General features: G+C 40.0%; 1 protein-coding gene across 1 annotated transcript; it reads left to right on the top strand.

Annotated features, from left to right (window-relative positions):
* Nucleotides 1-106,967: 106,967 nt before the first annotated feature.
* RPS6KA2 (ribosomal protein S6 kinase A2) lies at nt 106,968-276,687 on the top strand. Its single transcript, XM_065630433.1, has 21 exons — nt 106,968-107,520; nt 177,228-177,344; nt 182,266-182,347; nt 206,249-206,329; nt 207,148-207,227; nt 210,772-210,878; nt 218,175-218,212; nt 218,965-219,107; nt 225,838-225,908; nt 226,797-226,885; nt 234,151-234,215; nt 242,996-243,098; nt 246,337-246,467; nt 248,217-248,342; nt 263,643-263,732; nt 265,193-265,351; nt 266,458-266,619; nt 271,163-271,239; nt 273,730-273,847; nt 275,001-275,138; nt 275,554-276,687. The coding sequence occupies exons 1-21, from the start codon at nt 107,422-107,424 to the stop codon at nt 275,677-275,679; spliced, it is 2,202 nt and encodes a 733-aa protein (XP_065486505.1). The 5' UTR covers nt 106,968-107,421; the 3' UTR covers nt 275,680-276,687.
* Nucleotides 276,688-288,358: the final 11,671 nt, after the last annotated feature.

Genomic DNA, 288,358 nt, shown 5'->3' with positions numbered 1-288,358 from the left:
TTCATGGAAGACACTAAAGGGAGAGCAGTAGGTAAATATTGCAGTGTCAGTTGACAACATATTGAAGATTAGAAGAGGGCTTAATGGCAATACCTCTACTAGCACTGGTTGGTCTAGCATCTGTGCTTTAAGTTATGGCAATTTTTTTTTTTTTGCTTCCTATCCACAGTATACTTGCCTATGAAGCAGGTTGTTGTCTTCTGAATTCCTGCTATAGTAATTGTTCAGCTCTAGGAGTAAGCAGTTAAGTTTTTGCATTACTCTGAGTTTGCTCCTGTGATCTAGCTTCCATGATTCATACTCCTGCTTGCCAACTGGAGTTAGTGTAAGGCTTAATTAAATGTGTAAAACATTTTGAACTTACTGAGTCATTTTCCTGAAATATGGTTTGTCATGCTGTGTGTAGCTGGCAGACTTGTGCACCTTTTTGGTTCTCAGAGCCAGCTTTAAATAAATAATTGGCTTTGAGTGTGGAGGTGGGTGGGATATTTGGTGTACATACTGTCAGCCTTGAAGTAACTGTGTAAAAATAATAATTTAAAAGTGCCTAAGACTAATGGATGTTTACTTAGTGTGCAAATAAAACTCGTTCTTTTGTTTACTTTATGTTCATCATAGGATTTGAGAACCCTGGAGGCTTTGGTGTCTAGGTGAAGCTTATACAATCCTGTTGATGAAGAAGCTAGGCAGAATCCAGCTTCTGTCCCTGGAACCATGCAAATTCCCTGGATTTGAAGCAGGAATTTGAAATCTTCTGTTCAGACAGGCGAGCAGTTGTTCTAATGCAAATCAGGAGATCACCCAGGAGTCTCTCTAGCATTGTGACTCCTGGGTCCTCACTTCAACTTCTCTAACTCTCTGGTTCTACAGTAAACTTTTTTTGGTAAATGTTGCTTTAAGAACTTGAATATTTTAAGCTCTTTACTGTGGCAAAGAACAGAAAACTAGCTAGGATGTCTGAGTTACAATAAAAGAAATTTTAAGTTCAGCCTCTGTATAGAATAACTGTTTCTCTTAAGTTGCTGATGATATTCTGTTGTAACTGATTAGATCAGTAGGAAACTATTCTTCATTCTTTTTCTTACAGGTTTTACCAGGTTCTACTACTCTTGCTTTTAACAGTTCTCTAACAGACTACCTTGTCCCATCAACTTTGGGAGAAAATTTGACCCAGTTTCTTTGAAAAGCCTGAAATATACACTTATTTCCAAATCTTGCAGACTGGCAATATACTATAGGGAGCTGAGTTTTTCATCTTTTTTGGTAGTATAGGTGCTAATTAATAATTGTACACTGAGCTCTGATTACAGGTACAGAGTGGGTTGGTATGGCAACCCATTGCTGATCTTGCCTGTGGAATGTTTTATCTTCGCACCACAGTCCACCTTTAGAATATCCAGAGCTATGGAAAGTGCTTGCCACATGTTTGAAATGGTGTCTTGCTTCATCGGTTTGCCGGGTTTGGTGCTGGGACTTTGGTGGTTCTTGCAAGATGGTGTAAGGGAACAGGAAACCAGAAATGCCATCTGTATTTCTTCTATGTTATTGTTTTTTGTGGGGTGTTTGGTGGTACCTGTTCTCTAAATATTCCTACATAATTGTATTTGTGTTGCCTTCAAGGCATTATAACCATTTAATTGTGTTGATGTTAATGTCTTGGTGACCTTGAAAAGTGGATTGCAAGCATACTTAAGGGCAACAAGTGGACAAAATGGATGTTACCATCTGGTGACTTAGACAACTGTGAATATCAGTGAACACTTGTGAGCCTTCTTTCCAGCTGCCTTTGCTTGTGACTCAGTTATGAGTGTGAGGTAGAGGCGCTTCTGGATGAGATCACTCCCAGGCCCTGGGAGAGAAATGGACCATGAAAATATTGCTTTGCCTAGCTCGCTCTTTGTGCATTCTTTTGTTCTCTAACTAATGTAGATGCACCCTGTGTGAACAAATGGAAGATCTTTCTGTGGGATGCAGCTCTGTATCTCTGGCTGACAGCTGGGGGAAGCATTTAAGGACACCGTAAGCGTTGTACAGGGCAGATGCTGACTACAGAAGACAGAGTGTAGGACTATTTTCCTTAGCTGTCCAGTTATAATGGCTTCTTCCATTTTGAAGAGGAAATCTAACTTGGATTAGTGCATTCCTTTCACTGTGGTGAAAGACCTTATAGAGCATGGAGGGCACCTGCAAATCCTGTTCACTTAGTTGCAGCAGAGAATACAGATGCTGGATGCCTCCCCTGTGGCAGATATAGGGTGATTAATATCTGAATTTCTATCTGCAGCTGACAAAGGGAGCTTGGGCTTTGTCTTCGTCACATTGGACAGAGAAACCCTCTGAAAGTCTGTGCTGCCGTTGACTTGCTACCAGATCGTCTGGAGAGATGTCTTGGACAAAGCAGGGTAGCTCTTCCTGCACCGTTTCTCTTTGTTCTTGTTTCCTCTGCAGTTGCGCATCATGCAATGGCCAAACATACCACTCTTGGCCACTAACTTGCATTGTTAAAACTGGCTTTCATTTCTCTGTAGAAATAAAGGAAAAGAAAGATCATGTACTGGAATACTGATAACTTTTTTCTCTTGGGCTTTTCACAACCAAACAACTAAAATGTTTTTAGAAAATATAATTAAAACTGGAGTTTCACCTGATCTCATGAATCTAGAACTTCAAAAAATAGGAAAAAGATATGAAATGGTGGAAGACTTGCTTATGTGTTGGAAGTGTATGGATTTTTGTACAGAAATGTCTCCTTGCTTATGGTAAAACCCTTTAACCTTTCATTATCTGGCCTACGGACTCTCCCAAGTCTGAATAGCTGATTTTTCTGATGAAGATCGTGGCTGAAGACTGTATGTGTGCTGCAGCTTATTAGGGGACACATTGCTGTCCTCTGTATGAAGAGGCTTGCCTTGGAGCCGAGGGACTTTACATGTAGATTTGAAGAACAAGAAGTTTTTAATCTGATGAGAGAAGTATTGTCCTTATGAGGCTAGAAAAAGTCAAGAATTTGGCATGCTGTTTACAGAAAGTCAGATAACTGCTCGTCTGGGCACCCAAATCTGTTTCCATGTTGCAGATGGCAACATATTATAACAAAAAATATCATCAAGACGGAAATGAATAACTTCATTGTTTTTTCCTTGTTTCTGAAACATTTTGGCTTTGTCTATGGCAACATAAATAGTAGACTAAATCTGTTAAAGGAGAAGCAAAAGAGCTCCCTGTGTGACTTCTCCAATTTTCACAAGAAAGCAGATATGGGAGACCAGGAGCAGCTTTCCTTGCTGCTTGAAGACATGAAACTGGCATAACTCACTCCCCAGGGGACTGAGTGTTCTTTGCTGCTGGGATGCAGTTCAGCCTGTGTGAATTAGTGGAAGTATTCAGTGACTGAAGATGGTACTACCTGTAGACAAAGGTGTTTTGATGCATCCACCTGTGTGTGTGTTATTTTGGTTGTGGTGTGGTTTGTGTGTGGTTTCCCACCCCCCACTCTGGTCTTTTGATTAATTTGAAGAATGAGGCGGAGACAGTTTAAACCCCAGAGGTTTAGGTACTCATGGGAAAAATTAGATTTAAATCATTTTCCTCTTATGTTACTGTGGCACAACATGGAATTTCACAGGGCTACCATACTTGGCATTTTGATGGGTATTTTTTAATGTTAGTCTGATTCTGGCATGTTCTTACTCAGGCTAATGTGCATTTTAGCATAACACGATACCTGGAAACATCCATAGGCAAAAGGGCCAACTGAAGTATAAAAGTCTGTTGGATATCTCCATCTGTGGGTACAGTAAGTGTTACCTGTGTCTTTGTTAGTTACAATGACTGTTGTTCTGGGTATTTTTGTGGGGGGATGTGGGTGGGGCAGACACACAACATATGCCTTATGTCTTTTAAAGTTATTTGAATATATTATGTTTTTGTAAAATGTACACTGAAATAATTTCGTATAATGTGATGTAAGCTTCTTACCAGGTGCTGCTCCGTAGCTGCCTGTCGTCTTTCTGCACCTGTGGGAGGGAAAGGTTCAGTACTGGGGGCAGCTAAGGGATGGCAGCATGAGCTTTAGCTAATGCGTGTATACTCAGTGACAGAAGATCTTAACCCATGCTACTTTGGATGTATTGTTATGTTTTCTTGAACTTACTGAGGAGAAGCTAGCAAATAAACTGCAGTCACATTTTCTACCTGCAGTGTGGACATGCCTGCAGTCTGTTGCCATGGGGACAAAGATAAGTCTCATTTTAAAGAATTGTACTGAAAACTCTCCTACTCTTCAACTGCATGACCTGTAAGCAAGAAATCGTGCAGCAGTTTGTTGTTGAAAGATGCTAAGGTTGATAGTCTTGAGTAGATCTTTAGCCTGTTCCTAGGGAAGCAACTGGTAGTACATCCCTGATAGGAAACTTTTGAATACTATGGCCAGCTTCAGTCAGACTTGAAAGAAGGGTAGGTACTTACACCTCTGTTCTCAAAGGTTTTGTGAAAGTTGACAGGTGAGCAGAGATGAGAGACCCAAAGCAGTGCCCTTCCAAGGGAAGAAGCAGCAGAACTGTACTTGTCCATAAGCCAGTATGTACTATTCAATGAGGTCAGCAGGCTAGGAAACCTGTATGCTATGTCCCTGTCCAAAAAGGCAAGAGGAAGAAAGGAGTCTAAGGGACAACAGCCATAAATCTGTTGAGAAACAGGTTCTGTTAGTTCTGCTTCTTGCAAAACAACTTTGACTTACCTGTTTTTCTGGGAAATTTTATATTCCCAAAAATAAGTACAGAAGTCTGCCAGTGCTGCTTTGACTACAGAAACAAGATTGTACTTAGTGCAGTTACATGTTGAGCTGTTCTTTAACCTTTCTTTGATCTAGTTACAAGACTAGCTCAGCTTTGAGAGACTACATTTTAAAGACAAAACATGTCGTTTCTTAATATTTATCTGTCAGAACAAAAAGCGATTTTTGTTCTTGTTAACCGTTATGCGAACATGAACCCTATTAGTCTAGAAGGAAAGCCCTGTGCAGCTCTTCAGAAATGGGTTTTTTTAGCACATCCCTGGGCCAGCTGAGCCCAGCTCTACTGCAGCCAATGCTGACATCTAGTGCAGGTTCAGTAAAACTGAGCATTCAGCTTCTGAAGCTTCTACAAAATTCAGTAAAATGTTATTCTAAACTTAGAATGTCACAAAGCTTTTGATATTTAGCAAGTTTTCAGTTCAGACACTGGGCAGCTTGCTTGTATGCTTCCTTGCTTGGCTGAGTTTAGGCCATCAAAGACATATTTCCACATTATATAAGGCAGACATTCATCCTGTTTTCTACAGATGGAAGTGCCTCAGTCATGTTACTGTCACGCTTTGGGCAGTGATATTGATGCCTGTATTACTGAGACTATTACGTTATTATGCCTTTTAATTTGTGGTAACTGAGTGTCTTTTCTTGAAGAGAAAACAGGTCTTGGAGAGTTGAAACAAACCCCCAAAGCAGGGCGAAACTAACCCAGGGCAACTAAGCATTTTTAGTCTTGAAGCTAAGTTATTGTAGAGCTCACAGATACATTTTGTATATCTGTGTTTTAAACTACTTTGTCATGTCTTGTATCTTTATACTCTGAAGAAGTGGATGTAGTGTAAGTCTGTTGCAGATGAAAACACTGAGGTGCATCTTGCAGAATAAGTACCATAGATATAATTATTTACTCTATTGTAGCAAGATCTTAATTCTCTGCACAGCCATAGCCCAGCCTACTACTAAAAGAAAAAGCTCCCCCTCACCCCAAATCCTGCCCTCAAAACAAACTGCAACGCATAACTGTCCCACTTCTGCCACAGAGTCCAAGTCTAATGTAGCCTGGGAGTAGCTTCTGCATTGAGCATGAAGTTGGTCTAAATGAGCTCTAGAGATTGCTTCCAGTCTAAGAATCAGGATTTTAGCTTCTGTTTGCCTCCTCTTCTGGTTTTAAATAGTGAGGTAGGATTCATTCTGTGTTTCTTTTTAAATCGTAGTTTGCCATTGGAATGGAAGGTGCAAGGGAAGTGCTTGTTGTTTCTTAACCAAATAAATAACCACATCGTCAATTCCTGCATGGTGCTGGGATATAGCAGTGTTGAAGACCACAGTAACTGTGGTGCAGTGTAGGGGATCTGACAGGGAGATGAGCATTAGGTAACCTGGGTACAGTTGTCAGTTTAACTTTGACAGTGTTGGAATGCTGTTTGGGGTGCTGCACCCAACTGAGTGACATATACTAGTCCCAGTGTCATAGAGCTCAGTTCATTGTCTATCTAAAGCAGGGCTGCAATGGCCTCAAGTTGCACCAGAGGAGGTTTAGACTGTATATTAGAAAAAAATTATTCACAGAAAGGGTTGTCAGGTATTGGAACAGGCTGCCCAGGGAAGTGGTGGAGTCACCATCCCTAGAGGTGTTTAAAAGGCATTTAGACGAGGTTCTTAGGGACATGGTTTAATGCTAGAGATAGGTTAGGTTATGGTTGGACTTGATGATCCTGAGGGTTTTCTCCAAATGAAATTATTCTATGATTCTGTGATATTTGCAGTATGTGCATTTGTCTTATTCAGATTTCTTAGTTTTAGCTATTCCATCTTTTAACTCTGTTGCTTAGATCTACACCACCTTATTGTAAGCAGCAATAGCAGTGCCATGAAGGGTAGCTCGTTGTGAGGTTCTGAGCATGTTTATTTCCACCAGATAGCCCCATAAGAAGGAATGGGGGAGGCACTCCTCACCTCATCTCCCTGTGCGTGGCTACCTCTGCTATCAACCCATCTCGGCTGTATCCTGCCACTATGCTGTGATGAGAGCCTTAACTTGCAGTGCATAGTTATAACCTAAAACTAGAGCAATGGAATTATTCTGGGGTAATGAGTACACTTGTTAAGGCTGCAGTAACTTTATCCAACAGTAGGGGTCTGTCTTGTTCGGAAAAAGGATTTTTATCAGTTAGGAATGAATTGCTATGGGAGAATTGAAGTAGCTTTTCAGTCATTTTAGGGTGGGGTTTTCATTTCTTTGGATGCTAATTTAAACACTTTTGTAGCAGGAACCGGTCTGAAAGGTTGCATGTAGCTTGGTGAATCAAATATGCCAGTAGTTGGGAAATACTTGCAGTCACAGAGCTGGTGTGAGAAGCCGTAACTGGAAGCTTAAGCCTATATTCCTTCCCCAGACCTGGTGGTTGAGAACAAAGCTAGAAAGCACTACTAGTTTTTAGTGTGGATGGCTAATCACTGGGACAAACCACAGCTGGGAAGTGAGCTTGTCCTTCTGGTGAAGCTTTCAAGTCAGAACTGAATTCCTTTCCAGAAAATAACCTTTAGCCTAACTCCAGTTATTGGCCTCAGATAAGCACAAGTGGATGAAAGTACATAGCTAACACTAGACAGGAGTTGTTATAATAGATAATCATTGTTGTTTCTCCTAATGTTAACTCAAAAAATTACAAAGCTTCTGCCAGAACTTATCTTTCAACCCAAATCAACTTGAAATATTCTACATATCCAGTTATATGTTAGGTCTATGAATGGAGGGACATTGTACAGGATAGAAATAGTTTCGCAATCTTCTAAAAAGCACAGGTCTCTAGTGTGGGTTTTCTGTGTTACTTTAGACTCAAACCTCCTCTAGTTCTGGCATCACTATATATCAAAGTATGTGAACTTACCTTCTTTAAGCCCTTGGTTGCACTGTCCTGGAATGGTATTTCCCTTTTAAGGTGTGATGCTGTATTGCATTGAGCTATTGGAAGCTTATTTTTTGTTTTATTGAAGTCGAGTGACCTCGACCTGAACACAGAATCTGCCATTTATGGGTCACAACTATGATAGTTCCTGCTAATCATCTTGCCAGTAAAGCATCCTACGACTTGGCTAACTACACAATGCACAGATGGTTCTCTTGCTCCTTCCATCCAAACAATGCATGTTTGCTATTAATCAATATAGATTTCGAAATCTTGTTCCATATTTCTTCTTAATCTTGCAGATAAGCATTTGTGAGATGCGAAATTTATTCTGTAACTTTGTCGCCATAGATGAACTGGTCTCTCACACTAAGAGTTAGCAGATTTGCTCTGTAACAGTAGTTCTTCAGCTACTTGTCCATATATAAATTTTGAAGGGTAAGCACACTGTAAAATTCCAGTATAAATTAATTTAATATCTTAAAATATATCAAATGTAGCTAAGGTCACTCTTTTTTTTTGCGGTTCACTGTGAATACAGTTCAGCGTTAGCTAACACTTAAACAGATCTTGCAGTTGCTTAAATAAAACTGAAATTTATTTTATTGCTGTTTTCCTGATTTTGGTTTTACTGTGTGTTGTAAATATAACTTCAGAATAATCCAGTATTGATGGTGCTTTTGCTGCTTTCTTGCTTTTGAAATTCTGGAACCCTCACCACTCCTGAAAGATGAAACACCTAGGAGAAGCTGTGAATTTTCCAAGCATTACTCTCCCTGCACATTTTCAGATGACTTTGTTTATTTCGTAGGGTTTGTTTTACTATAGGCTATGATCCTCTGCCAAAATTACTGGAATAACAAAGACCATAATTGCACTACCTTATGTGAGATAATGAGATGATAGCAAAGGTGATGGGAAGGGGTGTGTTTTATCTGTGAGCAAAGAACTCATATGTTGTCATTGTGACATTGTGTTCACACTTGTGGTACATCCACATAACGTCACAATAGAAGAATAATGGTACCTTTAATCAAGAGATGAAAAAGCACTGAAGGTGAATAGAAAAAGCTTTAAAAAGTCAGTAGCGCAGCTGTTTCTAGAAATTTCTTTCAAAATGCCAAACAGGATGCAAGTACAGCCTTGGTGCGCCACTACTTGTGCCACTGTGTGTACCTGTGGGAGGTGCAAAATACAGGCTTTGGAGCATTGACCCTCTTTCTGCTTGTGAAGTGTACAGGAGGTGCTGCAGGCAGGAGGAGGTGAATAGGCTGTAATAGCAGAGCTGTGCCGCTGATTTTCTTATTTGGAGCCCTGTGTTCAGTTTCAGTCATTTCACCTTTGAAAATGCATAATGAAACGTGGTTATCGAGACCAAATAGTTGGTGGAAAATTATTAGAGGAATGGAGGGAAACTTATATGAGGAGATAGGAAGAGTATTAAACCTCTTTAAAGGTGAAACAAATAAGAGACAATTCTCTTGCTTTGTGTGTAGATTTTTTTTCTTGTGTGTGTTTTTGATGTGTGGTTGTTTTTTTTTTTTTTTGGTGGAGTGAAAATGAACCAATTTAATAGGCAATTTCAAACTTTTTTCTTTCCTATATGTATGTATATAATGTGCAAGAATCACAAGTAAAATTAAAATATAAAGGGATTGAAATGAATCCTAATAAATGAAGAGAACAAAACTAAGTATGTATTTTATCTTACAGGAAAAATGTGACACATTTCCAGTTGTGGGCTCTCTTTTCTCTGAAGTCTCTGGCTGAAGCCATGTATTACTTCTGTTGCTATATTCTATATAGCTATGAGTAAGGTATAAGGGTCACTGATATATAATAAAATGTTATTTGTAACTGAAAAGATATGCTTTTAGAACATCTGTAATCTTAGAATGATTAGACTGTCCAAAAAAAGTCTGAGAGAGACAGAGCAGATGAGATGTTAGATGAGATTAGATGTAAGTCTGAATCTGAGGCATTCACTTGAGGAAACAGGCTTTTCTGTTTCGCTGTGATAAGAAATTACCCGCAATATGAATTCATCTTTACAGTGATTATTGTAATAAGAACAATACATGGTATAAAAGCTTATCCATTCTTATGCCAGTTTAGCCACCTGGATTATTCACATAGATCTACTCTGCCTGTTGTAAAGGTCAGGAGAAGTTAAGAATCTGTGTTCAAAATCTGTCCTTCTGGAGCTGTTGGAAGTGTTAGTTTGTAGGCCAATAATTCACTGATGTGGCATATTTTCAGTATATCTGTAAGTTATGTATCTACCATAAAGGTATGAAAAAAGAGGCCCAAAGCGTAAAACCCTGTGCAATTCCAGGTTGCGCCAGAGCTGAATGATCAGTTACATGTCCTGCAACAGTTTTGTGTAATTTTTTTGTAGTGACTATTCAGAAAGACACTTCTGAATGTGTGGGTGTTTGGGTTTTTTTCTCGCCTTCCTCTGTCCATCCCTTCAGGACACTGTAAAATTTATGCCTAAAACTTGAATCTGAAAGGGGAAGCATTTGTGCCAGGTGCTGTGTCTCCTTAGAGCTCTGCTTTCACTGGGTTCTGCAATATGTGACATCTGCATCTGTGAGGTCAGAACCAGTGTACTGGTAGGAAGGTGGTGGTTTGACCTTTTACTTCAGAGATTTTTTTTTTCCAGGTGTTTCTAACACAGCTCTTACTTTGAGTTTTGGAATTACTGTCCTGTTTTTAAATATGACTAAATAAAATTAAATAAAATTTTTAAAAAAAAGCCGAATCCTATCCTTAAGTGAAAGAAAAGGAAATGTCAGAATTCCAACATACTTTGGAAATTAGATTCTTGTTTTCCAGCCAGTCTTAGCACTCAGCAGCAATTGCAGTGAAAACAATAGCTCATAAGAAGAGAGTGTGATGCTTAAAACTGAAGTCCAAAAAGCAATTACTTAAGTAGTCTTTGCTCACGAATGTTGTTGTAGAAAGGTTTTTCCATGATCAGAGCTAGAGCATACAATGTTATGTCTCTTTCGACACCAGTATTACCTGTTGGCATGTTTTCATGTCTGTAATAATGATAGTGGTTCATGTCTGCCCTGCAAAAATATTTGATTTAACCTTATTTTTATTGATGGGAAATTTATCTGTAAGGTTATGATAGAAATTAATAATCGGGGTTCCTCAAATTGTAACTTTATTATATCTGTAGATAAAAATGCTTGAAATAGATGTTGAAGTTGCTGAATTGCAACTTTTATTGTCTTTCAAAAAATCTTTAGAGAGAAGAGGTTATATCATACTCAGTACTGACTTTAAAAGTAAAAAAAACCAAAAAACAAAAAAAACCCCAACAATAACAAAAAACCCCACCAAAACCAACCAAACAAAACCCACACAAACAACCCCCCCCCCCCACATACCACAAAGCAAAAAAGCCACACACAAACAAGCAAACAGAAACCAACAAAACCTGCTTGTTAAGGGACCATTGTGTCCTTTGCATTTTCCCAATGCAGAGAGTCTGCTAACTAGGGTTTGGCACTTGCCTAGTAAACACAGTGCATCACTATGTTGATAAAGCAGTTAATTTCAGAAGAATGCTTTTGTGGCACCTCAGAGCTGGGTCATCAGGAAAGCAAAACCCATCAAAGACTGTTCCGAGCTTCAGATCTGGCAGCTTCCCCTGGGGGTGCTGCTGGCTGGATTCTTTAGAGTTCAGCAATCTGCATGCAGCCTCATCTGGAAAGCACAGCCACCCATTTTGGTGTCTCTGTGGCATTGGAACCCTTGTTACAGTCCTCTCACTGGGGGTGAAGACTGAAAGTCCATTAAATTTTGACTGCTTCCATAATCTCCTTTATGTATGTGGAAAGTTTAAGTGTCTTTGAGTCTCGTTTCTGCTCTGAGACTGTTATTTAAATGTTGGGGTCCTAGATGCAAGTATTTTTAAGGTATTCACTTCTCAAAAATTAAATTTCTTTGAAAGTTTGGGCACGTGATCCTGTCCATGAGTGGCTTCCCTGAAGGGCCTTCACTGGAGCATCAGCCCATGACTTGCACTGGACCTCTACAAGGAAGCCCTGATTCCACTTTCAGGGTTGAAAAGTCAGGATGCAGTCCAGACTGAGCTACCACAGCATGGCTGACTGTGTCCTGCTGCCTAAATTACACTGGAGATTGAGTCATGTTGTGGTCATACTTTTTAACAAAACTTCATTGGTTTTGGCATATTTAAAAGCACAGAGCTTCATTTATAGGGACAAATTTCTGACTTTCTGGCTATTCTGTAAGAGGACTCCTGAGTTAGAGCAACGCTTGTTTGGGGCACTGAATTAGGTTTCCAAATAAGTAACTTCTACTCTGGACAGTGTTACAAACCTATCTAATCTGTGGTAATATCCGATTGCTACAGAGTATGTAGTGACACTTCTGAAACAACCACCTGATTATAAATTCTGTCAGTATTCTCAGTGTATTCTAATATAGTAATTTCCTTTGTTTTCACCAGTGAATGCAGTAGAAAGTACAGAATAAAACATTATATGGAATTGACTTGTGATGAACTTCAAACACAGGTGTGTGGCTTTTGGTGATCAGAGAAACTGCACAGGCATATGGAGAAGGATGGTGTTAAGGTTATATTTGTAACCTGTGGCCTCTTGTTAACCTGTTTTTTTTAGTTCATAATTTCCATTCCCTTGCCCTGCCTCCTGCAAGGGATGTTTCTAGTAGTATATATGTTAAGCTGTAGGGAGACTGTGAATCATAATGTATCTCTAGAGGATAACCCCATTTTTGTGTTCTGAGGAAAGTAGTATGAGTCTGAATTATTGTGAGTTAATGTGAGTATAAAGCTGTTGGAAGGACTTGCAAATGGCTAAACTGAGGATCATCTTTCAATACGTGTTGTGTATTGATGTTGTATAAAAAGGCTTGTAAATAGAAACTAACTTGAAGGTTGTTTGCATTTATAATACAGATTTAGAGAAACTATTTGGAGCTGTTTTAACCCTCACAAATCTCTGTAATGGAGAGAAGAAACAAAAGCATGCATCAAACCTCAAACACAGTGCCAGACTTCACAGCAGAAGCTGGAGTGAATCCTTTAAAACCTTGGCCATAAGTATCCTTAAGCTTTGGGGTAGAACAAGTTTCATTAAAAAAAAAAAAAGTTGTTCTCTTCCTTTACAGTACTTCTACATCTAGAAGGTCTCCAATTGTGATGGAAAACTGCCGTATTTTCCTCTTTTTAATTGCAGAGGTCTGTTTGGTGTGTGTGTTTTTGGGGGGAGGGAGGGGGTTTGTGGGTTTTCTTGTGTTTATATTTCTGGTATAAAGGTGGTGCAATTGTTTGAGAGTGTCTCAAAGGATAACTTGGGGATACTTAAGGCAGCAAGGAGACAAAGCAGTTCTGTGGAGAAGCTCATTCATTTCCTTGCTTCTTCTATTGCAGTAATCCTTGGTATCAGTCCCCCAGGAGACTGCCTTTTTAGTTTGGTGTTTGGGAAGGTGTGAGGGGCGGGGGGGTTACATTAGAGTTGTTTTAAGAGCTTGAGCAGAGTCTGCCAGGCAGGGATGCTCACTAATTAAAAAACAGGAGGGAAAAATCACCTGCAAACACTGGACTTGGCAGTGCCCATTACAGGTAACAAACTGGTGTGGATTTTGGAAGGGGAGTGGGGTTCTGTTTCTCAAGGTTAATGCTTTTGATTCGCTATCATATATTTCATGCTATTTGGAAAGTGGGCAGCATCCCTTGCATTTTGCTTCCTTGTTTCTCCCTTAAGGTGGCTCTTGAGGAGATGGAATTGGTGTATCAGGGCAGAAGAGGAAAATAAAATGTCTCACACTTCCAGACTTCTTGAGGTGGGAGAAGAAAAAAAAGTTTCTGCAATCCAAGCTTCCTGATCAAATATGCTCCAGTTTGCACCTTTTTTTTTACATACCTGTTTCAAAAATAGTCATAAAACAGACAACAAGAAAGATTATAGAATCATTTAGGTTGGAAGAGACCCTCAAGATCAAGTCCAGGTGTAACCTAACTTCTAACTAAAACATGTCCCTAAGAACCTCATCAATATGTCTTCTAAACACATCCAAGGATGGTGATTCCACCACTTCCCTGGGCAGCTTCTTCCAGTCCTTCACAACCCTTTCTGTGAAGAAACGTTTCCTAATATCCAATCTGAACCTCCCCTGGAGCAACTTGAGGCCATTTCCTCTTGTCCTATCACTTGCTGCTTGGGAGAAGAGACCAATGCCCTCCATGCTACAGCCTCCTTTCAGGTAGTTGTAAAGAGTGAGATACCAGCATGACTAAGTCATTCATGATCTGTAAGAGAGTACTATCAGTCCTCTTCTGTATAGCCCTCATTATCTTGAATACATTTGCGCTAGCCAGTTGTCTGGATGGTAAGATAAATCCTTTTTGTACCATGAAGGAAAAAATTGACCCTCTGTGTATTGACCTCAAATAATCAAGGAGAAAAACTTGATAAAAGCTCAAGGTGGTTTGTTTGTGGTGGAGGTTTTGGTAGTTTTGTTTGTTTGTGGGTTCTTGTTTGTTGTTGTTGGTTTTATTTGTTTGTTTTTAAATGGAGATTAAAAGCACCATGAGCAAAGACCTTTATACACACTGTCATTCAGGTTCATTCATAGCTGCCATGCTGCCCTTGCTACGAGTTTGCTGGTAGTGCTCTAAGAAATGGATCTTGAGTCCTAAAGCAGCAATTGTTGTTACTACTGTCATGGCTCAGTCCAGTGGCCAGACATTGAGGAAAATTCCTTTCCTTGCTCATAAGGGCCTTGTATCAGGAACTAGATGTCCATCCATCTGACGGGAAGCTTGTGACTGACAATGGAGCTCGTGAACCTTCCCTCTGCAAACCAGGGCCTGAGCATATGTTCCCAGTATAGATGTGCAGTGTTAGAATAACCAGGAGTTGCATGTCAGAAGCTGCTGCTCTTAAAGGTAACACTTATCATTTTGGATGTCCAGCTTAATCTTGAGAAATATTTCAGAGTCCCATTTCTAAGCACAAACAAATATTGCTGGACTTTATCCAACATTTATCAATTTATTGAAATGCATTGAGTGATTTTTGCAATGGGTCAGCTAACAGGGAAGAAACTGGCTTGTGTTAAGCAAGTCTGACATTTTTTAAGTTTGCGAATTTGTAAATCAAAACAAGATGGTAAAATGGAGAACTGTCAGCTACAGGGACTGACATTTGGTTAGAATTACTGATAAAATAGTTTAGCATTATTTTTTCAATTTGTGCTTACTCTTACGCTTGATTTTTACCAGTGCAAGTAAAAGCAGGAAGGTGCTTTATCTTTTCAAATTTGAGTTACCAAGGAAAGTGGAAAGGCAACTTAAATAGATGTGGTAAAGGGTATCTGCAATATCATCTGTCTTTGTGTGAAACTCTTTCGTATTGGTTCTAGTGAAGAGTAACACTATGAATAAAGAAAAAAAAGCTGTATTTGTCTTTTATATTGATTACTGTAATAGATGCTATATATGCAAAACTAAACACAGCCACAAAATAGTTTATTTCTCCTTACTCTTGCAAACTTTACTTATGGCTAGCTAGCATCTTCTGGGATGCTAATGCCATCTGTCCCATGAGAGTTAGTATTAGATAGGAGGAGACCTGTTAAGAATGGTGTAGTTCATAAACAAAAATTTAAAAAAATACTTCACTAAAAAAACGCAATGTTTCTTCTATCAGCAAGATGATATAGGCATTCATCAATGAACGAAGTATCTTCCATTTAAATTGCTTAAGCAAAGGTATGTTAAGGTATGTATTCAGTCCTCAATACTTTTCTTGATTTAAAACAGACAACACCACCACACTGCACCCCAAAAAGCTCCCAGAAATTCACAATTATAGCTGAGAGTCTACCTGTACCTTTTCTGTAATGCAGCTATTTCCCAAAAACTAGTTATATATTAAAAGACATAAAAGAATGTCTTTACTTCCAGCTTTAATCTAGTTATTTAGCTTGAGCTACACTTTGAAGAACTGGATGAATGTAAAGCCTGAGATGATGTGTTATCTCAAAGGAAGGAAGTCTTTTCAATATATTTAAGAGTCTCTTCAAATTATTTTAATTTGCGGATATCAGGGAAAACCTTGTGTCCTTCATGGATGCAAGCGCAGAAATAAAAATGCTGCCAAATAATTGCAGTATGAAGAACTGAAATTCTAAGTCAATGCTGTTTGATTCTGGTAAGCTCCTAGGTAGAAGCTGAGATCCTAAGAAATTGTGCAAATCCTGGAGAAATGGAGTAAAAATTGTAAGTTTTAAATTAAAAGTAATATGCTTCTTGGTAATGCATACCCCCAAATTACAAGAGTTTTAACTGTATAGGTTGAAGACCTCTAAGTTTCAAAACCAACCTCACCCTTTTATAGCTGAAACTAAGGAGAAAGCTACTAGGATTGCAACTTATATTCCTTCTGTATGTGTGCAGGTGGCTTTTATAGTGTTTTTACAGGTATCTTGGATACTTCTCCACCTTACACAGTGCGTAGTGAGACTCTTCTAAGAAACATTTGTTATGTCCTTTATCAAAATTGCACCCAAATTCTTGAAGCATATAACACTCCAAAGAAATAGTCTGTCTCGCTGCTTAGGTTCCCCAGTTGCCAGTTTTGGAACTGTTTCTGTAGTGGGACTTGGAATCATCTTCTTGGCATTCTCCTGCTGTCCTCCTGCTGCAAGATGCGTCTCAGAAAACTTGTCGGTAATTCTCCCCCATCAGGCTGAAAATCTGATGGTCAGAATATCTTTTAAATGCAGGTCTTCTGCTTACTTTCAGCTGTTGGTTTTTCTTGATGGCTGTCCTGGGTCTGTATTTTTCCCATGACCAGTACATTGACACAGCTTGCGCTTATGTTCTGTGGTGTCTGTGCGCCTTTTTGGTAGGACTAGGACTTTCTCACTGGTGCATAGTGGTGTCAGTTCTCAGAGTTTGGTTCTGTGTTTTGCTGCAGCTGTGATTTGACTGTTGTGTTTGGCCCTCCGTTAAATCTAACCTTTACAGCTAAGTGTGGGCTTAACTTCAAACTTCTGGTTTCTTTGGCTCACCCTAGACCTTGCCACTTGCTGGAGGTTGAGTATGCCCGTCTCCAGAGGAAAACAACTTTGCAGTGACATTGGGAGTGTTTGTGGTACTTTAGCTCCTAAAGAACAGAACAGCAAGAAAACAGAGGACCAAATGTAGCTGTTGTGGTAAGGGAATGATATAAATGGCAGAAATGTGATACAGGTAGAGATGAACTACTACAGATTTGAGCTGGGCTTTTTCAACTACAGCTTGTGTGAAATAATATGTATAGTATAAAGACAAGAGATGGATATTTGAGAAAGACTGACGTAGTGTTTTGAATACATTTGCATCATAATACATTTATGTTTATCCTCACACGCACTGACTCTTCAAGAACCCTGGTACTGGTCGGGGAGGTAGCTTGATCATAAAGTGATTTTTTTTAAACTGATTTAATTAGTTGCTTCAGTGTATGCCAAATTCTTAAATACGGGGATTTATCCCATGGGATTAATTGGGAGCACACCATTTCAGATCATGTTGTCCTACAGCACCCTGCTGATTTAGGACACCAGCAACCTGGGTGATGCAGCATCACTGCTGTGCTGCTAAGCCCTGTCCTTCCAAGACTGGAGTGGAACTTTGGCTGCAGATTCCCAAAGGGAAGGCAGCAATGCCCATGATCTCTGGTTCCCATGGCATTGAATCAAACTCAGCATTGGTACACTCTATAAATACCTCTCTGTGCATCTGTATATAACATCTTTGTGTGTAGCCTCTTTCTTTGTACAGATTTTTCTGAAAACTATTCAAAAGAAATAAGTCTCCAAGTGATTTAAAGAAAACATAAATGACAGGTTCTTTCCTGGTTTTGGCTGAGTCACATACAATGTGCAGAATTAACAGGTGCACGGTGGCAAACTGCACTCAGCAGGAAATGCTGGGTAGGATTCAGAGTCCTGAATGCTGAACAAGTCTCTTCTGTAGTGCAGGGTTTGAAAGGATCAGCAAGATATGCTGAGCATCTCAGTACCGCTTTATTTTCCTGTAAATTTTTGCCTATGGATAAGCACTTTTTTTAACTTTGCAGGTTGTCTAGGGAGAGATGCAGACCTCGTACCTGTTCTTTCTCCTCTTGCTGACAACACAGCTGTAGGCTTTAGCTGGAGCGTCTGTATATAGCTTCCTTGTTTGAGTCAAAGATGAGATCCAGCCTAGCTATTGCCTTTTAATCTGTTGCTGGGCTGGGCTGGCATCTGGTGACGCGTTGAGCTAAGCTGGCTGCAGCGAGTTAATAGAGAAGACGAAAGGTGTCAAACCCCTGCAGAATGGCTCAAGTACTTGCGGTGTCTGCCCCGTATCTTGAATGCTGAAAAAAAGATGATAAAGCTGCCTCACAAGAAATTACAGAAATTTTTCCTTAAAAAGGTAAAATACTTTTTTTTGCTTGCTGCTTTGCTTGCTTTAATTACATTGATGACAAAGTTTGACAATTGCATTGTTTTCGTGCAGTCAGCTTTGTGATTTCTTTGCATTGAGATGCCTCAAACTGTTCTCTTGATGTAATATTATTCTTGGCTTGTGGTTTGGGACACAATGGAAATAGTCAAAACTGTACTGGAGCAGCATGCTACATGGGTTAGTTTGATTACAGCTGCAGTTTACAGGTTTTGTCACCCTGCTGTGTTATGCTGCCTCATAATTTTGATCCTTGACTCAGTGGCACTGTATGTTCTGAATCTGTCAAGTTGAATTTTAGTGCTCTGGGAGGTTTTTTTCAGTGTATGAGAGAGAGAATGCTACCCAGTGACTGGTGCTCATTTTAAAGAGTTGATATAAAAATAACATTTGTATATCGTGTAGGCTGTACATTCATACTCCGTTTTCAAATATAACCATGTAACGCAGTCGAGATACGGAGACATCTAATAAAGACCCTATACTTTCAGGTAGAACTGAAAACTACCTGCATTTTAGTTTAAAACTGCCCCTAGATAATATTTTTCTGTTGAGCGCTATATCTACTTATAGATTGAGTGCTGTGGTAATTAGCTATCTGAAATCACATTCTTTAATGTCTGCATTATCTACGGATTGTGTTTTGGCAACACATAAACACTTCTCCTGTAGGTTTTGAAAAAAAATATATATGCTGAGTTTTTTTTCCCTTCCTCTCCTTCTCATCTTGGCTACTCATACACACAGTTTATTAGCGGATGATCAGAAGTGCAGTCTGTTTATTCTGTAGAGCATCTCAATTTTAGTGCAGGGTTCTCTCAATTATAGTCAATTGGAGATTTGCATTTTTACCATGCAGTATAACTTCACATGTATGGGGTTTTTACACTGATATCTGTAATATGCTGCATCCAAATAAAATATTCAACTTGGTTGTGTTCTAACTAAAAGAACTTTAAAGGTGTAGCAGGGAAGACAGCAGTTGCATTTTGGTGCAAGTTAGAATGTGGTATATAATTCACTGATTATTTTTTTGGCACCTTCACAGATGCAGATGATTGGCTGTCTGGGGTAAATTTCCAGCATTTTGAATGTTGACAACATGTTTATTCTGTTGAACTGTACTCCTGGGGTTTCTTATGTTGGCTGGAAAAAAAAATGCCTTTTACTAGAGTGTGTACTACTTCCTGCTGGCAATATCTGATCAAATGATCGTAATTCCACTGGGGTATAATAACTGTGGGTCTCCTGTTATACTCTTGCAGATTAGGACTGAAAGCCCCAATTGATTAATATGGGTTAAAGTCCAAGAGAAAGATGAATTATGCTAAATTTGAATTTAATGTAGTTGCTCAATGTATTTCATTGAGCTACTGGTTTGAAGTGATAAAGTGAAGGTGGGTGCAACCAAGAAAGTGATGAGCATAATTTCACATGCAAATAGCAGTGGGGCACTGATAGTCTTAGGAGTCTTACAGAAACTTGCTCTCTCATAAAAAGATGTCTGTCTGGTACCACACAACAGAGAGATCGAATAGGATTAATATGTTTGCCTATGTTAGTTCATGTTATTACTCCAGAGGTGGATGGAGTATTTTCAACAAACTATGCTTTTATTTGTGGTAACGTGTGAAACAAAATTGGTGAAAGCATCTGCAGTTCTCATAGACTTATATGCCTGTTCAGTTTGTAGAGGCCTTTTTCTAAAAGCTTGGGAAGGAAGACATCACAAAATAAGTATCTAGATCCTGACCTGTGTTACACTTGGATTCAAGTGAGGGCATGAACATATTAGGACAGAAACTTGACTCAGACTGGTCTTGTGCTTTGAGTTAAAACACAGAAATCAACAGCCGATGTGACCCCAGATAACCTGATTATACTATAGCTAGTTAGTGTTGAGAATTTAGTTTTCCTTCCTTCTTCATGACTGTTGCGTGTGAGCAGACACTGTTGTAGTTTAAAAAAAAAAAAAAAATTCAAATAATTGGAGGATAAATTAGGTGAACTGTGTCTTTGGTGGCTGGGGAGAATTTATGAATGCTTTCTGGGGTTCTTTTTGGCTGTGATAGTCAGATATGGAGTTCAGCTAACGACTGCTTTATTTACCTATGATGCTGCTGTCACAGCAATATCTTTTTGAAGCAAATTTCGAAAAGTATCCATAGCTCCCTTCTTTTGTGAACATAATTTTACAATGGTCTACCTGAATGGCTAGCCTACCTGAATATTGTTCAGATGTTGGTGCAGTTAAGTAGCTAAAAGAACATGCTTGTAATTTTGCATACAAAAGAATGCTCCAAATCGACAATTTCCTTAATATAAGTAGATCAGACCTTAGGATGGTCCTGTATTTTCTGGGAAAAAGTGTCTACTGAAGAATGCTTCCAAATTTGATTATTGCAGTAAACGTCTCCTTCAGAGCTTGCCCTTCAATTTTATGTACAGAAGGCACCAATTGAACATCTTATGTTACACAACTTGCTATTTGTGTAGGTATCAGATCTTAAACAAGTGAATGATTCTTTTTATGTACATGAGGAATGGTGTCAGTGTTAAAACTTCAATGGCCACATTGAAAACATGACTTTGCCCTGGAGAGTGACTGAGAACTGGCATGTTGTGTTTCAAGCTCAAAGTATTACTTAGTGATAATTCCTAAAAGACTCTTTTTTCAGGACCAGCAAAATATTAATTGGCTAACAGTACATTTAACAACCTTGTTGCCTACTGAACTTGGAAAGAACTGTTGTCTTTCCACAGAAAGGACAGACGCTTAACATGTGTGAGTGTTCTTCCATATAAATTTATCTGTGCAGCTCATTTTCTTCTGAAATAAACATGCAAAGGCAGAGAGAGATGTTCCTCCTGTAGTGTAATAATACTGCATTAGGGTGCTTTATGAAATCAGTATGCATGTATAATTCAGCATCTCATAAAGTGTCTGATATAAGGAATGGATATTAAAATCATTGGTTGTAGTAAACTGTAATTCAGTAATTGATTCAGCAGGAAAATGAAAAGCTAGTGAAAAACATTTTGATTTGAATGACATTCTGGCAGAAAAAAAGAGTTTTATTAAAAATAGGTATTTTAGAGTTTCACTGTTTAAGACCAAGATGTAATCTCTGTTAATAGGAGAAAAGCACTTAAGCGAAACAAATTAAGACTTCAGATGATGCGTGCTTTTATAGGGGTCTGGTGCTGTAAATGCTGATTACATGATTTATGGAAATGTGTGTGTTCTCTGTAGCATTAAAAGGGAGGATCTTTAATTTTTTTCAGTGTTGTGAAAAATGATTTGGTACTGACTACTGTATTGGCAGAATATTGCTCTGTTATAGCTTGTGATAAATGTCTCTGCCTCTTCCCCATCACCACCAATAGACGCTTCTGTCCTTAAAGAACGTATGACTGACTCACTGATACAAAGGAGAGCAGGATGAAAAGATACATCGCATTAAAGAATTTGACAGTGCAGACCTCTTAGATGTCTTTCTGTACATTCGCACATATGCGAGTCATACATATGGGCAAGGTATCTTGTGATCTTTGTGATGTTTCTGGTGTTTTTTCATGTTTTATATAAAGCAATGTATTTCATCCACATGTCTATATGATTAGCTTTGTCATATGCATGCTTGTTGTCTATTGTGTTTTGAGGGACCTAGGCAGCTTGTTGAGTTAAGGGACTGCTGTATCTTGGAGATGCTGCGTATCTGGTTTGGATGAGGGGCTGGAACCCTTCCGAATTGAAGGGTCTTCAAGTCGTCTTCACTCATGTGCGCACCCTCCTTGTCATTTTCAGTGTTGCAGTTGCTGTCCTTAGTGATGATATTGGGCAGTACAGGGTCAGCTCTCAGGACCATGGGGAATTTTAGTGATGTTTAACTGACTTGTATATTACTATGCGACTATTGCAGGGCCTGTGTGTCAAGGTATTGAAATGTGCCTGATCTGGTACATAGTCTGTTTCTATCACGATTAGGACATTGTTAGAGAAAGACAGGGACAGTTGTCTACAAATATGTTGGACAGTGTGGAAGGCATGAGAGTTCATTTGTGGACCTGTTCTGAATGAGAGTGTGGAGTTTGTTACGCTTTTTCTAAATATCCCACTAATTGTGTGTGTGTATATATATAGAGAGGGTTTTTCCTACATCTGGAGTACAAAAGGTCCATGCTTGGCTCAGTTGTCAGCTGGAGCCAGCCTCCTTGGCTCAGTCTGTGAAGACCTGCATGTTTGGTTCATGGGACCTCTGATTTTTGCGTGTGATGTTGGGCCATCATTGCCACTGTGACATTGCTTCATCTCATAAGCAAATGCTTCACTATTGTGAAGACTAAGATAAAAAAGCAAAAGTACTTCAGCCTGACAGCTGTAGGGATGCTGTTGAGGCTAGGTATGAGAAAGGAGTCTTTCTGGTATTCTTAGCCTACAACGCCTTGGACTGTTAAGCTGCCCAGAGTTGTTGTGGCCTAGAGCCAGCAAAGCTCCTGACCAGGTATGAGGATCATGGAACCATAGAATGTCCTGTGTCGGAAGGGACCCGCAAGGATCATTGAGTCCAACTCCTGTCCCTGCATATAACAACCTCAAAATTCACACAGTGTGTCTGATTCTAAGCATGAAGACCTGGGGCTAGTCAAGCCAGCCATCTTCCCCACCTGGCAAGGGAAAGATAATTTATTGGAGCTGGGACACCAAATCAGGGGCAGAGCTCTGAAATGCCAGCTTTTTGTTACTGCTGTAGCTTCTGGGAGACTCAGGGGACTGGGCAGGCTGGAGAATGCTCTATCACTTCTGCACATGTGGGGCTGGCTGCTGCCCTGCAGTACCTATCCTGCATATATTGCAGCACCATCCATCTTGCCTCTCTCTGAGGCTGTGGCATAGGCAAGGTTTGAAAGGAGAGGGAGGGAAAGATTGTTTTGCCACATACATTAGTCTGTTTCTCTAGGCAACTACCTGATTTGCTTATACCTGGAGCTGGTTCCAATACTGCATTGTCTTCCAGCTGTAAACTGGTGTTAAGGACTAACTGTAATCAGTTGAACATGCATTGCGAACTGCAAGTCCATGGATGTCTTTACAAGGAACCTTGCTGCAAATCGTACTCTAGAAAGTATATAATTACTTATCATGATCTAGATCCCCTGAAGTCCAGACAGGTGATGGCTGGGCATGCCCCTTTGAGCAAGTGGTTGCACATGAGAAACCACTGTTGTACAAACTCTTGAAGCAGCTGTTTTCTGAGAGGAATGCAGAAACAAGCGGATGTTGTTTCTGACTGGGCTGAAAAGGTGCAAGCAGGAGCAGTCTGGGGCTCTGGCTCTTGGTCACTTGTGGTCACTTAAACAGACTTACCTACTGCAGTTTTGCAAGGCAGGTCCTGGACTTGCCTATGTGACAGTGGCAGGAATTAAGGCTCTTTGAGCTTTTGGCTCCCATGCTGTTACTGCACTGTAAGTGGCAGAGGATGCAACTATGTGTGGTGTGTTTGGTTTTTTTTTCTTTTGGTAGTCCATTTTAAAAGGTTGCAGGAGAAGCTTTCTAAAGCATAAAAATCTCCTAAGTTTAAGACATTAACAAAACAAACATGCTTTTGAACATGTGCTTCCTGTAGGTTAAGTACTGTGTTTGGTTCTTGGTAAGTGTCAACATGGAACACAGTGAACTCACACAAAGAGGGAACTTCCCTTCAGGTCAAGGCAAAGGCTTTTGAATGAAAAGCAATAAAATTATGAGTTTAAGTAGTGGTGATATTTGGCCAATGTATATTAATAGTGACATTCAATCATGTATAAAACACTATGAATATTTTTGCAAGTTACAACCAAAAAATTGTATTCCCATATAAAAGGAGTATTAAGGCTGAATTTAAAGCACTTATTAACTTAAATTGCTTGGTGATAATCTTCAAAACTACACTGGCAGCTAATCTTTACATTTACAGGATTATACTCTGTTCTTCCCCCATGCTACAAGACTTGTATGTATTTCTGTGCTCTATATTGGCATCAGGGTTGCAAAGGAGTTTTTTGTTTGGGGGAAGGGTTTATTTGGGCTGAGCAACATATGTGTTTTTCTTCTCACTTTACTCTCAGAAATAGCTAAACCAGACATGCTTGAAAGTTTGCAAAAGAACAGAGCCCTAGGCAGTCTTCTGGCATGGAAAACTTCAGCTTAAATAGACTTGATTTGACAGAAATAGGAGCAACTGAAGCGTAATTCTGTGATGGGGATGTGTCAGCAAATTCAACAGAAGGTGGTGCAGGAGCCACGATACTGAAGGAGAACATAATTTAGCTGTTGGGGGACTGTGTCTTCACACACACACATTCTCCTCTTGCCAAACTTGAATGTCTTGAGCAATGCCATGCACAACCCTGTGAGCCCAATGCAAAAATGTCTTTTTACAAACTATTTACTGTGTCAGTGGGACAGCTACTGCTATTCATGGGTTGTGTAACTGGATTGCAGGTGTCGTGCAAGTGAAGATTAAGACCAATCTGAGAACTTGTTGTATGTGGTGGATGTGCGTCAATGCAGCCTGGGTGGAGTTGTGTTGGCGTGTTGCTTGCTACGCGTGATATGGCAATCATTTCAAGGTCTAGTAACAATAGGGATGCGTATGGACAAGAAACATTTTATTCCTGTTCTTGAAGTGGAGGAAAAAATGGATTGCTTTTAAACAGACACGATGCCCTTAATGAAAGGTTTGGATGGAATAGCAGTAGTTATGTGCAAGAGATTTATATGTAATGTGAAATCTCCCTGAATTTCTGATATGCATTAGGGAAATAAAATAGCAGCTGTATTTTCCTGAGCCCAAATACTGGATTGGGCAGATCTATCGCTCTTTACTGACAGGCTTCCTCCTTCTTCCTCCTGTTTAAAACAAAACAAAACAACAAAAACAAAAAACAGAGAAACAAGTGAGGGAGGATGGGACACCACACCAAAAAATAACCCGCCAAAACAAAAACAACAAAAAACCACACAAAAACCCAGCCAAAACCTGACAGCAATTCAGAAGGACCTGCAGAAGTGATAGCAAATTCCCATCTCCTGGATGTACCTGTTGACCTCCTATAAAATTGCTTATGTGGAGCCTGATACTGTCTTAACACTTCAATAAGCTGTTGATCAAGTGTGAGACAGACCTTGGTAACGCTTTGGGAAAAGTTGTATTGTTTTGGCTGAGAAAACACCCTGGGGACTGTAGCAGCAACCAGGAGATCTCTGCTTTCAGCCTGCTGCAACCACTTGATGTTCCTTGTTCATAACGCAGCTCAGGCTGTGCCGCTGGCTTGTTGTCTCCCTTGCCCTGCTCCACAAGGCATATCTCCTGGTCATGGCCCACCATAAGCTTCCCAGGAGTGCTGGGGGAGATATTGGGGAGAGCAGGACCTGGCTGTGTGTGGACCTGGGCATGTTGTTGGTAGACAGTGCTTTTGCTTCTCTGGCTGAGGATGAAGGACTGCTTGATCTGTCTCCTGAAGCTTATGTGTCTGCAGTGGTAGGTGACTTTTCACTGACAGTCTCTCATTCTGATAGGACTGGGAAGACTGTGGAATTGGGTATAACTGAGGAATGGGCTGGGACTCCAAGACAGGAAGAAGTACTGACAGAGGGTGAAGAAAGGAATGGGGATTTTGACACTAACCTTTGTAAAATTGCTGTGAATCTACTTGCTGCTGTTAGTCTAGTATGTATGCTAAGTATGTCTTCTAATTTATTATCTTGTTTAAAGAACTGGTAGGTAAAGAGGAAGACCTGAAACACTATAGTAAGGTTCCAAAAAAGAAAATCAACAGCAAACAATCATATATGGTGTCACACTTTTATATATGCTACCATTTGCCTTACATAGGTGTGCGTTAGAATAATATGAATGTTCTCCCTGAATCCTTATTGCACAGGATGATATCTCCCCTGGAGTGCAGGGCAGTAGTAAGATCTTTGAAGATGAGTTGCTATAACAACTACTGCCTGAGGGCTTGATGCTGACTGTGTAGAAAATGCAGGATTTTGTTCTTACATGAGGCTTTCTAGTATTGTGCAGAGCTCCGTACCGTATAGCTAGTTTTTGAAATGTGCAGTCAAACAAAAATTAAAATGAAGGGGGAGGGGAATGGCGTATCACAGATTCCTCTTCCCCTTCTACTTTTCTGGCACACTTTTCTCCTTTATTAACACATTGCTTGACATTGTGTAGTGTCTTTTAAAGAGATTGTATGACTAATTGACTGTCAGTTCATAAAAGTTTTCACCCTAAATAAGTCTTTCTTTTGCCTGGAGACAGATGTTGGTACTGTTCTCCAGGATCTTGCCACTGACATCTGGAAAATGCCTCAGGGCTTCAAATATGTCCTGCTATGCAGTGTGTTGGGGCAAATGCTAGAGTGTTGTAAGACCTTTAAATAATCAATATCTTCTGAGTTTTGGAAAGGAGTGCCCTGTGGCTGACTTCTGGCCATACTCTGACAGCTGCATGGCCCCAAGGGCACTGACTAGTTAACTTTGACTAGTGAAGCTGCAGGAAGATGGATGTGCATTTGCTTTTTAAAGCAAAAATGATGCTGTTTGAGGCTTATTGCTATGAATGTGCTTTGAATCTCAAGAGAAACACACAAGAGCTGAGGAATTAGCAGTCTGGAAAGGGCTGATGTGCTCTGTCTGCTCAGCTGCACGACTGGAGGAAATTATCCCAGAGTCCTACAGTACTTCTGTGGTGGGCATGTAATTGTTTTTTGAGAGGATCTTCCAAATACCTGTGTGTGATGCCAGATCAAAGTACAGGGCTCAGGCAACTATTGTATAAGAACTGTTTTTCTCCCCAGCTCGCTCAGTTTTTTGTATGTTAGAACAATGGGAAAATGTGATTCTTAGTGCCTGTGACACTGCACTTGTCCAGTGTAACTGTACTGTAGTGACTGGATATATCTCTGGAAAACAGATGATCCTGCTTTCTTATCAAGTCTACTTTCTCCATACCTTTCTCTAGTTGTTGGTGGGGTTTTTTTCTTGTGGGGGAGGGTACGCAGCTTTCTGTAGAGAGGTTTGTTGTTTGTGTAGTGTGTTTTTGTTTTGGTTTGGGGGTTTTTTTTTGTTTTGTTGTTGTTGGTTTCTTGTTTGGTTGGTTTTGGGTTTTTGTTTTGTGGGGTGTTTTTGTTTGGTTGGGGTTTTTTTGTGGTGGTTGGTGTTTTTTTGAGTTTGTTAATGACTCAACTGTGGTGATCTTCAGGTCAAGTTATTACAGCTTTGCACCACACGCTAGCTGATGTGGTCCATAATGCTGGAGACCTGATTTGTTGCAGAGGATGCTACACAGAATTCAGCATTGCTGATATCTCTTTGCCTGTAATGCATTTGGCCTAATTCTCCACCTGTAATAGCCATTTCAGAACAGCCCTACAACATGAAGAGCTTCTGCCCTCTATAGCTCCTATGGATACAAAGGCCAGAGGTAATAGAAATCTGTATGATGTTAAGGATTGCCACTCCTGGCTGTGTACTTGTATGTGCCTTAGCTTTTTATGCACCCCCGAATTCTCCCTTTGAGCAGTCCCATGCTGTCCACTCTGGTCACACTTCACCAAGAGCTAGTGGGGACTTGTGATGAGGAGGCAGTTGAAAGGAGCACGGTGAAGGAGCAGAACTTTGCATGAGGAAATGTTCAGGCTTGATATTCAGGGAACTGAGTCAGGCTGGAGTTGTCCCTGTATTCTGTGGTGCTTCTGTGCTTGCTGTGGAAACGTGACACAGGGGAATGGAGTTTGTTTGCAGAGTTAATAGCTCAGCAGCCTTTGTGGGGACAAAGCCAGTGGAATAGTTGATGTGCATTCCTCCCACTTACCATGCACTTAATTTTTTTTTTCTGTAGCCTGTTATCTGAGCTTAATATGTGTACTACATTTGTATTACCTCTCAAAAAATCAAAACACATTACTGCCTGGGAACTGTTAGTAGAAAAGCCATCTTCAAATGATTGGGAAAGTGATGGCAGAAAGTGTTTATGTGAAAGATTGTTGAATCATATTATATCTTCTCTAAAGCTTTAATTTTTAAGGAAATACAGATTTTTGATTTAAAGATGTGTGGTGACGGGGGTTTTTTGTGGGGGTGTATGTGGGGCGTTTTGTGTTTTTTGTTGTTGTGGGTTTGGTGTTTTTTTGTGTGTGTTTTTTTTTTTTAGGGTTTTTAGCTTTCTGATCCCTTGAGTTGACTTATCTTGAGACAGTTTTTTGCCTGGTTGTGCTCATACCTTCAAGGGAGTGCATGCTGCTTCATGAGTTTTGGCAGCACCTTGTGTTCATGGAGTTGACTTTAGTCAGTTCTTATTTTCTGCATAGGCGGTATGCTAGAGCCTTTGTTTTAACTAGACCTTGTGATGATAAATATCAGTTTCTTGTTCTGAAAACCAGAGCTTTCTCTCAAATGGCTTGATGCTCAGTGGTTCCAAACAGGTACTTTTCCCTGCACGAAAATCTGTCAGATAACATACCAGTAAGTGCTTCATTTGCTGTTGTCATTCAGATTATTTATCCTTTACTGAACTGCAAAGCTCGTGATGTATTTTAGAGGGGAGAATGAGTTACCAGTTTCAGAAGCAATTCATGAGTATCTTGTGTGAGTAAGTTGATTTTCTTCCAGCACCACCATTTTCCTCACAGGTATCTTGACTAGAAGTTAGTAATGTGCCTCTCTTTTTTTTTTTTTTTGTTATTAATATATTGCTGTTCCATTTCTTGGCTGACTTTGACATCTTTCAAAGCTGTCGTCTGTTTGTATTCAATCTGTCTTTATCTTCTTTAGCAAATCACCTTCAGCTTTAAAAAGCAATAAACTGCTAATAGCATAGTTCAGTGAATTATGAGTTCACATGAAAATAGACTTAAAGGTTTATTAATGCCAGGACATGATAAATGTTCTCAATTGTCTTTGGGCCCTTTCACTTGTTCTGTCTCCTTTGCTAGCATGTGGGTCGTAGAGTGTGTGGGTTGTAGTGTTTTGTGGTGGTGGTGGTGTTTGGGTGGTTGGTTTTTTGCGTTTGTTTTGGGGTGTTTTGTTTTTTCTGTTTTGTTTTTAATTGATTTCAGGATTACAGTCTCTATTCTAATTCAACGGTGGCTGTATATGATGATTTTTATTACACACAAGCTTCAAAGTTGCAATATCCAACTTGTCACTGGCTATGAGTTTATGGCCCAGATTCTTTCCTGATCATCTGGCACCCTTCATGGGTTTGATTGTACTTGATACAAGATATATGAGCATTTCAATACTTTAGCCTCCCAATGTTGTATCTGAGAAGAATAGACTGTACAAGCCACAGAACTATTTTTACAGAGGCTTCAAACTTTCTTTTTCTTTTTAATGTCTGTGTATTTCTTAAGTTATCTCTTTGGTTATACCTAGTTCTGTACATCCATCAGAAATTGACCTAAATTTGTGCTGTAATCTATACTGATATTCACTAAACTTGTTGGATTAAACTTGGGCAGACTGGGGAGGAAGGAACTTCAACTACTGCGAGGTATTAAAGCATAGTAATCTTGCATATCCACACTTAAGTTTTAAGTATGCATGTTACTAGATGTAAACTAAACAAAATTCAGATGAGAAGAATGTAAACATACAGAAGTTAAACCCTACAGGTTTACTTGTATCTATTTTACGTGACGTCATTTACATACTGTCTGTAGCTGTGGTGCAGCAGGATGGCTACTTCTACCAAATTGCAAGTCCAGTGTAACTACTGTTGAAATTGTTAACAGTAACTAATATGTCCACTCGGGGTAGTTGGCAACATGCATGAAGGCTCAGAGCCTTGAATATCATTGACGCCTTTGTGCTTACCCAGAAATTTTGAGATGTGCAAACAGTAATTGGTGGTTTTGTGATAAAGCAGTGTTAAATTCACCAGTTTTTTTTATAAGGCTTGTGGAAACCCAAATAAGAGGCAAGGATTAGGATAGTGGGCTATAAGTGAGAATGTTTGGATGTTGTTCCTAGCTTTGTCCTGTTGTATGTTGCTGCATCCTAGGCTGCAACATCCTTAACTTCTAGCTTGTAGTGGTTGTACCTTTCTGAAATGCGACATATGGGCAAAACTGTGAAAGAACAGTTCTTATTGTGTTAAAGTTCTCTCATTCTTCTCAACTCCCTACTTGTTCATGTCTCTTCACTAGGTGAAATTTGGGAATACAATGTAAGCAGCATCCTCCAGAATGCATTTGAAGTCTGGTCCTCTGAATGTTGAAACACTGGGTCTTGCTCTGTGTTGCTGAATAGTTACACTTATGGTGTGCAGTGAACACAGATGTTGTAGTATTCCTGCTTTGGCAAAATATTTTTGTCAAAGTCCAAACAACTTTATCTTGCGACCATTCAGTACTAAAGCCTTTCAGTGAAGAAAGGTGAACCTTGACTCCTTAATTACCTTTTTGCTTGTCGTTAAGATATAGACTATTCTGGATTTTTTTTTTTCCTCTGGGTGTGACTTTAAGGAGAAAATTTACTCTCCTACTGAATCTAAGGCATCTTAAACTAACAACATTTTCATGTGTTTCCCCTTAAGGAAGAACTAGTGGCTGAGCATGGAGACTTCTCTGTCAAGTTTATTGCACCTGCAGTTTTGAAAAATGGAACTCCTTTTTCTTCACTTAAATGACTTTAACCTCTTTGCTGAATAGTCAAGTTGTCTCCTGTTTTCTAGCATCATCCCTACATTCTTTATCTTGATTTTTGAGTGATTTTACATTTGTTTTGTCTGTATCAAGGATTCAGCGATGTAGCTAACAGCAAAGCACACATGCTGTGCACCTTCTGCTGCAGCCACAAGTCATCCTTCCTGTTAGCAGCTGCTCCAGTATTTTGAATGTCATTCAGGCCAAATCAACTTTTCTCTCTTTTGCCACTATGATCTCTGTCTTTTCACCTTAATTATTGTGGTCTTCCAGTTCTTTAATTGCATCCCCTTGAATATGGGTATCGAGTGTCTGTGCAGCAGGTATCTCTCATGTATTTCTGCACATGCAGCTGTATTTTTTTGCTTGCCATACCGAGTCCAGTAGGTATTAGCACCAACACGTTCCATCTATTCTGTAGTTTTCCAGGGTGATGCAGCATCTTCCAGCAGTCACTGCTGAGCTTCAGAAATTATTTTTAAAAGGGAGAAACATGCAAGTAGCTTTCAGACTTTCAGGAGGTAAAACCAGCAAGCTTGGCACAAATCTTTTCTCAATGACTTCTGGTGCTACTATATATAAAGGAAGGTATGAGTCATGCAATGTACCTTCCTGTACATTTCTAGCTATCGTGCAGACACAACTCTTCCATTGCTTGGGGTTTTTCCTCAGCTGTTTTAAGCTTCATACAGGCTACCAAACTGGATGAGTCTTGGAGGAAATGTAAGCATGTAGATGGTGTTTTCTTGAGAGGAAAAGATCCACACTGTCATTGTAACATACGTCTATACCTACACGTATTTCTCCCTAGCAGTTGTAAAAGCTCAGCACTGCCTAAGCTAACTTGAAAAAATAGCTGAGGTATATCTTCATTTTCAACTCCCAATGGGTATGCCTGTATTTCATCTGTAACTGGTTTGCTGTACTGAGCAGAGTAATATTCCATCAAAAACACTAGACTTTGTTACTGACAGTGCATTTGAACCTGGTGTATAACTTAAGATTTAGTACGTTCTAAGAAAGTACTGTGTGTGTTAAGGCTAGACTCGTTTCCAAAAGATATTCTCAGAGGTGAGGAATGGTAAGATGTGGGTGTGGGGTTCACATTAGATCTCAAGTGATACTCTGTACAGAAGTCATGGGATTGTTCTTTGGCCCAAGTGCAAACAGTAGGTATCTTAGTAAGACCTGTGTCAGACAAACAGTCCCCAAAGGGCAAGGTTGGGGTGGAGGGTGTAAAAGAAATGTAAGACTGTCATTTTACTAGTTCTAATCCAGGATGCACGCTTTCTCATCTGAATTCCTGGTGATAGTTAAATGAGATTTGCAGCACAGACCAAATATTTTGTTTAATCTGATTTCTCCTCCCCCTTAATAAATTTTAGCTTTAATTATTATTTTAGCCTTTGACTAGAGTGAAGTCAGCCCACCATGACATGACCTTAAAAGAAAAACAGCTTTCTGGCCAACTGGAAATAGAATTATTTTCCACAGGAGATTATTTCCCTTCAAGTCTGTTCACAGGCTGGGGAGGCTGGTACCATTCCCAGAGCAAACAGTGAAGCCCCTTTCGTTGAGGTATCAGGTCATGCTCAATGGGCTTTCCAAAAAGTCTGTGGGCTGGGGTGCATGTTTGGATTAGGGGACAGAAAGCTACAAGTGTCTTTTACTTCTTTATTATTATTATTGTTGTATTGGAATCAGAAATGTTTGTGCAATCTTTAAACTTAAAGGGAAGTAGGCAATGTTGAGGGAAAAGTAAATATCAATGTGTCCTTAATGGCTGTCTCACAAGCAAATGAGTTTTAAAATGGATTGCTGGTGCTTTTCTACATTACTAGAATCCACTAAACATGTGGAAATGTTATCAAAGAAATAAAATACATGTCTTTAGCTTGAGCTGTAGTTAAGTTTCTCCTATTTACCACAATATTTTATATCAAAGTTTCTTGCTTTGCTCACAGTTCTTGGGATTGCGTATTCCTCAGCTCTGCTTTCAGAAAAGTAAACTGCAGCAGGAGCCATACAGTTATATGATATGATTTCCCCCCCACACACACACTTTTCTGTCTGTAGTTAAATAACAAAGGAATAATGAATAGGTTATTTTTGTGGCTTTTGACTCATCTCTTTCTTTGGAATTTGGACTTGCCTTAGTGTGGTTTGGGTTTTGGTTTTCTTTTTTTTTTTTCTCCTGTACTAGATTATTTATTCCCCTCCCCATTATGCTGCACTGTACTTCTCACTTCTGAAAAATTGCCATACTAAAAAACCTACAGACATATTACCATGTATTTATTTTCTAAGTGATCATTTTTCTATTCTTCTCGATCTATTGCTTGATGTTCCCTGAAATGAGCCTCTACAAGCCAAGTGAAAGATGTGTACATATATTTAAAAAGTGTCTTCTATATGAAAGTTATTCTCATTCCAAACTGGTTTAAAAATCTGTTGGGTTTTCTCTGCATTATCACTATATAAATATATTGTTGTGAGCTATTCAAGCCACAGAAATGGAAAGTGAATCTAGATTTTCAAAATAAAGTTCTTGTATGAGCTTACTTGTTTGGTGTAGCTCTTAAGCATCAGCTGCATGTTGTTGGTACTTTATTTTTGTGAAAGGCTGATGCAGCAAGCAAATCATTGTTTCTTTACGTCAGGATGTCAACAAGATCTTGTTCCCTTTTATTCTCACCTTTCTATCCTGCCTTCTTCATATTCATACTGTTTTCCTCCTCCCTCAAGGATGAAAGAAAGACCTGCTTAAAAAAAAAAAATCCTCCTCAACTGCTCCCTCAAATATAAGCAACCTGAGAGTCTGGAAAATAAAGGTGCATTTACATAGACTGAAACAGCCAAGGCAACCACTACAGACACTCTGGCTTTTCCTTAAGCTTTTTAATAAAAAGGAAAATGAATGCTTACTTAAATTTCATCTCAAGGGGATTATCTCTGGAGGCTTTAACAGAATGTGTTGTTCAGCTCTGAAAATCAAGGAGATCTTGCAGCCATGGAAGCCTGTATTCTTGCCTCATCCCCAAAGAAAAGCTAGTTGCGTGGGAAGGCATCCACTGTGTCTCACTTTTGAGTCTGGTGGGAGACTGTAATCTTTAACAGAAGACTAACTATTTTAATCAGAAGAAAAACTGACTAGAAGTGTTCGAAACCAATTTTTTTGATGCTTCCTGCTTCAGAGAATAGCGGTTGTTTTTGTTTAACAGCATATGATAGAAGGTGCATGGTTTTGCAGGGAAAATGAGATATTCATGAAAGCTTTAAAAAAGTAAAAGTGCATGAGCTGTGGAATGCCATGGCCTTTGTATACACGTACACACCTATGTGTATGTGTGTCCATAAGCAATATTGTGAATAGGTAGAATTGTACACTGAGAACTGAACCTCTAGTATTGATTTGTATTATTTGCCTTTTAGGCTTGAACTGCAAATATCTTCATTTATTTGGGAAAGGACTAGCAACCTGGTGTACCTGGGAGACAGTTTCTATTTGTGAAAACAACCTTCCCTCCCCAGATGAAGAAAACATGTAGCATTGCGGGGGGGTGTGGGGGAAGGAGCCCAACAAACCTTTCAAAGTTCCTTTCTTTTCCCTGGAAGTCCAACACTTTTCTAGTGCCTCATATTTTGACAAAAGCTATCACTTCAACATTTCAGATTTGGGGGTAATAATAGGCTGCATTATTCATGGACACAAAACCTCTGTAAGATGGCTGATGATGAATAGAGTACAGGTTTAACCCTATCACCTTGAATGGCCTTCTGGTTTATCACATTTAATTTTACATCACAATAACATTTTAAATAACCTTGTCCTATTAAAAGTTGCAGCTAAACTCTTAGTATCTCACTGTAGTGAGAAAGACAAATTCAAGTTCAGAAAGTAACCTGCATGATTCAAAGAGAAGTCCTGTTTCTATATATTATGCAGCTGTGTTTGTTGCCTGCTTAGGTTTTGTTAGCCTGGATTTACTTATTAGTTTCCCTAGCTGCTAAATGGAGTACTTGCTGTACTCCTATTACTGAACATTTCTGAGGGGGCAAATAGTCAACAAGTGATAATGATGATAGAGTTTATTGCCCAGGATGGATGTGGGTCTCAATCTTCATGTACAAAGGCTCCACTAGAAACTTGATGACAGTAAGTGTTTGCTTTTATTATTTCAGTGTGCAACAGGTGCACCTGGTGTTTGTCAAGTCTGTGTGGTGAAAAGCTTCGGATTTGATTTTTGGCAAGTTGCGGTGGAAGAGGTGACAGTATAGGATGGAGAGGTTAAGGGAAGGGGAACAAATCTATGCTATTGAGGTGCTGTAGTTACCCTTATTCTTTACTTTCTTTTAAATCAAGCAAGACTGTTCCAGTACATTTTTTCCACTCCTTTAAACTATTTTGGGGAAGAGCTTGCCTGGGAAGCTGGTTCCTGATTGAGTAACACCAGTCTGTATTGGTGAACCGTGAACAAAAACCATTGTTAAGTTAGTAAAGCATTTCCAGATTTTCCTCTTCATAAATCTACTATGTGCGCAACATTGTTAGGAAGAAATGGAAAGTGAAGTCTTTCCAAAATTTCATGCTAAGCATTCAAAACTTAAAACTTTTACTTACAATGTTAATCAAAATTTTTCGTGATCATGAAAGGGAGAGTGCTTCAATCAGATATTAAGGAAATAAAAAGTGAGAAAAGATATCAAAGTTGTTGAATGTTAGTATTTTCAAAAAATTTTTGTAAACATTCGGTTTTTATGCCGTCAACATATTTTGGCAGGAGAACGTAGATCCAGTGTGGTAATAAAATCTCAATTCAGAGCTACCATAGAGAAAAGAAGAAAGCAAATATAGAGTCATAGTCCCTCATGGAAACTTTACACAAGCTCCTCATGTGACTTGGCAGCAACCTGTCATGAGTATTTTACCATCTCTTCCATTAGACTTCAGCATGCTGGTTTCTGTCTCTGGTGAGGGTAGATGCAATTCTTGGGTCTGAAGCCCAAGTATGCTGTGGAAAAAAGTAATCTCATTTACCTGTTAACATCTGATCCAACTGCTTATTCAATATTAGCATTAATGAATAGTAGTTACTCAGTATGCTCTGTGTGCACGTGTGTGAATACGAAAGCCAATCTGCAGTTTGATGCCTGTCTTCAGCAGAGAGGTTGACAGAACAGAGGTTCCCCTCAAACAGCTCTGAAGCTTGCAAGGCTGCATGAGCAACCGGCCCCACAGACAGAAAAGGTGCAAAATGCAAAGAGCCTGCTGAAGAATATATGCTGGAGTCCTGGTTTTGGCCATCATTTCTGTGGCAGCATGAGGCACCATGGCCTGATGCAGCTGAGCAAACTGGCCTTCTCAAACCTGGCTAATGACTCTGTTTTATGCTTGCCAAGGGAGTGAGAAGGAGAAGCTGCCCACCCAGGCTTGCTGGGCAGCAATGCCTCTCATAGAAACAGCTTGAGTTTATAGAAATTAAGTTAAAGGCTGTCAGAGAGAAGACGACAGTGAGAACAAGGCAGAAGAGCCATCGGATGCACGGGTGACAGATACTGTCTGTTCAAAAAGACACAGGAGTGGGAGGAAAAGGTGGAAAGGAGAGGTCTCAGCAACAGTCTTCAGAGGAGCGAGCTGGAAAGAGAAAGCAGGATGACTCAAGAAGGGTTGGATGTCTGTTTTGGGGAAAGCGAAGAAGACAGTAAGGAGGAGCATCTGTAAGCTGATGTAAGGAGCTGGCTCAGGTGGTGGCTGTTCATGTAGCCTGACTGTGAGCTCTCCTTTCACAGAGACTGATGCCCAGGCAGGATGCAAATAGAGAAGGGAAGCTAATGGTTTTGCTTGCTATTGCTTTACAAGCCCCCCCAACCTGCATCACTCTAGAAGTATCTGTATATGTGTATTTTTAATTAAGAAGTTTAGTCTGGAATCCTACAAGCTGATTTGTGAACCAGTATTTACAGATGACTGACTTTTAAATTTTCTTATGTTCTCAGTGAAAGGCTTGTGAATGGAAAAAAAAAATACTATGTCTTCTGACTCAAGCAATGTTATAGACATGGGAAAAATGCTTGTGATGAAGTTTATAGTCTTCAAGGTGCTGTTAGATTGAGATGGGCATAATTTGAGATACCAGATAATTTTGGCATGAAGTTTATTTTGTACAAACTGTATCATAGTAATTTAATGTATAAGATAAAATAACTGAGTATGTCTGAGTCTCCAAATGAAGCAGACTTGAACCTTTTATTACTAATGAAATGCCTAAGGTATATACACCTTTGCAAACAACTAAAATGTAAACTGAAAGTGACCTGTAGCTGTAGACAGTTCATTGGAGGTCAGCAATGGGATAATGTTTCACATTAACTGAATTGAAGGAAGGATGAGTACAAAAACATACAAAATCCTTTAATTCCTCTTAAACTCTCACTAATCTATGTGATTGCGGATAATCCTTTGGGATGACACCAAAATCAGTATGTGGAGTGTAGTCATAAGCATGATGTTCAGCCTTGTAGCACTGCTCGTAGCCCACTGGCACTTTTCAGTAACTGCATTATACATCATTTTCTTCTCTTTGACCAAAATACAAGTGTCTTAAAATTCAGAAGTGCCCCTATCACCCTCTTTCTTCTTGTCCTCTGCCTTACGTTTCCTCAAGAAACTTGCACTGGATGGTAACATGGTTTTCCAAGTGATGAAGGACAGGTTTATTTAGGTTGTGTTTAGTCAAGAATGGAGATGTTTAAAACAAGGAAGTTCCTGCCTTGCTGGGAGAAAGCCAATGAACACCTGCATGTTCATCATCTTTCTTTACAAGTTGAATGCTGGGGCTGTTTACTTCAGGCTTAATGTTCTTTACCAGAACTACCACAGATGAATAATGTTCTACCTGCTCTAAGAATCATTTGATCTACCACAGTTTCCTCTCATTCCTTTCCTTTGCTTTTCCACGCTTGCCAGTTAGAAGTATTTCTCAAGACAAGATGAAAAATCCAAACCCTCAGCTTAGAGTGAGGAATTAAAAGATGTCTCAATTATGCCTAGACAAGTTGATACTTCTTGTTACATGTGCATGTCATTCTTCCTTCATTGATCCTCCAGGTTTAATATTGAGTTTTGTTTTCAAAAGATGGAGATGTACTTCAAAGCAGTCTTGAATCAGTAACACTGGAAAATTAGGAAAGGGTAGATGTGGGGAAAGTGTTCTTATATCTGAAATATCACATGCTTCATTAGAAAAAATAATTGAGAATCAGCTGTGTTTACAGTTTAGCTTCATAAGCTTTTATTTACTCTGTGCAGCACTGATTTCTGCGCAAATAGCTCCTTCTAAGCTTTAGCAGCATTACCACCAGAACTTGTTCAGACAGACAGATGGTGTGCAATTAAATCCACCTGACTGCTTCATCAACAGTGAGAGTAGCAATGAATGGTTTATCTGGGTTTGGGGGGGGGGCGGAACCCAGCTTTAATACTAAAACAAACTGATATAGCATTGTTCATGACAGCCCTGACAAGTGGTAATGGGCCTCCCTGAAAGTCTTGCCTAGATTTTTGTTTTAATTAGGTGATTCTTTTCGCTTCACTGTTATTATCATGGTCTCATTCTGGACTTATGATAGTTTGAGTTTTTTAATATATCACACTAGTTGAAAATAAGCCATGTACTTAATCAAAGGTCTTCATTCAAATCATAGGAATTGCTATCTAAATATTATACAAATTACAATAAGATGTCTTACTGAGAAAGTTAAGAGCAATTAAAAAAAAGAGTATTGATCTTGCATGTATGAATAATTTGTAATGGCTCATGCAGGTTGCAGAACCACTTGACTCAAGGACTTTGTTTCTGGTAACAGCTAATCTATCAGAAAGGCCATAGCTATTAATCACTACCCTTTCTAGACTTGTTAAGAGAGCTTAAATCAAACATAAAAATGATGAAGAAAAAAACCAACCCTCAAAGTATTAGTCTATATAGTTTTGTCCAAAGTGTAAAATTAACTTGCTGAGTCTTGTTTAGTTCATAATTTTCCATTCTATATGTGGCTGTTATTTACCTCGGAAGCAACTAGCCCTGCTACAAGTTTTGTTAGCAGTGGTGCTGGTTGGGGAGGAGGTGTTTTGCTTCTTTTTTGTGTGTGTTGTACTGGAGTTCAGTAGTATGGTGATAAATGAACATTATACACTTCTGGCAGTCTGAGAGTTTGTGTTTTTATGTGGAACTTTCTTTCAACTGATAACTGTTGCCATCTATGGCGTGTGAAGGTACATAGAGCAGTTTTGATCCAAGCCAAACTTCGACAGCAAGCTGTGCAGACTTACACAGGATTTATTATCAAAAGCAGAGGATAATTTAAGGTTGTATTGTTTCATTCTTTGAAAAATGAAGAATGAATGTGCTTCTTGCACCTACACATGTAACAGTTATTTTTCTGGTTGCTCTCAAAACTTTTTCTTTTATTTATGATGGAGATGATCCTTTTTTGTTGTTGTTGCTTTTGCTCACAAAAGAGCTTCATGATTTGTTTTGAGCTAAACCATTTCTGAGGACCTATTGATGTATGGCAATGTGTGAGAAAACAGTAAATATCAAAAGTAAGTGACATAATATGGGAGAAAGAGACAGTGGAAAGTGCTTAGCTTTTCTTACTTTGTTCTTTTAGAATGTATAAACCTCACACTTTCCATGGAAAAATTCCTACAGCTTCCATATGATCACATAATACCATAAATGGGGGAGGTGGGTTGGAAGACTTGAAAAACTGGATGATCACATACAGTGCCATATGAAAAATACAGGAGGGTTCACAGAGATACTGTTACAGGATTATGAGCTCCGGAAGGAGAAAAATTATAACAAGCTATTCCTATGAATTCAGAAATTCATGTTCTAAGTAATAGCTGCTGATAAAGATTGGAGGATCAGAATATGTCTCCAAACACATATGGTTGCAACATTTTCAGTCTGCTCCAAAGATTATTTCTCTACCAGCTTCACCATACTCACCTATTTTGTTTTGTTACTGAGGTTCACATAAATAAAATATTTGTTATAGGTCTCAGCAATGCTAGTTCTAATGCTTCTATGATTGTCCCATCGTCTCTTTCACCCTTTACTTCATTTATTTAGAGCATTAGTTCCTTCCATCACTCTCCATTACTGTGCTTTTCTTTCAATTGCACGGTTGAGGCTGCTAATAATAGATGTTATTAACTCCCTGACCCTGGACTTATGATGTATAGAGAAGTAAGCGTTTGAGGTATTAACAGTCAGAGCTGATGACAAGCTTTCCAAGCAAGTTGCTGATCTGATGTACGAGGTTAATGAATCTTTGATCTAGATGATGACCAATAACATTAAATATTTGCTGAGTAAACTTCCAGGAATCTAATTGGTTATTACAGACAGCAGATAAAATTAATGCAAGAAGGCCTAATTCATATTAGTTTAAAAGCATAACCATGAAAAATGGTCCTGTAGTTGCTGCACTATTTAACAGCTCTTAGCTTTGGGCTTAATGTCAGACACCATTATAAAAGGCTGTTCTACCTAATTAATAATGTTATCTGAGAAAGTATCTAGAAATAACAGATTTTTACAGCTAAATCTTTGTGAAACTGTATTCAAAATTTTGCAGTGCTGGCTCTTCTGGCTTTATGTTCCTCTTTATGGAGTTCAAAACAAATATTAAAGGAAATCAGTAGTTTTAGTGTGGCCTAAAGGAGCAGACATTTGTTCAAATGCTTATGTTACCTCTGGGGATTGAAATGTATTTTGTATATGGCTGGAGAAGAGATCACAGTTTAGTTTCCTCTGAAGGAACATGGTATACATGCACCAAATTTGCTAGGGGATCCAAACCGACATGAATTAGTGTGGATAATGGGAGGATTTGCTTCATAGTCCCATTACTGCTCTTAAATAAGACAGTGCTGCAGGCATAGTGATGGAGACAGATAATCTGGTGTTTTCTAATTTCAGGGAATTATTATTATGTTACAATTAGCACATCCCTACCTTTCTTAGCAATAAAATAGTAGTTTGTTTTCAACAGGCTAACCTGGACAGAATTGTCCCTTCATAACCTGTGTATCTTGGTCTCCTTTTTTAGCAGCTAACTTCTATTCTGCAAAATTAATCATGCGGATTGATGTTCAGAATTGTTCATGCACATAATGATGTAGATTGACTTGTTTATTTCCTGAATTCTCTTTATGGACTCGTTTTGATATAACATTTTTTCAGTTACTGATCTTGAGTAATTCAAGAGATGGTTGAACACTCTACAATTTTCCATTTCAGAAATGGCAGTGCAGCAGCTGGAGTTAAAATGTTCACATACATACAATCTTCAGTTTGCATAAATCAAAAGGGTGGCACTGTATTGCAGCTGGGGGCTCTAGACCATCAGAGGGATAATGCACAATGAATAAAACTTGATTGAAGTGTGCTATAAGATTAATTTGTGTAAAAGATGTTATTTATGGAAAAAATACATAATAGTACGACTACACAGAGCTGGAAGTATTGCTTGGCTAGACTGTTTTCTAAACAGTTAGTAGCCAGTCAATAGAAAGTGTAGGTTGTGGGATTTTTGTTTTTAACATCAAGAAAGTGTTCTCTCTTGAGATGGTCTTTCTTTCCATTGTTGAACATTTTAGAGTTTCATAAGCTCCTTAATTCTACTTCCAAGCTTCATGGACTTGATCTTGCTTCCTGTATCAAAGCCAAGTTCTGCAAGGTGATGAGAGAAGTTCCAACAGAACTGTTTCTCTTGCCAGTTTTGTAGGGCTGAGTATTAGCTGAGAGCTTTGCACATTTTTAACATTTATTGAACACATCAGCAAATTTGTAAGAGGGGAATTCAATACAATGATGGAGGATTACAATATTAACCTGGTAAATGACTTGTGTAGCAACAGTCTTTTTTGAATGGTTTCATGGAACACTTTATTCAAGTACTTCAAAATTTTTTGAGGAAAGCATTGTTGAACAAAGTTAATTTCTTATTCTTCTAAAGTTGTTTGAGCACTACTATTTTAATTTATACAGTGAGCTATTAAAATGTTCCTTTTACATGCTTCAACTGTTGAAGTAACTGATGTTTTCATAGCTTTATTCTAATGTCTTTTTGTCAGAAAGGTGTATAAAGAGTAAAGTAATTTGTATACTGTTAAAGGGATTTTCATTTGGTATTATCCATACTTGTGAGAATACTATTGGGAAATCCAGAGAGGATCTGTGCCTTTCAGAGGGCATGGTTGGAAAAAGAGCCTTGCCAGGTCCATAGTGCTGCAGAGAGTTTGAATGTACACTGTGCATAACACAACTTGCACTTCTGCATCTGCGTTCATCCAGAGGACAACAAGATAATTCTAGAAAAACAGGAAACAAAGATGATTATGGGACAGGTTCTGCTCTGCCTTGTACCTCTTAGAACTGATAACCTCTGTGCAGACCAGTATTTTCTGTCTGGGCTGTAGTTTGAGCCCACTTGGTCCGGGTAAGAAACTCTACAAATGAGACTGAAGAGCATGTTCCTGTTTCTCCTGTGTAGATCATCACATGTGGGATGAATAGAGACTTTTCTTATGGTCTCAGGCTGGGATTTGGCTTTACTGAATGCCATAAGGGTTTGAGAAAGAAGACTGTCTTGTGCCCAGATTTGATGACTTGAAACAAATGTCTGCCAACTTAAATTGGACTGAAAAAGCCAAAATAGGTTTCTCAAGAAATGAAACACTGCTCTCTTTTTTACCACCTTCTTCCCTTACTTGCCATGTCAGAGAAGTTGCCCCAGAAATGGAATAAATTAAAACTTTCCAACCTGCTTGAAAATCATTAGTTCTCAGCTGTTGCTTCTGCAGAAATGGGTTGTAATAATCTTACACAATGTAATTTTCCAATGGGCCAAATAAGACTTGGAGTAGAAATTTTCAAATTAAAAAGATGGAGGATTTAGAGTGGCAGAACGAGGAATCCTGGTGTCAGGTGGGGTAGGGAGGCAGAATGTCTCCTGTAGAACCAAATGCTGGGGAACTGCTACAGTATCCTCTTGTAGTTTCACTTATTTCATCTACAATATTAGCATGAAAGTCCTGAACACTGTATTTCTTAGCAGAAAAGCAGCACTTTTCATTGTTTTGGATAAACTATTTTTTTTTCTTGTTTCCTTGTCATTCATAGTGGTTATGCCAAAAACTAGTGTTGTTATGCCAAAAATCACTGATAGTTCTCCCTTGGTAATATCTAGCTTCATACTCTCAATAAATCTTGGTATGTTCTGCTGTTCAACATCTTGTGCTTTTACTACCTTATCCAGGACCAGTTAGTACCATCCAGAAGAATCACAGCTGAAATTGTAGATTGTAAATAAGTGGGGGGGGGGGGTCTGTTTGTTGTTGTTCTTTGTTGTTTGGGTTTTTTTGTTTGGTTGGTTTTAAATCCAGTTTTCTTTCACTATATTTGAACAGTGTATGAAGAAAAGGTCTTGGCTACAAAGGGAACTTAAGTCTTTGTTATGGGTGTCACTGTCCAGCTTTTGAAGGGTTTTGACATAACTTCCAAATCAAACATCACTGATCATTTCTTCTCATGTTGTCTTAGAAGCAGAGTGAAGCTTGGGTGTTATACTGCTGATAGCACTGTGGAAAAACAAATAGAGAAGTGGCATAGAGTAAAACATGAATAAAAAGAAAACAATTTTTTGCTGTTTGCAGATAATATTTCCTTATTTTTTTCCAAGTTAAATTTCCAGTTTAAAACCCGGTTTAGCTCAGTATTCTTTCTAGTGAGTTTTTTCTCAGACTTATGCTATCAAGTCATAACTGTGATGCAGATCTATCAAAAAGTTATGACAAATACCTACTACAATAATTTTGTATTAGCTGATGTACCTGACAAGCTAAAAAGAATCTATTGTAACTGTTGAGGATAATGAGGTATCTCTTCTCTTGTTCTTTAAAAGTTTTGGTTTGGTGTGATAGATATTTCTCACTTGTCAGCAATTTTTACTTGAAATTTATGAAATGTAAGTCTGATAGTGTTGAACTCTTAGATCAGCTTTCCCATTTTAGTGATGTGTTTTTAAACTATGAGTAGCAGCAGTGTTACACACCTATTATGATAAATGGTCTTTTATGAATGGGAGGTTTTCAAAGGTAGAGATGCAGCAAGAGCCAAACATCTACTGAAGCCTGTGACAGAGTTGACAGCTTTTGAACACTCTATCTAGTCTTATTTGTGCTTCTTAGAGCCTCTTTCTTCACCAGCTTCTTACTTTTGACATCAGAACACATACCTGGTGTTGAAGGATCTCAGGTTTCACTAACTTCTTCACTAAGAGCTATGCGTACATTTTGTGACATGGAACGATTTGGAAGGCCCTAAAACTTAAGTACCTAAGTACATCTGGAAGAATACTGAGTTGATTTTAGCAGTATCCTCTGTAAATTAGCATATGCCAAAGCTATTGGTGGTTTGGACAATCAGTTAACTGCTTGGTATTAGAGGCTGGGGGGAAAAAGGAGACAAAAGAGAGGAAACTTCTTGTACTTGTCCTCTTTGCTGTCCTATTTCCCCAAGCACATTGTACTCTGAGGCAGATGCTGGCCCAGTTGGTGTGACCCAGGATGTCCTCTTGCTTTTGTGCCTTCTTCATATTTCATACCCACATGAGGCTCTCCTGACTCACTGGGAGAGTTTTAAATACGAGCCCGAGGGAGACATTACTAATGCAGCCTTTCTGAATAGCTTTCCATTAAGGTTGCTGCTGTTGCAATTTGGAAGTTCATTGCTGTTAGGCATGGCTCCTGTTCAGTGTGTACTGTAGTGATCTGTTGCTTCAGAGTTAGAGTCAGCTCTGAATACTTTATTCCTGAAGGGCAGAAACGTTCCTTTCCCCTCCCATACTTTTTCCTCAGCTTGATTTGGCTTTGTTCTTATTCAAAAAAGCATGAGCCTTCTGCTTCTGTGGTAGAAATGCAGTCATACAAGAGATCTACATTCTCTGTTTTCAAAAGTAACCGTTATTCAGATAATTTACATCAACATTTTTGCTGCAACAACTGTGTTTGAAACCTTAGCTATCTATATTCTGCAGACCTCAATGAGGAGTCATCTTTATTCTGTTAGTTGTAAAATCATATACATTATGGATTTTGGTTTAGTATTGTCTGCTCTAAGATAACTAGAAATTAATCCCTTCTCGCTACTACTGTAATCCTTCCATTTGCTCTGTAATAGTCACCTTTTAGACTAGTGTTGATCCATCTATTAAGATTGGCAGTGTTTGCAAATTTGAATCAGAAGTAATTGACACTTATACCATATGCTGTTTGATACCTCATTTCAGGCAAGCTATTTTAAAACACATTTCTGCCTGAGGATACCATAGAAAGAAAGAAAGAGGTCAGCTTTCATCACCTGTTCTTCTTGTGACTCTATGGTGTTGGTCAAGAGGTTATTCTGTAGCAGAAATTTTTCAAATTGTTTTGTGTATCAACATCTGAACTGTGTAGGCAAAGTCAAGCAATCAACATGTGCAAGGAGTTTCCCCTCAGAAAAAGAAATATAAATATTTCTTCCCTATTACTGCTGCAATTTCATATCATGTTTGATAGTAGAAGTCATACTCCCATTTCACTGTTTTGACTTTGAATGCAAGTTCAAGTTCCATGATCAGCAGGAGGAAGTGTTTGCTCTGAGAGGCCCCTTGTCTATGTTCTTGCTGCATCCACCAAAGTGCCTGTGGGACTGCTGGGATATTCCAGAACATCACCTGCAAAGACCATCATCTGTGCAGGCAGTCATGCCCCCAGCCTACGCTGAGATTGCCCATATATCCAGTTGTCCTGGTAGCACTGCCTTGGTCTTCCTGGGAAGCTTCCTACACGTGGTCTGTGCCTTTGGCTTTTGGGGCACCCTTCCTGTTCAGAGCGGTTTGGAGGGAGGGAGGCTGCTGCAAGGTCTGCATGCATCTGGTGTTTTCCCTCATGAATACCCCTCCAGCTCTGAGGGAGGCAGGTGTGACATACATAGGGACACTGTTTGAGGCTTGCAGGTGCTGTATTTTAATGTAGCTTTGATATCTGTGTGTTTAGGACCTGGGTCAAAGGAACTCCCTTCTTTTGGAAGCAGTTTATCTTGTGTAAACCTACCTTGCAGGTGTCCGAGAACTGTTTATTCTGGATGAAGATCTTGTGAGGAGTGGAGTGAGAAGACCTTAAATTTGCATATCAGCTGTTTATACAATAGGCATCCAAGCTTCACCTGTATGCTGAAGTGTGAAAACTGGCTCGTGTTTCTTATAAATCATCTTAACCCTTTTTTCCAGCCTTGATTTTCTTACCTGTTGGTATGAGGGGGAGTTTGGCAGCCTCACACGGAGAGCCTTCAGTGGTAGGAAGGAAAATGGATAGCAACAAAGCTTCATCATTATTTCCTGCTATACTGAATTTGCCTGTCTCATTCTTCTGTCAGATCATTAAAACTCTGTAGCGAACCGTGTCAGTAGTTGCCTGATCTGTTTGGGTCCCTGGGAAATAAAAAATGTGAGCTGAGATTCCCAGACTTCTCCAGGATCACATGCAGCTGACTTGCACTGTAATTCAAGTATTGCCAACTGTGTGGCTGTGTGCAGTACGAGCAGGATCTCTGTGATATGAGCAGGTGACAGTGCGAGGAATGGGATGGGATGACTGAAAGTTCGTAATACATGTGTCCAAACAGGCAGCTAAGCATCTGGTGTTTATTAAGCATCTCTTAAGTAAACATACGCCAGTGCTAACTGCTTGCAAAATGGGAAGAGGTGCAATTTGGAGGAAAAAAAAATAGATTTGAAGGGTGATCAGACAAAAACTTACCACAAAAATAATAACCCATGAAGCCAAGAGTAACATATTGTAAGCATTTAAATACACTTTACAATCTCAGGTGCTAATTCTATGCTCAAAGCAATTGAAACGAACAGAGGAGAATGGTTCATAAGTTTTAGGAATAAATGGAAATTAGTGCCTGCCTGCATACCTGAGGCTATAGAGTTGATCTGAGCAATACTACACAAGGACCAAACACTTTGATTGAACCGGAGTATATTTCTTCAGAAAGAAGGTTTATTGTCAACTTATAGGCTTTAAAGATAGAAGAATGCACATATACAGGAATATGTAACTTTTTGGCTTATGTGCAGCTTCATTTTCCAGCTAATATGTACATCCAGTTTGATTTATTGTTTCTCACATTTTAATCTTTTAAGCTTTTTCTTAGGGCCTTTCTGTAATGCAGGAGACATTGGTTCCTTCAAAAGTTACCTTTTAATCCACAAACCCAACTGTCCTGTATCAGCAGATCTGTCACGGTCAGGTTCAAGCCTTGTTCTTGGTGCAGCCTGGCTCTGATTTGAATCTATAATCCAGTTCCTCTGCAAGTCTCCAGAGCAGGCTGCCTAGATCCTTGTGACTTGACCTTACTGGCAACCCAATGTTTTTTCTTTAGAGTAACTTCACTGCTCCTACTAAGCTGTCATGTTTGGAAATGACAAATGTGACCCTTCTGCAAAATCTGTGTGCTTACTGGCACCCATCTACAGAGTGCTTGGGGACTTTCAAATGCTGATTAAAACACTGCTATTGTGAAAAATGCAGCTGTGACTTTTCTCCACTATTTATTTTTTGTGAAGTAGAAGAAGAAAACAAAGTTGGCTTAAAACTTTAAAGGGAAAAAATGTCCTGTTTCTCACCTACGTTCCCAACTTTCCCTCTTACTTTAAACTATGTTTCTGACTGATCACACAGCAGCAGTAAGAAGAGAAGGAAGATACAGTTACAGCTGGAGGGAAGGTTTCAAGTCCTAATAGGTGGCTGGTGTCAGCCCATGGTTTAAAGGGCTTGAAAGATGTAGACACCATTCCAGGATCAGTCTAGTATTTTTCTTGAGTTCATGGAGCTACTGTGTTATTTAAATGTCAGGCTTTCTTAGGAAGGAGACTGGTGATGCTGCTTTTTTTTGGTTTTTTCCTCCTTCTTCTCTCACTGTAGTCTCCCTGTAGTCAGTCTCTTGGGTAGAGCCAGAGTGGTAGAGGTTGCCTCATTCCTCACTGCCCTGCCAGGGTGCTCCCATAATCTCTTTAGTTTTGGTATTCTACAGGCTTTGGAACTTGCCAGACTTATGTGTGGACTGATTCAAGATTCTAAACTAGAAACAAACTTTACAGAAGTAAAATCAACTGGTTTCTTCCAGTTTATCTCCTCGAAATGATTTAGCGTGGTGCTAGAGCCTGGACATGCACTAAAGCTGTTTCTATTGAGTAAGGCTGTTCTATATGCACACGGGCTGACTTAAATGTAGCATATGATTTGTCAGTGTTTATTTTGTATTAAAAAACAAAACTCATCTCTTCTTTCTCAGTTTACATACCTGCAGAATTAGATCTCTCCAAGGTACAACAGTCAGGAGAACTGGATATTGATTCATTTGTCTGGTCTTCAGTGCTCTTGTGGGTTCATTTTTTTCTTTTGCAGTTGCTAATACTTTGTCTAATGGACACACTTGAAGCCAGGATGATTCTACATAGTTGTATCTGGGTTCCTGAAATCTCTCAACAGGGTTTAAAACAAAACCAAAATACCTCAGGCCTGCTATCTGCCATGTCAATTGTTGTATTTTCTCCCCACGTTGTTTCTTCCCTTTCTCTAGCCTTTTGTTTGTGGCTTTTGTATTACAAGCTAAGGAATCAGTTGAAGTGGTGATCCCGTCAGATAAGTGTTTAACTGCGATGGTGTTAATAACAAGGTGATTTTAAGTGGAGTGATGTTTGCTTATTGGCGCTAGGAACTGTTATTTTAAATCTGACCTTACCCAAGTTTGCCAGGCAGATCTTCAGAGCTCACAAGCTCACTTGTAATATTCAGCTTCCAAAGATGGTAGAGGAAAAAGACAGTTTTGATTCAGAATTATGGGAATTCAGCTCTTTACCTTGGTATTTATTGTTCATTGTCATGTTTTTAGAATTATCTTTAAAACTCAGCTGCTAGAATTGTGTTGATCCATCAGAAACGTGGCTTTAATTTGTCTTTTTAAAGCAAAATGTGTATTTGCCCTTCTAGAAGAAACCTTGAAAGTGTGAATCAGGTGTGGCATGGTCTGAAAAGCTCGAAGGCAAATAAAAAGAGCTCAGTGTTAATCAATTCCAGAAGACCTTGTTGTCGTTGAGCAAGCCCTGAGATTTCTTGGAGCCAAACCTCCCCTTTTTTGAACTTTTTGCCCTTGAGCAGCTGAGCAGGCTGCAGGCACCGGGAGAGCAGAAGAGGGCTTTCCCGTGTCCCTACCAGGCGCTGGGGCTGCCGCAAGCCGCAGACAGAGGGTCAGTCGCCTCCTCCCCTCCAAGGCTGCCCCCGTGCCCCCTCCTGAGCGCATCTTCTGCCGAGGCCCAGGGAGCCAAAGCCAAGCCCCTGCTGCTCAGCCCTCGCAAGCCGGCAAGCAGCGGAGCTCAAGAAAGGGAGATCTAAGGAAATTCAAAACCGAATGATCAATCGCCTCCCCCCAGACCCGATTCAAAAAGAAATTTATTGAAAATATAAATCATGAAATATAGACAATGAATAAGCTAACACAATATGAATATTGTTTTAAAGACGTGTAAGCAGCACTGATTTACAAACTTGGTAGAATCTTAATGCTAAAATTCTTATAAGCTGTTGAGAAATCCCAAAAGATGGCCAGCTCATTAGGGATGAGCCTGCCCTAAGCCCCTGGTGTTAAATTGCAAGGTGGGAATTTTTGTACGTGTGCAAGCAGAATGCCAGGAAGAGGTGGTTTCAGGAGAGATCTTTTTCTCTGATTCGGTAGTACGAAGTGGCATCATTGTAAATAGGATAACTGTCATAATCATAAGACCTTTGGCACAACAGAGTACTGGTCCAGGACTGGGGTTTCCAGGTACTGCTGGCAGCCTAAGTTATTCCCATAACAAATTCTTATTTTCCAACAGTTGAACAACTGTATATCTTTACTTGTGTGAGAGATGATATTTACTCTTTTAAAATATTTTTTGCTAACTTCAGTGTATTGCTAAAGAAAATCTCATGTTAGAAAACAGAGACAGGATATTTTCTTAGTCCTTTGTTTGTCACATTTACACTTCATAGCTTTCACTATGCTAAAAGGTATCTCACATTTTTACACTTTCAGGTTTGTTGTTTTTTTTTTTTGAAAAAAACATTGAGTTGCAGTATATTGTTTGACCACTGAATGTCTCTGAAAACCGTATGAAGTTCCAGGAGCAGCAAGTATGTCACCAATAGAGAGTAGAAAATCCACAGAACTGTATGGAATTCCCCACTTTTCACTGGTGACGATTACTCAGCAGATTATCTCAAATTATCTCCTGTGATTTAGCATATTCTGAGAATTGACCTTTTAAGTTATTTTGCTTTTTTCCACTTTATGTATTTACCAAGTGTAAGCCTAGAATGAACTCCTGCACGGTGTGTTGTACCGGCTATCTTGTTATCCTGCACAGACCCTGCAATTTGTACTTGCAAGAGAGCATCCAGAATGTAGCCAAGCTTCACTCAAAAGGCTTCGGGGGACAGATGCATTCATCGCATCTCTTAGCAGTTTGTTCCCATGTCCAGTAACTCTTACTGAAAAATGTTTTTGTCTTACTGGAAATATACAAGTGGTAGGCTCTGGTTTCTGCTATTGTTTCTTGATGTATCCTCCTCGGCTCAGGTTAAAGCGCATTGGAGGATCTAAAATGTCGTTATGGCGCTTTATTGAAGAGCATATTTTTTGAGATTATAAAAAAGGGAAAGAATGCACATTATGGTGTTCTCTAGCTGTTGTTTTGTGCTTCCTGTGGCTTCTCTGACTGTTGTACGTTCTTCTAAAGATGCGAGCATCAGACCTGGACCAGCCTCATTTGCAGAGGTAGAATTGTCTCTGCAGAGTAGTAGCAAGAATGTGGGTTTCTGAGTTTCCCATCTAAATGTTCTAAGTTACACCATTTCTCTGTACAGTGCTGACTATCCTTCATGTTATCTGTTGTACATATTGTAGTACCCTATATCCACTTGATTTTTGTACCACCCATTCTCTAAATTTCCTCCTAAACTTCTCCACAGAAGACCCAGAGTTTCTTGTTTCCTGCCTGAGATGTACTTGTGGTAATTTGAGGGGTTTTTTTTTGTTAATCTATCAATTATTAAGCGCCTTGAAAGGTTTTTCATTAACATTTAATTCTAAACTGATCAACTCCCAGCTATTATATAAGTACCTAGTCAAATGTAATCTGCTTGTTTCCAGTCTGAAAGCCCTTCATTATGGCCAGTTGACATTCAGTAGACAAACAGGGGTCAGGACTTTGGTTTGGAGAATAATACTGATTGTGCATATGGATCTGGGCTGTTTTTCTTAAGGCTTCAGCTTGCTTATGAACATGTGTATATCTGCTTCAGAAGGGTATCAAGATATTTTAGACAGTGATTTTCATAGGTCTTTGAAATCCTATGAGAATGGCTCCTGTATATGTTTGTTTCTGACAATAACATATTAGAAATACTTCTTTATTTGAACTTTGGACATTATTGAGTTGTTCTGTGCAGGTTATTTCATTGCTTGGAGAATGAGCTGTGAAGTAATGAATAAAAAAAAAAAGGAAAAAATTATTCCCAACAAAAAAATTCTAAAGAAAATTGTTAAATGTTGATAAAAGGCATGACTTGCTGTGCCTAAAACACAGTTGACATTTATTATTAAGTTTTAGAATAACTGCTTCTAGTGTAGTTGAACTTGGTATCAAATTTCCAATTCTTCATGCTTATTGGGAGTGGGGAGGGGAATATATCTATTTTGGTTGATTTCAGTGAAAAACGTTGTCTCATCAGAACCAAAACTTTTCACACGAAAACATTTTTGTCAGGAAAGCTTTCCTCAGGTTGAGATAAGGAGGTGTTTCTGGGAGATGTGGGTGACAGACCAGGTACATATGGTGACACCCAAGCCAGGGCCCTGGTGTAGAGGGAAAGGCTGTACCTGTGCTTGCAGTGGCCACCTGTCCCCTGGGATGGGGGCTGAGCCAGCTGGCACTGGAGTGGCATGGAAAGCAGGTAAGGAGAGGTGAGGGAGCAGTGAAGGCAGCAGGGCTGGTGTGCGGTGTGCGAACTTGTTTAGTTAAAGCTGTGTTGGATGGGATTTGCAGGGAAAAAGTTGTAGCAATGTAAGACATGCATCTGTAGAACGAGGGACTTCTTCAGCTCCTTGTGTACAGAACAAGCTCGCTAATTGCTCCTATAGTTTGGCAAAGCATTACATGCATCATGGTTTTCTGAGTTGTCTCACAAATTTTAGAGGAAACATTTATGATACCTAATACATCATTTTGATTTGAAGACTCTCTTGGATTGCCACTGATGGATGTTGCTGAGAAGCAGTGTCTGTAGTACATATATTTGAAATGGTTTCTAGACACAGTGATGTGCCTATTTCACAGCAAAATACCTGCAGTTTATACCCTACCCTATTTTTTTAATGTGTGCAGTGGTTTGTATAAAAGTTCTGAATTGCTGGTTTCAACAGTGACAGTAAGTGCTATTGCTGCTAGCAAAATATTCAGCCTTAAATAAAGTTTTTCTTTTTAAAATAAATCACAATTAAATTTGAGTCCAGTCCTTAGGTACCCGTGATAGAGTTTTTTGTGGCCATGTAAGTGGAAAATATGTGGAAACGATCATGTGTGTAAGTGCGTAGGAGGGTACTTGGGCAGGTACAACTGCTGGGGAAGATTTTCTGTCACTGCAGTTCATTTAAGTCTTTAATTTTTCTAATCCATCTCAGTTGCAAACACCTTAAAATACAGATTGAGGAGTAACTACCACAACATGATAGTTCTTGACATCTGTTTGCAGTGCTTGATAGCTTGATATACAGAATTTGGCCTGGGATGTGTTTATTTATCATCAAATAAAAGGATAATATTTCTCTAAGAGTTGGTGGGTTTTTTTGTTTGCCCTTTACATTAACAAGATGACAACTTTCTTACTCCCTGCCTCTGTTGCAGTCATTAAAATGAAATAAATTAACCTACCGAAATGTTGTTTGAACTGTGACAATGTCCAGAGGCTTGTATCGGAGCTGTGGAGGGGTTGTGTTAGGCACCAAACAAGTGTGGAGGAAGACTACTTTGGGAAGAAGTTTCTTGAGCTGAGGGAGTTAACTAAGAGTCTAGCGCCTGTGTTAATTACAGTCAAGAGATTTCTTTGCACAGGCTTAAATTGTGTAAGGAACTAGGAGCTGTGGTAGCCACCAGCAGACACCAGATTACAGACCTGGGCCATGATCCCACAGGGGTATAGCAGAAGTGTCCACTTTGTAGGGTGTGGGCTTTGAAGGATGATAATTATTTTATTTTATACTGAAGGGATTTACAAAGTATGCTTATTCCCTACTGAGAGATTGGGTAATCTACCAGAGAACTAGGAAGGTGGTATCTACAGTCAAAGATATGCAAGAATCAGAGATTGAATGGGAAATAGAACTCCTACCTTGCTCTGGGTTAGGTCTTCCAAATGTATTATCTCCACACATAAGTCCAGTGAGAGAAAAAGAGTTATTGTTTGCCCAGAGTAGTTTTTTGTTTTGTCTTGCCTTTTTTGTTGTTTTGTTTCAAGAAGAAAAATAAGAAAAAGAAAAAAAAAAAAAAAGGCACCCCGATCTCATTTGTCCCAAGACTGGACCAAAATTTTTGAGCTCAAGTACTATTTTAGCCCTTTTGTCACTGGAAAACACATCATGGTGTTTTCTTGATAAATTGTTTTTGTGCACCCACTGGTGATAAAGAGCAACTGTGTTTGAAAATCTGTTCCTAGAAATAATGTATTCTCCCACTGCAGGGCATGATAGCCTTGAGAAAACACTCAGAGTCTGAAAGTGGCAACATTTCTAGCTGGAGAATGTAAAGCAAAATGATAAAGAATGAATTTGAATTTCTACACTTTTGAAAATGAACCTTTCTAAAAGAAAGAAAAAGCTAACCAGCTGCTAAAGTGTGTGTGGCTCTCACTGGCACCTTGGAGAACTTGTGAAGGTCAATGTGCAGGGGGCACTTCCCTGCCTGCCTGGTTTTGGCAAAACCTGAATGCAGAGTGGCTGCCTGTGCTACCTGTTGCTGCTGAGCTGGCAGAAGTTTCAGCAGTTTAGTAATTTCTTTATTTTGGGTGATTTATACAACAGCTGCTATTTATCTACCCCACTCATTATACTGGAGAATATACTTTGTAAAACCATTGCTAAAAAAAAAAATTGTGCAGGATATTCAGTGTTGCATGAGTCAAAGCACTGAACTAGAGATGTATAGATCAATGCTCTCTGTAGCTCTTCTGATCCATTAAAAATTATTTACAGTTCTCTAACAAGAAAGTTTGCATGCATTTTTAATTTGATAGTTTATGGTGCAAGTCATAACTCTGATACAAGATTGTAATAAGCTTAATTTAGATGTGGCCTCTTTCACAGTCCTTGCAATAAGCAGCTTACTGGCAAAAATCATGTACCTGAGCTTGCCGAGAGATATGTTTTTGTAGTTTTGAGGGAGGCACTTTAGATGTGATCTCGAGGTGGAAAATAAAGACACTTCATTCACAGTAAAGTTTCTAGCATTACCTGGGATATTTTTCAAATTTATGAAAGAATACATGAAGGCTTAAGGGAATAGCTTCAGCTGAAATTAAACATTTTGACTGTCATGTTGAAGTGTTTTCCTCTTCCCCTCCAAACATTTCCAAAAATATTTTTATTTAGAAAGTACAGAAAATGACTCCATAAAATACTTTATTTGGATTGTGATAATCATGGAATCAGGCTACACACGTTTTTATTTTAGATGGTCCCATCTCCGTTATTCAGGCAGTTTATACGCTCTTTTGAGATAAGGATGGGATGTTACCCCAGTTTTACAGTGCAGTAAGGCACAGGAAAATGGTGGTTTCTCAGTGTTGCACAGGGCACTGGTGACTGGGAAGAAATTGAATCCAGGCTTCTTGAAGCCTGAGCTAATGTCTTTCTTCCTGCCGTGGTATGGAGAGAGGGTCCTCAGCAAATTTAATATATCCTGCCAGGAACCGAGAGACGGGGTAGAATTGTCGTATTTATATAAATTTCAGAGGCCTAGAGAATGATAGGGTTCAGTCCTTCTCTAGTGCTGGGCAGTTTATAAAATTTTTCAGTCCTGGCCCTTGGTGGCATTTCTGTTGCTGAGCAGAGCTAGGACTTTCCCAGGCATGTTGGAGGCAGTTGGGTGATATTTATGGAGCTACTTTTCCTTCATGCTCAAGAATATTTGAGATAAAACTACTACTTCAGAAAAAAGAGCAAGGACTTGGAAGGATTTGGAGCCTGTCAACATGTAAAATTCCTGTCACTTTTACTTCAGGAGTGATTTTTTTTTTTTTTTTCCAAGCAGCATAAAAATGTTTGCAGATACTAGATGTAAACATATGAAACAATTGAGAAATTTGGGACTTGGCACTGGTACAGAGATCTGTATTGGTTCAGAGATTTTAATCTTTGTCTTAATGTTAGATTTTGCCTTCATTCACACTAGTGTAAATCATAACCTCACTGAAAGTCGTTGATTTATTCCAGACTTACACTTGTGTGATGGAGAGCAGAAGTTGCTTCCTAAGTTTTGCCCAAGAGCAAAGGCTAGAGTACCCAGGTAACTGAGCTGTTGTACTTAAGTGAATTATTTCCTGCATTCTATTTTCCTTCTAATAAAAAAATTATAAGAGATTGGGCTTTTTCGGGTGATTTTTTTTTCTTTCTCTTTTCAAAGATTTGTAATGATGTGTAGTCGGCCTTGCCTGCCTGTAGCCAGCTGCTCTGTGTGAGCTGTGTGCCATTGCCTGTGGCTTGTGCTGTGGAACTGAAGCCCAAGTGGGTGATTCATATGTCTAGACTTTGGCCCAGTTCCCTTTTTGTTCTGGTTGTCACTTTTTCCCTTTCCTTATGCCAAGATTATCCTCTGTGCTGGGTATTGCCTCACGTGTGTCTAGGAAGGGGCACCCTGAGGCACCTCCTTGCAAGCTGGTACCACAGAGGAGCCAAGCAAGCCTGCAGATGCTCTGCCCCTTCTTACAGGTTTTATCAAGTTCACAAGACCAGAGCCTGGCTTATTTTATGCCTTGAGTTTGGAATTATCCCTGTGTATACAAGTAAAGGCAGTTATTTACTGAGGGAAGTGAATTCTTGCAGTATGTTCCTATTGTCTTTTTAGAAAAGCTTTTCTTGGCACTTTCCTGGCTCTTGTCACCCAAGAATTCTTGAATGGTTTATCTGTGTAAATGTATTTAAGTATGAGTGTACTCCCATGATACTTGAAGGCCAGAATGAGAGATGCAGTTACACTGTACTACTACCTGTCTATTTATCCAGGTTTGGAAAATTACGCTGTTCTCACCTTCCAATAGCCTGTAGCTAGGAGGGTGTAGATGTAACTTGACTGATACTATATGCTGAATCACAGGAAACAAACAAGGATATCTGAGGCTTTTTTTGTGTGTGTTGTTTTTTCCTATTGGTAATGACTGGATGAGTAGAAGCATTCCTTCTTCTGTTTAGGGCTGAATGAGTGGGTTAGGTGTGGGGGGTTGGTGGTCAGCATTTCATAGCTAGCCGTGTTGTTGAGGTCCTTTTGCTGATCCAGTCCTCAAGAAGTAAATTCTAGTGTGTGTCCTCCTTTATAGCAGAGAACTGTGCTTGCTGAGGAAGGGAGGTGCTTTGCAGGCTGAAGATACCTGTCTGTAACTACGTAGAAATAATTCAGGAGGAAGATGCAGAGAATATCTCCCCTTTGCTTGTAAGGTACAGTTTTTAATGTTATAGGGTTTTAAATGTTCTTGTCAAAGACCGATCAAAAGATCACGTGATGTTGTGGCTAAATTGAGCATATGAAGTAGAACAGTTTTAGCATTGGATGAAGTCTGGGTGTACAGCCAACTGTGCAATGCAGACTTGAACAAATATAAATCTCTTTGCAGGAACAATGGGATGTTTCTATGTAGATGGATTTAGTTATGTTATCAGCATGACTTGAAGTGCTTCTAGAGCATCTGTTACAATAGTATATTGTGCTAATTCCTACTAAAGCTCTGTCTTAAAAGTACAAAACACTTTGAAGAATCACAGGCAAACTACTTGTGCTGGAAAACTTCCAGGGTGATCAGTTCTGTGTTCATGATCACACATACATCTTGGGAACAGATGGGTGTCCTCTCTTTAGGCTTACTGTAGATTCATAAGAACTAGAGGGAAATAAAACACCTACACACAAAATCCTTGTCTTTGCTGTTTTCTATTTTACCTAATGAATCCTCTTTACCAAGAAAGTAATAAGCTTTTTCTATCATTGATTATGCCCATTAAATATACTTTATTCTGAGAGATACTGAAATTAGCAAAATAATCTACTCTGGACATAATTTCAGTTTTTCTGCCTTCTCCCAATATTAGCTATGTCTCAACTTATAAAGCTATTAACCTTGGATGTTACAAATGAAGTTATTCAATGCTTTATTAATAATAAAAGTATTGATGCATTAACCATATGTGTTTATAGGCATTATTCCAGGCAGTGGTTTTCTTCCTAGTTTTAGAACAAACCTGATTATTTTTTTCAAGCTTTTATTAGTTCTTCGTTAAAACCCCTTAAATTAACACCCTTAATAACTATTTATAATGTTTGTGTGCCTCAAAATGTGCAGCACCTATCAGGCTCCTTTCTAGCATTTGGCAACTTAGGTTTTCCAAGGAAGGAACATGCAAATGAAATTAAGCTAAGAAAACCTGAAAATAAACATTCATAGTTCTATAACAGTGGGGCATATAAACTTACGCAATTATCTCCCAAGAAAAGTGCTGCAGGTTGTGCTTATTTGTTTCTTTTCAAAATAAGCAACAGGGAAGACAGATTGTCGCTCTAGGAAACAAACAGCAGTTTAACTATGTGATTTCTTTCATTCATAGTTTTCTTTTAAGTCCTGACTGCGTATCCTGTGCTGTGTATGACACAGCATGGATCTGATGGCAGAAAGAGAAGACAGGCTTCAGAAAACCTTTTTTTTTTTTTTTTTTTTCCAGCCCCTAAAGGTTTTTAGTCCCTTCAGGGCAATAACTTGTTTCCTTCACTGTATTTCTATTTATATCTTTGACACTTCTGTTCATCTTGCCTTTGAGGTGCTTTTACAAGATGTAATATATAACAACTGTTGAGTGCTGGGGCTGGATGTTGCAACCAGCTGGGTGTGGATGGTGGCAAGGAGAAGCAGTTTGGGTGCATGGCTGCTGTCTTGCTCTTTAGTCTGCTGTGCACATGCTGTGGAGTGCTAATGGGAAAGGAGATTCCCTGCCCGATAAATCCATACCTGCAGTTCTGTTGGGGTGGAGGGGCTGGTGTCATCTATCTCACTTTCCACGATAAGAAGTTTATTAAAATTGTAGCTTAAATGGGGAATTGCTGAATGAATCTATTTGGCTGTAGCAGGGTATCCTGAACAATTCCTGTTTACCAAGACAAGTAGGGGAACTCTGTTTTCAAGTAGAGGGAGTCCTTGTGAAATAACATTGGTATTTCTGAGAATTCAGGCTCTTTTCCATCTGTGTGCTCTTCCAGGGGCTTATAAAGGAGCTCTTACCTGACAAGACTGAATTAATATATTTACATCACCTTTCTGGTATGCAGGAGAGAAAATTAGGTAGCTACAGTCATCTGAAAAAAAATCAGTGCTGAGAATTGTACAAGTCAGTTGTGATTTCCCTGAATAGGAGTTAGGTAGGTGACTGAAGTGCTTTTCAGGAAAAATGCTTGAAATATAATGATTTTCCTTATAAAGAAGAGAAGAAATGTAGCTGTCTTTAAAGATTTATTAATCTTACATCTCCTATTGTATCTTGGAGGAATTCAGTCACAGATTACCTTAACATATGTCATTGTATTGAAGATATCTATGGGAAAACATTGGGATTTTAATTTTAGCTGTAATCAGAAAAACAGTATATTTACCAATATACTGTACTGTAAGTGAATAATTGAAAAGTATGGAAATAGGTATATTTTGTGTGTTTAAGTGAGGACTTCTACAACATTCTGACTACGATTTAATTAATGTGATTGTACAAGCTGAAGTGTAACTCAGTGCATCTTATATTGAGAAAAGATACTCAACTCTTTCTCAGCTTGGATAGCTGAAGGATGTGAAGTTTTTCTAAGCCCTGAATAAATGTCCGTCCTGAGTATGAAAGTATTTGATGAAGCAAAGCCGCATAAAATGCAGATAACAATGCCTCATTAGCTATAATTTGTTTCACTTCAGGATTCTCATTGCAGTCTGTTTCAGTTCACAAATTAACATGCCAGTAGCTCTTTACCACATTTATTTCAATTTTTTCAGAAAGCAACAGTTGACTGATTGGGGGAGGTGGGGGGGTGGGTCCCAGGCCAGATGGCAAGAAAGTTGCAGCCTGATTCTGACCTTGCTTACATGAGGAGAAACAAGAAATAGTTGTGTTTACATCAGTGAAACTTGAAGTAGAATAGAATTATTTCAGAGGGATCAGAAATAAACCCACGGTGTTTTCCCCACTTTGCAGAAAGTCGTACACAATAAGAATTTCAATTTTATTCGGTTTGAATTAAATTCAGACTTATTTTAAGTTTCTGAGCAATCTAAACCTTTCAATGCTCTAATTAATGTTCTGGGCCAAATCTGTCCTTGGTGCAGCTTCATTAAAGTTAGTAGACATACACTGAGAGAGAAATTTGTTCCCAAATTTTGAGGGTGTTTTATTTCTTTGTATAGTGGTGTTTGTCCTAAAGATAGTTATGATTTATATGACTTCTCTTCAGAAAACCAAGAGCTTCAAAAGCCATAATTGAGCTATGCAGCATCCTTATAAATCAGGAAGGTGTCATCACAGCCTTTCAAGTGATCAGTATATCTGGTCAAAACAAAGATGGATTCTTTCCATGTTTAAGATCTAGGAAAGATCTCAAAGTAGTAGCTGCTGTTCAGATATGGATTAAGAGGATCCTCAAGTAAAGATATGCAGTAAAAATTCTTTCTATGGATTATTTTTTGCAATGTCTTAGTATGTTTTTTCCTTTTAAGTTTGTTAATTGGTGAGAGATTAGCCAGTTAATTGTTTTCTATCATCTTGAGGTGGATTCTCATGATGAGTGCAACAGCTGTGGTGAAGGAAGCTCATGTAATGTCTCAGTCTTGTTTCAAGTGTCCAGCCATAGAGACAGGCAGAATTTGTGTACCCTACCTGAACTACAGCCAGTGCAGCGTATATAGGTAATGTCACTTTTTCATGACTGCTCAGTAAATCACTCGTGTCACGGAGAAGGTGGTTGTCTGGTTGTTGAGAAAAGTACAGGAAAAAAGGCAGGTGAGAGTTTTCATCCCACTGAGCAGGTTCTGCACTGAACCTTTCTCTTGAAGGGCTGCTTTTGACCTGAACTTACTTACCATATATATATTTTTTTTTTCTTTCATTTTACTTTCAGTAGGTAAGACAACTGTCTGGTCAATAACATTACTGTTTAAGAGTGACTGGGAGGATCGTGGATATGTTATATAGACACTTAGTCAGCAGTCGCCTTGCTGTACACATGTCAGAATGGCTGAGGCTTCGGCAGGCAGCCAAAAGCCATTTGTAGCATATTTCCTCACAGATGCTGGAGTAAGAAAGAGTTGGTAGAATTTAATTGTCAGACTCCCAGTTTGTGAAATAAGTCTTCAGTATCTTTTAATTTTGGCCCTTCACAGTAATTTTTGTTCAGCTTCGTCTACGAAATTCAATTATTGGTGATTTAATTAAATGATAAAGGCATAAAGCGACATTGAGAGACTTAGTGAGAACAAGGCCACTGAAGCCTCGGGTAGGTCTGCCTTGTGCAGGTTTATTTCAGTGTAGAGAGAGCTTGTGCATGCTGTAGCCACATCTACGTGAGGGCACCTGGTAGTACTCTGGGAGTACAGGCCAAGGCAGGGGTTTGCAGCGGGTGTCACCAGAAAACAAGTGTTCTGCTCATGTATGCAGGCAGGTTGTAACGTTTTGTTTTGATCTATGCTGGAAAGAAGCAGAGATGTACAGAAATTTTAATCCAAAGCACTTGGACAGAAAAGCCCTTGATGCAGAGCAAGCATCAAGCAAGAACCTGACTCCTCCCACAGTCCTGGTAAGAGTTGTAGACTTTGACCTATTCTGGAAGAACTTGCTCTACAGAAATAGTAGTAGTGAAAATTGCCCCAAAAGTGAAATGGTCCCAGCAAATTTTTCTTAGAAGACTGAATGTATTATCCCCCTATTTTCAAACTGCAGAGTAAGTTTAATTTCAAATGAACTCAGCAAAACCAAAACACAACTTAAAATGTTGTTAAATTCCATTTGAATTACAAAAAGACACCAGAAGGAAGTCATTTTATTGTTCTAAGCCAAAGCATTCAAAAGGTTAGGGTTAAAAAGACAAACTTGTGATTTTTGAATACTTACGACTCTGTTGTCTGCTGCATTTAATTGCACAGTCACATAAACATTTTTTTTGGCAGTGCCTTATGCATTGATCAAAATTGAGTGTTCAGTTAATTAGTGTATATTGACTTTTATTACATTCTTTTTCAGCACATGGTTGATGGGTTGTACTTACCAGATGTTACTATTACCTGCTCTGAAGACTATGTTAATTTTCTTCAGGTGCTTTTATATACCATGTGTTATTAGAATCTGGGGTGCTTTAGCAAAAACACTTATGAGATAAATGAGGCTGGTTTGCAGCTTGAAGATGGGGAAACTATGGAATAGATATGAAAATAATTGTGTTCTGGAAAAATCATGAATGAGCTGAACTGTTTTAATTGAAACATCCCTACATAAGTACTGTGGCAAGAAAGTGGCTAGTTGTCAGCAAACCTCCTGTGGTAGTGTTTGCTAAAGTTAAAAGTGGTGGAAATTAAGGTCACATAAAGGGAGCATCATTCTTAATATTGAACTGCTGCAGCCCTTCCTTATAACAGCAGCAGACCTGCTTGTTTATGCTTCTAACACATACCATATTTAGTTCAGCATTTTCTCCTCTAACAATTTTATCTGTATATGTTGTCTGAGAAAGAAGTTAGACTAACACAGGAATTGTATTTAAGAAAAAAGTATATACTTCTAACAATGCAGGGAAGCAGCAGAGATGACTCATGAATCATATATGTCCACTTATGTAATTCACAGCAGAGATACTTTCAGGCCTCCTTCAATAGTGTATCTTTACAGTTTCAGTCTGGTGCATGATCAATGTTATATACTGTGCTGTAGTAAACTTAAACACGAAGACAGTTGATTGCATGGGCTAATTCCAACAGCTGACAGTCTTCTCCCACAGACCCACATCGGTATGTTCAAGTCACTTCCTGATGGCCTACAAGGGAGCCTGTGGCAGAGCAGCGAGTCGAACTTGGGCTTTCTGAGAAATAGGCTAGCGTTCTGTCCATAGAAAGAGCCTGGTTTTCATCTGACTAATATATAGATCTGGAGAAGACTTCTAGGTATTTATTATTGATTGCCAGTGATAGAGAAATGCTAAAAATTAGAGCACACCCTTCTAACAGAGTCTCTTCAGCATTTGGTGGCTCTGTGGCATGTGCTGCTTTCTGACTCGTTGGCACCCTTAGGAAAATACATTATCAGACAGTATTCAAGCCTCTTTCCTGAGCAGCTGAACAAACTGCTTTCTTGAGGCAAATATTGTTGTACTGTAGATGGAAATCATTATCACAGTTTAGTCTGGGGCTAAAAGATATTATTTCTTGCCTTGCTTTCCTCTTCCCCTTGCCCCGTGTGCTCCTATTCAGCTTCTTACTAAAAGGCTTCAGTATAACAAAAAACATGGGATAAGTTGTCCTTGGAAGCCAGAGTATGTGTGAGAGCAAAGGCAAATCTTTGCTGTCATTCAGCATGTAGACGACCATGTTTCCAAATCACTGATGAAAGGGTAAAGTATTTCAAACTCCCTAAAAATCTGTTTCTTATCCATAACCTATTTTCCTCTATTTAAAGAAGGTACTAGTTAATGGTGGGTCTTCTTTTTTTGATGCAAATATTTATTGATTGTTTCTTCCTGCAGCCTTTCAGTGGATTTGAGAGAGGACAAAGGAGTATAGGAGAGCATCCTTCACCAGCTGTTATACAAGAAGATACAGGATAGCTGGAAAGGCCGGGGCTGTATTAAGCAGCAGGATCAATTAACTTTGGCTGTCCTTCACACCTGTTGTGTTCTGAATACACCATTTATCCTGTCTCTAGCCAGCTTATCTGCCTCAACCACTTAACACTGACAACCAAAGCCTCTTTCTAACACATATCATGGCTCTGCAGAAGTGGACAAAGCAGTCAGCCTACTAGATTTGGTGCTGTCTTTTGCTCACAGTGAACTTCAGGTTCACAGTTTTGCTCCCTTGAGATTGAAGATGGGCCTGAGTCTTCAGAGTTGAAAATGAGTATCAACTCACTTTCCTAGAAGAGCTGGAATGTCATTCAAAAGAATGCCTCTGTTTCTCCAGAGACCAGTATGCCTTAGAGCTCTATCTCCTCTATTAAACTGTAGCACCTTTCTTTTTTTATTTCAATTTCCTCTGACTGCTGAAGGGTGATTTTTTTTTTTTTCTTGTATCTGTTACCATTTTTTTAGTATTTTTTTCTTTCTTCTTTTCTTTATCACTATCTATATTCCTAATGGAATCTGGTTATGTTTAACAACTTGTTTGTGAGTATCTGGATTAGGATTTTCCAGGGCTGGAAGGGCGATTGTTTTTAAATCACTGCAAATTACCTGTGGTCCAGTTTATTCAATGACTGAGATTGCAATGGAGAGGAAAGAAGATAAAATGCAACAGTGTGGAAGGTGGGGAAGATTCCCACACCTGTTTTCTTAGTTAGCAGTGAAGTTACCCCTGTGATCTCCTGGATTTCCTCTCCTTAGGAAAGGGAGAGTACAAAACTGTCAGCAGAAGAGGCTCCAGGCCAGGAGTTGTGCTTAGCCAAAATTCTTTCTGCAAGGAAGATATTTTTGTCTCCTGTTTTGGTATTGCTTCTCCATAATCTTCAATAACACAGTGTGGGTTTGTGTTATTTTCACTGTTCTTGTTAGAGTTTTCCTGTTCCACAGAAAATTCTGATTTATTGCTCGTATTTTGGTTTTGTCTTATCAATTGATCTTTAGTCTAGCAAATTTTGACTAGATTAGGTTTTTATGAACATGTCACAATTCTTTAGAGGAAAAAAAAGGGCATAGCATAGGGTGCCTGTTCATTACCTACCCCAGTCCATGCTCTTCAAGGTGGCTGGTGTCTGCTCATTTTCTTCAAAAGTCAGTCTCAGAACCCTCCTCTATACTCACCCACTTGTCTACGTTGGCGTGCCAAAGAGCAGATTTTTTTAATTGTCAGACTGTATTTGAGGGTTTTCCTTGCAGAGGACTTCACAACTCCCTTCTCTGAAGAGTTTTTTGCAGAGGTTTTGCTGATGCTCAAGTAAAGACATTTGCCTTGTGGCTCTTCACAAGGAGTGAGCACCAAAGTGATGAGCAGAACTGGTTTGATCACAAATGTCAGCAAATCTGTGACAACAGAGGGGAAGAGGCAGGAATGGGAATTACCCTGTGACTAATTGGAAGGAAGGAGGGACCTAATAAGTCTGAGAACTGCTTACCATAGTTTCAGTATTGCAGGAACCTAAACAAAGTTGGTTGTTTCTTTTTCTTACTCTGGGATAAATATGGACACCTATAGCTCCAGCTGCAGAATGAGGAACTACTCAGACAAATAATAAAAAATGCATGGCAGATAAAGACAATTTAAAACTAACATCTTCCCTTCTGAGGAGTTCTGTAATGCGAGTCTTATTTGTCCAGGATTATTTGCCACTGAACAAGGAACAGGTAATGCAGCATAGCAAAACTTGATGAAGTTGCTTGCTTGATGTGTTATTAGAAAAGGAAGGGTGAACTGGAGAACCAGACATTAAATTAAAAAGGACATCAAATTCTACAATATATAATTTTTATTTATTAGATAGTATTTGAAAAACAAAACAAACAAAACCCAACAACCAAACAAACATTAGAAGAAAGGACAAAGCTTTGAGCAGTTGAAAGGATCAGATGAGTAGTTTCTGAATGAGTATTTTGGTTATCAGATCCAGCAAACTCATGACCACTCAAAATTTCATGGACTCTGAGTCAAGCAAACATTCTTTATTATGTTTACAGAGCTTTAGTAGAGATAAGATGTTGATAATCTGTAACTATCAAATCCATGTTATTTGACTACTGTTACATTCATGTATTTATTTTGTTAATATTAATTTTATTGTGGAGATAAGTGAAAATGAAAACAGGTTCCAGCCAGGTAGATCAGTTGTGGGGTGGGAACATGCTGTGCTGAATTGCCCACACAGCACTGCCAACGTTTATGAGTCATGAGTACTGATGCCACTTCCATTTATAGATTATTTAAGAACAGAGGCAACTATATGAGCACTTGAGTGACAATTTTTTTTTTTTAAGAAGGTTTGGACTGAAAATGTTGAGCTCCACAAAACTGGTTAAGTCAACACAAGGTGCCCAGAGTAATTCACCTTTCAGCTATTAGTGAAGTGGTTGCCAAATGCAACTCCCATCCTTTGGGGAAGTTCCAAAGCTTTAATAATTGCTTTTGTCCCCAGAACATTCAAGCCATCAGAAACGTTCATGTAAGACATTAAAAATTAAATATTATGCTTTAAAAGAATATCAGTATTTTGAAGTACAAACGTCTTGAAACAAAATGTTTGATTCTTATTTTTCTAAGGGAAAATTAAAAAATATTAAGAGCAAATTGAATCAGACTCACATTCTGAAAATTTACAGGCTAAAATGTTGCTTGGTTCCAGTTACTTCAAATATATAAGGCACAAACTGGTCACAGATTGAAAGACGAGGGTACCTTGAACTATCAGGATGTACTATATATGGAGTGAGCCATATAAGCTGTGAATAACCATATAGTGCAACAGATTTTAACAGGTCGAGAACACCATATATAGTGTGTATATTTTAATTTAATACTCATGTGCATATTTTATATATGAATGTGTGTATATATTAGGTAGATAAATTTACATCTCCAAACACCAAGTATTTCTTGAGAAACCAAGGTTCAGAAGAAATAGGAGTTCCAGACTACTCTTCCAATATCTAATACATACACAATGTTTCAAAATATCTAGTGTAGGCGAGGCCTTTGTCCCTGAAATAATTATCAGGCATTCTATTGGGATATTTGTTGTTTCTATTTAAAATAACATTTTTTTTAATTCTTTATTCCATGCTAAAAAAGAATTCAAGGTATGTTATTGTTTATACATATATATACAAGTGTGCATATCTATATATTTTTATAGTTATAGCTACATCTAGAACAGTCTCTCAACATCAAAAATTTATCAGCAGAGGAAGTTTTTGGTGTCCAGATGGGGTCACCTGCCCAGGCAGAGCACACGCACAGCATCACATATTTAAGTTCTATGAATGTAGTTCAGGTTGAGAACTTGAAATTGTTACTTGTGTCCTACATGAATGTCTTAACCTTGAGGCAATTTCTGGGGTGTTACAATTTCAGTCTCTCTTATGAAAAGAGTTCTGCTTTATGTAAGTAATTAAAATACTAATTGAATCTGGATCTTTCAGAACTTGAGATGACTCCCATAACCAGTGGGCTTAGGAAAAACAGCCTTGTTAGCCCTGTGAATGTGTAATTAGTTATACAAGATGAGGTTACTCCAGTAGAATAATTGAGAGCACCTCACCTGAGAATAGCAGAGAGGCCGATAATTAGTGCACTCACCTAGGCTGTGGGAGATCCACTCGCTGGTATGACTTAGCTTGAGCTGGGATTTGAATTATGGCATATCAGATCTCCAGTGAGGCTGTGACTGGTTAGTTTGTGGATTGTTTCAGAAAAAGCTTGTCTAGATTTTCATAAGAATTTTTAGGTGGTTTGGGGTTTCTCTGGATGAAGAACAAGAGAAAAAGAAATCCTTAACATTTTTTGGTAGAGGTTTCCTCTCACATAGCTCTATTAAGGATAACTGCACAAGAAATTCAAGAATCTGAAAAGAAAAATGCATTTACCAGTAATAAATGACTCTTGAAATCATTAATTTGTTAATATTATGATTTATAATAATATGTAATAAAATTCACTTCTGTTGCTGAGAGCTAAAGTAGACAATGGGAAACATTATGTTTGCATTGGCCTAAATTTGTCTTGATTTCTCCAAGTGTTTACATATTTTTCTTCCTACTGACATCAGCGTTATGGAAAAGCCTTAGCACTGTGTTTATAGTAGATTCTGCATATTTAAAAGTTCCTTTGGGAAAACAAAACTTGAATATCTAGGAAACGTTGCAACCTATCTGCCTTTCATAGGATATGACAAACTTCCTCCTTGCACAGGACACAGTGTCTGCCTGCTGGCACTCTATGCAGACAGGACCCAGACACCTCTGATATGGGCTGTTGCCTTCCAGATTTTCTCTACCCACCAGGAAGGATCAGTGAAGAATATTGGCAAGACATTGTGGAGTAGCTTGTGCTGCCCAAATTCTTGACCGTATTTGTTCCTTGGAATGGATGGAGAGCTCGTCTCCGAAACAGGCTGTGATTGTGTACAGCACACCCAGTAACAATCTGAGCTCCAACATACATTAACCCATTACAGTACATTGAGCAGAACACAGCTACACAGAAAATAGTTTTGCACTGTCCAAAGGCACACTGTTTGCACATGACCAAATAATCTGTGTCATGCCTTAAAAAATAAGAGGGTAAACGGTCCTGCAGTAATTGCTGGCTTTGGCATTTGGTAGAGTACATAGTGCTACTCATGCAAAATCATGTTTTAGCACAATTCTTACTTTAAATTGCTGAATCTGTTTATAAAGTCGACCTGTTTTATCTGCTTTGGTTTTCTGCAAGTAGTTTTTCTCCATAATTTGTATGAGGGAATGGGCACACTGGGGCAGAGTTAAAATTTTGTTGAATAGTGTGTTGCACACTGATTCTGTAAATCCAATCGGTTGGTGTCCTTAACTGCAAAATCTCAGCTCTAAAACTTCTGCTTTTTTAATGAAAGTTCCATTGTGTTGCCTGGTGCCAACAAATCATCCTAAAACGCTCTCCGTTTCTCTCACCTAAGCAAGCCTGTGATGCTGTGCCAGACTTGTCTGGAGCAGCCCTCTGACCACAGTAGAGACATAGTAGATGGCTCCTTCTATGGCAGCCCCTTTTTATTCTTTTTGGCAGAGACAGATGTTACTGAAGAAGCCTTGTTTGGCTTAACTGCTCTATATGTTGTTCAGTAATGGGAAGCACTAAAGTGAAGCCTAGATCCGCTTGTTTTTATTCTAATTCTGAGCTCCCTGGTGCCCTGTGTGTCAAAGCCACTGCTTTAAATGTTTTGAAGTTTTGGATGGGATGGGAGTTGTTTCTATTCTTGCATCTGTGGGCCAGTCATGGACCCATAATTTTGTGTTAATTAACTGGAGATGCACCTCTCATTCTGTGTTACTATTCTAGCTCTCCTTTTTGCTTTCATTCAGTCTTCAGGTTATCACTTGATGTTAGAGCCATATCAGCAACATTCTTAAAGCATATACTAATGTTGTCTGTTACTTCCTGCTTGTTAGGCTCTAATATTTTATATCCATGAACTCAGCCTACGATTCCTGACACTGTATTTCTGTCCAAGGGATTCTGGAGTTCTCCCATGAGGTTTTTTTAAATGAATTGATCTCTTATCAAATGCTGGAATCGCTCTCTTATCAAATGCTGTTGTGGAGTTCTGTGACTCTGCTCTGGACAAGGAAAACAGACCTGGTAACATGACTAAAAAATTTGTATTTAATATCAATTTTGGTTCATGTTTCTTTTTTGTCCTCCTCGTTAAATTTGTATGAGTTTACAAAAGCCACTTCCTGCCTTGGTTTTCATTGTTTGAATTATAGGAGAGTTTAATCATCATCACACATTCTGCTTCCTAAAAAAGGTAAAATGATACCAATTATAGGTTTGTTTGGAATAATTAATAGCCATGGTTTTTGTTTTCTCTGTCAATAAAGTCACTAATATGTGTTGCTGTGTCTGCTAAGAACTGATCTGTTTCTTCCACTTGGGCAGTGAAAGAAAAATCATCCAAATGTACCATTTCTCCATGAAAACTCTCAGTTGCTCACTGCAGCAAATTTTGTCGCACCCTTGTCATGGCCAGTATTAACAGTAACAGGAATATTGTACATTCTGGTCTTATTCCAGTTATGATTACAATCCATTGGACTTTCTGACAGCACAATTGCTATCAAAAGCTTTTTGGAAATCTGTAATATTTTTCATGAATGGTGCTTGTCACTTCACATTAGTTTTGTAAAGTGTCTTGACACCGTTTTAAAATCTGCGTGGTGCTTTTTGGTCTGGAGACCTACTTGCTTCTTGACAAGTTGCAGAAGGAAACTGCTCTTGATTTTTATTCCCCCCTCCACTGCCTGGTGTTGAGAATAATACAGGGTTTTGCTAGACATTGAGGCTGACAATGCTGCTATCATCTGAAATGCCTGCTCTGAATCTTTGGTTGTATTTGTGCCTTTTGTACTTTCCGTATTCTTTTTAAAAGCATGAGAGATGACTAGTGGAGTATTTGACACTTGTTTAACAAATGCTCACTCTCTAACTAATTTTCTCTTTTTGTATTTCCTCACTTTTGTCATTTCTGACACTTTGAAGCTTTTAAATCAACGTCAGACTGACAGAAGATCGTTATCACCAGATCTTGTCCATCTTCTAGGCCTGATCTGTGGAAGACAATGAAGACATGTCTTAAATATTGCTTTTTCTTTGTTCTTTACTGAGAATCTTCCTGCTTGTATGTTGGACAGGACTGCTGATACTACTTTAAAAAGCATCTATTGGCTGTTTAGTGTCTTTTAGACTCATTTTGGCCTTTCAGTCTATATCTCCTTGTCACTTTTTTTTTGTAGCTTCTTGTCATCTGGTCTCTTTCTTTCTTTTTCTTGCTGCTACCAAACTAACACCGGAAATTTTTTCATTCCTTTTTCATTTAATCCTGTTTGGAAAAGTCTTTCTACTTTTCCAGCTGTACTATGGAATAACTGTAGTTATCACAAGATAGTTTTTTTCCTGGTTTTGTTAAACACAAGTTTCTCTTTTAGTGAATTTTTCTGTCAGCTAAAGTCGTCTTACAAACTGTGCTTTCCTGAAAGCTAGATACATGTTTTGGTAAATATAGCAATGGAATGCAAGGTCATTGATAATGATGCATCTTGTGAGATGTGCAAGCAGGAGGTGACTGAAACTGACCAACTAAGTATTCTATCCCATTCATATCATACTTCATATAAAAGTGGGAGATCACGAGGATCTCGTCCCTTTTCCTTATGGCCGACATTAGGAGAGGACCTTGCGAGTTGTCCCTGTGAACTGAGGCCTAGTGACAGACTGAATCCAGCTCCAGTTGGCTGCAGGGTCCAGTCCAGGACTTCGGGTGCCGGTCCTACATCTGCCGGAGCAGTTGCCGGGACTTTCAAGATTGGTTTTGTATATTTTGTATTATTTTCTCTATTTTGATTAGTAGCATTAGTAAAACATTTTTATTTTTCGCAACTCTCTTCTCTCAGTCCTTCTTTCCCTCCCAATTGCCTGTCCTTAGTGGGAAGGGGGGAGAGGGAGGAGTTAAAGGGGGAGGGGGCGGGAGAGGGGGCTAACAATACATCTGCCACGGTTTATTGTCACCCCGCAATCAAACCATGACAGTTTTTTACCTTTCAGGCTTTCAGTTAGGAACTGTTAACTTGAAACCACTTTTTGAGATTCTCATCTTTGATTTTCACTTTAGCCATATAAAAGTTAATAGCCATATAAAAGTAATTTATATATGAAGTTATACATTAATTACAATATTACTTTCTATTTTCCTGCAAGAAAATAGGGTAGACTTGTGGATTTTCTTTGTGGAAACCACATAGTTTTCTGTGATTAAAAATAGTCTAATAATGAAATTAAAGGCAGCTTGAACTAAGAATATCTGTACCACCTTGGAAGGATACTAGCTTTGTCACCATGAGGTAGACAGACTTCAAGTGTTGGTGACGGTCAAAGGCATTTCAATTATTTTAAAAAGTGAATTCCTTAAATATTCCACTGATAAGCATTTAGAAACAAAATCTATTTCTCCAATGGTGTGCTGGAAAGATTTTTGTTCTTTGTAACTGAGTGTTAGTTTAAACTGTTTTGCCAGGGTGTGTGTTCATACTGCAGTTCTCATCTCGTTAAAAATTCAGTTAGTTCTTTGCTTTTCCTGGCAACATTACCAGTGATTTAAGATGCTTAACATCACATCAAGGCAACTGACTTCCGTGCCTCCCTGATACCCAGTATCCAATCTCTCTGCAAGGGATTTGCAAGGATAGATATCCTTGTTTTGGCAACAAGGCAAGGTCAAGACATTCTTATGCTCCGGGATCCATGAAAGTCCATGCAAGGATGCGTAGTTATTCTAGAGAGAGACCTATTTTGGAAATCAGTTAACTGCTGTCACCTCAACTCACCAGCATACCAATGCTCCCCCTAGTTTACTGCCTGAGATAAAAATAATAAAAATGAACACTATCTCTCTACTGGAAAATGTCATAGTTTGTCCCTTTCACATGTGCCTCTCCTACACCTCTGAGCCTTGCCTACATTAATTTTTTTTTTTTTTTAAAGAAAAGGTGTACTACTGTCCCTGGCAGCTCACTTGCAGTGGTTGTGACAGTGGGATACTGAGTATGCACAGCCCTCAATTTCCTGTTGCCACTTGAAGTAATAGATCAGCTTAAGCCAGCTCAGAGCAATTCACCTTTTTTTTGAAAGCAGCTGCCAGAGCTGAGAAGCCTCAGCTGCTGCTCCTGACAGTCTGGGTACGTACAGTGATGAGCTGCTATTAGCTGCAGTGAGGATGCCTTTGTATAGATAAGGCTGTATGTGGGTCAATTTTGAATACTGAAAATCCAATTAAGACCATGGGCTTTAAATTTGCCCTTCAGCTACCTTGAGGGCAGAAATCTCATTTTTGCAAAGAAAACTGTCATTAAAAATGTTTGTTCTGGCATTTTCTGTGCAAGAGATTTTTCAGTACAGAAGCAAACTGTACCTTTATCCATCCTATTCATAAGCAAAAATCCATGTCATTGCAACACTGTGGTGTTTGCATACTGTTTATAGGAAACATACTTAGTGGCAATTAAAAAAGAAAACAAAAAACCACAATCAACAAAAACAGAGAAACAAAAATAAAAGAAAAACAAAAACCAAACCAAAACAACAACAAAACCAAAACAAATAAACAAAAAACCCCAACACACACCAGAAAATTTGATGGTAAGCACTCTGGCATGGATTTTCATCTGTCTGTATTGGTCAGGTGGTCACAACACAGATGTAGTATATTTAATTCACACATAGGTAGCCAATTGAAAAACATGCATATTTGCATGTTCATTGTCTTACTGTGTGCTTTATTATTACTAGCCCTAAACATATTATCCTTAGCCCATTTAATTTTTTTTGGTATTTTTCTATTACACAGACATCCACACCATGGTGAATGTGACAGCTTAGCAAATACCCACAGTAACACAGCGTTGTCCAGCAGTACTGTCCCTTTCAGCCTTTTGAAAGCCCACTGATAGTGTTGCTACTCATTGTACAATAATTTCTCCATCAGAGACAGACTGGAGCAACCAAGTGACATGAAAGCATTTTTTTTACCTGTGGGTGAATATTGTTATAATCCAGCAAGGTTAAGATTCACTTTGTTCACATATAAAAGACACTTAAGGATTTTTCCAGTTTGTTGCTATTAGAGTTGTTCATTCAGGAACCTGATTTATTTTATAGAAGGTGAGAGTTAGATTTCCATTTTGATCTTTGTCCATAAAAACCCTGTAACACATGTCCTGCGAGAGAGCTCCCACAGCCAGTCAAAATGTCCTGGCTTTTAATTCAATAATGGGTAGGGACTACATTGGTATCTGCAGCATGTCCTACACTTCATATTAAGTGAATGGCAATTGATACAGTAACTTGGCCGAGTTCTCCAAGCTAGAGTGCTCACTGTATTTATTTCCAGAGAAGCGGTGTTTCATAGACGGCTCATCTCTCTGTTGCCCCTCTGCCATGCTCAACGTCCCGTTACAGTTTTTCCAGTTGAGCATGTGCACTGTCGGGATTGCTCTGATTTCCCACACTCAGGTCCAGGCAGCATGAAGTTTGGTGAGAGCCTCATCCTGAGCAGGGGATGAACTCTTCTTGGCCTAGTTTAGGCCAGCAAAACTGGTTCTCTTGTGCTCTACAGCAGACAGCACAGTAAAATCTTGATATCCATGGTCAGGACTCCCAGGTGCTATGTAATACAAACAGTTAAGAACATCCCAGTTTCAGGCAAGGTTAAATCCCAGCTGTACAGATAACAGCTTTTCTTTCCATGCTACAAGTTAATGCTAATCCAGTTCAACTGGTTATTAGTTGACAGCTTAAAAGGAGGAAAAACCTCTAATGAAGCAAGATACTGGGAACAACTGAGAAATTATATGGACCACTGATTCTAAGATCCATTTGTATGGCAGTTAGCAGGATTTTTCTTTTTTCTATTTTTATAGCACAAACTTAAGATATGAAGCTAATGCAGTTATCCCTTCAGGGGATAAATTATGTGAAAATCTTACAAATTGCTCTTAATGCTTCAGACACAGTATGACTAGACGCTGTCCCTTGAGAAGGGTAATGGTTTAAAATTGTATGTTTGGAAGTTCTGCAGTGAAAATCTTATTTGGGTTAGTGTGTGGATAAGAGAAGAGCCACAGTTAGTTTTTAGCATTGAGGAATTGTTATAACCTGAAATCTGGGAGACCCATATATATCTGTCAGAGGCTCCTAAGAAAACTCGGTAGCCATAGTAGCAGTAAGAGAATCCTCTCATTGAGGAAGAAATGGTTGGAAAATGATGAAGAGCAGTAAATTAAATGGTAAGCTTTCTCAGTCTAGGGAAGTTACTACAGGGACCTGTGCCATTTATAAATCATTTGGAAAGGGAGGGACAAGAGAAACAATGAGTTTAGTGTTACTCTGTCACTCAGCATGCTTAGAGAAGGGCTGATTATGAAGAAATGGCAGGACCTTGCAACACTGCATGTGGAATAAAATAACAGATGATATTCAGTATGGATAAATGTAAACTGATGTATGTGGGGGAAAAATAATCCTAGTTTTATATATGCAGTGATTGGCCCAGGGTTGACTGTTGCTATTCAGGGGAAAAAAAAAAGTACGGTGGAGTTATTATAGTTCTATGAAAATATCAGCACAGTGCTCAGTAGCTATGTAAAACACAATGGACTGCTACAAATCGGTAGAGAAAAGCAGATAACAAAATCAGTGGTTTTATACCATTGAAGAATTGTATGGTGCACCTGCGTCTCAAATACTGTGTGCTTCTCTGGTCCTCCTGCATTTCAGTAAAGGATGGTGCTGAAATGAGAACAGTAGAAAGAAGAGCAATTAGAGTAATCAAAGATGTGGAAGAGCCTCCTTATGAAGAACAACTAAATCAAGAATTAGCTTGAAAAGGAAACAGCTGAGGGAAATGTGATAGAAACCTACAGTATCATGGTACTTGGAGAAGTTAGGCAGAGGGTGGCTAACTTCTCTCCTAATCTGGGGCTACTGAGTGAAACTAGTAAAGGCCTTCTTCAAAGCAATGAGATGAACTACTGCTTTATGGTCTGTGTAATTAAGCTGTAGAATTCCTTGCTACCAGGTGCTAATAGTGTATATGGGTTCAAATGGGTCTGCACAAACTAATGACATACGAAACTGTAAGTGGCTGGTGTAAAAGACTACTTTTGGCTTAGGAATTCCCCGACCCACAGTCTGGGAGGATATTCAGGGAAAATCAGTATGTCCAGGCTGTGTCCTCCTCTCTTCCTTTTTGTGCAACTGCTACACGTTGTCGGAGAGAAAATACTGGTCTCTGTGGGCCTTTGGTCCAAGCCAGTGTGCTGTGTTCCAAGGTTAATAAATCCCATATCCATCTTCAATGTCCCTTGCTCTAGATGTAACAGACCTTTCCAAGACTCCTGATTGATTTCTAGATCTATACGTTTACCAGAGATGTTTAATACCTGACATCATAGGACACATTACCAAGGGTTCCTATTTTGGCTGTAGCAAAAGCTTAGCAAACCTGAGATGTTTCTGAGAAAATATTAGAAGCCAACAAATGGGTATCTGCTGACAAAACTTCATCAGGAAACGTTCAGCCAGCTCAAGTCTCCAGGAGTTTGGGATGCTCAGCAGATTGCATCCTAATAAAGGGCAGAAAAGGTAAACTGGGTAGTAACACTGCTATCTGTGCCTGTATGCTACCCTGTAGCTGAAGTAGAGCGGCAGTGCTGTTCTCTGCCCTGTTAGGTGAACGTCAGTGCTTCATCACATGAGTGGATGTTATCACATTTTAGGCAGTTTATAACAATGTCCTTTAGTACAGCTGTAGAAAATCCCTGAAGTAGTAAATATCCCTGCTCTTCGGAGTTATTCTATGGTTACTATTCTATCTACTGTTTCTTTTCACTGTGAAAATCTGAGCATATTTGAAGCACAGACTGGGTAGGAAGTCTAGTCAAAAGAGAAAAGCAGCAGAGTTTACAAGTCAAGGAGGGAAAGAGAACATTTTTCTAGCTTGCTAGTTCTGGCCTGTAAAGTTTTCCACAGGTCTGCAATATGTAGTCAGGTTATTGGCACATACTGTGCCTGCAGCTGGAAGCCCAGACTGGGAATACATGATCTGTTGCACAGCCGTCCAGGTTGCTCTCTCTCAAGACCAATGGCATATTCCTTGTGACATATCATACCTGAAGCAACTGTCTGCATCTAGTTAGTGTTACCACTAAAAATCCACTGGTATCAATAAAAGCAATGGATTTGGTATTTTGCAGCACTTCTCTGAGAACAGCTCTTATTTTGCAGCATGTAAGAGCTGTGAAATATAATCTGATAGCAGGTAATCACCTTTATTTAGTGCATTTGTGATCATTTATCTTGGCTCACAATGGACCTTCTTGAACAAGTTTACAACGTTGGCTCCTGATTTGTAGGAAGGAGCACAGAATCCTACCCAAAATATTTACTTTTGTTTATGTGGAAACTTCATGGAACTTCTCCCTGGAAAACTTTTCCCCATTTTAGTCATGTACAACCAGTCTCAATACTGAATACATTTTACAACAACTCCTTTGTGGTGTAATATTGTTCTTTTTTTTTTTTTTTTTTTTTTTTCCTCCTTCCTTTTTGTACCACTGTCAACTTTGCTCAGGGTATTTCTAAGCCTCATCATGCAGAGAGTACAGCTGGGGTGAAAAATCACTTAGAAAATGAGCTGGTCTTTATTCTTTCCCCAATCTATGCTTCACCAGTCACCCACTGCATTACTGCTGAATCCTCTAATTTTTGTCTGCAAATATTAATGCAGCATCTCACCCATTTGTTTCTGCAAAAGTAAAGCTGGTTTAGCTCAGTATCCTGGCCAGATTTCATTCTGGGTAATTACATGCTTGTCTACGTGAGTTTCCCTCTGACTTTTGTTTCAATAGATGAATGTATTCTGCCTGTTGCATTTCAAGTCCTACCTTTTATTTTGTTGTTCAGTTGTCCTGGGTTACCTGAGAGTACCTTCATTTTGAATTAGATGGCAATCCATTAAAATATTTTCTCTCTTGACACACAGTGCATGTTGAAACCCTCAGGGACAAAATATACTTCTATGTGTCCTTGTATTATTAGCTCAATTACTATTATGTAAGAGAGAATATAGGCATGTTTTCAAGTTAAAATCAAGGTGAAACAGCAGAGGACAAAAACCAAGAACAAAATGTTTTAATAAAAAGATTGCAAGTTAACCATTGAAGTGTACATCTTTTCAGAATGTCTTATATACAGAAGAGTAAAAGAATTGCAGTAACAGCTTATTAAACACAAAATTTAATTTGTATTTTTTTTCTTTTTTTGATGTTATTCTACTCTTGTCCTTGTACTCCTGGCCCAGAGGAGAAGAATAGGTTCCACAGAGATTTTTGCTAATTGCCAATTAGTTAATTTCCTCTTTTTCAGAAAGTAATATATGTGCTTTAGTTTGTACAATTAGAAGAATGGGAAAGGTCCTTTACTTCCAAAACCCTTGTCATTGCTCTTCATTAAGTCTGTAATTTGTTGCTTTCCAAAGTGGATCCACCTCATACCAGGTGATGGTTGTCATGGCAAATCTGCTGTATTCAAGGGCTATTGCCTGTTAGGGGAAATTAACAACACTTACCTCTGACATATTTATAGGTGCAGCATGTTTTTAGCAGGTTTTGTTGTCTCCACAGCAAAATGTCTTTGTAAAATAACGTGTATATATAAAAATAATTATAAATGTTAATGAGTGACCATGTGAAATCAGTTTTTATTTTTACCTTGTCTTTAATCACCAGTCCAAGGTGCACTAGGACATTAAGCTGTACCTCCATTTTGTCTAAAGCGATCGTATTTCTCCACTTCGTTCATCTCTGCTGTTGACACATATGGCACGCCCCTATTTCTGCAATTTGTTCTGGTCTTATATTGATTCATTCATGCACCTTAGATGCTGATGGACTGGGTCTCTTTTGTTCATGGTATGTACAAGGGATAAACTTTTATTCCATGCAGTAGCAGCTGTTAGTGATATGGTTTTGGGGCAAACTGTATTGCTCTTCAGCAAAGACTCTTTTGAGTTATTTGCCTCCTTGCATCTGGAGTGTTTTAGATACAGACAGTTATTTTCCCTCATCTCTCAAGAGATGGGTCAGCATTCACTTGTGAATGTTTCACATTCACTTAAAATACTGTGCAGTGGTAGTAACAAGGCCTTTATTGCTACAAAATACGATAATGAGAAGGAAATGCTAGCATCCGAGCCCTAACAGTCTACAGAGGCGGATTTCATGATTTAGAGCAAGTATAGAAGGTACATGGGGAGCACCCAGTGCCTGAAAGGGGAGGAGAATAAACAAGATTACTTTGTGCCACGCGACATTTGTGATAACCTGTGCACTTCCCCATTGATGAGATGCTTTAAACAAATCATGGTTAATATAACATGAGTTCTAAGCTTTAGCACCTCGTGCTGGTGTCGTTCAGGTTGTTCTCTAGGAGCGCTGGGTGTATCAATGCTGACCCTTAACTGTAGCTTTTTGCTGAATGTAGTACTGGGACCACTCAATCTGCCGCCAGGCAAGTTTGGTTAGCTTTGTATGGTTCCCCTTAGGAACTATTGACTATATAGAACAGAAGACTAAGGCAATCATTCACATTCCTTTTGGCGGGTTAATTTATATGAAATGAGTAGTGGATGATACCTTCTGGGCGCATTTTACATGACTTTGCCAGTAATTCACATTCACTGCCTTGAGGCACTCATGACCTAGTATAAGCAAAGATGTATGACTCAAGGAATGTGGTGGCTGCCATCTGTCCTGGCTGGCGCAGTCTTTCAGATGTGTCCCCTGAGGCTAAGCAGAAGAATAAAGCAGCTGGGAAGATTTTGCCCAGTTTTAAAACACTTTCCTTTTGTTTAGGCATGACTTAATCTTTTACCTATTGATTTATTATGCAAAAACAATCAAACATCTGTGGTTAAAGTTCAAGGGAATTAATAGGTTGTCTACAAGCTTCTTTGAAATAGAAGTGCCTTAGGACTAAGTTATAGTTTTTGGTTATTTTCTATGAAAAAGAAATTGCCCAACCTAATACACTTAAAGCTGTGCAAGTGTTAGGACATCAGTACAACTTTGTCACTAGGCTCTTGAAACAAACCATCCGTTAGCACAATTTCCATCAGAAAGCAACTTCCCCTCTGAAATGGCTGTATAGCAAGAGAACAATGTTGGTTTAGTGTTTCACAATAACTCACAGAAACTTTATCATACGTAATGTGCATGCATGTTGTTTGCCAGGGCATTTTTCATAGTTCACAGTGACTTCTACTGCCTGTCTTCCCTTTCATTTACTTGAGACATGATGTATTCAGACTGTAGAAAATTTGAAGACAAAGAAGAAAAGCAGTGTGTAAAGTGAGTTCCTCAGCCTTCACAGGGAGACAAGTAGTTATGTTATACTCCTTTGTCAGCTTCAATACTTATCTACCACTGACTGTTACAGTCCAAAGTACCAAATTATTTCCGATTTCCTAAAATGGGAGCAAGTGTACAAAACTGTAGGACACCACTTTGCAAATGCTAACATTTTACAGCAATTACTATATGTTCTGTAAAACTGATTTGGGCTGGGTTTTTTTTCCTTTTCTCTGGGAGTGAAGTATTCGTTTCCTTCCGTTGTAGCTATTAATACATAGCTGAGACATTGTCATTTGGTACTAACAAGACCAGTTAAGTGCAAAAACATCTGTTTGTGAGGGGGAAAAGAAGCCTGTTTAAGGATTTGTTAAAAGGGACTTTGCAAGCTTTAGGTTATTGTAGACCTGATTTTTCTCTGTCCCTTGCCCCTCCCATTTCTCCATTTTTGCTAAGTATTCCTCTGTACAGTGAATAATCCAGATTTCAGTAGAATTTGGCGTGGTTAAAGATACTATGCATCTTTATATTTAGGGCAATGCTATTTAGGCCTGAAAATTACATAGATGGTCCATGCTTTCAGGTATGTAAGTGAAATTCTGAACTGTCTCCAGGGCAATTGTTGAAATAGTTCTCTGTTCTTGTTTGAACAGACATCCAGACATCAGTGAGAATTGCTTTTTTTCTTCCTCAGCTGGCTTTTTTTCCCATTTGAGTATTTTTTTAAAACTTTCTTTTTCCACACATAGGTGTTTTATCTGCTTCCACATGTTGTGTGTTGCGGACTCTAAGGCAGTGAAGAAAAAAATGTTTTGCAGGGAAAAGTTGAACTGTTACTTGTTTCAAGCTGTAACAATGAATTTGTGAGGTTAAATATTCTATTTTTAGGTTTTATGAAGAGTCTTCAAATTACAAACCATTTGTATAAATATGGGTGATTTCCCCAACACCTTTTTTATTCTGATTTAAGTTTTCCCATCCCTGAATACTGGAGATAGTGGAAGGACAGAATTAAGTACAGGAAGAACCACAAACAAATACTGCAGCCCATGAATATTGCATTGACTCTGAGATGCAAATTTAAAGAGTCCCTTAAGATACTATTTTGGAAACAGTGTTAATGTAAAGAAGTGGTTTAGGAAATGACTACTGTTCCTTAATGGCTTTCCAGCAACATTAAGTACTGCCCCACCTCAAAAAACAGATGCATAGCAACTGGAAATAAAAAATGCCTCTTATTTCCATAAATTATATCTTTGTCAAAGCAGGGTTTTCTAAATGTTTTAATACTTGAAGCAGGTATAATTTGATGCAAAATATTCCAAACCCACGTTATTAACATAAAACGAGCAAAATCTTTAAAAATTATTGTTGAAAAATTTATTCTGATATGCAGCCTAAATATTACCTGAAAATTTTATCATATTGCCTCTAGTTCTGATACACATGACCCTCCCTAGTATTCCCTTGTTACTATCCCAATTAGTTTCTCTTCACTTTTGTGCATTTTAACTAATTCATCCTTTAGGTGTTTCTTAGTTCTCTAACAACAAATAGAAAAGTAAAATAAAATTGCTGTCACATCCTTTGGTTCTGTGTGCTGCCCTTTGCTCTTGGAATAGCAGGTGAACCCTGCCCCGGCCGGGAGGAAGGATGTGTGCACCCTCTTGCTGCCCTGTGCATTTTTCTGGGGCTTCTTGGCAGCAGCGAGGCTGGAGAAGGGGACAGCTCTGCTGCCTTGAATGCTGTGGCCTTTTTGGGGGGTAGCAGCAGTCAGGGGACAGTCAGGAAGGAGGAAGTTCATAGCATCTCTCCCAGAATTTAACCTACAGCAGCTCATGCTTTAGTTAGAGAGGCTTTTTCAAGGACTTGGGAGAGGGCAACACATGCTCTTCTGCTCAGATGTTGCCTAGTGGCTGCTCAGCTGTGTTTCCACTAACACTTTGAGATGCTCTCCAAGAGGTGATGATCCAGCCTTCCTTAGATTGCACAATCTTACCGTGTCTCCAGGCATTTTAATGATGTTGCAGGAAACATACTGAAATAAATAGTACCGTTTATTGGGCCTTGGATGTTTGTTAAACAATTTTGTTAGCGTAAGCATAAAATAATAATTGCAGTTAAGGAAAAAAAAAAAAGACATTACATGATGAACCTACATCACAGACTCTGCGAGCTATGTCTGTGGCTCCATTCCTATGTAAAACTTCATTAATATTTTTGTTTCTGAGGAAAGGATCAGGAGATACTACACAAAGAATCAGCTATCTGTGATAGGATTCTAACTGCAGAAACTTTCCTTATTAAAAAAAAAAAGTATTTAAAAATGCGTATTAGCTACATTCCTGGTAAATATGTGTATGTGTGGCTAGCTGTACCTAGCAGCATTTCTTTTAAATAAAACAGCAACAACAGAATAATTGTCTTGTTAACAGCTGAAATTCCTTCTGCAGCTTGTGTGATAGCTGTGACTTTGCACATCAAAAGAAGCAATCTGCTGTTCCTGCTAATCCTTTCAGCCCCTTCTGAGTATTTCTGGGGCTATGTAGCCTCAGTTCATCAATGTTAGCGTAGAATCAAATAAATATTTTTCAGAGAGTATTAAAAATGTTGTTTATAATAAGTCCTGTAGTCCTATCTTAGTGTGTTTTGAACGTGTTAGCAGATGGAAGGCTCTCTGTGCAGGCTGTACTGGGCGAATACCATCTGCTTAGCTGGGCCACCATCTCAGTGCCTCTCTTGCCAATCTGGTTCTGAAGTGTGATCTGAAAACACTTAGCTTTTGTGGGTGCTCTTCAGACTCTCTCGTTTGGCTCTTTTTCTCCTGCACATCTGTGATTCAGTTTCTCCTGCTGCATCTCTACTGATGACAGCTCTCTGTGCTCTTGGTGTCTTATGCCCCCAGCAGTGATCCGCTTGCAGCCTTGACACTCCCCAGTTCCTTTCAGAACATCCTTTCCTCGTAGTACCCCTTCAGTAGAGCAGTTTTGAGATTTTTCAACTTTTTATAGGCTGCACTAGCTTGAAACACTTTTACGTTCCTAGTCAGGATATTTGCCTTTCTAACCTGAGGAAGTGAAGCACGTGAAGAGTTGATAGCAGAAAAAGTTGATGTATAAATGCAAAAAATTTGCTATTTTATTTTTAAAATGTAAAAATATAAACTGAACTGTCATGTATCTTGTCCATCCAGTCGCATAAGAAAACATCATAAATGGATACTTGCTTAGATAAATGCTCTGTTTTAAAGGCATCGTGCCATGTCCTGAGAAAATCTTCAGAGATGTGTTAGGTTTCTGTCTTAATGTACCAAATGAGACTTGAACATCATCTTCATTTTCCAAGAAGTCCATTAAACAGCATAAATATTCAAATGTATCTGCAAACTGAGTCATCCAGTAATGCCCTTAGCATCGCGTGTTTTAGCTTCCCTGCTCCAGAGCAAAGCAGGGTGGCAGTAAAATTGCAAACACGCTGCTGAGATTTGGTTTCTGGCAAATGACCTTGTGGGGATGCATATTCATTAATCTGCCAAGACTGTGACCCAGATTCCCGTTCCTCCTGTGTTGCTTTGGTTCACCTAATTATATCAGCTGTCACCTGATTCCCGGTGACATCACAGGTTCATCTGACCTAAGGCCGATGCTTGGAGCAGGTAATTAAGGTGAGCAGGAAAGAGCAGCAACTTGGAAAGATAAACTGGCAGAGACTGTTCATCATGAATGTAGTTTCAGAATTATTATGGAAGGGAGAGTGCTCAATGAATAGCACTGTGTGGTTTTTGCTTGGGCCTTTTTGCAGACAGGATATAAAAGTTGTCTTAATGATTTTAGAAAATCAACAAGAAAACAATATCGACCTTTCCCTATTCAAATGGTCTTGTACATATGTTGCGGATGAGACGGACAAATGACATAGACCAAGTTCTTAAGTACAAACTGCAGTCTCCATTTATTGCCACAAATGCCTTTTTATATAGCCTTTACCAGCTCAAGTGTCTTTTTGCTTTTGGTTACAAGTTGCAGTAGTAACATATCATTGGCTAATTTTGCTATCATCAATGTTACTCTTTTACTCCCTTCTCTCTCACGGGTACACCTTAGTATCTCTGGATACTCTTTTACTCCCATCTTTCTCATGGGTACACCTTAATATCTTCAAGGCCAATCTCTGTTCCCATACCCTTTGTCAGGGAATCCACAGACACACCGTAGTCTCCCACATACATACATGGGCATAACTATCTCCAGCCTCCTTGCTAAGGCACCCTTATTGCTTTCCTCAATACCACTAGACGTGGTATATATGAGTTTGGCAGTGGCCTCTGCTGTAGCTAGCTATTCTAGAGATTGCACCTTGATAGCCTGGAGACTTCTGTCATGTGTATTCTTGCTGCATTTCCCCAGGTATGAGGAGGGTTGCACAGGGTCTGCTGGGGGAGGTTGCAGCCTCTGGAAATGAGAAAGCCTGTACTTACCAGATGTTGCACTCAACAGATGTATGCCAGGGGTTAGATTAGAAAATTCTCATTTTAGTTATGTGAAAAGGCAGCTTGCACCTTCAGAAATAGTCAATAGGTATAATTTTGACCTCAATTCAAAGTGTATCTTTTTTTTTCTTTCTTTTTTTTTCCTTTTTTAAATTTTTTTCACAGTATATATAGGCTCCTGTTGCACTTTGACCCCAGCTAGCTATCTGAACTGTGATAGCTGCTCGCTCACTCCCATCTCTGCCCCCAAATAGGGGAGGGAATCGGAAGGAAGAAACTTATGGACTGAGATAAAAACAGTTTAATAAAATACCAACATAATACTAATATACTACTACTATATATAAAGGAAAATAGAATAAAAATTAAAACAAGCAAACAGAAAAACAACCAAAACAACACCTTAATGCAACTCCTCACAAACTCTGTCTGTGCCAAGCAGACAGTCCTGGCAAGAGAGCACCCTGCTCTCAAACAGCTGATCTTGGGGAAAGATAGAAAAAAAAGCCAAAAATGTAGAAGGGCCCAGAGGCCAACTGCAAAACAGTAGAATGGCAAAAGGCTGAACTAAAGCCACTCCCAACTGGAACTCCACTGAAATGGAGCAGAACAAGAACGGGCCTTGGTAGCCAGAAACCCAACTCTCATTAACTATGAAGCATGACATTATAATGGGATGGAATATTCTCATTGATCAGTCTGGATGTCAGCCAAGGTCTGTCCCATCTATGCCCCCCTTCCTGGCTGCCTCACACCTGCAGATAGAGAGCCCAGAAAAACCTTGGCTCCCAGACAACAACTAAGATAACAGTAAGCTCTTACATCCTCTGTGTTCCAACTCAAAAAACACTGGCAAGTTACTTGAAGAAAAACATTAACTCTGGCCCAGGGTGTTATCTTCTTGTTCTCAAACTAAAACCAAACGACGACTGTGCTAGCTGCAAAAAAGAGAAAAGTTTCAAACTGCCTGAAGAAAATTATTTCAGTCAAACCATCCCAGAAAACTTTCTTCCTTTTCATGAGGAGTATTGAAAAATGCTTCAAGCCTTCTGCTCCATTTCAGCTGGTCCCTGTTCTTTTCTTGCACATCTATGCTGGAGAAGACCAGCAACAGCCCCCATGAGCTGCTCTCTACCTTGCATTGACACAGCCTGTGAGAAGCACCTGCCAGAGAATGAGGAGGCAGCTGGAGAGCTGTTTCCTTCTGTGTCAGTGTAAGGGCAGGACAAACCAATGAGTTGGTATTTGCAGTGTGTGAATTTCTATTTGCCATTCTTAGAGGTTTCCTTCCTTGCTCAGAAACAAACAACAATCTATAAATGATGCATAAACTTTCCTATTGGAACAAAGCTTCTAACCACAAATGCACATTTACTCAAGCAAAATTTGTACCTGAAATAAATGATGGCTTGTCTATAATTTTAAAGTCTTGCATTAATCTAGAAGATTGATTGGTGTTCAGTTCTGTAGCGTTCTAGTTGGAATCTTTTGTACTTAAATGAATGGTAGAAGCTTTAATTATTTGGTTCGCTAGAGTTTAATTCATTTTTTTAGTGGAAAGACACATAACTGAATAACAAATATTCCAGTAAGAAAAGATATATTTTGATGGGGTAGAGGGACTCCAACTAAAGAAGGTTTGCTGTTCTGGGCTGGGATTTTTTGTGTTATCTTTGTTTCTTTTAAAGAAAACTATTTTCCCCTGAAAATTGTCAAAATTTCTGCCTCCCCTAATTTTGTAGACCTTAATCAACTGGAGAATGGAGGCTTGACTGTCTTTGCAACCCGCCTTTTCTCTTAGTGTTTAGTTCTGAAAATTATTATTTTTTGTTCTCATATGTCAATTTAGAGTATAAATTCTTGAAAATCAGCATTCTAAATAAATTCAGGAAGAACTATTTAACATGTATTTAATCTGCACGTTGGATTTATACATTGATCTTTTTCTACATACATCAGGGTTGAGGGATGGTAGTAAAATATATGTATGTTTCAGCCTAGGAACATCTAGATTATCAGCTGAGATCTGTTTTGCACTGTTTAACATTGTAAAGCAAGTTTCAGAAAATATTTAATCTTTTTCAGTCTGATAAAACAATAATTGTTCAGTGGGAAAAATTTTAAAAATGCTCTTGTCAAAGTCACTTTTTAGTTCTCTAGGACCACGTTTTTAAATGTAATTCTTAATTCTACTTTAAATGCTACTACTTTCATCAATAACACACATCTGGTAATGTATTTACTGTATTAGCGTCTATCTTCATTTACAGTTTTGGGAATATCATAGTTGGCAGAGAGAGAGGTCTGTATTCATAATGCAGGCACTGCATTTTCTTTTGTATTAAGTATCAAGCCACAACACTCTGTATTTACTTCTAAGCTTGATAAATTGTTCTGGGACTCTGCCAGGCAATTGCAACGCGTTGGAGCAGTCAGCTCTGGTTATTCTCAGCTGGGTCGGCCGCTTCCATTAGTTGCCTCTTCTGATGCACGCTGTGCAGTCATCTGCAGGTCGCTATGGATAGGGCAATTGCTGTGAACCGCTGCATGACCTGGATAGAAAATTATTCTTCCCACTTCCCAAGCAGCAAACCTTCATTTTGAGTGCAACGCACAATGTTGTTCACAACCTGAGCCCTCTAGATGATATATTTTTTTTAATTTGACTCAGTGTCAGAGTAAGTAAATATGCGGATAAATCACTTCACGCTATAATGCACAATATGGAATTTACTTGAAACTCTTGGAAAAGATGATTTTAAAATACTTTTTCAGTATGTATTTGATAGGACTTAAGAGTTGTTTCTTTCACTGTTTTATTTCTTCGAAGAAGATATCAGAGTCCATGAGGTTTAAGCTATTATTTTCATCATATTAGAAACAATAAGGAGAGAACAGCCCTAAAATTGTCCAATTGTAGTTTTTCCTCAAGTTTCCCCTTACTGTGGAGAAAAGCTGGTTTGAGTATGCCTCAGAGTGAAATTTAAAGATGTCAGATGCTGTCTGCTAGCATCATACGTCTTCTATTTTGACCAGCTAAAATGATTTTATTGTAGGTCCTGGCTGCGTATTATATCCTAATACAGTGTGTACTGCATTTTAGTATAGGTCTTGGTTGTGTGTTACACAGTCTACTCTTGCTTTGTAGTCTTTGGCCCTTGAACTGCTTCATTCAAATTGAAAATATTTTTAATAACAGCATAAGGTCAGCTGGCCAGCACTGGGGCTGTGCTGGGTTTGCTGAGCAAGCTCAATCACATACAGCGGGAAGAAATGACCCAAAATAAGTAATGGCAAAAGCTCCAATTCCCTGGGACCTGTTACATGCTGTAGTTAGTCTTATCTTGAGTGAGGTTATGGAGTCCCGAGGAGCCCATCATTTCTGTCCTGTAAAATGTTCCTGGAGCTATGCCAGGTATGTAATTGGTGCTGTCTGGACTTTGGCTGTCTGAAGATTTCTTGTACAAGTTATGAGGTCATATATATTGCCTGATCCAGCTAAGTTCTAGAATAAGAGTTTATTTTCAGTAGAAATTTTCATGTTTTAAAGTTAGGAGGGCGTTACTGTCTTTAAGCTGCATTGAAGAGAAAAAGAGACAGCGAGCAAACTGAAGCAGTTTCTGCAGTTTCAGGTCCTACCTCCTGCTTTGTAGAGAAGGTCACTGCTGTCATCCTCATGAGGTCATGAATGCTTCCAACCAGTGCTGACATTTGGGCAAACTTATTTTCACCTCTAACCGTCGTTACTGCGTGGGGCAGCACAATCTCCTTCTTCCTTCTCCTCCTCATTTAGTGGCTCTGCATTGCTGCCACTGCCAATTCATTGCTTCATTTCTTTCTCTGTCAAAATATCCAAACTACTGTACTTTTCATTAGCTGACTAGTACTAAAAAAACATGACTGAGTTGGGGTACAAATGACAAATTTGAAGTTAGCATATTGTATACCACATGTTGAGGGATGTTAATGAGCTCCCTGTTCTCCCAGACATGTCACCTCTGATTCAGTCATTAAATGACAAGGCTCCAAATAATAAAATATATCTGGAGTACCAGCAATTTATTTCCTGCCATCAAAGAAGATCAATCTGTATTCCTCTTTGGGAGAAAATCAACTCTTATTAAATTTTGCTTTTCCTTTATGTGGTACTGAATTGCAGCACGTGGTGGTATTTTCAGGGTAAGGAGAGGCAGGTCCTCCTTCCTGGAGCTGATGGCTGGGAACAGAGCTCACGTGGGACCCGGCGATCTGTGGGGGAACTGTGGTCATTGTGGTACTTTCCTCTCACCTTGTGTATTTGCTGCCCCCTGCTCTCATAGCCCTTCAGAACGAGGACTAGGCTGTGTGTTATGTTCTTCGAGGCAATGCATGTATGTTGTGGTAATGGCAGAAGTGTGATCCAAGCCTTTTTTTTCTTCTTCATTTTGTGTGCTCTGGGCCTGTCTGCTTTGACCCAACTTGTTGGAGTTTAGCGTCCCCCAAAACAGGACCTGGAAGCAGAGGCTGGAGGGTTGGCCAGGAGCCTGGGCAGCTCTGAGCAGGGTTTAAAAATAGAGAAGCAGCTTCCAGGTCTTGGTAGCCCTGCTGGGATCTGGCCTATACATCTCATCATCTGCAACTCAACAAGACAGGGGAGCATGTGCAGAGTCAAATACAGATATTGTTCCACCAAACTCTTTTTATTACAGTTGCTGTTGAGCTTGTGCCAAAGGCTTTGGTGAGGCCAAAGCTTCCTGTGCTTTGCCTTACCCCAACATTCAGTGTTTCTGGAAAGTCTGACCTCAGCCTAATTATCACACAACTAGTTAAAGTGTTCTTTTTCTCTCTTGGGTTTGAGCCTGTTTGAATACAAAGTGCATTATTAACAGCTCGTATTGACACCATTGTGACTAATATATAATTTAAGATGAAGACAAGAGTAATTGATCATGCATTCCCTATACAAATTATAACACAACTATATTACATTATTTTCTTTTTTGAAGAGTTTTCATTACTATGAAGCATACTATGAATAAAACTTAGTAATATGCAAAATAAGTCATACTCATATCACTTTAACTTTCATAGAAACTAGCACAATGCAGAACATAGGCCAAACTGACAAATCTCATTCAGTGGTGGGAATTCCATTTCACATAATTTTTTCAAGGTCACAATATCTCTGCTATCTGGATTAAAAAAAAAGGCAAGGTCAGCTAGTAAAATCATAATGAAATAATGTATATAGGCTTTAAAAGATATTTTGGATGGATATTTAACGCAATTGCAGTGTTTTAGAGATGCTATCAGTCTTCACCGGTACTCGTCATCTGAATAGGGGATATCTCCAAACTGTGGTGTTCAAAATCCAATGCAGCCTTTATGGTGTGCCTGCTTTAGATTTTAGTCTATTGATCCATAGTACCACACATCTCTTTACTCTTTTAACTGTCTGCAGTTAATCAACAGCTTAGGGTTTGGCTCTGTTGTATTTTTTATGATTCCACTTTTTTTTGATATGATGAAACTTTTGAGAAGCACATTATGCAGTTTCTTGTATTCCTCAAAGAGGATTCTCCATTAGGTTTCTGAATAATTAGGCAAGATATTAAAATTAACAAGTTTTTCGAAGACAGATTCTCTTTTAAAATTGTAAAATCTTGCTGTTGGTATTAACCAGTTGTTGCATTTCAAAAGAGTATGTGCCCGTATGCATTCATACAAAAGTATCTGGCATGAAGACACTGCACAGCATTTTTGAAGGCACAGATGGCAGCTAAGCAGTTCAATCTTTCTTGGCCCAACACAGGACCAAATGTTCTGTCACAGCTGTGGGAATTAATAATGTAGCAGAAAAACTGATCAAATGTTATAAATAGGTCAGTTTTCATTTCCAGGAGTCAAATAGAAAAGAGAAATTACTTCATCTGTGTAAGTGCTGGGACTGCCTCTATTTGCACCATAGCTCTTTTTCTTCCTTCTCGTGATGTGGAGGAGGAGGTACAAGTTGGTGCAAACTATAGATTTATCCACTTCTAGGTCTCTTTCTGCTGACAAGGTGGGTCAAGGGAGGTTGTAGTTAAATTATGATGATTCTATGCATTATAATATTCTGCCTTATGCTATTTTAATGAGGAGGCACTTCAGAGGGGAGTGCGAATTTGCTCAGCTCTAGAGCTGTATCACCCTTCCTTGAAGAATAACCATGGCTAATACTTGTAAAGCAACTTTAATTAGGGAAGGGGCTGAACTTGGGAAGTGCTAAAAAGCATGCTGTGAGGGCTGTGGTGAGTGAGTTTTATGAAGGCACTTACAGACCAGCTTTCCTGAACATCACACAGCCCATTGCCTTTGCATGAGAATTTCACCTGCATCAAAATTGAGGTGCAAGGGGAATAAGTGCAATTCAGGATCATCTCCTAAATCTGTAGGCAGGGAAGCACAAAAATTTGTGAGATCTGATGATAGGGGACTAAGTACTAACTCAGTTTTGATTGGGAATGTCTCTATTAACAGCATCAGCTGTCATTTCAGATGACGTGTATCTAATTCTGCTATGTCATCTGCATACTGTTTTAGGGAATTAGAAATAAATTACAGCATTACAGGACTCAGTCCTGCAAAGATTTATGTGGAACATTTTGCACTGTTTTGTAAGTGTTATGTGGTCATCTGTGTCATTTTGTAGGAACAAAATCTACTTTTGTTTTCCTTAAGAAATTATTGCAGGAACAGTAGTAAAGAGTATGATAAGAAAGACACTTAGTAACCAGCTCTCAGGTTTTGTTTTGCAAAAAAACCAAAACCAAACAACAAGATGATAAAGTATTCTGACATTCTGTGTGAACATACTCATACTCTTCATTCTTTTTTAATTTCTGTTTTAATCTTTTTTAAAAAATGAAAATTAAAATCTGTAGCTTCATCCTGAAGGAGAAAACAGTAGCACAGATTTTAATAACCATGAAGTTACATGCCCGTGCAGTTAGTACTTTCTCTCTCTGCAACCTTTCCTACTCATTGCTGTTCCCTGTCTGAGATGCTGAAGCAGAACAGGAGAATAAAATCAATAATGAAAATAAAAAACTACAATGCTTTAGCAGTGACTAATACAAAATCTGGTCTCCTGAATGTTGCTCTAGCAGAAAGTCCAAGTGACTGAGCTGCTGGGTAGCTCCTGAAAGCTGTGGCATTTGGAAGAAACCGGTTTGACCTGCTGAGTGGGTTCTAATCCTCATTGGGATTAGCAATCTAATCAAATGAGACTGATAAATATTTGAGAATGGATGAATTGCTTTTAATCACCCTGTTGATGAGAAGTGTGTAAATCATGGAGGAAAATCTTATGGTACTTTCTATGATCTGTTTTTATATTTTTTTTTCATGAAAATGCTTAGAATCACAAGGAACTGGAGCCTTTGCACAGAGACTTGATGGACTCTCTCACTTCTGAACACAAGCATAGATTACCCTGCACCCCATACCTCTTCTATGCCTTCAAGCTTATGCCCCATTTTCTGAGCTGCGAGTATCTTAATGCCTTCCCTCGTGGTCCTCTGTCTAGGCTAAATCCAGTGATTAACATATGTTACTGTTCTCTCGTTTATATGGGAGAGGGAAAAATGCTTCAAATGGGAACTGTCATTGCAATGGAGGGAATTTTTAGAGGAGACTGCTGTTGGCACAAAATTAGAACATTGCTTCAACTGAAAGTCTGATTTAATTTGAGAACAATGAAAACCTGAAACAGAAGTCATGTTGCTTTAACTCAGATTCTGGATTTGAGCTTTTGAGATTGCAGGGGAAAGAGTTGTATTGTGCATGGCTTTTCACATTCTGACAATAACATTAAATGAACATAAATGTGTAGTTTGTTCTGAAACAAAATGAGTAATGTCCCTGCTTCCCTTACCGACATGCTGAGGCATGTTCAGTGAATGGCCCTGTGCTGTACTAGCTGGTTTTGATTTCTAGTGGACTGCTCACAAAGTTATCTCCTCAGCATAACTGCCCTTCTGGCAGTGAACTCTTGAGTGTAGAATATAGAGGTAATCCTGCTCGTGTGTGCTTTTGATTCAGTCAGCCTCACAGATTTCAGCAGCTTTCTGATTTCTTTATAGTGCCAATTAGTGTTAGTGAAAAATGAAAGCAGCAGAAGCACTTAGGGATTTATCTTTGAAAAATTGTTGGCATCATGCTAACACTTAACAATATCACCCAGATAGGAAGTGTGGAGCTGTATACTGGTCTAATTAAGTTTTTCAGCCCAGGTGTGAAAAAAAACCAAAAACACACACAAAAACCAACCAAACCCCCCCAAAAAACACCACCCCCACCCCCCAAAAAAAGGAATTAAAAACAAAACAAAAAAGCCCCAACAAAAAACGCAACAAAACCCACCACAACGACAATAAAAGCACACACACATATTAATAAGTAAATCTTACTTTATGTTGTTATCAGTTGTCTAGGCTGAAATTTAAATAGTAACTTTTTTCTGGTTTCTGTTTGCTTCCCTCCTTATTTAATGTAGACGTGTCTGTTTTACACATTTGGCTGTTGCTGTTTGACCACATGTGACTGCACATACTCAATGTCTGTCATATTTCTGTCACTGGGCAGAAATTCCTGCTAAAGGAGGATTCTTTAATATCATGGATCCTTTACAAAAAAAAAAAAATTCTGTGGAGACAATAGCAATGAGGTCTTTCACATGACAAGGAATTGAAGGCCCCACAGAAATCCAGATTTCCCTTTAGAAAAGCACAGTTATGCATGGGGAAAAAGGAGGGTGCTGATGGGTTGTGAAAATTTGTGCTTAGAAGCACAGAAAGTAATGAGTTGCTGTAGATGTGTGTCATGTTGTCTGTTGTTTTATGATTGCCGTGGGAACACTCATTACAAAGTACGTGGGCAGCATCCTACCTAGACCTGAGAAAGATTATGAAATAGATAAAATGCACAAAAGTAGGATAGGGTTTCTCAAAAAGGAATTTAAAAAAAAAAAAAAGTTAATCAAAATTAGCTATAAAATTGTTACCATTCCGTCTCATTTTCCAGACGTAAGAGATACTGTGTATAACTTACAGAAAACCTTCAACCTTTTCAAACCTAAGCCCTTCTGAGTGCTCGACCTTTATAGCCTGGATTGTTAAGAAAGTCCCCTGGGAACTGTGGTGAGCTGTGCACTGGGATGGCATGAGGCTGGCATGTCAGAGTGACACTGCATGTTCCTCAGATAAGATGGAGGTCAGGTGCATGTATATGCTATATGAGGAAGTTGGTATAGGCTAAAAAGACACAAAAAATGAAAGTCCTGCAAAAAATAATCATTTCAGGAATTTATATTTATGAATTTATATATGTATTATTTATATATTTCTACATGATACATTATTTTATATTATATATTAAACAGTATTGCATTTTATTTATTATTTATAGTTTTATGTATTTATATTTGTTTATTTAACAAAGCTGAATTATAGTTTGCATTTTATATTAAAAACTTCCTTGTGAAAGCATCTATGGGAAAGAATTCTTTTTTAAAATGATAGTGTATAAAACCATAGTGATTTGTGGGGTTTGGGGCTTTTTTTTTTGGCCACCTGAACTTTTCTCTGAAAAAGGAAAATCTTCAGTTGAAAGTATAACAAAAACTTTCCTTGATAAATCAAAAATACAGTGATTATTTTGCTGTTTATTGAGCATCAGGTGTGCAATAGATGTGCTTGAAAGCTGAATATAGCTTACATTAAGTGCAGTCAGCAGATCTATGGAGGTGATTCTGCCCCTCTGCTCCACTCTGGTGAGACCCCACCTGGAGTCCTGCATCCAGCTCTGGAGCCCTCAGTACAGGAAAGACATGGACCTGTTGGAGAGGGTCCAGAGGAGGCCACCAAGATGATGAGAGGGATGGAACAGCTCTCCTGTGAGGACAGGCTGAGAGAGTTGGAGTTGTTCAAGGGGTAATGGTTTTAAACTAAAAGAGGGGAGACTCAGGCTAGACATGAGGAAGAAATGTTTTACAATGAGGGTGGTGGAACACTGGAACAGGTTGCCCAGTGAAGTGGCAGATGCCCCATCCCTGGAGACATTCAAGGCCAGGCTGGACAGGACTCTGAGCAACCTGATCTAGTTGAAGATGCCCCTGCTCATTGCAGGGGTGGTGGACTAGATGACTTTTAAAAAGTTCCTTCCAACCCAAACTATTCTATGATGCAAACAAGCATGCTTTCATTGTCTTAGGCTTCCCTGAATTATAGTCTGTAAACTACAGAGGCTGCAAATGCATATTAAAGAGAGATTTTCTTTAATTTGAGGTCTGGTAAGACTCAGATCAATGAATAAGACAAAAAAGCATTTTGAAGCATAATCGACAGCTATTCTGGTGAGTGAAAAAAAGATAAGTTCACGTTGCTTTATTTAACATCATATCATTACATAGACAATGAAGCTAGCTATATAAAATGTAAGATGTCGGAACATGTAGTTATTAAATAATATTACTGTTTTCCTATATTTGAATCAATAAAGAGTTCTGATTCCTTTTTTTGTACTTTTCCACATTGTCTTTGATTAGTTGTTTCTATATTTGAGAAAATGTTTTAGTTCCTCAAGTTAAGATGCAGTAGTGATTGATTTTTGCACTGTTACTTTTGTATTAGTGGAGCACCTAATATGTGCTTAATGATTATATAGGGGACATGCATCTTCTCCGAAGAGCTGACTGTAAAAAAAAGATCTTGATCCTGAGAACACTGAATGATGAAGGTAGCTTTTTGCCGATGAGTAATCCCTTCCTGACCAAAATGCTGCTTGCTTATATTTCTGTCGAATTAAATGGAGACATACTTGTATATACTTGCCAGGAGTCCTACATGAGAAGTAAAAAGGCTAAATATTTGCATTTGTGTTACATGTTTTCTCTTTTCTTTCTCTGTAATTTTGTTGGAGATGTAAATATGCAAGTGTGATGTTTGTATGGGTTTTTTTTGTTTTGGTTTTTTATATACTTTACTGGATGTGAAGATAAGAGATTTAGACTGAGGATTCTGTGTTTGGATTTTTTATCAATTACAGTATTACTGTTTTCCTAATAGTTCACATTATTGAATCCTGCAAATCTACTTAATGACAAGAAATCTTAGGGAATTTTATGGTGAACTTTGACAAGGTTGGATGCAGGTTGTCCTTCAATCCCTCTTTTCAAAAAGACAGGAGAGGGCATTTTGTCATTTTCTTTATCAATTAGTAAATCAATAGCTTCTCGTCAAGAGTCTTGAATGCAGTAATTAATGTCACTTCATGTTTCAAAGCTTGGCAGCCCTGGCGTTCAGAAATGTTTTGAAGGCTTCCCAGGCTCACAGGTAAAGATGCATGGTTGACAGATTGGAATAAAAGAGCTTGCTCTTGGTCCTAGTCTCTCTGTGTGTGTATGTCTAACTTTGCTCTGGACCTCCAACCTGAGTAAGCATGGTGCACCCACAGGGAGATGTACAAGTGATTTAAGCTCCCATGTGTGCACACTGTACATAGGCACATGTATTTATTTGCCATGAGGAATCCCAGGCAGAAGTGTGGTAGTCCCAGCCTTCCTGCTGTAAGTCCTCACTGGGATCATCAGGGCCATGGAGCCACCAAGAGCTGATGACGTTAGCCATGTGGCTTCTCTGCGTGCTGCCGGCTGCACAAGCTGGCGCATCTTGCCCATGGAAAGCTTGGGGTAGATCTTTGACAGGTCTAAAAGAAAGCACTGTGTCTTTATCAGTGGTCAGAGCAGTTATTCTCAATTAGGCTTAAAGAGGGGACCTGGCTACAGCTAAAAGATGTGCTATAAAAAAAAATGAAAAACAAAGCTAAATGAAGCTCAAGGTGTTGAGACACAGTACCAGGGAAGGTCAACATACTGTACCAGGTGAGGTCCTATTTGGCATTGCAGCTAAGCCCACCTCATGGCCAGCTGTCCCAGAAGGGTGCAGACCTGCCTTCCTGCTCCTGCATGCTCCCATCATCTCCCTTTTCTCAGGTACTGAAGCTCATCCAACCCCTCAGGGGCCAGTTCAGGAACTAAACTGGCAGAAAATGTGTGTGCGTAGGGTACCACCTCTGCTCCGAGGAGCAATCCGCTGCAGACTTCCTGGCAAAAGGCAAGAGAAAGTGTGAAGGGAAGGGGACAACAGTGCAAGAACCCCCCTATTAGTAGCAATGGGGTGTTATAATGTCAAATTGTATCACTGTAATGATAATGAACTAAAGCAGTGGATGCCCATCACAGGAAGCAGATAGTGTTATGTGATGGGGCATGGAGTTTTAAGGGGATGATGATATATTTAAGATGGACCTAGTTCTGCTTTTAACTCTGTCACAGACTTGGTGAGAGGCCTTGAGCAAAAAGTTTCCCACCTCATTGCCTGTTTCTCCATTTAAAGTGACAATAACATTGCCTTCTTATTGACAGTTGCTATTCAGGTGCTTAGATGTCCTCTGGTAGGGAACATTATGAAAGCAAAACCATGAAGTGCAGAACTTGAAACGTAGAGAAGTAGAAAAAGACGTGCTAATTTTCTGTACTTCAGTGTTGCTTGGATCTACAGGCTTTAAAAAAATTAGCTTTCTTTTTAATTAAAGTTGAAGCTTCATTACTCCTGAGTAGATAAGAGCTCAGTATGAAAAGATCATCGCTATTGAGAACTACCAGAATCTATTGCAAGTCATCTGTGAATCATCTCTAATTAACAAGGTGCTCTATTACAGGGCTGTCTGAACAATGGCAGTCTATTCTTTGCAACCCTCTAAGCTAAAGCCTATTAGCTTTACATTATCTCAATTATTTTTAATATTCTGAAAAAGTTGTTTGTGGGTTTTGCCTGCCAAAGGACTCCAAAAAGCAAAGTTGCCATTGGAAAAATAAGGGCATGGAGTTTACTTCCAAACTCCCCAAGAAGGATATGCAGATTACCTGAATATGTGGAAATCAGAGCTGACGTGGATCTTCTGTGCAATCTGATTGTATGAGCTTTAGACCCACTATTCATTTTCAGCCAAGATATCAGGAAGTGTGCAAGGTTTGAGGGGCAAGTAAAAGCGATGATGGAGACCAAATCATCTATGTTTAAGTTGAGAGCAAAGATTTGCAACATGCCAACAACTGGAAGACATTCAATGTGGCTTCATGATCTGCCTAAAAGACAAGTCACTGAGTCTGATAACAGGTGAGGGAGAAAATAAAAGTCAATATGTATTTTTCACAACTAGAAATTGTAAATAGAAAATTTGAGCTGCTAATAGAAATTTGTCTACATAGCCAGTGCATATTAACTTCAGCAGCCAGCTATCTCAGGGCATTTGAAGAATTCAAACCCAGCTGGATATGAATTCAGCGGTCAGCATTTAATATAAATGAAAATAATTTATTGTTTGCCTGTTGATTTAGAGATAACGTGGTGTAAAGGATACTTGTGGAAGTGTCTGTGAGGAATGCGCTTCCCACTATGCATAGAGAGTCTGACCTGGTTAAGCAACGACCCTTTGGTCACTGAAGGCTTAGGGCAGCTGCATGAGCAGTGTGACCCATTTGAGAGCTGCCAGCATCAGATTTATGTACATGTGTTGCTCTTGTATTTTCCGACCTGTATTTGCTAAATATCCATGCTATAGTTCACAGATGTTTCTTCTTCTTTCTGCGGACATGAATTTTTCTGGTAAGTTTTCTTTTCCGTCCTCATGTTTCTTGAAGGGATTATTGTTTGCTGATATTTTCCCATGGTTACAGAAGATAAATCAGGTTGGGAGGACAGTGAAGATGAGGCTGTTTTTGTTTTCACTGGAAAGGGGGGGACAGTGTGATTAGCAGAAGTTATCAGCATTACTTCTCTGAGATTTGAGAGATTAAGTGCCAGTAGTTTAGAAAATGTAATTTGGCTGATGAAGGTAATTAGAAAAATGTTAATGTGCTACTGTAATCAAAAACCAAAAAGTTTACAAACAGGAAAACTGCAATAGGAGCATTCCATAAATTTCATATTCTTCTGTTAACTAGTTTGACACAGATAATTTTGTCATGTTGCTGATGGGAGGCCTGGTATGTGCTTAAGAATAGGAACAGACAAAATATGAGTGACACAGTGGCTGTGTGTGCTCTATGCACAGTTGAAAAAGTTTGGGAAGGGGTTGCAGAAGGATGTAGAAATCATACTGTAATGCCCTTGTAGTATGAGAAGTGTCTAATATCCTGTGTACCTTATCTGGAAACAATCACAGAGGAAATAAGAGAAGATCTGAGGAATATAGAAGTGAGAGAGGAGATGAGAGAATTCAGGAGTGAAGGAAGAGAGAAAAGAAGATTCTGTAAATGTTAAGAATATAGTAAAGTCACAGTGATAAATAAAGCAGTTTTCAGTCCCTAATATGTACAGCAGGAAGGCTCTGCTGTGCCTTTTGAAATGCTCTTTGATGGCCTTGCCAGTGTGTGTTGTCTGGGCATCACAACCAGAGCAAGCTGCCCTTGAAAACTCTTTGGAAGATGTAAAAAGTCTCTGTTGTCTGTAACAGAGGGAGAGGGAACCTTGTTACAAGTTTTTGTAGTAATCTCGTTATTTGTTCCTTATATGTGAGGTATACGTCTATTTTCTCCTTTGGGAGTTGAAGCAAAACCACAATTCCAGTCTTTTCCAGTCTCCTAATAGATGTTGTGTCCCACATCACATTGTGTGATAAGGTTGCATATCAGATGTCAAAGGAGGTATCAGAATACAAAACCAGATCCCAGCAATGTATTAGGATAAAGGTGTGATATTTCAGTGAATGTATAGAGTGTGAATTTGAGATGGCTTCTCAGTGACATTAACATAAGCTTACTGTTCCGAGATAAGTGGTTCAAATAGTATTTTTCATTGGTTCAAAAAAACGTTGAAGTCAAACATCAGATTGCTGGTGAAATAATGAATTTAAGATTTCTGCTATGTGTTAAAGCATGTTTCATTTTGTTTGAACAGCAGTCACTGTATTTAGGTAGACAGTTCCCATTGGAAAGAGTTTTATAACATCTTGGCCACAAGTGTGCATTGTGCCCCATAGTGTACTAAGGAGGACAGCAGAAGTTCTGTAGGATTTTAATCAATATATCTAAGTGTATGAGTAAGCATTTGAACTTCTATTAAATAGTATGGATTGCTTTATGGTAGAACTAGTTGTACATTTTAATCTCTAGTTGATGAAAACCGGACAAAAAACCCTGCCATTTTGGCATTGCACATATGGAAAACAGATTCTTGTTTCATATGTGTTAGTGTTATATATAGTGTTACTTATTTCTATCTATACCTCATGTTGAATTATGGGGTTATTTCAGGATTTGAAAGGATGTACTAATTTCACTGAAAGATGTCAAAGACTTTGGTTGACTTAATATGATGAATTGGCTTTTTTTTTTTCTCTACTAGGTTGTCATTAGGTTAATCAAACATTTGGATGTTGTATATTCTACATGCGCTCTTTATAACTGATTTCACACACTCGTTGGATGAGTAGGAAGATATATACAACTTGTTGAAATTTCATCCAGACATTTGTTGAAACACGAGGCAGGGAAGCTCACCTGTAGTGTGGGCAGGATCAGTTACGCAGAAAGAGCATGTACTCACTGCTGCCTGGTGGCTTAGGTGAGAGCAGTGGCCTTGCAGTTAAGAGAAGGTGACACTTTATGTAGCTGAATTCGAAAAAGGAAAAGGTCATCTAACATTTTGAAAATATCCACATTATAGTGGGCTCCAGCCTTGTAATGGCAATCAGTCCTAAATCAGAGACATTTGTATGACTCATCTTTGTTGCCTTTACATACTATGCTTTCCCTGCACTGTAGTGCCTGTCTCTGGACCCATGTAGTACTTGTGTAAGTGGAGCCCTGTTCATCCTTGTGTCTTTGGACAGCTGCTGGCTGGTGGCCACTTTGCTTTGATCCCAAGTGAGCTGCCTACACACACACTCTCCCGCTCTGCAGTTGAGCACTGCTGTGAGGTTATACATGTGCAGCCTAGGCCATATGGATGTTTTCAAAGCACGTTTGAGTCCTTCATGATGTCACAAATCTTAGAGTAGATGCTAACATAGTAATTTTGCTAGTACTATTCCCACATCCTTCTCAGTTTCTGGTGTTCTGAAATCCTGATGCCAGTTTCTTTAGCTTTACTATATAAAGTGGATGGAAGACGAGTTTAATACTGGGTTTAGTTTGTTAGCAGTAAAATGGGACCTTGGGCTGTATTGTTCTAGGTAAATTAAGAAATTATTATGTGGCTTTGTAAATATCAGATGCAATACAACTAACTTTTTTGAAGATTAAAATGATTTTGCATGGGTTTTTTTTCAGTTTCACACTTCCAGTGTTGCTGTATTAGAGACAGAAAGAGGGAGCGTATCACAACACTTCAGACCTTTTTTTTCTCTGCCTGTCTCTTCAGCTTCTATTTCAAAAATAGTCAGAGAGCTGTGCCTATAATTTGGAGTCAAGTACTGTTATTACAATGCTTCAAAGCAGTCCTTCAAAATTTGTCCAAAAAGAAACACCGTTCAACAAGAAGGAAGCCAATACTCAAGATTTCAAGAGTCATTACTGATTTTTTTTTAATTTATGAATCTCACTTTTGTGGTGTCTAACATGGGGTAGGTGTTCATACAGCCTTAAGCCTGATTTTCAGTGAGTGTTACTTGTGTGATATATTTCAAAAATTTCCCGTATCATTTGCCCTGCTAAATGTAATGCCTATGAAGGTAAATTTGCATGTCCCACTGGTTTATTCTTTTTGACACTACTCACAGTTAATCTCTTTCCATAAACAAAACTAACAAATATGTGCCAGGCTTAAACTGAAATGTTGGCTGAGAGCATGTAATATGGTCATTGTGTTTACTCTGAAAGAGCTCTCATGCAGTGATGGAATGCTCTAGCCCCATTTTACAGAAGGAGATTTGAGATAGGGATGTGACTAAACAGAAGCGCAGGTGCAAATCTTTACACTCACTTATCAAAATCAGGAACCTCTCTGGAGTACACTCTGGCTCCTTTCTGGCTAAAAATATCTGGATTTTTTTTCGCTGGGGACATGAGGTGCCAGCAGGAAAGCGTAAGAGAAAAACAGTGCAATCCATGCTCCCATTCTAATAGAGGATCCACGATGTGGCTGAGTTTTGTACATGCCCTGGGGCTAGACATAGCCACAGAGTTAAAGATTCTTCAAGGTCATAAAAACCAGTCTCAGATATAGAAGAAGGATTTTAATTCAGGTCACTCAGCTGTACTAAATATGATGCTTTTTGTCTACCTAGTTTATTTTTGTACTTTACTGTGTAGTTTTATTAGCTAATCAAAGGGAAAAAAGTTTATGTGAAATTGGTATTTTGCTGAATAAAAGTTTGGAAGCCCCATTCTATACTTGTCTCTCTCTAAGGATTTCAATGTCAAACCAGGCTTTTCTGTTCACTGCAACATCAGTTTGGTCTGTTGATGGTTATTAAAAGTAAAAACGGGACTGTCAGTAAATGTTCTATGCACTATTTTTCCTGTTAGGTGTATGATAGACCCTATCAAGGTAAATTTGCCTATAAGCAGATTTCTAATGAATGCATTCTTGCAATTAGAATTGTTCATGGGTAGTCTGAATAAATAGTAAGCATATGCCATGCATAATGAAGTTCTTCCATCCAATTTCGTATTGTATGATGTTCACTCAGTGTGGATATTCATAAATATTCATGTGATAAGATTGTTCATACTTCAGTTAACAAGTAGCATCCTCCTTTCTAGAAAACTTCTAGTCTGTTATAGGAGAACAGTATGATTTTCTGCTTATTATCCAAAGAGAAGAAAGCAAAATTATCTTTTCAGCAAACTCCTTCAATTGTTTTGGAGCAGAAGCTTGCATAATATCAAGGAGATTGGATTTTTGGGTTCTTTACCTTATACTTCTGTCTTAAGCCACCAAAATTGAGCAAGACCAGTACTCAATATCAGCCAAGAAAGTAAAACTCTTAGTGACATCAGTAAATGAAAAAAAGAAAATCGAAGCTGACGCTTCTTGGCCTGTTTTCAATGCAGTTTGCTAGACAACCTAATCTCCATCCTAGAAATAGTCCACAGCCAACTGACATGAATGTGGCCAGAGATGCTGTTGCATGTTCACGTGAGTCTATAAGTAGCAAGGCACATATGGGAGCAGTCAATACAGCAGTTGTGACACTTGCCAATCTGATGCTCAAGCACTAACACAAGATGGTTTTGTGAGAGTTAAAACGTCTGTCGTCTGCTGAAAACTCAAATCTTGTTATCTTGTACTGGAGCTATTATTTCTGCAGCAGTCCCACTTCTCCCTACACAACATCATGTGACTATTGGGTGTTTAGGAGGGACTGAGGAAGTCCATTTTTAGCCTACTGCAGTGAGGAGACCTTTTCTGCACCAGCATGACACATACAGTCATGGTTTACCCTCTCCGTGCCACTAAGTAATTTTTTTTAATCTCATCTGCTGAAGTAGTCTGTTAGAGAGAAAAGTACAGAAGATTTTCCATCTAAGCTACATGTATCCCTGCAAAATACTGATTTCAAATCTACCAAGAACTTAATTTGATGCCCAGTTTTAAGACCATTTGAAGTTGTTGAATGGCATCCACTAAGCAGACTGTCACCATATTGAGAAAAACTGGTCTTTTCAAAGACCTGTTCATTCTCTTCTGTGACTGCTGCATTTGTATTTATACTAGTCACCATTCATATTACTGAAAATGTGTTGGACAGTGCTTTTAGAAATTAAAGATATGTGGGTATAAGTTCTGTTTTCTTCTTCATTTTGAGCAGTGATTTTAATTTTCAAAACGCCTGAAGGAGCCTGCACCTCCACTGGAAACTTCTTGTAGGTCAGATATGGAAAAGACTGAAAATTGCTGAAGCTTGTGATACATAGATAGGAGCAGGAGGAGGTGAGAAAAGGGAGAATAAACACTTTATTTCCTGTCTGTTCCCTTACATTCCCATCCAGCCAACATTGCTGAGCACTTTTCACTGGTGTGAGAAGAACATGTGAGATGGCAAGTTGCTGCTTGTATTCCACCGTGTTGGCAGGGCAGCATACTTTTTTTTTTTTTTTGACAGAGAGAAAGCTCCAGTCAAGTAAGTGGCACGTTAAACCGGATAAGTTATTTAACTAGGTATGGCAGCTGGAAAGGCTGGGACCCACACTGGTGCGCTGGTCTAATGAGACCAAAGCCCAGGCATTTCATTGGGCAAAGCCCATTGTGGTTTTTTAAAGAAACATCAATAAGAAAAATAGTCACCTCACTTGTTCATTGCAGAAACAAAAGCCATACGGAAATTTGTCCAGCATTCAAGATCAGGAAACAGCAATCACTGAAAGAGTCATGTACCATCTAATCCCCTTGGGGAAAGTGTTGTTTCTTATTCTGCTTATTAGTGTCTTTTGGAAACATCTGCTGCTGCTCCTACTTTTCTTTAATCAGAGCATAAATGGTACTGTGTAATTCACCTTTTCTACGGCATTGTTTCTTGGGTCTCTATTGTGGTAGTCTCATTTTCCCTTTCTCTGCATGCTGTCTTCTGCTAATCTCTTTTGTTCTATCTATGGTGTCTGTGCCTCTGCTCTCTTTTTAGATTTTTTTTCTGGTTTTCTGATGAACTTATTGAAGAAGGACAGGTGATACTGATGGCATTTCTAAGATACTATGAAATAGTATTTTTTTTACTTTTACAGTGACCTCTAAATTTGCTCAAGTAGGAGAGTTATTCTGGGTTTGCTCATAAATTGTTGATTCACATAAAAATATGAGAAGGTCCATTTTGGAAATAGACCCTAATGTGTCGTGTAATATAGTCATTCAAAATTTCTCTCACCAATTTTACATCCAACCTGTGGTTTGTGGTAGATGTCTTGGACTTGCATGTTCATTCAAATGATTAGTTCAAGTTATTTTGTTTCTTTAGAAATTGATGATTCATCCAGCATCAGCCACTGGCTTCCTTCTTGCTCAGGTTCTTCACAGGCTGCTTTGCCGCCCCATGTGAATTTCCAAATTCTGCGTCCTTCAGTCTGTTACTACTCTTGATATGTTCCATCTGTACACGTGAGGAAAGGACCTTTGGCTTTCACTGGATATTAATCGGGAATTCTCCATTTATCTTTTAAAAATTGGAACATGGGCCATGTAGTATCTGATTTCAAGTAGCTTCTGTTGGAGAGTTTGTCTTGAGTTCTGGTTTTGGGCTTTTTTTGTTTTGTTTTTTTTTTTTTTAAGCCCTTTTCCACTTGAAGTGAACTTCATTTTGCTATTAAGCTCACTTGAAGGAGGTGCAGCCATGGTTTTGTATTTATTTATTTATTTGGTGTTACAGCAAATGTAATTCTAGTTTTAAAAAGTGTATTTCAGGATACACATTACTGGTTAATGCAAATGCATCATGTGCATCCTCCACAGGTTTGTTGTTTATTCTTGTCTTAAACAGACATTTGGTGGATTTCTTTTTCTGTTGAGTTTCTCAGCAGTTAAAATTGCTCAGAGGGGAGCTGATAAATAATTTACAGCCATGAATTTCTAAGTGCAATGAATTTTCACATTGTAAGTTGATCTGACAGTTGTATGTTTAGAAATGTAACTATGAATGTTCCAATTTAATTTTTTTTTTTTTTGCCTTGCACCTTTTTATTAGAGTCATTGGGAAAAGTGGATTTTGACTAGCTGAAAGTTTGAGTCCGTGTTTTTGAGGCCTCTTCTTATTTTGTTTTTATGAAGCAAAGTGAGTTCCATGTCTTGAAGCATAACATGTGAATGCAACTGTAGGAGAATTTGCTCATCAGGTAACTATCTCTAGTTTTACATACTTACGTATTTTGTTTTATTTCTTTTTTATGTACATTTTTGCAACTTGATTGCTTTTGTTTCTTGCAGTTGGAAGATAACTCTGCCTTATCTCTGCTGCTCTGCTGCCCAATAGGTGAAGAGCAGTGTCCTGACACTGATGGTTGGTTGTCCTCCTGTATTTAATCCCTAATTGAAAGGAGAGTAAGAAAACAAGGAGATCATGCCTATCTCCATCCCTGGCAGGGACGTAAGTTACTTGCTCCCTAGCCTGAGCATGCAGTTCATGTTACAGTCTAACCTTTAGCATCAAAGGCTAGCTTTTGCTCTGGTGTCCGATGTTCACAATAAATTGCCAATACATTTAACTGATTTTTTTCTTCTTCTTTTTTTTTTTTTTAATGGTAAAGAACAAAATTCTGAATGTACTAAGTGTACCTGATAGTTAAGTATTAAGTCATAGCCTGTGTAATCTTCTTGGAAACTTATTACAGAGCAGATACATTTAATGATGAATGTGTGTCCTTACGTGTGAAAGCACTACATGCAGAATGGGATGGGAAGGCTACTAGTGTAAGTAGTAACAGCCACTCATCTACTGCTTCTTATTACACAGCGCCAGATGTACACCCACTGTGTATTCGAAGCCAGGAAACTGCCACCTCTTCATCACTTTATTTTGACATCTTTATTAAAGATATCAGTGTCCAGGTGGGATTCTGTTGTATCTGTGATGGGGAGGGTCTAGGGAGCTACCCTGAACTTGTCTGATTGCTATTTAATGCTCAAGTGGCTTACGCAGGTAGGAAAGTGGCTGCCAAAAGCCATTGTCAGCAAAAAGCCTAACTAGTGTTAGGACAGCTCTTTGCCAGACCCAGGATGGGGAAGAAACAGCAGCAGCAGCAGCTGTGCGGTGTGACAGGGCAAGGGAGGGGGGGTCAGGTAATCAGGCGAGTGCCTGAGGCCTTTGTGCCACTTGGGATTTTACTGCTGCGAGGTTGTGAGTTATACCAAACTGCTTTTTTCCCTGTTTATTGTTTTTCTTGTGAAAAGGGTTTTGGAGTACCTATAGGTACCTTAGTTTTTGCTGGGACGGTTGCCTTCACTCCAGGATCTTTAGCCAGGAACCAACACAACTGTAATGGTGAAGGGCTCCTAGTGTTGACATGGCTTGCATCAGGGCAGCACCTTAAAAGCAGCCCCAGAAGATACACTTTTGTTGCAAAACAAGAGAATTAGAGACACTTCTCACTTCTCAGAAGGAGCTGCTAAGAAGAGAAAGGGATAAAGCAGACTGCCACTGTGCTACAGTTATCTCGGAATGGGGGAGACAGCAAAGATCCAGGCACACAAGAGTCAGAGGCTGTAGGAGATTGTAGAGCCCAGCACTCAGGGTAGCATTCCCAATCTGAACTCCTTTTTAATGAAACCATAAACTCCAAAATATTATTTTTCTTTTTTGTTTTCCCTTTTAATTTTTTTAAAATGCTTTTCCAGGTACATGTAGACTGTGGTGAGCTTTAAACAGAAAAGAGGGACAGAACCTGCGAACAAAGCGGGTAGCGACAGGCATGACCAGCCAATATAGTTCATGGCAGAGCCCAGACATGCAATTAAAGCAAAGTATGTCTCTCTCTTTTAGAGCAGATTGATTGGAATGGTATTGGCATTTAACCTCTGAGAATCTTTTCAGGCTGGAGCGGTGTCAGCTCTCCCTGGGCTTATTTATCTGAGTCATTAATAAGTCATCAGAGCCATTCACTTTCCATATGAGATTCTGGGAGAAAGGCATGTCTGGGTGCTCCTTGGTAGTCAGAAAGGAAAAGCTGCCAAGGACACGGAGCCCAAGCTGTGTGCAGCAGGCACAGAAAGCTCTTCAGTCTCTGGATCACATTGAGATTCATTAGTTTTTGAAGAAAAGCTGAAAAGTGTGATTATGTTGGGAGGGTGGGGGTGCAGCTGTAAGTCTGCATGCTTCCAGTATAGTGAGCAGCTCAAAATTACAGCCTGTAAATAGATGTACATATTTAACCTCTTAGAAGGGCTATAGCTCACTGCTATAGTACAATAAGAATAGCAATACTTAAAATTTAGATTGTGCTTTCTATTTTCAGAGCTGTGCCAGTGTTAGGTTTTTTAATGTAAAGTGGGTGGGTAATCTGTGAACAGGATTTTAAGCTTTTGATTTCAGAGTGGAGGCCCAACATTATTTGGCATAGCCCCCAGAACAAAAAGTGGTTCAGACCCTTGTGCTCTGGCAGTGGGTTCATGGCGTCTTTTAGCCTTCTCCCAGGAGAGACTCTTGTGGAGGAGCTGATTTTTTTTTTTTTTTCTCTCAGATCTGACCACCGTAGTCCTCAGTAATTATAGCAGCGCTGAAATTCCGAGCTAAAAACAGAAGTGCAGCATGTGCCTATTCCCCATGTGATTCAGGAACCAGGAAATGGAAAGAGCCTGAGTGAGAGGGGAGCGCAGAGCAATAGACACATCTAATATTTATCGCAAACCTGCTACGCCTGGGACGCAGGAGCTGTCATCTGCCGGGGCTGATTATGCGCGCAGCCAGAGAGAGCCTGATTGGGTGTAGTAGGACCTAAGGCGAGGGGTAGAGGGAGCGGGGAGAGAGTTCGCCTCGCCGCACCGAAACGTAAACACGGGAAAGCGGGGGGGAGTGCAGTATAAAGCCTTGATGCTCTGAAGAGCGAGGAGCCGGCTGCGGGCTCCTGTGGCTCCGGCAACGTACCCCGGGCGGGTCTAGCGGTGCCGGGCTCGATGACGAGAAGCAGCGGCTTCGGAGGATCTCCTGGCCGTGGATACAAAGAGGGGGCAGTCGGGATGCGCTAGGCTGCCGCCGGCGGCTCCGCAGCTCCGCCGGGCTCTGCCGCAGCCGGGACGGGGCGATGGACATGAACATGAAGAAGTTCACAGTGCGCCGGTTCTTCTCCGTCTATCTCCGCAAGAAGTCTCGGTCAAAGAGCTCCAGCCTAAGTAGATTTGAGGTAAAATCCGCCTTAACTTAGTCAAATGCAGCAGATACTGTTAGGTGCTGGTAACAGCGATAGAAGAGAATGCCTGCGCTCACTGGTGTGATAAATAGTTAAGGTGATTTTTCCCTAGAGGTGGTGATGTTTGCACCTGGTGTTCTCTGTTTCAGTGTAATTCAGTGCTTTTTCTCGGCAGTGTTCAATATGCTGCATAATATATTTAGTGTGTTGCTAAGGATCCTTTTACCAGCCTGGCGGTGGGGGGAGGAAGCTGGTTCAGGACATCATGAAGTTGTAGGAAATTATTACGGATCCACTTAGATTAGCACACATGACACCATACTTTGTAGTAGCCTCATATTTTAGTTTTCTTCCATTGTGCACATATCATTTTTTCTCAGTGCCAGATTTCCAAATAATTAATTAATTTTCTAGTGCCTTTTATTATATATCATATGTAAGACAGAGGGAGTTTTTTGCTTGTTTGTCCATAGGCTCTCATGCTTACACAGATTTTTGCTTTTATCTTCTCTCTCACGCATCCCAGTATTTTTTTTTAAATTTATTTTATTGTAAGGAGAAGTTGTTCTTCAGGAGCAGGAGAACAAAGTCAAATCAAACCTAAAACGATTTAGCAGTGTGGGGAGATAAAAGCAGTTCAAGTCCAATGTATTAGCAGATAGGAATGTGTGAATGGGGTAGAACCAGGATTTTTGCCTGCCTTCCTCGAACCATTGTTTTTCAGCCCTGTATTTGGAGCTTGTCAATAGTTGGCAGGATGTAAGATCAATTAAATAGGTGTCAGTTATATTTATGTTGTTCACTTTATCATTGTAGATGATCTGCAACCTCTGCATTAAAATAGAGGTAGATGGGGCCTGATTCCCGTCTGCCTCACATTTGTTTTGTGCTGGTGTACTTCAACTGACCTCCGAGGAGTTACTCTTATTTGCGCCGGTATTCCCAGGAGGAGGGTTAGTGTCATGCTGTGTGAATACACTCTAAAATGCAATTCCCTTGGTGCCCTATTTAAAGTACTAGGCAATTGTTTGAACATAAAGTTCTTCATGTGTCATTGCTTAAACAGGACATACAGAAAAGCAGAGGTTTTGGCCAGTGTGCTGCTTTCTTAACTCTTTAAAATCAGCTTTCTTGAAAAACAATCATGTGAGGTACCTAATTTGATTTCACTCATCGAATAGTCATGCTATGCATTTAAAAACCTAATAAGTGGAAGTTGTTAAAGCTCCCTCCTTGCATCAGCCCTGACCCTCAGGGACTGAAGGCAGCCAGGGGGGAACCTTTCTTTCCCCGTTGTGAACCCAGAACTACAAAGGCTGAGCTGAAATAGATGTTCCTTATAACACACTGTAAATCCACCAGAGCCAACAGAAAGTATATCTGGAGTCACTGAGTTATATGAAGGAGTTCTGAGACAGGGGAGTGTCTTCTTAGGCTGCCAGTGTCAGGGTGATGTTAGGAGGGGAGGTGGTTTTGAGACAGCAGAGCCCCACAAGACCTTGTAACTTGACATGGTCATTTGACAGTGCCATAATTTAGGAGAAACAGATTACACTATGCCAATTACTTAGTTTACTGGGTAATTTAGCATGAATGACCAGTACAACTCAGCATTTGTAACATGCCAAACCCTGCTTTCATTAAGAAAAAAAAAAAAAAAAAAGTCTTCACAATCCCTTTGGTCACCAGTATTACATTAGATTTAGTGGACTTTCTCAACACCTAGGAAATAGTTTCCCTGATGTGAGTTGTTTTGTTATGTTGAGGTTTTTTGTTTGTTTGTTGTTGTTTTTTGTTTGTGTTTTTGTAGGTTTTTGTTTGTTTGTTTTTCTGATTTAAAATAATTTGCTTCAAGAAGCAGACTAGTATGTATCCTATCGCACATGGATGTTCAGAGCATTTTATTCACTTCCCTCCTCACTCCCTTGACTTTGCAGTAATGACCAACTTTATGCAAAGTGACTCAGTATTATCTTGCAACAGGGAATAGGGGTTGTTCCATCCAGGAAGAAAAAATGATTCATAAAATCTGTTCTGCTATTTAAGTGTGAAAATCATCAGAGATGTTCCTGCTTAGAGGGGAAAAACCAAACATGAACATCAAGCCCTCTCTGTGATTTTCGTGCCCGAGTATTTCTGTGTGTAAATTTGTAATTGCAGGCTAATGAGCGCTTGTCAGCCAAACAAAGTGCAAGGAAGTCTGTTGGTAGTTGGATTTTTATAAGTCAGAATATTCCTCATCTTAATAGGGAGATATTTTTAAAGAGGCAGTAAAAAGGCACAGGTTATTACATCATGGAATGTGTAGAAGTAAAATAAAGGGAAGAAATTTGGGGAAAACCTGTGTCATTGCTCTGCTTAGTGTATGTTAGCTAATGTACCTGACAGAAGTTATGTGTCACTAGATGTCATTTGAAATTTGGAAGGGGATCATTCCTAGGTTGTGTGGGATTTTTGTCGTGGTATTCTTTTGGCCAGGCAGGAAAGAGGGTGGAAGGGTTTAAGATAGATACTCTTGGGTTCAAACATTTGATATCTTTTAAATACTGCTATTAGAGTACATTAAAAATATTAGTTATTAATATTATATGGTTGATTATTTTTTTCTACCGTGGTATTCTGCTGTGCTTTAAATTCAATTGCAATGAGCTTCATAACTTACAGAGCAGGGATACAGATGCAGAAAATGACTTAGCAAATCACAGCTTGTAACTTGACCTTCACTTAATTGTTTCATATGCCAATATCATTGCTATATCTGAGACAACAGGATTATTGCCTTATGTAGATAGCTAGGTTTCACACTTTGTCCTGTTAAAGGCGGCAGAGGACACTCTGGTAAATGAGATATTACAGGGCTTTTGTTTCATCTTGCCTAAAATGTGTGTCCTTTTTATTATTCTGGGAAAACCTGACTGAAATTTGAACTTATTTAGCTACACTTTTGGGTTTTCAGTTTATATTATTTTTCAGTATGGCCTGCATTACTCTTCATTTATAAGGTATCTAGTGATGTAATTTTATTAAATGTGCAGAGCTAAGTTTTGCCCTTCTGCATGCACACAGAGTTCTTATTGAAGTCAGCTGAAAATCCAGCAAAGTCAATGGGAACTGCATGTGTGCATCCGAGAGAAGGGCTTTGTTTATGGTTCTTGCTGAGTGTTGATGAACATAAATGTGAAACCATCAGGAGAAAGTGTGCACAGTGTGGATCTGCTAAAGACTTTGAGCCCCAGTGGAATGCATCTTATGGCAGTGAGCAAAATCCCTCGATTTATAAATCAAAAGTTAAATATGCCATTTGAATAAGCTAGGAAAGACCAAAGCATGAAAAGAATTTGATTATGTGTATTCCAATGACGCAGAAGCCTTTCTTGGATTTTTTTGAGAAAATGACCAATTAAAACATTTCCCTTGATTCTTTTTGGAGATGCTTCTGACTTTTGCATTCCTGATATACTTTTAATTCATTATGCTTTTTCTTTAATTCTTTTGATTCTTGTTTTGTCTTGCTGGTAATGGTGAATCCAAATTCTGTTTGGTCTATGTATGGGGCTTAGAGACTAGCAGAGCTCCTGCAAATCAACTCTCAATTAATTTGAAGCCTGATGTGTCGCTGTGTAGTCAGTTGAGAGAGGCAGGACCTCCTGGGGGTGATTCAAGTGTGGGTCCTCCTTGGGTTCCAGCACTGGCATGTAGGAAAAGGAAGGAAGGCCACGCAGTCCGGTAAGGAATAGCGCAGAAGGACTGGTACTGGCTGTATAATACTTGGTTATGAGAGGTTTTCGGTTCTTATCTTAGGCTCTGATTCTTATTTCCTACAGGCTTAAGTTACAGAAGCTTTAGTAAAGTGGCCAGCAAATGCTGAGCTGGACTGTTCCTTTTGCACAGTGGGATGGAGCAACACTTCACTTGCAAAAGCTTGTGAACTCTTCTGTGCTTGGACAAAGAACATCTCTGGTTTTTATCAGTTTTATGTCCTTTAGTCTGTCTTCTCTTTTTTTATTTTTATAGATAATCACTTGATAGAAGAATATGTTCTTTCTGTCAAAGGTTAGACAGAAAGAGGCAAACTAAAGAATGGAGATGAGGATTAGCAGCCCAAGATAAACTCTGCAAAGTGCAAGTACTGAGGCAGCTTTTGAGTTTTGTGTGTGTTGGTTTTGGTTTTTTTTCTTTTTTCCCTTGGTAATGATCATCTTTGTGATATGCGTTCTTTTTACAACAGAAGTTACCAATACTATTGTAGTCTGACTTCCCCCAGCTGCAGGCAAGGCTGCAATTCTTGTAGCCTTGCATGGTTTGCTGGGGGAAGGGAGGCAGGGCAGGGGAGGGGGCAGCAGGAGGAGCAGGTAGTCAATCAGATAGGTCACTTGAGGAGCCAGGAAATCCAATTTTCAGGCTCATTTTTATGACTTGCTTTGTCAGAACAGATGGTTCAGACCTATGTGCCCAGCATTCCCCATTTGTAAAATGAAAATTGTGATGAATATTCAAGTCCTTTGATACTATCCTACCTATTTACATTGGGTTTGGTAGTAAGACAGCTTACATGTGTACACATTTGTAATAAAGAAGTCGCTCTCCAAATACTTCTGACTTTATCCCAAATAGTTTTTTGTCCCTCAGGCGTGCTATATGCTCCTTTCCACAAGCCTCAGAAAATTAAGCAAGTAGATGTAGGGATAACTAGTCCACAGAAAATTAATATAAAGAATAGAACTGGGAGGGATCTAAAAACCCCTTAATCTGGATGACTCGTCCTCAAGTGGCATCAGCTCTATCTAAAATATTCCACCAAACAAAGATTTTTTCCAACTTCTTTTTAAAGACCTCCAGTGGTAAATTTCCATAACCTTCCTAAGGAGGTATATTTTAAAATATCATCATTAGTGTCTGAGAGTTTTTCTAAAGTCTAAACCAAATTTTTCTTAGGGCAATTTAAGCCGTTGTCATCTTGTCCTACCCATCGTAACTGCAAAACCCAGATTGTTTCCTTTCCTATGCAGCAGGATTTTTATGCATTTGAAAGCTTTTCAGGTTCTCTTTCTCAGTCTTTGCTGTAGAGTGGGAAAAATGTCTTTCCTTCTTCATGAAAGTTTGGGACTTTCAGGAGCGTGACCCTGTGCCGGTCACAGCATCATTGTTAGGGAGAAGCTCTTCGTTTATTTGGATGCTAAAGGTCCATTGTAAAAATCACTTTTGTTTCAAAGGACCCTATTTTGTCAAAGATCAGTCCAAATTGTCATTTGGTGCTCCATTTCCACCATCTAAATATCTGCATGATGCCTCGATCCGATGGTACTTGGCATCCAGTAGAGACGGTACTTGGCATCCAGTGCAGACCTGACGGAACCCCATCCATGGGGTCTGATGTCAGAACAATTCTGACACACATCATGTGATTAAACACAGACAAGGGCACACACATTTGGGCATAAAGCAGGAACCTGATATCCTCACACAACAGAAGAGGTCTTCATTTTGTTGTGGGATGGGGCCTGTCTGATCGGCTGATAGGACGTTCACATGTATACCCTGTGACTGGTGGTGTCACAGTGGTGTGGTGGACACGTGTTTGGTCATGATCATGAATGAATGATGAATGAAATGGAAAGACAAATGCCCCTGCGCTGTGTCTGTGGACCAAGTAATGCCCTGGTTCCCTGAGCTTGCAGCATCTGTGTGCAGGTGTTCAGGAGGACAGAGATGAACCTGGTGGACTGGTTGGGACCTGTGGGCAGCTGAGCCCCTGCCTAGCAGTAATTTGGAGTAACTTGGTTTTACGCAGTGGAGAACATGTAGTTTTATTTGAGGTTTTAGCTCGTAACATGGCCTGTCTAATCCTGTGGCACAAAAAAGCCTGTTCTCAGAGGGCTGAGCTCTCCTGTACCTATTTTTATTATCAATAGCATTTGATGCATCCATTTTTCTGCTAGTCTCAGGAGAGGACTCCTTTTGTGTTTACTTTTTGCATTTCTGTCCTCATAGGTAACCGGAAATATTTTGAAGTAAGACAGAAATCAGAACAAAAATCTCCTTATGTTTATTTACCAGTTACTCAAGTAGAAATACTTTTAATCTAAATATTTGCTAGTCAGTTTCTTTTGTTCACTTAACAAGACTTACAGTTGTAGTTCTGCAGTGATTCTGTAAAAGTATTTGCTGTTAAGATAGACTCGAAGTACTGCAGGGAAGCAGCAGTTAGTTCTGCACTCAGGGGACACGCTCTGTGTGTGTGGTGCCATCGGCTCTTACAGGGCACAGCTTTTCTTCCTGGAGAACAAAGTCTTAGGAAATGGAAAAGAATGAGGGGAATGCTGAAGCTGCCTTGAAACTAGCTTCCTGACTAAGGATGTGTAAGGAAGCGAGCAATACCTCTATTAGAGGTCCTCACAGCACAGCTACCATCGCCACACAGGGAAACAGTTTGGGATGCAGGTTCCTTCAGTGGCTGCATGCACGATGACAGGGTTGGCCACAGCATGGCTTTGGAAAACTTTGACGGGAGTGGTCATCCCTTAGCTGTGAAATCTCTCTCACTACTTTGAAATGTGCTGCTGGTATCAGTATTTCAGCAGAGCTGTTTTTACTGTGGGATGCAGGAGAGCCTCTTCTAGCTGAGCCCCCGAAGTTCAAAGACACTGGAAGTGCACACTTTTAAGAGTGCAGAAGACAAAACTGTGATGTTTCCAATGAGGAAAAACTTTTTGTCAGATTGCAGTGATATTATTAGGCATTGTGTAGCAGTGTGTGGGCAAGAATGGGAGATATAGGCTGCTAGCGTACTTTCAGATGATAAGTAATGATAATAATTGGCTAAATGTCAGATATCTTATGAAACGTAAAGAAATGAGCTCATATAAACCCTAGGTGTAATTAAATGGTGTCATACCTCTTTCCTACAGGGCCAAATTTGGACCTATACATGACTGGCAGAAAGCAGCAAATGGCTCTCTTCAAGAGTTATCATGAATAAACTGAAAGCTTTACAAGGAGGGGAAATGAGTGTGTGGTTTTACTTATAAAATTCACCTTTATCTGTTGTCACACAACAGAGTCTACCCAGTCCTGTTTGTTTTCAGAAGCACCATTCTCCAGACCAGTTTGTGGTACCCTCTTGTGATGCCCAACAGGACAATGTCAGCTCAGTACTGCAACGTGGGGCTGCTTTAGGGATATCTGAATGCTGTGTGGTGTCAGTTTCTGCTATACATTCTGAGTAAAAAGTAGTGATGAGCTGAGGGTGATGGTAAGCAGGAAAAGAGAATTTTTTTTTTTTTTCCTCATTTCACGTAAACATATGGGATATGTTTTATGCAATATTCATGCTCAGGGTCTGGAATTTTGTGTCGTGCAGATTTTTTTTAAATTCTGTAAAACTCAACAAGGCTACAACTGGTATGATTAGACATTTTTCAAATTTTATATGTAAATTTAGTTTTAAAACTACATAATTTAGTAGAAGCTGCTGTTTTTACTACAAATAATGAAACAATATGTAAAGCACAATAAAGAATGACATTTCAGTTCCAGAGGAATATTAGAGGGTTGTCCTTAAAAGCTACGAAGAAAACTTAACTCCGTCTTGAATTTATGAGCCTCTTCTATCACAAGAATGAGCCTTAGATATCTCCATATATTATACAAATTAACACAAAGTTGTATTCCAGACTCAAAGCTTTACCTAGGAAAGAAGAAATCCAGTAACTCCTTCAGCTAGCATATTTGACACAGGCTTCTGTATGCCATAAAGAGTGAATGAACTAGGTGATGGTGAGAACCGTTGAAAAATACTCCAAGATGTTTGAAAAAGTTCAAACCCATTGATATGAAAGATCTGTGTATTGTAGAACGGTGCTTTGGGATTGAGCCTTTTTTGAGATGGTAACGCTCTGGAGAAATAGGGTGTGTTCTTAGTGTTTGTCAAGCCTGACCATCCCACAAGTTTGTACTTTGGTCTGCGTCCTGATGGAGAAGTAACTGCACTGGCTGCTTGCTAAGAGACGTAGTGCACTGTGTAATTTGTATGTAAAGTGGCAAGCACTGGTAGATGATATGAAACAAGATCTCCGTAACATATGCTTATGCAAGTGATTTTCCTAACAAATCAGTAAAAGGCTTGAGCAGATGTTCAGTTTTTCAGTCACAGAGAGTTTTTTCTTTTAGTGGAAATTTCTGCTGTTTTGCTAGTGAGTAACAAATAAAATCCTGCAGCAGTTCAGCTTTGTCTTCTCCACTTCCATGTTGAGCGCAATGATAGTGGACAGGTCCTGTGACTTAGGCAGATATCTTTGCCTTTAACTTTTGCATCAGCACATCTCCACATCAGTCTTTCCTGTATGAGAAAATCTCCATCTGTGACTAAGAAATGCCTGAAACAGCAAGCAAAAGTTGTAATTGCATACATTTTAAAGTCATCTGTCTAAATATCTCAAACCCTGCTGGATCAGCTACTCTGCACAGCATCTACTTCATTCCTGTATGATTGTGTTGCAATTATTACTAAACTATAATGTGAAAGCGAGGTTTTATATTAGATTTTTTCCATGACACAGTCAAGACCATTTCATATCACTGAAGTTGAATTTTTGATTACTAAATGTCTGCAGATGTTAAATAGTACATACTTCAAAAGTTTTCTAATAACATTTCATGATGTTGAAAAGACTTGAAGCTTTTTCCTGGCAAGTAAAATCACTAATTTTTCTTCCAAAATGAACTCCTTAACATTTCATTAAATCAGCATTATCAAGATAGCTAAACCAAGACATTTTCCAAATGTGAATGGGTTTCATGTGATAGCAATACAAAGGAATTTCAAAGCATTGGCATTTTACGGCTGATTTCAAACACATTGCAGTGCCTTAACTTGAAAGAATATATGCCTCTCTGAAAAAGACGACGTATCTGTCCTTGTTTTCCAGATTCTGGTACCCTTAGGAGTTACCTTCCCCTTTGTATGTGGCAACCAGGGAAACAGGCACAAAAGCAGAAAAGGAAAGTGTGGTAGTGGAATCTTAGCTCTTACTTCTGCATTCTGACAACTTACCTTCATCTTTTTCCAAAGGAGGACCACATGTTTAGACTCACTCGAGAAGTGGGTGGAAGTGTGTTATGTGAATCCACACAGAAAAAGTGCCGTGTGGTGCAAAGGCAGGAAAGCCCCCACTGAAGTGGGCATCAGCTAATCCTTCTTGGTCTCTCCAGGATTGCAAAGTTGTTTGGGTTTATGATGCCTGCCAGTCTGGGATAATAAAACTGTTTCATTTCATGATTGAAACCTCCTTTGTTCATGGAGAAGTTTTAGCAATTGTAAAGCAGAAAATATGTAAAGCTACTAAAGCAGAAGTTGGGTCAATCTAAGCTGAAGGGGGAGCGAGGAGAGACTTTGCTCTCTCCTTCAAAAATTTTTAATGTACGTAAGTCTTAGTTTGATGGCTAACTCAGGCCTTTATGTCATAAGGAGGAGCAATTTGGGGGCATTAGCTCAGGTCTGAAAAAAACCAGTTGCATGTACCATGTTAACTGCAAACTGATCTGAGGGGAAAAAAAGAATATACCAGTGTTACCAGAGCTGGGGAAAACCTCAGTTTTCTGTGATCTGTAACTGATAATTTTTTTCCCTGTGATTTTTTTTTTTTTTGCATTTGCAGAACTGAAGAATCCTTACTAAAAGTATACTTCAAATTCACCTGCATTTTTTTTTCCACGTTTTTGTGAAAAAGTTAATGTCACATCATGATATATCAGACAGGAATGCTTCTAAGGATGGTGGGTTTAGTACGCCTGCAGAGTAAGTATAGATAGTATTTACTCACTTCCCCTTATTGGACCAGTGCAAATACAGTAGCATCCAGATGTTCTCTTTTCTCTTCCTATGGCTGTTAATGCCACTGATGCTATAGCATCCCTCCCTACGCAGCAGAGAAACTCAGTCTGTATTTACTTTCCTTTGAAAAAGGCCATGTGCTGAAAAAAAAAGTCTAATGGCATCTTTTACCTCCTGGTATGAAATTAATTTCTAAAAGCCTTCTCAACAAGAGCGATTTTGGAATCTAGCAAACCTTTTTTTTTTTTCTCTTTTTTTTCTCTCCACCAGACAGGAAAACCCTTCTGGGACTTTAGAAGGGACACCACTGATGTTTCTGAGGACTGTTACTTCCAAAGCATACAGTACCTATAGTGATTATCTGCCAAAAGATACTAATTTTATCCCAATTGTCTTTTTGAAAATATTCTTTCCAAACATGAGGATAAAGCTTACATGCCAATTTACTTCTGGAAATTGGTATTCCTCTGTGAAAGGCTGTAAGTTACCTATGATCAGATTGTCTGCTTAGGAAAAGATAATTGTGTGAATGTTGCCAGCTACCTGTTCTTCCCCTGCTTGACTTGAAAGTGTTTTCTCCTTCTGTAACAGGCTTATAAAAGAAACCATAAAGTTCATTTGAGTAATGTTTCTATTGAAAGAAATGGTACAACAGGCAGACATTTGTGATGTTATGGGAGAAGTTGTTCTTGGACGTCTTTCTCTGTATGGAAGATTTGGCCTGGAGTTGTAAGGAAAGTCTTAAGTTTTTGATTTAATGTTTCCATCTTTCTCATAATGCATGTCAAATGAGTCAATTAAAAATGTAATCTTTTCTATTGCAGACAATCTAGGTCATTTCAAAACCAGAGCTTTTTAAAGAGACTTATTTATGAAAAATATTTCAGTCCTTTCCTTTCCCTCTTGACCACTTGTTCTTTTATCCCTTGGTTTAGGGGTTTTTTTTCTCTGCCTCATCTTTTGTGCTCATCTGTTCCTTGCCATTGTTTTCCACATGCGCAGCCATGGTGATTATAACCCACCCTTGGGGAAACAGGGATTTAGAGATCATTTAACATACTGTACACACAACAACCAAGATAAAGTTTGCACTTTTCCCCTTGCTTTTTGAATTCTTTTTCTGGTGTGACATTCGTGGGACTGAGATAGAAATAAGAATAGAGCTCTCTCCGTGGAGTACAACTGTGGTCCAGAAGCACTCATTTATCTTCCTGGTGATCGGAGAGCTGACACTGCCTGGGATTTTGTATCATCTCTTCAGGGAGGTGCATCAACTTCCCATTTTCTAGTTACTGAGGAGAAGAAATTAAGTTGTTCTGCCCTCCTGGGATACGTTTCTTTATTCTTGACTTCAGGCTTTTCTTCCTTCTTGTAAATAAATGTTGAGGATTCGCTTGTGCAGTGTGCTGGCGTGTAAACTCCCATGGCTGGACCACAGAAATGCTGAGCTCTGCACACATGGAAACTATGCCCCTGAGAGCAGGGTCTTGGGTTCTGGTGTCTACCAAAACTCTCACTTTGCCTTCTCAGATGTTTCCCTTGTAAGGGAAAAGTTCTGCTTTTTCCTTCTCCCTTGCTCCATCATTCATTTGATTCAGCTTTTTAAATTTATGCTTCAGACTCAGACAATGGGAATCACATGTTTGTGCTTTTCTTGTATTGCCTCTGTTTTGGTACTTTCCACCCTTAGTTTACTGAGGTAACTCGGGAGTCATCAGTAAAAACAAAGCTTTGTTTGAGGAAGTGCTGATTCAGAAGAGACACTTGGCTCTGAGCCTGGGCAGTGGTCAGATATGTCTGAAGCAAGCTACATATCTCAGAAATGTCCCCCTGTATACCATAGTCCTTACCCATTTCTCTTCAAATGGCTCTGCATTCTGACTTTCCATAGTTCAGCTGGCCAGTGTTTCATATCCATGACTCAGCTCCGCTTCAGACTGAGCATGAATGTCTGTCTGGGAACTTAGCTCTGTATAGTACCATTTTCACAGCACCGCACTCTGTTTTTAAATCACGGTAACTATGGCATCTACAGTCACTTGGAAAATAGTGAAATAATGCTGCCTGTGTAACCATTTTGTTTTGCGTGACAACATTTGTTCCTGTTTTGTCCGTATGTTTTCACCTTCTGGGTTTTCTTTTGAACTTTGAACAAAAAACCTCAAAGTGAAAATCAGCTGCCAACTTTGGTCCATTCTCATTTCAGATACATGCAGTCACACAAAAGCTGGTGGCTTTGCACAGTTTCTGCTTCGTCATTGTCCATTTCAGCTTGCTGAAAGGAGTAAACTTGTGTAGTTGTTCATCTTGGGCTTTTCATGACAAATTTCAATCTAGCCTGCGTTAATTTAGGCATATATAATAAAAAGCTCTTCCATTCAAAGCACCTTACCCTGGTAGTTAAGGGCTACTTCTTTTACATTTACAATGCTATAAAGCATAAACTAGTGCAAACCTACACAACTCAAAGCAAAAGGAAAATCAAATCAAATTGTGGGGGGTTTTTTTGTGTTGGGTTTTTTGTTTGTTTGGTTGGGTTTTTTTCCCCTGGAATTGTAATCAGATCTGAATCAGAAGAAAACTTGTATTGCTTTTGTTGTGACACTTAACACATTACCAGACTGGCACCATTGTTGTTGATATAGCAGAATTCCTTCCTCCCTGCCAAAACACGAGATGTAACAGAATGCATTAACAACCTGCTCTAGGTAAACCTCCTTGGCTTCTGTCTGTCTCCTTGTTGGTGGCCTCAAGTTGCCAACAAGGACTACACCAAACAAATGTTGCCTTCTATTTAAGTACATCTTAAATTATTACCAGCTTCTGGGCTAGCATAAAACTGGTGTCCTCGTAACTGGACATGTAAAGGAAAGCTATATTCTGGTTAAGCCTCTGAACCCGACAGGCTAAATTTGCATGAGCCAGGGGTTAAAGTGTAGCATGGCAACACATCTGGATCTGAAATCACGATATTCCATGCATTTGGCCTCTAAAAATGATATTGAGCTTGTCAAATCTGGAGTCTCCCCATTTATTGGTGTTATTCTAACTGTTGCCTAACTGGATCTTAGGTAGTGTCTTGTTCTTTCCTTTTAAACTGAACAATCTTCAAGGCATAGGAGAAACAGTCAAGTTTTAGGTGGCAGGCACTTTGGTATATGTGTGTGCACCAGGACTGTTGTATTCATGGAAACTTTTAAACCCAACTAAGTGAATTTTGAGCTGCTGAGGTTCCCAACCAGCAGTGAATGGATGAGGAGTTCTGTTACCCCAGCAGAGGCTGGTTGTCTGTATGCAAACCAAAATGTCAGGGTCTTACATTGTTTCCCATTTACTTTTCTGAAATGGTGATCTGTGAGTGTGCTGTGTGTCTGTGGCACAGTCATCTGGTGGGGATTGTCTCTATGTGGACACAGGAAATTACTTGAAAAACTGAATTGTTGGTTCGGATTAATTTTTAGCCTATTTTCCTAAAGAAATGGAGGCTTTATACATCCCTCCCCTGCTTTCTAGCCATTTGCTTTGAAACCATTGTCAAATTCAACAGAGAAAGAAGAATAGCGTTCTTACAGACATAAGCCAGAGGTAGGTTATGGTTGGACTCAATGATCTCGAGGGTTTCTCCCAACCAAAATGGTGCTCTTATTCTGTGATGTTCATGCAAGATTCATGAAAATAAGGGGCTAGAGAAAGAGACCCCACCAGCACCATGAAATGAAGGAAGAAGGGGAACAAGAGCGGAATAATACTCCTTATCCACTAAAGAAGCCAAGCAGAGGGAAATGGCAGGAGACAGAGGGAGAACTCTGTAAGAAGCTGGGGTTCATTGCCGCACTGTTTACAGAACAGTTTCTGTACTTCAAAACCAGGAAGCAAGCTAGGAATTTTTTTTTTTGTGAGAAGTGTATTTGGATTTGCTGGAGAAACAAGTGAATCAGTCTATTTACCTGTACAAATATTTGGGGTTTGAAATAATATAGTCCCCAATAATGAGATTATTCATCATAGTAGTGCAGTCTTTTACTAATGCTTTTCCCATACTATGAAATAAGCTAGGGTTTTTTGTTTTAGCAATTCCTGTTTCTAATCTAATGGGTAAGGCAGAATAAGTAACTAGCAGCTGTATTTTGTCAAGGTTACTGAGACACTTTTGATATAAGGGGGAGAAAACATAGCATGATGCTGGCTGTTTTTCTCTTTAGAATCCAGTGATCACCTTTGTGTTGAAATATATTAAAGATCTTTGGAGCTATTTATAATATGGTGTACTGAGGGGGAAAAAGAGGCTTTGTACTATAATTTATGGAGAAAAAAACCTCACAGAACTTAACATCAAATGACTGATTTATCAGTAGAATTATTTTAACAATCCTACAGATGTTAACAGAAAGTGTAGGCTGCCCAAGTAAGAATTCATCCAAAAATTATCATAGTACAATAACGCACAAGGTTTTAGAATGCTTGTTACAAAATTATAACAAAGCATCAGTGTTTTCTTGAAACCTCCTGTTTCTCTAGCTGATATTTGCTTTGCTGACATGAATAATTAATTTATCTGGATAAAAGTGGATATTTAGACTTTCTAGTAAGACAGACTTTGGAGTGTGCAATGAGGAGTCCTCAGGCAGGAATCTTTGGAGCAAGCACGTCTGGGAAGAATATAATTTTTTGCTTGTGATCTACTTGGAATAATACATAGCAATTCCTAGAAAATTTTGGTGGATAGGACTGTATTTTATACACTACCAAATACCTTAGATAGTTTGATGTCTTGTATTTGCACGCTGAATGGTCAAGGGGTTCAATATACACATTTTCAACATTTTCCGATGATTGCAAGATGTGTAAGTAGCAAAGCAAGATTTCTGCCTGGTGACACTGTGAAGCTGCTAAATTTCTTAGCCAAGCCCTGGCTATATACCTGTGCCCTACAATTTGGAATTAAAACTGACCTGACTTGTACAGCCTCCTTATATTTTGCAGGGGAGAAGGGGACTTATATGGGCACATATAACAAGTGTTTTACACTAATCAGATTATACACATCTTTTTGTTACAGTCTGTTCTTTTGTTCACAATAAAGAGAACATGAGCAAATAATGCTTAGTGGTATTTTGCTCCTTTTTGGGGCAGTTTCTGAACAGGATTCAGTTTATACAACATATAAGGAATATATTGTAATTCCAGCTATATTTTGTGTGTATGTATACAGCCTTTATATGAATAATGCAGGTAACAGCGTAAATACATATAGCATGGCAGGTTTTCCATGGAAAATGCTACTAAGAGGATTAGAGTTTGATCTCATAATACCATATGTAACCTTTCATTGGCTCAGAGTGGACGTTTATTTAGTTCTGCTGCACACAAAACAGATTAGCAGTTCAGGTTTTTGCTGCTGACATTCTTTTTGGACTGAAAATTGCTACAAAGTTCACTTTTGTTTTTTTCCCTTGTTCTATTCATGGAAATCTCCCCTCCAAACCAGCATTGTGTAACTTATTTTAAAAAATGTTTCGCCTTTCCAGGATCTTCTCTCCTCTTAAGATGATTTTCAGGGCATGACTGAACAATTTCTGACCTTGTTCCTTCCCTTTTGTTCTCATGACTGAGCCATTTTTCTAGATCAACTCCCATCCCCACAGGTGTAGGCTTTTCCCTTTTGGTCTTTAAGAGGCTCTTCCTGTCCCCGAAGAGCGCTGCTAATGAAATCATCTTTTTCCCAGTTGCTTCAGATGCATTTTCTGTTCCACTGCTGAAGGCCATCCTGTAAACTAAGCCACTTCCCTCCCCTTGTTTAAATATCATATAAACACCAATTCTCACCACTAACTGAAGCAAGCAAGCTCAGTAAAGTATGTCATGCTGCAAGTGTCCTTTCCTTGAAACTCCTATGGTCCTTCTGCTGCCTTAATTTCCACTCTGTAGTTTTTCCCTTTGTCCTACCTTCTAGTGTTGTAGCAAAGGCCGTGGACCTGCTTTGGCAGGGAATTTCTGCTAGTCCTTGAGGGCAGATCCATGTTCATATTTAAGTCCTAAGTACTGAGAGATGTTCTTACCATTGTGTGAGCATTTTTCTGTTCCACACTGCGCACCATTTGCTAGTGAAACACACAGTTTTTCACTCAGCAAAATTAAATGTGAAATCACTTGCTGCATAGCTTCTTTTTTTTTTTAAGAAAAATACCTGCAACGTTTTACAAAGTCCTCCAACTTTTGCTTTCAATAGTTAGTGATACCAGGGCAATGAATGACCCTGCACACAATGCTCCTCCTTAGCTGCCGATGTGTTTACTAGTGTAATGCTAAAGACTTTCAGAGTTATTGATTCTGTATGACAATCAAAACTGTTTGCACAGTTATAATGATAAAACTCCAAAGCAGAATCCCAGACATTCCTTTTGATTCGAGTAATAGGATTCTGTGTTCTCCACTGAAGGGCTGCATTTCACAATGATAAATGGCTCTTATGGAAAATACCTGTGCTATCAAGCTTCCCCAGTATTAGTGTATGTTTGTTGTATTTCACAACCAATCCCTACCTCCACTCTCCCTGTACACAAGCTACTTATTATTGTAAGAAACTTGAAGATGGAAAACATTCTGTTTATTTACTGTGCAAGTGTCCTTCAGATCAGATAGACACTCCTTGTGGTGCGGACACTGGACTGTTGCTCTTTGCTGTCCCAATGCATTCTCGTATGTCCTGATTTCACTTGTGCTGCAGCCAACTTCTTGAGAACCAGCTTTGTGCTTATTACTCCTGTACTAGAACACTTTAAATGTCTCTGGACCAACCCAACACTGAACTCCCCAGCAGTCTTCAAGTACACTTTTCCCAGAGCTTTTATCATGTATGTACTCTGGATTCACATTCAGGGGCTCCTGGTAGTTTGAGCAAAGCGAAACAGATATCGTAAGGTTTCCAAACCCAAACTGTTTCATCTTACCTATGAAAAAAAAATGCAATGTCAAAAAAAAGAAAGTTTGCATGTGTTTCCCTGCCTTTGTTTCTTCCACTACTTAGGTGTTCTTTGGCTTTGATCAGGCTGCTCTAAGGAGTTTTATGGATTTCTATTCACATTTCTGTTTCTGATTAATCTTAGGAAAAAAGTTTTATATCCTACTCAATCCTGTACAACTTCTCATCCCAATTACTCTTCTGAAAGGATTTGTGCTCTAACCGCATTGTTTCTCTTCCTGACTAGTCGCATTCAACAATACTCCTCTCTGGAGGGGTGTATAAACAGGAAAACAACTAAATATAGATCACAGACAGAGAAGGAATAGAATGCAGCAGTGTGCATAAAGAGAATGAGTGCTTGGACAGATGGCGTAGGGCCTAAAGGAAATCTGGAGGGAGAGAGAAAGAGTCTTAAGAATGAACAACAGAGATTAAAAAAAAAAAAAAAAATTACCCACAGTGTAACTGGTCTATGGGAGAAAGGAGGTGGAGAGAACATCCCTCTGTTCCCTGGAGCAGCCTGTAATTAACTGAGTTAGCATGACCAGAGAACAGGGGCCAAACCAGACATGAAACCTTGTTTACTTTGCAAGTATCTGCTGCCTTGATCACGAGCTGGTCAGCAGAGTAGTCTTGAGTACCACAGCCACCTCATCCTGGGCAGTCTGCTTCGAGGGAGCAGGGGGCAGACCATAGAATGGCAGACCATGAGAAATTTAGTGAGGTGCTATTTCAGACCTCTACCCGCCTTGGTCTCTTACCGGTTTTAGTTTTATTCTCTTCTGTGTTAATGTAAGTTGCTGTCCCAGAGCAGTCTAAGAGACTCCAGTCAGCAGACTGGTTCAGAGGAGAAAGAGGGGCTTACATCTCTTCTTGTCCTCGCTGCAGCCCTTACCCAGCTCTCACCCTTCTTGCCCAAGCCAGGTAGGATGTGACCGTGGCACGTTGCTGTGTGCTTACACACACGCTCCCGGACCCAGCTGTATTTCCCGTTACCACTCGCTGCAACTCTTAGCAAGCATGCATTGCTACGAGTGCCTCTGTAAACTGGGAAGACAAGTGCTCTTGCAGTGGGTTACCTGCCTTGCATCAATGGCGAGGAGGGAATGGGCAGCCGTGCCTCTGCAGACGACTGTTTGGTGTGCTGGCTCATGTCACGGATGGGGCAGGGCGGGCACTGACGCGCCAGGCTGCCAACTGGGGCAGCGACGGGCAGATGCACTCTCTGTTCTGCTGCCTCCACCACAGGGGCAGTAATCTCCAAGGGAGATGGAGTGAACGGCAGGAAGCAAAAAAATCTTTGGCCACTGCTAAACGTGCCAAACCCTGATGGTTAAAGCCTCAGGTCATTTGTGGAAGGGCATCCAGGGATCTGTGGAAGTTAGGGCTGAATTAAAAACCTGCTGCTGCTTCTTTCTGTGCTCAAGTGACTTCTCTACAAGTGCATGCTGTCTGTCTTTATCTTCCCCAGTATGCTTCCAACTAATCTGCACAGGCTAAACTCAATAGTTGCTGATGACCCCTTTTTGGAACTGTGATGATTATATGGGGCTTTTTATATCGCCAAGCAATTTTATACTGTTTTGCTTTCTCTTTTATGTTTAAGTCTGCAATTGCTCATATTCCTTGTTTAGAAACACATTTGGGAAAAAAAAGATACTGACAGAAAATAGCCATCATATGTCCCATTTAATGTCTAGAAACATTCTTCATCCTGTATTTTATTATTGAAGTGAGGCATACATTCATTTGAAGGAAAGTTTTCTTGTTTGATAAAGCATGAGAAAAAATAAGATCATTATACAAAAGCCTTAAGAGGTATAGTTTTCTGGAAATAAAGCAAGCAGCACAGGTAATAACATTTTATCATGAGAAACCAGTTCAATCTTTCCTAAAATGAGGAATAATTCAGTTATTATTTTGGGTTTTTTTAAAAAAATTCACTAGCTTGTTTAGAAGAATATTATTTTACGGTTAATGTATTTTTTTACAAACCAAACATATATCTGTACGAGTATTGTTGGATTTAAAGCACCAGAGAGCTAAGCCTGATATTCATCCGATTGTGGAAAGGCATGTTGTCTTTGATGAGATTATATCTTATATGCACAAGTCTTTGCAGGATTGAAACTACAGTCTTTGTACTTTTAATTTTTTCACCCAAGTACCTCAAGCTTCAGTTTTGCAGGAGGTGATCATAAGGAACTTATGAATTTTGAAGGTTTTTTTAGTTTTCAGTCTTTGAATATTTTAACATTGTCATAATCCATATAGAAGGACACAGAAGTTGTAAGATTAAGTTCTCTGATGGCAGAAACATTTGTAAAGATCATTGCTAATATAGTCTGAAGTCTAAAACAGTCTCTTGTGCTTGTAATTACTTAGGCTTTAAAATCAAAGCTATACGTAGTCAGATATTTTGGATTGAGTGGAAACAGTTTTTTTATCTGACTGGCCTGAAGTACTGCTTAATGTTGAGGAAGAACCACTAACTGCATTTATATTACAGTAGAAATTTACAGGGAGTGAAGGCAATGCACACAGTTTGTTCAGAAGTTTTCAAAATACTGCAGACAGACTCCACTCCATATTCCCCTCTGGTAAAACCTGTGAGCATACCTACAAGGTTTTGGTTTTATTTCCTGATTTCAGACTATCAGAACAGATACCTTCCTGTTTGAAAAGATTAGACTGATTAGAGCACAGTAACAAAAGACAACAAAACTTACCCCTTCTGTCCCTAGTAATGCCAAGACGCCCTGGCAGGGGGACCAGTGCGGGGAAAGCTGCAGAGTGCTGTACTCATCCTGTGTCAAAGAGAAATATGCCACTGGTCCTTTAGAGCTGAGGGCCTGTTACAGACTCCAAGTTGTTGCATGACTTTTTTATCAAGGAGATTATCTAAGATAGAATTTGGATTGTTTTCTAATGTGGTATTAATTGGCACTATTTCTGATGTTGAAAGTCTTTAACAGCGGTGCTTGTTACATACTTGTAATCTGTGTTAGACAAGTAACCATGAGTTAACAAAAAGGTAGAAGGTCAAGAATCTAGTTTCTATATGGCAAATAAAGCTTCTTGTCATGTATTGCTAATGAAGCTCTGCATATTTAGCTCTTATTCTAAAAGTATATAATATCTTGTGCAACTTACAATGTTCTTTATTTGTGTGAGATTGTAATTCAAATGGACAATCGGGTAGTGATGAGTTCAAGCCTTCAGTTTCTTTACCCAACATACACACATACAGCACTGCAGATTTTCCGTGGCCCCTGCCTGCCTTCCCCGGGTCTGGCTCCTGATGCTGTCAGCAGTCGTGCTGCAGTCCCTGGATGTGCATGAGTACGTGCACACAAATTCATGCACACATGCATCTGCCTTTCCTACCTCGTCCATGCTCCGGGCAGCTCATTTCACAGACTTTCCAGCCTGTCCCCACCTGGGGAGCCAAAGCCACCACAGCCTGACTCCTTTGGTCTGTGCCCTGAGCCTTGGGCACGCCTGAGAAGAGGCTGGGGTGTGAGGAAGGAATGGGGGATTACAAGTTCTTTTCTTTTAAGATATTTTTCCACACCAGAGATGCAACAGGAGCAGTGCACTTTCAGTTCAGTTAAGGAGCCATTACTATGACTGTGGCTATTTTGTGGTGGTACCCACCAGCTGAGTGAGATCAGGAGGCGGCTCTGCTGGGTACCTTGATTGTGAAGATAGAAAATGCCCTGAGGACTCTGTCAATACTGGATGTGATGGCAGGGCTGAAGTGAGGGGCTATAGCAGAGAGAGGAAGTGCAGCAAAACTCGGACTGATGGAGATGCAACCCTTCTGGAAGGGAAGAAGGGAGGAGAGAGGAATATGGCAGAAGAGGAGAGGAGACACAGTGGAGTAAAAGGCAGAGAAACAAGAGTGTGAAGAGGGTTGAAGAGAACAAGCAGTCAGCACAAGACTGAGAAACTCTCATCAGAACCATAGAGAGTGCTGGATGTCTGGAAAATAAACCAAACTGTTTTGACTGTTTCAGCAGCTGTTCCTGTCAGCTGGTTTTGTACTCTGCAAATTTTGTCCCCCCAACCTCCCCAAGGTGCACTGTGGTGAATCACAACTGGTAACTCCTCCTGTTTGAGATGCAGAGTTTGAGCTGAGGAAAGCTAATATCCGCTGGTGTTTCCAGTTTTTGGCTGGAAATCCTGTGAGTGACAGATAATCCACAGGTTCCCACTTTTTCTAACATAAGAAAGTCCAGTAACAAACATGCAGCTTGCTTCTGCAGTATTACAGGAGAACGCAATAAAACATCTCCCTGAAAGATGGAAGTAAACCCAACAGAAGGATTGTGGCTTGTCAAAGTTACATCTGTGTACCAGGCAACATTTCTTTTTCATGTTCACAAATAACAAACCTAGGCCAGCGAAAGTTTAGTGTTGTACATTAAACTTAAAACACCAGTGACATAAGCCCAGCAAACTTCATTTCCTATTTTCAATAACATCTTTTCCAAGTTAGATTTTGCTGGTTTGTAGTGCATTCAGTAGAGCATCACTGGCAATCTGCCATTTAAGGTTTTGTTTAAGTGCTTTACTAAAAGAAGAACCTGCCCTTTACAACATCCACTGCATATGCATGGGACTGTAGTCGTGATCTGGCAAATATCACTAGCATGATGTTACTAGGTTATTAGCCATATGTTTTTCCTAGATTATATATTTAATATTCTGTAATACAAAAATGCAAATAATTCTTAACATTTCACTTGCATTTTACTTATTACATGGTTCATGTATTTTACATTTCCCTAAGCCTGGACAACAAATCTAAGTCAACAGATTTCGGTGTTGTTGATGGTGGTGATGGTGATTTGTTTGTTTTCTTTACAATCAGAGCCCACTGTGTTAATTTTATTGGAAAAATGGGCCTAGAGACTTAAATGTTCATTTGTCAAAGTCACTAGCTATGGAGAATATATGGACTATGCCATTTTTTCAAAATATGTTGTATTAATTTCTGTGGAGTATACAAGACTAGAGAGAAAAACATTTATGTGGGTCTATCACTATAAAGCATTAAAGATGTGTAAAAAAAAAAATCCCTTATTTAACTCTTTAATAATTACTTCATTTAATAAAATTGCCACCATACTTCGGAAAAGTAAGACTATTCCTTTCAAAACCAGTTCTTTTGACTTCAAAATATGTTTTAATGTAACTTCATTTGATGATTTATTTGAGCAATGCCTTCAACATAAAATTTAGGTCTTGAATTTCAAATTATAACATAGATTTTCAGGACCTAAGCCAACGTTACCTGCTGAGACAAGGCTGTATTTAACATGGACTATAAAAGTAATACTTTAGAGTACAATGAAAGCTAAAGCTTAACGCTTAGTTATTACACATTCACTCTGAGACCCTGACTTTTTGAACCAATGTGATGGTCTCTGTAGTCACGTTTTCATCCGAAGGGAACTTTTTTCTTGCTGTCATGTCTGTATGGTACTGCAAACTGTATAAAATAGCGATAGCAACCTACAAATGCATGTTCCCAGTCCTGTGCTTATAATGAGAGTGCATTTCCAGTTGGATGCAAGTCAATAAGCATCTGGTAGTAAATTGGACTGTGGAGCTGAGTAACATTTCCAGCTACAAGTCAGAAGAATGAGTTATGTTCTATGAGCATGAGGTGTACAGAGAAGATCAATTTTCTGTAGGAATTACATGCTACAGTGCAGTTGTTCTCTGGGCTGCCCAGGCAAGTGATTCAGGGCTGCTGGTGTGGGAGCTCACTGCCGTAAGCAGCATGGGCTGGGTTTTTCTAAATCTTCCTCAGTGCTTTTAGCAAACTGTCATTCTCTTCCTTTGACCTCTAAGTCTGTGAGATTGTAAAATCTACAGTGTCATGTGAATTAAGCATTAATGTAGAAGAACAAATCTGTAATACACAGCACACTTGTGTCAGCAAGTGAATGTCCAGCTCTTAGGCTGTCTTGGGTGCTAGTTTTACCACCAGTTAATGTAAAAGCCTAATGTATCCTCTTCCTGACAGTTTTGTCCCCACACTGTTGACAGGATGTAGTAAAAATAGCCTTCAGCCTATGGATATCTAAACAATGAAACTACCGTTACAACTTTGGGAAGGGCAGGTGTTGCCCCAAACTATTTATTAACGCTAAACAGCAGCAGTAGATTTAGCTTAGTAAAAATGTCTCCTGGGGTTAGAATATAATTTCTTCCTTATTTTGTTTTCAGAGAATAGTTGAGATAGGGTAGTAATATACCTTCCTCTTGAGAAGCAGTGCAGTTCATTTTATATTTCCGTGGTGATCTGTACAGAGCTTAGAAATTTCTGCAGCAAACCTGAAGAATAATGGAGCTCCAGCATGCAGAAGTTAATAGACTTTCATGTTGTGCTTGGGACAAATGTAGCTGTTTCCAGTAACTGCGCCTAATTAAAAGGCTCGAAGTCCTAATGTGTATGAATAAGTTTATCTTAGAAACAGGCCCTGGTTTGTCTTCTAAAATAGAACAAGTTGGAGCTGAATATCTGTATTTACCTCAAGGCAGAGAGCGAGATTCTGCCTTCTTAAATATGGTTCCTGTACCAGTCGCTGTTGAAGCAATTTATGCTGATTCCACTTGTTGTTTCCACTTGTTGTTTTTTTTTTTGTTTTTTTTTTTTTTTTACTTCTTGCACTCAGCGTGGTTAGGGCTCACAACATTTATGCCAGTGTCTCCAGCTGACATCTTTGGACCTTTCCCATAACTGTAGGTTTATGGGTATGTTGTGGCAGGCCATTCTTAAGGATTATACAAGGTAAACTGGTGCTCTGAGGGGCACACAAGACCTGAAGCTCAGTTTCCCCTTGACCTACTGGAAAGATTTGAGAAGTCCAAGCAGGGCAGTGAAGGTATGGAACCGTGGCCATGGGTCAAATGCAACTCATTGAGCAATTTATGAGAAAGGCAAACTAGTTTCTTTTCCCATCATATTATAGAATTTGATATAACCTATCTTGGGATGTATCATCTGAACTGTATTTAAGCTTTCTGGAGGGTGAGTGGGAGACAAAGTATATTTTACTATGAAAAGCAATGTGTGACCTTGTAGTGCTATTTACATGCTTATTAGTATTGGTATAGCTTATTGCATACTAGGAAAATAATGCAGATGTTACACTGCTGCGTTTGTCATACAAATCACAATTGCTTGGCAAGTCTGGGCAGTGACTGCTAAAATGCTTATGAATAATACAGCACTATGTGTTTTAGCTGTGACTGGCTCTTTGCAAAAATTTTGACTATTTCAGGAAAGTGAATGAGCTTCCTCTTAAATAATGCTTGCTGGCTCTCAGGAGTTGGTCTGCACATCCTGTAACTCTTACTTCTTGCTGCCACCCACTACTTCATCTTAGGTTTTTTTGTTGACCTCAGACTGTCTTACCTACTTTGTCCTCTTCCCATACTGCCTTCTGCATGGTCCTCTGTGCATTCACCACTGTTGATTTCTCTCTGTTAGATCCCTCTTGCATGGAGGCAACACAGTGTTAAGCCAGGGTGGCTGCCTATGTGATATGCAAGCTTCTTATCCATACCATGAATGCCAGTGAGGTGGGGCAACGGAGGATGGAAGATATTTGAGAAGCTGTTGTAGGGACACAAGCAGATGCAAAGCAGCAGCCTCCCTTCATCAGTTCTACTCCCAAATTCATTCGTCATGAGGCTGAAGAGATACAGCGCACTACCGGTCTCCCTCTCTGCCCCGAAGTCTGTCCCTAGCCATGACTATGCACAGACTGACAACATATCATGCAACTGAGGTACACTAGGTGACATGAAATTTCCAGAATTCTCTTTGATCAGAGCCTCCCAGGTTTCACTAGGCACACAGGCTGGCCTTAAACCTCCTGAGTTTTCTTTTGGGGCAAGGTAGGAAAAAACTAGAGCTGAAGAGTTTATTTTGGCAGTAAAACAGTAATCTGAATGTAAATGAGGCTGAATTTTAGAAACAGCTAAAAAAAAGGGAGATTGACAGAAGGGATTTACATCTCGATGTCAGATTCTGGTGTTTTTTCTCTCCTTCTCTAGTTGTTCAAGGGATTTCCAGCAGCATGTCGAAAGTGTGCCTCTAAGCACTTGGCTGGTAAATTATGCCTTCATGGCAAAGTGTGCCTGGAGCCTTCTACTCTTCTGCTATGCTTAGGTAGAGAGGCATTTCTGGAGAGCAGGTACAAATTGTGATGGAAAAACTGCCTGAGAGCGCCTTATGATGTGCCTTATAGATGGACTCATTCCACTTGACCTCATTCCCTCTAGAACTGTGTTTTACAGCTCAGGCTTCTCATCCAGGAATACTTTACCTCTGGTTCTCATGTGCTTTGCTGTGGTCTCTGTGCTGACATGCAATGTGGAGTTCCCCTAGGTGACCATAAGGAAGGAATGCAACTCATGGGCTGCTTCATGCCTTCCATCCTAATCAATTCCTAGAACAAGTGGCAAAAATTGCAATGAAAACAGTGACAGTAATTCCTACTGAGGGGTTCCTTTGGTAGATAAAATTATTCTCTGCTTGCCTTAAAGATGTATACATGACTGCAAGTATTAAAAATCAGATGAAATAACTTTAAAAATGTGTTTGGGAACATCTGATTTCTGATGTGGTCAGACACTAGCTGCAAGCTGCTACTTTCTTTCTTGCCTTACTAAAACCAGATCTTTCCTCAGTAATAATTGTCATGATTCATTGAATATAGGGATTTGCTTGGCAAATATGCATTTATAGTCTTTTCATCAATAATAAGACCCATTGTTTTCTGTTGTGTATTTTTCCTTTTTCCTCATCCTCTTTTGAAGAACTGCAAGCAAGAAGAAACATTTTTTTATTGAATTTTCTGAGTGACACATCACATCTGACTGCCTCCCAGCATGTTGGTTCCAACAGACATATGAGCAGTAGCACAGTCCGAAACTGCCATAACAGAAAAACATATTTTAATACACCACTTGGGAAATCCGAAAAGGGCAGCAGTCTGTGGAGTAGACAATCAAAGAACTTTGGTTTTCAAAGAAAGAATACCTTTAGGCAGCCATGCCTATTGTTCTTTGAAGGAGTGGAGTGGGAATGTAGCTGTTAAAACGTATTGGAAAGTACCGGAGATGCCTACTCTTGCAATTTCCTTTCCATTCTTCATCCCGTTCTTGGTGTATTATCTCCCTCCCATCTTTGTAATGTGTTTTACAGCTGGAGTTACCATATGTTTGGTTAAAAAAAAAAAAAAAAGGTGACTTCAGACAAGCAGTTGCCGAGTGTGCAGAGTTTGGGCACATGAAAGCAGCATCTTCAGTGAATCCAGGACACAGGAGACCTTGCACAAATGTGCAGGCTGACTTGCATGTGCCCAGGTTAGCAGGCTGAATCTCGTGTGCTAACCAAAGAAAACAGTAAGGCCAAGTGAAAAATAGAGAGGAGGCAGCCTGTATGTCACCTGTCAAAGTTCACACAGGTCAATGGATTACTTGCACAGGACCTGTATACACAGGTGTACACGCAGTTTAGAAAACAAGCTTTTTGTGTTGGGGGCTTTTTCTCTGCCTCGCAAAATGTCCGGCATGCAAAGGGCACTGAAGAACTGCAACAGCTACAGCAGTAAGGTGGAACTGCCACTTGAGCTTTTCCAGTTTTGTGGAAGTGGTGGGTGAATGGCAGGATGTTTTGAATTGACCTGAGTGTCCAGCACAAGAGAAGGAGGACGTTCAATTGCTGCAAGTTGCCTTGGCTCACATCAGCTGTTCCCAGAGGTTTACCAAAACCTTATCAACAGTTACCATTTTCTTCAGTTTCTGTAGGAATTTAGTGTGGGGAGGAAAACTGATGGGGTTACAGCTTTGGAAACCAACAGGTCTTTTTGCTTATGAAAGGCAAAATCAAGCATCCCTTTCCTACTTGACCAGTGCACTTCAGATCTAACAGAAACAAGAGAAGATAATAATTCAGTTTTTATACCAAATCACATTCCTGCCCATCATACAGCATGTGGTAGCAGTATTCAACACACATATTTATAAGGAATACATTGCAGAGCATAAAAGTCTTTTACACAACTTGGTTTGCTTCTGATAACTACAACCTGGCAGCATTTTAGTGAATGATAAAATTAATTTCTCAACAGTCAATTTTGTAGGCTTGATCTCTTTAGGTTTCAGTCTTGTTTTTTTTCCCAAAATACACCCTTTCTGTATTTGGAGAGGTGGGTTTTGTTTTCCGCCTCACAAATAGTCTGCAACTGCAGCAGAAAAATATTATCTTGTAAGCACTAGAACTCTTTCAGAGTTGTTTTCTCAATTTCTCATCTTTTTTGTTTCTTTTCTTACACGTTGTCACTGTCCCCCCTCACCATGATCTGGTGAAAAAACAGCTGCTTATGGTAAGCTGTGTGAAAACTATGAACGGAATGCTTCACACCTTGAGGCAGCTGCCCAGAAACATCTGGGAGTGTGGTGTGGTGGGTTTTTTTGTTTGGTTGGGGGTTTTTTTGCCTTCCTGAGAGCTTGAAGGTATTACAACTATATTTCAGAGGGTCCAGGACAGATAGCAGTTCATTAACAGTCCTCTTTTGCAGGCATGTCATATGCTGATGGTGACCTCTGACATAACACCTTTGTTCTTTGTGGCAGGAGTTGTGCTCGATGATCCGTGTGGGTCCCTTCTAACTCAGGATATTCTGTGATTCTATGATTCTCACAATCACAGAGCAACAGTAGCCAGAGTGCAAAATCTGGGCTTGTTTTTCATCCCTTGTTAGTGGCTCTTTAATGAAACAGTCGAGATTCCAGACCATGAATAAGATTGTTATCTTCAGCATCAGAGGAGCCAAAGGAAAAAAAAAAGAAAAAAGAGGGAAAAAAAAAAAAGTGGCAATACAGATCTTTCATGTGGGCAAGAGCAGTAAGATGAAACGACATAAGCCAACTGCGAACCACTGGACAAGCATATTCATAAAACTGGGGAGAGAAGTGTCTTCAGTTTCCTTTTGCACCACTGGAATTCTTTATCACAGCACTGAAAAATAATTAAAAGGTCATGGAAAAAATGTATGTCAGCTCTTTGCTGGTCTGTTCCGTGGATGAGAAGGATAAATGGGAGGTGGCCCCTCAGAACTGATAACAGAATTTGATTCATTGTATTTACTTAAGTTTTTCAAATGTTGATTTTAGTAGTGATTTTTAGCAATTTACTTAAAGCATGCAGGGATTAGGGATATTCTTTGTTGGAATTGCTGAGCTGCGCATCACCCACTCAGTCCTCATGAGATTCTGGTGTGATGAACATTTCTGGTTCTTAAATACATTATACCAAATTAGACAGAACTGTGGAACAGTTTCTCTGGTACATTTTCTTTCCATTTATCAGATCTGTATTTAAAAATCTTGCTTCGAGACTGTACCTACCATTCCTTTTATGGGACAATATACTATCACGCTCTTGTCCACCATTTGATTTGCAATCAATTGCTTTCTTCACCGAGGCTGGAAAATTAACTTGGATACACATGAAAATCACATTTAAAAGACAAAACATTTTTCAGTGGAAAAGAAGAAAGGTTTTTGGTGAAATAACATAGGGTACCTCTAAGCATGTATTTTAATAAATCCAAGGGCTTTGTTTTGTTGCAACAATGATGCAAATTTTGTGATTTTTTTTTTTTTTCTCTCTTGTTGAGGCTGTGGATGAGGAGTTGGGAGTTAGGCATTTTATTACAAGACATTGATAAAATATTTTTAGGAATGTATACTAGAAAGCACAGTGTGTTGCCATGTTCCTATACTGGAGTCTCAAGAACACTATAAATCATCAGTACAGGGCTGCGCAATCCTGTATAGAGACAGGATTAATGAGTCTGGCAGAGTGTTTGCAATAATGTGGTTCATGGTTTTTCAGGTCCCAAGCTGGAACCTCTGTTTAGCTCCATGTTATGTGAGGTACTTATGTCCCTAATTGTCATATAATTGTTCATAGAGTAATTTGGAAGTGTGGTGTGCCGTAAGTGACTGGAGTTATTATATTTACTTTTGTTCCAAAGTGTGGATTGGAAATATGAGTGAATTGAAAGGAAACTGGGAATTAGGCCCATATCCTGCAGACACTTATGCAGATGTAGCAGATGAGTAGACATGCTTATATTTAATGATATGCATAAATGTTTACATGAGTAGTGCTTCAGTTTCTATTTTTAAAGGGAGGAGGAACTTTCAAATTGTTGCCTTTTGTCAATGCAATTACAAAATTTTAATACCTTTTCTTTATAGCTTCTTGAAAAATCTACTTGTAGTGCGAAAAGTTTGTTCAGATTTGTTACAGTAGCCAGGGAACTAGAATAGAGTAAGGAACATTGTATATTAATAGTTCTAAATAAGTAGTGCAGATACCAGAATTATCCAGTAAAAATAATAAAAAAAAAAAAGTCAAATCAAAGCCAAAATTCAGATACATTTCAGATATAAGCAGTATAGAGCATATACTTCCTGACTTTTAAAAGGAAAGCCCTCAATATTTGCAAATACTACGGACACACAAGAAACTTTATGCTGATGACTTGTCTACTTGAACTCTAAATTATTGCAAATTGCTTCAAAACATTCGATTTGGAACATTTCAAAGATGTGAAGTTCCTTCTCTGCCCACGTTGGAGCTAAAGCACAGTGCAAGTAGATACTAACAGTTTCTTACCAAACTACTCAGCCACGGACATATGAGGACTGTGTCTCCCAAAGCCTAGTATACATCTCTGGTGTACAAATGCTTAGTCAAGTGTAATGCGAGACAGACTGTCTTTACTGCCCCTTCCCCAGGCAAGTAAATTGCAGCTATTCCTTCAGAATGCATTGGGTTAACCCCTCCAATTGTCTAAAGCAAACATGACCTTAACTGAAAAAAGCAAATTTTCATTGAAACATGATGTGATCTCAGGAATGTAAAATTTTGATTCACTTTTAGCAAGCGAGAAACGCTTGGCTGGAGGTTTGGGAGTTTGACTGAGGTTTTGTGTCAGCTTTCAGGTGGCCTTTTCATAGTATCTCAAGATGCAGATTGAAAATGTAGTGGTGCCCAATGCTATGTGGCAGTGGAGCCATACCATGAAGATTTCAAGTGTGTACTCATTGAAGGTCTGGGTAAAAGCTTGATGAGGCTGCTTCAGAACTTACCACTCATTTAGGGTAAAGGCAAGCAAAGAAGGTCCTTCCCTGAGCTCATAGACATAACAGTAAGGACCACTAACATAACTGCAGGCTACATGCAAAGCAGTCTGAGATGGTTTGCCTAAACTTTGAGGAAAGAATAAAGCCTAATGGAACTGTGTGAGAAGAGGCAAACAACAAGGAGGCCCAGGGAGGAGGCACCTCAGAAGCTGGATTTGACTTTCTGCATGGTCTCAGGAGAACGTCTTGGTAGAGGGTACTTGCTGGCTGGGCATCAAAGCACAGTTTCTCCTCTCATATGGCTGCCCTTACTTTGTAGATAGGATTGCAAAAAGCAGCAGTTCCATCAGCTCCCTTTTTCCAGTAAAAGTGGTCATAAATATTAGCCTGTCCTTGGATGAAAGAGGTCAACAGGTATATTATTAAATAAACATACCATTTTTCATCATAGTGCATTAAATTGAGGAAATTAATGTAGTTTAAGCCTTTATATTGGAAGTAGTTATGGGGATTCACTTACTCTGGTGGTTTGAATCAAATATGTATGTGTAAAATGCTCTCTAAACTTCATTTGTGGGTTTATGGGCAAGCAAATATTTGTAAAATATATTTGAGTTTAGTTATTAGGTTTTCAATAGAGGAAGTTGATAGCATGGTTTCTTTTCCTACAAAGCATTTTTGAAAGATATGAAAGATAATGGAAACCAGCAGATTTGAAGCAGTAAATGTATGAGTTACAATAAGTAGACATGTTGCCTGGAATTTACAGAGGACTCACAGGATCAGTTAACTCTATTGAAAATCCTGGCCATTGTATTTCTATAAGCTATTGTACTCTATATCTGATTTTTTGTTTTTCCAATGTGTCTCTGTGACTCATCTTTCTTAAAATAGTTCATTTGGTAATTCAGCAAAGACAATAGATCACATATACTTTTTCCTACAGGACTGCAGGGTCATAATGACAATGTGGGATTGGGTTGGGGGAGAGATGTAAATAAATAGATCTGTCTACAGAATAGAGCAGAGCTGAGCCTGGCTGCAGGGAACAGTACAAGTTCTGTCTTGTGGATAAAACACACATAGAAAAAGTGTCTGGTTTAGTATTTAAAAAAAATAAAATTGAAGTATTTAACCAATAGGAGAGTGGCAGGCAAATGAATCAATATTTACTTATCAGTCCATCTAAAGGAAGAATATGAGGCCAGAAAAAAGAAAGAGGACTTGGGCTGGTTTCTGATTTGTGTTTGTCAAAATACTGCTGAAGAACATGCCTGAATTCTGCTGTACTCTAATGAACTCTGGAAGATATCAGAAGTAGTAGGAAAGAGAAAAAGGAAGCCAACAAGGGCAGAGAAGTAAGTTACAGGAATGAAAACAATTTCCAGAATCAGATATACAGTGACTGAGTTCTATTCATACAGGGGACAGGGAAAAAAAAAAGGATAAAAGAACTTTTTTTTTTTTTTTGGTCCTATTATGTGCTAGCAACTTAAATATCCTTCACAGTATCATCTTAAAACTACTATTAAACATTCACTCTTTGCTTCTCTTAGATAGGAATAAATATTTTCAATAATTGTCAGAGTAGACACAGGATTTTTTTTTTTTTTTTTTGATAGGCTGTTGGTGAGAACTGTAGCAGAATGTAGCCCAGTAAAATTAACCTTGTAGTAAATCAGCTAAAATGGTCAAGGCTTCCTAATGAGGGTTACAATTACAGAGACTCCTTTGTGGGTGTCGTTGCCAGGACACCTGTCCTTAGGCTGTTGGAGGGAGCTCAGCCATGTGGGACATGGAGCATGTAGTTGTCGTGGTTTAACCCCAGCCAGCAACTAAGCACCCCACAGCCACTTGCCCAGTCACCCTGCAGCAGAATGGAGAGAAGAGAATCGGAAGGGTAAAAGTGAGAAAACTCATGGATTGAGATAAGAATAGCTTAATAATTGAAATAAATTAATTGAAATAAAATAATAATAAATAGTAATGAAAAGGAAAATAAGAAAGAGAAATAAAACCCAGGAAATACAAGTAAAGCAAATGAAAACAATTGCTCACGGCCAACCAACCGATGCCCGGCTATTTCCCAAGAAGTTCCCCCCCCGCCTCGATTTATTGCTGTGGTCTGGAATATCCCTCTGGTTAGTTGGGGTCAGCTGTCCCAGCTGTGTCCCCTCGCAGCTTCTTGTTCATCCCCAACCTCCTCACTGATGATGCGGTGTGAGGAGCAGAAAAGGCCTTGACACTATGCAAGCCCTGCTTAGCAATAACTAAAACACCTCTGTGTTATCAACACTGTTTCCAGCACAAATTTGAAACATAGCCCTATACTAGCCACTCTGAAGAAAATTAACTCTGTCTCAGCTGAAACCATCATAGTAGTGTGTTGTGCAGTCAGAAAGAACCGTGAAAGAACATGCAGAATGGAAAAAAAGTAATAAAAATTGCATGCAGATCCATGCTTCTTCACTAAATATTTCAAGAGCTTTTCAGATTATCAGTTTTCAAAAAAATATTTTGCCTGACTCCTCCTGTCCCTCCTCATTTTCTGATCTTTTCCTGTGTTTTCTTAAAAAGCTCTTGGAAGAAAAATCTTAAAAAAAAAAAAGTCAGTTTTGATTCTAACCTACATATGACTCTTCTCTAAGGGTTTCAAGTTCTTCAGGTGATCAATCACCTGTTCACATATCACCACGTATTCATATATTCACTGGGTTCATATATCTTTCCAGTGTTCCACTTCAGGATGAGACAGGTATATGCATAAACTGCTTGTTGGTTTGTATTCGTGCTGTTAGGATGAAACAGCAGCTCGGTGTCAGGAAGTCTGTCTCTCTACTCCTTTCCATACTGATCACAGTCTCTGAAAGGACAGAGCTGGTGACCCAGGTGGACCTGTTGTTGCAGCCTACAGATGCAGAAGAGCACACAGTCCAGGAGGCAGCCAAGGAGGTGAAGAATCAAATTTGTCCCTCTGGAGGCACAAAGCCTGGTTTGCAGAGGGGGTGTGGACGGAGAGAGCAGAATTATCCTTTCAACCAAAGCACTGGCTTTCCAGAATCCATCCAAATTACATGCCATGCACTTTCACATCCCTTTGACTGATGCAGTTAATGCTCAGTTGTTCAAACTGGAATGGAGGAAAACTAAAGTCCTTTAGCTGGGGCTGGGATGGGGGTGCATGGATAAAAAGTCACTATAGGCTCTAATTCTGTTTCAATCTTGGAGTTTTTAAAGCATGCAATATAGCACGTATGTTTATCTGTGTGTATAATTTTTACATTTTATTTTCACGTTCTGACTTGGAAATATTTTCAGGTTTTTTTTAACTGAAATTTTGATGGAGAAGGAAATTAGTGTCAGCTAAATGAGGGGTCTCAAGCAGATGGCCAGCCACTGCATAAAGCTTGAAGAAAACTACCTACTCTGCAAACTTGGAGTTGGGAGGTTGGCCTTTTTGTTTGTCCTCAAGTTTGAAAGCTGAATTGGAGTTTAATTAAAGTTACCTATTGTTACTTAAACTAGTTCTATTCCTGCTGTGAAACTACTTTCCAAGGCTATCTTTCCAACATTGAGTTAAAAGGGCCACAGTATTTAAGACCAAAAGTCTTTAAAAATATCAAATCCCATCATTGCCATTCTTTTCCCCCTTTCTCTAAGATGTAGAATCTGTCAAAAAATCTGCTTTGAACTCAAATGCGCAGCTGTATTTTAAGTATATGTGATATATTTTCCTATGTTTTTTTAAACAGCATTATTTTTGCTGATTGAAGTAGGTACAGCCGTCTGAAAATCTCCAGTGCAGCAGAAATCCAGGTATTAGTCAGTCAGTGTCAACATCACCTCTGAAGCTACAATTCCAGAACCTTCCCTCACCCGCCCCCCCACCCCTGCTTTTTTTTCAATACCTTTCCAGCTGCAGATTTCTACCTGGCTACATTTTGAGATTGAATGAGTAATTTCAGTATAACAGAAGGCACATCTAATTCAAAAAGAGTTGAACTGTGCAAGTCATTAAATTCGAAGGCTTAAACTGTGCCCTATTCTGTGCTGTCTGTTGGACTATGAGAATGTGTTTGTGTGTCATCCATACCGTGAGGCTTTGCTGTGATTTGCACCTCTCTTGAGAACACGGCTTGGGCAGTGAGCAGGTGTGTGTTAAGGACCAGTTTATAGTGGTGTGTTGTAGTTCAGTGTAATGTATCTGCTTCTGTTTCTTGTGTACCAGCCTTAGTGCTCCTAGCACATAATAATAGAGAGGGTCCCCTGGACTTCAGCGAGCGTGTGAAACAGACTCCAAGTCCCTTATTTAGGCACGTGTTCAAAGGTAGATTTGGCAGTAGCAGCAGTATCTCCATGTAGTTAGTTGTCAAATGTATTTTATATTTGCTTGGCTATAAGTATTGCATTGCACAACATATTGCTTCCTCTTTCCCCACCTCCCCACACTCATGAAAAGTGCGGAGTGAAGTTATCTATGAGACTGTGAACATGCATGGCATTTCTGTGAAAAGATTTTGCTTAGAGGATGGACCTGCTATTTCACAAAATTGAAGTATTTGAGATCTTTATCATCAAAATACTGTGTCATTATATGAATTGGCTTGCCAAATGCATTTGCAAGTATGTGTACCTCTTGTTAGTAATTCAAACTAGCTTGCTGATGTTACCCTACTCACCTTTGCTTCCTAGTGCATGAGGCAGGAACTACATACATATCTTTGCTGAGGAACTGTTAGATCTGGATAATGTTATTGTCATTTCTTTGACTCTGTAGAAATGTGTCTATGGCTACTATACACCTATGTGGTTTATTCACTGTGCATTATTATTATTATATGTGCAGCTACAGTGTGTAAAGGGAAGTTTCCTGGCAGCATTGTATGAGACATAATTTCCCAGTCAAAGGTGGAGACCTGGAACCAAGCTGGTGTTAACTCTTAAAGCTCCAGAATTCAGGAGCTCCTTATGACCCCCTGGTACAGATGAGGTTTTGTTTGTATACTTTGGGATTGCTTTACAACAGAGAACTTGGGCAGAATTTAACAAGTCAATAGCTTCCATGGAAGCTGAAAAGAGTACACATTGGAGATTTCCAATGTCTTCAAGGTTGAGGTATTTTTTTTTTGCTTACTGTGAAATGTAATGCTTTACTTGGATGATATTTCTTAGATGTCGTAGGGCATATCTTATTTATCAAAGCAGAGACGAGAGTTTTGCCCACGTCACCTACTGTGACCATCTGGACTCTACCATTATTTGACAGTGATGGCGCAAAGGCTGTTGGCTGGTTGACAGTTTGAAACTTGGAGACTTGCTGACTTTATTGTCAAACAGAAAAGCTGTTTGTACATGCAAAATTATTTCTGTATTAACTTCTTTTCTTTCTTATTATTTGGAAGGGAAAACAAGATTAGTGTTTCACTGACTGCACTTGATTCTAGATTAACTTGGAGAAATGTGAAGCACTGATGTGCAAGTATATTCATCTGCAACTGTAGTGGAAGATCTAGAAGCTAACAGATGCAGTGTGCAATGTCAAAAGTTTGCGAGTGTTTTGTCTGTGACATTTCAATTGCTTAGATGGATTCCAGGAGTAGCTAGTGAACGACCTTGGTTAAGCTGAATGGCCAAAGCAGACAAAATTGCTAAATACGATCTATTTTTTAAATGCTTCAAGTGAAGATCAGCTCAACAGAAAGAAATGTAGAACAGTAAGAACTATTCTAAGATTTGTTAATCACTGGAAAATTTTAGTTCATAGTGTTTTAGACTCTGAAAACTACATTCACTTTTAAAATATAGGAGAAAATCCCATTAAGGGAGATGCAGGATGACACTTTTTCTATTCAGATATTGAGTTTTTGTCCCATTAAGTTGAGTCCAAAAGCAACACTTGGATCTTGATTTAAATCTGTATGTGGGATTGGGAGAAAACAGCAAATCAATAAAATGGTTTTTAAGTAATGCAAATTCTGATAAAGTGCATTTGAGTTTTGGACCATGAGAGTGTTATTTTGGGAAGGGACTGTGTAGAGTTGTGGGAGGAGGAAGAAAACAGTCGTTGACCCACTGATGACTAAAAATAAGCTTAATGGTGTTGGGTTAACTAAGTATATTAAGAACAGCTCCTTTTCATGTATACCAAACAGGATCCCTGACTGTCAGCTATTGACATTTCTAGCGGGCATCTGGGGTTCTAAACGTGATATGCAGTGGCCCATTACTATTTTGAACAAGACCTAATATTTTTTCTTCTGAAGATATATGAGAAATTCCAGTTCTGGTGACCTCTAGCAGACCTGCATGACTTAAGCACACAGGATCTCATTTCTTCCTTGATAATTGTTTTTCTGCTCTATATCTCCCTTGAAAATTGAAGGTATTAGCTTGTTTCAATCATGTGTGACAGTGGTATTCTGTACACTCTGCGTTAGAAATCAGTGATGTGGAGCCAGCTTGGCCTGCCATACAGTAGGAGGTTTTGGAGGACAGAAAGTGGAGGTGTCCTTGCTCTGAATTCCTCTCTGATAAACCCAATTAGTAATGAAGAACTTGCTGAAACTGAATTTGTGTATAAATTGGCTAAATTTGTTAGCATAAAACATGTACATAAGAATAATACCAGAATACTTAAAAAAAAAAAAAGCAACAGTTACTTGTATAAATACCTTTCCTGCTCTGTGCCACACTGATGAGAGAGGATGAAGGAGTTGCACAGAACAGGGAAACATGAACAGCTTTTTGGTGGTTGTCCTTCCTGAGGCATCAGCAAGCTGCCTTCTTGTGTCCAGTCCCTTCTCAGAAAAAAAATTACGCTGACTTTGGTACAGATGTATGTCTGTAGTTCTGGGAATAATTTGTCCCTGAGTGGCTTAGAGGATTTGCATTCATTTTTTATGAATGCTCATAAGGCCATTGTTCTCCAATTTCTGATTGATTGTCTTTATGTAATGAGGACAACTAATATAGGCTTGTCAGAGAGACTGAGGAAGGTCAGCTGTGGCTGCTTCAGTTTAACATAAGCTGCTAATGTTGCGGGATGAAATATGTTTTATTGCATGCAGCGAAAAGCATGTTATTTAAGTGGTTTTTTGGTATTTTTAATTAATTTATTCTTTAAACTGATGCCTGGGGAATGTGCTTTCTCTCTCTAAATCTTATTCTATCATACAATAGTCCTAATCACAATTTAGTTCAGGTTTATTGATTTCTTCTGGCCACAGCCCCTCTATCAGTTTAGGGAATGTTGATGTGGAGCTAATGTTTTCGTAAGTCCCTGGTTAGGAGTGCTCTGGAGGAGGACCGTCAATTTTCAGAGCACGTACTCAGTCACAACTCAGACTGAACAGGATCCGTAAGTATTCAGCATCTTAGTAAGTCAAGCCTAGGTGTTTTGGTGGGGGCGCTCAGTATTATTCATTGCTTGTGCTGCCATAGAGTTAGGGTTAGGAAGGTGAGAGACCATAGACTCTGAAATAAAATGTTTCTAAGGCCTTCAACTTAACTTTGTATAATCTCCACCTCAACTGCATTATTTTCACTGCAGGATATGCTGAAAAGTGTGGTGATGTGGGCATGAAAGTGGTGCCTAAATCACCTCTCTGGACTTTTGCAATTAAAAAAATTCCACACTTCTGCCAGACCGCCTCAGTCGCAGACCCAGACCCCATTGCATCAGCCCTCCACAAAACCAAAAAACAAAGCTGACAGCTCTGCAGGGAAGTAAAGTAGTCCTGGGTGTGCATTCTTGCCTTCGAGCTGGAGTAGCTGAAGGAGGTACTGGCTGCAGTCAAGCTCAGATGAGATTCTCGAACGCATTTTCCTGAAGTACTCTTTGTCCCTTATCCTGACCAGCCCCCATACACAGTTCAGAAGCTTCCACACCAGTCCCAGAGCCTCCCAATGCTTCCACCCATTCTGGAGTTCCGCACTGATCCTAGCACAGACCTATTTATAGTCCTTACTCTGCTCCAAATAGCCTTACACTTGGGCCACACACACCCTCAAGCTCATCTGTTGTAGATCCCTTTCAGGTACTTCTACTCCCTGTTTTCTCTCCCAATCCCAAATTCTTGTCCACCTGTACCATCTTCCCAATACCAAGCTTCCTTTTGGCATTCCACTCCAGCCTCACATCTAGGTCCTTGCGGTCCTACACCCATCTTGTCTCTCTGCTTCTTTGCTGCTGCTATCTTTTTGGTGGCCACTGCTGCCACCCTGAATGTCAGACCTGAACTCTCTTGAGGCCACCTCCATTGTGGGCTCCCCTTTCAGGAGATAACTCTTGTGTCGTGCTGTGAGGCTGTAAAAAGCCCAAGTACCAACTGCACTCACCAAAATCACGGAAGGCAGGAGACGCAGAGGTTTGGTTCTCTTTCTGGTTGCTCTGCTCCCTGTTCATTGTCCACCTCAGAGAAGTGTCTCTGGTGGGCCAGTTGTCACCCTGGAACAGGTGATTCAATTCTTGAGGCTCTACAGCCATCCCAGGTTTAGTTTGTCTCTTCTGCTGGGACCCTGAACCAGAGCTACTGCCCTACCCTGCTGAACCTCAAGGCACAATGTCTGCTCTTAGGCTTCTGTTTCGTGGCTGTTCTTTGTAGCTGCATAGCCTGAGCTTCTCTGCTTCAGCAAAGCCACCCTTGGGGTAGAATAAGAGCCACACAGTCCTCTTGTCTTAGAGGGAATGGAACCTTCCTAACTGAAGGGCTTTTTTCTTTTCCAGGAGGCCTCTTGGATCCAGCTTTGCGTAGCAGTTCTTCACACGAACAGTGAAAACTGCAGTTGTTCAGCACTGGAGCACAGACACAGAGGTGTTTGCCTTTTCTGGGCTTTACCACCCAGCTGGTTTCAGCAGAATATGCCCCCAGATGCGGCAAAAAACCATGCCCCATTGCAAACAGGTCCTGCTCTCCAGCAGTGGCCAAATAAATTTGCCTTTCCCAGTGCTTAGGAATGGATTGTATTGCCTTCTCTGGTGTCAGGCTGCTAGGCTCACAAAAATCATAACAACTCTGTGTGTATTTATATATATAGTTCTGAGGGTGTTTTTGGTGATCCGACTGACTTTCCAGCTCTTGAGGCAGAGAAACTAGAAAAACCATTCATGGAACTTTTGTCAGGGAAAGAGGCTTTCCTAAGTGAGAGTTCCTAATGAGAGATGTGTTATTGCCTCATTTTTATAGCTGAACAGATTTTAATTCTGCTGTAGTGTAAATTACTGTCCTAATAGGAGAAGCAGAGAACTTAAGATATTTGCAAGTACGTTAGTACTGGTTGTGTATTTTCCACATGCTATACTATTAAAATAAATAGCCATTGTATGAAGCTGGATCAAACATTTTCCTGGTTATAAATTCTGATGGCCACATCACGCTGTAAAAGCCTTACTACCAATCTCCACAAATAAGCTGAAATATTTTCTCTAGCGGAGGCTTTTACATCCAGACAATGGCACTTTAGCACGGTGGGGTTCACTAATTACAACTCTTTGTTCAAATTTTTGTGTGCTGCGTGGCTGGGGTCATGCTCTCAAAAAGGGGCAGACCTTCAGTAAAGGTTCAGGAGGTTTCCCCAATATGTTGTTTGTGGGATAGGTGGGTGATAGGGCAGATATTTTGGAAAAAGGTGACACTCAAAGTCTTTTGCTCTCTTGCCAGAAGGATTTAGCTTTACTGTTGTGTTGGATGGTAACTGGTGTCCCAGGGTTTGGTGGAAAAAGGTTCTGGGAATGTTTTTGTGCTCTGCCTGTACAGCATGGCTACATCTTCTTGTGACACCTGGTGACCATGGTATTTCCATCTGGACTATTCGTCTGTCATTATAGAAAGTTTGGGTGGCAGAACTTTTTAAAGTGTAGCTGTATTCATTTTTATGCATGAAATAAGTATTGACTGTGAATTAAATTTCTCTTAAAATAATGGCATTGATAAATGTGCAAACACAGCTCTGAAAAAAGTCTCTCTGGATTTAAGTACTGTTGCATAATCCATGGGAGCATTGTTAATTTCATGATTAGAGGTGATGTTTTTTATGCTGGGCTCCTGTACCCTGTAAATAATGTATGAAACTGCGAAGATGGATGTTAAGAACAAAATGCTTTTGCCAAATACGTAAGAGGCTATTGTATGGAAATTGGTGTAGTTTAGACAGTAGGTCTTGACTCCTGCGTTTTTTGCTGTTACAGTTTGAAGGGGCCCATACTGAGAATATATGTAATGTATTCCTGCTACAAGGCCTTTTTACATTTCCAAAGTGACATGAAGGAAACAATGGAATAGTATTGACTGTAAGATAGGAACATCCTTGCAGATATTGAATTTCATTTATACTCAGATCTCCCTCCCCCCCAAACAAACAAACAAACAAAACCAAAACAAAATTTAAAAGTACCATCAAAAATGGCACTGAATGTAGCAGAGGAGTTGAGAAGCTGACAATGGGAAAGGGCGATCAGAATTTATGAACAAAGTCCCCTTGCCTACAGCACTGCCCTCAACATCATCCCTGTTCTACTCTGCAACCCCCTCTGGCCTCAGAGCTGGCTTCAGTGGAAGCACTATATTTTCAAAAATATTCCACACCAGGCAGCTTTTCGTTTTGCCTTATTTTATATTTCTTCTGCCTAGCACCAAATTTAGTCATAAATCTGTATGAGAAATTTATTTTTAAGTTGTCTTTAAAAAGGGATGTTCTTATTTGGTATTGTTGTATTCCTCCATTCTGCCATCTGTAGCTTTTCTGTGCTGGCAGAATAGAGGCTAGCTAGAAAATCTGATTTAGGATTAGGGTCAGTCTCTAGCTAAATTTGACCTGAACGGCACTGCACACTTAAGGATTCGCTCCTAATAAATAGTATCATCAGTCATCTTCACAGTATCAGAATGAACATTGTCCTTTAGAGGATTAATTCAGTATTTTAGATAAATATTTTTGTAATAAAAACTTTGAAACAAAAATTAAAGGATGTTTTATGCATCATGTATTTCCCCAGAAATTTAAGAATTTTGCTGATATAGCCAGTAATTACATCTTTCACAGAGAAAAAAAATAAAAATAGGTTAATTATTGACAAGTTGATACGAATGTGATTATTTTTATAGCTTTGCATATGTATCTATCAAGATATTTATAAAGGTATGACTAATGTAATAGATTTAGCAAATGAATAAACTTTTTTGTTCAGAGAAGGTGCATAAAACTTATTTGGGCATTCTATACATCACTGAATTTGCTGAATTTCTTAATTTGCAGTACTAGTATTAAAGATATATTAATATAATTTTATTCAGGCTTGCATTGAATTTTCAATAATAGTTACTTGATTTATTTCAAGGAAATTATTTAATTTTGAATTCCAAGTAATTCTGGTAATAACCTAAATTTATGTTTAAATCCCTTTATTTCTCTTTCTTTTTAGAAGTCAAATTTGATAGAATTGAATTAGTCTTTCCTGCATAAGTTTTGCAGGTGGTCTTCCCTGCCTTCTCTTAAAGGTCAGGCATTTCATCCCTCTCGTTCTGAAAGCCAGAAATTCCAGTCCCTGTGGAACATCTGGGACGTGTCCACCACAGAGCCAGGTGCAGCAGTCTCAGGAGAGAGGTGGGATGCAGGCGGTGAGCGTTGCACGTGTGCTCAAGGGCAGCAACAGGTCTGCAGCCTTCCCTGCTGCCCCTCTGAGACTGAAATCCGGTATCTGCAGCACGTGGCTACTATGCCGGCAGACAATTTATTGAAGAAGTGGTTTGTGGCGTGTGCCCTGAGCTGCTGCCATACTAAGTGCTCACTGCAAAAAAGCAATTACTTACACTGAGTGTTACAGGCGCATCCCTTGAATGTTTCCCTCTTAGCTGTTTAGAAGCCCTTTCAACAAAAGGCACATCAAGTACCCCGTCTAATATCATCTTCACATCAAGTACCCCATCTAATATCATCTTATCTCATAAAATCCATGCATTTCAGAGAAGTGTTTTGATTTTTGATGTGACCATTCGCTTTGTGGCAAGAAATGCAGTTTCTGCAGCGGAGGGTCTCTTCTGCACACGTGACTGTGTTGTGTTTGTTGGTGTATGTACCGTTCTCAGTCTTACCTCTAATAGAGTTAAGTGCCTTTGAAGCACAAGAGGAGTGTTTTAATGAGACTCAATCTAATTATGTGCTTTCGTCTGATCTTATCGTTGCTTGTTCCTTGTGTCACAGGAAAATAAAAGCTCCCTGAAATCGTGTACTGAAGTGTGGAATTGGTGTGAAATCATTTTTTCTTTTTAACAGGAGGCTGGCTGGGTGGGAAGGGGGTGGATCACAGATCAGAAGCACAGTGCACCAGTAAAATGTTTTAGACAACATTTGGCTTAGGTTTGGGGTTTGTTTGCTTTTCCCAAAGCTGCATGGTTAGAATATTTCAGTGATTTCTCTCCTTTGCTTTATTATAATTCTTATTAATTACATTGCTAATCTCTGCACTGTAAATTAAAGCTTTGGTTCCTTTGAAGTTGTGACCCTCTGTTTGATTTATCCATAGTGCTTGTTAAGCATTTAACTATATAGCGGTTTTTGTGTGTTATTGCTTTCTGTAATTGTGCTCAAGCCTATGCTGTAGCAGAGATATTACTCACCAAATGTCTGTGACAACAGTGGGTTGTAATTACTAATTAGGCAAATGTATAGTAATTTAGCAAGTGAGATATTTTAGCCATCCTTGATTTAATTATGTGGTGTATGGGTTTGAATAGCACATGAAGAGCTACAGAGGGGAAAATGCATCACAAATTGGTCAGATTGCTTCATTAAACAGAGTTTGGATTTTCCTTGGGATACAGCTCTAATAAACCAGTTTAAGTAGACTATTCCCTTTAGGAATTCAGGCATAAGTCACTGCCTGAAAAAAATACTATTAATTATTCACAGCAGGTCTCAGCCATTGCTGCACTTTGGTCCTGTTTCATAGGGGAAGGTTACTTCCTGTCCAAGTGTTTGCATTGCTAAAATTCCTGCAGTTTTTCTATAGGCATGGAACACTGCAGATTTGCTCAAATGAGATATTATTATTTCCTCCTTACATGCATAATCTGTGAAATACTTAGAATCTGCTCAAGTGGTGGGTGTATTCTTCTCTTCCAAAATATATTCATGGTGTGTGGGGGGACAAGAGGAGGAAGGAGTGAAGTGGCATGATCCATTTTCAATTTACCAACATTTTTAAATATAGTGGGCTGGATACTCCACTCCAGCAAGTTTCTTTTCTTGATACAACATGGTATGTAGCAAATTTTGAAGACATGTGGAAATCCTCGTGGAAAACTCTTCCCTATTAGGGTCATTTCCATCTATGTGGTGCTCTCTGCTACAGAATATTCCCTTCTTTCCCGTCCTGGAATAGAAAAGATGAGGCAGAACATGTGGTGGAAGGGGAGGGTATTGCTGCTCGGCTGGTGCTGCTCACCTTTTTGCCAAAAATGGTGCTTACAGCTCAGGAAGCCACAAACAAACCTTTCTGCTTCTGAGTCTGCTGCTTGCTGTGCTGGAGTACAGCTTGGGCAAATGAGAACTGAGTGTGTCATTACCTACGAGATATTTTAAAAGGGTTGAATATTTTCTAGTCTTAAGGCAGCATGCAGAGATGATGGAGCTGTGCCTGCCAACACAGCTGCATTAGGGCTTCTCACATCACACCGATGCCCTCCTACTCTCACAGCAGCACAGTGTTGCTACCTGGATCTAGTGTATAAAACAGAGGATACATTTTTGTCACTTTTGTGGGCAAGAGGGAAGTCAAAGCAGAACTGAGACAAAGCCATGCCTCTTTCTCAGCATGATGCCCCATGCTTCAAACATCCTTTAGGGAGGTCCAAAGAGCTGGGTTATGCATGGGGTCTGAGCTCAGAGCAGGAAAGAGGGAATTGAGAACAGCTTTTTGGTCTTAAATTGTCATAAGGTAACAATACTTTATGCTACTAGTTTTATGTTCCATAAAATGTAAGTTCTCTAATAATTTGTTATAAATGATTTATTGCAGAAATCATTTATGCCAGAGGTGTATTCCCTTCCCCTTTCAGAGAGCATTCACCCTTTGCCTGACATTTCATCCTTATTCCTGAGCAGCAATAATGAAGCAGATGTATAATGTAATTCTGTTTGCACAAGAAATTTCTGGCTATAATATCTGTAGTTCATTCCAGTGAGGAAGAGGCATTCAGGGAGACTGCTGAAAATGAAATCTGTTCTCTCTGCTTCTGGAAGATATAAACGTGTTCAAATATTAAACAGAAGCACCTGACTGCTTCGGGTTGTAGCAGTAAATAGTGGCAGGAATCAACCCTGAGAAGCAATTAATTTACACAGTAATTAGAAATCGGTTGCCTTTGTCTGGAAATAAAAGGTTGAGACCCTTTCTCAAGCACTGAATGATCTGAAACTTGGTTGCAAAGTCAACTGCATCTTCCATGTCCCAGCTTCATTTGGGTAGAATTTACTGTAGTGGGTTTACTGCCAGATGCTGAGGTTGAGTGACAGATTTTTATTAGCAGCAGGGCTGCAGATTTGCATCTTCTTTCTTAACGGTGTTTTCAATCATACCTTTGTTTATGTTTCAGCTTTCTGCAGTCTGTTTGATACTGCCTGACAGCATTTGTCTGTTTTTCTGGCAGGTCACAGGTAGATGGCTGGGGACAGATCAGTGCATATACCAGACCAATTTAGCGATACAACTTTAGCATTTTGAAAGGTGTTTCAGTACTCGAAGAATGGGAACTGAACTTTTTCAAATACTAATGCACACATGTGAAATAAACTACATTAAAATTCTGCTTAATGATTCATAATTGCGAGGAGGCTGTTATATTAATATATAGAAAGTTATATATTGTTTAAATGTGTGCAATTTGACATAGAGGGGGGAAAAAAAAGCTAAGTGCCTAGTAACAAGGCTTAATCCAACCTGTTCTGGATAAATTCAGGTCATATTTATTTTAGATTGACTTTGAGAATGATGTCTCTTGGTGTGTTTCCAAAAGGTAATCAATATATATGGTGTGATAGACAGACTATTTTTAAAATGTGCATGACCATTTCCCAGTTTTAGATCGGTCATGATAGGCACATTATCAGCTTCCAGTGAACACTTCAGCAAGCTAAATAATTCAACACAACAATGAGGGTCAAATTCTTATGATCAGGGACCCAGCAAAACACAAAGGGGTTGCCCAGGACATTTGATGGGAATAAGCAAGAGGTAATCCAGCCTCTCAGGTTCTTCATAGGGACCTTCTCCCTTCCTGCTCCCCTCAGCTGCACTCTGACGGGCAGCACTGTGGGGTTTGGGCAGGGTTTTGCCTCGGGATAGAAGACAAATATAAACACAGGAGACTAATAGTCACTAGTTACATCAAATGAGAGTGGAATTTTCCAGCATTGTTGTTGCCTATTGTAGGTATCACTGAAATGAACAGCATCCCTGGCCAGGAGCCCTGGTCCTCTGCTCTGGCTCTCCACAGGGGACAGAAGATAACTCTGCCCATGGATCTTGCCAGGCACATGCAAGATCGTGGTAAACAGGAGAAGACAGACAGACACAATGGCAGACAGAGGAGTACCAGGAAACAATGAGATAAAACTGAGCAAACTAAAAAGCAACGTCCTCAGCAGCCAGTAACCTTAAAGATGGACAGTTTTGGTTTCCTTTTTTTTTTTTTCTTTCTATACAGTAGTAGTTTGATGCATCCTCTAATAATCCTAATTCATCCTCTTTGTCAGTTTCTACTAACTAAATGTTGACACTGTTCCAAAACACAATGCGCATGACACAAAAATGAAAATATTAGGCCGGACATGGGGAAAACTTGCATATTTGACCTTTAGAGAATGAATAAGAAGATGAAAACCTTGGTAAAAAAAGGACATCTGGCATGTTTGGGAAGTTTTCTCAGGAAAGGGTAGATGGTTAAGAATAGGGAAACAAATTTTTAATTTGTACCCTCTGCATCCTAGCACTGTTCTCATCAGTGGCTGGCTTGAGTATTGCTCGATGTGTTCAGGCTGTGTGTGACACTATTGAGCGTTGCCACAGTTGTAGAAGAGCTTGAGAACTGTTCTGTTTTGCAAGTGATGTTCTTTCAGTCTTGACAGCTTTTGAAAGTCATCCAGCATTTATAACAGTGTGTAAGTAGTGTCGGTAATAGATGTTAAGAACAAATTTGGGGGATATTTGAGGTGCTTCCTCTGTGAAGGGTAACTGCCTGCTGTGGAATGTTTTATGTCAAAATTTGTGGGTGAAAAATGAGGCCAAGGATTTTAAATGGTTAAGAGGCATCATACAGGTCCAAAAAGCAAAGATTTCCCTTCTTCTTAATTTTATCCATGATAAGGGTTACAGATTCAAATGTTAACATTCTTATTCTATGATAAATCTAATAGATCTTCTAATTTCTTTAATATATTTCTGGAATGTGCAGTAGAAATTTTTAGCAGTGAATTTCATTTCATGTTAGAAATGATAGTGACCCATGTGAATGATCCCAAAATATAATACTGTGGCTTTTGTATGTCAGGTCAAACTTTGGAAATTTCAGTTGCAATTAGAAATTCTTATTATATATTTGAGATTGGGTGTAATTTTAAATAAAAGGACAATTTACAAGATCCTAAAGACACTTAATATTGAACTAATAGATACCATTAGGAAAAAATCATAGCCCCAGTTCTAAAGTCTGATTGAGTGAACCAAAAGATTATAGTCTTGTAAAAGTGAGAAATAAAACTTGCTCGTAGCTTTCAGTTTCTAACACTGATGGGTACTCAATGTGTAGATGTGATTAGCAGCATAATGAAAGCCCATTTTCTCTGTAAAAGGAAAAAGAAAGTTACTTTGCCCTTGATAATGCTGCTAGATGTGAGTAATCTTTAGGGCTTTATTGAATTTATGAGCAACCATCTGAAGTAACAGTACAGAGCTTTTAAAACTCAGTAAAAGTTTTTTAATTAGCCTTTTTAATTTGGTCTTGAATTCAATTCCTTAAAGATAAAGTTAATATGAAATTGGCATTTGTGTGTTATTTAAATGTCATTTTACTGAAAAGTTACCAAAATCTTTAATTCTTCTAGGAGTAAAGGTGAATTGGTTTGCTAGTGATTGACTACAAGAGATAAAACCAAGGTATTACAGCACTGTGGACTTTGTATAACTAATACTTGTAGCAAAATGTAGAAAATAATATTCTTCAAATGTGTGTTATGCCTTGCTATCTGCTTATATGTTATTTTCTGCACGTTCTATTACTTATAGGAAAAATAAAAAGCTCAACATTTGAGAAGCTCTTCTGCACAGAAACAGGTGTTGTACCAGATTCCTTCCTATAGCAAAGTAGCCTAACCTTCCCTTTTTCTTAGAGGGATCTGAACCATATGTGACTGAGAGTCAAAGACTTCCACTGGGAATGTCCCAAAGGTATGCTTGGTGCTGGCCTTGACATCAGTTTCGGATGATGGAGTTTTTCCTGGGAAAGCCTTTGTGGGTGCTTCTGAAAATGGCAGTATTCCCACAGCTCTGCTAATTGACAGCTTAGTTATCTAGAACTGGAGTTATCGTGGGTTGAGGGAGAAGGGGAATGACAGAACTTCGGGAGTTGGAAGCTCTTCTTCATGGTGAACTGTAACAGGAAGGGAGGTCCCTGGAGATGTTCCTGGACACATTCCTGTGCCATCTGCTCTAGGTGAACCTGCTTTAGCAGGTGGGTTGGACTAGGTGATCTCCAGAGGTCCCTTCCAACCCCAACCATTCTGTGATTCTGTCATTCTTTTTGGCTGCTGATGAGGAAGGTTCCATAGTACCAAGGCAACAGAATCTGCTAAACGAGGCTGGACAGCAAGCTTCCCAGCACAGACTGCGGTAACAGTAACAGGGCCTGCAAATGGCCAACCAACCTATTTGAAGGGGAGAATTAAACAAGAATATGACCAAAAAAAAAAAAGGCAAGAAGGATGTTTAGCAGTATTTTCATTTAGTGTGTCTTAAAGGTTGGTGAATTCTGTGAATTATTTTTTGGATAAATTTTTTTTCAAAGCACCTCCACATCTGTGAGCTTTGGTACTTTCCTCCATGGCCAGAGGCCCATAGCATACAACCCCTGGGGCAGTAAGTGGCACCATTACTAAGGCTGAGCAACTCTATGTTGCAAATTCATCAGAACAACTGCAGCCACGGGATTTTGTGGAGAGCATAAGCAGGAGAACGTCTGCTTGCCACCTCCTCAGTCTTCAGGCTTGTTTGGAAAACACTGGGTGTATGAAATGAGTGAATGTGTTCATCTTTGGTTTTTGTAGTCTGTAAAAGTCAGGGACAGTGCAGGTTTACCTCCAGCTGAGCAACCTGACGAAGGTGGCGATGATCAGAGACACAGAGACTTTAACCCCTGCAGAGAGTGCTACAACGGTCTGACTGAAAAGGCACTGTAGCCATTGACTGACTTCAGCTCAGGCCTCAATTCCCCAACAGAGCTGCACTTTTCTTATTGTGGTGAGCCCTATGCTGTAAGCCGGACCATGGAGGAGCTGCCTCTTGAGGCCTGGATGGAGGTGACAGGGAGCAGGAGGTCTGTGTGTGTCCCAGCACAGCCTGCAGCTCCTGCGGCCAAAGCAGCCCCTGCTCATCTCCTACCCATTCCAGTTCTCTGTGACAATGGCGAGGAGCTCAGGGCTTTTACCCAGCAGTACAAGCTTTGGTTCATGTTGCTGTCAAAATGCAAGCCCTGACGGACTTTATTTTGGGCCTAATGCGAGGCATTGCGTAAACTTAATTTTGTTCTTTTCACGGTGCTCAGCCAGCGGCACCTCAGGCTGGGAGAGATGGTGTCCTTAGCTGACTTTATACAGGGGTTTTATGGCACTGGTTTACATAAGCCACTTAATGCTTTTTTTCCTTGTGCTGTTGCCAGATGGCACTTGTACGTATTTGTGCTTTACAGCTCACTTAGTTTTCTTGATTGGCGCTCTGCCTCTCTGCTGTGCTAGCAGGGCTTGCCCCTGCCCAAGGGGGAGCAAACACTCAGAAAGGGATGTTCTGCTTGACCGAAGACTAAGGAGCAGAGCGTGGCCCCATCATCCCCAGCTCCAACCAGCTCGTTGAACTGGGGACGAGGACGCTCCAAGTTCACTCCACGCTCTCCCGTTCAGTCCTAGGGAGGAAGGAGAGTGCCTGTACTTTTTGCAATGGCTATTGACCCCACATCGGTTCTGTGGGAAAACCCCTGTGTATGAGTTTGAGTGCAGCAGTCCTTGAATGAAATGTGTCGCATTGTGGTCTGCATGTTTCATTTATTTTGAATAGGTGCGTTGGCATGTCCAGGATGCTGTCACAAAATTTTCCAAGAATTTGAAGTTAACTGAGGTATTTAAGATATCCGTTTTTAAAGTCCATACAAGGTACCTGTCTTCCTGGCTGCAGGGTGGCTGCACAGTGTTGCACAGTGAACTCTCGCAGGGCAAGTGTTCTGTCATCAGCATGATCCAGAGGACACTGTGAGACCTCAGGTGTTGCCAGCAGCATAATCAGTCTGGTCTCTGGCAGGGCAACTGGTTTGGTCTGGGCTTATTTTTCTAATTTGGGAATGAACTGGTCTGTACGGTGCTGTTCTCCATGTGGAGAGAGGTGCTATGAAATTATGTCATTTGAGGTAACCACAGGCCTGGAAGGTCTTGTGTGTGTGCATGCCTTTCATCTCAGCCTTGTCCACATCCCTTCCTGTTACTCTGACATGCTTACTGCTGCGATACCTAGTTTAAATTACAGCTACCTAGCTAACATGGTTTTCTATGCAGATGCTTTTTATTTCACTAGGTTTCATGGGTTATTTTGAAGTCACCAGGTCATAACATGTATTACAGTTTTTAAAGTTGCTTTAATTTTATAAACACTTCCCCAGAATATTTGTTTGAAATCTATATCATGTTCTTTTTATAAATTTTTTCAAATTTTGTCTTGGAATGTTCTTGAAAAGCAACATCTTAATTATTTTTAAACTTACCTTCACACTAAGATTAGGAAAATGATGTTTTACAGCATCTTTTAAAGATCTGTTATAAAACCCCAGATCAAAAACTGTTCTCAAAACATGCTTGATTTTAAAAAATCTAGTTCTAGTTTTCTACATATATCAAGTTAACTTTGTAACAAAATCCAAGATAGTTAAATAACATTTCCAACAGATTCTTAGTTGAGGACAATATTCTTTCCATTAAGTAGATTCTTCAAATTAAAAATGAAGCAAGATAAAGTCTTTTAGAGGTTAAAAAACATTTTTACATTACAGTTGATCTGAAGTTCATCAAGGAAGCACATCTTTATTTTAGCATTATTCAAGTCACCAGGATAACTGGATACCTCTGGCTCCAATATTAAATACGTGTATGCTATTGTACATGCAAGTAGTCCCAGACATTCACAAACAGGTGATTGTCAGTGAGAGCTGAAGCTGGGCGAAGTGTTTTTGGTTTTCTTTCCCTCATGCTAAGTAGTCCCTTATTCTAGAATTGGTTAATCACTAGAAGCTTGACACAATCTACATTTAGTGACATTTGAAGCACCAATTTCACTGCTTATTTCCTGAAATACTGGAATTGATAATTTTAGAGAGAAAACTATTTCAGTGTGGGTTCTACTTATGAGATTAAAATACTCATTCTATGCAAATACTGTCTACCTCTAGGATTACTGTAATTGATGGCTTCCTCTGTTGGATTTGTGGAGATGTTTGTTTTCAGAATGTCTGCAGGTAATGGCTGTTCTCTGACTTGTTAATCTCTTCCATTTATCCGAGCAGATATTGCTTAACCCATGAAATGGCTAGGACCAGTAAGATCTGAAAGACCAATAAAACGTGCAAGTCAGGGGACAACTTTTAATAAAACACTGGGGAAGGGACAGACAGCAAGAGAGATGAAGGTGCAATGAAGGCAGTGAAGCTAAAAATAAATTTTGAAATTGTATTTTGTACATGCAAAACTTTCTGGAGTGACAGACTTGGGTTTTGGGTGAGTACTGATGGTAGTTTCTGGACACAGAAAGGATTGTCCCACCTGGATGGTGGTCTGAAGTGTGTATGTTTTTCCATGCTGCTTCTGTGGCCTGTGCAGACGGTGAATTTCCAAAGGCTGGGTACCTGCAGTTCGTCTTGGCTCTCGATGTTTGAGGGGTCTTGGGACCTCTGAAGAAAGAGAACCTGGGGTTTCTCCAGAGAGATGTGTTGGGCACACACTCGTATCAGCAGAAATGAGACTGTGGAACAGGCAATTGAATTTTGTAACAGTTCCTCTGATGAGCTGCTGTTTGATCTTTTGGAAACCAGAATATCCTTTGAGTGCAGAGTAGGTAACCCTCCACCAGCACACGTGTGATACTTATCCCACCTAGTGATCATATGCTGAAGACTTATAACATCTAATGGGACCGACGTGCCATTGTTGCATCTGAAGGGAGCTGTGCCTGCCAGGGCAGGGTCGAGGTGGCACCTGCCTCACGCAAAGAGAAGCTGCATGGAAACGTCCCAGGCTGATCCCGGCACGGCATCGCCAGCTCTGGTGACAGGAATAATCAAACCCAAGAGCTGCGTACCTGACATTTCCAGGTAGTTTTGTAAGCTCTAAAGTGTGCTCTAAACAACAGTGTTTTGAGATGGGCCGTTTCATTTCCACTAAACTAAAAACAGCTTTTAGTGCACTTTGCACTTTCGAACCTGAGGTAAAGCATTAGTAGCTGCTTGTTACAAACTCTGGAGATCTAGAAATATGAGTTGTCCAGACCATTAAATTAAAACTTAGAAATTACAACGTTGTTTTGTTTGGGGAATCAGGAAATGTGAGCTTTATTCCTGGTTCTGTCAAATTCACTGTGTGACCAGAGACAAGCAGCTTAACCTCACAATGTCTGAGGTTAATGCTTAACCAACTTGCAGGGTTTTCTGAGACTAGATTAATGTTTCTGTTGTTACTTTGACATCCTGCAAATGATGATGTTCACAGTGCATTTGCTGTTGATAATAAGAACACAGAAAAAAAATACATTACTCTTCTTTATTTGTTATAGCTGGAAAAAATGCAGAATTTACAGCCTGGGTGTTTTAACATTTTAAAGAATACTGTATAGTATGTGGTAGAAATAGATAATCAAGCAAGTGAGCTTATGTAACGATTTTGTTTGTTTGTTTTTAGAGATGTGATTAATCCTTGGTTTTTGATGACCCAAATTAGGTCAGCATTACAGTCACTTTAGCAATGCAAGAATACAGAAACTCTCCAATGGAAAACTATAGCAATGGATTCCCCGAGGAAAGAAATGTACAAAGCAACTGTTTCTATGGCAGTCAAGAGGAAACCATCAATTTTTCATTGCTTTATAGATGCAGGTACAAATTGCAAAACTCATCTTCTTTCAGAGTAAGTGGTTTTGAGGCCTTTGGCATTAGTGGTCAGCTGAGTAAATCCTGTATTCAGATAGCTGAAATGTTTTTCAGTGGCAGTGAAATCTCCTAAGAGAGTTTTATTTTCCCTCACAGACAGGGAAAGCAAAAATGAAGGGACATTGGGGTACTAACGCAATGCTGGGTTGTTCCTCGGGCAGTTCTCTTATGCATTTATAAGCAAAGGTTGTTTATTCATCTTCTGTAGTCAAGTAGTTTTGTTTGGCAAATCGTTTTAACTGGATTACTAAAGGTTCTGAGTCTTTCATAAACCAGGTGAACTATGCAGCTTCTCATTTGGCTGTCAGTTGAATTAATTTTGAATTACTGGATTTGATAAAGCTTTATATTATAGAAACATTTTTGTAGAGACTGCAACATCCATTGGCATCCTGTGCAAGGAGCTTTCAAACCTGGATGAAAACCTAGATTTTCTTAGCCATTTCTGAGGTCTTTTTGTTTAATTGATCATTTGTTCAGACCTGTATCACTTTAGGAAAAGTTTATTTAAATACCTAGGCCATTTTCTGGGATTATTTTTAATCCATTTTGTTTATGGTTGCTCTTTGTGTAGCATTATATTCTGGAACTGAAGTCTTTCACGCTAAGTGCTAAAAGATAAATGAGTATGGTGCTGGAGCTCTTTGTGCTGGGATGGTGTATCAGGAGCACTGGGAATTACCCCCTGCAGATGTTCACATCAGGAGTATGTGGTCCATGTACCATCTTCTGAATAAAAAACCAGTTGGTGGCACATTTTTTTTTTCAGAGAAGATTTACATTCTGAAGGGATATAAGCTGCTGGAATTCTGGGGTTTCCTTCTACTGCCTTTTACAACAAGAAGTGAAATAATACAACATTAGTTGTTGTTTAAACTGGTGCAGCCAAGCAGCAAGGGAAATAAAGGCCTAATTCTTCAAACTTTTGGGCTTCCATCAATGTAGTGTAGTCACAGTGCTGGAAATCCATAATCAGGATCTAATAATTATTCTTCTCTCAAATAACTTTTAAAAACCTAAGTGGTGAATCTGTTCTTCATCCTTGACTTTCCTATGATGCTATTTATTTATTTTGATCCTCATCTAAGGTCTTTAGAAAGTCCTTTGATGGTCTTTGAATTGAGCAAGTAATTTGCTAACAGGATGTTTCCATCTTCTTTTACTGCTTCAAACTTATCAAAAGCAAATTTAGAAACTCTCCGTGTTTACAAAGGAGATGACAGTGCTGGTTGATGAAAAGGGGCATAATTTGTTGTCCCACTTATCTCATTTTGTTGATTAGCTGCAACAGACGGAGATGCCCAATTCACTTTTTAAATGAGTAAATTTGGCACATATGCATGACAGTTCCTCCTCGTCTTGTACTGTCATCAGCAGGCTCTAACTAACTGGCATTCTGCCACCGTGAAAAGTGAGAGTTGTTTTCACTCAATGTGCATCTTGTGTTCACCATCTGTATCCTCAGTTTTTAGGGCCTGATCCTGCAGAACTATTACAACAGCGGTTTCTTCTCAAACATCTACTTACATTGTTGGTAATGGATCTAAAAGGATAAATCAGAATTATGCCTATTAATACAGTGAGTGTTTGGTTTTTTTTTAGATGTGGGCCCTAAATTCATAAGGTGGATCCTAAATATCTGCTATAAGTCTTGTAATAGCCACCATAGTATTTGTTGGCATACACACACTCTATGAGCACTTGAAAAACACACAAAAAATAGTGTAATATCAGATAGGATAAAACAGAAAAGAGGCAGTTGAAGAGAGGTAGGATACAAGCTGGTTACACACTAAGTGGCATCTGTTCTTGTGTTTCTCTGCCCTTGCCAGGGAAAGTTTTTTCCTGATGTCTAACCTAAATCTTTCATGCTGTGTTCAGGTTTATTGCTCCTGATTTCATCCATAATATAATTCAGGCTTGGTGCATGTCTCCACTCTCACATAATTGGCTAATTAGTGTAGGTAGCCATGATAGCAGGTTTGGTTAGGGCTTGCAATTTCCATGAGTAGCTTAGAAGGCGTGGAATTGACCCAGTTTAGACCAGCAGTGTTACTAGTTTTTCCCAAGTCTCAAAGTGGGCTGGGAGGTGGTTGCAAGACCAATTCTGAGAGCTTCCCTGGTACCTGTCTGCAATGTTCACACAATTTACAAACCTGTTCATTGCCTTTGCTCTGGATTTCTCTGGCATTCATAATAGCCAAGGGATTGCCGTGCAGTGTTGTACAGTTGTGTGGCTGTGGTGGGCTGTGAGATTATGTCAGCTTTATTTAGCATGACTTTTCACAACCCAAACTCTTCCGTCATCACTTTGAGGCCGCACTGCTGGAACGTGCTCCATGTGTCTTGCCTCACATCTCTCCTAGCTGACCACAGTGACAACGCGTCCTGGCTCCTTTCATTAATGCTGCTTCTCTGGGGTGGTATATGTTATGTGAGCTGCAACCTCACTCACCTGCAGCTGGGTTTCAAGTCAGGATTTAAGAGACTGGTTGCAACTTCCTGACCGCAGAGCAGCTGGAGACGTATTTGAGGAGATGCCTCTCCAGGGTTGAGAGCTGCCAACAGGCTGTGGGGCAGCTGCTCCGCTCATCTCCCAGTTGTGCCCTTCATGATGTTGGCGTGGCTCCCGCAGACCTGCAGCTGCATCCCACCTGGCCCAGACCGGCTGCTCCTCGCAGCACTCTCCTAGACCCAGCTTATGTCCCAAACTTTTCAGATGGGATGACTGGAAGGAAGGCAGAAGGTTTTCAGCTGGGGAGGGAAGGAACCTGGTTGGTTGGTTGGTTGGTTTGTTAGTGCCTTTCATTGGTGACTACTGAGGGAGAGGTGTTCAGTAGTTAACTTGGCTGACAGGCAGTGTTTAGTATGTGATGGATTCCTTATAAACTTTTATAAAACTTTTATAAAAAAATAAAAACCATTTTCTGCTGATTTTGCTCCAGATAAAACCCAGTATATACATGTATACATGTCACATTTTTTTTTCTTGTTAATATTTGAAAATAATGTCGTGTGTTTCCTGTAATACTTATCATGTTTGGTATATGTTGCGCTGGGTCAACTTGCATCCTGTGTACAAAACGCTGGCTCTGTTTTCGGCACCCTTAACTGTGAGAGAACATGGCTTGGGTTACTCTTCTGCAGTTCCAGGAATCTTAGCTATAAATGCACCTACTCAGCCTTCAGTGTCCTTAAAACAGTTACAGCTTGTTGGCATAAAAGTAGTTACAGAAATGAGAAGCTGATATGAATTTTTACTTCTCTTTACTCTTGCCTCCAAATGAAGACTGTTTATTCAGCAGTGTTTTCTGTCACCTAGCTTTACTTGCTACTTCATATAACTGGAAATTTAGATATTGCAGCTGTGCAGGGCTGTATTTCTTATGTTACTTTACTTTTCAGATGGATCCAGTAACATAGCTTAATGTAAACTCACTGATAACATCCATGTGTATCTTCACAAGCATAAGGAGTTCTATGAGGACCAAAGATTTTGATATCATCCTGTACAAAAAGTTTCAGTTAGTAAGTTCAAGGATAGCAGATGTCAATTTACTCAGCATTTGTGGATGAAGAAACATTTTGAACACTGAAAACCAATCAGAAAAAATACAGTCCAAAAATAATGTTTTTGAGAAAACTAAGCATTTAACAAAGCAATCTAGAGCTCTCCTTTGGCACAGCAGGACCCTGCTGTGTAGTTGACAATGGAAAAGAACAGTTTTAAATGTAAATAAAGTTAAGAATACAAAGAATGCAAAATTTGTGGCAAATTCATAATCAACTTTTCACTGGTTTATATTAAAGATTTTTTGCCTTACAGTATTGGCTTATATTACAGAAACTCCACCTCCCATGGCTTCTTGGAAAAACTGTGGCATTGCTCTTTGTTTATGACAAGGCAAATGGGGAAAACAAATGAGCACTGGACTTGTGTTTTTGATTAAACACTTCTTTGAAGTAAAACTTTTGTGTGGTTTCAGCTTTCCTCTTTGGCTTTCACTTGTCATCTTCTGATTGTATTGTCTAGTTTTTTTGCCCATAATATTAGTTTTAGCTGTGTTACTTATTGATCGAATTACTTCACTTCCCATTTAGTTGTCTTTGTGCTATTATTTATAAAACATTAATATAATAAAAAGTGGTGCAGATATGGCTGGTTGGCTAGGGTTATAAAATAAGACTCAGTGTAAAGGCTATAATCTAGTGTAGACACAATTCCCTAGGATTCACTGAGGAGCGTAATAAGTGCCTTATCTGTAAAGGAACAGAAACGGCTGTTGCCTGGTCTCGTGTGTTTCATACAGGATTACTGAGTTCAAGTGGGCTTCCGATTTTTTTATGTGGAAAAAAAAAAGCTTGGTGATTATACTATTGCATCAGTTTCTTCTTCAGAATTTTGTGTCCCAGCTGCATTAAGGATTTCATGACATTGTGGCCCAGTGGAGCCAGCTGGTGATTTTGACTGTCGATGTGATAGCATCCACCATACAGAGCATCAAAAAGCATTTTTCTTTTATTAGCTTGATATTAAAAAATCAGATTATGTATGTGTGAAGTGCAGCATTGTATTTTGTTGTTCATTTGTCTTTGTTCAGGTTACCAACTGAAGCTATATTTGAAATAGAAGTTAAAAGTAGAATAGGAAGAACTCCTTTAGTCTGTGCCCATCCAGTTTTCTCTGAATGGAAGGTCAGCCTCTTCCAGGAGTCCCAAACAGCTTAGTGGCTGCTCTGAGTGCAGGAACAATCTTTCACAGTTTACTGCACAATAGCCTTTAACTCCTAGTTGGGGATGCACTTACGGGAGAGGTCATGAAGCTGCACTATGCACCCTTTGTTTTGATGGTTCAAATATACTGAAGATCTTTATCTGTGCTCTGCTCTTTTTGTAGGTGTAGTTCTGTAATCACTTATGAGCAAATCTGTCTTTTGGGTAGGATAGTAGATATGGGTTGGTCTTCTCTCACCGCCTTGTCCATTTACAGTGTGCAGCAAAGGGGACAGCAGAGTCCACTTATCCTTTGGGACTGGATTGCCTTAGTGGACCAGAAGGAGACTGTCCCACATATCTGCTGAGGCTGGCAGGCCTGAACAGACTGGGGCTCTGGGTTTGCTGCTTACAAAACAGAACCATCGACTTTCACATTAAATCTCTTTGCATCATTATTTCACTGTGAAGATGTGCTGTATGTTGTCAGGAAAATGTGTATGAGTCTAGGCCAATCATAATTTTCAGTAAGCCCATTTGGATCATCTTTTATTTTTTTAAAAATCCTTTACCTGTTAAGATACCATGTGGATTTGTTGTAACAGTTTTCATCGAGAACAGGAAAATATTGAATAGCCACTGGTCAATGAAAAATACCTGGCAGAATCTTGGGAATCTCAGTTTGACCTTCTGCATGTTTGCATACACGTTAAAAAAGAAAATACTTGTAGAATGGAGCTAGAGCAGTGAATTTGCTTTAAGATTGGTATCCTCAATACTTTAAACCCCTGGAGGCTTCTGCAAAGAAATGGATTAAAGCAAAAGAGCTCCTTTTCACTGCCTTTCTTCATCATCATGTATCTTTACTTTCAATAGGGCTTTTGTGAATAAAGTGGCAGAAGATGAGAACCAAGAGCACTTGATGTAAACATCCCTTTACATGGCTACAACAGTAAAAAAGCTGCAGGGCAGCTGAAAGCCACATCTCACAGTCTGCAGGCACGTGATGGTGAGCACTGCGACTGGGCTCAGTTTTAAGTTGTTTTGACTGTCTTCTAACTCATGTTAGGGGATCTAATGGGCCAAAGGATGGTGCTAAAGAGTAAAATGTATTTTAAATTACGAGCCTGATGAAGCTAGTGTTTTCCCATCTATGTTGAAGCTTCCCCCAGTGTCAAAGTTTGGCATGATGTCTGACCACAATGTTGTGCTTTTGCTTCCAGTTTCACATCTAAGAAGAGCCTTGATTTCTCTGATCTGCGGTGGCAGATCATGGCAGTAGCCAGGCAGGGTAAGAATGTCACTGCAGAGGATATACCAGCATATACAGGATATACAAGCATATACCAGGCCAGAAAGATGAAATGATGGGAGCATCTCACATTGTCTGTTGGAGACTGTAGAAAATCCATAGTGAAAAAGGTGGGTCTGTCAAAGGCTGGCCTTTAAATATCCAGTATAATGCAGCATATTTCTTCTGAAAAGTGTATATGCTTCATCCAGTGCTAAAGGAGTCGTTGAGGGATGTGGGAAGGGAGAATTAACTTATATCTGAACTGATCAGCACAGCCTTCTTTTACAGTCAGCAGACAGAAAGGGGTACATTTACTAAGTCCTGTTTTAGAGGCTTTCTTTTGTTTGATAGAAATCAAAGCCTAAAAGCACCCATTTCTCTGTCAGCTGTACAGAATTTTAGACAGCTACCTCAGAAAAGAGAAATATGTTTGGGTGAATCCTACTCTGGAAATCTTTCCAGACTTTGGTAGACTGTGGGTCAGCTTTGGCTGAACAGTTGTGGATCCATTTCTGTATTTGAGCATATTAATTTAATGGCTTTTTTTCCAAACTTGCATATATATAGTTGTTTTATAAATAATAATTAAAAGTTTTAAAAAACCTGTCTGGTGGTATTTAGAAATTTGGCATTAAAATGTTATATGCAAAGGTTTTCATTTTTGCAAATGTGAAGCTGTAATAATTAGCTCATTAAGATACCAACCAGCTGAGAACCATCAAATTTACCTCACACGCACTTTTGCTATGCAAAAACACATTATACATTGGGAATCTCTACAAAAGGGCAAGACTGGTGCAGCAGTTTGACCTTCTTGAAATGCGGGAGTCTTCCAAACGATGTTGCAAAGGAGCTTATTTGCATCCAGATGTTTTTTCTGCGTTTTGTTTATTCTCATTCCTAAAATACACATATTTTCAGTGTAGTGTATATACATAGTATATGCTTCTGTTTAGTGCTGTATAACATTGTAATTGTAAACAATTTTGTCTTCAAAGAAAAGAAGATGTGTGATAACCAGTTAGCAGCTCATTCTCTGCAGATCCACCATGTGAATCTTTGAGAGGCATGAACTAAACTAGAGGCTTCTTAGTAGTTCACAAAACCACAAAATGTAATGGGCCTTTTCCTGGGCCATATTTTCAGTAGACTGCTGAAGATCTGTTTACATAGATACTTGTGTGTGGTAACAGTCTTTAGGCGCTGAAATGCGTACTTTTGCAAATAATGACCTGGGTCTTAGCCATGGATGTAACAGAAGTACACAACTGAAGACATAAATATGCAGTTCTAGTATCCATCATTAAATATTTGTCCATGAAACTGCAGCCCAGCATGAGATGAGGTATTGTCGGGTACTTTGCATGAATCTTTTGTTTTATCTGTGCAGTTTTTGTGTATGTTAAAGTCTACATAAAAAGCAGAGCCTGGATCCACAGCATTCATTTGCACTTCAGCAGCCCAGTTGAGTTACTGGGTATGGCTGGATGCCCAGAGCCCTTAGCTGGCTGTGCAGCAAAGCCTGATCCTGGTGCTCTCACCCTTTCTCTTGGAAGCAGTTCTGAGCGTACCAGGGCTGCTTACCAGCTTCTCCATCAGATCTCTCCAGTACATGCATGCCTGCCTGCACTCTCTCACCTCAGCCCAGGTAGATGGCTAGGTTAAATAGGATTAAACTGCTGCATAAAAAGGGGAAAAGTTGCATTTCAAGTTGTTTTATATTACAGTTATGATAGTTTGCAAAGTCAAAACAATTTTCGCCAAGTCCTCTATCAGTTGACTTCTCTGTTGGCATAGGCATGAACCACAGTTGCCATTGTACTTTTAAGTTCTGTGTCTTTTTTGATACTCCCTTTTCTCTCTGCTCTCCAAGTCTTATTCCTCTGTCCATGTTATTGCTAAATCTTGCCATATTTTCTCTGTAGAATTTCTCTTTTCCGTTTCCTCTCTGTCTGATTTAGCTCCATCACTCTCTCTCCTTCAGTGCCTTCACTGGCACTCCAAGCTGTGAAAAGTAGCATTAAAACTGATTTATATTTGCCTTTATTCCATAATGACCTCATATTGGTCCATTTCCTTAATAATACTCTGCCTGTAAAATGCCACTGAGATAACAAACCTCATTACAACACATTTTTTCGTAACCTAATAGCAACATTATTCCAGTTTGTGAAGTACAAGCTGGTCAAACCCTTGACTGATGCTTAATTTAATTAATGGGAGGACGCAAAATGTGCTATCAGGCTAGTATTCCTCTCAGAGAGAAAATGATAATTATCAAACCCTACAAGTGATTTGTAAATAGCAGACTTGTATTTTTCCTAAACTGACTAATCCAACACTTTAGTAATGTGATTATCTCTTACTACAGCCTTTTTTTCCACTCTGCCACACATTTTGAGATGAAACCAGATATTTTTCCTTTAATATGCATATTAAAGGTGATGCAGTTCCTTAAAATCAACATGCAAATGCACCGGGGCTTTGTTATAGTAATTTCTACTTACTGTGCTGTGGTCACATATACACTGCTATGGTGAGCAGTGTTTTATTTGGATCACTTGAGAAATGGTGAGGAAACAGTTGCAAATATGTTTTGCTTAAGCAGTTTATCTTCCTAGTGCAGCTGGAGTTTTTATTTCACACTCAAATGTACCGGTAAAACATCAGGCACTTCTTCTAGTTTGTGAAGCAGCTGAGTACAGCAATAAGGGAACGGGAGCCCTTTAGTAAGTATTTATTTCTAGAATAGTACCCTGAACAGATAGACCTGTTTGTCTGCCTTCATTTTTATCTGAGCCTAATATCATAGCATCTGATCATTTCGTAGTCTTTCCAGTGCCTTTATACTCCAATAACACCATGAAAAAGGAAGATGGCCTCACTTGCATTTTACAAGTGGGAAGCTGGGACACAGAGGTATACGGAGGCTATGTGTACCCTGTAGCTGAAGTGCACGAACGATGGGTTGCCATCACATCAGGACTGTCATTAAGGCTTCCCCATGAGGGCTGATGTGGTGCAGCAGCTGCCAGGCAGCTCTGGTGAGCAGGCTGCAGAGGTGGGAGTTGGTGGCACCCCTGGAAGAGTCTCCACCAGGAGCCACCCAAGACTCTCACAGAGAGTTTGGAAGTAGTTCAGACTGGAGCATGCAGGACAGATCACTGACCTGGGAGCAGGATTTAAGCTGTAGTGGAGAGTAAAAATAAAAAGCCTTCTCTATAAAGTGATTTTTTTTTTAATGTGGTGATGTATGCTGTCCCCTACTATTGCATGTAATCTTCAAAACCTTGTTTAGTGGTGACATAGCATCATCCTAAGGAAACAAGAGCACTTATCTTTCTACAAGTAACAACAATTTCTTCTAGGCACTGGATCCAGACTTTCTTGCAGTTATTTCCTTGGTGAATGAGCAGCAGGTGTTCTGCTGCCTGTTCACCAGCAGAAACAATCAATAGTGGACCTTGCAGCTCTTTAGAGATGTAAAGGCTAAAGGCACACCTGTAAACCCTGCCAAGCAGGATGTTGATGAAAATGTTCCTGCTCTCATTTATTACAGCTTGGAGCAATATAGCTGAGTTTGTTGTCCTTTAATGGTGTGACTCATTTTGAGACTGTTTCTGTTAAAGTTCACAAATGTATTTGAATATTTGTAGAGTGCTGCTGTATGAGTAAGGCTGGCCAACTGTTTGTATTTTTTGTGACCAGATGGTTCTGCTTTTGTTCTGCTTTTTTTAACCCCTTGCTTCAATAGGGGTTTTTAGAAGCTCTTTCTGCTTGCCACTCCACATAAACCTTTGCAGTTTGTACCAGAATTAACACAAAAATTAGTTACCCTGGCTAATGATTTCAGTCCAGTGTTGGAAGTTAGATCAAGAATTGGTCTCTCCCTCTGCACCACGTATATGTGGACTTTGAATAGGAAGGTAGTTCTCATGCATCTTCACAGTCTCATTGTATATATTTGCCCTAGCCAGACACTGAGCCTGTAAAGACACTATAGTCATCAGATAAAGAGCACCAGTGTTCAAAAACAAGATGCCTCAATCTGAGCTAAAGGAAAATCCAGTTGTAGGCCATCTGAATTATGTGTTACCAGAGGCATTTCAGAGATTTTGTCTATCCATTACAGCAGTATGAGATAATTTCACATTTTTTTTCCCTCTGTTAATTCTCCTACTACTCCCACAAGGTAATAAAAAGCAACTATCCTTATTTTTCAGATTGTAAGGAAGTAGAAATAATGCTGCAAAATCCTGATACCTGGATTGCTCCCAACACCTTAGAGTATTTTTTAAGTGCCTGGATGTTTCAAATATCTAAGTTGTTTTGAAAAATATTTCATTTCTATAAAATTTGTGTTAAAATTTCCAGGGTGTGTATCTGCAATTGTCTCTCTTGTAATGCCATTAAAAATCTGGCCACGATACTACTCTATTTAAGTGTTTTTCAAAAGTTTATAGTAAGCATTAATTCATCTCATGGAACTGAAGAAGCCCCCATCCTGAAGAAGCCCGCATCCCAGCAAGTTATCTCAGGCTTTTCTCAGAGCCAGCAGAGAGAAATGTGCACTTTTAGTATGTGACTTTGTCTGACCTCTTTTATTTGTGAAGTGCCTGCCTTCAAAACATTGTCTTCTGTGCTATAAATTTATTTAGTTGAGTCCAACCCTAAGTGATTCATCAAAATACATAGGAGATGTAGTAGCAAAAAAGATTGAACCCAAATTTCCCAAATACTCAAACCACTACGGACTTCACCAATTTATCCAGTAGATTTTATCCACTTCTTTTGCTTTCTGTGATTCCTCTCTTCACATTTAGTTTGTTTGATTTCAGCTGAACCTGAACTGTAGAGACATGCATTAGCGAGAAGAAAGAAAAAAAATGAATGGTAAAAAGTAGAGCTGGAGAGATGTGCTAAAGAGAGTGTAATAGGTTTTCTCTTTGGAAATACGTCTGGTGCCTTCATGAGAGACTGATAATGTTGCACTCCACAGAAATTGATTTAAGTTTTTTGTTTTCCGCTAGTGTGATAACACTTCTTGTTCACATTTGTGAAAGGTCTGGGAAGTAAATCCCAACCTTGCTAAAATTTTTTTGGTATTTTTTAACTATGTATGACCTTCTGAGAAGGTAGGTGACCTTATGCTTGAAGGCCAAATACAGACCTGGTACAATGTCCAGTTCCACATACTTCTCTAAGGGCTCAGTAAGTTCAATCTGTTTTTGCTAAAGCAAATGGTAATTTGACAGTAGAGGACAAAAGAACCAGACCCATTTAAGGTATTATTGCTTAGTTTACATATATCTAGACCACAACAGAAGCCAGAACTCGGATTACAAACCATTTAAAATGAAAGATTTCTTTTTCTAATTTTATTGCAGCTGCTGCAGACTGGCTTGGGAAGAGGCTAATGAAACTGCTGCTATACTTGGTTGGGGTTTTTTTTAAATGTGGATGCTTATCCTCAAAGAACAGAACACAGGCCAGCAATTCATTTCCTGTGCTAGGCAACATTTGAATAGCCTATTACATCTTCACAAAAATTACTCTCCTATGGGTTGAACCAGATAAAAACCTGTGAAACAGAGGTGGAAACGTGGCCTCATTTTTATCAGACATATCCTGCACTAACTATTCCCATATTGGAGTTTTAAACATGCTTTCCTAATGAACCATGTTATTTTGGAATGTTGTGTTGTCTGTGATACTTGAAAGTTAAATGGTTGTGATTTGGGTTTATATTAGGTGATAACCTGCCAAGTGGCGAGACTGGTAACAAAATAAATTCTGTATCTTGAGCATATGCTATAGATGAATAACGATTCTCTCAAACAAAAATAAATCCTCTTTAGAGTTGCAATTATTTCTTATTTCCTCTTGCCACATTTTCATTTATTTCTTCATTGACCTAAATCTCCAAAGCATGAAAGCCAAACATATCTGAATACTGGAGAACTTGCATATCAAAACTGCATATAATTTTATTGGAAAATGAAGCTTACCCTTCCTTATGGCCATACCTGCATGGCAGTCTTGATCCTGTGCTAGTGAGCAGGTAGCCAGGCAAGGAATAAAAAATAATCATCTTAACGTTAGCACCATAACTTTTGGAATGTGATATGGTTGCATAAATTTGTCCATTGCTAGAAGTAGCTGATTCTGGAATGACGCCCTCTCCAGATGTTTCAGACCCTTTCAGGAAGTCTCGGTGAGGAAAGTTTTTGCATGTGATTGAAATATATTGGGCATAAATAAGGCAGTCTCTGGATTTGAGGATGACCTTAGCTCTGTTCCTTCAGAAACCTGTTGGGGAGGAGCCAGACAAGGCTCCAAAAGGGTTTATTCTTCTCAGTTTTTTAGGAAGTATTATTTCCATAATATTTGCTGAGAGGCTGTGGAGCAAGCAAGATAAGAAGCTGTATAGCTGAAAAGAGCTACTTTCCAGGAAGGCTTGTGCCCCATTCCTAGGTCTATACCCTTACACTTTCCGATCCTGCTCAGACACATGACAGTGAGTTGGGAAGTATTGCTGCAGTCGGAAGAGTTTTCTGTGGTTGCACTCGGGCAGCCACGGACCATTAGTGCATCTCTCGCTCCCAAGATCTGCGTGAGGAAATCTTGGAAGTGAAATGAGATCAGTGCCACAGGGAACAGCTGCCTCTAGGAGGCACCAAAACAGATGTGTCTGTGCCATCCACAGTCACAAGGTAAGAATAGAGCCTCTGTTCTTCTATTTCCTGAAGGAAAGGAGATCAAAATCGCCTTTCCATTCAAATACTGGGTTATTTGTATGTCCAAAACTTCTTCCAACTTGGAGGGCTGGGGGGAAAGCCTTTGATGGAACAATGCAATATAGCATTAGGCTACATTGCATTGCATATATATCTGGTCTTTCTTGTATCAGCACAGAGAAGCACTCTCCATTGCTCTTTTCATTGTGTATTCCAGTTCATTGCCCTCCCTCCCCTAGTCTGTGCTGCTCAACCACGTGCTTTCTTCAAGCCGCCAAGAACATCCGTCTCACTTTTGTCACAGGATGATGCTTTTTGTGCAAACATAAATATTTAGAGAAGTTTACGAAAGATTAAACTTCATCAAGTCAGGCATCCCTGCTATATGCAGCATCAGGCCAAGTCAGCAGGGAACAAGAGCCTGGGCTGCTGTGTGCAGCTGTTGCAAGACCAAACTGTTGAACGTTCATTTTTGACTCCACCAACTTCACTGATCAAAACCATTTTGGAAGTTCGCTCATAGTTTTTCCCAGAGTGAAATCCTCTCCATCAGAACAACTTATTCAGTGTGCAGGCTTCATCTCTGTTGAGAATCTCTTGCCTCAGTTTTATTGTTGTTATGCAGATTGCTAATGCAGATATGCTGCACTTGCTGGACCAGTGAAAAAAATCCCCAGGGTGCAACTCAGAGCCAAAATAGTGGGTAGATCTGCTTATGCTCTGATAGTTTGTGTTTCACTCTGATCATCAGTACCTGAGAAAAATGCCACATTCCATATTAGTTTAAAACAGGGAAATTTCAAAAGACATAAATGATAGGGAAAAATGCCAAATAAGTAAGAATATTAAAAGGGAACTGTAAACCTGTTTTGGTGAGGTTTTAGGGGTGTGTTTTGTTTTGTTTTTCTAGTAATGTAAAGCAAACAAACAGAAGTAATTCCAGAATTCATGCAACAAAATAAGTAATAAGGATATAGAAATACATGCAAGAGAAATGGATGCATATGTGCAAACACATCAGTGTATATTTCCTTTAAGGGGCTGTGTCCAACTTCAGTCTCAAGTACTGACAGTCTGGCTTTTTGCTCCAGTGGAGAGTGGGTTTGTCATACCAGCTAAAATGCTGTCTACCTCTTTGTTCACAAGGCCACTGTAGTGGTGGTCGGTGAAAAGAGAGCTGTTTGGCATGCTTTTCTCCAGTGCTGTATTGCTATTCCTTTCTAGTGAGGAGACCACAGGAAATCCACAGGAAATCCTGCCTTCCTAGAAAAATATCCTGCTTCCTTCTAAGGACCCATGGAGCAGGCAGCTCAACATTACTGTGAGCATTTCTGAGTTGGGCAAATCAAAAGAGAATCATCTTTCGCAGGAAGTAGCTCAAGCCTCATTGTAGAGACACTGAGAACCACAGTGGACAAAACCCAGCTGGCCTGATCAAGTGTCGATGATATTTTGGGTAGGAGTGTTGGACTATATGACCCCTAGAAGCCCCTTCTAACCAACATTTTTATATTTTTATGAAGTCACATAATCTGAAAATGTTTTTCCAGCTTTAAATGGTATACTTCTCTGATAAACACTCCTAGGCCTTTTATTTGGTCCCATTCTTTTTACCTAGTATTTTCCTGAGATTTTAATTAAAGATGCATGTAATTAAAGTGTTGTTTTTATTGCAAGTTATGAATTAATTATGCTATTCTCTGGGAAGGCTAGCGTTTTTTAAGCATTCTTCCAGCAAGCTGAATTATCACTTTAATACTTCCAATATATTCCTGTAACTGAACACATTTCATTAACCTAAAGATGTTATATTAAATTTAATAATACAGTGAGAAAGATGCTTAAGGTTGTAGGCCTGCAACTTCAAAGACTAGTATGAATGGATAAATTGAAATTCACTTGTCATTTAAGCTTGCAGATGTAGCTGAAATGATTTCATGGTTCAGGCCGAAATAAAACCCAACTGAATTAAAAAGGGTTTTGCTGTTCACTTAAGGTGGCAGATCTCATCCACAGTTTTTGAGATCGAGGTGTCAGCTCAAAGGAGAAGTAAATCTGAGGGACATATCTGCTGTATATAAAATTGGGGTAAGTTTCTTTTTTTTGCAGAGCTTTGTTTGCCAAATACATTGTAAAATTTGGATCCACCTCCTGCTTCACCTGGTTCCAGTGGATGGTCCTTGCTGTGTGCTGGGCTTTTGTGCAGAACAGAGATGGGCAAAATTGTGTAACCATGACCGGGTGCACTCAAGCTGCGCTGACCTGAGAAAATGTTGTGCAGTTTTTTCATCATATGATAGTTTGCAGGGGGCACTGACACATGGGGACTGTCCTGCAGAAGCAAATCCTCCCAAACTCTGCCTATGCTCACTGGAGAGCAAACTGCCAAGCATACAAGGTCTGGTGTAGGAGTAAGGGGTGAGCCAGGGCAGGAACCTGACTCCATGGGGAGTCATTTTTAGCCTTAGTGAGTAACCACTGAAAAAGATGGGTGGTGGGACCTGCAGTCCAGGTACTTTACCTAAGCTGTGGTGTGGCAGGGCAGGCTAAGCTCAAAATAATGTTGTCACCAGTGTGCAAGTCTCTCAGCTACAGGCAGTTTACACAGAGTTGTGTGTCCCTCAGTATGAAAGTTCATCACTTCAGAACTTGGTGAAGCCTTCGATAACAGCATGTGGGTTATTCCTGGTTTCCTTAGAAAACAGCTAATGCAGTGTATTGAATTTGTATCACTTTACTCTTATTTCTGTCAGGTAGAAAAAAATTGAAAAAATTGAATGTTTTTAATATCAGAAAGATACTCTGTGTCTCACAGCAATTAAAGCCAGAAAAACAAGAGGAGCGATCCTGGCAGTTATATACCTAGAAAACCCGTTAATATCTCTGTGCAAACTGGTCATTAGTTTTGAGCATTTCCTTTCAGGCAAACCTTAAATTAGAAGAAGAAGGATGAGAAGAATGAGCTGTTGTCAGATGATTATTATTTTCCATTATTCTGGTAGCATTCACAAAGTAGAGGAGACTTTTTAAACCAAAAAGAGGATATAGTCCTTGTTCCAAAGCACTTGAGTGTAAAGAGGCAGGATAGGGAAGAGGAGGGATGGAGCTACAGTATAGAGAGCAATCAGGGTAATGCTAGCCATGCATAGGAGGAATTACAACTGGTAGAAAGTGGCAGCAATTTTTATGGGGAAGGGAATCCAGTTTATTCTTGCCTAGTAAATGAATGTGATTTGGCCAAATGTTTCTGTGAATGCATTTTCTTTTTAGGATGTCATTTCTATTTTCCTCACATTAATTTTTAAGAATGGGAAATAAATATTATACTTCCAGGTTTTGTCAAGATATTTTCTCAGGGAAAAATGACAGTTGCAGCAAAATTCCATTTAAAACTGATGTTTCTGAGATCCTAATTCTTTCTGTTGGGTGCAAAAATACTCAAACCTGTTCCTAAGTAAGAAATTCTTGTACTTTAGGGAGATGAAACAAAAATATTTTTTTACTCAAAATCCGCATTTCAGTTGTAGAGAAGTCAGAACAAGTAGTTTGAATAGAAAGAAAAAGCTCAAATTTATGTGTAAAAACACTACAGAAATAAAAAGGCAAGTAAATATTATCTTCCTTCACCATTATGTCCTTGAAGAGCAGATCCTTTCTTCCAGGTTTCTTTTCAGCCCAGTGACTTTCTGGGTTGCTGCAAACTCTGTGTTCTCCCTCTGGGTCTCACATGATCCAGTCACTCTCCTTTTAGAGGAACATGCCGTAATAACATAAAACAAACAACTAAACCAAATACCATATGTTACAGCTTGCAAGATAAAAGTCTGAGTTCAAGAGGTGTCTTGGAAGAATGTGCAATGGAAATATTTTAACAAAAGAACCTGGAAAATCCGAAGCGTTTAAAGCTAACTCCTGCAAGCAAGGAAGTGTGTGTCATTCTTCCTTCTACCAACACTCCATTTTCACATCTAGATCATTAACTTCTTTTCTATTTAGAAGGTTACAGGTAGTAACTTCCCATTCTTTGAGGTAAATAGGGAGAACCACTTTTAGCAATGCCTTTTTTTAATTGCCTGCTTATGAGAAGAATCACTGCTTAAAACTAAGGGAACTTTTTAAGATGGATTTAAATTATGCTTTGAGGGAGAATGAGACAGTATGTGGAGAGAAGTGTTCTGGAGCCTCTATAGTACGGATTTGGGTACATGCTACTCTGCTATCAAGGTCTCTGATAGGCACACTGAGCTCTGCAGCGTATTTCTGTGTTTCAGCTTGCATATTCTGTCTTTACCTAGTCATGTCTTGAGGCTCAATAAACAGAATCAGCAGGCCTGGATGTCCTGACGTTACCCTCCCCAGCCAATAACAGGCATATGGAATATTTGGACAAGCATTTGTTTCTGTTTTCAAAATTTCATTCATGATTGTGTATATGATGTATAGCATTGCAGAAGATGAGATTTTAATAAGCAACATGTTTCCTTAGGATAACAGCTCTGATTTGAGAATTTTGGTTTTGTTTCCTTTGCAGGAAGAAGGTATTGTGAAGGAAATAGACATTAGTCACCATGTGAAAGAAGGTTTTGAAAAAGCAGATCCTTCTCAGTTTGAGCTGCTGAAAGTATTAGGACAAGGTTCATATGGAAAGGTAATTTTTAATGTCATCTAATCACCTAGAGCAACACTGAAAATGTCATGTCCTTTTTCTGAGTTCATTTACACTGGTAACATTGTCCATATATAAATTATATTGTAAAGGCAGATAAGCAAGCCTAAACCCCTTCTGCCTTCTCTTTAATAACACCTTTGTCTTTTACTTGGATTCCTCTATATAAAACAGCTTAGGAAGCAGTGCTCATGGCTCTGGACCTGGGCTAATGAGCACAAGTGAGCATTAGTAAGAATCACTGTTTATAAAATTAGACCCCCCCTCCCTTTTTCTGACCTACCCACCAGGGAGGTGAGTGTGCTACTGCTGCTTGGGTGAAGGGTGTAATGGCTTAAATAATTGAGCTGCTCAATTCATGCTGAGGACCGATGGGATCCCAAGCACATTTTGAAGTCCCAGACTGCTCTTTAGGTCACACTCAGAGGCCCATATGCTTTGTTGAGAGGATTGTGGAGTCAAATACCAGTGCTGAAGAGAGGAATCATTGTGGCTAGAGCATGGTGGGGGGAGGAGGGGTGGTGGAAAAGTTAATTTGTGTAGAAACAACATTTTTATCTGAAGCTAATTTGTGTAGAAACAACATTTTTATTTGAAGTCTGGACTTTTCTTAATCGCAAAGGTAGTTTTTCAGTGGGGTGTGTTAGTTAGAAATAGGAATAGGAAGGAAAGACGGAGAGAAATAGGGAGGAGTCAATTCAGACTTAAACTCTTTCCATAGTTTAAATAAATAAGACTTTGAACCCTGTGGAACAGTGAGCCTAATTTAAACCAAGCAGGCGAGACCAAGCTGAATGGTACGGTTGACACACCTGAGGGATGGGATGCCGTCCAGAGGGACCTGGACAAGGTCCAGAAGTGGGCCGATGTGAACCTCATGAGGTCTAATAAGGCCACCTGGGTTGAGGCAACCCCCAGTATCAATACAGGTTGGAGCATGAAGGAGTTGAGAGCAGCCCTGTGGAGAAGGACTTTGAGGTACTGGTGGATGAAAAACTGGATATGAGCCAGCAATGTGCGCTCTCAGCCAAGAAAGCCAACTGTATACTGGGCTCATCAAAAGAAGTGTGGCCATCAAGTCGAGGGAGTTGATCCTACCCCTCTGCTCTGGTGAGACCCCACCTGGAGTGCTGCATCCAGCTCTGGAGCCCTCAGTACAGGAAGGACATGGACCTGTTGGAAAGAGTCCAGAGGAGGCCACCAAAATCATCAGAGTCCTGGGACATCTCTGCTGTGAGGACAGGCTGAGGGAGTTGGGGTTGTTCAGCCAGGAGAAGAGAAGGCTCTAGGGAGACCTTGTGGTTTTCAGTACTTAATAGGGACTTATAAGAAAGGTGGGGACAGACTTTTTAGCAGGGCCTTTTGCAACAGGACAAGGGGTCATGATTTTAAACTAAAAGAGAGGAGATTCAGGCTAGATATGAGGAAGAAATTTTTCACAATGAGGGTGGTGAAACACTGGAACAGGTTTCCCAGAGAGGTGGTAGATACCCCATTCCTGGAGACATCCAAGGCCAGGCTGGACGGGGCTCTGAGCAACCTGATCTAGTTGAAGATGCCCCTGCTCATTGCAGGGGGGTTGGACCCTTCCAGCCCAAACTATTCTGTGATTCTATGGAGGTCCTTATCCTTTTAGATATATTATTTTGTGAGGTTTTAAAAAAATATTTCCCAGCCTGCCATGGTGGGTCATTCTGGCTAACCTGAGGAACTGACTCACGCCTAAAATCTGCTGAGGTACTCAGCACAAAAGTGAGCATTCTAACAATGAGTCAGGGCCTTTAGCTTTATTCCTGAAAGAAGCTACATTGCGAGTATTTATCAACTTCCTGACTATCCCAGAATTATATTGATAAGCAAGTCTGTTAAAAGTTCCCTGAGATGCGAGAAATTAGGAAAGTTAGCATTCACTTCAAAGTTTTGATCTAGAGAATTGCTTGAGAGTACAATAGTGATATTTGAGTTTCAAATATTAAAGACATATGAAAAATCAGACAACTCAAAAATAGATTTAGTGTATGATTCAATACAAGAAGGAGAAGAATAAGTGAAGAAAAACTTTTTTGTAAAAGCAACTGAGATAGAATGGCCAGTTTTCATATTCATGTAGAAGAAGTTTAGAAATGTTCTTCGGCTATTTTAGATTGTACTGATGTATTTCATTAAGTGTCAGATTTGACCTTCTAGCTTTAAACATCTTATAAGCAAAATGCCTAGTCTTTGTCACCATCCCAAAAGGAGATCTGATTTCTGGGACATGTTCCACCCAGTTCACTTGGGGGATCAGAATGTGTGTGTGGACATTATACCTGTTTGGAGCTGGTTGTGATTACAAACCACTTTCTGTATCGTATTTGAAACAGGTGAGTAAACTCCCCAGAGCAGAAAAGACACAGAGAAGGGAAGTCTGCACTGTGTTTCTTGTGCATTTGTGTAGATGAGCCAATTACTCAAATCCATAAGTCTCTGGGGATAGAAACCAGTTGGTTTTCAAGTTGTTCACCTAAGGCCTAAACAATTTCTTATAGGATTGGAGAAGATGTCTTTGGTGTCAGCTTTCTAGGTTAGGATTTAGGTGGCGTACCTGTTATCCAGCTAAGGGAGTTTTGGTAGTTCAGGTATTACTAACCTGAGGCATTTGCATGCCTGTTAAACTGGAGAATTGAAAGTCATGCTCAGCCACATGCCAGTTCTATTCTGGCAAACTAGTCTGGTATAGCTAACATAACCAGTCAAGTAATCACTCCAAAACCACTTGGTGGTCACAATGTTACTTTAAGAATAATCAGAAGGACAACTTCATTTTGCAATACAGTGCATTTTCATTTGTTCTGTTTCCTTTTTGGTTTGATGATTATTTTGATGTCCTCTGAAACAGCACACAGTGTTCTTGACTCATCCGGTTTGGAGGGAATGCAGACAAGTGCTCTATCCTCTGCTACAGGGAGCAGCTGACTAATGACTAGTAACATAAATTGATAATTTTGCTTATTACTGCAATATGGGTATCACGAGCTTTGCAAGATTACATGGCAGATATTTATAGAACTGCAGTCCAATATTTTTGCAGGTGCAGCATGCTGTGCTTTTCTATGTGCAGTACAGCTTAAAATCTTAAGGGTTTGGTTTTTTTGGATAAAGATTCCATAACCATTTTTACAGAAGAATAATACAGCTGAAAATCTAATGTTTGGGCAAGCTTGCCTTTGACTTTCTTCTTTCTTTCAATGTAATGCAAAAATTAACTCCTTTACTTGGTCTAGATAGAAAAATATCCCAACTTTTCTCTGTCTAGCCAAACTTCTAAATGAATTGACTTCCTGTTAATGCTGCAGCAGCTGAGTTTAATTTATCCATGAAAGTTAATGAAAAACACTGCAGAAATTCTTATGTGTTCCTGTTGCATCCAGATTTCATCATTTGTTCCTACAGTTGTGAGTACCAGAGATATCTGTGTGTTCATTGAACTGGGAAACAGGAGGTGGGAACAAGCAACATGTGCCTGAGCTCAGCCAGTTAGGGCAGCTCAGCTGAGGAACTGTGTGCACTCGTATGCAGAGGAAACATCTTGAAAAGGAAAGTCTCAACAAAAAGGTATCCGATCATATTGTAGAAGTGTTGTAGCTGTTATGCTGTGCAGATGTAAGAGCCCTGGTTGAGGTGTTCAAAGATAATTTAGCCTTTTTTTTTTTTTCAGCTTCTCTAGCTAGTTGTTACAAGTTTTTCTCTCTCCTCACAAACATTTCCTTATGGGTTGTTTCAGAAAATTATAATCTGTTTACAGCTATTATTTTTTGCAGGAGGAAGAGTCTTTCAACTCGCAAATAATGTGCTAGAAACAGACTTCCTCTGTTCTTTTTTTGTCGTTTTATATTTTGGGTGGAGGCAGTTAAGAAAGCTGCATGGTTCCTGAACAGGCAAGGAATAAAATAATTGTCACAGATTTTTGTAATCCAACTAAGCTTTCATTAGTTATGTTATTTTAGCTAGCCTTTGATAATTTATCTCGTCACACGTATATGCTGCATATGAGGCCTTACATTTCTTTTCGTATTTGGCTTCACTTCCTGCTTCTGTCCAGTAGCAAAGTGCTGAAATAAAAGAGAGACACTGTTGTCTGGTATTTCTGACCTCAGTAGAGTGAGTCCTAGGAATCAGCTAGAAGTTTTCTTTATTTTATTTTCAGTTATGAAAATACTGAAAGTCTTATAAAGACCAAACTAAATTACTGATTACTTTGTTCACTACCCCTCCAGTGTTCAGATGCATTCAGGGGCAGAAAAGAAATAGCTGCAGAGTAAAACAAAAAAGATCACAATTTTAGCTACAGTCTTATTTTATTTCAATGACAAATTTTTACACTGTCAGAAGATGTAACATAGGTAACTACAACAGGGTAAGTTGTCTTTATTATAATAAGCTATTTGTTACTTTTTTTTTAAGTATGCATAACCAGATTTTCAGCTGTATGAACATTTTGCTTCAGTTATAATACAACTTAGTCTAGTCACCATTCATGGCTTACAGCATAAATTAAACCAAATTATTTTTTCACCTTAATTTAGTTGATGGCAATAGTTTTGAGACACTGCTCATTCCCAAGCACAAAGGAGACATAACTTTTTTTCATGTAAAGCTGGTCAGAATATGGAGAGATGTGCACATACTGATTGAATGGGTAAGGGTAATTAATAATGTTGAACGTAGTTTCTTTGTGAGGGAATAAAGGCTTAAAAATGAAGCTTTCCAGAGCTACTTCAACCAATTGCAGGTGAAATAGATACAAACTACTTTCAGCTAATAGTTTTCACTAGGATTTCTGAATCTATTCCTTTATCAAACGCAGAAAGGCTTGTAACTGGAAGTTCAGTACTGATCTACACAAGATATCTGCTTTTTACAGGTATTTCTGGTGAGGAAAATCAAAGGGTCTGATGCAGGTCAGCTTTATGCTATGAAGGTACTCAAGAAGGCAACTCTGAAAGGTAAGGATTGGGACAGTGGCTGCGGTCTCTGTTTCTGTGCTACTTTGTCATTTACTTGTTTTGTCATTTTTTTACATTGCTGCTGTCTCATGGTATATAAGAGTACACAAGTATGGTTTTGCTACCCTCCAAAATTCTTCCTCACTATAGTAAATATTTTTAAAAAGCATAGACAAAAAACATTGCCTACATACAGTGTGGGTGCAGGAAAACAGGGCTTCGGAGTTTTCTAGCTGCATGCTTTCTTCCCTTCTTCGTGTTTTTTATAGGACTTTTATTTGGTATATATTAATTCACATTGCAGTAGCAGTATCTGTCTATTGCGGAAGTAAACTTATGTATTTTTAAATTGCTGAAGTAAAACATGACTCCTGCTGGCTAGAAAGGCCTTCCAACTGGTGCTTCTCTCTATATGCCTGAAAATTCATTGAAGCAGATTTTCAAGTGCAACGAATCATTCTAAGGTCGTTGAGATCATGCTGTTTCCTAGCTCAAGACTAGTCAGTGCATGGTGTCCAGTAGGCTGGGGCCAAATGACTGATGACTGAAGCTGGTCATCCTCTTCTGGAGCCATTGGCTGCTACAGCCTCACTCAGACCAAAAAGAAATTTCTAGTAATGCATAGGACTGAAAAGCAAACAGAGTGAGTTTGGTCTCAGCTGAAATACTTACCGTTTGTTGCTGCCCAGAGTCAGGAAGATCCGGGTGTCTTCTTTTTTCCCTGACCCAGCACTGTACTCTGTTTTTTCCTCTTAAAAGCCTGACACTTTTTGCAGATGAGGCAGACAGCATTCATTTTGCCCAAAGCAGCTCTTTCCTTCTTCCTTGGACAGTATGGGTTTGCACAATGCAGTATAGTGTCTAAATTTCTACCGTAATCTGAAGAGAGATCATTTTGACATAGGCCTGATGACTTCAAAAATCCAAATTGCTTCAACAGGCCTCAATTTGGGGAACCAAAAGAAGAATGAAGCTGCCTGTAATTGCAAGGTAGAGTTACAGCAGGTGATGGCAGGCAGACGCTGCAACTCTTCTGAGAACTAGTCAAAATGGGGAAGTGGTAAACCAGGTATTTACACAGTCATTTCCCATAAGGAAGCTTTTTCAAAGAAATGTTAGTTTGAAGCGATGCTGGCGTGCTGATCTTTTTGTTTGGAACGTAGATGGGAAAGTTTGTTCTGGCCGAACAGCGTGGTGTAAATAACCACTTAAATAGTACTTGGTGTAATACATCAAAAGTAAAAGGTCAAGCCTGTGTACACAATGCGTATAATAGAGTGATTCTCTGACTTCTCAACCAAGAGTAGGACCGTGAAGTGCCCAAACTGAGCTCAACCAATCTCCCAGAGCCTTCCCCACCAGGGAAAGCTTTCTTCTGCCAGGCACGGCATCTGAGGAAGGACTGTGTGACCTCTCTGATGTCAACACGTACCAGAAACTGGTTTCTGTTTCTTTTGACAACCCAGAACTTTTCACTCAAGGTTAAAATTGGGTATTCCCTCTTCTTCTGTATAACTGTGAGGTGTGTTGAGCAGAAAAGGCTTGGAGAGGAGGAGGGTTTCTCCTGCCTCCCCAAATACATGATTGTTACTCAATATTTGATAGCTAAATCTGTAATGTTAAGATTTCACTGTGGAAAAAACAAAACAAAACAAACAAAAACCACCACCAACAAAACAAACAAAAAACTAAATACAAACAAAAAAACCCCCAACCAACCAAAAAAAAAAAAAAAAAAACCAAAGGAAAAAAAACCCCAACTTGCCTTATATTAGTATTTTAGGAAATCTCAAAATTTAGATGGTGATTTTAAACTACCCAAAGTGTTCCACCAAATTTCTGTTCTGTCAAGAGCAGTCACCTTTGTGTTTGCAGTTCCTCAGTTTGTTATACCACAGAATCAGTTTCTCTCTTCCCTTGGCTGTTACAGCAGGCTATTTATTGTTTTCTCAAGCAAGGGTCTCAAGATCCAAAACCTGAGGCTGCTTTGTGATTTTGTTGGATTGTATTTCTCTCACATTCAGTATATTTTACCCCTCTGACTGGTAGCTCTGGATTTTCCATTAACATCAAGATAACTAGCACATCAGTAGAAACTAATTTGTCCACAGTAGTTTCTACAAGTTATACTCGACAGCGAATTAACTCAGAGTACAAAAGAGAAGGCAAAACCCCATTGGCACAGTGCAAGCGAGAAGAGCAATGATAAGGATTGTTGTCAGTGAGCTTCCATGTAACTTTGGCACAGAGATAGTATTTCTGACAGCATAATTTCATCTTTTAAGTGAGAGTGCTGAATTGCCACTGCCTTCCTACACTCAAAAAGGCTGGAAGCCACCCTCAGGTGAAGTATTTATTACCATGTCAAGTAATGGGAGCAAAGCCATAAGTATTTGTTAGCACTACATTCAGTATTTACTGAGAAAAGGCATGCTACGAGACAAATTTTTGAATGGTTTTGCTTCCTAACCTGTGCTGCACAGTACAACATGGAGCAGGAAAGTCAAAGCTCTTGGTGCCAGTGCCATTGACGTGGCCATGCAGCCCTAAATAGCATAGCAGTTATTTTCTTCAGTGAAACAGATTTTCAAAATGCATAAAATGGAGGAAAGGGAAAGGCAAAGAAAAGGGTAACTGTTTTTTCTTTTCTGAACTAGTCTGAAAAATGAAAGCCTGGATAAAAAAGAATGTGAGGAAGTTAAATGCCTTCAGGAGTGACTGGTTAAAAAGAGCTTCATACCTTGCTCTAAAGAGCAGCCATAGTGGATCCTGCCAAAGGGTTTCCTGTCCCAGGAGCTGGACTCTGGCTGTGGCTGACTGGTAAAGTTTAAGAAGAAGGAGAAGTCCAAAACAGTGCTTCCTCCAGTGATTCTGCTCCCTCCTACTTCTTTCCAGGGTAATCGTCCTGTGTTAGCATGATGTCAACTTCACCAATAGCAAAGGGTAGTAGAAGAACGGTGTAGCAACTCCAAGCATTTACAGCTCAGAAAAGTTGTTTGATACAAAAGAGACTTTGTAGATCAATTACATTTGTCGATTTAAGTTTGAAAAAGATCTGCTAAACAGCAGAACTGCTCCTGCTGAGAAGAGAGAATTAGACTCCGAAATATTCTGGTTTAGATTGTAAAATTTTGCAGAGGCACATGCTGTACACACAAACATTTGTGAAAATGAAATTAATCGTTACCTCTTGAAGGTTCATATTAAATGTAGAGTATATCTGAATAAGCACTTATAACAGCATAGATCCTTCAAAGTGAGAAAGCCACTTCTCCTCCCAGTTGTAAATGACAGCATCACACACAAGTTTCTTTACTTCACACCTCATTTACTTTTGAAGGACCTTGTGGATATCTGGTTTTTAAAGCTGAGAACTTCCTGAAGAAACTAGACAAGCATTTCATTCTAATTATTACATTTAGGAAAACCTTGTCCAAAATGTTTGAGAATATTAATGTCTGTTAGGTGTCAAAAAACAAATACATCAGATTCAAGGCTGCATGTGTGTATAACTCACCTGACTTTGAAATGCTATTTATTGAATAGCATTGAATGTTGAACCCTAACAACTTTGCAAACACAAACCTTTTTGAGGGTGTCCAGGTGCTCAAAGAGATTTAGGCACTTAAATACCTTCTGAGAATGAGACTTCTGCCTTTCAGAGTGTCATTGGATACTACTATTAAATACCATCTTAAAATGATGCTTTCATGTCCTCATTACATGCTACTTTTTTTTGTTGAAAATCAGTTTTTTTGGATTAAAAAATGAAAGAGAATAAAGTTGATCTAAATGTTTAAAAACTTACAGATGTATATCATTGAGTCTTGACTGCCAGGCACCATGAGACTGAGGAAACAGCAAGAAAACAGACTGTTTGTTCTGTGTATAGGTGTGCCTTGTATTCACCAGCAAAGCTGGGACAGAAGGAAAGGGCAGGCTGATTATTTTGATTCACTCAATATTTCCATCAAGGTGTCTCAGGCTCCATTGGCTTTACTGGATGTGCTTCAGGTTTCTGTGAACAAGAGCTGCTTAGAATGCTTGCAGTGTAAGCCTCATTAAACACCTGTGAAGTGCCCATAAATCCCCAACAGTTTTGTATTGGGTTTGTGTGGCAAGGTTTTAGTAGTGGGGGGGCTACAAGGATGGCTTCTGTGAGAAGCTGCTAGAAGCTTTCCCCATATCCAATAGAGCCAGTGCCAGCTGGCTCCAAGTTGAACCCACCACTGGCCGAGGCTGAGGCCATTAACAACAGTGGTAGCGCCTCTGGATAACATATTTAAGAAGGCAAAAAAGCTGCTGCACAACAGCAATTGCAGCCAGGAGAGAGGAGTGAGAATTTGTGAGATAAACAACTCTGCAGATGCCAAGGTCAGTGAAAAAGGAGGGGAAGACGTGCTCTAGGCACCAGAGCAGAGTCCCATGCAGACCACAGCGAGGCTGGCTGTCCCCCTGCAGCCATGGAGGTCCATGATGGAGCAGGTCTCCACCTGCAGCCCGTGGAGGACCCCAGGCTGGAGTAGGTGGATGCCCGTAGGAGGCTGTGACCCCATGGGAAGCTCATGCTGGAGCAGTCTGTTCCTGGAGGACTGCACCCCATGGAAGGGACAGACACTGGAGCAGTTAATGAAGAACTGCAGCCCATGGGAAGGACTCACTTTGGAGAAGTTAATAGAGTAGTGTCTCACGTGCGAGGGACCCCATGCTCGAGCAGAGGAAGAGTGTGAGGAGTCCTCCCCCTAAGGAGGAAGGAGCAGCAGAGACAACATGTGATAACTGACCACGACCCACATGCCCCGTCCCCCCGTGCTGCTCCAGGAGGGGAAGGAGGTAAAGAATTCAGGAGTAAAGTTAAGCTTGGGAAGAAGAGAGGGCAGAGGAGAGGGGGAAGGTGTTTTAAGATTTGATCTTATTTCTCATCATCCTCCTCTGATTTGACTGGTAACAAATTAAACTAATTTACCCGAGTCACGTCTGTTTTGCCCACGATAGCAATTGGCGAATGATCTCTTTCTGTCCCTGTCTTGACCCATGAGCCTTTCAGTATATTTTCTTCAGCTGAGGATGGAAGTGATAAAGTGGCTTTGGCAGGCACCTGGCATTCACCCAGGGTCAACCCACCACAAGGTTTCGGTGCTGGAACATAAGGGCTACAAAATTAAACACCCATCTCTCCAGCAGACATGCTATTTTAGAGAAAGTGGCATGAAGCCATAATTCACTGACATAACGTTTCTGAACTTTGTAAACATTACAGTGATAACCTAGCGAAGGTCATGTGATTGGGTCACAAGGAAGTAGTTTGTATCTGCCTATCTTGTTGGTAATGAACTGTGTAAATCTCAGCACTGGAAGCTATTCGTATGATAACAGAGAAAGTCTGCCTATTTCTGCTTATGGGGTTTAGAAATTATAATCCGTTTTGTTAAAAGCTCTGAAGTGCTTTGCAGTTTATGATCCCCTCAGTCTTAGCCACTAGGCTTATGGGTTTACAGTTGCTCTGAGCGCATGTGACGGTTATAGATGCAGTAAGCGCTGAGAGTGGCTTTAGTGACTCACAGAGAGCTTGTGGTGTTCTTGGGAATGTTAGATCATTTATATTAATTATACACTAAATTGAACAGCTAACTTAGATGTCACCAGCTGGACTGTGATTTCCATCTGAACCATAGATAAAATTGTAGTAGTAGCTTTCCTCTTTGAACACCAACTGAAGTGCCTTCTTCAGTTTTCAGCTATATGTGACTCAGTTTCTCTACAATTATTGTGGTGTTTAGATCTAAGATATTGAACTCCCAGTGGTTTCTGTCTGGTCCGAAGGGGACAAAAATCCAGCAAAACAAAAAACTGAGGACGATTTACCCTTATAAGACAGGACTTTAAAAGAACCTTCACCTCAGATAAACCTAGGTGCTGAGATTTTCAAGGTGTCTTGTCCTATTTCACTGAGGCCCCGTCATTCACCCAGGTTCACCCTTTAAATTTTGGTTTATTATCTTTTCTTAAAGTGTTCTTCAATCTTTTTTATATTCTTCTGAGCCTCTTATTAGCCTTTTCTAAACAAGTCACCAGGGAAGTCTTTGACCACACATCCAGTTTCCTCTGAGTTCAGACCCCACAGCAGAAATTCCCTTGCCCTGCTGTTTGGAGGAAAGGCTGCATGCTCCGCATCCTCAGGAACTGCTGCCCACATATGGCTTCTTCACTCTGAGAATTGTAACTCTCCAAATGTCATGGCTCTGAACTAAAAAAAAACATTGCTGGACCTGAAAGTTCCCATAAGGAGCCAGCCGAGACAAGGACTCACCCCTCTCTGCAGACAGCCATACACTGAATTTTCAACGGAGAGAGGAAAATCTGGGAAGGAAACAGCAACTTCTGTGTGCACAAACACAATGACATTTGCTTCCTCTATATATTTCGCAATTGGCTCTAATATGTGAAGATCAGCCTAGTAGGTATGTGCTCAGCCACGCAGCAATGGTCTTGGATCACCATCTGTACCTTGCCAACTCGCATGCAAACTTTGTGGGCGAGGAATCAAGAAGATCTCCAGCTGCATGCTGAGCTGCAGAACACGCCAACCTTGCCCATCAAAATTTAGGAGCAAGCTGGAATTAGTAGCTGTCATCCAAGGAAGCAGAACTTTCTTTCGTCCTGTGAGTTTTGAAAATGAAACCTGGAAGATATTCAGCTTTCAATGCTCAGATGTCACCATTGGGCTGTGGCTTTACTGTGCCTTTGCAAGGCTTTTTTCATCAGACAACCACTTTCTTCCTCCCCTAAAAAGTTAGCTTATCTGGGGCCTGCTTTCTGGAGGAGGAAAGGGTACAGTACATTTGAGAGAGCTCACTTAGGATGTTTCTAATGGACTGTGGAGAATAATGTGTTCATATATTACAAAGAAAATGAACTGTGGTTAGGAAACCAGCTCGTGTGTCAGCAAATATTATAGATCATCCCAGCCTGGATATACAGAAGACTGAACAGGTCAAAAATGACAAAGAGCATTGCTGGAAGTTTATTTCCATAATGTTTGCTAAAGAGCATTGACCTACGTTCATTGAGATTGTAGCTTCTGGATTAGATACTTAATATTCTTTAGTGATTCTGTATTGTGTTTGGATTCACGTTTGATTGAGAAGGGAAAACTTTTGCCTATAAAGATAACCTGAGCATGCATTACTTAAAGATTGCCTCTTTCTATTCAAGCTGTGTGGGACTTATCATTCTATGAAGTCCCAATTAAATTAGCTTACAGCTTCTTCACAATGCCAAGTGCATTGTGAAGATCCTATTATCAAGCAAAAATACTTACAGTTAAGATATTCAACAAATGAACTCTGGATGTTAAACATGCTCTCTGCTTTGTAGCAAGGGCACATTTTGGCTAGTTTATTTTTACACAAAAGCCTGTTGTTCCTCATGGAGCATTTCCTTAGTGCCAAAGAAAATTCATGAAAATTCATGAAAATTTTGACTGTTGAGCTCTGTATAGGGTCACCTCGTTAAAAGTGTTGCTCAGGTCGCTAGACAGCAAATTCTTCCTGTTTTCCTAAGGAGCACAGAATTATTAAGTCTTTGCCTAAATACTGGTAAAAATTATATTCAATCTCCCTGTCTTTCTCCCTGTCATTCAGCCAGACTGATTCACATAGGAGGACACACTTCTGTACTTGTCATACATGCTGTAGTTAAATACAGCAATATCGCCGAGTCCTTTTCTGTCCATGCATTTATTCCAGTACCACTCCGTAATAACATATCAAAATGTAATATCAAAATATGGCTCACTGCATGGTTATATGTTCATTTGGAATGCAGCTTCAGTAGTATGTTGCTGCCTGAAATAGCTTCATTTTATTCTCCTCAAAGAGAGCACAGGACAGGACTCATAAGCAAATCCCAGCTTTTTCCATGAGAAATTCAGTGGTGTAGTAGAAACTGTGATGAGAGTCCTAGCATCTGACAACATAGATGCTTTGGCTTGGACCGGGCTTTTGAAGCAATTCTTCCAGTCATTGCCATTTGCTGTGCCTTGGTTTGCTGGGCACAGCAGTTTCAGAGCGCATAAGCTGGGTTCCCCGCTGACGACACTAAACCAGGAGCATACCGACTGCCCTCCAGCGAGCATTTACACCATGGGACCAAAGTGTAACATGGAGTGTGTGGCAACCTCAGGTCCAAGCATACACTGTTACCTTCTGCAGGTTGCTGGCTGCACCACACTGTTTGCTAGTGCAGTCACAGGTTTAAGGCAAAGTTTCAGGCTTTGCTATGAAGACACTGAGTGCACCTGTGTTTGTGGTTTTTACTAGGTATAGCACAGAACTGTCCTAATTTTTTCCATCTTTTTGCTAGATTAACGTGTCCACACCCTTAGCTTCTAATCCTAAAGCACTTACATGGGCCCCATTAGCAGCAGCTGAAAGTCTTGGGTTATTCAGGTGCTCATATGATGATTCCCTGGAGAGCACGGAGATTCAAATCTGAAGTCAGAGAGAGAGAGCACTGAAAAATCTACTGATTTCTTTGGCAGAAAGGATATGTTCTTCACCTGTGATCAAATTATACAAGTTTGTTCTAAACGTTTGTTGAGTCATACTCTTCTGTCAATGAAATATGGAAAGAACGACTTCTTTAAAGTTTCTAAAAAAGTGGCAGCTCTTGCAAGTTGCATTTGAATGTGTCCTCTGGCTATTCCAGCCAGTCAAGTAATGGTGGCTGTTTTTTTCAGGAATGAGTAGTCTATCATACTAATTTCATTTTTGATAATAAAAAGCAATTTTCCAAATTACCTTGTAATTTTGAGTCAACTTGCCATTTACCTCCTTAAAGTTTTGATTGATCCTGCTAGGCTTGACACAGTGAATTAGTAGCAGTGGAGACTCTTGAAACTGCAGCCCCTGTAGAGACCATCAGTAACATGCTTTCAGACCGAAATTCATTCTTCGAAGTCTCCATAGTAGACTTGATCAAGGGCTTTCACTACTGCTTGCTTTCCCCTGGATTATTCTTTTTGTCGTATTCATTGCACTGTGTATCTAATGACAGCTATTTGCAGTTATTCCTAAATTGGTTTTCACTTTATGGAAAAGACTACATTGGATATCTTTTATTGGCAAGTACCAGATTGCTGTTAGTTGCTTTTGGTGTAGTTTCAGGAACTGAGAGACTATGCAGACAGTTCTCCTGAAGCCATGAGTGAAATGTTTATCCAGTTTGACAACTGTTAGGCAATTCCATTTTATCTGTAGAAAATCCACTTTTACTGGGAGGTGCAATGGCCTTTGTCAGTCCTCACACCCCTCTCATCAGCAGTAGATGGGAAGTACAGCAAGAGGAGAGAAAAGGACAACTGGAGTGAGATGGGCACCACGTGCTTTGCTTGGGCCGAGTACCTGGGAACGAGGACTGGCCAGTCCCCAGGACAGCTGCAGGAGCTCGGTGGTTCTGATTTGGGAGCCTGGTTCGTGTCCCTGCCCAGGCCTGTGCCAGGTAACCCCACAGGTGTGGGGCTCTCGGAGGGCACCCTGTGCCTTTCATTACTACTGAAGCATTGGCTGGGAGGCACCTGAAGAAGTCCCACTGCTGATCTCTGTGACCTGAGGTGGCACAGCTATGCTTTTGTCATTCCTGACAGATATTTGCCTAATTTGTTCTTAAACTGTCTCTATATCTACTATTATAAACCACTTCCTAACATCTGTCCTGTATCTGCCTTGCCGCAGCTGAAGCCATTAGTTCACATCCTCTCCGCTGAGAAGTTTCCTCTCTGCATTTTTTTTTTCCACATCTTGAAGACTGTTATCACGTTTAGCCTCCATTTTCTATAGACCGAGAATCTTTGATCTTCCTTTCCTTCCTCAGAGTTATTTTTTCTAGGTGTCTGGGTTAGAAGATTTAGTTTTGCTAGTGCTAGGTAAGTCAAAGGTGGCCGTTAAACAAAATGTGGTCTGCTGTGGCCATATGCTCCAGGTCTCAAGTCCTCTGTGAATGCTTTGTTACTACAGTAGTAGCAATGCCTCCACTCTACCAAGAAGATTATTGAACATTCAGACTTTTTAATTGAACACAGAAAAATGTCCTGCTGCAAAGACAGACAGTGGTCATATTGTTGAGATGTTGAATGTCTGTTCCTTTGAGAAGTCCCACTCAGAGAAAGCTCCTAGGAAAAGCCAAATACAAAGAAGTATTTGTAATACAGCTTTTCTTTGCATTGAAGGTTGAGACAGCAACATTTCTGGAGGTTATTTTCAGTTCTTCATGGTTGCCCACAGCTGTCACCCTCCATTCCCCGTCTATCAAGCAGAACATCAGTGGGCAGGATGTACCCAGGCCAGTCTGGCTTTACTAGTGAAAACATAAAACTGGTCACTAGTTTACCTTGCCTGCTGCCCTTTACCTTCTGCCTTTCTGGTTGGTGTCCCACAGGCCAAATGGGAATCCTCAAGTGAAAGTCTGCTTTTCTGCTCTTCTTTTGGCCTGGTCTTGGGGTTTGGATTTTTTTGTGTCTCGCTTATCTTGTGCTGTCTTTAAGGAGCTTTGTAAGCTTTCTGTTTGCTTATACTGCTTCTTATTTTTAGAAAAGCACTGCTGAAAAAGAGACAGTATTGCTGGTAAACCATCAAGTCAGTTGTGCAGCACGTGAAGGGACCACTGGGAAATTTTTAATCCTGCCCGATGTCCAAGAGCTTGTTGTTTTTACTAGGAAGCTATATGAATTACAGGAAGAGAAAAATTGCTCTTTTGACAAATATAGACTCAAATGTATTTAGTCTTCATCTCCTTTGAATTTATGTCATGTAGTCTGTTCTTTCGTGGCAAGCTGTGATTAGTATAGGAGCTGGTACCTCTGCTTAGGAGTTGCAAGACTTTGACTCTGCTCGTATCTCTGCCACCATCCTGCTGCATGAACATAAACCAGCTGCTATTACCGCTGCTCTTCTCAGTTTCCATATCTGTAATGTTAACCTAATTATGCCAGCCTCCTCTTCACAGTGCTCAATGTCCTTATGAAAAGTAATAGTCAGATATTAATGGAGACGTTATTAACACTCCTCCCTACTTAAGTGTAATCTGCTGCAATATGGAATATCTATTCTGTATAATGCATTGACTATTTGAAATAATCACAGCTATGAATCAACTTTACTTTTGCATAAATTTGTAGCTGTAGTGGAAAGCTAAACTGGAAATAAAATAGCTACATATTCCTGGGATTTTTAACCTCTGTGATGGACTCTGCAAGTCTTTGGCTGTGATACAAATCCATTATCTATATGAAAAGCATTTGTTTGTTCTGTTCACTGAATAAGTTGCACCAGTTGGAGCATCTGACATAATTGCCATTTAACCAATTTCAGCTGCCTGCAACTGCAGTGCATTTATAGTTGGTTGGAAACCAAATTCGTAAGCATCCTCTGGGAGTTGCATCCCACTGCTTTTACTGGTTCCCATAATACAATAGAAAAATGTTATTTCCTTTCAAGCATGAGGACAGATTAACAGAGAGGTCAACACTGCCGCTCAATACCATTTTAAGTCAGAGTGGTGCCAGAGGGCAGGGGCTCAATTGCGCTGGTGGCGGTTTTCCTCACAGCGTTGCAGCTGGATTGCTTGTAACCCTTCACCAAACATCTGGCCAGGTGTTCTGTTCACAGCCACTGCTGGAGGTGTGCTAGCACTCAGCTGGCACTCCATAACAGTTAGATGGCCCAGTGTGGGAGCCTGCCATCTGGGATTTGCTTCAACGGAGACAAAATTATTTTCTGTGTTTTTATACTCTTCATGTGGGTTACACATGTCAGTTACGGCTTCCTCTTGGCTGCAGCATTTGCTCCAAGTTGGAGGTTTTGATGATGTTCAAAGACAGACCAGCAATCAGCATCAACGTCAGCCTCTGTTTTGTCTACAGTGTTTTCTATCTGCATGTGACTGTTAGTGACACACTAGAGAGGTTTCCACGGTGCAGTAATTTAACTGACATTTTCTCAGCAGTGCCTCTGTAACAATTCAGGCTTTTCCCAAATTTTGTAAATTTAGGCAAAGAGTGAATTACTCAGATGATTGTGCTGTGTGCCCTGTCATCTTTCAGACTTTGTTTTTGCTTTGACATAGTTGCCATTTAGTGGGCAGTTGTCATCGTCAACACTGTTAACGCAGAGCTGTCTTTCATGCTCAGAGGGAGTTTCAGGTTTATGGGATTGTACTGCTTTATAGGCTTTGTCAATGCTAATCAACTCAATTTCATTTTCATTATGGTTACAATAAGCTATACAATGTATAGCATTAATGTCATACATCTAGGTAGGATGTAAGTGGATCCAGGTACTAACTTAACCCTTGCATGTTATCATAAGAAAGAAAAATTTTCAAATGTACATTTAGAAGGACTACTTTGTATTTTTGTTTTACATGGTGTTCCCCACATTTGGATCACCTTTACCCCACCTCTCTCTGTCTCCTAGAAAACTTTCCACATAAAGGGAAAAGGATGGGCCCCCAACTTGTGTCTGCTCTCCTGCTTTGTTCAGAAAAATAGCCAGTAGCTCAGCAGCTCCAGTGAGCCCCCAGCAGCAGACTTTTATGCAGAAGATGGTTTCTTAGGCAGGACATTTTGACTTTGGTAACAAAAAAGCCAAGAGGCTCTTCCTAGAGCATCCCACTAAATGCACAGCCTTCATTTAGATGACTTGCCACCCTACTGAAATCTGGACATCCCCGTTTTCCAGAAGCCCTTCAGCTGCCCCCAGCTGAGCTGGTGCTCCCCAGATTCCCAAGGGCAGCTTTCTGGGCCAGCAGAAAGCTACCATCCCCGATGCCAAGTGTCAGGGCTAGCAGCGGGCTTGGAGGTGTGATCTGGTGTGTGGAGCCAAGGGAAAGACAATAGGAAGGGTAAAACTGCTAGTGAAGAAGTGGAGGGTGAGCAAGAGAGGGTCATGGATCATGGGCAGCATTTCCCCCAGGTGTTGTTTCAAGGGGAAGACCAGGCTTTGTGGTGGGAGTGAGACAGGGCCAGAGCTAGTCTTCTCTGCGACGTTGGGAAGCAGGTGATAGCTGTGTGCCAGCTTCTCCAGAGCATCCTCACTCCCCCTGCCTGCCTCTTTCTGCTTGGGACCTGAGAGGAGGCTGTGAGGAAAGAGGGCTGCTCAGCACCAGCACTGGCAGAGCGGGTGCTCGGTGGCTTCCCTTGGCAGAGAAGGGAAGCAGCAGGACCCAAACCGTTCAGCCCTGGAACTGGGGCAGGGATGGAAGGGATTTGAAGGGTGGCTATAGGTGAGACTGATGGAGCAAACAGGAGGTGCTTATGAGGTGTAAGACTTGACCTTGCTACATGAGATTTGTCAGTGTCAGAGGACTATTTACATGCATCTTCATTAGAAATACGCAGAAACCATGTCATGCTGTTATGACTTGTTTATTAGTTTGACTTGTTATGACAGTTTGCTATAGTTTATCACACAAGAGGGTTTGAGAGCACTTTTTCACAAGCAGAACAAAGCAAGCAACCTCCATAACAAAGATCTGAGGAAGCCTGAAAGTTTTCACTCTGTGTGTGAGGAGTATGGTTTGCAGAGCAGTCACTGGAAGGGCTGTCAGAGGGCTGGTGGCCACTGTGGTAGGTGGCCTCGGAGGAGCTGCATTACCCTCCAGCTACACCTATGGGATAACAGCCATAATGATCCAAGGCTCTTGGTAAAGTTGAGGTCTCAGAATTAAAAGCACTGTGTGGAAGATAAACTTTACATAGTTATTCTTCACAGGGTATTCAAGTCCATTCCCAATACAAATTTTTAGTTTATGTTTGGGGTTTGGTTGGTTTTTTTCTGCTTTGCTGGAATATTCTAACATAATGTTATAGACATTAATCCTGGTGCAAATGCTGTGTTTCAGTCAGTCTCCCAAACAGTCGTGCATAGCAGTGAAACATAGAATTTTTTTAAATTTTAAAACCTGCTCTGTTGAAGTGGAGTCAATGCAGCAAAATAGCACATAGTGAAAGATGCAGTCTCATTCCTCTGCAGCCAGAGCATGCTGCTTTCTTACTACATTATTATTTAACTTTTTCTGTTCGTTTTTTTTTAAATGTATCAAGTGATGAGAGTGCAATCCCAGCCCTTCACTCTTTTCCGTAGGGGTTCATCCAGTTACAGTTTGCCCAACACAGCTTCCATTTCCTCTTTTTCTGTTTCACTTACCTCCTCCTATTTATATTCCTTTCTTTTATTTTGATAAATAAGTCTTCTCTGTCTTCCATGTTTATATCATTTAAATATTTATCTGCTCTCCTCCTGTCTCCTTGTAGTCATTGCTTAATACGGTTTATGTTTAGCTCTTGGCAGTTACCCAGTGACATAAGAAAAAAAAAATTTCCTCTTCGGTTATGTATTCTTTTAGAGTTCAACCAGCTACGTGTATTTTCAGAACTGTATACAGGGACTGAAATGTAGATGGTGAGATCCTATTAATGTCAACAGCAGTTTTACTACTGGCTTGTTTTATGGCCATGATTTCACCCAGAGACTCTCTGAACTTAGTCATATCTTCCACAAGGATCCCTATACGGTAGTTGAGTCCAGACTGAAAGATAATTTGCATTTGTTTGAACACTGTATTTCTCTCCTCGTAGGAGAGAACACTAGCTCAGATTTTTCTTGTTGTTTGTGTGGCCAAGGTTTGCTCGTTGCAAAGCTTTAGTCAATGTATCAGTAACGACATGAGACCAGGCTTTTCCTTATGCTCTAATTTAGGAACTGACCTTGCCTTGACTTCACACCATACTTGCTGATGAGACTGGAGGCTTCTTCAGTGACAGACAGCTGTCTCGCACATGCTTTTTTATTTTTATGAGGCAAATATATCAACAGAGCTATATTAAGCTTGTCTGTATAGTGTATCAGGGCCTGGGCAAAATAAAAGTTTAGTTTGCCTGGATATTGACATTAAATGCCACAATTTTCTTGAAATATTTGAGTTCTAAATTCCCGTCTATTTTGTGTGCAAGTAGCTCAGGGGGCTGGATTGCAAGCAACCTGATAAACCTTGTCCTGCATAGTTTACAAATAGAAGCTGTCTCAGGGCTTCATATCTCCTAAATCAACTGAGTGTCCTTGGATTTGGATGATAAGCCACTATCCCAGCTTCTTCAGTGTTGCCTTAAATATACTAGCTACACATTTCACAAACCAAAATATTTGGAATTCAGTAGCTAAAATGCTTGTCCAAAACTTGTTGTTTGAGCAAGTCGGGTTGGATGGGCTCTGTGTTTACCACATCCAAGCAGCCTAATGGAAGAAGTGTTTAGAGTGAGAAGTCAGCCTAGTTCAGCCATGGCCGGGGCTCTGCGTAACTTGGGGTGAATATTAACATTTGTCTTGTGCTCCATGACCAATACATCCAAACCCTCCATTCTGAGAAAAGCACCTCACTGTCCAGCTGCTGCCTTGCATTACCTCTATCAGAATAAAGCTGCAAACTACTGTCCAGTTAGGCCAGTCACAAAAACATTACATCATACTTTCGTTTGTTTATCCTATACTTGGAAGGCATGGGAGTTCTGTTTTAAAAATTCCTGGTGGGCTTAGTGAACATATTTTTCCTGAAGTACCCATAAATTTTTCCATCTTCTTCTGAATGTGCATTGCGATTGATAAAGAAAAGATTAAGTGTACCATTTCTGGTTGAGCTTCTATCCACAGGAACAGGACTGTTGAGTGAGATTTCTCTTGAAAAAACATTGATAGTGAGCATTTCAGCAGAATACTCTGGTTTGATTGTATATATTTTTAAAAATTATTTTATAGTTGTACACTATAATTACTGTTTAAGAAATAATATATCAAAAATAAGTTAAAGCCCTTAATAAAACAGTACTCTGATGCACCTAAAGCAATTTTTCACAATTTCATTTTGGAAAACCTTGCTGAATTTAGGCATTTTGTTCCAATTCAGAACAAAACCCACAGTAAAAACATCTTTGAAAACGTCCAAAATTACAAGTTTCAAGCAGCAATACATAAAACATTTTCCAAGATCCTTTCAGCCTATGAGCAAAACTGCCCTGGTGGCAAATGACGGCATCTCAGTACATACATTCTCCACAGAGGGATAATACCGCATTTCTACTCCTTACAGGATTTCTCACTTAATATTATACAAAAGATTGTTGGTCTTGTCCATAAACATCCGAACTGGACCAGGCAGAAGGTTCCATACTGTGCCATTAAACAAAATAGTAGAGGCTTATATAACAAAATAGAAGAGATTTGGATGGGCTTTAAATCACTCTCACGCAGGGGCACTTTGCTCTGAGTTAGTGTGGCAAGGAGTTCCCTGGGGAGCTCCAGCACCACCTTCACCCCCTTCCACATCTGCCAGGCTTTGCAGGTGAACTGGTAGTTGCTCAAAGATCCTAAAGGAGAAGAAACTTCCCTTTCAGTAAAACTGGCTTTTTAGGCCTGGAAAGACTAAATAAAGGGAACATTTTTTTCTCTGTAGGAGGCTGGCATTAGAGGCAATGTCTTTGCAATTTCACTGCTGAGCTAGTGGTCACTCCCAATACCTTTCAATCATAAAAGCTGTATTTTTGCCTTTCATGATATGCTGCAGAACATATTTGTGGTGAATACCAAAGCACAGACAGTTCTCACATTCTCAGAGTGAAGTGACCTGCAAAATTTATTCAGCTCTGCCTATAAAAGCCACAAAACAGGTGTGTTTAAAGAGCAAAGAGTGGCAACAGTTGATTAAGCCACACTGGGCTTCAAGCTTTAAAGGCAAGTGGTGAAACTACTTACCCTGAGAGACCCGGCAGTTCCTGGACCTCCGGATCATCTCCATCTCAAGCAGGACAAGAGAAAAACAATTTATTCATTGCACCTGTTGACTTAGCAACATCACAATAGCAAACACAAGGCAAATGTTTATTTAATACTGAAATGCTACAGGTAGGAAACATGATGCTCGGAGCTTCCTCTCCTGTGCAGCTGCATGCAAGTTAGCTGGTGCTGCAGCAAGGCAGGAGCTGCGAGGGAATTAAAGTCTGACAGGAGAAACAGTGATACCAAAGGTATTTCCTGGAGAAAATTCAGCCCTCTTTGGACTGTATTTAAGAATGCGATTGAAGACTATTTGTACCTGTGTTATCTTTTCTCTGATGGATTCTTGTAAGTTGAAACTAAATTTTAGATGTCTATTTTGTGAGAGGGGAAAGGCCATCTGTTTCATAACAATTATAAATAATTTTTCTTTATTGCAAAACTACATGAAGCAGCCATCAGTTTCTCCCTTTAGGTCATCATAATTCCCAGAGCTACTGATTAATGGTGTTTACTGGGACCTCTGAATTCTAAGGCCAGCCCTCTTATTGCTTTGTCATTTTGAAATTATAGCTATTCCTAAAGCATAGGTAATTATTGCCTGTCAGTAAGACTTAATATTGAAATTTTTGCTATTGCCTGCAATAGTAATAATAATAATTATACATCTGTTCAGCTGAAGCAAATATAATAAAAAATAGGAGTATGTTACAGTAGAATTCAAGAAGCAAATGTATCACCTCATGGATCATTTGACAGGATCTTGCATCTGGTAAGGTAAATAAATTTATATAGAACATATGCTTTACATCAAAAAAAAAGATGACCCAGGTGCAGCTATGCAGAGATGTTGAAGGCTTTCAGTTTTGCACAAGTCATAGACAGATGTATTTCCAGCTGTAAGTTTTGGGTTTTTTTGAGGAAATACCATACTAGCAGCTGGCACCTTTCTCTGCTCTTCATCGAGCCGTTTATTCAGCTTGTTTTTAACAATGTTAGCTAGAACTGATTTATATGGTTGTAAGGGGTGTGATTCTGACTTTGCTGTTGTACATTAGCACAGGATTCGACTTATTGGATATCATTGCACATCTGCTGCTCACAGACCTTGCCAGGGGGATGGGTTTACCTGGCCACAAGCGCATCTGTGTATATTCAGTTGGTCCAGTTCTTTTTAAAAATACACAAAAATTGAAATTTCACCTCTGCATAAGGACATGAGGTTTATCTGATCAAGCCACTGGTCTGTTGGTCAGTACTTCTCTAATGACAGGGTTGAACCCACAGGCTAATTTCAGCCAAAAATCTAAAGCGCACTTAAGCTCCTGCAGCGTCTGTTGGATTTTTTTGGTCTGGGAGAGGTATCCAAGTTCATGTCTCAGTGGCGAAAAAGCAGGAGGTCGCAGCCACTAGGGGCTCCATGGGGCAGCAGGGAGCCCAGGGAGCAGCACCCCCAGAGCTCAGACCCACTGCAGCATCTGTGGCTGCTCCTCCCCGGGCCAGGGTGGCACAAAGGTGGGGGGAGAGCTCAGGCTACTGCTCTGAGGATTTGTTTTCAGCAGAACCTAGAAACCCATGTTTGCTCCTGACAACTCCCATATAATTTTTTTTTAATTACTTTTTTTTAGCGTCAATCTGTCATTTCATTCTTCTTGCTGGAAGACTGAGCAGAGGTACTTCAGAGGGATATTGTAAGATTTAATTAACTTTTCCAAACATTTCGAGAGAATAATGAATAAGTGGTAAATAATATAAATGGAAGGTCAATATTAAAAGTGCAGGATTAATTTAGAGACATCTGTAATTCCAACTCTCAACATTGAAGCATCCAAGCTTCTTTTTAAGGAAAGAAAAAAAAAATCAAATGAAAGTCTTTGATTTTTTTCAAAGCCAAGTGTGTTGTTTCATGTAAAGGGGGAAGAAAAAGGAGTGAGGAGGAGATAAAATGACCTCCTCCAGACCCCAGACTCCTAAAAACCAGTTTGCATTCATATTGATTTTTCAGAGTGCCCTTCTACAAAGGAGTGTCTCCTGCTTTGTGAATCTGCTTTTTTTTTCCTTTGCTGCAGCAGCACTAGGGCTGAGTGGTAAAACTCTGGTTTTTATGGCTCTTTCTCCATCTCTAAAGGGTTCCATGTTTGGATCTTTCTTCCAGAAAAATAACCTTCATGAAATTATATGCATTTCAAAAGAAATGTGCATAAAATCTGTAAGTGACATTATTGGTATACTTCTACATTCAGGTGTCAACAGGACTTTTCCTGGTTTTGTATTGTAATAATGCTCTGCTGATAAGGTACAATGTAAAAGGCTGTTCTTTAGAAGATTTGAATATAACATTGTGTGGAGCAGAAACACAGTAATGCAAATCATATTTCCCAGCAGAGCCATAGATGACAGATTATGATCTTTTTTGGAAAGCCTGTATTTCTCCATATCTTGAGCAATTAGTCACCACACAATACTTTGTCTTCTAGACATACACAGTGTGGATTTGAAATTAGAGTCTAGCTCTTTGCTTTTGTCTACAAAAGCCAGTATTAAAAACAGATGAAAATGACAGAAATAGAATTGAAAATGATGTTGTACATCATTTTATGTATAGATTCCATTTTCTGTATCACTGGCACATACCAGTGCTGTGTGAAGAATTTGAAATTGAGTTGTGTGTTATTTGACTCTGAGTTACATTTTGGTTTTGTTCCACTCACGGCACGGTGCTGAATTTTAGGGAAGTGAGGAGGGTAATTGATGTCAGACACATGGGGGGCTTCTCTCCCTGGTACTGCAGGTCAGGTGATTAAGCAGCACTTCAGGTAAAATTGTGAAAAAAAGCTCAGAAGGCCATAAGGACAAGTCATTGAGGCACCAAACCTATCATCTGACAACCCATTCCTAGTTCCAAAAGAAAATTGGGCTTTCAAATGCCATTTTCAGCCTAGTGACACCAAGAAGGTTGCCTCCAAAATCAGTGGAGAGAGACTGGCCCACTCAGAGAGGCAACCAGAGCAGCGGGTCCTGCCCTGAGCCACCTCCAGAGGGCTCTGGGGAGGGACCAGGCCCCTGGGCTTCAAGGCAGCCAGCAGCCATCCGCACTGGGACTGGAGCCATACGAGGATCTATGCACCGAACACCAACTCACGAAAAATAAGGGTTATCACTTTAGTGCCGTTGAAAAGTAGTAGAACCATCTTAAGCTTTAGATGCCTTGCAGAGCTCACAAAATCTATCTCCATCCCCTTTTTAAAATGGGATTTCGGCTAGTAAGTCATTTGATTATTTCTAGAAGTATACTGGAGGATCCAAGCACTTTGCTTGCATTTGCAAGGCTGCATCAGTAAGTCAGAGACATTCACAGGGCTTGAACACACAAATGACTCCAGTCATGAGCAAAGCAGAATTGTGCTGGACGTCAGCTAATGAGTACAGAAAATATTTCACCCATGAGACTCTGAGTCCCCATGCTTTTGACCAACAGAGGTGAGAGTAACACCTAAGTTCGGCATCTATGGGGGAAGTCAGAATATATCATATACATCACCATCTGCACGGGCAGCCAAAGCCCGGCTCCCTGCACTGTTGCTGCTCCCCGGAACAGGCAGGATGGGGGCAGATGCGCTCCCTTGCTCTGCACTGCTCCTCCTCACAGATATATGTCTCAGCTCCTGTCTGATGCACCACACCCTGGTTCCTCCCATGAAGGAGCCCAAGATGGGTTTCACTGCACTGAGGATTTTGCTTTTTATCTAGTCTGATATGCAGCTCAGTGCCCTTAGCCAAGGCAGTCCATTAAGGTGTCTGTAATACGTGCTCCCTTGCTGGATCTTTCTCTGTGAAATCTTTTAAAGAGGAAAGCTGTAAGTGGAAATTATGTCAGTCATGGGAATGCTGACTTAAAGAGTCTGTGATCCAGCTGGCACCAAGGGAAGCATGGTGTGGGACACATGCAGGGCACCAGGGGGGTCTCAGCCCATGGAGGAGGGCAGAAGGAAAAGCTATTTCATTTTTATTTGACACTTGGAAATTGAATTAACACCATTTTAAATTTGATGCATGTATTAGCTTGTGCAAGGCTGTGGGTAAAACCCTCATGCCTTTTAACACCAAATCTGTATACAAAAACCAAAACTGCACTGTAACTTAAATTGAAAATTACTTTTCTTGAAGTATTATAGAAACATCAACTTTTACTCGCGGCAAGTCTGAAGACAGAGAAAAGACCAGTATTACACACAAATTTAGAAGATAGCTTCAAGATGATTTTCTTTTTGTAGAACTAAGAATTGGTTTGGACAGCAGTGAGAAGGGTGCTATTAAATAAAAATGTTTGGAAGCTATTCTTTGGCCAAAGAGATCCCAGAAGCAATACTCTGGCTCGACTGAAACCAGTGGCTGAACGCTGTTTAGTTTCACAGAGCTGAGACTTCAGCTCAGCTATCGAGTCACTAAATATCTGATAGATACGTGAATTATATGTTTTAATTATTATTACAGTGAATTAATTAGTGTCTCCTCTATAAACTCCCCTTTACAGCTCCTGTAGGCTAGGGTTTCACTAATCAAAGTTCTCATTGGGTTGGCTCAACATCCTGATGAACTGATATGATGTTATTGTATGTACATCAAGGGATGTCCCTGGATCATGCTTACTTGATAGTGTACATAGCTAGAGATGTACTGACTTCTAGTTTTTAAGCGAGACATATAGACAAGAAGTTTATTGGCTGAAATTTAATTTATATTTAAATCTCAACCAAAGTTGAAATCATGAGAGTTTCAGAGGTGGAAGCAGGATTATGGTTTTATTTTCTTCTTCAGAAAATATACAGCTAGTCCATTTTTCACAAGGAACATTTTTTCTCTCCTTGGAAGATGCTCTCAATATACTTTTCCCTTTTCCCCTTTCCCTTCTGTACTTCATGGTTATTAAAATTAAAATAGCCCAAGAAGTAAAAATTCATACCTTAAATAAAACCCTCTCCATAAACATTCAGTGTTAAATAAAGGAAGCAGTAACATCCTCCTTTTTGATGTTCAGAACTGGACAGACAGAAGTGGATAAGCTCTATTTACTTGCATGTATCCTCAGCTGCTTCTACTTCTCTTTCATATCACATTAATACCTGGAAATGGGAATTGTTCTTATTTCAGAGTAGCAGGTGCTTCCTCCGCTATCACAGGCTCTACCAGTCTGGTCTCTTCTGTTTCATGACACTAGGGATTATTTCAGGGAGAGCTAATTTGTATAAGATCATGCAAACAATCTTAATGACTTTGTGTTTGTTGCACCAGGTTATATTCTCTGCCTCAGTCTAACGCATAATTTAAAGATAAGTGGCAAACCCTGCCTTTCAAACCTAATTCAGTACTAGGTAGAAAGGGCAAGAGTTAGCAGATGAGAACTATTTCTATTGAGTGTTTTACTCCTACAGGTGAATGCCTGGTGTAAGCATTACTTGCCCAAGCCACCTGTGTGCTGCACTGAGGCCCCCGCAGGTGGTCAAAATGAGGATGGGGCAGCTGAGTTATTTGCAGAAGGAGAGGCTGTTCCACAGCACCGGGCAGGTGTCTGTGCGGTGCTGACCTGAGCCTCTCGGTCATCTCCCCTGAACCTCCTGAGCTCTGGTGCTGTGAAAGAGATTCACTTGGAAAGGAATCCATAGAAATAGGTCCTTGTCAAACATCCAGATTTCCATTTTGGAAATGAATGGAGAAATTCATGGTGATACATGTTCACTGATCCTCAGACAAGACTAAGCAAAGACACAGCATGACAAATGATCTGTCTTCATGTAGGCAAAGCATTTTGTGAGTGTACGATGTGTAGTTTTTATTCGTGCACTAAGATTACGATTTTGAGATTCCGTTTGTTTTGATTTTTAGCTACAACGTAGCTTAGGTTGAATGAGCTAGTAAAGCTTACGTTGTTACTGACCTAGGAAAAGCACCAAAACAGCAAGAAATCCAAGTGTCCCTCCACTCCTATTTAAGGGTTTCAGATCAGCTGTTTTGGACCTATTTCTGAGCATCAATTTTTGATGTACAGCAACAGAATATGTGGTTTCATTATGGCATGTTCATTACTTGGGTGTTGAGAGTCCTGCTGCTTCTCAGCAGGTCCACAACACATGCAGGCAGTGACAGAATCTCACTGAGATCTCAGGCTTTACTGCACATCCCTTGTAGATGCTTTCAGCTGAAAAGAATATTGGCATTGTGTAATGCAGAGAAAGAAGAAGAAAATTTCAATACTTTCATTGTGGATTTTGTAAAACTGTGATTGACTGAATAATGAATCTATAAGTTCAAGAGCTGATAATGTGAGGACTTGAATCCTCCTCAGTGTCTGAACATTCTGCTCAATGTGCTTGCTATGAAATCTTCAGCGTTTGCTTTGATTAGTTTGAACCCAGCTCACCTCTGTAACTATTTTTTCTCTCACACTCCATTAATCTCATCCACAAAAAGTATTTTTCTCACTCACATCACACAAGAATTTATCTCTACATATAAAAAGAGGTTTTTACTATATTTCATCAGGCTTTTTTCTTTATTACTGATTGTTTGTGTGGTTTATTGGAAGCTTAAAGTATTTTATATAAATCACTTCCAGAGAGTGCTATTCAGTGATATCTCATAAAAGTTGCTAGCATCAGCACAACACAGAAGGTTAATTTGCACAAGGTTAACCAGACAAGTTCTGGGACTGGTACATTCTGTTTAGTCTTAAATGAGACAGATTTATTAATTTTATATAATTTAAATTTTTATATTAACATTCTTTTCTGCAAAGCATAATTACCATCCTGTTGTTTGTGATACTGTAGTCCTTTTAGTTAGGGCTCTTATCTAGAGAGGAAGACGTGGTGCCTTCCTGAAGAGCTTACTTTTTTTGCACAGACAAGACAAGCGGAAAACGGGGACAGTAGAGTGTGGCATGATCTGCCAAAGGTCACACCACAAGCCATCAGCAGAGTGAGAAGCAGAATCCAAATCACCTGAACCTCATGCCAGTACTGTATCCCGCAACCATGCTGCATCTTAATATGTTCCTGTTCTCATCGTTCTTTCTTTATAGTTCGGGATCGGGTACGATCGAAAATGGAGAGAGATATTTTGGCAGAAGTGAATCATCCTTTCATAGTCAAGCTTCATTATGGTAACTATAATAAAATATAATTCATATTTGTTCTTAAATTGGTTGGAGAATTGTAACTGGATGTGTTGTATTTTCATACAGATACCCCCTGCCTACTTATTGCTCTGCTTCTAACAAAATCTTAGAGGCTACCTGTGTGAAATTCTTCATTTATGCTGAAGGAGAATTTCAGTATAAGTAGGATTTAGCCATTCCACCATCAAAATACATTTTTCCTGAAGCCTAACATGATAGATTGTGCTAGTGGGGTAACTGGTGAGTATACATCTGCCAAATCCCTCACCTGCTCTCAGGTATCATTTAGAAAACCAGAGAATCTAAATAAAAACTGTTTTTAATAATCAGCACCAGTCCAAATTTGTATATGTGTGCATAGGAGTGTGGTGTCTTGCTGGAGCTGCCTTCCTCTGCCTCACCAGCTCCCTGAGGAGCCCTATTATTATTGTAAAGGGTCTTCTGAGGACATTTTGGATAGTGCGGGCTCTCCTCTCACACAAACCTGGGAGAATCTCTCTATGGCTAACCCTCAGTGACTCCTGGTACCTTGTGCAATTGAAAGCAATATTAATTCATAGGTGCTAGATGTGGAAAAGAATGTATTAGTGATGCATTGTTTTCTATCAACTAATACCATTTTTTCCCATAGTCTAAGCTTGATTGCTTACTTCTATATAGAAATTACATTTTTCTGTTCCCAAAGTGCTAAAATGACACGGAAGCTAATGACTTGAATGATACACTGCTAGTCAACAAGATTAACTCTTTGGAGATATTATCTTGATTCAAACTTCCGATATCTTCATCCTTTTCTGATGCAGCATTTCAAACAGAGGGAAAGTTGTATCTAATACTGGATTTCCTGCGGGGAGGGGACCTTTTCACAAGACTCTCCAAAGAGGTAAGCTGATAGATTTTTAACTTAGAAATGACTGTCCTGCATTTCCAGGACTCAGATTAATTTGGTGGGAAGGAAAAATGGCCTTGGGAATAGTCCTGCTGTATATGTGTGTGTGTATATATGTATGTAACAGAGCTGTATCATCTTGCATCTTTAAGTAGGTTCTTAGTAATTGTATTTGAATTATGCCATGGCTACTGCAGCAGATAGCATGGAATCACCACTGTTGTAGAAAACTGCACTATTACTAAGTCATTCCTGTAGCAAAATGGCCCCGGACTCATTGCTCACAAAATATACCTTGGATGCGATGAGAAACAATCTGAGAAATCAATCCCCAATACATTTTGCCCTGGACATGGGCACAGAACTGCTGGAAAAACAAAACCACTGTCACAAAATCACAGAATCACAGAATGTTAGGGATTGGAAGAGACCTTGGAAGATCATCTAGTCCAATCCCCCTGCCGGAGCAGGAACACCTAGGTGAGGTTACACAGGAAGGCGTCCAGGCGGGTTTTGAATGTCTCCAGAGAAGGAGACTCCACAACCCCCCTGGGCAGCCTGTTCCAGTGTTCCGTCACCCTCACTGAGAAGAAGTTTCTTCTCCTATTTAAGTGGAACCTCCTGTGTTCCAGTTTGTATCCATTGCCCCGTGTCCTATCATTGATTGTCACCAAGAAGAGCCTGGCTCCATCCTTGTGACACTCACCCTTTACATATTTATAAACATTAATGAGGTCACCCCTCAGTCTCCTCTTCTCCAAGCTAAAGAGACCCAGCTCCCTCAGCCTTTCCTCATAAGGGAGATGCTCCACTCCATCATCAGTCAGCAGGAAGAAGAGATGGCCGTAGGTCAGGGGCTGCCCCCAGCAGCAGGCAAGCCGACAGTGGGACTCAGCCAGCGAGCGGGGAAAGAACCGTCATCTCCAGCAGCTCCTGGGAGCAGGTTGGAGCCCACGCACCACCCGGGGCTCAGAGGGTGGCTGTCACAGCCCTCCCCTGCCTCCTGGGGCAGCCGCTGCCTCCCTCACCTCCTGGGCTCCCATCCCTTCCCTGCCCTCCGCAGCGCCTGCCCCTGGAGAGGTGCTGCTGCTGGGGACAAAGGCAGCCAGGAAATGGTCCAAACTTGAGTCTCACTGGCACCTGAAGAGAGCAGCAGCAACAGGCTTTCTAGGTTTGTTTAGCACTTGCGTGCATGTCCCAGTGTCCCCTCAAGCCAGCTGCCTGCCTTGCTTGAAGCGCTGCGTTCAGGCTCAGAGCGGGCCCTGCGGGCAGTACGGGAGGCTCCAGCAATGCAGCCCTGCTGCCCCAGGGCTTGTCTGTGCCCTGACATTCTCTGTCATCACCATGACGGCCCCAGCCCTTGGTCTCTTTCTGGGCTGTTGGGACAGGAGTGTCAGCATCTACCTAACACACAATCTTTAAAGATAAAATACGGACCTTTCAAATACCACCTTGAGGGGAACTCTGTTCACCCTTCTTGGTTTGGGGCGTAACTGATGGACTAAAGAAGCTGTGAAAAAAATTACCTTCATTCAAAAGTTCCCTAGCTTTTTTTTTTTTTTTTTCCCATCTGATTCTGGTTCAGTGACATGCTGCAGACTGCTGTGTGCACCACAGCTTGGGACCCCAAGTATTTGCTTTCAAGGCTTGTTTGCTAATGCAAGAAGACATTAGCAACAGGTTAATTACACCGCTGAGTAATGATACTCCTGTAAGTACTTAGCAAATGGCAGCAGTTATTTTTAATATGAGGAAACAGACTAAAGAAAATAAAAATATCTTTTTGCTGTTTGTCATGAACACAGGCTTTGTTAGCATGTTGCCCTAGCAAGGGCTTCTCTGGTTTCATGAGACAAGAGAGAAGAAGTGGTTCTTGCCTACAGAGGGAAGCTACCATTCTCCACAACTAGGGAACTCGAAAGTTAAAGAGAACACCTCAGATTTTGTACTCCTTTAAAATTCCACATTTTCCCCAAAGCTTTTCCAATGCAATCTGCTGATTTCTCTGCTTTATGCTATCAAGAGCATGTCCTCTTAACTTGACAGTCTTTTTACGTACTTCTTTTTTTAGTGTTTGTAACTCATCTTGTCTATCCATACTTTGCAGCTGTTTAGTAGCAAGGTATCATAAGGGAAGACGTTATGGGAAAACTTGCACTGCTTGTAATTTGTCACTTATGGACTTGGTCCAACGGTATTGATTTCAGTGGACTTTTCATTAGATCCCATATATTAAAGTATGCTTGCATGCACAGCTTGTCTCTTTCTTGCTCTTTCTGAGACGTCTGACTTTAACTAGGTATATATGTATAGATTAGATTTTCTCTGATTCCATTGATTTCATCTCTTGCCTATGTTATTTATTTCAAACCTTACAAATAATTTAAATTTATTTTTATAATTAATGCAATTTTTACGTTCAGACTAATTAATTTTTTAGTCAGGGTTTTTGCTTGTGTATCTTTTTTCTTTCTAGCCTTTGCAGTGATATTCTTAATTAAATTACATGACATCTGTTCTGTGAATCCTCTCTTCTTGCTCTCAGCCTTCTGCAGCTTCTCAGTGCACCCAAGTATTGTGACTACCCCTTTCCAAGAGCAGAGACTTAATTTTAAAAATAAGCTCGGCAATTTCTACTGTAGTTATTTATATTTACATATGACATGTGAATTTGTATTGAGCTGACTCATTTTAGTTCTGTCATACATAGTATTCACAGTTGTGTATCTGATACATCAGCTTTTCCTTCTGCATTATTGTCACTGTACATATTGAAATTCAATTAAAGAGAAATTAATAACCTCTGGAATATAACAAAAGTTGAACCAAAGGGTTCCTTGCCATCTCAGTTTTTCTGAGCTTAGTGTGTTTTTGATTGCAGAAGTTTCTTCCCACCTAAAACAGAGCTTTCAGTATTAGAGGTGTCCATATCAACTATGAAAAGGAAGCAACTGCCCTCAGTTTAGACCTCATCAGGCCTTGGATGTTAGACAACCCATCACTGCTTAGGGCATCTGCACTGAGATTCCTTGAACCCTGGATGCACAGGAGTTTAAATCCATCTCTGAGTCTCTTCATGCTGTGTGTTCTGCTAAAATTTGGAAGCATTTCACTTCCCCAAAGAGGTTACCCCATATCATTTTGTGAGAATTTGATAACCAAATACCAAGATTTTAGCAAATTCAGATATATGAAAGCAATAAGGGCCGAACTGAACATATTGAATTTTGCCAAAAGCTAAGGAGTTAGAACTTTCTTTGTATCATTACGACATGATGTCATCTAAACAGATCAAACAAACGAATGAGAGCAGCATGTTTTAAAACACAGAAGTACTCAACAGATCAAGTTTTGTTTTATGAGGAGAATCTGGTAAGACTTGTTAATGTGAGCTGAGACAAATTATGGAAAATTGAACCTAATATGATGGGCCTTCTAGCATTCCCAAATTAGGCAATTCCTTCCCTATGTCTGTTTAATGCAAGCCAGCCCACCATTGTCCAGTAAGTAGATGTGTTCTTCTCTTCCTTCTCTCTAGGTGATGTTTACAGAAGAGGATGTCAAGTTCTACTTAGCTGAGCTGGCCTTGGCTTTAGACCACCTCCACGGTCTTGGAATTATTTACAGGGATCTAAAACCAGAAAAGTAAGTTAATGAGAATGAGTGAACTGAAACATAAATACGTGAGCTTTTAGGTTGTTTCTGTTCCTTGTCATGCCAGTAAGTCAAAAGGTGCCAGAGGCTCTGCCTGCCTTCTTGTATGTGAGAATCTGTACACGAGACCCTCACCTTCAGGAGCAGGGTCTTCCTATCACATCATTTTAGCATAAGGCCAAATACTTTGACTCTGTTCCAAGATGATGGCTGTGCCTGGCCTTTAGTTTAGTGACTGATCTCAAAATGAGATTCAGATCTCTGTGCCTTTGTCTTCAGTCGTGCTGTTCACCATTTGCAGCCTTTAGTCTGGCCTTCCCCTTGGTGTGGTATGAACTGCTCAAAGCAACTGCATTTCCAGCTCATACAAAATACATTGTGGCACCATTCAGTTTTATTGTAGCCATTGCTTAAAGTAAAAGAACATCTCGGAAAACTACTGTGCATATTAGCTCAGGAGATATGCAGTAATCAGGATCTTAAAACTACTTCTATTCATTATCCAAAATATTTCCCCCAAAACAATTCTTGCTTGTCCTTGTAGCTATTTCCTATTCCTAATGTGGTGCTATAGAGGATTTTCCATTCTCTTTTTTCTTTGCAGTACATCAGTAGACTAAATGATAGCCCCAGTGCCATCACTGGGAGTGATGTGGTGTTGTTTTTCTTCAACTCCTCTTGGCTAGTGCTTTGCCTGTGTCTTCTTTGACAGCTCCAGTAAAACAGGCTGCAACATTTCAAAGTTACTAGCCTTTTCAAAGTAACGGTCACCATCATTTTAAAAAGGTGACCACTGAGAGCAGTCTGCTTGGCTGTTGTTTACACTTCCATACAGCCTTCCGTGAAATGAAGTTCAAAAATATGCAGCTCTTCCTTTAAAATGGAGTACTATTGCTTTCACACTCATGGAAAAAAACAAGAGACTAAGAGTAATGGAAGGTGAACTTTGTAGGTGAGAATTTGAAGGGAAGGAGACTATCTACAACACTGTAATATGTGTGTAATATGTGATTTGAACTATAAATTAAATGTTATGTTTTGACTACAGCAGCAATAGTGGTAGTACTATACACAGATGTACATAAACCAGAGCTCTCAGTCCTTTGGGCTAGAAATTTGCAGTCTTGCTTGTTTATGCAACCAAAACAGAAAACCAGAGTCTTTGGCAAATACAGGAAGTCATCCTCCAAGTTAAACCATTGGAGGGATGAAGGTACCAGTTTGTCACATAGTATGAAATGCAGGTAGGCAGTGGTCACACCATTGCTGCCACTGTCACACGCTGTTGCTTCCTCTGACAGCAGCTCTTCAGTTTCAACATTGTTTTGGATTTCTATTTTATTCATTCAGCATTAACAAACATGCACATTATAGAACAGCTTCATTTATAGGTTTTCAGTTTTAAACTTCATTTCTAGTGAGCATTAGTATGAATCATGCACTACTTTTCTTTCTGATGTTAGATGAAGCTGTTTTTCAAACTAACACATGATATATGAAGCTGCTATTAGAAGGTATCCAAATATGAGCCGTATATTCAAGTCAGAGTGCTATTACGTTTATAGACACATGCTGTAATTCTTTGCTTTAAGAGAAGTTAGAAACTGAGAAGAAAATTAAGTACATGTCAAAACTATTCACTATGTTTGAGATACTAAGAACCTCATTTTTCAGAGTTCTCAACATTCAACTGAGAGAACTTAAGTTTCTGCAGAACAAACTGCAGTGTCTCAAATCAGAGATCAATGAACTGAGAAATTAGAGCTCACCTAAGAAAGGAAGGTGTCACTGATTTGCCATCATCACACAGAAACGTGTCAAAAAGGCAAAGATGGAACCCAGTTATCTGTGCATTTTCGTTTGACCTGAGACCAGCCAGCCACCCCCTTCGCTGTAACTGGTCTGCTGGGATCCCTGCGTATTAACTGTTCTGCCAACTGAGGCAGGAGTTCTCTGGAAGAAAACAAAAGTATCATCATGTTACTAAAGACCTTTACAGGGTGAGGTCACTGTGTGAAGTTAAGGTGTGAGCCCTCATTCTCGTATTTCCAAACTTCTTAGTGTATGGTTTATGGTTTTTGATGTATAGTTAAATAGATACCAGTGATACAGTTGAATCTGGATACAACTGCCATAGTATAAAATTACTTTACATGAATGTATTATAACTACTGTTGTACAGGAAAGGGATTCATCTAGAATGGTATGACTCAAGTTCATACCTGGAGATAAGTCAAGGCCTCTGTTTGACTGAAAACCACATCCTTTAAAAATAGCTTTATAAGTGCAAATCTTATGTGTAGCCATGCCTAGGACAACAAAGTGCGACAGCTTATGCTTTCATTGGAACTTTAGTTTTAGAGTAAAAAATACAGATACGGCAGAAAAAAATATTCGCTCTGAAGGGGGAAAAATGATGTATTTTTAAGTTACATCTGGGAAAGGATAGCTCTCTAAATAAGACAATAAAAGAAAATTAAAACAGTCCCAGGATGTTTTCATCCTGCCCTGGCCCATGGCTGGGGTGAAATATATGAAGGTCATTGCAGGTGTGTTGCTAACCTATTTTTAAAATAGCTGGTGGGGACCCCATGGCCTCCATAGGAGGCCTCTTGGCAGTGCTCCACCAGATGTACATCTAGAAAGTTGCTCCTAATAGCTAATCTGAAATTTCTTTGCTGCAGTCGCAGACCACTGCCGCTTGGCCTGTCCTCCTCAACTCCCCAACCAGCTCGTTCTGCCCTGAGCAGCAGCCTCGAGTGACTGTGAGCATGTCTGTGTCCTCAAACTTTTCTTCTGTACCCTAAACAATCCAGCTACTGAACTCTTCTTCACCACTCAGTCATTCTAGGTGTTTGATGATCCTCATTCCTCCCCTTTGGTTTCTCTTGATCCATATCTCCTCTGAAGTGCAATGTGCAGAATTATACCTGCATCTTCAGGAAAAATATTACCAGCCTGATTAGAGCACAAGATTTACTCTGTCAAATTTGCAGAACTGGAGGTAAATTAATTAGTTCCTAATTTCCTAATTCTCTCTCTCCACCTTTGTTGAAAGATAGGCACTGCATTTGAGCTTTCTTGTTCGGTGCTTTTGCTGTCCTCCAGAAGCTCTGCAAAGTAACTGCTAGTAGGTTTGAGATTGCTTCAGTCAGCTCTGTAAGTATCCTAAAAAGGAGTTCATTGGACTTACTTATGTCAAAGAAGACTAGCTAGAAAGTAGCACTGTTCAAACCTCTTGAAAGAACCCTCAGTACCTTAAAATTTAAGGTTCAACTTTTTTTTTAATATTTCCTGAGCAAAAATCCATATTAACAGTTCAAAACTATGAATTAATTTTAAGTGAAACCAGAATATATATTCTGGGACTTGTTATAAAGTTGGCTGTGCTTACTGCAAAAAGGCAAGCAATTGAGTTTTCTGGTTAAAGTCTTGTTTAGAAAAAGCAGATGCTACTTCCCTGAAATTGTTACAGTCAAATTATTCTCCTTGAGTTATCTTGGTGGTTTCAGTGGCATCCCTTGTAGAACAAGGTACTGTTCAGTCACGCTGAAATCCATGGAGTTACTTACATGGTGAGGTATGTTTCTGTTTAAGGACTACAGGATCAAGCTATTAAATATAATAAAATATACCAAACTAGGAAAATGGGAACTTATTTTAAAGTAGTATATGATGCATATGTTATTTCTTATGCTGTGTTTTAAGGGTATGAGCGACTTAGAAGTAACTCTGCCTTCTGAGAATGCACAGACTTTTAAATTTATTTTTGCTTTTCTATCTCCAGGTACCCAGATGTACCTTGATAGAGTTCTGTTGCAGGGACTTTGATTAACAAGGTTTACATTGTAATGCCCTCAGCTGTCTGTACAAGGAACAACTTGTATAACTGCTTCTTATAAGCATATATAACAGCTCCTGAATTGTTGAACTACGTTTTTTAAAAAATAAACTACTACTGCTTAATGCAGTGTGTTGCAAACCATGGCAATTCATTCATGAAGGTAGCTGACTTGCATAGAGAGGGAAGATCTGAGAATCAGTAAAAGACAAAGACTTTTGTGGAAAATCACCATCATCTTCCATTGAAGCAAGCCAGCCCATGTTGTGTGAATGAAGCTACATCAGAGATGAGTTTGGCTAAGACTGTTCAGCATGGTGAGATTGTATGGGGTCATGAAAACACTCACATGTCACAAAAGGTAGATATTTTGTGAAAATCTTCATCTGTTTCAGAGATATTTGAACACTTCACTCTGTCTGGTACTTTCATAGCAAAGCCTGCAATCAAATTAAACACTCTTTATGAAGTTTCAGGTTTTCTTTCCAACCTGAAGTTCTGAAATTTCTGAATTTCTGAAAAACATAAAGCATGAGTTGAATTTTCTGCACAACTGAGCTGACTTGGAAAGAAACTTAAATCATCAAAAAACCCCTCAGAGTTCCAGCTTTAACAGATTTGGCAGAACTTCATTATGATTTTGGTATATTGGAGTTCAAAGTGAATCCAAAAAGACATGACCCAAAACTAAAAATAGAGAGAGAGAAACAGGAGAGAATTGCGATGGCCTTGATTTAAGAGTCACTGTAAAATAAACTGAACAACTGATAACAAAGGCTCTTTATCTCTGTACTGAAGTTGCAGGGGAAAAAAGAAATACTGAGGAGATTGCAGTCCTAGCGCTACTATGAGCTCCTGTAACTTGGAGTATGTAATTCTCTTGCTACTAGCTTAGCTTCCCAGCCTCTAACATGGAGATTTTCAGCCTTTATTTTCTCAAGCCATACTTTTAAATTGAGGTCAGTGAAAGCCATTTGAATGTTTGTGGGATAGTCCTGAGGCTAAAATGTTGTTTTGAAATAAAGAACACGTTGACAATGATAGTATCTTGTAAACATGCTCAAACCTTAAACTGAGCAACTAAAATGGAGAAAACTGTAGTGAAAGGTTATCCCTCAACAGGTTTATAGCGTAGTTTCACATTTAAAAGTAGTCTACTTATTTTTTTTAGAATTTCAAAACATTGATTTAGAAGAAAGATTTTTCTCAAGCCTGAATCAAATTAACAACTTCTGGTGTTTTGTTTGTTTGGTTGTTGTTTGGTTTTGTTTGGTTTTGGGTTTTTTCTCCCCTTCTGCCAAATAATACTAGTTTATTTCAGATTAGCTGATCCTACAAACCATAGCTAAAGTAATTGTGATTGTCACAATAGATTTTCTACTACTGACAGTGTGGAATAAAAAGGAACTGCAAAGTGATAAAGATAAAAAGAGAAGACAAAGTGTGAGCAGAGAATAAGTTTGCTTCCACAGTCAAAGGAAAACCATTTGTCTGTTGTAATCTGGATGTTTAGAAGCAGGTACATTGTTCTTCTTACTGTGCCTTAAAGCTAATTCAGTGCAACAATTATCTTTTCGTCACTGTTAGCATGTTGATTTCTTTTTACATCAAATGTAATTTTCATTCATAACCGTAGCATTGTATGTGTTGGCAGATGACAAATGTGGAAAGACCCAGCTGTCCAAAGGGTGCTGCCAGAGGCCCTGGGGAAGCTCCAGGGAGCTGAGGGCATAATGTGGGGGTGATCAGGGAACACAAGACAGCGGAGGGAACTGTATATCAAGTTTTAGGGGATATAGGATGCACATCTGTAAGAAACCAGGATCTGTTCATCTTTCTGCTCATACATTCAGTGTGAGAAAATCTGTTGTATGGCTTAGGCTCACTTAATCTAAAACAGTATTATTAGTCTGATAGGTGTGTAGGTATTGCCTCCATGCCTTTAATGAGGGTAAGGTATGAAGCCCCTAATGAGGGCAAAGGAGTGAAAGCCATATATTGCCTACACAGAAAAGCAGCATGGATTTTCATTAGGAAATCAATGAAATATAAATTCGATGTTTCTGGGGAAAGTCCCACACCCTTTGAATTGCATCGTTATTCACAGGGGCTTCGTGGGTGTGAGGCAAAATTGTAGGTGGTTTCTGTGAGCTGCACTCCCTCTTGCTGTTCTTCCAGAGCCATGTCTGTAGAACTCATACTTTCACTTCTCTTCCACACTGGCAGGTGTTTTATTCTGTTCTCTTCTGAAGCAGAGGCCTCTTGTTTAGAGATTGTAGTCACAAAAATATGTTTAAACATGCCTGTTATAGGCTAGTACTTAAGAATTATGCCTCTCCGAGAAGTCCGGGAAGAAAGAATAGAGGTAAAGATGCTTTCATCAAGAAGAAAAAGCTTTAGTTATTGAAGACATAGTAGTGACTCAGCTGCTGACCTTTGTTTGATGAATTACACAATAGCAGTCTGTTCTAAACACACGAGCGAGTGACAGAAGATCATCTCTTTTCAATTATGTTTCAGTACAGATACAGCCTTTTGCAAAAGTATAGCCCAATGTGTTAGTTTCACTTCTTATTTTCTTCCTGAATAATTGGATTAAAGTGACTTTCTATGAGAAGGGGAACATAAAAATAGCAGACATCTCACTAGACCATTTTGGAAAGAAAAATGTACTAAATCTAACTAGAGCTGAAGAAACACCACCATCATTTTTGTGTCGGTATTTATAGGCAGAAAAGTTACAACAAATCATTATTTTTCAATTTCAGCGTTCCTTCGTGTTTGCATAAAAACTAGTAATGCCCTCTGTGAACTACAGTCATTTTTCTCACAGAAATGTTGGAGTGCCTTCGTGAGAATAAAATATGTTGGCAGGTGGCAAACGTGAGAATGGTTGAACTTGGGCGCCAGGCTGAATTTTCATTTATGATTACAAACAGAATAAACTAGCAGGGTCTGAGATCCATGCAGTTAGGCTGTGACTAGTCATTATGCTCTGCTATCATTTTTGTTACTTCAGCATGAACAAATCTACCTTTGGAGTTATTTTTAATCCAGTGAGTCCAAGCCCTGATTATTTGTGTGCTTTCCTTTATTATTATGAGAAGAGCAGAAAACCTGTAGCTCCTTCTCCTGCTGGAAGTACATACTTTGCAGTAGTCAGCTTTAAACACCCTTTTCTTTCTGAGCTCAGTTTGCGTGCCCCACCAGTAAAGAGGAGGCTCACTGTGCGACTGCTGCAGGCCATGCATGCTTCAGACGTGAGATTAGACAGACCTTTGAAGATCGTTTTTCTTTCTGGAGACATATAATCCAGTGAGGGTTTGTTTACACATGTATTTGAGTCTTGCATATCTCCTTACCTGTCTTAAACTTGTTTTATTCATGTTTGTTAACTGCATTCTGTGCCTGCCTAATGGATTAACGTTTCCTTTTTTGCTTTACAGCATTCTTCTTGATGAAGAGGGCCACATTAAGATAACAGGTATGTGAGGAATGGAAAACTTAATGTCTACAACATGGCGCCTTTTTTTTTTTTCACAGTGTGTTCCATGCATGTTATTTGCTGAGTTTGCTTACAAAAACTCAGAGGCAAGAAGAGTTTGAGTATTGGGCTTCTCTTCTCTGGCAAATCATCAAGCACCAGTGCTGTACAGCACATAGAGAACATAGTGTTTTCTTGGTAAAGTTATCCTTCTGACTGATGTGAAGCGTGCAGGATGCCCTGCCTACCAACATGGATGGAAAGATGTTTCCAGTGAGACTCTTTACTCCAGATTAAATTCTCTGAATTATCATTGTGCAGAGAACACCTAGAAAAACATTCCTTTGCCACCTTAGAGGTTGCCCTCTGGCCATCCTTTTCACTGTTGTCGGTCTGGGATTATTATACCTAATGCTTTGGTTATCTGAGCAAGAGTCCTCACCAGCATTGTCTTTACCAAAACTGAACTGTGTATTTCTGTCTATTGAAACTCTCTCTTCTGCTTTGGGCCAGAACATCCTTCTGAACAGAGAAAATGATACACCTACTTTCAGGATGTATTAAAAAATGCCAGCCAGGCACTCCATGTAGATAGAGCTTTGGCACACACGTGCCTGTGGCCTTTCTGCATGCAGACAGATGGGTGCTTCATCAGCTGGTTGGTGTGTTTTATTTGAACAGTTTAAGTGAACAGAAGTGTAAATAATCATTTTTATACACCTGACAAGTCTTCTTTGTTTCAATTTATTTAGATTTTGGTCTGAGTAAAGAAGCCATCGACCATGACAAAAGAGCGTATTCATTCTGTGGGACAATAGAGTATATGGCCCCAGAGGTGGTCAACCGACGAGGGCACACACAGAGTGCAGATTGGTGGTCCTTCGGTGTGCTCATGGTAATGGAAAAGTTGTGTTTGTTTGTTGGAGGGGTGGCTGTAGGAGTGATCAGTTCTCTCAGATAAAAAGCACCACTTTCAGTAATTAAGGGTTGATTAAAAAGTAGATGTGCTGCGATTGCTTGATCGTTTTCATTACATCAGTGACGGCAAACCAGCTGCTCCTGGCGGTATATGAGGTAGCATTTGGCTCCAGATTCTCTCTGTTCCTTCTCACGGTCCTTTGCCGTCTCGGTTACTGTGAGCTGTGAATGTTTCTGCTGCACAGGAACAGGGCAGAGCAAGCTCAGAAGAGCACAAGCATTTCAGAAGAAACATCTGCCTAGTTACTAACATGGTTCCTGTTAGGAAACAATTCCCCAAGCAGCAATTTTCAGATGTTAGGGATATTGTCTTAGAGAAACTCAGAGATTTACTCTTTTTTCTGCAAAATATAGATTTAAAAGCACATATTTTAGAGGGCATTCTGAATGTTTCACAGGACGCCAGTGTGTTTTTTGCCATTCATCTGTCTTTTTCACTTCAGCATTGCTGACTCTTGTTCTACTAATGAGATTCAGGTGGTTTTTAGACTGGCCGTGGATTTCCTGTAGTTGTATCAGCTGGTGGGAGACTGTCACCCAAAACCGTGTCTTTACTCCTGGTGGGAAAAGAAAACAAATGCATATGGGCACCATGTCATCCTTTCTTCTTTTGCACCATTTTGCTGTGTCTTGATTATGACTATTTTAGGGTGTTTGCTTTGTCCTGAGTGCATGCTGAAGCTGGTTTTAAAATGATATGTGTGAAAAAGTTTTAAAATAACTGCCCTTCACAGGGCGGAAATCACCAGAAACAGACACAAATGTATCAATTGGCACACAGGAATAGTTAGGAATTCATCTTTTTCTTACATGTCTTTGCATTGGATTAACTACACAAAAGTTGCTATTTTTCCCCGCTGTTGCTTAACCTTTAAGAGTCCTGCAAGCTATTCTGGAGATAGTTTAAATGGAATCAATATGAGAAACTGTGCTAATTAATTTTTTTATACATGGAAGTCAACGAAAAGTTAGTTAAAATGCAACATGAGTTTACCAAATTTCAGTCATGCTATATTAGTCTGATATTTTATCTGATGAGATAGTCATACTTTTCTAAACAAAGTAAATGAAGTGGATCTCATGTGCCTCTATAACAATAAAGTATTTGATACAGTGTTGCAGGGGAAATTCATTAACTGAAGAGGCTTATTAGTCCAATAATGGTCCACAGGTGGTATAGTACCTATAGTGTCTATGGATGCATTACAGGCAAAAACACCACAGAGAGAAAGGAGCTATCTCAGCTGAAGAGTAATGTTGCCCCAAGAGCAGGTAGGAATAAACTCATTGTGAAATGTAGTTAGCCTGGAAAGTAGAAGAAAGCTCCCAACTGCTTAAAAGTGGGTTCCTGGAAATCACTTTCCAAGAAGAGCTTTGCAAGAGATATCTGACTACAGTGGAGCTGCTCAGTTTATGAGAAGGACCCAGTAACATCCTCCTGAGTGCTGCAGTATTTGACACTGGGATGCAGTGTCAGGAAAGCTTATCAGAGAGGTATTGAATGTTCCTCAAGCCAGCCATCAAAAATTAGATGTTTGGGTTTTAACCTGCTCCCTCCTACACCCATCCAGCCTCTTCAGCCTGTGGTGCCATTGCTGCCGAGGAAGATGAAGAGAAGATGAAGGAGAAGTTGGTTTGTGACACTGTGATTTTTTAAAAGCTGTATGAATGCTACTGGTTTTTTGAAGTGGTTATTCCCAGTGTTGTTTTATCAAGCATAGCGCCGTCCCTTGAGCACAGACACCATGCATTTATTACTCTCACAGGGATGTGTTCAGATAATGAAGGTGATGCTGCTGTCTCCCGAAGCGTGCGGGCTGCAGGTCTACCCCAGTGCTTGGTGCATGGCCACCACAGGCAGCACAGCACTGCAGCTGTGGCTCGCACCACACCTTGCCACGGTTACTGTGGCTCCCCTGCAGAACCAGGGCAGAAGCATAAATTAATGTAGCAATGTGCTCTTCTAATACAGCTGCATTTCCTATGGTATGGAAACTGTTTTATGTAGCTATAGATTACACGACATATGACAATCCATTGAATACGTTTAAATTTTGTTTACCCTAAGTAGACAACCGGTGCCACCAAAGGAAGTAAGGATAGGAAGTAATGTGAAAACTAGTGAAAGTTTGGGGTGGGGAGGGCTACATCACTGATCTGGCTGGTTGACAGCAGCTAATCTCAGTAAATATTGTAATTTATTACCTGAATTTAAAAGGAGTGGAACATCTTCTATGGCCACAAATCCATTTGTGCATGCTCAGCACTTCTAAACCATATAAGTTTATTCAGGAAAATCAATAGGTTATGTCTCATATAATAAATATGTCTCAACCCTTTAAATTTTTTACTTGTTTATTCAGTTTTGGAGGATAGCTGTGCCTTCTCACTATCTGCCTCCAGTTAAATAATGGTGTATTTGGTGTACAGATTGTTTTTCTTTTACCCGCTAATGAACTTAGCTCCTTACCACCTGTTTTTGGCTAGGCTTGCTGCTTTTTTTCCCCTCCATCTCTTCCGCAGGGATTCAGTGTATTAGAATTAGAACAGATAAGAATCCATATAAAATGCGTTGAGTTAAAGAGAGTATTTTTTTTAACTGTAAGCTAATGCTTTAAGCCTTTGAGTGCTACCAGACATCTTAGAGAAAAATAGTTCTAATTGCTTCAATCTTTTTTTTTGTTTTTTAACGTTGAACTGACTGGGAGAGAAAAGCAGTATTTCCATACAATAAAAGTGCAGGAGGAGTTTCTGATGCTGTCTTTCATATTGCTCATTTCTCCTTGTTTTCCTTGTTCTGTCACTTGTATGTTCTATTAGGGAAGCTGGTTTTCTGCCAGTCTGAAAAACTGAAGAGAATTAAATAGTATCTAAATGATTCATTAGCATTTCTCTGTAAGTAATTTGCAGTATGATATGTATGAATGGTACAAAGAAAACATACCAGTTGGTGGAATATGCATAGACTGAAAGGAAGTTAATGCGATAGTGTAATTTTCCTATCTAAAATTTTGATTGAAAGATGGAACATATTAGGCAGGTAGTGGTAAAATTATCTGTAATCTAGTCATCAGAAGAGTAACCACACAATCTCTTGCCTGTTTTGTTTTGTTCTGTGAAGAGGGATTAATGCTACAGTATGAAGAGTCGGGTTGTGCTACCAGCTTCTTGCCAACCTGCATTGACAAGGGCACAGGCTAGAATGAAACTGAATGATGTTTGAAGGCAACTTTCAATGTGACATGTTGTGATTATTAATATCTAAACAAGCTTATCGGAAAAAGGCTAAATTCTGGTCTTGAGTTATTAATTAGTTATTAATGATTTTATTAATTATTATTCAGTAGGAGTTTTACTATCAATACCAGTAAAACTTCATTTATAACCAGCTCGGTCTTTGACACAGGCCACAGAACTAAATCTGTTACCTTCTCTGTTCGTTTGCTGCTCAGTTTTAATTGTTTTGTGGTAGCTTAGTGCATGCCAATGGGTATAGTTATGCAAATCTTGAAGTTCATCCTTTCCAAGCATTCCAAAGGACAGTACCTGCCTCTCATTTAGTATGTGATAGTGATTGAGATGTGATGATGATTGGGACCCAGTTAAAATTTTGTGCTGGTGAATTTATGTGGTTTATCATGACTGGACAGATTGCCCTGAAAACTAGAGAAAGGAAGCACTGCAGACTATGTTGAGACCTAAGCAGGAACTGGATTAGGTGACTCCAGAGACTTCTTCCCATTGAGCTTTAATTCTGTGGTTCTCTTAATAGGCAACTGAACTGGAACAGGGAATATTTGCCTTTCTTGCTGAACATTGGTACAGAAAGGAAGCCAAGGCTGGAGAGAGGCACAGCCTTCTGAAGTACTGGCTAACAGAAGGTGGCCCTCCAGAATGCCCTGGAAGCGAATTATGGGGAGGCAAGGAGCAAACAGATGGTTTATACAGATCGGGACATGGGGAGCTTGAAAACCAAGTCTCCCAGCAAAACTACAGGGTCCGCTTTAACAGCCAAAAATACTACAGAGTCACTTCACACTTAGGCTCAGCTCCTTGTCAGCCTACTGTGACCTATACGACTCTGTATTTATGCGAAAGGGTATTAGCAGCAAGCGCTCACTTCTGTTTGCATGTTTAGGTTTAGCAAAATTTTTTATTTTTTTTAAAAAATAAGCAGGAAAACAGGTTGTTGTATGCTAAAGCAGTAGCTTTAACTGATGAGATGAACTATTTTGATTTGTACTTTTTTCTTCAGTCTGGTTATTTCATTTTTAACTTTCAGCAGATTTAATTAGGACCGTAATTGAGAAACCAGTGCTTTCTTCCAGTTGCTGCTTAGTTGAGTTCATTGAAGTAAAAAGCTCTGGTACATTTGACTCATGTAGCTGCCTTTCACTTAATATTTTGATGTTAAGTGCATTTCTTCTGAATCTGGATTAATCTCAACATTAGAACTGTGTAACATGGTAACAAAGTGCTAGCCATTAGAGCAGCTCAGTGAATATTCCCTGCAGCCTCTAGTATGGTAATTTCCTCTTCCCCCTCCTGCAACTTAAATGTCTTTCCTTCCTTTCTTCCTTCTTGGACACTACATCTGAATTTTCTTGCCTTTGGGTTTCTTGGCCCCTTGCAGCCATGGTGCACTTGCAGATCTTTCTGTGATATCGTGGTGGGTGGGAACTACAGTCATCTTTTTCCCACGTAGTCATTGCTCCAGCAGTTGCTTATATCTGTGTCATCTGCATCACCAGTGTCAAGCGCATTTCTGCCAAAATAAATGAGCTGCAGCAGTCATTGTTGGTGCTGTTAAATTAGATTTATTGTAACAACAAAATAACATGAGTAAGCGTAATTGAACATTAGGTACTTACCCTGAATGTCAACTCTTTAGAAATCGTGAGGAGGGTTTTGTACAGTACGTGCCACTTCTGCTGCTGCCCTGGGAAGCAATGTTCTCTGCCTCTTATTCCCTGTGTATCCGAACACTTTTATCAGGACTAGGGGTCTAATAGGTCAGAATTACTTTGAAAACAGTACTTGAGCTCCCATGTCATTTAGGCAGTTTTAAAAATTCTCCCCCATCATGTTTCGCTCTAGAAGACGAGCTGCTTTCCTCCAGCTCTACCTGACAGCTCTTCCCTTGACTGTTGCAGACCAAGCAGGAATTAACACATTTGTGTTTTCCAAATCTTGTTTATATTTGTCAGCCATACACGCTTTTTTAAAGTGGTTTTTTTTTCCATGTTTCTACTATGTGTTTTATTGCCTTCAGGTAATTTGTTACTAATGCAGATTAACCCTTTGATTTATTATAGTCAGTTCATTACCTGGCACTTCTAAACCTCTCCTCTGCCCTCCTCCCAAAACCAGCATAACAGTTACAGTTTTTTTATGTTTTCTTATATTTTTCTTATGGTATTGCTATCTTGAATCTGGGAAAAAGGAAGAGTCAGGCTGTGGGGCAGTTTGACACAGGTTTTGGTAATGAAAGGATCCTTTTTTGCACAAATGTGCTTCCTGAGAGCAGTGAAGCTACTTGTGTGATAAGGTAGAAAAACTGTTATAAGGGTTGCAGAGCCTGTCCTGCCTTAACACATATTTAATTATAGCAATGAAAATTAATTAATAGGTATGTATTATAGTAGAAGAGATCCAAATCCTGAGTCACAAACATAAGCAAGGAACAGTTCTTACCCTCAGTGGACATTGTCCTCCTTTGTGCCTGGGCTGAATCATGTTCTTGGTGTCTTTGTGTTTGGTGATGCATAACCTTCATCATCCCTTAGTCAACCACTGCTCATAGCCTCATGAAACACTGGAGCAGGAGCTGTGTAAAAGACCTAATCCATATTAGGTGAGCTTGTTTGGCTGGGTTTGTAGGAGTTTTTTGTTGCAAATGTCAAATTTCTGTTAATTTTACTGAAAGCATTAATCTGTTTCAAAGGAACCATAACTGACTGATGCTTTTATTTGTGAGTTAGGCAAATAAAAGATGATGATTGCTGAGTTTTGCTTGGAGATTTGAGTTCAGTTAAATGTGACAGTTGTGAAATTCATCACTGAATACAGTGAGAGGAACCAAAACGGGAGAGAGAAAAAAGCAAGCTCAAATGTCTTGAGAACATGGGGTTTTGCATGTTTCTCCTGCAAAGTATAGTAGTGGCATGTCTAAATGGTGCAACTATACAGTCAAAAATGTGTGTCAACTCAAGCTAAAAAAATGGGGAGTGGCATGTTGAACCCATTTTCCTTGTACCACAGTCCATGCCAAAAACCTAAGAACGGCCATGCTCATTTAGACTAAGGGTCACTCCAGTCAAGTATCTCATCTCCAGCATTGGACATAAAACAGGTGCCAGAGGAAGCAGCATATATGACACTTCTTCCCAAACATACCAAAAATTGACCCCAAGTATCAGTATAAATAGTTTGTAGCAGGACTCTTGAACAAAACACTCATGTTGGTCCTTCATGTTACACATAATCTAGACTTGCTGTGTCATTTTTTTCTGAAGTAGAGCTTGTTGGACCATTTATTTTCCTCAAGTTTCAAGTTGTGTTGGAAACAGAAGGTGGGTGTGGTGCCTATCAGCTATGGAGACCATCTCAACACTCATTTGATTTACCATTTTGTTGTTACTCCACAGTTTGAGATGCTGACGGGATCATTACCCTTCCAGGGAAAAGACAGGAAGGAGACGATGGCGCTCATTCTCAAGTGAGTACCGAAACTGCTTTCCTTCCTCTAACTGTGAGTTAACTGTACCCTCCAGGCCGCCTATAGGTCCTAAGTATATGAGGGGTAGAGAATATATATAATGTGTATATATAATATACATTAGAGAATATATATAATGTGTATATAATGTGTTTTTCAAAGCTATGTAAGACAGGAATTTGGTAAGGCACACACAGCTGATGGCTGCATGTGGCTCTAAAATTGCCTTCAGAATAAATAGTAAGAAGTGAATCACTGAGAGGGCCTTACAAAAGTAATGTACCTTACTTTGTGTAATAAAGAATGTCCTTATCCACACAAAAGTGGTAACAGTCTGCAGGACAGGTTATGTCATGTTTTGTTGCTGCCAAGTTTCAAATATTTTTTCTTTGCAAGTTTCCAGTTGATTTGATGTTAAGTGCAGACATAAGTATTTGAAACTTATCTTTGCTCAATATTACTTTTTTTCCTCTGTAGCAGTGAAAGGAAAAAGTTTTATTATTTTTAACTAATATGTGGTTTAGTATAATTATTTCCATGAAGTTTTGTTTGTTTGTTTGTATTCCTCTTGATTCCCATATTTGTTCCAGCAAGAAAAAAAAAGGGAAAAAATTTCTACAGGAAAATTAACTGTTTAGGTTGAAAAAGTTGTTACGAGGTTGATTAGATCTACTCCACCTCTAGCAAAGCCAGTGGTAAAATCTTCTTTAACTTCAACAGAACAACATCAGGTCCTCACTTTGTATTGCATTTTGCTTAGGTAGCTTTTGGTCACCAAGTTCATTTGTCTCCCTCTTCTAACTACTACAATTCCACTTTTTAAACCACAGTGGGGTGGATAAAATTTTTGAAAAATCTATTTTCTGTTCAAGTGTTGTATTCTTTCAGAGCCAAGCTGGGAATGCCGCAGTTCTTGAGCATAGAAGCCCAGAGCCTGCTGCGAGCCCTCTTCAAAAGGAACCCCTCCAACAGATTAGGTACGCGTCTGCATTTGATCAGGGCGTTTGTTACATGTGTTCTGTCTTTTCAGGTGGCAATCATTTCTCTCAGTGCATCTTCCCTGATAGTTATCCTCTTTGTTATGCAGCATTATGCATTCCTTCCCTGGGTGCATTAAACCTTGAGTGTTACCTGAGAAATTTGCAATGGGCACAGGCAAACCATTGGCATCTAAAACATGATATTAGCTTGTATTTTATTTTTTCAGTGAAGAGAGAGAGTAAACTAACAACATTTGTGAAGGGTTTAAGATAACTGCTACATATGATAATACCACAGTAGCCTTTCTTCTTTATTACCTTAAATCTATTATCTCCGTTCTTATTAATGTGTTTTCACCCTTTGTTAATAATCCTATTTAAATTCTGATGAACTAGAAGGATGTATCTTATGCCATCTGGATGATTGTTTGGGAGTTTTATTAAGAAAATCATTGCATTTGGTGAGATTGTGGACAATGCCTGGTGCATGATTTTCATGGCACATTTGGTCTTTTTTTACGTGGAAAAATAAGAACAGTCTTATCAACTGAATGTTACGAAGATAATAGCACTGTAACCTTTCCTTCGTACCTCTGATGGTTTTTTTGCAACCTTAGGACCAAGAATTTAATCCTTCGATTCTGTAAACTGTATCACAAGAGAGCTGGCAGGTCATATTTAAATATGTGATTGATTGTCATTGCCATCCATGGGAATTCTGACAGCTAATAAATGACTTGTGTTTTAGACAATGGCATAGACTGTTTAAATATTGAGACCTGTGAAAAGCAATTTGCTGTTCTCTCTTGCAACTGTTTATGCTTGTACAATTATTTCAGATTGGAGATGTAAAGTTAGAAAGAGAAAGCTAAATTACTAAATGATTTGTTCTGAGATGTGGAAAGAGCCAGACATGCAACAAAGGTTCCTCTCTTTCCTTCTTGCAGTACACACACTCACTTCTCAAATGCTGGAGGTGGTGCTGTGAAAGGTCTGCTGCGTTGTGCTTTTGGTCCTCTGGGTAGCAGTCACAGCATTAGGAGCCAGACAGGTGACAGAGTGCGAAATGCTTGACAGCCCCACGTCCATCCCCATCTGCCCGAGCGATGGCTCCCGCAGTTGCAAATAGGCACACATGGGTGTGCATGCACACAGGTGGAAGATGGACACTCTGGTCTCTGCCCTCGAGCTTCTGCTTGACCTTCTCGTGCTCCAGTAGCTCTGTCCCTTGCTTCAGGTGGGGCAGCATGTGGGCCCCTCCAGCCCTCTGCTTTATACTGAGTGCCATCAGACTGTCACATTTTAGGTGAATGGGTGTTTTCTGCCTAGCTGCAGCAACTCAGTCAGAACTCCCACCTCGTGCAGAGGTCAGACACGGTGGCACAGCTATTTTCAAGAGAGCCTGGCTCCTGGGGACAAGGACAGTATGGAGCCGGCTGCCTCTCGCTGTGACCGCTGGAGACAGCAGGAGCAAGAGCCCTTGCTCCACAAAGGGACCAGGGGGCAACCCGACCTCCCACATGGATGGGGAGCCAGTCCCTCAGCACGCTGCTGTGGCTTCTCTCCTCTCTGGGGGATGCCTGTGAAGCCCGTGGAGGGAATGCCCTCCCACAGGTTTTGCATCTTGACCTAAATGGTAACTCTTGTAGTCTGAAACTCTGCAGAAATGGTAGTGGGAAAACACATTTGCTCAGCAGGTTGCAATTGCTCACAAGCAATTTGCTTGACATTAGAGAAAATTAGTGTCTTGGGATTTCCAGGTTTAATCTATATTCAGAAAAATAAGATGCTGCAGCAAATATAAACTTTTTCCCACTCCCTCCCTCTGTTCCTTTCTGGTGTTTCCTCCCTGTCTCCATCTCCTGGTTTTGTTCTGTTCTGCTCATTTTGTGGCTTTCCACAAGCTGCTATCCGTCCAAAATGGGGCTCCAGTGAAGTCAGTGGGAGTTTTTGGATTCTGGTCCTTAAATAAAAAGCTGCTCACTAAAATAAGCAAAGTTGCTTAGTTTTAGTCATGACAATTCTAGCCGCCATATAGTCTCCCTTTTAATAATGGGGTATTGCTAAGGGTCACAGTTTTAAACCTGAGGTTTATTGAAATACTGTGAAGTCTGAGAGAAAGGAAGAAATTATTTCTAACATAAACATCCAAGGAAATAAAATCTAAAAGAGTAATAGAAAAATAGATCTTAACATTTCAGGCATAGCAGTGGAAAGCTTCTGAAGGCACTCTGTTTTAACTGATTGAGAATCAGCACGCAGGATGATGAAAACAGACTTGTTGGTTATGAAAGAAGCAATACTTAAATGGTTGGCCTACATACTGAACAGAAGTCAGTAGATAAAAGGACTGCTTCAGTTTTGCAGATTTTAGCTTTTTCTAGGAAAGTAATAATAGTCTGAAGCTAAAAGAAAAGTAGGCTTAGACATCCTGTTTTGAAAAATCTTTGGAAAATTAATGAAGCATGTGAAAATATGTGAACCATATTATGGATCAAACACTTGTTTTGAGCCATTGTTTCAGAAGTTTGCAAATCTGGAAAGTGTATTTAGTTCCAAAGTGGTTTTAATGTTCACAAGATGAAGGATGCTGAGCTTAAAAAATCACTCTGTTCTGACTACCATCTTGCTTTTTCCCATTTGATTTTGAAATCTTAACACATAGAAGTAAAGATTTATGATATATTCTAAAATTTTGCTTTGAAACTGTGTTTTGAAGCTTTGGATTATGAAAGGAAAATAGTAGAGTTGAAGGGAGATACTCAGACAGAGGAGAAATTTAGTAATCCAGTTTACCTGATTCTGTTTTTAAGTCTGGTGCCCACATTAATGCTTTAGAACAAAAATTTAAGGAATGGAAAGTCTTCCTTCCTTTGGCTTCCTTTGTTATGGGCACTGTCTGCTCTTTTCTGAGCTTATACACTCTGTTGTACAAAGAGTCTGTGTAGCACTGCTTTGGTTGTGTTGCACTGATTAAGTACAACAAACTTCTTATTATGGACAAGCATAATATTAAATTCTTAAAAGAAAATAACTGGAATATCCAGGCAAACGAGGAGTAAGAATCTTGGAAAGGAAATCGTATGATTAAGGTGTTAATTGCCAGGAATTTAGGCAAGGGACTAATTTCTACTTGCGCGAAGGTCTGGATCTACTCAGGTAGGTAAATGAACGTAAAGAGCGTTTCAGGAACTCCCTACATTGCTGATCGGTATAAAGGCTCCAGAGTCCTTATGTTCAATAAGCTTGGCCAAGAAAGTATAGAGTAAAAGCATGTACCAGGAGATTCAGAGTAAAAATCAAATAAATAGTTATTATTTCCTTAATCCTTTGTTCTCAGAGAAGATACATTCTGCTTTGGCACATAGAAAACTTTGGTTTTCAATTTTATAAGATTATGAGTTTTAAAAAACAAGTTTCACCTCTGTCAGATGACTCTACATCTTTCTTGTAAACCTTAGGAACACATTTTGAAAAATCTAGACCACCGAAAAGATTCTGAAGCTGCAGAGACACTAAAATTTTATTAGCAGAAACCGAAAATCTGGAAGCTCTTTCTGCTCATTTTGGATATCCAAATAATCAACTTTCAAATTTCATAGGTCTCCCTTTTTCCCTTAATATATTTCAAGGTTCATATTGTCCATGATGATTCAACAATCAAAACCAATTGCAAATAAAATATTCTACTGTTACTGCTCATAGACATTTTTATTACAGGCATAAAACAATCTTAGATAATCAAGTTCTCGCTTATTAACATGAAGCTGCTTTTATATAAAACCTTGCACTCTAAAATGTGTTTAAACTGGCAATTTGATCTGAAAGGATTATTTATCTTCTCTGACCCTCGTGGGGCTGGATGGCACAGAGGAGTATTTACAGGTAGTAGTTTTGATTGTGCTGATTATTCTTTACAGATAGGTTTGATTACTAAATTGAAGTTAAAGTGAAGTTAAAAAAAGAAAACTAGAAACCTAGAGGAAGGTGGAAGATTTATGGTCATGTGGCGTGCCATTGTGTGCTGCACTTCGGCAGTGTGCTAAATACCCTTCTCTATGATGAAAAATGTCCGTCACCATGAAACGGGTCCTTCCATTTACAACTTCTCCAGTGCTTCTCCATTAAAGCTCATCTCTTCCAAGTATCACTTTAGGTTTGCAGATAGTAAATGAATGGCTGAAACAGGCTGAGCAAATCCAGAGAGCCTCCACCATGAGCACCAGTGCCTAACCTCTCCCATGGACCTCTGCAGCGGGGTCAGGGTTGCCTCTTGGGGCTCCCAGAGCTGTCCCTGGACATGCCCTTGGGCCACCTCCCTCCTTCAGCTGAGGAGAGGACCGGGCCACACGCCGCTGCCCGCAGCCACACAGGCAGCCCCAGAGGGAGCCACGGGCTGTGCCAGCGGCTCTCATGGCAGGGAAGGTCAGGGAATAAAAACTGCAGGAAGCACTGAACCTTCTCCATGGTGTAAAACTGGCTGCTGGGAATTAGAAGTCCTGCACGCTTCACAAAGTTGGGCTATTACCATCCTAAATGTCCTTAGTACATTAAGCTAATCAGAGATGGAGTGAAGCCCTAGCACTCCTAACAATGTATTCATTCAGTGCCAGAGCTCTGAGGTGGCCCCAAGTGGGAAACAGTGATTTTTCAAACAAATGCCTCTGTCAACTGCACGCTGCATTACTTTACTGCACACTGCAGTCTCCCACTAACAGAAGTAGCAATGGGTGAGCTTATTCCTTGGTCCTGGTTTCTGTGTTTTTGTGGAAAAAAGAACGACAACAGTAGCAAAAAGTGTGGCTTTCAAATAGATCATCTGAAAAAGGTGGGTCGTTCCCATCACACTTCGATGCATCCAGAAGCCTACAAAAGAAGGAAAAAGGAAACAGTGGGGAAGGGACAGAGCAGAGAAGATTGAATGCATTAACAGTTATCCTCAGTCTAGGGAATGCTACCAGTAGCTTTCAGTGTCTGTAGCATTTATCCTAGTCCTTCAAAATCAGTTTGGCACTTGTATTTGATCCTTATGTAGCGAAGAACATCTACTGCACATTACAAAATTTCCAGTCACTGCCACTGAACACGAAACATTTTTCACAGATATTTCTTCCCTGAAGAGTTGCCTAATGTAATTCTCTTCAGAGTAACTGTGTTGGTTTCATGTTTCTGTTGGTATTGCTGAAAGCAGAATGAATCTGCCAAGGGAATCTAGTGCAGACTTCAGACTGTGCACTGAAAAAAAACCATGCTAGGGAAGATGCAGAGCAAATCTTATTACTGTCTAAGTCTTAGTATTTTCTTGTTGAGTACACATGGGCCATAAACAACTGCCTGGGGAAGAATAAGAATAGGGTAAGCATATGTGATACTTCACCCAAACTCTCTCCCAGTCTACATCCACTTTAAATTCAAGCAAGGGGTTTCCTGAACCTCTTGTGAGTTGTCAATGAAGTAATCTTCAACAGATTCCTTTTCAACATACTTTTCTGGCCTCCCCCTGAACCCATATAAATATTTTTCACCCATGTCAATTTTTCCGAGGAATTCCGTGTCACAGCTGTCTGTCTCCAGGTTGTTCTGAACCCAGTTCCTGCTAGCATCATTTAATGACCTATCGTAAAATCCCTCAGTCATCTGTTTCCAGGTTGAAAAGTCCTGGCCTACTCAGTCATTCCATACCATTCCTTGTTGCCCTTCTTTGATTTTTCCTACCTTTTTAATAAGTATTGCCTTTTACAGGTGAGAATGTCAACTACATTCCATACTCACGTTGTAGGTGCACAACAGACTTTTACAGTGACAATGTAATAATGTTCTACCTTTTGTCCTCTTTTCTCTTTCTGAGATTTGATTTCATGTTGTGTTTGCCTAGAACTGTCTGTCTGTCATAACCCAAGCATCTCACTCCTCTGTGGAGTTGATCACCTCCAAGTACATAGTTTTTTACGGTGGGCTAGGATTGTTTATTCTCATGTGCGTCACTTACAGTAGTCTATACTGTAAGATTACCAGGATGGGATCATCTTGCGTTATTATCCAGCAGCCCTGACAGACAATTCTGCATGTTATGTTCACAAAGTGTTTGCTTTTAGTATCCATTCATTAGTGAGTGTTAGACAGGCTTTAGGAAGCTGCTCCTGATCAGTGTGTTTTGTCAAACATCAGTAATGTCTTGTACACAAGGAGAGCAGATGTCACATTTTGCAAAAGCTTGAGTTGACAAGACTTTTCTAAAGCTACTTGTAATGTTGATCTTCAGAAATAAGTAGAAATGCTGTATGTAAAAAGCTGAGTCCTCGGAAGTGCTGAGTGCCTTTTACAAGGTGCTTATGAATCCCAAGTCCTTTGGGAGTCAAGGATGCTCAGTATCCTTGCAAAGCAAATTGCAATGCAAAGCCCTTGCTTCGAAGTGTTATTTCTCCTACTGGAAAATGAAAGGTGCTATTAATAAAGTGAAATCAACCCTCAAAATGGCATGCTAAATCATCTCTGACAGTTGTTTAATTATTGCTGAGCACCTGTTGGGTGTTGCGATGGCACTGAAGCAAATACATTGAGATAAAGAATAAAAAAGGCAATCTTCAGTGAAGACATAAGGCAAAAGGAAGGAATTAGATTCATTACCAGATCTCAGAAGAGTTTCCCTAAATTTCCTGTAGTAATGTAACAGAAATTTAATAGTGAATGAAACATACCACTGAGAGTGATGATTTTGGTACACAAATTTGAAGAAGGTATTTGGAAAGTAGGAACCTAAAACCCTGGCTTACCTCAAATCATTTGAAGTCCTTTAGTATTTTGAGTCTGAATGTATTTGTAGTGCAGCTTTCCTTGCCCATGCAGAATGGGTAATTAGACAAGATTTGAAAGTCAATGTGGATAGAAGAGCTGCTGCTGGTGGGAGGGAGCAGCAGTAGCCTTGCCATGGTATCAGGACATCTCGAGACCTCTCCTGACCTCATTGGTGTGTGTGCTCTGCTGCGGCCAAAACCTTGCATCTCATCTGAAGCCTGAAGAGAGCAGCTATTCAGCCTTGGCACCAGCCTCAATTAGAGAAAAACAAAAAATCTCAGCCATCAGATTTTCATTAATGAAGTACCCTTGTCTGTATTTACATTAATTTATACTGTTATGGCAGTTGCACTGTTCAGGGTTTCATGACTAGAAGAAAAGGGGACAAGGGGAAAAGGTGGTGAAGAGATGTCATTTATCACTCTTCTAAGCATGACTTCATTTTGATCCTTTCATTCTCTTGGCAGGTGCTGGATTTGATGGAGTGGAAGAAATTAAACGTCACCCTTTCTTTGTTACTATTGATTGGAATGTAAGTGGAGCAGCATTTCTTTTTTTTTTTTTTTTAATTATTTTTCATAGCTGAATTTTCAAAGACAAACTGCCATGCTTAGGAAAAAGATGGAGTGAACTCTAGCATACAGAACCTAGGAGCCAGAGCCTTTTAAGTGGGTGCCCATGTCTCTTGCATACATATTTGGGACTGTGAGGTTTATGGTTGGACTCAATGATCTTCAAGGTCTTTTCCAACCCAAGTGATTCCATGATTCTAGGTATACATTTGTTCACATACCCACAAATGAAAGAAGTAGCTGCTTTCAGCATTGCCAGTCTTTTCTAACTGCTTGTCTCTGTTTTGTTTGATGCTCTCACTTATGACGATACTACCTGAGGCTATTTGCAGCATTCTGCAGAATAATTTCCACTTTCAGCTCTAATAAACATGATGCATTGATTGTGGGAGCTGGACTGGAGTGAAAATGAGCAGCTTTAAATTAAAGAATTCTTGTAATTTTTCAATTGCAAAAGAAAACAGAGCCAAAGGACTGGGCTTGAAAGAGATACTCCAGAGAGAAGCGGTCTGACGTTCCAGGTCCCTCCATCTTTCTACTTTTATGTTCCATATTGAAATACTCAAGCTTTCTCACTGGATCTGGCAAGCTGGACTAAATGCTTGTTTTATTCTTTCCAATATCAGGGACTTCCAGGAATCCTTTTCTCTCTTAAAATTATTCAGAGCAGCCCTAGGTCTGTTCTTACACATACCTGTTGCCAGCAGCTCCAAGGAGCTCCCGGACTTCCAGGCAGACCCTTTTCCCTAACACAGTGTGGTGCTGCTGGGATTGGCTGTGTATTGGTAGAATGGGTAGAGCAGGTTGTGCTACTCTATGCAGGGAAATCTTCCAATAGGATAGCTTTGTTGACCCACTCTTGTCACTTTGGCCTAAGTGACCATAGGACAGGATCTGGCCCTTCTGCTATATTACAAGGGGAGTTACAGAAAAGCACGACATAGATGGATTTTCAGAAGAGGGATTTTACATCACTGAGTATACAAGTCAACCAGCCAGAACAGAAAACAGCAACTCCTCTTACAACTAGTTGATGTTTTATTGAGGTGAGTCATTAATTTAACGTCAGCACTCAAAATTGGAACAGCAAACATTTGATCAAATGTAACATAGTTTAAATAAGACATGTTGGGCATGATTCACAGAATGGTAAACAAGGATTTATTTTATTGCTATCAGCCATGGCTCATAAAGCTGGCAGTAGAGATTAGCTAACTGTTCGATTTAGACTTGCAACAGGTTAAACTTTCTCAAATTTTCAGCATCATATGTGTTCAAATCAACTCATTTTTAGACAAACCTGGAGGCAAACGCTTTTCATTCTTGATCTGGGCATCTGCCAGTGCATCAGAGCTCCTGTTTGCCACAACCTCTAGAATTTTCTAGTTAAATTTTGTCTAACCTGTGTTATGGTATTGTTATGTATCTTTAATATTTCATCTGAATTCACTCATGAATGCTAGTGTAACAGGTCACATTGATGCAGTTCACACTATAAGTCCTGGTAAAACAGCATTAATGTATGTGACAGAGCCATTGTCAAACTGCTGCCCAAGGCTTTACAGTAAAGCTAGTTCCTCTGTGGAAGCACATTTTGTGGTGCCCAGGTGACCTTTGAAAGGCCCACAAAATCATGTATTTTGGAAAAACTCATTAATCTAATTTGAATTGCATGTTGAAGGATTGGCATGACCCATAAGCATGTTAAGAGGTAATCAATGAAAGCGGGATTCGAGATTATCATTTATGGTTCAGCTGACTTTTAGTCCCATTATATGTTCTGGAGTCTAGATTCTCTTTCCTCTTCTGCTTATTACTAATCATGAGATTCTATACAAAGACTTTACATTTATGAAAACATTAAGTGGAAAGAAAAAAATAGAGACTCCTAAGAGTTGGGTTCTTTACTGTTATTTTCTGTATTCCTCTGAAATCTCCAGAGTCCTCAGCTTTGCAATCAGAATACAGATCAGGTATTAAGTCTTTATGTAATAAGGAGCACTGGAACAGAGAAAGGGTTTCTCCTTCTGTGTTTGCTAGTGCAGCAGCCTAGTAACTCATCACAGAGAAATGAGGCTCTAGATCTTGGAAGGGTTTTCAGCAAAGTCAGTTCTGGACCGTAAGACTCCTCGAGACCACCTTCTCTCATGGTGATTGGTGATTGTTTCAAGCTCAGTTCTTTAGGGAACAATTTCATGCCTGTCCTAAGGAAATTATACAGTCCTCCATCATTTGAAAAAGTTCTTATGGGCAGGTTAGGGAAATATCTACCATGAAGAGGCTAGGTATGCTTGAACATGACTTGGAGCTAGAGAAGAACGTGGATTTAATTGCTCTTTGATGTCTTATCTAGCCCTCTGACTTTTCTGTAAAGATCCATTTTAATCCAACATAATTAGTGCTTATTGCACTCTCTTTGAGACAGATGGATCATTACTACACAGATCAGCTATGATCTTTGTCATATATTTGCTCATTTAATCTTAATTTGACTACCACTCGTATAGATCTTGGGAGCCTTACCTAGTTACAGCAGCAATATTGTATGCACTCCAGAGCGGTGTGAGCCAGCCTGGCCCTGAGTTGAAGCTGAGACTTCGTCTTATGATGATGATCCAGCTATTAACGTGTTCTTCATGGACAGAAACAGAGCAGGGTCAGAGAATAGAAATGGATCAGACACAGATGTTTTGTGCTAATCTCTGTACAGTTGCAGGAAAAGAGACCTGGGTGCCCTCATTTTGTTCTCCCATCACGTATACAGAATGTCTCACATCAGTTTCCAGGCAGTCAGCAAACAACATTGTTGGGGCAGGACATTAATGTTGATTTATTTTATACCTTGGTATTATAAAGACCTCAGAGAGCAAGAGGCAAGCTCTTTTGGAGAGCTTCTGTATGGCCTTGGCAGCTATGACAGACAGGGCTGCTGCTACTGACAGCATAGAAACATTCAGCGAGTGTAGTAAAATGATCCTCCATCAAGAGCCCCCTTATCACAAAGTGCCAGAATGCGTTAGTGTCTTCTAGAAAGCCAGTGTGAAATAGGTTTTTTTAAAGCAAGATTTTTTCCTACAAGAGTGACGTGATAACCAGAAACAAACCATGAAGTTACTTCATCTAATTTTAAAAAGAGATTCAAGCCAGAAATGAGATAGCTTCTTCCTTCCAAGTTGTGTGTGAAGTCTAGATGTCGCAGTGATGAAGTCATTAAAATCGCAGACAGAAATGTATGAATCAGACCTTCATTTCAGAGTACTGTCAGAACTGTTCCCTCGGGTTTTGGATTGGGGCTTGGTTATTGTCTCTATCGCTGAAGTGTTTACCTGTCAGAGCAGTCATTTCCCGCTTGTTTCCCATCTTTCACTGTCTTCAAACAGACACAACCAGACACAGTGTCTAGTTCAGATGAAGGCAGCAAACGCGGTGGAAACAACAGGCCCAATGTAAAACAAGTCCCTGCTGTGATGCTGCAGATGCTCCTGCCAAGCACAGCAGTGCTGGTGGTGTATGGCCACTGCACCCAGAGGCAATAGATGCCATCCTGGAAAACATGAGCGTGGCCAGAGAACCACTGCCCTCCCATCCTTTCCCAGATGCCATTCCCATATTCCAGGGTGCCGTTCTTCAGCACGTATCTCTGGCCACCCTTGGTTTTTAACTTCTGGTGTTTAAGTAGCACTAAATGAAGTGTGGACAATCTGACACAGAGGTTTTATGCCTGAAATTAAATTGTGGCATGAGCTTATCTCTGTAAGAGTCTTGTTTTTAGAGCTATTGTCACCCAGTAACAAAACCCTAAATTCCCACTTCCTAGGGTGAAAAATAGATGAAGGTTTCTGCAAATATGTCTTACTGCTCTAAGGCATTTAGTAGACACTGTGACACAAATTCAATAGATCCTTTGTTAAATGAATGGACTGTCTTTCGTGATCAAGGCTGGTTTTCACAGGAAGAAGATTAGATGTCAAGCTCCTTCTGAGTGTTATCTGCTTACTACCCTTGCACACCCTTTTCTACCTAAGACAAGCAGACCTAAACCATGCTTACCTCAGATAATTTCAGTCATTGGCTCTGAGAAAGCATAGTCTGGTTTCTGGCTTTTTCATTACTGCTTCTTCTTTCCGGGTCATGCATAAAGAATTTCTGGCTTTTCATTGAAAATTAAAAATGAAATCCCTTTTTGCAGACTGCTGTCAGAGAAGTGGGCTTTAAGCAGTAGTTTTTGTTTAGATGACAGGCTAAATTGGAATTAGAGCACATGACACACTAGAAAATGAACTGTCAAATACAGCTGAGGGAAAGAGTAGGAAAAAAGTGGACTCAAGTTCTATTTCCTTCAATATTAATCAAAGATCAAACTAAACTGAAAATGTGAAATATTTAATTGCAGATTTTACCAGCAGCAAGAATTGATCCCAAGGTCTGAATTCTGCTAGCTTTTCTACCATTTGCAGGCAATAACATTGAGCCAATAATCTAGGAGAAGGCAAGCATTTTAGAAGGTAGTTCATCCTTTTGTCTCCTTATTGGATTTTCCATGACAGGTATATGTATCAAGGGAGTTTATTCTCATACTGCAAGTGCGTCACTGTGTAGAGTAGCATCTTTCTATTTCTAGAAAGTGTCTAAGGAATAATTCAATTCTTCATCAAAGAAACTCAGTTGAGGAAATTGCTAAATAGTTTTTAATCCATTTATACCATTTTCTTTTTCTTGATGTTTGCCAGGCACATGTACAGGGCATTTACATCTCTGAGGTTTTTGAGGAGTACATTTTTGTAAAGATGATGAAAAATTAACTGCTAATATATAACGACATACAGACATATCGCAGAATTTTGTTCCTAGTCTCCCTGATGTATTGACTGGAGTCCCAGACAAGGAGGTGTTCAGATGAAGCTCATATCAGGGAGCTGGCAACATATGTTAAGGAAAGGTCATTGGGACCTGGGAGAAAATTAGCTATTTATTAAAAAAAAAAAAAGAAAGAAAAGTTTTGTCCCAAATCAGAAAGGAAGTTGATAGAAGCTCATCATTTCTCAAACTGCTGTATAGCTGTGTTCTAGTTAATTCATAAGTACTTATTAATCTGAAGGTACTGATTATCAAAGTCTCAGAAGGATGTGAGGGTTTGATAAGTAGACAGAAGCATGGATGTATATCCAGGTATGAGTACCTAAATCAGTACTTTCACCCCTTGGAGTTCCGCCCCCTCATTCTGTGGATTATGCACTCCCTCCACACAGCCGCTGGGTCTGACAGCCATGTGTGATGCACAGTGATTCCTGATATCTGTCAGTCACAGTTTTCTGTGATAAGTCAATGCTGTGGCCAGTTTAAAAAAAATGGGACTGGGGTGTGGGGGCTTATTCTTTACTTGGAAAGAGAGAGAAATTATATTCTCAATAAAACATTCAGGGCTAAGGAATACATTTCTCCTTTATGGATGTGGAAGCAATATGGAAGGAAAAAAAAAAAAAAAAAGATCTTCAGCTTCTTATACCCATGCAAAATAACACACTTATAATGATCTTAAGCACCCAACCTGAAATTTAAATGCTCCAGTTAGCAGTAACATATACAAAGTCTCTTTTAAATTCCTATTAAGATGCCCCAAAATAATAATTTGGATATGAAAACTGGGATTTAAACTGGGACAGCTAGGACCCTGTTACCATTAAAATAGGTGATGAAACTCCGAGTGACTTCTGCATACAGAGCTATGATTGCCATGACTTGAGATCTAGAAAACTGTTTAAATTTTACCAGAAGTTAAGTGACAGCCTGATAGAAACAGGCAAATACAAGATTTGATACTTAACTTCCTATGTGATTTGCCACTCTGGTTGGTTTCTGTTGAAAGAGATCAAGGTGATCCATCAGCCCCAAATAAATTTGGGACCACAGTAAGGGATAACAGGTTAATACATTTCACCTAAAATTGGAAATATTCTTGGAAAATCCAGCAGGATCTCAAATCCTCCGAGATATTTGTGTATATACAAAAAAAAAAGGCTGTGATTCTTGCTGTTTTCTTAGATCAGCTTATGTCATGTTGTGTTTTGCAGTCTACAGGATGCGGGTTTTTAAAGGAAGAAGCATTCTGCCTGCAGCAAGCCTTCATGTTTAACTGTGTTGGGCTGCCTGTGGTTTAGTTTGTTTCAGAGAATTGGCTTTGGTTGTAGTGCCTCACTCGGAGAACTGGAGCCAGTGTGGGATGGGAAAGCCCACAGACGACACTGCTCTGCTTGTTCTTGCTCCTCAAAGATTTCATGAAGCTACCAGATTCAAAAGCTTGGAGGGAAAAAAAAAAAAGCTTTAGGCAGTTTACCTTTTTCTGTTCCTAGTTGTCTAGTCGGAAACACCAGAAATAATTTTTATCACAAGTGGAAAAGGAAATGAAAAAGGGAGTCATCTGAGTTGCACTCAGAGGAGGTGCCTTTCACTCACACAAGCAACTTCTTTGTTTCCATCCCCTCGCAGCAAGCGGATTTCTGATTACACATCTTTAGGTGGCATGTGACTCATGATGAATCTTAAATCCCTCGCTAGTAGTGGAGGATGTGGGTTAGGGATTCAAAATACGAACGTAGCTCCAACAGCAGTTAAGAAACTACAGATGGGAGGAGGAATTAAGAGGCCAGAGAAAATATGGTCATGATAATCAAAAGAGAGTGCAGTTCCCATGTGATGTACGACTCTAAAACATTCTCCAATTTTTGGACCTCACAGGGTGATGGGTACATTTAATTCAAGGAGGAAGCATGTGCATGTGACCGTATTTCTTTCTGCGGTAGAAAGACTGCAGTTGTGAATTAAGACAAATAAAGGGAAGCTGGAAGCAAATAGCTTTCTCAAGGTGAAATCCTAGCAACAGAAAAACCTTCAATAGGTGTCGAATTCTCTTTTCAAGTTCTGAGCAGACAGAAGAAAATATATGTTAATTATTAGGTTGATACTTTTCAGTTGATGAGTGACACTTCCTGCTTAAGATTGCAATTGGCTTTTAATTATGTGGAAGACTGGCTTTCCTTTGTGGCTCACAGCAATTATTCATCTATTTTTCTCTTAAGAAGATATGGAGCAGTTTTACGCAAGCAGCAACTTTTTGTGGTGAAATGGCCATTAATTATTGCAAAGTCATTTCCAGCCGCACCATTCCGCTTTTCCAAGGAATCATAATTCAGCCACAAACATATGCTTTATGCTAATGCTAATATTATGCTACAGAATGTCCTGCCTCAATAACCTTTATTCATCTATACAAAATCAAGTTCAAATTATGTCGATGTGTATATATCTTAGGTTTGACCACATGCTTTATATTACAGAAATTAATTCACCACAAAACCCACAATTAAAAAGAATCTTCCTGCATAAAAAGACCTGAAAAAGTGTGTATTAATTTCCATTAAATATTTTGAAAAATCAGCTCATTATGTTGTTTTAAGAGCTAACCTGAAAATACATACTAAAACAGTCATAAAAGTGAACACTCCAGCTCTTATCATGACTTGAAAGTTTGTATGAAACTTTATATTTATGCTCAGACATGTTAATTATTGGGCACTGTCTGTGGCTTCTAATTCAGCCCTTTGAAACCCGAAAACAAAAGCATTGCTAGAAAGGGAATGCAGTCTAGGGACTGAGACACGGGGCAAGGAGTCAAACTGGAGCTCTGTCCCCCATCAGCATGATGTTCAGTTTGGGCCATTTCAAGCACGGATGATGCAAAGACCACCAAAATCAATGGGACTCTTTCCATTAACCTCTGTAGGCTTTGGATCAGATCCAGACATGCTGCACCTCTGTTCACCTACCAGAGCGTGTGTGTCTGTGTGTGTATGAATGCTTGCAAAGGGGCACAGTGAAGAATTTCTTACAGATCACTAAGTATGAGGAAGGAAGCCATGAAGTCCCTGGGAATAAAGGCAGTGCATTAGCATGCATTTATGGTGACTTACTTATGCGATCCCTCACGTGCTGCCTCACTCACCAGCACAAACTCACACACCTAGCAGTGCTTACCTGTTACACACCTTCCTCTCTTCCTTATGTCTTGGTTTTGCTCCTCTGCTCAAGCCGCATTTAGGCCTTCAACATCATTCCCCATCCATCTGCAGTGCTTTCTTCTTAATGTCTTTCGATGGGAATTTCACCTAATCCTCAGCTGTGAGCCCCTTCCCTTTTAGCAGATACGCCAAAAGAACAAGTCTCTTGTTTAGGTTGTGAGCACCAGGCAGCCAGGCCTGTTACTCAGCTCAGCCTGGCAGAGTGTCAAACATATTGCTAGTTCTTGACAAATAACAAATGCTAAACCAGCCACCACTTCCTAGCAGTGCTTTGTGCTCGGTGCCATTGCTGCACTGCTGAACCCACCCAGGCGGTTTCCTGGTGTTACCATTGCACGTTCCAGTCCTGCCCTTGAGACCAGTGAATTTCCAGATACCTCAGCTGGAATATTGTGCCAATCTACAGGCTAAATCTTTACCAGAAACATCTGTGTTTATATTCTGGATCCCAGTAACTAAAAAGTGCAGAGACCATTCAGGGCACGTGTTTTAAGCCAACCAGTCAAACAGGAGCCAGAGTTGCAGACACATCGTCTTTTTTTGTCAGTCCTGCAAGGATGGCATAGAGCTGAGAGAGGACACCCTAAACAAAGCTGGGGAGCCGCTCTGCAGATGCTGGAGGTGTACAGATGGTTGTTGATTGTGATCTGTTCTTCTCCTTGTAGAAACTATACCGGAAAGAAATCAAGCCGCCTTTCAAGCCCGCAGTGGGACGGCCAGAAGACACCTTTCATTTTGATCCAGAGTTCACGTCTCGAACTCCCACAGGTTAGTAAGGTGGCACATGGAACATGCGTCTTTTCAGTGAGTAAATTCATTCTTCCCCTCCCCATTCTGAAAGTTTGGTTGCCTGTGGGTTACTGGGTTTTGTAATATCCAGCAGGAAGCAAAGACTGTTTTGCATTTCCAAGAAAAGAAGCTCATAAACATTTCACCAGCTTCACATTAATTTGTCTTCAGGAAGGACAGATTTCACATTTTTAATACGAAAAATAGCTAATGATTTGTTATTTTGTTACTCTTATCCTTGCTTACATTAACTGAATTTAACTATTTCTAATTACCTCAGCTTCAAAGAACTTGTTATCTCTGCAAGTTAGTATAATTATATATTCCATAGATGTTTTCTTTAATTATGAAATCCCATAGACTAGGGACAGTTGGAAGTTAATACATGGTTAACAGTAATGAAGAAGCATCAAGTTCTCAGAGCAGTGGAGTTGTGCCAACTGGAAATTTGGCCCACAATAATTAGAAAATCCTTGCAATGAGAATGTCATTCCTCTAATTTCTATTTCCTAACAGGAATATCACATTTTGTGCATTATACAGGATGTTTCAAAAAGATGGACCAAATTTCACAATGGTAACATGTTACAATTACAGAAAAATTTACAAACGGTTTAATGAGTTATCAAGTTTTAGTAACCTTTTTATAAATGCTCTATGTTCCCTCCACCTGCTATAAGGACAACATCACGATGATAGTTGAATTTGTCCCAAACGTCTCTCAATTGGGTCCATCTTTTTGAAACACCATGTATCTGTGAAGGTGACTGTTGTGCAAAACACCATCTTTCCACTCTTCAAGTTGAAAGCAAGAATGTCAGTAACGTCAGAGTGGTAATCCAGTTATAATGTTGCATTAAGGGATAAGCTACGTTACATTTCTTTCTGTGATATTCCTGTTGAAAGAAGTACCTATTTACATGGTCTAAAATGTAAACATTTAATTAACTGTTGATTGTAAAAGACTTGGAAGATGGTAAGTGCTGTAAATATCACATAGTATTGTTGTAATAACGAAGCATAAGGTTTCAAGCTTCAGCCCTCAAATTGGCCCAGAATTGTTGCAATGAGAGTCAAAGATATGAACTTCCATTGCAAAAACACCTGTATTATAGCACACGAATTAGAGCTGAGATTTCATGTAGTTTTTGTTCAGGCTTATCATACCTTTCAGCCTTTTCCTAAAAACTAGCTCAAACTTCTACTCTAAGCCTGGCTCAAACCTCCTTTCATGGGGTGTGAAATAGTGGGATCTAACCAAAATCTTTTATCAGTCTTTGTTTGTAGTTTCTTTGGCAAGGATGTTCTGACTTTCACAAGCTATAAAAATATTACACTCTGGTTATTTGGTTCCAACTTGGAACATCCACCTGTCTCCATTATATGTTAGTCATGTTCTGATGCTCCTCTCCGACTGCATGGAAGTCTAGCTGACTTGGCAGTGAATTATGAAGGAACGGTTATTTTCAAATACGCCTTGGTGCTGGATCATATCTTTTCTAAGTTCTGGAGTGTTCAGATTTGAATTATTGTCATTTCTCTTTTAAAACAAACATTCTTTCCTGTTAATTAATCCCTCTTGGAAAATCACTGTTGTATATATGCCATTGTAAGAAGTACCCAGTGATGCAAGAGGTCTGGTGTGATTCATCCACGTATTTGCAAGGAGACTGCCCATCAATACACTGAGATAAACAAATAGCCCATGTCACTTTACCAAAAGACAAGCTTCTCCACGTACTTTGCAGTGAAGACCGACTTGCTCTGTTTATTTCTGACTCCTGTCAAAGCTGAAGCAGCTTTGTAATGAGATACAGAATTAGCTGCAGTTTCAATTTTGTTTATTTCTGAACAGATAATTTGGTTTTACCATGTTCTGGTTTCAGATCCTCTGTTCAGCTGACCAGTAGATTTATACAGGGAATGTCCCCACAACGAAATGCATATTTTCAGGACCTCAAGCAGTACTGCGTGTTCCACGCCATTGCCCTTCACACTAATGAGTGGTGCTGAAGGTGTAGGTAGGTGAGTCAGATATAAGGTCCAGTGGGGATGTATTTTCTTTATTTTAGTGAAACTGGGTATTTACACAGTCATACAGAGAGACAGCTTTCTAAAGGAAGCTTAGATTTGTAACCTTGTCATGGTAAATCACATGTTGCACTGCAAGAAATGTGAAGGGGGGGTGGAGCGGGACAAAAAATGAGCAAATGAAAGGTGAGCAAATTTGAGTACTATAGGTTCTATAATACCCAGCCAGCTACCCAGGGATGGTTTGCAATGCAACTCATGCTTATGAAAATACCTGGGACAAAACATAAGTGGAGCGAAAAATCTCCTTAAAGCTTTTCAGAATTTTAAGTGAAGTGCAACTCTTCTCTTCTAGGTTTGGCAGGCTGTTACGCTCACTGAGCAGTGGCGTAGATACAAGGAACTGCTCTCTAATTATTTCATTCCAAAGGTAGAATAATTCAGGACTCTGCCTTGGATTTGCCATGTCAGGGGAAGGAGTGGAGAGAAAATCTCCACAAAGGTTAGTTAAGCAGTCCTAGCTATTTTGTTCACCTGAGGACAAGTCAACCAACATCTTCCCTGGAATAGGTCCCAGCTCCTAAAGCTGCTGCAGAAAGATTGTTATGAGGCGGCAAACCACCACTACTGGAGCATCATGCTTTTACACCTGCTTCAGGTCCCATCTTCTCTACATTCTTCTGGCCCACACAGAATATCACATTACCCAGAAAGCACTTTAGCCTTTGTAATTTCTGTAGTCAATGTGTGCTGCGAAGGACAGATGTAGCATCTTGCAGCTTTTTTCCACTCCCTGGAGAACCTTTGCTAAGCCAAAGGGGTGCCCTGCCTTGAGCCATCCATCTTTCTCCCAGCTTCTCCATCCTGTGCCTTCTGTCTCTGTGTGGACTCCTGGCACAGGCAGTGCTCCACCTAAGAATGAACATGCACTGTGAAAAAAACCTCTGTATCCAGGAGGAGAGATCCTTGCAAATAATACTGTTGAACTGTTCAGATCCAGAGGAAAGTGATGGAGAAGGCACACCGCAGCCTTGATATCGAGGTGGATTATTTTCACATGTGTCTGCCAGGTCAGCAGGATCTGCTGTTAACTGGCAGGGATGACTTTTTCCGATGCAGGTGCTGTGCTATTACTTTCTTAATCTTCTGTGCAGCTCATGAGGCTATTTTTTTCCCTCTCCTACAGATTCCCCAGGTGTTCCTCCAAGTGCCAATGCTCATCATCTTTTCAGAGGGTTCAGCTTTGTTGCCTCTAACTTGGTGCAGGAGCCTGCACAGCAAGATGTGCACAAAATCACCGTCCATCCAATTGTACAGGTACTGATGCTGATGTTATACTTCACATTTGATGAGCAAATATATATGTGCAGAGTGTATTTAAAATGCTTCAGCATTCTCATTGCTACCCAGTGTAGGTAGGAGGTATTTACACACACAGTGCAGGAGGTGGAAAATTATAGTCTTTTCCCCAAGGCTTTTATCTTTAAGTTCACATTCTCCACAGCCTTTACAAAGGAAATAGGAATCGCACCTTATCACAACTGAAATGGAAAGTACTTCCGAATACCTGAAAGACTATTCCAATTGTGCAGACAGGGCAGGCAACAAAATGTTGTTTCTTCAGTGAATGCCTGTCATTCTCAACAGTTTTGTCTTGGATTATACGTTACAGTCTGTGTCAGCAAAGGGGCTCAATGAACTACTGCTTTATGCTCCCACAGACACAGAGCCCAAGCTCCTGAGCGTAAGAGGCCACCATGTTCCTGATGCTCTTGCACAAGAGCCTGGCTCTACTCACATAACCCAGGGGGGCTTGATGCGGGAAAGACAAACACTTGGTTCTTTGCTGCCATTACTCTACAACAGGCTTTCAAGTTATTGCAATTTAAGCTAAAAGTAAATTGCTATGAATGGCTCAATAAGTGAGATAGGCAATGAATCAGGAGAAAGAAGTGGACTGCTCAAAGATGCAGCAAATTTTCCCACAAAGAAAAAGTTCCTCTCCTGCCCACAGCCTGGAGGCATACAGACCTCAAGGGGAGAGCCCCTGCCTGTGGTTTTCATAGGTTTTAATAGTTTTCTTCCTTATTTTAATAATTTACAGTGGAATATCTCATATTCTTAAAGATTCTCTTATGCAGCAGTAAGTGAAATGTTACCCAAGCAATTACATCCCAGAAATGTTATATATATTCCTGTGGTTTCCTTTGTAAAAATGTATTAAATGTTAATACAAGCATGTATTCTAATTTAGAAGATTCTGTGTGGAGTTTGCTAGTGAGGTTACATTTTTAGACAGAGGATCCTAGGGGATTTTTAGAGCTGCAAGTCATTTCTTGAGTCCTGGGGTGGAATTTGCATCAAGGCCTCAGATTTGGGTTTCACCATCTAACCAATCCACCTGCCTCAACGTTTTCCAAAGGGCTTATGAACTAACGATGCCATAGTTCACTCTGTACCCTTCAATAAATAAAATTAGAAATTTTGAAGTATTTTCCTGCTATTTTCACTAGCAATATACTTTCTTAATTTAAGTTGGCTTAAAATAGTAACTTTTCTCTCACACAGAAATCACAATTAAATGTATCCTGGACAAGACCTTGAGTGCTCTGGAGGCACACCTCTTATGTGGGGTATCTGTTTTGAAGACTGTGAAGCTATTAGTAGTTTATAAGTTATCTAGCCCCCTAGTAATTAGAAATAAATGTATATTGTCAAGATACGTGGGTTTGTCAGGGGATTTGGGCTCAGAGTTTCTTCTGAATTTCTAGTAGGAGGCAGTTATCTGCATTCATTAAACAGTTTAGAAAATCACTGCTTTTTTGCCTTTACTTCTACATAGACAACTCTGTCTTACAGACTGGAGAAAGGTAAAAAGTGAGGGGAGACACGTTAAAGTAAAGAGCTGCAGATTCTTTTAACTGAACTTAGAAAAACTGCTACATACAAGAGAGCTCTGTGAAGGAGATGAGATCAAGCACTGCCTTTATTAAGCCGAGACTAGTCAGTCCTCGTTTTTACATACCCATGTCCTGATTACCTTGTTTCTTTTGTCTTTCCCTATAGCAGTTACATGGGAACAACATTCACTTTACAGATGGATACGAGATCAAAGAGGACATAGGAATTGGCTCCTATTCTGTGTGCAAGAGATGTGTTCATAAAGCTACAGAAACAGAGTTTGCAGTGAAGGTAAGAAAGGTAGATGGTAGATGTCTGGTAGATGTCAGAAATGCGGTTGAGACTGTTCTACCAGCCCAGGCAGCAGTGTAGTCAGGGGATATTTTGTCGGCTTGTTTCTTGTGGGAGGACATTGCTTGGGTTTGGTTTTATTGGGGTTTTTTGTTTATTTGATTTTTTTTTTCTTTTGGAGGATGACAGGTTTCATGATAAGCCTTATATTATTTCTCACACCTTATATCATTAAGTAAAATTCCTGGATGGAAAAAACCTTTATGGTCTTGTGTGGAAATCCTGCTAATCAGTTCAGCCATGCTCCTTGTAAACTAGATAACATTTTAACAGATGCTACATTGAATCATCATAAATAAACAAAATAACACGTAAAATGATTGCAAAATTGAAATAGCACTGTATTCTTCTTTCTCAAGTTATTTAGTTCTGACATTTTTTATTGTTGTTAGATGATTTGTCAGTGAAAACCATGATCACCTTCTAAAACTTAGATTACCTTTTGTCTCCTTGACATTCAGCACCAACATGCTACAAAAAGGAGCAAAAGGCAGTCTTCAGGAGAGATTTAAAATATTAATTCAGTGGCATTTAGTGGGATATTAAAGACAAGTCAGTGAACTTCAGACCTGGTCAAGCAACACTACCTAAAACAGTCACCGCAACTGCAGATGCTGGGAAGCTGCGAGGATGTAGGTATGAGGGAACCTCTTCTGATAGGGAAGAACTTCAGTAGAACTGCTTTGGAAGGTCATGCGTAGAGGACTAAGTAACAATCTCTATTATATTATATTGAATAAACAGTATGCAGCTATTACAGAGGGCAGAACAGACCAATATATCTGGCAAGTGGTTGTGAGGTTACAGCTCAGAGGAAGAGTTCCAAGCATTCAATTTGCTTGAAGAAAAAAGTGTAGCAATTAAAACATTCATATGACAGAAAAGTATTTAATGTTTTTGTTCTCGTACCAAAAAGAGACAAGACTGGATTAAATGAGGAATTAGTATAATGAATTTGAAAATATACAAACAGTTGAGTCAGATCCTTTCATTCTGTATGATCTCATGGGAACAGATTGCTTAAATGAGCCTAAGACAAAAAGTAGCTCGTTGAAATCAGTACATAGAGAAATGTATTTACCAAACCTACAGTAAACGAGGGGTTCTAGCCAATTGCCACTCTTCTTATTTTAAAATTTTAGAAAAGATATGTAAACTTAGCTTATAAATGAGATTGTGTCTTTGGTATTAAATGAGATGATGAGAGCTCAAAGAAGTGATCCAAACTGCAGTCCATGAGATAAATAAGCTGCTGGTGGTCAATAGAGTATTATTAAACCTTTTTTACAGTCTTATCTTCCATTACAAGACTGATGATAATGTAGTATCCATGAAAGTCCATGAAAGTTTTGGTGTCTCCCCATGGTGGCCACAAAAACCTGGAAACCATTAATAGCTGACAATCCATTGATGTCACTGTTCAAATAACAGTTGATTTTCCTAGGCTATACCATGATTAGGGGCATGGACCTACCAGCAGGTCCGTGGGCTTGCGCCTGAACGTGCTAGGATTTTCATTTCTAATGAATAGAAAAATTAGATTTTTCCAGTGTCCAGGTCATTTGTCAACAGATGGCATTATGTTATAGTGGGTATGGGTTCTGTGTGATTAAATTACATCTGTGATGAACAAAACTTATGTTAAATTAAAGTAATAACTTTAATAATTTATTTATATCAAGTATCGCTGACAATTTTATCAATGTAATACAGCCAATGTGAAACCAAAATAGAAAGACCTCAGTCTTCAAAGTGTCTGAGTGTCTGAATCCAAGAGGGTCCAGCACTTACTCAGCAGCTGGGGGCTTGGGGCACCTCACAAGATCCAGAGCAAACTCAACACCTGGAGACACTCAAAACTCCAGAAGTGTTTAACACTTTGATTGCTAGGTTTATGCTCTTTCCCATTTTTATTAATCTTTCCTCTTTTTATTCCTTTCTTCCTCCATTTCTTACAACTCTTTTCTTGTGATGCTGATATATCTTGATTTTGAGTACCAGTTTAGGCAACATGCACAGCATCTCAGTTTCTGACACAGTGTTAAGTCAAGTGTGCAGCACGGATTTGGGGCTGGAGATGGTGGGTTTCTGTTTGTACTGTCTTTCCAGCACATTGAGTGCTGCCTCCTTGATTATTATTCCTACCAATATATTCATTTTACTTTCCTTTCAATTATATTTTTATTTCATATTAAGATTATATAATTTTGTTATCAAAGTAGCCCGCTTTCATAAACATTGCACAATGCCACCCATTTCAAGTAATTAGATAGCACAGGAGTTGCAACTGATATTATCATAATTATGTATCAGTCCCTTTTAACATGCATCCTTTAACTCTCTCTATAAAAATCACTGTAATTAGACTCTTTTGATTTCTTTCAGTAAGTATAATTTTCTCAGTGCTCCCTCATACGTAATATTCACAGGAAAAAATATTTGCAGTGATAGTTTGTATGATAGGCATCAGCACCATTGGCCTGGCAACACCTCATTAAAAGCTCCCTCTTTAAGATGAACTGCTGACACATCAGAGAGCATCATCCTGTCTCCCCAGAGGAAGGTGGTGATAAAGTGAAGGAGTTAAGGAAATGATGTGGTGGCATCACCACGGGAAGACACACATCACATCACTGGGTAAATAATCCCTCCGTGGGAACTGCCACTCACCAGGCCTTATTTACTATTCCTGTGTGGTGCCATACTGAGAGAGCAGAGTACTGAGCCACAGTAACTTGAGTCAGGGCTACAGATGGAAAATCCGCTCAGAAAACCAAAACCTTTCCTATCCCAGAAGCAGAATATATTTATTAGGATGCAAAACATTTTATCCCTTTTCGTCTTCCTGGCCATCTGCAACTAATTGGGGGTCATCTTATAGAGATGATTAGATGTCTAGCAGTGCAAAGAATTTTTTTGCTGGTGTTGTAAAAGCTTTGAACAGATCTGGGATTCCACTCATTTCAGAGTTCGGTGAGACTAGGCGCGTCACTCACTGAGGTGCTTTTGGAAGTCCCCCTAGACACCTCTCTGCACCTGTAGGCATCTAACTGCCTTTATAAATCCAGTCACTGAACCTGCAGAAGAAGATAATTTTCTTGTAACCTATTCCCTCTTCTTTCATGTCATCTGTAAAAATGAAATGCTAATAATAAGCTCTAAATCTATTTTAGTTGTGCCCTCAGGCTTCTAAATGCAATATTTAAGAACCCAGACTTATATTTCCACTTCTGAGAGCATTTCAATACCATGCAAGAGAAAACCTTGTAGACAGCCAGATTTCCTGCAAACTGAGTCTACTCTGAAACTAGTAGCCACCTACCTGGGTCAGTGCAGGTAAATGTTGTTTTAGCAAGTCTTTGTATCATATTCTCCTGTATGTACATATTCTGAGGCACTTTTAAAATTTTACTCTTAGACTTTGTTTCCCTCTCATTCCCAAGTGAAAAAAAGTATAAAGTTATGAAATAGAAGTAAGGATATTGTTAATTCTTCTGAATGCTTTATAAGACTCTGGCAGAAAGAAGAGAGACGGGAAAAAAAAGTATTTCTCCTCTGACAGGTCTCCAACATGTTTCAGATTCTTCTGCTGTAATATCAGTTATCCTGACTACAGCAGGCATAATGATTTTTAATAGCAAAGGAAACTGGTATTGTCAATCACAGTTACAGGCTTCACGTGGGCATAAATGTAACAGTGAGGTCAGAAGCAAAGGAAAATCAGATCAAACTATTTCAGTCACATCAGTATGTAGAGAAAGTAAGTCAATTAAATAAAAGAATGATACTAGAACAGATGGGAGGGATTTCTGTGGATGGAAGAAAATCTGCAATGGAGCCTAAACAGATTAAGAGCTCTTGCTTGGTAAACAAAGAAAATGCTGCAGTTCAGAGTTCTTGGTGAATCAGATTTTTCAAAACCTGCCAGAGATTTGATGCAATTAGCATATTCCAAAGTTTTTTATTTACTTAAAACTGTTGCACTAGTTTCAGGCTTGGATCCCTACTTGTAGTGAAGCTTTCAAGCTGGATTTTCAGATATGCTTCTTAATGATGCCAGATTAAGTAAATTTGCAAAGGACATGATTGCATCTCCCTTTTTTTAAAGATTTCTCTATTTAGATTGACTTCTTACCTCCAGGAGAGATTACTGGTGGGTAACAGCCAAGTAGAAACTGCTGTTGCTATAGCCTGTTCTACTCCCAATAAGGCAACTGCCCCAAACATTGCAGAGGTGGGTGGCATCAGTACCAGCTTCAACAGCTTGATGCCAATTGTTTTCTTCTCTGGGTCAAAAAAAAACCTAACTGGTTAAGCCTAATGGATTTTTACTCCTTCCATGCTGTTAGAGCCAGGGCGAACAACTGGGTAAAAAGACAGGGTATACCTTTCTCCCTCCTTTGAAGAAGAAAAACATACAGTAGAGATAGTCCCAAATAGGAAGCCCAGTTTTGCAGATGCCAAAATTACAGTGGAATTTGGATCTCAAAACAAGTGAATTTCATTACTTTTTCCTATCTCTGTAATGTACTAACCAACTATTTGGCTCTCAGTGTTCCACAGCTGCGAGCAAAACCAAATTTTGCAATCTGTGTCTGCCTCTGGGATACAGGTTAGTTTATGCTAGAGTCCTAGTAAATCCTACAGTTCACATAAAATTCTGGTAATTATGAAGCACTGAAAGAACATCTATCTCAGCATGTTTTGGTATGTGCAGACTGAGGAGAAGGTGTATTTTAATTAGCTATAAAAATGCAGTACCGGTGGAGAAGTCATGCCAACATGCTATTGATAAATAGAAGTTAGTAACTTGTGAGAGCTGTTTTTAGCAGATCTGTGTAATCAAAGTTACTCTATACCTCTATTTATTTGTTAATAACAGTGAGTGACCTGGTCACCAAAAGCTGTATGAATTCCAGAGTTGTTTCATAATTTCTTTAAACTTCATTTTCCCCTCCTAGTGATCTTTACAGTCTTGGTTTGGTTGTTTTTAGGTGGTTGGTGTAAGCAGATACAATATTATGCTAATCTGAAGGCAGAAGGTTATACAATGGTATTTGGTTGGCTCTGTAACATTTTCTCCGTAATCTATGGTATGATTATGTCAGGAGTTTAGTGCTAAATGCAGAAAGCATTAATAAAAAAAAAAAAAAAAAGGTAGTCTTCTAAGATTGACTGCAGCATGGTACACTCTCTTGCAGGTCTTTTAAAGAAAATGGGAATCCCAAACACATGTAGCTTTATTTATTGAAACAGGGAAAGGATTAAAAAAATCAATCCAAAAGTCATCAAATCTCCTTACCAGTTAAGGTGTCTGTAGATCTAGAGAGATTTGCATAATTTGTTTTTCTTTAACCACAGAAAGTCGCTAAAGTGACTTTCCTCTAAAGCGAAACAGACTGGAATTTTCAGGCGAGGGTTTGTGTCTATTTTTATCTTTCTGGGAGGTACCTGGTATCTGGTGGAACATGGATAAATACATCAGGATTTTAACAGGCAAGTCGAGGGAGAGTTTGCTGGATAACCTCAGATTTCTTGTCCCTGGGGCTGCCAGCTTGTCAGCGCCAGCAGGTGCCCGTCCGCTGCTCGTCCCACCTCTCCTCCCTCTGCCTGTGCCAGAACATGGGGGGTCAGGCCCCAGAGTACATGCAGAGATCTCCAGGTCAGAGCCACTGGTGAATACAACCCCTTTGAATTTAGCTTTGAAATTTAGCAGGAGTTACCTGCTGCTGGAGCAGAGCAGTAACAGGGCTCTGCAAAGGAGAGGATGGGCTGAGTGGGCATAGATCAGATGCTGAAGCCCTCTCTCAGTTCTCTTTCGATCCCTCGTCAGGCAAACTCCTCTTGGCTTTGCTGGGTGGCTCTCACAGTAAGGTTTGTGTGGATGAGTATGGGTCTGTCACACCTCACACTCGGGGGGGAAAATGGCATCAGGAAGAATATAATGTGATGTAAAAAGGCCTCATTAAAAAACCTGATACCCACCTGAAGGGAAATGGGAGTGATATCTGTGCTTCCATAAGCCTCTAACTGTCCTTGCTCTTCCCCAAGGTGGTTTATCAAATTATCTGTGAAGAGCATATCTCTTGCCTCTGCATGATCATACTTATGATTCTGAAAGATACTTTCCAATACTTTATTGAGAAAATATCTCTGACTGCCGTCTTCCCAAAAAATTTCATTCCTATTTGCTTTCGTTCCCTGAATGATAGGTAATTAAGCTGTTCAATATACTCAACTAATTCACAGGATGGAAATATGAGGATTTGAATACTAGCATCAGAGAAGCATGCCATAAATGTGTTGCTAGTGTTGTTAGTTTTATCAATAAAATTGAAAGACAAATCTATAGATTTCTGTCTTACTAACATGTATGCATGTAAGTAAGTGAATTTTGCCTGTAGTACCTGGGTAGGGCTACTAAACCCTGTGGGACTATGTTCTATTTTGGTATCCATGGTTTAAGACAGAATATAAACAAAATAGAGAAAATCTATAGCAGAAAAAATGCAAGAATTACAAGGCAAGCTCTATCAAGAGAGCTACAAATATAAATGATGTAAGACAGACGAGTCCACTGGGATGCGATCAAAATCTATAAATATCTCTAAGGTGATATAAATGATGGATGACAACCATTTGGCTGCTGAAGACAGCAAGATAAGACAGAGTGTCTTGAAGCTAAAAAAGGAGTTTCAGGAAAAAAAAAAATCTGATGGTAACAGCAGTTGGTAAAACAGACTTTTCAGGGAGATGACCGAGACGTCCTCCCCCTCACACACAAAGAAGTTGGATCTGTCATATTAGTGGAAATATAGCCTTACAGAATACAGGGTCAGAGGTATAAGACCCCTGCTTACCTTGATAAAGTACAGAGAACACTTAACGTGTTCTCCCATGAAATTTGACTTATAAAGCTGGGATTCAGGAAATCCTTTTGTCCAGACACTTCAGTACAAGATGTTTTTCACTGTCTGAAGGATACTGAAGCTGGTAGTGTGGCACCAGATTCAGTAAGCTACAGGGTGCGATGTGGGAGATACAGGCTTCAGAGCAGATTTAGGCACAAATCTCCATGCTGCTTTGGATTTACATAGGGAGGGCTGTTTTCCAGAGTGTTCTGCAAAGAAACTAGCATGAAGAGCCCTAGACTACAACTGGGATCCATGGTGAATACGGTAAGAGCAATTACAAACCATACGGACGAGTGTCCTCTAGATATGATGGAAAGAGAAAACTTTTTACAGTAAAATAGATGAAGTAGCAAAGGGGTGGTGGAGAAGGTTGTTTATGAGGAACTTATGTCTGATCCGTGAGAGGATTTTTGAAGGTTTTCTTGGTTTTTCATTTCCAAACAACTTTATCAAAGGGCCTGACTTCCACATTGGACCAGGACCACTGTGTACAATTTCACTCACCACGGCAGGAAGCAACATAGCATATGCTATAGCATATTTATATGCTGTCCTCATTGTTTAAGATTTGAGTTTAATCAAGTACCTGCAAAACCTCAATGAGCCTCACTTTTCTGCTGTTTTGATTTGAGTGCAAGCTTGTTTGTGGCAGTGAGAGCCATTGCTGGCTGATGGTTTTTTGGGTAAATGGGATCAAGGCATTGCTTAAGGCTCAACAAAATAGACAGAGGTGGCAGATAGAAATACAGAAATGTGCGTAGACCACCCCTTAAACTCTACTTCAGAGGAAATCTTAGATGTGCAGTGGCTGTACATCCCCTCTGGTGTAAGGATACCTGCAGCCTCCTTCCCATTTGGTCACGAAGCTCAGGGGGTCTCTCTCCTTGGCGTGGGTGAGCTTCTGAAGAATGCGAAATGATGGTATTTCTCGCTGCTAACTACATCTTTTTTGAGACCTAGGATCAGGCCGCAGTTTTCCTACAGCTTAGTAATATCATGTTTCTCTTCTCTAGCTTGCTTGCCAAATACCTAAGTATTTTGGACAGAATTTGGTCCTCTGTGGCTATGTTTCTCTTTTGGGGCCATTTAAACTGTGTTTCTTGTATTTGTCTTTCATATTGATGCAATAATTTTCCCTTTTATAAGATCTGGATATGATACACTTGTTTCCATCCCTGAAGCTTTCTGTGAAAGAAGGTGGGAGTAGCACTGCAGTCATTTTATGGACTGAAAATCCATCAGTCTGATCCAAGGATGTGTGCTTGGGCTGAGCAGAGCAGACTAAAACACAGAGCAGAGCCTTTCCCACTGGCCTCTTCTGCCTCCAAAACTGCAGCCTTCTCTCTAAAATGAGCTTCTCTGTTTCACAGGTGCTATTGGAACAAATTTGTTAATGTGTCTGCATGCTTAGAAAAGATGTGCTACTGTATAAATGCTGATTAATAAGTACTACAGTTCCAGTTGGCAGCTTAGGAGTGCTAAGTCAGCAAACAGTGACAGCAAGTGGGCATGCTCTGCATGCAGAAAGTTTAATGTCTCACCCACACAGCTTGATCTGGTGGCCAGTGCTTATTTCAGAAAAGTATTGCTAATTAGGCCTGTTTCTCCTAATATGCATTTCACTATTTTTCTGCAAGATTTAAGCATGGACGGGGGGAATTAATTTCTGGAGCTAATCAAAACTAATAGCACAGCACATAGTCCCTCAGAAACTATTAGGCTTGGAATAGTTGTCCTTAGAGACATCTTAAATGTAAAATTATACCATATCCTTTTAAATAATGTTAGCCTTTCTGCAGTGATTTTCATCCAGCTTGAGTAACTTGACATCAAAAAAGGAACCAAATTAAAACAGATGCTTGGCATGAATAGAGCTTATTTTTAGAAGGAAATATTACTGAAATGGAAACCTATACATTTTCCAGCGGCACAGAACTGCAGAACTCTCTCTCTCCATGACACTTCAATTGGAATTAATATTGTAGATGAAACTGTCAGGTTAAAATCTCTGCATACCATTGCACCTCTTTTCTTCAGAAGAAATGTAAGTCCCACCTATAATCAGTTCCTGGTACCCTGAATTTTCAAATATATCGTAGATACGGTGTAGACATAGTGTGCAAAGGGACGCAAAATTCATTCTCCCTTTGCTCATCCTTCCCCTCCCAGAAAAGGAAAGGATTTCTACAGGGAGTATCACATCAGACGGTACTATATGAATCTCTTCTTAAATGTGATTAGCCCATACTTACACTCGAAACAGAGCGAACTTCAAAGCATAATAGAAAATAAAGCAGCTTTAAAAAGTGTATAAAGCTGTCTTCCTCCTCCATGCTTTTTTCCACTAAACCATCTAAAGTTCCCTAGTGCTGGTCAAAAGCTTTATGTAGTCCCACTGCCTAAACATGCTGGCAGCCTCAGCTGTGGCTGCTTCAGGTATCGCAGTGCCCAGGTGTCTGTGCTGAGCTCCTGCTGGGTTTCCAGTGGCTGTAGCCAGAGCAGCAGATCAGGACTGTACCAGGGGCTCTGCTGCCCCAGTTCACACTCTTCAATCTCACTTTCAGCTGCCAGGAAATGTCACTTGGGGCAGTTGAAGATGAGGCAGACGCTGGTCCCTTTTGGGACTGGGGGCAAAAAGAACTGTGTCTCATGCCCCTCCGCTGTGGCCCACTACAGCTCTTCAGTCAAAGCCCCACAACCTACTTTTTATCCGTGCAGGGTGTACCTTTAATGCTTCACAACGTTTGTGGTTCTTGTTGTGGAATAAATCCACTACAATAAAACAGAGAATTTTTGCTGCAGTTCTTGGTAGTGACACACACCAGAGTGTGAAGGGTTAAAACAGAGGGCCAGTGTTTGGTACACTCAGCTTTCCCACGAAGGGAGGTGGCTGCCATCGCCCATTTCGACTGACAATTAGACAGAGCTTTTGCATCCTGTTTCAATTAAGGGGAAAAATCAAGTCAGAGCCAAGCAAATGTTTAAATGCAATCGTCTTTGTTCATTAAAGATGCACAAATCCTTTCTCCCCACCACAGGAAGACCCAACACCAGACAGCAGTTTCCTCACTGCTAGCTCCAGCTTAACCTGGCCAGAGCCCCATCCTTTCTCCTCAGGCCCATATTGTTGCTCTTGCCATCAGGGCATCTCATGTTTCTTTTCTGTCGTCTTTCTCACCCTGCTACTTTTCTCTCACCCTTTCTTTTAGGCTGTTCATTTTCCAGACAGCAGAGACAGTTAAATTGTCACCTCCTACCTCTTGCCTTTTTCCAATCTCACAACTGTAGTGATGGAGAACTCCATGTGAGAAACACAGCCGTCCTCCTCATGCAAGGTTACCCAGGCTAATTTCAGCTGTTTTAAAAGGCAATTTGTATTAATAGGGATAATTCTGCCCAAAGCAGATTAGGGAGTGCTCACTATACCATTTCTTTGGCAGGGCTGTGAAGGCTGTAAGTCCCAGCTGGTGGATGGTATCAAACAGCTGAGGGCTGTAACATCTGCTAATGGCATAACTAGATCCAGAAGAAGAAATTTATCTACACAGTTGGAGGCACGCAGATACCTTCAGAAAACTGCACCAAGCAAATACAAATATATACTGTCTGTATAGCTGCTGTACCAATTTCAGAAAGGCTCCACCCACACAGAACTGTATTGATTCCCTGTTTTATACTCATCAGTCCACCCTGGCAATGCTGAAGACATTGAAAACCCATTAGTAAGGGAGAATCAGGTGATTTTTTTCCATGCAAAAGACTTGCAAAAACTGGCCAGACGCATTAATTAGGATTTTGAAAATATTCTCTCCTGATCCTTTCTTCCTTGATAGGGAAAGTGTTCAGTATTGTCCTTTGATGGAGCTCGACTCATTTTAAAATATCATGAGGTTCTTACCCTAAATTCCGCTGAAGAAAATGCACCTTTTCTTTCAGCTGGTCAGCGAAATACACAAAGGATGTGATAGAAAAAAGACAAACAAGTCCCGTATGAGAACAAAGGACAGTGGCTGAGCCCATTTACTCTGGAATTGTTTCGTCTGCTGTTTAATACAGATGAGTTTCTAAGCAATACATAGAGAAAAGTCTATTTGTTGTATGGCTCAGTTTCTTATTTTTCCGAAGGACAACAGGAGACCCCTGTGCTTCATAGCTCTTCTCTGCCAAAGTACAATAGAGTTCGTTACACTTTCAGTTAAGTTATGGTGGCTTTCTGAGTTGTTCTTCATCACATATCAACAAAGAGAAATAGTAAAGTAGCATCATTAAAGCCCCAGGACTAGTAGCAGAGGCAATCTTCCCTTAATTCTGTAATGAAGGGTGTTCGCATAAACATTCTAGCTGAGTTCAAATCAGAACACGTTTCCTAAAGAACACACATCATTCCTTGCACAGGAAGAGCTGCAGGAGGTTCATGGGCTGTCACAGAAAGGAATAGAGATGAGTCTGTCTTCATTTAAAAAACAAATGTCTCAGAGGAAACAGTGACCAGAGTGGCAAATGCTCTTTGCTACCACAAGAAATAGTTAGAAGTTACATAGTTTTGCTCAGCTTTTAATCAGGGTTTAAGAGTGTCATTGCCCATCTAAAATTCAGATAGATGTATTTACCTTTCCAGTATCCAACAGTAGAGCTTGCAAGCTACTAGATAGCAAATAATTTTTTTTTAATTTTTTTTTTAAATCTGTATTAATATTGATTCCAAACGAGAGGAGACTCTGTGCCACATGCTGTGGCCATGTGTGGTCTCAGGTAGGAAGTCTGATGAGAGAACAGCAGTTCCCATATCCAGATCTGTAACATTAAATGCCTTTTTTCTTTCTAGCATTGCAGCTTCCTGTACATAGGTAGGACACAATGCAGAGCCTTTGGTCCTCACTGGAGCAGGGCGGCCAACAACAGGCTGTCCTTGTGGGGTCTCTCTGGGCAGCCTGAAAGCAGAGCTCTGAGAGATGTTATATTAAAACTAATTTGAAGGCCATACCTAACTGCTACATTGGTAGGGTGTGAAGTGCTGCGTACGTTGTTATCTGGTCTACACAATTTGCGCTGGTTGAATTCAGTCAACAAAGCTAAAACCTCTCCACGTGCAGAGGTGGACTGGCAATATAGCTCATCTTTAATAATTAAAGATAATTAAACTCCAAAGCAGGAGCAGGAGGAAGAAACATTAACACAGAAATGGAAAGCCAAGTGCCTGGTACTGGTGTCTCCTCTGGTGGTGGTTCACTGCTAAAGCCCACTGTAAAGAACATCCTTGTCCCCAACCTGGGAGGGCACCAGGGGCACCAGAGCTCAGTGCAGTGGGTGTGCAGCCCCGAGGAGCCAGAAGATGTTTGCCAGGTCTCCCCTGGAAAGGACTAGCAAGAAGAGCACCTTGGTTTGTTTCCAGGAGGCAGAGTACAACCATGGTTAGGCTTTGTAATGCTTCCCTCGCCTTCTGTGGCAATCGCTAAGTCTGACTTAGTGAATACTTTTCAAATTACAGTCGAGGCCGCTTCATAAATCTTGGCATTGACCCACTCCACCCAGGAAGGGGGATGTGTGTATAGATAAGCATGTAGGATTGTGGATGAGGTGTTCACGGTGATTTTGGACTCTGTGCCCAGCAGCCTGGGTGTTGCTGCCTGGAGAAGAAAGTGGTCACTGCACAAGCGCAGCAAGAGGCCAAGCAGCCCAGCGGCTGGCTGGCAAGTGTGGGGAGAGTGTGCAGAGGTGGTTGTGCCGGGGCTGTCCCCATCCTGCCCCTCTCCTGCTCCGTCTGCACAAGGGGCTCAGACCACGCTTTTCCGCTATATTATATACAGCAACACTCCCACTGAAAATCAGAAAGTACAGCTACACAAAAAATGCTTATTTAACACCTGTCTAGTGAAACCACTGCCTTTTGACTTACGTAATTTAATTCATTTAATCTGATACTTTTCGAGAATCTCAGAACTACTTAAGAGTATTACTGGAAGCCCATGACATATCATCCTTAGCTCCTGTGTTCAATAAGGAGCGCTGGGCCTGCATGTTACTGCAGCTCATGTTGACACTAAGCTGGAGCAAAATTTTGAGGTGTTCTGGGGATGCAGCACCTCATGTTGTGATGCAGATACCTCTGGTGCAAAAGGAGGCAGCAACCACCCTGACATGGCAGCTTCTGTCTTTGGAAAGTCTGGCATGGGTTTGACAACACACCAAAACGCTTTCTGAAGAGGAAGACCAAGAGAATCGAGTATCACAGTGGAGCTGTGGGGAATATTTAAGAGGCTGCTGTGGCCATTGCAGCATGTGAATAAAGAAACCGTGCAGGCTGCATCTGGTCTGAACTGAAGAGAGATTTCTGCTAAAATTGCAGCATCTGCCTCCTTTGCTGCTTTATCAGTTGTGGGCCACGTGTAAGTCACAGGCACACTGAAGAGGGGCACCGTCAGGGTGACAGTCTCTCACTGTGGAGGAAAAAATCTTGTTCTGGTCTGTCCAACTGGACTACCCAGGGACTGAGAGGGTTGGCAGGTCCCTTCACAGATCTGCCAGTGATTTGTTGCGTGGTTTGGGTCAGCTTGTCCATTTAATCACTGTGTTGCAGCTTGTGCACACATTAAAGCAAAAAGCATGCACATCTAGAGGGACCATCTTGTGATATATATTTATATAGTATATTGTGAATTAGAAGCATTTCGTATAATGTACTGCTGTCGCTACTAAATCAGTAGCAGACTGCTTTGGGTTATGTTGAGTGTTGTGTCAATAGCTGAGACTATTTTGGTTTGGATTTTTTTAGGCTATATATATACATTTATAGTCCTGCACTATTAATAGTTTCTTAAAATTTTCCACAGCTCTGGATATTTCACAAGAAAATGCAATAGAAAAGGAATCTAGGATATATTGCTTGCTACAGTCCCATAGTGATAGTAGCACTTCACGCAGTGGTAGTAATACTTACTGCACTGAATACGGCTGGTTTGTACTAGGCAGGCAGATCCTAACAGGTGCACATGTGTGGAACTCCATTAACGTGACGGCAGCTATATTAGCTTAGCCAAGGGAGTGGTCCTGAGGATCTTTTTATATCTTAGCGTTATTGGTTGAGTGGGACACAGTCACTGTGGTTGTATTTATGAGGAGTCACTCAATAAGGCTTTCATTGGCTTTTTGAGAATATCTCAAACTGGGAGAACAACATTATTCTAAGGGGAAATTGGTAGTAGAATTTTTTCCACTCACCTGTTTTTGAGGTGTTACTTTTGTTTATTCAAATGTGGACAACAGCCATCTACCTGTGTCAACTCCATGTTGAACTTTCACTTGCCATACTGCTATTAATTCAGAATCAAATCACTGATATGCCTTCAAATGCATACCTCAACCATGGACAACTACTGACAACCATTATCACTGCAAATGCATGCCAGTCATGATGACTATGAAACCTCTAATATATATTCAAGTATGCACTATTATAACTGATGCATAAAATTCTAGATGTGTACTTAAATGTGTATTGCCATAATTAAGTCATAAAAAATGCACACAAAAGCAGCCATTTATCCTCATTAACAAAAGCGATTTTTGAAAATTTGTTTCTCTACAAACAGCAGTTTTAAATGTGTGCTCTATGATGCTCTCTAAGCAGCAGGTGTTAAGTTTTTCTGAGACCTGCTGCTATAAAACTAAAAAGTTTTCATGTATCACTATACTCTCTAATAAGGCAAAAGATGCTGAATACAAGAAAGTGATACATAGAACAGATTTCTTTCTAGCTTAGGAATGGGTAGAGTTTGGTTACACGGCCAAATGCAAACTCTGGCCACTCTCTTGTTCATTACAAGAGTATGGCACAAAAAGCCAAGTGATTCTAATAGCTTCAACTCAGATCTCCCCTGACAGTAAATGTATATACATTTTCATTTCTGACAACTCCCCCGATAAGTAATTTCTATTAATGAATCAGCAGATATACAAACATATGCCAATACTATGAATGTATCCATTTTTAATGTCAGACATAATTTTAAAACTCATTATTTTAAAACTCTCCAGGTTGGTTGATTTCTATATGATGTTTCTTATAACTGCCATTATTTTCAGACAAACAAAACTATAAGCATCAAAAAGAGGGCCTTCCCCTTAGAATCTAAACTAATTATTGCTCCATCTGGCTTTGGCATATTCAGCACGGCTGTCATTTGCACAGGGTTTGAGCTGTCCTCTCCTAGAATAATGATTAATAGAAAAATTTTAAATATTAATTTGTTTAAACTGTAGAAATTGTTTTGTTTGTGCTTAGTGCTGCTAGCTGGTATCTTACTACACTGTGCTTCATTGATTCCAGATAATTGATAAGAGCAAGAGAGACCCCTCTGAAGAAATTGAGATCCTCTTGCGATATGGACAACATCCAAACATCATTACTCTTAAAGATGTGAGTAGTGTTTGAGTACTTCAGCATTAAATGATTTTCACCTTATGGTTAGGCTCACCTACTCATCCATGTCTGGAAAACTCTTCAGTTGAAGGTCAGAGCTGAAACCAGACCCATTGAAACCAAAGAAAAAAAGGTGACTTAACAGATTCCTGGATAGCAGTTGGAAAGACTGGTCAGGTTATATATTCTCCAATTACTGTCTAACCAACTGTAGATAAAACCAGAGGCCCACAGTGCTGGAGTACAACAAAATGTGTTTGGTTTTGCAGCACTTTTTGGAAGTGAGATCTCCCTAGCTGGGTGTTTCAGAGCAAGTTGCTGAACACACACAGTGGTGCTGCAGGACAGGGGATGCTCTTTCGTGAGCAGCAGCCTTTCCCATGCAGCCTGTGGTATCTGCTTTGTTGGGAGGAGGATAGCTCGCAAAGTCACTGGCGTTTCCCCCGATAGTGTTTTAACGTCAGGGAGTATTTACCTTCTACTCAAGCAGCCTGAGAAGACATGAAAATATCTTTCTTCAGCATTTCATGTGAAGAATAGCCTTCACTATGCTTACATGCAGTCACAACCTTCAATCAGAGATGTTTTACTTACGCTGCCTGCAGTCTCACCTAGGATCGTCCACACCGTGTCACATTCAGAGTTTACAGAACAAAATCCTGCTGGTGTCAGTGGCCAGTATGTTATGGTTCAGGCCTTAGAGAAGTACATAAAAATTTCTAATAATGTGCCCTCAGGAATGTCTCACCTAATTCCTAAATGTTAAAGAGTAAAATCTGTGCGAAAAAGGTTCTATATTCCTTTCCAAAAACATCTAGCATTCATGACTATAACACCACATATTATTGCAGTCCAGATAAAGGATTATGTCATGAAAATGGTTGTCTTCCAATTTAGACAAAAAATGTCTTTTACCCCTTGTAATTGATGTTGAAGATAAATACATCTTGCGGCTGATGTCAACCATGTATTGACCAGAACTGCAAATATAAACTATATATCATTGAAGCAGGTCTTGGCCAGCAGTATAATACAGTGTATTTGGCTGATCATGAGTCACAGGGAAATACTGATATTTGAAATGGCAAATGTTACCCTGTAGAAATGGAAAGAGAGAACACTACTGAGAAGGAGGCTTGGGTGATAGCCAGTAGACATTTCAGGCTGTGTGAAGTGGTGCTGCCTGTAGCAGCTTGGTCTGCTCTGCTGACATGATAGCAGATCAAGAAAGCTACATTTCTGTGTGGACAAATCAGCAAGTTGCTACAGATGTAAGAAAAAAGTGATGACTATGTCATTTTGTCGCCTTTTTTGTTTTTAAGCATAATAAGCAAATTTCCCACACACACATTTTTGTCTAGCAACATCTCACACAAGCAAGCCAGCACTGTGATTAAAGGACCAACCTTTACCAAGTGAATGGGTCCAAAACATTATTTATTCTATTACTCTTCCAGGTCTATGATGATGGGAAATATGTGTACCTAGTGATGGAGCTGATGCGGGGAGGCGAGCTCCTGGACCGCATTCTTCGGCAGAAGTGTTTCTCGGAGCGGGAAGCCAGTGCTGTGCTGTGCACCATCACCAGGACAGTGGACTACCTGCACTCTCAGGGCGTAAGCATTACTTCCTTGGCTAGCCGCATAAACTTTCTTAAAATCCAACTTTTAGAAAAAAACAAATAGTTGTGATTTTGCTTCTCTGAAATGTAAATACATTTCCCCCCCCCCAAAAAAAATCTCTCTCCATATTTATAATTACATTTTGTTTGTGAAAGGGAGTCATAGGCTTTTTAGCCATTTCCCAGGTGAGCTGTAGTGTGTTGAAGTGGTGTTTTCATTCCCAAACTACACTGATTTTCAAGTTCATTTATCTTGTTGAGATATTACTTGCTTACTTTTTATCACATAGTTGCAGTACCTGATCTTTTAAGAGAATTTCCAATAGTGTAGTTGAATCAGCAGACAGGTAGAAAATCAAGCGCTCAGCTTTACATATGAAGTGGCAGTTTGAGCAGCTGATGGGAAAGACTTCTGACATGCTGTTAAAGAGATGGCTTTTAAAATCTAAGCTCTCTGTATACAGCAGTTTGAAAATCTCTCTTTTTATGCTTTTCAGGTACAAGCAGTTTGGATGACTAGTCAAATATTTGCTGCTTTTTCTGTTTCATGGTTAAAACAAGTGCATTTTGTACTTGAGCTTTGATGTTTTCATGATAGTTTCTCAGTCTTGCTATAAGAAATAAAGGCTGTTTTCCCATGCAGCTACTTGAAGTAGCATGCCTACAGAGAGGATTTTTGTGAATACATTTGAAATGAGGAAAAAATATAATCCCTTCCTTCAGGTGTGAGCCACTCACGTGGACAGTCCCAAGCAGACCCTTACACACTTTCCTCCTTTCAGGTGAAAATTTAGGGCCATCAGGTTCCAGGAGACTCTGACATCCAGGTATTTGTACAGCAACCCTCTCTGACCACCCTCAGGCAGCGGCCTCTACCTTAATACACCACCAGAGGATGTAAAACATGTTCTTTCTGATTTTAAGAGACTTTAACCTTTTTTTTTTTCCCCTTCATTTGCCCAAGGCAACTTTTCTCCAAAACTTAAATATTTTCAGCATGAGCTCTTGACCTACCTCAACCAGCAGGCCAGAAATGGCAGACAATTCTGGATGCTCCCTGACCTCCTCTCCTCACTTGTTGCTCACTGCTTTCTCGTTAAGGTGGTGCACCGAGATCTCAAGCCGAGTAATATCCTCTACATGGATGAGTCAGGAAACCCAGACTCCATCAGGATCTGTGACTTTGGGTTTGCCAAGCAACTGAGAGCGGAGAACGGGCTGCTCATGACTCCCTGCTACACAGCCAACTTTGTTGCCCCTGAGGTAAGATTGCGTTTCAAAGCTGTGAATAATGAGCATGTCCTAGGAAGCAGTCCTCTCTCCTTTCTCCTCGCTGCCTTTACAAGAGGAGTAAGGCACAAACCAGGCTACCGGCACTTGCACAGCCTCTATTACCATAACTTTCCTATTCCTGGTCTTGTCAGGGCAGTTGTTTTTCCCCTGACAGAAGCCAGTGTCTATCTTGGACTGACATACACAATGCTTTGGCTCACTACCAGGATAAATACTATTTTTTCTCCAGCTGCTTCTGCTCAGACTGCTTCCCCTCTAGTGCACTGTGTCAGAATGGGATAAGACTTAAGAGAGAAATCTTAATGTCAGGAATAAAACTCAAAACAAAAATCCATGAATTAAATCCTTACCACCCTGGACTCAGTAGGAGCTTTATTGTTGACTTCACTGAGATAAAGAAACATGCCTCCTATTGGGCTTTCCCTGTACCAATCCCTCCTGTTACGAGGGATGTAGGAAAGGGCTGCTTTCCCATTTTTACAGACAGGGAAATGGATGAAGACCAAACAGCTTTCCCCAAGTGTGGGGAGAGGTGGCTCTGCATCGCTGGCAAGTGCTGTTCCTTTCATGCAGCCCCAGGGGACTGGGTTTAGGTCCTGCAGCTGTTTGAATAGTTTGGGCTGTTTGCTGTATTTGACCCATGAGATGTTCATAGCTGCTTACTTCCAATGAAGGAGAAAGAGGTTAATTTCCTGGTTAATTTCTCTTTCTTGGAGTGGTGCTTTTCAGCACTTTTAGTTTTTGCAATATACAACTTCACATGTGTGTTTCTCCTTGTTATGGTCCTTATAAGAAAAATACAAAACTATTGCCATTCAATGCTGCTTCTATACTGTCAAATACTACTGTCTCTCAGTTGATATCATTCAGCAATCTTTTCTTTCCCACAACTGTCTTCCATTCAGTGTTCATCTGCATGGTATTTAACTGGGTAGAGAAAAATGAGATGGTCTTTCTGTACAAGGTCCTTCCATGATACCAAAAGTTACAGGAATCACAGCCTTCCAGCATCAGAAGGACAATTTGTTAAACTGCTGGGGCAGTATCAATTCAAAGCAGATTTTTTTCAGCAAAAAATCCTCCATTGTCAAGACAAATTGCTTTGTTATTTTTTTGCTGTTTGGTTGGGGTTTCATTTTAGAAACTGGAATGAGCTGTTTAAAATTTATCAAAATATGTAAAAAATGTTCTCTGGCACCACAGCAGTGCAGTTTCTAAACCAAAAAAATAATCGTGCTTGCAAGATTTAAAGCACTCAGATTTTCTCCAAGATACAGTGCACTTAAAATAGGTGTAACTATTTTTCATGATGGGCTATTTTGTATAGTGTCTGTAATCATAAACCTTGCCAGCCCAATACAGTTTCAGATCAGACTGAAAACAGAAATGACACTCCCAGACGTTTGTGATGAGTAAGAAATGTCCTGTTAATGCAGGAAACGTTGGAGATTAATAGAAACATTACCAGAACTGGCAGAGAGCTTACATAAAGCTTTAAGTGCTCTTAAATTTTGCCTGTGATATAATGCCACCCTGCAGCCTAGACCTGACTTTCACATTGCCCGTCTGAGCCCCGCTGCGACGTCTGCTGTCAGCCCAGGAAGCTAAACAAGGTGGCAGAAAGTCACTTGAGCTGATGGCTCAAGGGGACAGTGGCAGAGAAAGGAGGATGCGTTTGCCCACTTGGATCTCCCTTTATTTTGGAAACATTTAATTTGGGGGTTAGATGAGAACTTGAGCAGGGATGAAGGCTATCCGAGAGGAAGACACATGCTGCCACCTACAGCGAGCCACGCTGTGTGCACCGAGAGAAGAGTCTGGCTGGGTCAGTGGGGAAAGCACAGCCTGCTGCTTCTCTGCTGTGTTGTAGGGCCCTTTGGGATAAAGTAACAATATTTCATTCTGCAGTTTTCCTCCAAAATCCGTGAAGAACTGCTGTTTTGGCAGTTGGAATGATGAGATTGTTTATTAGCTTTCATACCCATATGCATCCCTGCTTGTGTCACAACTGAGAAAAGCCTATATTCTCAACATTGTCAATCAAATAATTCAAAGCCTAGAGAAATAAAAGGGGGTTGGATAAATATCTGAGCCATTATCGGAATTGGATGAATCCAGGGGAAGTTTGTTCCTTGTCACCACAATGCCCTGCCATGTGTGGGGCTTGTGCCTGTATTTTAGATCACAGAATCACAGAATGGTTGGGGTTGAAAGGGACCTCTGGAAATTGCCTAGTCCAACCTACCTGCTAAAGTAGGCTCACCTAGAGTAGATCACACAGGAATGTGTCCAGGCAGGTCTTGAATGTCTCCAGAGACTCCACAGCCTCTCTGGGCAGCCTCTTCCAGTGCTTGGGCACCCTCAATGTAAATAAGTTTTTCTTCATGTTCAGATGGAACTTCCTATGTTTCAGTCTGTCCCTGTCGCCTCTCATCCTGTTTTTGGGCACCACCAAATCCTCAAGGTGACCTAAACCACTTCCATGGCTGGTAAATTCTTCAGCATCCATTAAAGCAGGACACCACTGCATCTTTTGAAAAGCTCTTCCCCTGACTCATTAATTTCTAAGACACATGCCTGTTACTGTTTGTGATAACATCTGTCCCCTAGATCAAACACCAATCTTTTTGACCAAGGTTTCCCACACTCCATATTGTCGCTTTAACCACAGTTGCACAGACCTGCTGGAGACACTTACAAATAGCAGCGACACTAACCGATAACTCTTGCTAGATCCTGTTGTTATCTGAGGGGTGAAGTTGCTGTCCATAAACAGTAATTGCCAGTGAAGTGTTCCCTGGACACTGGCGCAGAGTGAATGTCCCTGTTACCTACCAGCTTTCTTGCAAACTGAATGACAGCACACAGCGACACCTGCCCATCATTTTCTGCTCCGCTAAATATCATCACCGCCCCATTTTTCTGTCATTTGCCTTGGACGTGATTGTCCTTGGTTAGTGGAGAAAGACAGTGATGGCAATAAAAAATGTAACTGTTCACAAAGCAACAAGAACGGCCACACCAAGAGATAAGTGTTGGGTATTCAGTCTCACAGGTGAAGCAAGAAGCAACCGAGTTTGTCAAACAGCAAAGAAGATTTTCCTATAAAAACTAACATTAACAGAGGGGGAATGAATGTAGGAATTAAAGAAAGAGAAACAATTAAAACAGCCAGAGAGTGTATATATGATGTGCAAGAGAGAAAGACATAAGCAGGATTTTACCAGCTTTGTCAACAGGAGGAAATGTGGCTTTTTCTTCATTTTTTTTTTCCAGGTAGCAAATGTTCGCTCAGCGGCATACGTGACAGATGGTTGCTTTATCACTCATCATTTGTAAAATCTGTTGAGGCAACATTTTCTGAAACTGTTTTTTCCTAGCAGTGCTTGGTCTTTTCTGTGTCAGACTTCAGATAACTGAAATCACTCCCAGGTAATAAGGCTGCAGGTCAGGGAAAAACTTGCTGAATGTGTACATTCCTTTTTTATGTGCTTTGCAAAAAATTAATGTATCTACTGATCGATCAGAAGGGGACAAAACTCTCCTTGTGTGTCAGAACTGGATAAACAGAAGAGGAGTTTGCTTTTACAAGCAAGTGAGAGATCTGAAGGTGGTCCTTGAGCTTTTCTGAGCAAACAGAAACAAAGTTTTTCCCCTAATCTCAGCAACGCTACCTCAGTTGGTGACTTCACTTTCACTTGGACCTTCACTGACTCAAATAGGCATTTCTTCTGGTATGCATTATCATAAATGAAATCCAGATTTAATCCTTACTGCTATAACTCGCCATCCTGTACCAACATTGAACATACAGGTCAGATCTCTGCTGAATACCATGGGTCTTGTTTTCCCCACAGGGAAAAGAGATCAAGTTTTAGCCTATTATATGTTAAGTCCAGCCTAAATGTGGCCACTTTTCTTAATACATAAGTAAGATAAGAATAAGCCTTTTACCTTTCTTTGCAGTTGTCATGCTTCTTTACTAGTCTGACATTAGATATGCATTAGTGTGCATCCATTCGTTGTATCAAATCCAAACTGAGCTCAGACATGCTTACCACTGCCGCTCAGCTCTACGCTTATTGCATCCATAGTGTCCCTGGTAACATTTATGTTAGGAGGATATGTTTCAAAGTATTAACTAGCTTTTTTTAAGAAAGATTTTTAAATGCTAAGATAAGCAGAGGAGATTGTTCTGCTTTGCTGTGTTTTAGAAAGTCAGAGAGTTTCCCAGGGCCTCCAACAAACTGCACATATCTCTGTCACCGTGGAGGTGACACCCATGCTGGGTTTGAACACTAATCAGCTCATTCCAGCCTGGGCCCTCACCTCACTCCACTCCACTACTGAACATTTTGCTTCTGAAGCAGCCACCTGTTCAAACCAGATGTGCTGCTAATCCATGGAAATGTCAGCAGATAGAACCACTAACCAGTGCTTTTTGAGGATCAGAAGCTAAAAATTCAGGAATACAGATTAACTTTTTTTTGGTCTCTTTCTTTCCTTCACATAGGTCCTGAAACGCCAAGGTTACGATGCAGCCTGTGACATCTGGAGCTTGGGGATCCTCCTGTACACCATGCTGGCAGGGTGAGTGCAGAGGCTTTCGGAGAGCAGCGGTCCCCAGCGGGCTCAGCACTTCAGCACTGATTGAGCCAGAAAGGAGGCACAGACAGAGACGGCAAACTGTCTGGCCTCCTTTGAGAAATGCACCCGGTTGTATGAGGCAAGAAAATAGATGCCAAGACCTAGAATTAGAATGCGTTTTTCCAGAATGCGTAACTATCCTCAACATTTTGCAGGTTGTTGAGGTTTTTAACAGCCTGTGCCCATAAGCATGCACCAAGGCCTAAACTCCTAAAAGGCTCGTTCATCATTTAAACAGCATGGAAGTTTTACACTAGGAGAGAAGCGTAGGAGTACGAAGAGTCATAGCACGTTCGCCTTATCCATAAGAGGACGTTCATTCATTTCTATTAATACATGTATTCTCTTCAGCTTCATTCTTCTTCTATTGTTGTTATCGAGGTATCTGATCACCTTCAAAGGCTAAAAAAAAAAACCACAACATAGTTTTCAGATGCTATTTGAAAAATGAGCTGGAGAAAGGACAGAAAGTATAATAAATTAACGGATCAGCAAGAACAGCAACAGGAAGCAGGACTTTTTGGGGGTTACTTGGCAAAAATACCCCTACCAATATGTTGGCTAAAGTGAAATATGCACACAAGACCCAGAGAAAAAGACAGATTGAAATAAGCAGTAAAGGACAGGAATAAAATATGCTGGGGTGAATGGGAAACACAGTGTGCAAACCCAGTTTGGAGTTATCAGGCCCCTGAGTTTCATTTCTCAGGGTACAGTACATGCACATTTATTGTACCTAAGTGCAGCTTGAAACTTTTCAGTGACCTCTCACAACTCTTTAATCTGCTTCATGATCATTTGGCTGTGGCAAGAAGCTTGGATTCATTCCTACATTTGTACAGAAAACAAAGAGTTGGACCCTACCTTTTGTGTCGCTTGCCTCGTGGATTATAGAAAAGGTGCCAGGAGTTTCTATCCCATCTATTTTGTTCCTGAGTACAACTGCGTTCACCATGAGCTGAAATATATTGTGACTTTCAAGGGCAGTCTTCCAGGCTGCTAAGATCTCTAAAAATCTGTTTCTGTTTGGCTAATGCCACAGATTTGTGGTGATACACAACCAGAATCAGTACAATAAAAACCAACACATTACCCACAGCCACATTTGTTTAGCTGCTTATATTTACAATGCTTCTTTTTTAAATGTGGAAAAATATATATTTGAATCTGAAATACATATTGCACAGCTTTGTGGATGTTAAGTTTGCCGACAAGTGCTATTAACTTGTATATCACTTATTTTTCTGCACTTGCAAGAGAAAATAAAAGTAATGGCAACAGTTGAGAAGTGCTGACTTTTTAGGTGCCATCACTGCATTTAGGGATGGTCTTGTTAGACTTGGAGAGTCAGTAGGAACTGACCAGTATTTGCAAACAGGATTTTATTCTCCTCCCATCACCCCTGTGAGCAGAGAGGTCCCAGAAACTCAGCACTAGAACACAATCCTGAGATCCTGTTCATGCAGGTAGTGAACAGAATTTAGAGCTTTAGCCAGTCATTAACTCTTAGTGCATCCCTCTTGCTAGTTATAGATTGCAATAATATTATGTATCTTTTGGGGCTGAACTTCTGTGAAATCTGACATGTTTTTGAAAATTAGAAAATATAGTGTGAAGAATTGAGTGTGCTATTAGAAACCAGGTGGGATAGGAAGCTGTGGCCAAACCACCTGTCTAGTGATCTAAAAACCACCCTGGCAAGCTTTCAGAAGAGAAAAAACAGATGGAAGGAAAAGTATAAAAATCCCAAATACCCCGTTCTTCTAAACCTACACAGCTGTTCAAGATTACAGAGTAAAATTTGGCCTGGTAGATTTTAGTTAGCTTCAAAAATCCTATCACTTGTCATTTTATGAAGACAAAAAGTGTGTCCGCTGCACGTGACACTAATTTTGTAAAGCTGGGTGGGTGTTATTAGTCATTTCTGACTGGCTAGATCAGGAAATAATCTGTTGCGAATCATTCATTTTGTCCAACAGACTTGCACATTATGGTTAAGAAAGCATTGCAAAATAGGTTTTAAACAGTTCTTTTTTCTTTTGTTTTTTCTTGTCTCCTTCAGTTCCTAATTTTTCTCCTTCATTATTTTTATCCTTTCTTGGCATTATCAAGGTATTTCTGTTGGCAATAAAGCAGAGGTAAAAAAAATTAAAGAAGTAAAAAACTGTCAATTTTTTTAAAATAATACTTTTTTTTCCTGAAAAATGAGAACAGAACAAAATTTTTTTAAAAAGTAAGGAACCAGTCTTTTCCTCTGTAGAACAACTTAATATGAGGAACCACTAGACTGTAAAGTTTGAGTGAAAATGAAGCAGTGATGTCTGTGGTCCATTCTGGAACCAAATTCCTGTTGTAATCAGTGGCAGTTAGCACTAGATCTTAGAAACATATACTTGCGAATTACACTGTATTTTATTCTCTTTCTTTAAATAGGTTCACTCCTTTTGCAAATGGACCAGATGACACCCCGGAGGAGATTCTAGCCAGGATTGGCAGTGGCAAATATGCACTTACAGGAGGAAACTGGGATTCAGTATCTGATACTGCAAAGGTCAGTGAATGCTTTCTCAGATTTTTTCTTTTCTCTGAAATGGGCTTGCAGTCTGCAGTTGTAACGAACTTAAGAGGGAGATAGTCAGAAGGGTTATTTCTCAGTTCCTTATGAAATAAAAGCTTGCTGCTTTATGTTTATACCACTCTGCATGAAATAGTGTGTTAGGAATTTTGGTAGTTTATTTCGTTAAACTAAGGCATAATATAGCACCATCAATTGTGAATCCTCCTAGCACTAAAATACTGCGAAACTCCTTTGGTGCAACAGAACTTTTAAAAGAAGTGTGGGGTAGTCAATGCCACAAATTCATGGTTTATATGTGAATCACCTTTCTGTTCTTTAGAGTAAACCAGGAGCAGGCAGTTTACAAACTAGCATTTTTAACTCCTGTACAGTTCACATTTTAGGCTGCCAATCTACCACAAAGCATGGAAACCCGAGGAGATAAAATTTGACTAGTGCTGAGACTTTTGGGCATGCAGCTGTGCCCTGGTCTATGAGAGACAGGCAGGCAGGCAGGAAAGCTGGCAAGCTTCCAGTTGCCTGGCTTTCAGCAGAAACTTGGACAGGATTTAGAGATTCCTGCAAGAGATTTCAGTTTTAGCAACTGGTACTATGCAATGGAAGGACGTTGATATATTCCACCACAAAACCGCAAGCAATCCTAGTAACATATTCATCTTGCCACCAACACCTATGAGCCTCACAATTAATTTTTTATCAGATGTTCATTTTTGAAATTAAAACATTCAGACGTGGTAGAACCAATCTCATTGAATTTTAGTGAATGTTAGATCTCCATTCTAAGCTTCTCTTGTAAGCATGCTTTGGAGGAAGTGAGGAAATGCCTCCAGATGGCATCCTCTCTAGGTGGAGTTTATCACCCCTACAAGGTCACCAGAATTAACGCTCAATAAACTGAATACTCTCCACTTATCATTTGACTGGATTATCAGATGAGAGTTGAACATTACATTTGAAAATTTTCAAGACCAGACTTTACACTTTAAAAATATGACACACATCTAAAGTGCATCTTTCTCTTCATTGGACGTGCTGGTGATGACACTGCCACCAGGCAGACCTCAGCAAAGCCCATACTGCTGTTAATTACTTTTTCCTTTTACTGTTTTCTTCCTTTTAAACCCAGGACATTGTGTCAAAGATGCTTCATGTAGACCCTCATCAGCGCCTCACAGCAGTCCAAGTCCTAAGACATCCATGGATAGTGAACAGGGAGTATCTGTCTCAAAACCAACTCAGCAGACAGGACGTTCACCTGGTGAAGGTATATCCTACCCCGCCATCTCTTCCTTCCTTGCAGAATAAGATGTCATTTGTGTAAATATTCTGGAAACTGATAGAGGTATTGAGATTATTTGCCACGGAGGCCAAATCCAACATGCCACTCTATTAAGAGTAGAGATTTTTGACCTGTCACCTGCTCAATATATTTAACTTCCATCTGCATTGTAATGACTTGGTGTGCACATAGTGCTACCCACTGCTTTGAATCAGGAACACCCTAGCTGTCTGCCAGTCTAAACATTTTTATCATTTCCTGGAAATCATCCATATACATCCATTTTTTCAGAGGACTGAATAATGAAAGGGAAGGGAAGAGCATCAAAGAGCTGAATTTCAGCACAGCATTTTCTTTTTCTGAGAAAAATAATTCTCTTTACTCTTTCTCCATTTTACAGGGTGCAATGGCAGCCACTTATTTTGCTTTAAACCGAGCACCTCAGGCACCAAGGCTGGAGCCTGTATTGTCCTCCAATCTGGCTCAGCGGCGAGGCATGAAGAGACTTACCTCTACCAGGTTGTAGCAAAAAGGCCTCTTTGAAAACCCAGTTTATTATTTGAGAGGTTCATCTTTACTCGGCTAGCAGAACTTTTTTGGACCACTGCACATGAAATTGCCAGAACTAGCAAAAGCCCAGCGTAAGGCAAAGTTCTCCTTTGCTCCATCATTTCTTTTACATTCCAGCCAGGGTCCCGAGTTTAACAACTTCACAAAGATGTGCCAATTTTGCCAGTAGCTCTGTTTCCTTACTGAGATAAAGCCAAATAAAGTAGGTGCGCTCCATCCTTCCCACCCTAGGAAATAATATTTTTGAGTCCTTAAGATGTTCCACGGGAACACTGTTTCATTTTGTTTCTCAAGAAAAGCACTTTTTGCTACGAAGAACTCAGTCGGGTTTGAATGTTTTCAGCTGTTCCAGGATGTGTCACGATTAAGTGGTTTGGCTGATAACCAGTAAACATCTACTGATCTCCACTCACCCCAGGAAGAGTGAAGGCTGCAGAGACACATGAATAATACCTTACTTGAAGCATGTGCTATACAACATGAAGGAGAGATTGCTGTCGGTGGTAGAAGTACCTTCTGATTTCAAGAATTCTTTTGCACTTTGCCCCTGCCCTCTCTGAAGCAAAGTCCGCACCGCTCAAGGAGTGTGTGTCACCAGCCCTGACTTACTTGGAGGTCTCCAAGAGCAGAAAACCGCTGAGAAACTCGATGCTTTGAGGAGATTATTGGGTCTTACGAGACTGGGAAAGCATTCACATAAAACAGTGTGAGTAGGAGCCTGTGGACCAGGGGAAAAAGAGGTGTCTGGTCTCGGCCAGCAACCAGGAGGTCTGGGAGGACAAGGTGAGGGGGCTGGGGAACCAAGCAGCAACAGGGAATGGCACAGGTGACTTTGAGGACAGTAAGAAAAAAGGCCCTTGGCAGCATGGTGGAGAGTACTGCTGAAGGGAACTAGTGTGCACATGCTTAGGGGGCAAACTGGGACTCCCTTTAGAAGCGAGGGACAGTCCCTTTTTGGCGGCTGGTACAGAACAGGGCGGGTGGGCGACTGGGCAGCCGAGGGGCTGGGTGGGTCTGTGCAGCCGTCCCCCAACGTTGTCGCCGAATCGGCTCACAGAGCCTGGCTCTGGTGGGCCAGAGTGCCACCCCAGAGCAAGCCAGGCCACTCCAGTCGTCACTCCCTGCCCTTCCCTGGCTGCTCACCCCAATCCGCCTCGGTCACCCGACATCTCATGTCCCTGCCTGGCTGTTCCGCTCTAGCAGAGCTAAACTCCCTGTGCCATGTGTGTGCGGAGAGTAACCACCTCTGAAGAGTCCAGCTAACTCTGTTACAAGCTTTAATAATAATAAATTATCAGGAGAAACGGGAGGATGCTCTGCTTTTATATTTATATAAATATGTACATGTGTATTTATATACTTATAAAACAAAAGTTCTGTACCCTAATACCTGGATTTTCCTGGTTCAGGGATATAAAACTTTGTTGAAATGGTATCAGCAAAATGGACCTTTTTTCTTATTCCCTGATCTCAAAAAAATGAGCAAGGTTTGTGGTGTCGGATGTGAACTATTTTTTTATTCTTTTTCTTACCCATCTGGTCTTACGGTGGTCAAAAGCTGACCAGGATTCTTCTTTGTACTGCTTTTATTAATTTTTGTTTTCCAAGTAAGTTTTGTCACCTCAGATGCTTTGTGCGAAAAGCTAATGTGCCATGTTGGCTTTTTTTCTGTTGTGATGGGAAAAAAAAAGGGCAAAATATGAACATGGAGCTTCATATGCTAGAGATGGTAATTTTTCCTTGCTGGGTAGTATGTGCATCTCAGTGCTGAACTGGAATTACCAGACCATTGCCTCAGAGTGTCCGAGGGAACAAGGAATTGCATTTGCTGTAGCAATATGCTTCCTAAAACTAGCTTTGTTCCAATGTTGACTGAAATTTGTTTGTTTGCATTAGCCTATTTTTAAATTTAAATTTATTCTTAATAATTTAAAACTATATTTAATGTTCAGGTTTATGTGCTGTGCACAGAGGAGTGCTGCAAAGCAGCTCTCCTTGAAGCCCTTCTCTTTTCTAGAATAAACAATGCTGTGAAACTTCACACTGTGGCTGAGTCGGCTGAGACTGGTGTGTGCAAACACGCAGGTGTGTGTGTGTGTCTATGGTTATACACACAGCAGTCCTCATTCTTTCTTCTGGTTAAGCTGTGCTCAGTGTCAGCTTTTTGCTGCCTTTACACTTTTCGTCTTGTTAGAAGTCAAGTCTCTTATATTTCTGTTAGCGGCACACTGTGAGGCGAGTCCACAGGCAGGGGATAGATATCCTGGGTGATGCAGAAAAGCCCTGGCCAGGTCTTTATTACCCGGGTGTGACCTCTATCCTGGAAGAAGGCAAGGTGAGTGCAAGGATGCTGGAGGGAGGGCTGGATTTTCTGGGGTGCCAGCTGATCTATGCTGTTTCAACAAAATATATTTCTGATGGTCGGTGTAGTTGTATTGTATTCAGGCAGAGTGTTGTAAATATTATGTACAGTTTTTTTCGCCCCCTGAGATTTCCTAGGTATGTTTCATTGCTTCAGTTTGCTATCTCTGCACAGCCATTGGAATGTCTAATTCCCTCTTGATACACTTGGTCTTAATTCTTTGAGCATTTTTTTCACCTGAATATTGTTGTAGGCCAAGCTTACAGGATATTGCTCTACCCAAAGTTTAATGGTTTGAATCTCTTCCTGATTTAGTTCTTTCTAACTACCAGCTCTCACCCTATTAACCATACAAAGTTTGGACCACATACAGAATGATACATGTTGATGCTCATTAATTACTGTATAAGCCTATAAATTATATATAATGGAGTTTGCTTATTAAGATTTTGTTGCTAGTGCATACAGATGTATGCACGTGTGTGTAAATACATACACAAAAAATGTGCTGTCCCAGCTTGTCCAAATGAGAACAGAAGTTTAGCCAGTGCTTGAGGCGACACTCCGAAGAGTTTTGTTTGTGGCATTGTTGAAAATCTGTCGTTGAAAACGATAGCAGTTACTCTGGGTGTGGTTGGGTGGCTGTGCCCATCCGTGGAAGAAGCTGTCCCGTCTCGTCTCCACCTTTCCTAGCTGTGCATCCCCGTGCACCCCAAGGCAGATCAGCCCCCCTTCCCCAGGCTTGCCATGGGAGGTGCTCTTCTGAGGGTTTTCTGACCTGTTTCAGTCAAGATGAACCCAATTAAACTATTTCCACTGTCAGTCAGTTTACTTGGACTGAAATACAAGAGCCTCCATCAGCAAATCCAAGGGACACATCCTGGCAGAGGGGAGGAATGCGCCATTGGCACTCGTTATTCCAGACCGATTGCACCGCTGCTTCCCCTGGCCCAGCGGGATCCAGGCGAAGATGCACGGCTGTGGCCTAATTACTGCTACGGCTGCTTTTAAACCAGCGTCTGCTTTCCAGACTCCTTGCTACAGTATAGCTCAGCAATAAGCATTTATTCTTTCTAGATGAAAACTTGACTGAAAAAGGCTTAGCCTCTCTCTTTCTCTCTCTCTTTTTAATCTTAAGGGACTTCTACTAAATGTTATGCTTAACTCCTGAAAGTCTAAAACATCACTTTGAATTAGATCATACCATCTTGCAGGTTATTAGTCTGCAAAGTGACCTAGTGCCTTAGGCTACTACAAATAGTATAGTTACATTTCTGAACCATCAAGGTGCACAAAGCTATGACCATCCAAAGCACACTAAAGTGCATCTGTCGCAGACATAGTCAGCTCGTCTGGAGAATCACTTCAGAAGCTGTCGTTCAGTTCAGTAGAGGGGAGTCTGCCCAGCAGGCAGGAGGCATCTCCTCACACTTCACAGATCTGGACCCCATCTCTGTGGCTCAAGGACTTTGAAGAAGCCAAAATGGCCCTGATGAGGAATATCCTGGGAAGAATTACTCCAGTTCCCACACAGCACCACAGCTTGTGTATATGGCAAAGGTGTGGGAGATGCTGCTCAGAGGGAAAGCTGACCCCTGCCCACAGTCCCCCATGAATTTTTACTTGTTTCACATCTGTTTAATTTTTTCTAAGCAAGTTTTAACAGCAGATAGCATTTATAAAGCCTGGCTTTTTCAGCAAACCACAAGAGACCCTCACAAACACTTAGTAATCAATCTCTACATCTCAAAAAAAAAGTCCATCTGACAATAGATTCTGGTTTGCTTCTCCAGAAAATCACCTGCAGCAGCAACCTGAGATGGCCTCAGGTACTGGGGATAACCCAAGTGCAGAAAACTGGGAGAAGCATGTCTTGGGTGACATGACATTACACTGTGACATGATGTTGCATGTCACACTCTTACAAAGTACAAATTGTGTGTACTGGGACTCTTTTCAGCCAGACTTAGGGTTGGATTGTTTTTGGGCTGAGTTTGAAAACAACAATAAATCTGTTGGCTCACAGGGTAGATCAGACTTTATTAGAAATCAGCATGTAGATCTTTAAGTGACCGGCTGGTTTTGTCTGCATAGTGCAATGCTCTCTCTAACAACTTGTTCCCGGCTTTGGTACATCCAAATATATCTGAACCTTGGCTGAGTATAGCAATTGCTGTGTGTCTATATATGAAGTATGCCAGGGCTTGCATCACCCCCTAAGCCAGGAGTGCCACGGGGATTTCTTACGCCACCAGTCCACAGAGCTTATGCCAGAATATGCAAGTGCCAGTGCTAAAAAAGGCAGGCACTCACTTTCTCTTGACCTCAGCTGCTCATCTGTCCTTTTGCACCTCCCTTATCCAGGTCACATGGGGCAAATGTTTGTGCATCAGAACAAGTGGCTGGGGACAGCAGGAAGGCAACAGCATCTTTTTTGCCAGCAGTGCTGTCAACATATTGGTGTGGCTACAACTTCGTTGTCACCTCTGTCCCTCTGTTTCTGAGTTATGCTGAGCTGAGCCCAGATGTGGCTCAGAGTCAGGGCGATAAACGATGGGATGCTCGTACAGCAGCAGGTTGCCAGTGCCAAGCTGTGCACACACAGGAGGAGAACAAGTCCAGGCTTCTGAAAACTGGCCACAAGTTCATATAAACTCCCTGTAACTAGAAGGTGTAGGGGCACAGATTACACGCCATGGGGACATAATATTGACTGTGCATATTTCCGTCACCATTGAGTTTTTAAAGAGAATAGAAAAAATCTTGGGGTTTGTTTTTAAATCGCCAATTTTTTACAGAGGAAATTCCTGATTCTGTGGAGTGCTAAAGCTTTCTAGATCTCTGGTAGGAGTAGAGCAGAAAAACATGGAAGATAATGTGGATTACCATAGCAAAAAATGAGGTATCTTAGTTTTCATTGGAAAATTATTTTCAATCAGGTGTTTTGAAGCTCTTTGTTAAGACGTGTGTAGCAAAAATGCCAAAGCAAATATTTAGAAGCAAAGTTATCTTGTTGAACACCTGCAGATGGCGCCTTTAAACTAGAGCCACGTGAGCTCCAGTGTCACATATCTGAATCCCAAAAGACAGGCACACAGCACAAGTGGGCAAACCATCTCACCTTACATTAAAATTAAAAGGCCTAAAATAATGTTAATAAGGTTATTTAATAGTTCATTTAAAAAAAAAAAAAAAAGGAAAACGTGCAAGCCCATTTTCTTTTCATCTTTTGAAGTATACATCATAATCCTTTAGAAGTGTGTTATTACCTCCTAGCTGACCCTGCTCCTAAAACCCTGTATTGCTCCGACACATTGCGGCTAAGCTGCTTCTGGTACCTCAGTTCTTGTGTGAGCACAGTCCCACAACCCCTCTTCCGTGTCTCCCACAACAGACGCAAGCAACAATTGCGCATCCTCTCATATTCTGAAAGTTAGCAAAAATTTGAGTGTTTAAACTCAGAAGATAAAGCGAAGTTAAAAGCAAGGTTCTCACTGCATACAGAACTAAAATTCTCAGTATTTAGGTGAAGGGTGGGTAGAAGCCTGTGTAGAACAAGAATGTTACAGAGCAAATAAAGTCTATTCATAAGTGTTGTGAGCCTAGATGTTGCATTTCCGTGTGCAGCTAGGCGACAACACATGCACATCAGTCAGCTAACCAGGAACCTGATCCTGCATGTCTGCACAGACTTGCACATGGAAATGTTTTGCAGCCCAACGTTCAGAGTCTAAATTTAAGAGTCTGGCCCTTTGAATCAGCCTGTGTTGTGTAAACCATGATGTTCAGTGTTGAACTGTACAACCACTACTGCTTCCTTTGGTATATGTAGTTATGGAGTCAATTTGTGCTCCATTGTGTCTCCTAGATGGATGTTACGGTCATAGTTTCAGAGACGTCATAGCCTGTAAGGCAGATAAGGAGAATGCATGCCCTCTTGATAAAGGCATATTTTGAAATAAGAGGCTGAAAATAAGTATTTTGAAGTTCAGAAAATTAAAACCAGTTGCTAAAAGATTGTTTCTGATCTGCTACTGAGAACCAAATCTTGCCTCCCTCACCCATATACTAGTTCCTTAATCCATGTGCACTTTTCAGTGAAATGAGGGCAACAGCTCAGAGCAGGGTCCTCTTTCCCATGGCAGTAGTGGAGTCTGACTATTAGGTGTGATGACGTGTGCAAGGGGTTTACTTGGGTAGTATTAAATGAATTTGACAAAATATGAACCATGATCTAGCACTTTGTTTACAGGCTCCATATTCATGTTTACAAACGATGACTTCTGAGGCTCATGCTTTTTACATTTCCTGTATGAAAAGGGCAGCCAGTGTACAGATATTTATTATGTTTACCAGCGTTTCTGAATAGATTTTTTTAATAGTACATGGTTTTATGAAGTGTAATATTTTTATAGCAGAATGATGATCTTTGGACTTTCTATATTGTTACCTACAACTGTTTGCAAATAAGCTCTTTGCTCCCTTTTTTTCTGTGCACTGTATTCAGTGTTGCTGCTACTGTTGCTGGCCTCAGCTGCTGCCACCCCGCCGTGATGTGGGCTGATGGTATTGTGAAACTGTTCAAACTAACTTCAAAGAGCTGTGATTGTGCTGAAGCGCTGGCTGCCTGCTGGGTCCCTCCCCACAGGAGGGATGGGGAGCTGTAACTCTGCCAGGGCAAGAGTTTACTGTGGATGGCCCCCGAAGAAAATCCTCAGTGCTCACTTTTGTCTGTACTCCACCATTTTGGCTTGGCATGCCCATCCTTTCCTTTCTTTATAAAGAAATAAAAAAAAAAAAAGAAAACAAAAAGAAAAAAAAAGGATCCTGCTTGTTTTTGCATAATTCCTTTCTAGTCACCAAGCACTGGCCAAGTTTGAATGCCGTGTGTCGGTCACATTAAAAGCACAGTTACCTTTTCAAATTATACCTGGAGCTGTTACCTCTGTGCAGCCTGAATACTCAGACCTCTGGTTTGGGAAGCAACAAGTAAACCTTTAAACCCTCATAGGTCAGACAAGTTCACTCACCAGACAAATTTAGGATTTCGCTGCCAGACAAACGAGCACTTACACAAGCTGCCTGGCATGGATTCCCCTTGCCCCCTAGAGATCTCCTGAGGTACAGTTCTCCTGGAAACTGCTGGTTGCTGGCAAACAGCCTGCATAGCCTTCTCTGCTTCCTTAACTGGCCAGTGACCACAAAAGCAAAATCACTGTCTCCTACTTTGAAGGATTGTTTCTGCTTCCCTGCTGTTACCATGTCTGAGTCTGTGCACCATTACACCGGCACTCACATCTGTGGATTTCCATCAGCCCCAGCAGCATCGCAGAGATGATGAGTCCGGCTCAGCCTCCCTGCAGGAACAGCATGTGGTACCAGATATGGAGAAACTTCATGTGATTCAGGTCCAAGCAAGCATAATCAAGCAAACTTGGACTTCAGGTATATGCTACTCATAGGATTTCTGGTCTGACCATAGGTAGTCTCATGCCTCTGTTCTCCTGCCAGCTGCTCCTGTTCTTCTCCTACTTCTGTCCTTCATTTCTTTTCTCTGTCCCTAAAAGAAATGACCCTTCCTGCTCCTTTAGTCCTCATGGGCTTTCATCACTAGGACACACGTATGTCCCTCTCCATCCTCTTCCTCTGCATCCCAGTGCCTACCACGAATTATTCCTCCTTTCCCTTACCAATCTTCTTTTCCACAGGTCCATCTTGTGTTTTTTATAGCCTCCTCTGACAGGCAGGACAATGACTTCTGTACATCTGTCTTTATAGGTCCAGTGGTTAAAAAAGGAGGCTTTTCTGGAGAATCTTCATCATATACAAGAAAATCCAAATGGGAAAACTGGGTGGGGAGGGGGAACAAAAAAAAACCCCAAAACAAACACAAACAAAAAACAAAACAAAACAAACACACACAGGCTTTCTTTTCCCTCTCTTTCTACTCCTTCTTTTACATGACTATGATGAGGAATGAGCCAAGTTCAGCCACTGTTGGACATACATAACTTTGCAGAGGATCTGGTCATGAAGCCCTGTGGCGCACCAGGTCCTGGGCAGGCAGATGTGAGTCTTTCCCTCCAACTCCAGAAAAAAAATAAACGAGATGCCTAAGAGGAAGGTTTTCCAGAATATGCTCAAGGGCCTGATAAAAGACACAGCCCTTTTAGGAAATCTGCATCAGCAACCATCTTAAATCTCCGCACTTACTGATAAGTAAACGTGGGGTTTTTTTCACTGGATGGAGAAGAATGCCTTTGTAAAACCACTCCCCTCTCGTAATTCTGCTCTTTAGTCAATATTCATTTCTTTCTTATATCTTCCTCCTACTTTATCCCATCCCATTTCACCTTTGGCTGCTTCACCCCCTTTTTGCATACCATGTGTACCGTAAGAATTGTCCCTGAGGCTCAGGAAGTCTTACATGCCTGAACAGCATCTTGTTCAAGGGCAGCCTAACTGCTGGCTGAGCACCTCAGGCACTACAGCAAGGCAAATAATAGGCAGTAACAATAATGGCTAATGTCTGAAGCTCACAAGAAGCAGAGATTTTGTATTAAAATCTGTGAAGAAGAGCTGAGGACAAGGATTTTAGGCTATGCCCAGCTACTCAGGTTAAGCATAGATAACTTTGCAGCACACTGGCTGCTAAAGATGCTGTACTCCCACTGTCTGATGTAGGATGGAAGAACATCTCTGTCCATTCATCTAGATGGACTGGAGAGCTACTTGTGGTGCTTTCACTGTTTTCTAAACAACCAAAGCTGGCCTGAGCTCAATTCCATTCTTCGTTGAGGAAATTCGTTTATTAAAAGGGGGGTGACTCACCATCTGTGGTGAGGCTGGGTGTTGTTTTGGCTTGGCACAATCCTGCATAACTGATTCTCCCCATCCTTCAGGTTCTGCAGTCAGTGGTAAAAATAGCCACAGTCACAGTGCCTCACACTTTCCCTACTGTAGAAAGAAAGGTTCAGTTTTAATTATAGTCTCCTTGCTAAGGCATGCAAATGAAGAGTCAGTGATTCCCAGCACATTTACCCAGACTTTCCAATTGTCATGTTATTGTCTGGGCTCTTCTCTCTATTGCAAACTCTGTTATAATCAGTTATTTGCTTTACTTATCCATTCAGGCTAGCTGCTTCTCCAACAAGATTGTCAGTGTGAAGTGTCAAGGTGTGTTTTCCCTTAGCATTTGACTTGGACACGTGGGGGCATTTCAGATGTGAATCTCCACTAACCACTATTATATTATCTATATTGACCTCAACCGAGTCAGACACAGCAGGGAGGTCATCCCCTAATGTTAGTAACCATATCCCCTCAAGAACTAACATACTGAGAAAATAATGTTATTGAATTTAAGCATATGAGACTTTTGCTAGAGGCCTAAATTTATTTCACCTGTTGATAGTAAAACAATTAGCCTTTAGGAAGATTAGCTGTTAAAATGGACCCTTAAACACAGAGAACAGAAATAACCTGCATTTCGCTACAGAGAAGTAACAAATGACCCATCAACTTTTAAACACTCTTGATAGTGCTGATCTTTTTCTATTTGGACGTCTGTTCTGCTGCCATCTGTAGCAAAGGTGAGGATTATTTATTCTGCAATTCAAGCGCAAATTTGTTATTATTTCTTTAAGCCCAGGAATGACAGCAACCTTCTGTGAAGCTCATGTCAGATATCCAGCAGGCACATTCACACAACTTGCACAATCTCCAGTTCCAGGAAGTCTCCAAGTGGTGGCCCCATGTTGTTCTGCCATCCGATAGTCTGTGAGGAAAAATACAGCACTGGCATTTGAACCAAGGTGAGTTATACATTAGTACATCCACCAACATGTGCGGAAATCATTGGTCGTACACTAACATGACCTTTAAACTCGGTATGTTTTTATAAAGTTAATAGCAAATAAAGTCAATAATATCTCCACCGTGATACAGTAACAGCTGAAAACTCAGCCTGAGATAGGCTGGGTGGCTCCCTCGGTCACAGAAGCTTTCTTCCAGATTATGCTTCATTTCAAGTAGGATGCCTAACTGGGGATGATCCATTGCCATTGGCCATATCCTGTACTTAAATGCCAGTGCTTCAAGTCTTCTCAATACTTTCAGTCAGTATCATTAACAAGCACTTAACACTTTTGAAAATTGATCTATAAGAATTACAAGAAAAACCTCATCAATGTAACTGGACGCTTCATCTCTGACTTTTAAAGGAAAGTGGAAGAAGAGTTTAGGCAGTATATGTTAAAGGTAAGAAATGTCATGCAAACCTCATCATTCAGGCCCCAAGAGCCATTTTTAAAATGTACCAACTAATATCACTGAATATACTTAGAGGGTTCAGAGTTCAGATGCAGGGAAAAACACAAAACGCCTGCTGTGGAGATGACTAAAGACCCTGATCTGTTGAGCTCAGCCTGGAATGACAGAGAGACAACTTGATTATCGCCTGCAAGGATCTTCACAGGGGGAGAAATTCCAGGTTCTGGAAACACAGACAGATCAGAGCATGAAAATGAGCAAATGTCTGGGTGCAAAGTCCATACAGCTCCAGAATGGAAATAATGTAGCCATAGTTTTAAAAGTGAAGCTGGTTATTCATTGGAACAAAACCATCAAAAGAGGAGTTTACTGTTCCTCTCAGTCACTTTCAGTAGATACACCGTAAGAGACAAAAGGTTAGTACAGAAGCAAGTGGTCAATAGTCCTCAGTAATCTGGAAATCAATTTAAATGCTATGATGATCTCTTTTGGTCTGAAATATGACAAGTATTTATATCACCCTACCACAAGTAGTCAGCACTGAGTGAACAGACCAAGTTTCCATTGGATTGATGGATGAACTCCTGAGATTAATTTGAATATTGTTAGGCCACAAACAACTGGAATAATCAACTTCTCTGTTTAAATCCGTATCTTTTCTGTGGTACACATGGACAATCTTTGCTGTCTTTGACAATATAGAATACCCCTCTGAAATTTTATTATATTTATGACTATCTATAATGTTAATTTAGAAAACCCTATTTCACGCCATTGGTGCAATACTGTTAAAACCTGTAGCAAGACTGGGTAAATGGTGTTACCTCAAAAAAAGTAAACAACTCACTGCTTTAAAACCAAAAGAAGTTACTAATAGCATTACTAGTGCACTAATCCTTTGAACCACAGGAGGGCCTTAAACAGATAGATGTCAAACATGAGTGAAACTTTCCAGTACAAAAAGATAAAGAATGTTTTAATCTTCGATAAGCTCTCCAATTAGTATTAAGCTTTAAAAGAGTGAAAATTAGACCACAAAACCTTGAATTCTTAAAATTTTCAAGGCCTGGAGCTGAGTTATGACTTGTGAACTGACTTCATGCAGCTTCTGCACATCTGTAAGATGTACCCCAAGATAGATAGGGAGGCTGCAAGATCCTAATCACAGTACGCTGAGTATTAAAGAAAAAAAAACCAACACAAACAAAAAACCAGGAAGTAAATTATCAATAACAAATACAAATGCTGTTCATAATAATGCATAACAACAATGGAAGAAGGTGCTTTTCCAGGGGAAACACTACCCCACTTCCCACTCAGCTTCGAGATTGTAAATGTTAGCAATTCCCATGGGAACTAGTTTTGGTAAATCCTAAACACTGAAGATCACATCTAGTGAGAGTTGTTCCACCTCTGTGACAAACATTGCTGGAGCAGCTTCCCTGAGGTATGATGTGGCAGAGATTTGTGCTGAGCAGCCGCTCAGTATGGAAGTGCTGCGTAGCCGCCCCCGTCGCAGTGACCTGTTGCAGAGTGACAGTCCCTCTTTTTAGCCCAAAGAACCTTCAACAACTTGCACAGTTGGAAGCTCGCGTCACGCTCCTGAGAGGTGGGATGTCTGGGTCTGACCAACACCAGTCTGAGGAAGGAGCTAATGGGGTTCCCTGCTCTGATCTGCAACACCCTTGGCAAGTACTGGAACCACAGGGTTTTCACATGATGCAGAGATGATGATCACGCTGCCTCCTCCTGAGCTTTCCAGAGAGGAAGGCTCTCAGCAGGTTGTAAAAACGTACTTCTGCACAGCCTTCAGGAGGGACACTCTCGGCAGAAATAAGAATCTCTACTCCAAATGTCCTCTTGGTTAGGTTTTGTTGAGCTTCCTGCTCAGTGTGAAAGGTCTGGCCCCCGCGCTGGCAGGGCTCGCCCTCCCCTCCTCACCCTCACAGCCAAGCCAGCTGTGCCAGGCCGACGCTGCAGCCCGCTCCAGGTGCCAAGGATC

The sequence above is a fragment of the Caloenas nicobarica genome, chromosome 3, assembly GCF_036013445.1.
Source record: "Caloenas nicobarica isolate bCalNic1 chromosome 3, bCalNic1.hap1, whole genome shotgun sequence".
NCBI classification, from domain to species: Eukaryota; Metazoa; Chordata; class Aves; order Columbiformes; family Columbidae; genus Caloenas; species Caloenas nicobarica.
The sequence above is the reverse complement of the archived record's forward strand: the minus strand, read 5'-3'. Positions and strand labels throughout refer to the sequence as shown.

Excerpts from the sequence above, each read along its gene's own strand:
- RPS6KA2 (XM_065630433.1), top strand. The coding sequence starts at position 107,422 with ATGGACATGAACATGAAGAAGTTCACAGTGCGCCGGTTCTTCTCCGTC. Across the intron at positions 206,330-207,147 it reads CATAGTCAAGCTTCATTATG|CATTTCAAACAGAGGGAAAG; the intron begins GTAACTATAATA and ends TTTCTGATGCAG. Across the intron at positions 226,886-234,150 it reads GAACCCCTCCAACAGATTAG|GTGCTGGATTTGATGGAGTG; the intron begins GTACGCGTCTGC and ends TTCTCTTGGCAG.